Raw genomic sequence first — 288,358 nt, forward strand, 5'->3', positions numbered from 1 at the left:
TCAAATCCCTCCGTGGCCATGCCCTGCCCCTCTCTCTGTAACCTCAGCCAGCCCTCCGAGATCTCTGCACTCCTCCATTTCTGGCCTTTTGCTCATCCCAGATTGTAATCCCTCCATCGTTGTTGGCCGTGCCTTCAGCTGCCTGGGCCCAAAGCTTTGGAATTCCCTCCCTAAACCTCTCTCCTCCTTTAAGATGCTCCTCATAACCTACCTCTTTGATCAAGCTTTTGGTCACCTGTCCGAATATCTCCTTCTGTGGCTCGGTGTCAAATTTTGTTTGATAATCGCTCCTGTGAAGGGCCTTGGGACGTTTTACTATGTTCGCGATGCTATAAATGCAAGTTGTTGTGCATTGAACGTGCACTGCTCCATTCGTTGTCTCCAAGCATTTGTGAGACTTCTCTTGCATTCCGTCTCACTCACCCTCCCCCCATTAATGCTTGGTAACAACGTAAATAAGGAACAGCTGAAAGACAACTCAATAAAATTGGAGTTACATTATTAGCTAAATACAACAAAGAAAACAAAGATAATATGGTATGATCAAACTTTTAGTCTGTCTGTAAGCAACATAGTCATCAGAATCCACCTCAGAATCTCAGCACTGTGAACAGAATAAAATTGCCAACCTTTGACCTTCTACTCGCTGTAACTTTGATAACACAGAGCTGGTTTAATTTGTGTAAAACTGTAAGTAGCCCTTTAACACACTAGCAGCATAGTGATCAAAACAAGCAGAGCCAACACAGTGCCTTCCCCTTAAATCTCCAGCAGTAATGCTTTTCCCAATATGGATTGCACCTTGGTTTAAATTGTGGTAGTTCAAGTGAAGGCCCAAACTCCAAATCTGTAATTAGGAAAACAAGAGCAAGAAAATGGGGTAAAAAGCTTGTTTATTCCAGTGCTAGATGCACAGAACTGCAGGGAACTGCTGTATGGTAATCACTGTGCTTATTTCAAAACGCCACAGTTCTTGAAAGTATCTGACGATAATGGCTTCTTAAAAGCAGCTAGATGAATATTACTCAGTGCCCTACATCTTCTCATTAATTTTGCCATTTCCTGGAGGAGCTGAGGCAGTAGGCATCCATAAAACAACACCATCAGCAGTTTCAAACAGAAGCTTTGACGTACACTTAGGAGGTACTGAGGTGACCGAGCTGCTATCAGTTCAAAGGTTATCTGGTGTGTACGTTGCAATGGGGCAAAAAGGGTTTGGCAGTATCCACTATTGGATTAGAGTGAAGGATGGTCAGTGTTCACTATTGGATTAGGATGAAGATTGTCACAGTGTTCACTACTGGTTTACCACAGCATTCACGATTGGATTAGAATGAAGGATTGTCAGTGTTCAGTATTGGATTGTCACAGTGTTCACTACTGAATTATTATGAACAATTATCACAGTGTTCACGACTGGATTATAATGAACAATTATCACAGTGTTCACTGTTGGATTGTAATGAACAATTATCACAGTGTTCACTACTGGATTATAATAAACAATTATCACAGTGTTCACTGTTGGATTGTAATGAACAATTATCACAGTGTTCACTACTGGATTATAATGAACAATTATCATAGTGTTCACTACTGGATTATAATGAACAATTATCACAGTGTTCACTGTTGGATTGTAATGAACAATGATCACAATGTTCACTATTAGATTATAATGAACAATTATCACAGTGTTCACTGTTGGATTGTAATGAACAATTATCACAGTGTTCACTATTAGATTATAATGAACAATTATTACAGTGTTCACTATTGGATTAGAATGAAGGAATAAGAACATAGGAATTTCTGAACGAAAAAAATCTAGTTTGCCATCTGCCATCCTGATACAATGATAATGGCGCTGTTGACTAATCATAGCTATCAATTAGTCTACAATAGGCCCAGACATGAGGTGAGGAAACCTCACCAGGGTGGAGAGTTTTAGGGTCAAAGTTACCTTTTTCCTTCCAAGCAGGCTACACTTATCACATGTCATGTCTCGAATTATTCATATACTCTATCCCAAAATGTTGGGCTGGAAATTGCTCGGAGCAGCAAGCCAGCATTGCTTGCTGCTCATTACATTTAAATTCACCCGTTAAGTTACCGCATCCTTTTTGGCGGCAATTTCCTTGAATTCCGACTTCAAAAAACATCAGCGTTCTTTGCCGGGCTGTGCAAGTGGTGAAAGGATCTCTAAGGCCCCTCAACCAATCAGCTTGAAACAAGCCACGCTGAGCGAACCAGGAACTGCAGTTCATGGACAAACAGTGCAGACTAAAAACCAGGAAGTGCCCGACGAGGTATTATAAAATGACAGAGAGAATGCGAAATAAAGCGAAGGTAAGATTAAAAGACTGAAATAAAAGAGCGAAAGAAAAAAAAAATGTATATGTCCAAAAACTATTAAAATCAGGAGTAATGAGACTATACAGTGCTTTGGTGAGACCACACCTAGAGTATTGTGTTCAGTTTTGGTCTCCTTATCTGAGGAAGGATGTCCTTGCCATGGAGGGAGTGCAACGAAGGTTTACCAGACTGATTCCTGGGATGGCAGGACTGACATATGAGGAGAGATTGGGTCAACTAGGCCTATATTCACTATAGTCTAGAAGAATGAGCCGTGATCTCATCGAAACATATAAAATTCTAACAGGACTAGACAGACTAGATGCAGGGAGGATGTTCCCGATGGCTGGGGAGTCCAGAACCAGGGGTCACAGTCTCAGGATATGGGGTATGCCATTTAGAATCGAGATGAGGAGAAATTTCTTCACTCAGAGTGTGGTGAACCTGTGGAATTCTCTACCACAGAAGGCAGTGGAGTCCAAGTCAAGAAGGAGATAGATATATTTCTTAATGCTAAAGGGATCAAGGAATATGGGGAAAAAGTTAGACGATCAGCCATGATCATTTTGAATGGCGGAGCAGGCCCAAAGGGCCGAATGGCCTACTCTTGCTCCTATTTTCTATGTTTCTATGTTTCCACATTTGTAAAAGTTAATTTTTAGTGTCAGAGAGGTTGTTTGGCAGTCATTAATACTTACCACGCTGTTAAAACTTAGTTTAGACCTAAAAAAAACTCAGCGTAGCTGTTTCGTGGCAAGATCCGTTCGTTTCCAGCCGGGACACGCAGCAAGTTGACGCGGGTCCACTGACTGCAGCCGTGATGTCCCTTTAACGCGAAGCTGACAGATCACCGGTGAACCAGGAAGAATAAGTTCCAGATTTCCGCTTTTAACTGCGCATGTGCGGTTGCCGGAACTTGCTATTCGATTCCACCACGAATAATGGTGAGCGCTGTTAGGCTCACCGTTATTTTAAAAGCAATTTCCAGCCCATTATTTTCTGAAAGAAATCTATCTCATTTGCATTTGAATGAATCAACACTAACTGCTTCCATCATCTCCCAAGGGACTCTGTTCCATAGATTTATTACACACTCACTGATATATTGTTTCTGCAGATTAGTTTTGAATTTACCCTCCTTTAAGTGCAGGCCTTGTCCTCTGGTTCGACTGTTCTGGACTAGGTGAAATGGCCTTGTTATGGTCTACGTTACCTAGTCCCTTTAGTTTCCTAGAAACAGCAATTATTTCACCTCTGGACTTTCTTTTTTTCCAGTGAGAACATGTCTAATTTACAGAATCGCTCCTCATAATCCAATCCCTCCATCCCCTCCTGCTGGTCAATGTTTCCACAGGCATCTTGGACCCTGCCCAAGCAGCCATTCTTCACATGTGTGAGGCTAGACCGTATTAAGAGACTATTTGACTGCAGTGCGTACCACATCCGTAGCCACTCCTGAGCTCACTTGATAACGCCACGTGCACCTTGTAGCTGAGGTCGCTGGCGAGCAATCAGAAGCCAAAACCCCGGCGAGCTGTTTTGCCTCTCCTAGTCCAGCTGTAGCACCACCTTGGCTGAGATCAACCCGGCACAGTCTAGAGACCGAACTTGACAATCTCAGTGTCACAAAATACATTTCTTTAAACAGTACCCGATGATGCTGGAACAAGAGGCTTAATTATCCGTTCGCTGGCTGTGGGAAATAAAATAAAGGTAATAGCTGAGGCTGCTGCAGGGGCTAAATGCAGAACTGGAATGAAACAGTAATCTTAAGACTCAAAATATGTTCTGTGATCCATAAGAGAGCAAATGTGCTTCGGGGCTGCATTTATAAGCTCAAATTTAATCATTTCAGAAATTAGCAGCCTCATTGCAGTACAGCAACACAACACATTCCATTCATCTTCCCCTTGTCTCCTAAGGCAGCCCAGCCTCAGAATATTGATGCATCCTTCAGCCTTTTGGGCAATGTCACTGTACACCATTGCACGTCTGCAAGGAAAGTGCCTTGCTTCATCGCCAGTGTTGAGCCACAGTCTGATTCGTGGGATTAGACCCGAGAGATTTTTAAGCAGCAGTCTATCAGACACTTTCTTTATGTCGTGCTTTCCTGTGAGAGTCGCCTCACTCGTGTGCTTGCGCTGGAAATATAGAAACTACTTAAAATATATTGGTGTGACGGACAACCCAGAAGACAATGGAAGTCATTCACTCCAATCCATACTATTCTTGGTCAAACATAAAAACCAAACATGTTCCTTTCCAAAACCTTATAGCATTTCATTCGTGTTTTATTATTTTTTTAAATTGTAATTTTGAGGTGGATAAAATTAATCTCCAGCTCGACAGGTAAAAACACCTCTAAGCAAAAGTTCTAACACAGGATGCTTGTTGTGATACAGGTAACTGGATACTGGCTTGTTAGAATACCGGACTTTCACCTCTGGAATCTGGGTTCGACTCTAACGCCACAGTCTTGGGATGAAAGAGCCTCAGTAGTAAGAATCGGTAATCACAGGACACAGATTTAAGAAAATTGGCAAAAAAGCCAGGAGGAAGATGAGGAGAATTTTTTTTTTACTCAGCAAGTTGTTATAATCTGGAATACACTGCTTGAAAGGGTGGCAGAGCAGATTCAATAGTAACTTTCAACAGGGAATTGAGACATACTCAAAAAGGAAAAAACTGCAGGGCTATGGGGACAGAGTAAGGCAGTGGGACTAATTGGATAGTTCTTTCAGACAGCCAGCACGATGGGCCAAATACCATCTTTCTGTGCTGTATGATTCTATGAAGATGATGCAGTTAATGAATTGCAGAACAATTTGGGCAGACAAATGTAAATGGGATATAATGTACTGCAGACTGGGAGGAAAATGAGCAACATAGACATAATGAAAGGGAAAGAATGTGCAGAGAGAGGAGCAAACCTGAAAGAGGCGGCAGATTTGCCACTTTAAAGTGGAGAAGTGACTAAAAAAAGCAAATAGGATATTGGAATACACAAACAGGACAGTGGAGTACATGTCTAGCGAGGTAATGCTGAGGCTTTATAATGCACTGGGCAGATCTCACTTGGGCTCCTAGGTACAGTTTCAGGTACCTTGCTTCAAAAAGGGACATGAGAGGGTATGGGGGCTGACTAAACAAATGATCCTAATTATAAAGGAGATCATTAATCTGCTTAATCTGCACACGGTCTAGAGAGGAGGAGGTTGGAGGAGGACCTCCCAGAGATATATCAATTTTTAAATAGCACAGACAAGACGAACACTGAATATTACTTTAAGGTGAGTCAGCTCAGTAGACAAGAGGACGTAAAGTTAAATGAGTGAAAAATTAAATTCAAAAGAGATCTTAGCAAAAAATCTCTTTACTCAAAGGGCAATAAATGTGTGGAATAATTTGCCAGGTAAGGTAGGTGGGATTGCAGATACCAGGGTCATTCAAAATTGACGTGGATGCAAGCCCAGGTGAGTTGAAATACCACAGCAATGAGCTTTGATGGGCCAACACGGCCTGTTTTCTTCATCTTTGCAGTTATACATTTATGACATTTCCTCACCTCTCCGGCTGCAAGAATTTCACATGAATTGAGTTGGGGCAGCTGTAACTCAGTTCCTTCTAGAATGTGAGCCCACAGCACGAACCTGCTCATATTTCAGTCAAGTGTCTGCTTCACTTGGGGGGGCCTCAGGGCTGGTGGGGGAATGGAAAGGTCACCCTGGTGCAAAGGAGAGTGCTCTTCTGTGGCTGGGGTTAAAGCACATTGTTGAGGGCAGGGTGGAAGTCAGTAACTTCACCCTAATGTGTAATCAACTCAGTGAAGCAATGTAGAGTGAGCTTTGTTCTGCATGTCACTTATGATGTACTACACCTGGAATTATTGGCCAACGTCACCAGATCTGTATGAATTGTGAAGGATTTTGGACTTTTCAATATAAAACCAAAATACCAGTTTTAAGGAAACTAAAACCTGGATTAATTACCTGCTAAAGGAGATGAGTTTGGTTAAAAGAACTGTTAAATTGACAGGCACGCTGGGAAGGTTGCCCAAATTTGAAAAGTGTTATCCAAGCTGTCTGGGAGGCTACAGATAAGGAGGTCTTGAGAGAGTGTGGGAAACCATTGTAAACACCAGTGCTGTTTGGTAGCATCAATATGTGTAACCATGAGAGAGAGAGAGAATGGAAAGTTACTGAAAAAGGTTGTTTTGTCAGCATGAATGGTTTAAGAGCAGCCATTCCAATGTGAAAGAGGAGACAGTCCACGAGACCACCAGAGACAGTCCAGAAGAACACCATGCAGGATGTCGATGGAGAATTAACCTCTCAGTCTCCCGAAGCTCGGCTCCAGACCTGATTACAGCCTTGGTCCAAACATGGACAAAAGAGCTGAATTCCAGAGGTGAGTGAGAGTGACTGCCCTTGACATCAAGGCAGCATTTGACCGAGTGTGGCACCAAGGAGCCCTAGTAAAATTGAAGTCAATGGGAATCAGGGGGAAAACTCTCCAGTGGCTGGAGTCATACCTAACACAAAGGAAGATGGTAGTGGTTGTTGGAGGCCAATCATCTCAGCCCCAGGACATTGCTGCAGGAGTTCCTCAGGGCAGTGTCCTAGGCCCAACCATCTTCAGCTGCTCCATCAATGACCTTCCCTCCATCATAAGGTCAGAAATGAGGATGTTCGCTGATGACTGCACAGTGTTCAGTTCCATTCGCAACACCTCAGAAAATGAAGCAGTCCATGCCCGCATGCAGCAAGACCTGGACAACATCCAGGCTTGGGCTGATAAGTGGCAAGTAACATTCGCGCCAGACAAGTGCCAGACAATGATCATCTCCAACAAGATAGAATCTAACCACCTCCCCTTGACAATCAACGGCATTACCATCACCGAATCCCTCACCATCAACATCCTGGGGTTTACCATTGACCAGAAATTTAACTGGACCAGCCACAAAAATACTGTGGCTAAAAGAGCAGGTCAGAGGCTGGGTATTCTGCGGCGAGTGACTCACCTCCTGACTCCCCAAAGCCTTTCCACCATCTACAAGGCACAAGTCAGGAGTGTGATGGAATACTCTGCACTCGCCTGGATGAGTGCAGCTCCAGCAACACTCAGGAAGCTCAACACCATCCAAGATAAAGCAGCCCGCTTGATTGGCGCCCCATCCACCACCCTAAACATTCACTCCCTTCACCACCGGCGCAAAGTGGCTGCAGTGTGTACCATCCACAGGATGCACTGCAGCAACTCGCCAAGGCTTCGTCGACAGCACCTCCCAAACCCGCGACCTCTACCACCTAGAAGGACAAGAGCAGCAGGCACATGGGAACAACACCACCTGCACGTTCCCCTCCAAGTCACACACCATCCCAATTTGGAAACATATCGCCGTTCCTTCATCGTCGCTGGGTCAAAATCCTGGAACTCCCTTCCTAACAGCACTGTGGGAGAACCTTCACCACATGGACTGCAGCGGTTCAAGAAGGCGGCTCACCACCACCTTCTCAAGGGCAATTAGGGATGGGCAATAAATGCTGGCCTTGCCAGCGATGCCCACATCCCATGAACGAATATAAAAAAAAATTCTAAGTTTCGAGTTTTACTACTGACTTAAAGGTTGTTTGAATCTCTATCTGTAAACCTTGTTTTATTTTAATGATAATAAAAGCAATAGTTAGAAAAGTAATGAACCTTGGTTGATTCTTACCTCTGATTACCTAAAGAGTTAACAACAACAACTTGAATTTATATAGCTCCTTTAACGTAGCAAAACATCCCAAAGCGCTTCACAGGAGTGTCATCAAAAAAAATTTGACACGAGCCACGTAAGGATTGTTAAAGAATATATGTACTAAACAGAATTTCGTAGTCTTCTTCCAATTAAAAGGAAGTCTATCCTTTATTAAGTTCAGCTCGACAGCAGTTGAACAAACAAAGTACAAACAAACGTAGATATGCGTTCTTTGAGATTGAGATTGAGCGTCTCTTTGCCATTCAAACACTACTCAAAAACAACTGGCTTTGAAATGGCCATTTCCCCACAAAGATTGCTGAGTGTTTGTTCACTCAAACCATGTGTGACATTCCTCCCATCCATTGATCTTATGCAAAATACTGTGTCATTGTTTAGAGTGAAGTGTGACTGCCCTGTACTTGTTATCTTTCCCTAGACTGACTGCCTTTGTAACAAGGTCATAGGCACCCAAAGTAATTCAACAGTCAAGAGATTATTTTTGTTTCCTGTGTTTGATAAGACCCAGCAGGTCAAACTCCCTATTCTCGAGTGACACCATTTGCATCTACACAATAGAAAGTCAATTGACATGTTTCGACTTGTTTGTTCCGAGGAACTCCCTATAACTTATACCAGTTTTGAGCATCTGTCACGCTTCCCTTTAATTGGGTGGCTATTCAACTCTATGAGTCTTCACACTGTTGCTCTTCCCCCTCATCCATGTCTCAACATACCTCACGTTTTTATTATTTTATCACTCCCTCGCTTCTCTTAAATACTTAGCACAACATAAAGCAACAAAAAATAATAAAATATTTAATACAATTATTTCAAACTCAAGAAAACGTGTGGAATTGGGTGGGCAAAATCCATAACTGCTTATAAAGCTTCTGTCTGAAGGTTTTTTTTGGAACATTGTGGGGCCCAACAGGCATCAATAATCTATCCCTAATTTTGGTCATCCCCGGTTGGTGCGAGGCAGAATGTCATGTTGATTGACAAACCAGTTATATGGTGTAATGCAAAACTTTCCTCTCTTCGAATATGCTATATCAGTTCTCCGAGTTCCATTGATCGACCTGCAGAGAGCAGTTACGGGATTATTTATCCAGGGTTAAGCCACCTGTTGGCAATAAGTTCTACAGCAGATCACAGCCGAATAGCCATTCCTAGAACAGCAAAAAGATATCTGGGGCTTTTCAGACTCCCTCATTCTCACTAACCAATGTCCTTAGATAGTTCACAAACTCCTCATGTATATCCTTTTCCAAAAAGTCTATCAAATCTACTTTAAATATTTTCATCAGTCTTTCATCAACAGATAGTGACAGCATTGCCACTGTTACAGGAATCATCCTTGAAATAATGTAATTTCGCTCGTCTCTTCCCGGCATAACACACCAATCGGAGTCTTCGCACCTTACAACAAACCATATTCCCATCTAATTTCCAGATTTAGTTTAACAAAATTTGGGATCCAATTGTTTACTAATACCATTTAACCCCTTTTTGAATCGGATTTAAGTAAACAGAAAACCTTCATTAACAATTGCCTTTGAGAGCAGTTGTTCCTTTTTAAAGACTGTTTAACCACTACAGACAGCATCTGTTGGTAAAACAAAACCATTGGGTAAATGTGAAGATCAAGAATATAATATATCATTATACAATATAGTATCTGACTTAATGACTTCCAGTCCATTTTTACTCAGGTTATTCTCTATTCCCGGGCAGGTCGTCTCCGTATCCCGGTCAGTCATATTCTCTTCAGTCTCATCTTTTTCCTCAATCGGAATTCTGAGATGTTGCACTGATGCCGCACTTTTGCTGTTGTCCGACAGCCTATTCCGTCCTCATTACGGTCCATGTTGCGTTGCCAAGATGAGGATAACAATCACCTTCATGGTGTACATGTAACAAAGAAAGACCAAATATTATATCTGTCCTTAAGCAGCAACCCTGCCCTTTTTGTAGGACTTGCACTGGTCTCCGTGATACCAGCTGTACAGTATTTTCCTTCCTCGTTTTTGCATGGCCGATTTCAAATTGGTTTCTCCCAATTTGTCCATAACCTCATAAGCACCTTCCCAATTGACTTCCCAGCCATCCCCTTTTTAAAAATAACCTGATCCCCAGCGGAGTAGCCGACCTTTCAACCCTGCAAATGAGCTGCCCCCATTTTATTTGCAGCCAATAGGAAAATGGACTCCAAGGATAGCTGTCAGTATGGAGGAATTGATGGTAGTGATAGGAAGTGGGCCACCTGTGGGGTGAGAGATCTGCATTTGGCGTCCTGTCATGAGTTTGAATGGACTGTGCCCTGTGGAACTCACGGGCGTTGCCCTGATAGCCATGAGAACCCCGGGTATTGCAGGAACCCAGCCAGTGTGTGTCAGATCATGTCATCTGTCCCTTTAGCACAACACTTTTCAGTGCCGCTTTAAGGGTGCGGTTAAATCGTTCTACCATCCCATTAGATTCGAGGTGATAGGGGATGTGAAAATGCTGCACTCCCATCTTGCTTAACGACATCCACCGTAAAATGTGATCCATTGTCACTCCCTATGCGAGTCGGGAAGCCCCAGTGAGTGAAAATCTGTTCCCATAAGGTCGTGCCGGTTGTAACCGCATCATTCTTTCGTGCTGGGAACGCTTCTATCCATCGGGTAAACATATCGATTACAACTAATGTATACTGATATCCACCCTTAGCAGTGGGCAGAGGGCCGGTGTAATCAATTTGTAATGACTCCCAAGGGCCATTGTTAAGGTGGGAAGTACCCCTGGGCAGTTTCTTGGTTGCAAGGGCTGGATTCATCTGGGCACAGGTCAAACATCGACTGAGGTGATGCTGTATGTCGACCCGCATTTTTGGCCACCAGTAACAGTTGTGGGGCATGTCTAGGACCCACTGGGTAGATGCATGACCTCCTACTTGGTGTAAAAGCACTATTAGCTCCTTGTGTAAGCATAACGGTGTAACCCATGTGAGGTGTTGGTCATGCTGATAGTACAATACATCATCCTTAACAATCAGCGAGTCTTCATGTGGCTGGAATAATAATGGCAGATCTGTCCCATTTTGGAGAACATCTCTAGTAAATTGTATGTTAGGATCGGTGGCCTGGCAGGCCTTGAGATCCATGAAGTCGGGCTTGGTCCTGACAGCAGCTGCCGGCAGCTCCACCAAGGGTACCCAAGGGGTACTGGATACGGCTGCTTTCCTGGCCATCTGATCGGCCAGGTTACTGTGATCACCGTGCAAACTGGTGCCATCTTTTTGGTGTGTTTTAACCTTGCAGATGGCTATTTGCCCAGATCGCTCCTCAGCATATTTCCATATGGCATCCAAGTCCGCCTGATGCCCGAGTGGTTTTGCCTCCAGCTTTACAAAAACCCCTTTTCTGCCATGTTGGCAGATGCTCAGTTAGAGGATTGCACACAAACAAACTGTCAGAATAAATAGTCACTTTTCCAGTGAGAGTCTGTAATACAGTAACTATTGCAATGACCTCAGCCTTTTGGGCTGAATACCGAGGACATTTGATTAGTATCTCCTGAGTAGCAGAGGATGTTGTGGATTTTGTTGAGGCATCCAGCAGGCTGCTCCAGTGTGATACAGGCCTTGGTCATAAAACCGTAAACCATCAACATAAACACTGGTTGACCCCAGTTAGGCACAGTTCCTATGGGACCGGTTAAAGTAATCTCCTTTCACACGCATGTAGTACCCCTTCATATTGCAACCTATAGGCCAACCGATAGTTCTGGCAGTGTGGGACCTCAATGTTCTTATCCCCTAACACACCTTCCCGACTGGGTTGGTGAGGCACCTGTCACCTGACCCTTCACTAGTCATGCCACAGGGGTATGCGGTGTATGGAGAATGATCTGATTAAATGCAACTAAGTTTGCAGTGTGTTTATTGATCCAATGCACTCCCAAAATTTGCTTTGTACATTGGTCGAAAGATCGTTCCATCGGAGTAAGGGTGTGGGAAAAGTATCCCACCGGAATATATTTACTGTGCACATCCTGCATCACCACTGCAGAGATACGTATTGTTCTGACACTGCTACTTCCATGATAAAGAGCTTTGATGGGCCTGGACTACTCAGAGCTGGGGCCTGCATAAGGGCCTTTTTAAGGTTCTCAGTGGACTGATGTGACTCGGAATCCCATTCCGTCAATGCATCGTCCTGACCGGGATTACCCTGTAAATGCTGATACAGTGAGGCTGCTATTTCACTAATACTTTCTATAAATTCCCTGCAGAATCCAATAATTCAAAAAAAGGACAGCAATGCCATTACCATGTGAGGCCGTGGTCTATCGACCTGCTAATCCTCATAATGGTACGTCATTTGTCCTGTAGACGCATCAGTGTCCCCTCTAACTCGGACTCGCTTAGTTACAATAGGAGCCATCCCCACACCTCCTGCAGTTTGAGACCGGGTGCGGCCAGACATATGATTTACATTACCTGTGCCAGTACTACTAGCGCTGCTACTGGATGGAGAGCTTGCCCCTTGACTGTTACCACTCTCCTCCTCCCATTCTTGTCTGATGGTCTCTCTTTGATCCCCTTCCTCCCGCCTCTGGATGGGGTCCTCCCCATTGGAATCTGAACTGGACTCCGCTCCTTCCCCGTGTTCAAGGAATGGGGTCCTCCTCACTGAAATCTGAACTGGACTCCACACCTTCCCCGTGTTTGAGGGACAAAGGACGACCCGTATTCTGTTTGATTTCTGCTCACTTTTCCTCGCTCTCCTTTCCTCCCATAATTTGCGTATTACTTCCCTGTCCTTGTTATCGGGGTGAATCGCCCACAACTCTTTATTGGCTGTTTTAACGTTAGCAACAACACAAACAACCCTCATTATGAATCTACAGAAAAGTCCCAGGAAAGAAACAAAAACAGAAAAGAAAGATAAGGCCAGACAAGTGAACTGCATCACAAAGTTTTCCATGCGACAACCTCCCTTTCCATGATATCGAGAGAGGTTGAGGACTGTATAACTAATATAGTAGTATCCCAGCCACTATCATGTTATAACAACTTTATGTTTGTTATGTTCTTATTTAAGTACTACTCACAAGTAAAACATGTTCCTTTTCCTAAATCATGTGGTTTCACGAAGCTGTTGTACGTTTGTTGACAGTAGGTATAGTGGGCCATTTATCCCCCAGAGCTCATCTAACTCGAGTCCGTGGTGATGTAGGTCTTCGCTATACGTCTGATGTCAACCACCTGAGGTGTTTTCAAAAAGCACACAAGAAAAGGACAGGGCTAGGCTCACCAATGTTAAAGAATACATGTAGTAAACAGAATACAGTAGTCTTCTTCCAATTAAAAGAAAGTCTATGCTTTATTAAGTTTGGTGTGGAGAGCAGTTGAACAAACAGAGTATAATCAAATGTAGATATGCATTTTTTAATTCCAGTATGTCTCGGGGTACAGCAGACATTCCCTTCAGTATTGTACTCCCCTAACAGCAAAAAGCGTGGTCTTTTTATGCCACTTTTCCTCATACTTTGGACACTCCCACTGAAACCTATTTAACACATATAGACTGAGCGTCTTTGTTTGCCACTCAAACACTATTCAAAACAGTTGGCTCTGAAATGGCCATTTCCCTACAAAGATTGCTGTGCCTTTGTTCACTCAAACCATGTGCGACATTCCTTCCATCCACTGATCTTATGCAGATAACTGTGTCCTTGTTTAGAGTGAAGTGTGACTTCCCTGTATTTGATTGTCTTTGTTGTTTGTTTATGAAGTAACAGGGTCAAAGGTGCCCAAAGTAATTCAACAGTCAACATGATTATCTTTGTTTCCTTTGTTTAATAAGACAGAGTTGGTCAAACTTCTTATTCTCGAGTGACACCATTTACATCTACATAATAGAAAGTCAATTGACATGTTTCGATTAGTTTGTTCCGAGGAACTCCCTATAATTTATATCAGTATTTATCGTCTGTCAGGCTTCCCTTTAATTGGATGGCTATTGAACCCTATGAGTCTTCACACTGTTTCTCTTCCCCTCATCCATGTCTCAACAAAGTGATATTAGGACAGGTGACCAAAACCTTTGGTCAAAGAGGTAGTTTTTAAGGAGCGTCTTAAAGGAGGAGAGAGAGGTAGTGAGGCGGAGAGGTATAGGGAGGGAATTCCAGGGCTTAGGGCCTAGGCAGCTGGAGACACGGCCGCCAATGGTGGAACGATTAAAATCAGGGATGTGCAAGAGGCCAGAATTGGAGGAGCGCAGAGATCTCAGAGGGTTGTGGGGCTGGAGGAGGTTACAGAGATAGGGAGGGGTGAGGCCATGGAGGGATTTGAAAACAAGGATGACAATTTTAAAATCGATGCATTGCCAGACTGGGAGCCAATGTAGGTCAGCAAGCAGAGGGGTGATGGGTAACCGGGACTTGGTAAGAGTTAGGATATGGGCAGCAGAGTTTTGGACGAGCTCAAGTTTATAGAGGGTGGAAGGTGGGAGGTTAACCAGGAGAGTAGTGGAATAGTCAAGTCTAGAGAGTTAAAACAAATACCTTAGAGATTATGGTGTCTGAAAAGGGACCCGGAAGTGGTATTATCAGTCATAGACAGACATCAATGAATAAATCGGAATTTCTGGCTAGCGTTTAATGAAACAACAGAAATGGGTTGTTCTATGGTTTTGTTGTTATGGTAAACCAGAGAGTTCTTGATGCTGACATTGGATGCCAAAATGATTTATTGCTGAGCACCAACATCCCTTATCTCAATAAGCAGAAAACATTTACAAAAGGTATAAATAACACAGGTCATTTCTTGACTGCCCTGGTCTGGCTCATGTGGCTGTGTGCTTAAAGCTAATGTACTATGACAGCAGTCAGACTTCCTTGTACTGGTATGTAAGCTGCTGAAAGGCAGCGGCCACTGAAAACTTTGTCCATGGAGAGGCAGTTACCACCCAGACCCCTTTAAAAGCAGGAAACATACCATAAGAGCCTCTTTTTACAGAGGCTGTAATACCAGCAGGACCCATACAATCAGCATCCCTTTTGAAAAAGATGTCATATCAATAGGGCTGTTATAAAGAGGGAGTCACACCATCAGGACCCCTTTCAAAGAGCAAGACTGCTTTCAAAGATGAAGCTCCCATAATCGGATCAAATAATCTATCTCTCCAATTTAAAATCTTGTGACTAACAATTGTCCATCACATTGAAAAGTGTCACACATACAAAGATCTGTCGTATTTCATGCTTATTGGCATTTAAAGCAACACATCACAACAAAGTGCTGTTAACAGCATGATGCTATTTTCCTGAACTATTACTGAACAGCTCGGAAACCCACCAATAAACAAATTGCAGACGAGTATGAAATTGCCAATCAAGAATCAGCAAACAGCTACCAGAATCAGCAAACAGCTACCAACTCTCTCTCTCTCTCTGCCTTTCGGGTCTCTTTCTCTCTCTGTCTATGTAATCTGACCCATTGTGCATTCAGTATAATGGGATGTAATGTTTTCCATGGTTAACCTGTCTGAACACCAACGACACCTTTGATTGCTGTGATCGTCTCCCAGCCTAATATATGCTATGCGATTTTAAAACCCTTCACCCACTCACCTGACGAAGGAGGTAAGCTCCGAAAGCTTGTGATTTTCAAATAAAACTGTTGGACTCAAACCTGCTGTTGTAAGATTCCTTACATTTGTCCACCCCAGTCCATCACCGGCATCTCCACATCACAGTAAAATAACGAGCAAGAAGGAGAGGGAGAAGCAATTAAATCAACCAAATAATTGCTTCACGCTGCCATTTGCCTTCTTCACTCAGGTCAGTGTACACACTTGTAACAAAACACGTAAAAAATAAGTCAATGAGCTTACCCATCAATTTAAAAAATACTGCCAAGGAGTTTCTCCTTGCATAATCCTGCCCTCTGTCTGGGACTTGGACTTTGAGTTACATAGAATTATGTAGAATCCACAACACAGAAGCAGGCCATTCAGCCCAACTAGTCTATGTCGGTGTCTATACTCCACACAAGCCACCTCCCACTCTAATTATCTCATCCCATCCTGCCTCCATAGTCTTTTATTCCAGCCTCCCCTTAAATGCATCAACGTTATCTGCTTCAACCATTCCATGTGGCAGCAAGTTCCACATTCTCACCACTCTCTTATGGGCCCGGAATTTTTATCATCCTTAAGTGGAGCTAGTTTGTCTGGTAACTCCTTTCTTTCTATCTTACCTATTATAATATCACTCTTGACTTCTTCTACTGGTGTAATATCCTCTTGAAAGCCTCTTCAATGAAAACTGAGTCAAAGTACCTACTCAGTATCCCTGCCATTTCAATACCATCTCCTGCGAGTTTATCTTGCTCATCCCTAGTCGCCCTATCCCAATCTTAATTCTCCTTTTGTTACTTATATGTCTATAGAGTACTTTACTATTTCCTTTTATATTCTTTGATAATTTCATGTCATATTTCCTCTTAGCCTTCTTAATTGTCTTGTTTACCTCTTTCCTAAGCTTATCATATTTCCTTTTTTCATCCCCTCCTTTATTGTTTATCTATCTTGTGTATCTTTCTTTCTTTAGATTCAATTTTATTCTCATCACTTTAGTTTATCCATGGTATCACATTCCTGGTTAGTTTGTTCTTAATTTTTAGTGGAACATATTTCTCATGAACTCTATCGATCTCCACGTTAAATATTGTTCTACCTCTTGGACAATATTTTCCTCTTGTGTACCTCTCTTAGTTCCACCCTCATAGTTGTCTTTTTCCAGTCTGTTACTTCTTCTTTGCACTATCTGTATCTCTCTCAATCATTATCTTAATCCTTATAATATGGTGATCAGCACTCACTAGATGTTCTCCCACACTTATTTTTCTTATGTGCTCCAGTTTATTTCCCATTACTAGGTCTAGCAGTGTGTCCTCCCTTGTTGAGTTTCTTATATATTGCATCAGTAAGGAGTCTTGTATACACCGTAAAAACTCCAGCCCCTTCTCCCCTTTTACTCCTTATCTTTGCCAGTTTATTTGGGGTAGTTAAAATTGCCCATAATTATGATTCCATGTTTTTATTCATTTCATAGATTTTCCTACACATTCCTCCCTGCATTCCCTCTGCACCATTTGGCGATCTACAGTATACCCCAAATAGTGTGACTGATCCCTTCCGATCCTTTATTCAATCCATTTGGAGTCTGTTTCTATCTCTTTGTTAGTCATGTCCTTTCTTGCTACTGATTAACACAGCTACCCTACCACCCCTTCTTCTTTTCTAAATACATTATAGCCTGCAATATTTAACTGCCGATCCTGTCCTGTCTGCAGCTACGTTTTCATTCTCCCTATTACATGTTTCCTCACTTATAATTGCTGCTTCCAATTACCCCATTTTGTTTTACTGGCAATTTAAAATGCTCTTATTTTTCATTACTCCTGCTTTATTTCTAGCAGGTATTTTGCTATTACTTCCTATTATCAGTCGCCTGAGCATTTATGTCATCTTTATCTCTTTTTGTATTCTGACCTTTCCACTCATCCCTTTTTATTATCTTTAGGTTCTCTCTTTACAAGTTCAAAATCTTTTCTACAGTCCTATTTATCAAGGTGCTTTCAGTACAGCTTTTCCCTGTCCCAGTACTGGTGCCAGTGTCTCATGAAATAGCACCTCTCCTTCCCACACCAGACTTTCAGCCATGCATTCACTTCCCTGACTGCCCTCGACATCCTGCTTTTTGATTTAGCTCCGAATACTCCCACTGCAGGACCTCCTCACTGTTCTTTCCTGTGTCGTTGTATCTGATATTGACCATGACAACTGGATCTTCCCCCTGTCCTTCCAAGTTCCTTCCCAGCTGCTTTGAGATATCAGGTACCTGAGTAGGTAACACATGTGTAGAAGAGCATGCCAGGAGCAGCACCAGGCTTACCTAAAAATGAGGTGCCAACCTGGTGAAGCTACAACACAGGACTACAAGCATGCGAAAGAACAGAAGCAACATGCTAAATAGACAGAGCTAAGCGATTCCACAACCAACGGATCAGATCAAAGCTCTGCAGTCCTGTCACATCCAGTCGTGAATGGTGGAGGAGGAGGCTCTGCAAACATCCCTATTCTCAATGATGGCGGAGTCCAGCACTTGAGTGCAAAAGCCAAGGCTGAAGCGTTTGCAACCATCTTCAGCCAGAAGTGCCGAGTGGATGATCCATCTCAGCCTCCTCCCGATATCCTCACCATCACAGAAGCCAGTCTTCAGCCAATTCGATTCACTCCACGTGATATCAAGAAACGGCTGAGTGCACTGGATACAACAAAGGCTATGGGCCCCCGACAACATCCCGGCTGTAGTGCTGAAGACTTGTGCTCCAGAACTAGCCGCACCTCTACAAAAACTGTTCGAGTACAGCTACAACACTGGCATCTACCCGACAATGTGGAAAATTGCCCAGGTATGTCCTGTCCACAAAAAGCAGGACAAATCCAATCCGGCCAATTACCGCCCCATCAGCCTACTCTCAATCATCACCATTGACCAGAAACTTGACTGGACCAGCCATATAAATACTGTGGCTACAAGAGCAGGTCAGAGGCTGGGTATTCTGCAGTGAGTAACTCACCTCATGACTCCCCAAAGCCTTTCCACCATCTACAAGGCACAAGTCAGGAGTGTGATGGAATACTCTCCACTTGCCTGGATGAGTGCAGCTCCAACAACACTCAAGAAGCTCGACACCATCCAGGACAAAGCAGCCCGCTTGATTGCCACCCCATCCACCACCCTAAACATTCACTCCCTTCACCACCGGCGCACAATGGCTGCAGTGTGTACCATCCACAGGATGCACTGCAGCAACTCACCAAGGCTTCTTCGACAGCACCTCCCAAACCCGCGACCTCTACCACCTAGAAGGCAAAGAGCAGCAGGCACATGGGAACAACACCACCTGCACGTTCCCCTCCAAGTCACACACCATCCCGACTTGGAAATATATCGCCTTTCCTTCATCGTTGCTGGGTCAAAATCCTGGAACTCCCTTCCTAACAGCACTGTGGGAGAACCTTCACCACACAGACTGCAGAGGTTCAAGAAGGCGGCTCACCACCACCTTCTCAAGGGCAATTAGGGAAGGGCAATAAATGTCAGCCTCGCCAGCGACGCCCACAACCCATGAACAAATTTTTTAAAAAGTGATGGAAGGTGTTATCGACAGTGCTATCAAGCGGCACTTACTCACCAATGACCTGCTCACCAATGCTCAGTTTGGGTTCCGCCAGGACCACTCGGCTCCAGACCTCATTACAGCCTTGGTCCGAACATGGACAAAAGAGCTGAATTCCAGAGGTGAGGTGAGAGTGACTGCCCTTGACATCAAGGCAGCACTTGACCGAGTGTGGCACCAAGGAACCCTAGTAAAATTGAAGTCAAGGGGAATCAGGGGGAAAACTCTCCAGGTGCTGAAATCATACCGAGCGCAAAGGAAGATGGTAGTGGTTGTTGGAGGCCAATCATCTCAGCCCCAGGTCATTGCTGCAGGAGTTCCTCAGGGCAGTGTCCTAGGCCCAACCATCTTCAGCTGCTTCATCAATAACCTTCCCTCCATCATAAGGTCAGAAATGGGGATGTTCGCTGATGATTGCACAGTGTTCAGTTCCATTCGCAACCCCTCAGATAATGAAGCAATCCGTGCCCGCATGCAGCAAGACCTGGACACCATCCAGGCTTGGGCTGATAAGTGGCAAGTAACATTTGCGCCAACCAAGTGCCAGGCAAAGACCATCTCCAACAAAAGAGAGTCTAACCACCTCCACTTGACATTCAGTGCCATTACCATCGCCAAATCCCCCACCATCAAAATCCTGAGGGTCACCATTGACCAGAAACTTAACTGGACCAGCCATATAAATACTGTGGCTACAAGAGCAGGTCTGAGGCTGGGTATTCTGCAGTGAGTGACTCACCTCCTGACTCCCCAAAGCCTTTCCACCATCTACAAGGCACAGGTCTGGAGTGTGATGGAATACTCTCCACTTGCCTGGATGAGTGCAGCTCCAACAACACTCAAGAAGCTCGACACCATCCAGGACAAAGCAGCCCGCTTGATTGGCACCCCATCCACCACCCTAAGCATTCACTCCCTTCACTACTGGCGCACATGGCTGCAGTGTGTACCATCCACAGGATGCACTGCAGCAACTCACCAAGGCTTCTTCGACAGCACCTCCCAAACCCGCGACCTCTACCACCTAGAAGGCCAAGAGCAGCAGGCACATGGGGCTCGATTTTGGCGTCGGGTTTCCGGCGGGTTTCCAGCGGGGGGCCCCCGAAAATCCCGATATCCGGTCACGTGACAGGATCGCGACGAAATCCCGGCCACTTCCGGGTACCGCGCTGACGTGCGGGGCTGCGCGCGCAAGCCCCGCTGGTGGGAATCCCGCAGGCAATTAAAGCCAGCGGGGTTCCACTTGAGTGTACTTACCTTGCTTGTTGAGGTCAGTTAATGAGCTGAATCAGCTGTCAAAAGAGGAAGTGTGGGATTTTAGGTTCAAGGCAGTGAGCTTCACACACTGGGGGAAACAGTCTCTCTCCAACCAGGCGTGTTGCAGCCAGCAGCCTGTGGCAGGTGCCAAGGTGCACTCCACGGGGGAGAGCCCTCACCCACGCAGGAGGCCACCGCGTCACATAGGGCAACCCCTGCCCCCCACCACCCCCCGCCAAGCCAGAGGACAGACCGACACGAAACCGCAGCCCCAGTCCGAGGAACCACCCACCTACCCTGCACAACCCCTCAGACCAACACCTGCCAAATGGGTGGTGTGTGGACACCCTCGGAGGACGAACAGCATGACCAGCCCCAGCAGCCTCGCAGTCCACGCCGTCCGCCGCAGAGACGTGGAGCCCCCCAACACGGTGTTGTTGCACTCCCACCTGCACAGCAGGAGGGAGGGCTACCGCAGAGAGAGACACATCGCAGAGGGCACTACCCTCGCCACAGGGTCCACAGACCGAGGCGCAGCTCCCCGGACCTCTCCGAGCAGCAGTGCAGAGGGAGGTGCAGATTCGCTCGACATGTAGTCGTGGAGATCTGCAGCCTCTTTCATGCCGAGCTGCTCCCGGCTGGCCCCAGCACCAACTGCTTACCTGTCGCTGTCAAAGTCACCACTGCCCTCCACACCTTCTCCTCCGCATCCTTCCAGGGTGCAGCCGGCTACACCGCCGATGTCTCTCAGTCGTCTGCGCGGACGAGCCCTGCAAATACACCTGCACCTACTCTGCAGTAACACGATGGGTGGCATCAGTGGTGGGTCCTCATAGTGATACCCAGGAGCGGGCATTATTGGACACAGCGGACAGGATTCGCGGAGACGTGGCAGTGGTGGTGTCACTATAATGTGTGCTGTTTGTTGCTCTGAAATTCAATATAGGTAACACCCATGACAAACCCTCAGACACCCTTGTGCACCCCCTTCATGCTCACGACACGTTTGCCTTACGCTGCCTACTGCACATATGTGATGCATGCCCTGTGGCTGCAGCACAGGTGGTGGCAGGTTGAGTGAGGCTGGCCGTGAGGGAGATGCACGAGAGGGTGAGTATGGGATAGAGCCATGAGATTGTATGAGGATTGGGTTGCGTGTTAGTGGCAGGATGAGTACTGGCGAGGTGAGTAGGTGGAGGTAAGATGAGGATGGGGTTTGAGTGGGTATGAGGGGTGATGTGACAGAGTAGTGTTGGCGTTGCCGAAGGAGATGTGGGGTGGGGGCAGTGTTGTGGCAGACGGAGTGTAGGGGAAAGACTTCGTGTTCTCACTGTGGCTGACCTACTGCGGTCATTGCAGCGCCTCCTGCACTGTATGCAGGTGGGCGATATGTTGGTGGCGCAGGTGACCCCCTCTGCCACCTCGAGCCAGGCCTTCTTGGTGGCAGAGGCAGGCCGCTTCCTCCCGCCCGCCGGGGGGAAGATCTGTGTCCTCCCCCTCCTCCTCACCCCATCTGATGATACCTGGGGTGAGGCATCATTAAACTGGGAGCAGCCTTCCCCCTGGGCTGCTCCATGCTGCAATTTGTTCCATTTGTTGCAGCATCTGTCAGTGGAGGACTGCCCCTTTAACTAGAGAGCCTCCAGCTGACAGATCGTACTACGCATGCGCAGCCCGACCGACGCGCAGACCAGCAGCGCGGACCCCGGAGGATCGGCTAATTGATTCCTATTAGTCTGTTGCCTGCTACGATCGCGCGGGCAACCCACTAATTTCTCTGAGCGTGTTGACCACGCTCCCGAAACCCAACCCGCCGGAAACCCGCAGGCCTGCTAAAATCAGGCCCATGGGAACAACACCACCTGCACGTTCCCCTCCAAGTCACACACCATCCCCACTTGGAAATATATCGCCGTCCCTTCATTGTCGCTGGGTCAAAATCCTGGAACTCCCTTCCTAACAGCACTGTGGGAGAACCGTCACCACACGGACTGCAGCGGTTCAAGAAGGCAGCTCACCACCACCTTCTCAAGGGCAATTCGGGATGGGCAATAAATGCCGGCCTCGCCACTGACGCCCACATCCCATGAATGAATAAAAAAAACACCTTCCTGGACTCTCGATCGCGACGGCAGAGGATGCCACCTATTCCCCCTAATTATCGAATCCCCTAAAATAACAAACTTTCTATTCTGCTCCTCCTTTTGAATTGCCTCCTGCTCCATGGTGCTTTGCTTAGCATTTTGGCAATCTTTCCCGCAGCCTTCTTCTTTACCTCCACAGGTAATGAGTACATCGTACCTGTTGGATGGGACCAGTTTCTACAGTTCCTTCTTCTCTGCCTCCACTCGGCTTCCCCCCGACCCTGCCACCTGTCCGTCATGCACTCATCTTCCTGCATCTGTCGATGTGGTATGACTGTAGTCTGGAGTAAACTATCCAGATATTCCTCCCCTCCCTCAAGTCTCTACCGCGCATTTATTCATAGCCGATAGATTTTTCCCTTGCCTCTTACTTATTTATTCCATTTTTTGTACGTTAAGTAGCCTTTTAATCTACTCTATAGTTAAATATTAAAGTATGAATAAATAATTGAACACTTGGCTCTTATTCTTCACCCTCCATTGCTCCTCCCTTTGTGTCAGCTATGGCATCACTTTTTCAAATTCTACCCTCTGATTAATTTCTAAAAGTAAGTAGGTTGCTTTTTTTGGCAGGTGGAAGGATTTTTTAAAATTTCAAAATATGTTTTAATATTTCAAAATAAACTTTATTCATAATATTTGTAAAGGTACCATACAATGCAATTCAAGTCACGCTTCAAACAATACAATACAGGTCATACAATTTGCAACGGTACATACATTACAAATCAAAGGCCCTGGTACAATCAATAGTTACGCACCATACATTGTAAATACAGTTCATGGCACCCTAGGGTGCCTCATTGCACTACAGTCTTTACCGCTTACAGATACAGTACATTTTATTACGTTCATTTATCACTTTACATGCTGCCCCAGGGGTTTTTCCCTGATTCCAGCCCCTCGGTATACAATGGTGCGAGGGCTCTAAACGATGGCCTTTCCCCATAGAGCCTTTGCTTAGGTCGCACTTCGCTTCAGTGTGTCCCGCAGCACGTACTCCTGCACCTTGGAGTGTACCAGGTGGCAACACTCGGTCATGGACAGCTCCTTCAGCTGGAAGACCAGCAGGTTTCGGGCGGACCAAAGGGCCTCCTTCAGCGAGTTGATGGTCTTCCAACCACACGTGATATCTGTCTCGGTGTGCGTCCCGGGGAACAGTCCATAGGGCACAACGTCCTGTGTTACCGAAGTGTCGATGAACCGGGACAAATACCAACGCATCTCTCTCCACACCCTCTGCGCAAAGGGGCAGCCCATCAGGAGGTGGAAGACTGTCTCCTCCCCATCACAGCCCATAGGGCAGCTCGCAATGGCGCTGTGGTTCCATGCGTGTTGGATGGACCGCATTGGGAGGGCCTTTCTCACCACCATCCAGGCTACATCCTGGTCAGTTCCAGCGACGAGACCTTCTTCCAAATGGCCTCGACCATCTGGTCCGCGAAGGAACCGATCGAGACCACCCTTTCAGTTCCTTGCAGGACTCCGAGAACGTTTTGTGTCGACCACTGTCTGACGGCCTTGTGGTCGAAGGGGTTCCTCCTCAGGAACTTCTCCACCTGGGACAGGTGGGGGGGGGACGATCCAGCTGGACGGGACGTCCTGTGCCTTCTCGGCCGGACTCATCCTTCTCAGTGTGTTGGACAGGTAGAAACCTAGCACGTAGTGACACTTGGTGTTTGCGTACTGGGGCTCGACACATATCCCGAGACAGCCACACACAAAGGTGGCCATCGGGATCAGAGCGGCATTGGGGACGCTCTTCCCCCTTTTGTCTGGGGACTTGGACGTGGTGACCCTGCGGACGCGTTCTACCTTGGACCTCCAGACAAAGTGGAAGACAGTTCGGGTGACTGTGATGGCGGAGCTGTGGGATAATGGGCCAGACCCTGGCCAAGTAGAGTAACACCGCGAGTACCTCACAACTTAACACCAGGGTCCTGCCGGTTATGGAGAGGGATCGCCTCACCCACCTCGGCTTTGGTGGTCCACTCCTCCCAGTTCCTTGTGCAGGCCAGGGGCCCACTGAACCAGGTCACCAGCACCTTCAGGTAGTCGGACCTGACAGGAAAAGGGATAAAGGATCGGGTCTCCCACATGCCAAAGAACTTGCTTTTATTTTGGTTCACTCTGGCCCCCGATGCCCATCAGTGTGTGGACTGACTGCTGGTTGGAGCAGAAGACTGTGATGTCATCCATGTGCAGGGACGCCTTAACCTGAGAGCCTTCGCTGCCTGGGATCATCACCCCCAATACCTGCGACCTTCCTGATGGACGCGGCAAACAGCTCGTGCAACATACAAATAAGACCGCGAAGAGAGGACAGCCCTGCCCGACTCCAGATCTGATCGGAAAGCTCTTTGACTCCCACCCGTTGATTAGGATTCTGCTACGGATGTCAGTGTAGAGCAGTTGGATCCAATCGCAGCTTCCTTCCTCTAAACCCATTTTGGAGAGCACGTCCATCATGTACGTGAGGGATATTCTGTGAAAGGCCTTCTCCTGGTCCAGACTGATGAGGCAGGTGTTCATCCCCCTGTCCTGCACGTAGGCGATCGTATCCCTGAGCAGCGCAAGGCTATCAGAGATCTTCCTGACGGATACAGTACAGGTCTGATCGGGGTGGATCACCCGCTCCAGAGCAGACTTGAGCCTGTTGGCAATGGTCTTAGACAGAATACTGTAGTCGACATTTAGCAAGGAAATGGGTCACCAATTTTTGATTTCTTCCCTCTCCCCCTTCCGCTTGTAGATGAGGGTGATGATGCCTTTCCTCATGGACTCTGACATGCTGCCTGCCAGAAGCATACCCCTGTACACTTCCAGCAGGTCTGGGCCTATCCAGTCCCACAGAGCTGAGTACAACTCAACCGGTAAGCCATCGCTTCCGGGAGTTCTACTCTTCTCGGAGGACTGAACGGCCTTCATCAGCTCGTCCAAGGTCAGTGGCCGATCCATGCTGTCCCACTTGCAGTCCTCTAAGACCTCCGTGATAGAGGACAGGAAGGACTGGGAGGCAGTGCTGTCTGTGGGCTTTGCGTCGTACAGCCCGGAATGAAATGATTTGCTGATCCTTAACCTGCGAGGACGTCACCGAGCCGTCTTCCTCTTTCAGGCTGCTGATCACAGAGGTCTCTCTGTGCACCTTCTGGAAGAAGCGCGAGCAAGTCTCGCCCTGCTCCACGGTGCAGACTCTGGACCGGAAGATTATCTTTGAGGCCTCGGAGGCGAAGAGCGAGGCTTGCTGGCCCTTCACCTCTGAGTTCCTCCCCGACATCGACCCCATCGACTGCAGCTGGAGCAGATCCTGCATGCTGTTCTGGAGTTGTGACACTTCCCTCTGTCTTTCTATCGCCTTCGAACACCTTTGAGGATGAAGAACCTCTTGATGTTGGCCTTGATCGCTTCCCACCAGTGTACCGTGGAGTCGAACAGGGGTTTCACGGTCCTCCAACCTATGTAATCCCTCTTTAGTTCCTCGATGTTCTTCGGGGTCAACACTCTCACGTTCAGCTTCCATATCCCCCTCCCCACCTTCTGGATCTCCTGCGATTGACAGTCAGCCAGTAGGAGGCAGTGGTCAGACGTCGGTGGATCTGACCTTGAGCGTTGGGGACACAAAAAGGAAGTCTATCCTGGAACGGATGGACACATCTGGCCTGGACGAGGTGTATCTCTGCAGCACTCCATCTGTAGGGTTGCTGAAGACGTCACGAAGCTTTGGGTCTTTCACCGCCTCGATCAGGAGTTTGGGCGTGGTGTCCAGCACGCCGCCGCCCCTGCTGGATCGTCCAACCGCATCGATGATGCTGTTGAAGTCTCCGGCGAGAACTATCGGTCTGGAGGTCGCCAGCAGTATTGGGATGTGCTGGATGTCCTCCATCCGCTCACTCCTGAGGGGCGGGGCGTACACATTGATCAGTCGGAGCGGGGCGTTCTTGTACAAAACACCTGCTATGTGCAGGCGGCCCCCCACCACCTCCTTAACCACCGTAATGGTGAACTGACCTCCTCGCAGCAGAATCCCCAGGCCTGCGGTATGATTATCGTTGTCTTCCGACCAGATCAACTGCCGGTAGTTGCTGAGGTAACAGCAGGTCCCTCTTGACTCTGGTCAGGTAGTCCAGGGTAACGGCTTATCACATTTATGGATCCAATTCTTAAATCCATTTTAAAATACAAAGGAAAACAAAAACATTCAGGTCTTACTACTGCATCAGTCCGGGGTCTACGTTACCGTCCATTTGGGACCCTGGGTCCAGTTTCTGCAGTTGTGTGGTGTACAAGAACTTCTGGACAGTCCTTGGGCTGAGGAAGGAGGCCTGTCCCCCGCTGGGAGTCGTTCGGGGGTCAACGGCGACGTCTCATGAGGTGGTGTGTCCATGAGATCCACAACTGTCCGGCTCCTCGTCCGATGCCAGGGGATCGCTCTCTGCTTTCCTCAACACTCCATTCCTGCTCTATGTCCTCCTCCCAGTCGTTGGCCCTTTCACGTGGGATCACAGCGGGGGGGAGGGGAGGGGTCTGGCCTCCTTTGGGGCAGCTACGACTGCTGCTCTCTTCTCCGGTGTTACCTCGCCTCTCGCTGCACGTGCATAGCTTGGTTTGCGGCTTGGGCAGGTCTTGTACAGGTGACCAGCCTCTCCGCAAAGGTTGCTGCACTTGGCCTCCTGACAGTCCAGTGTCTGGTGGCCCTCCTTCCTGCAGATCACCGCCTCGTGCCCGGGTTAGGATCGGCACACTCTGGGCTGCCCCGGGTACAACACGTACCCTTGACGCGTCCCAATCGCGAAGCTTGATGGTAGGTGGATGATGTTTCCATCGGTGTCCGCCCTCAGCTTCGCCTGGATGCTCTTCTTGCTGGTCCAGATCCCGTGCATGTCCGCGATGTCGATGCTCCGCTCCGCTCCGTCCACGTATCGTTTGAGGAACATCAGCACATCCACGACGGTCACATGCGGGTTGAACATATGGACCATTAGCGTTTGTTCCTTCTCCTGCGGGAGCACCAAGAGCGGCGCCACGTTGAGGAGCGACAATGGTGCTTCCTTCCCCTTGTCCTTGACGGCCTGGAACATCTTCAGGCATCCTTCGATGGTCTTCAAGTCATGTCGAAATAACCTCTCCTCGGGAAGTCTTGCAGGCAGAAGATGTCCATTGGCACAAATCCGCAGGCTCCCAACAGAACCCTCCACACCAAGACGTCCCGTTGCCAAGGCGTGGGTCCTTCACCCATCTTTCTGGTCAGCCTGACCGTGTTGCGCACCCCATGCACTGGTGCTCTGGAACCTCTGGTCGCCATGTCCACTGCAAAGAAGGAACCGATCTTCACCTTATTGGAAAAAGGCGTTAGGCCGGTCCCCGGCCAGCATTGAGATCCACCTCCGGTCCCTGGCCAGCATTGAGATCCACCTCCGGTCCCTGGCCAGCATTGAGATCCACCTCCGGTCCCTGGCCAGCATTGAGATCCACCTCAACGTCAGTAAAGCTACAAACAGGTTATAGCTTTTTTTTTCAAAAAATATACCTTATTCATAAAATTTGTAGCAAAACATACAATACAGTTGTCATATCACATTCCAAACGTACACAATACAGATTATACAATTTGCAGGTTACATCAAGTACAGTTCAATGAACACATTGTACATAATTACAGTTCATGACACTCTGGGGTGTCTCATTGCATTATACTCAATACAGATTACTGATTACAGATTCATTACAGGTACATTACAGCAATTTGAATTTTAAATTCTGCCCGAGGGGATTTTTCCCTGATTTCAGCCCCTCGATATACAATGGTGGGAAGGCTCTAAACAGTTGCCTTTCCCAACAGAGCCTTTGCGGCGGCCGCACCCAGCTTCAGTGCGTCCCTGAGCACGTAGTCCTGGACCTTGGAATGTGCCAGTCTGCAACACTCGGTCGAGGACAGCTCCGTGCACTGGAAGACCAGCAGGTTTTGGGCAGACCAAAGGGCGTCTTTCATTGAGTTGATGGTCTTCCAGCAGCAGTTGATGTCTGTCTCGGTGTGCATCCCCGGGAACAGCCCATAGAGCACAGTCCTGTGTTACGAACTGCTCGGGACGAACCTGGACAGATACCATTGCATCTCTCTCCAGACCTTCTTTGCAAAGGCACATTCCAGAAGGAGATGGGTGACGGTTTCGTCTGCACCGCAGCCTCCTCTGGGACAGCGCGCGGTGGCGCTGAGAGTCCGGGAGTGCATGAAGGATCTGACAGGAAGGGCCCTTCTCACCACCAGCCAAGCTAGGTCTTGGTGCTTGTTTGAAAGTTCTGGCGATGAGGCATTCTGCCAAATGACATTGACAGTCTGCTCGGGGAACCAACCGACAGGATCCATCGTCTCCTTTTCCCGCAGGGTCTCGAGGACGTTACGTGCGGACCACTTACTGATCGCCTTGTGGTCGAAAGTGTTTTTTTGCATAAACTTTTCGACGAGGGACAGGTGGGGCGTGGCCAGGCCCATCCTTCTCAACACCGGGGACAGGTAGAACCTCAGCATGTAGTGACATTTTGCGTTTTCGTACCAAGGGTCCACGCAAAGCTTGATGCAGCCGCACACGAAAGTGGCCATCAGGATGAGGGCCACGTTGGGCACGCCTTTCCCCCCTTTCTCCAGAGATTTGTACATCGTGTCCCTGTGGACATGGTCTATTTTTGATCTCCAGATAAAGCGGAAGATGGCTCGGGTGACTGTCACGGCACAGGAGCGAGGTATGGGCCAGACCTGCGCCACGTACAGCAACACCGAGAGCACCTCGCACCTGATGACCAGGTTTTTGCCCACGATCGAGAGGGATCGTCGATCCCACAGTCCCAGTTTCTGCCTCACCTTGGAAATACGCTCCTCCCAGTTCTTGGTGCACGCCCCGGCCCCCCCGAACCAGATCCCCAGCACCTTCAGGTAATCCGACCTGATGGTGAAGGGGACAAAGGATCGGTCGGTCCAGTTCCCAAAGAACATGGCCTCGCTCTTGGTGCGGTTTACCCTGGCCCCTGAGGCCAGTTCGAACTGGTCGCAGATGCTCATCTGGTTCTACTCGTCCTGCTTACCTAAGGATAAATGTAAGGAATCTTACAACACCAGGTTATAGTCCAACAGTTTTATTTGAAAATCACAAGCTTTCGGAGGCTGCCGAAGGAGACCTGGTGTTGTAAGATTCCTTACATTTGTCCACCCCAGTCCATCACTCCCCAGTCCATCACTGGCATCCCCACACCATACCTAAGGATACACACAGTTCAAAGTAAATCCCCAAAGAAGGGGATTGACTTCCCTGCCAGCACTTCTAACTTGTGGGAACACCATAAGCAAATTCCTGGCCTCTGATTCTGTTTCAGTCCCAGAGGTAGAAATTTCACCTGCTCCTTAGGTGGTGGGGATTCCCAACGGCTATTGATGACTTCTACGTGTGAGAGAGATACAAAATTGTAGCTATAGTTTTCACACTGCTCCTCTTGACCGAGAGAATACCACACAAACCACATTACCATGACAACAAGGTAGAAGCCGACTGAGGAGCCACAGCTCCTTTTGACAAAGTCTGTGTGCAAGACAGGTGCATCATGGAAGTTGTAGTTTTCATCCTGCAGTTGTGGAACTACAATACCCAGACTATATCTTGACAATCCAGGTCATAGTTATAATTAAGGGGTGCAAGTGGCAAATAAAATAATGACAAAAATTACTGAGTTTAGGAAGAGATCATTTTCATCTCATTTAGGAGATGTTACTGTTGGGGGAAAATCCTCCATTTTCCCCTGTTATTTGCATAATTTACAAACATACGCAATTTACGTGCAGGAAAAGACCAGCTGCTCCATCAAGCCTGCCACACATATTTGAAAATATATCTTTTCTCTCCCTTTCCACGGTCGATTTGTAATACTTACTGAAGCTGTCATGTCGGCAGTTCTGCACCAGGCATATTTTATTTTTAATTCCACCATCAAGTTTTTAATGACCAGGTCTTTGAACAAGTGGTCAGCCTCCATACTCCTGGAATATCTGAACCACAGATTCTTGTCATAATGTCAAAGCTCAGTCAAATATGTGTGGCAGGCTCGATGAAGCAGCTGTCTATTTCTGTTTTAAATTTATTTAATGATGTAGCTTCCACAGCTTCCTGGGGCAGCAAATTCCACAGACCTACCTCCCTCTGAGTGAAGAAGTTTCTCCTCATCTCAGTTTTGAAAAAGCAGCCCCTTATTCTAAGATTATGCCCCCTAGTTCTAGTTTCACCCATCCTTGGGAACATCCTTACCGCATCCACCCGATCAAGCCCCTTCACAATCTTATATGTTTCAATAAGATCGCCTCTCATTCTTCTGGACTCCAATGAGTAGAGTCCCAATCTACTCAACCTCTCCTCATATGTCCACCCCCTCATCCCCGGGATTAACAGAGTGAACCTTCTTTGTACTGCCTCGAGAGCAAGAATGTCTTTTCTTAAGTATGGACACCAAAACTGTATGCAGTATTCCAAGTGCGGTCTCACCAATACCTTATATAACTGCAGCAATACCTCCCTGTTTTTATATTCTATCCCCCTAGCAATAAAAGCCAACATTCCATTGGCCTTCTTGATCACCTGCTGCACCTGCATACTAACTTTTTGATTTTCTTGCACTAGGACCCCCAGATCCCTTTGTACTGCAGTACTTTCCAGTTTCTCGCCATTAAGATAATAACTTGCTCTCTGATTTTTCCTGCCAAAGTGCATAACCTCACATTTTCCAATATTGTACTGCATCTGCCAAATCTCCGCCCACTCACCCAGCCTGTCTATATCCCCTTGTAGGTTTTTTATGTCCTCCTCACTCTCTACTTTCCCTCCCATCTTTGTATCATCTGCTAACCAATTAACTTGCTACAGCAGCTCTCTCTGCTGAAGCCTGACAGAAACTTAAAAATTTAAACTTTAAAATTGAACTTAAACAGTTGATAGCAATTGAACTTAAACAGTGGAAAGCAATATGCACTAGATTTTAAAGCGATTAACCCTTAAACTCCACACGTACCAAACTCTCAGCAGTTCACACTGTGTTGTCCGCACACCGTTGTAGTATTTCTCCATTCAAATAATATTTTGCTTTTTTTATTTTTCCTCCCAAAGTGAATGACTTCACATTTTCCCACATTATATTCCATCTGCCAAATTTTTGCCCATTCACTTAACCTGTCAATATCCCTTTGCAGACACTCTGTGTCCTCATCGCAACTTGCTTTTCCACCTATCTTTGTATCATCAGCAAATTTGGCCACAAGACATTCTGTTCCTTCATCCAAGTCATTGATATATATTGTAAATAGTTGAGGCCCCAGCACTGAGCCCTGCGGCACCCCACTAGTTACAGATTGCCATTTTGAATTTGCCTTTTATCCCGACTCTTTGTTTTCTGTTAGTTAGCCAATCCTCTATCCATGCCAGTATATTACCCCCAAAACCATGAGCTCTTATCTTGTGCAGTAATCTTTTATGTGGCACCTTATCGAATGCCTTTTGGAAATCCAAATATACTGCATTCATTGTTTCCCCTTTATCCACCCTGCCTGTTACTTCCTCAAAGAACTCTAGTAAATTTGTCAGACATAATTTTCCCTTCATAAAACCATGTTGATTCTCCTTGATTGTATTAGGAGTCTCCAAATGTCCTGCTACTACTTCCTTAATAATGGATTCTAGCATTTTCCCACTGACAGATGTTAGGCTAACTGGTCTATAGTTACCTGCTTTCTGTCTCACTCCCTTCTTGAATAGGGGTGTTACGTTTGCGGTTTTTCAATCCGCTGGGACCTTTCCAGAATCTAGTGAATTCTGGAAGATTACAACCAATGCATCCACTGTCTCTGTTGCCACTTCCTTTAAGACCCTCGGATGCAAGCCATCAGGTCCAGGGGACACGTCAGCCTTTAGACCCATTAGTTTACCTCGTACTTTTTCTCTAGCGATAGTGATTGTTTTTAGTTCCTCCCTCCCCTTTGCCCCTTGATTATCTACTATTATTGGTATGTTATTAATGTCTTCTACCGTGAAGACAGATACAAAATATCTGTTCAATTCCTCTGCCATTTCCTTGTTTTCCATTATTATTTCCCCAGTCTCATCCTCTAAGGGACCAATGTTGACTTTAGCTACCCTCTTCCTTTTTATACACTTGTAGAAGATTTACTGTCAGTTTTTAGATTTCTTGATAGTTCTTCCCACTTCTTGCTCCCTTGATCCCCTCCCTACTCAACTCTTCCTTCTGGTTTCCATGCTGCTATCATCAGCCCCCTCCTCAAAAATTCCACATTCGACCCATCTATTATCTCCGTCTCTAATCTCCCTTTCTTCTCTAAGACTCTTGAAACTGTCATAACTCCAACTCCATGCTTATTGGTCCCAAAACATTGTTTGAGTCCAGCTTCTGCCTTTATCAGAGCACTGAAACAACTCTAGCCAAAGACACAAATGACATCCTCTGTGATTTTGTCCATGGTGCTTTCTTCCTCCTCAACCTCCTCGTCCTCCTTGCAGCATTCAACAGGGATGACTATGCCACGACAGCCCACGGATAAACACAGCTAGCAGATCTCCAGTAACCACACCCCTTCCCACCCTCACGCATCACCTTTGTGGAACCCCCAATAATTTATCCTTGGCCCCCTCCTCTTCCTCGTCCACATGTTGTCCCTTAGTGACATCATCTGCAGGCGCAAAGCCAGCTTCCACATGTACACTGATGACACTCAGCTGTACCTCTCCACTGCCTCTCTTGACCCCTCCATCACTTCCCTGTGCTGCCAACCTGCTTGTCCAACATCGAGCCATGAATGAGATAAAATTTCCTCCAGCTAAACATTGGGAAGGCTGAATCCATGGTTTAAGTGCTGCCTTAAACTCTGCTCCCTTGTCGCTGTCTGCATTCCCCGTCCCTGGCCATTAGTTCAGGTTGAACCAAACCATGCAAGACCCAACTTCAAAGCCCAAATCCTATCCATCACAAAGACTGCTTACTTCCACCTTTGCATCATTGCCTACTTCTGCCTCTATCTCACCCCACTATTTTTTCTCACCTCAAGTCAATTCCCCCTTGTTGGCCTCCCATCCATAAACTTCAACCTGTACAAAGCTCAGTTCTCCATATCACACAAAGTCCTGCTTGCCCACCACCCTTGCCTTCACTGACCTACATTGGCTCCCTGTCTCCTAACACATTGACGGTAAAATCCTCACTCTCATCCTCATTTTTGATTCTCTCCATGGCCTTGCTCCACACTCACTCAGTAACCTCTTCCAGCCTTACATCCCCTCCTGCACCCTTCACTTCTTGAACTTTGACTTTTTGTGCATCTCCCTCCCTTCATTCCACACTTGTGGCAGAGCCATCAGCCACCTTGTCCCTACTCTGCTGAACTCCCTCCATAAACCCCTCCACTTCCCTCCCCACCTTTCAAAACCTATCTTTTCCACCAAGCTTTCGATCACCTGTTCTCATTTCTCCCATGATTCAGCATCCATTTCTTATTCTCTAAAGCAGCTTGGGAAAGTTTTCTATATTAAAGGCACTATAAAAATTGCACGTTGTTGTTGTATCTCTGAGCCTGTTTCTTTTAGTGTCAGTACAGTACATTGCATGAGGCATAAAATATATTGCTTCAGTTAATTTTCTGCAGGATAACTATGGACAAACTATTGTTGTATTTAGATTGTGGAGGACTCCAGATCCTGGACTATTTGTGAGCTATGCCAACTAGAGAACTAGACCAAATTATCAGCCCCATTGCCCTTACTGGGGGCAGTGTGTCTATTTCTGAGAACAGACCATCAGACATAACGCTGGTGGAGGCAGAGAGATGAGGAATATTTCCTGTGTAAAACAGAATCACGGAGATGTGAGGATGGATGAACGTTCTAGAGTTTTGCTTCATTGGCTTTGGGAATCAGGGAGCATGTGTACAGAACTTTCCCTCTGGAAATTGAATGGATGGGGTAGAGTGAATGCAATGCGGTCTGAGAAGGGAGCGGGTTTTTCTCAGTGCATGCTTTCTTACTGACTTGTTGCTAAATGTCAGCATGTTTCAAGCAGGTATCCCCAATCAAGCCTAGAACATAGGAACATGACTAGGCCATTCAGCCCCTCTACCCTGTTCTGCCTTTCAATTAGATCATGGCTGATCTGTATCTTAACTCCATTTACCACCCTGGTTCCATATGTCTCAATATTGTTGCCGAACAAAAATATATCAATCTCAGTTTGGAAATTTTGAATTGACCTAGCCTTAACATCTTTTTTTTGGGAGGGGTGGTGGGGAGGAAGAGGGGAAAAATAAAGAGTTCCAGCTTTCCACTACCCTTTGTGTGAAGAAGTTCTTCCTGACATCACCCCTGAACGGCTGAGCTCTAATTTTAAGGTTATGCCCCCTTGTTCTGGACTCCCCCTCTCTCTATCTGTCCTATCAAATCCTTTAATCACCTTAAACTCCTCAATTACATCACCCCTAGTTCTTCTATACTCGAGGGAATACAAGCCTAGTCTATGCAATTTGTCCTCATAATTTAACCCTTTTAGCCCTGGTATCATTCTGGTGACAAGCCTTGGCTGAGAGTGAACGTCATGCAATCAGCCAATTAGAATGCTGCGTTTCTGAAGAGTACGACCGAATGCTGCCAAACTCGAGGCAGCTTCAGATATTGTGCAAAGGATTAATATCACTATTTAATGGGCATTTCGGCACGCCACATCTGGGATCCTGGTATATAGGAGGGTGGCCCAAGAATCTGCAAAGAGTTCCCAAGAGCACAGAATCGGTTTCTTATTGTAGCAATCCTCGGACCAGCTATAACGCAGAACAGAGTCAGTGTGAAAGCAAGGTGAGCAATAGCAGACTCCAGGTGAAGTATTTTGCTGCAAATATTTGAAACCTTTGGAATAAACTGATGCCCCAAGACTCTCTCTTATTCTGCACTGAAGCCCTGGGAGAAGGCTTTATTGCTGATGGTGGGGGGAGGGGAAAGCTCTGATCATTTTATTATAGCGTTAGGTGAAATCCATTACTGTCAGCTGGGCTAATGTCAATCCTCAGGCCAAAGATGCAGCATCAGTCAACAGCAGGGGGGACAGCTCGAAGACCGAATATCATTCCTCACTCCCAACCTGCAGCCCACAATACGCAGCAGGATGTGGTAAAGAGAAATTGATGTAGCTCCGTTACACTGGTAGCAACAAAAGAACAACACTGATGATTAGGAATAAGTATGATTCAAGTTAAAAAAAAAACTTCTGAAGACATCAGAGATAAAGATAATTGGCCTCACTGATCACACAGGATAGCTCTTCCCCCAGTTGTAACCATCTATCACTCCTGCAAGCCTCACGCTGTTTTGCCTTCAGCAACAGATACCATTTGTCAAAAGCTGGTGCATGTATTTAACTATGGATGTCAGAGAAATGAATGACTTTTCATGGCTCACCCGTTCCAATATTGCAAGCCATCAACCCATAATGACAGGGACCTAGGGCAAGGGCTGAGAATCGGCAAAAGCTCCATAAGAACGGTAGAGGTGGAGGAGGAGGAGAAAGAAAGAAAGAAAGAAAGAGTACAAGTTCAATCCCAAGTCTGTGCTGAGTTACCCGATCTCATCAGAGGTGCTGTAATTGGCCAGTGTCCTGATCCCGATGACCAATCGGTGATTTCTTTTTAATTCATTCACGGGATGTGGGTGTCGCTGGCAAGGCCAGCATTTATTGCCCATCCCTAATTGCCCTTGAGAAGGTGGTGGTGAGCCGCCTTCTTGAATCGCTGCAGTCCGTGTGGTGAAGGTTCTCCCACAGTGCTGTTGGAAGGGAGTTCCAGGATTTTGACCCAGTGACGATGAAGGAACGGCGATATATTTCCAAGTTGGGATGGTGTGAGACTTGGAGGAGAAAGTGCAGGTGATGTTGTTCCCATGTGCCTGCTGCCCTTGTCCTTCTAGGTGGTAGAGGTTGCTGGTTTGGGAGGTGCTGCCGAAGAAGCCTTGGCGAGTTGCTGCAGTGCATCCTGTGGATGGTACACACTGCAGCCACTGTGCACTAGTGGTGAAGGGAGTGAATGTTTAGGGTGGTGGATGGTGGTGAACAAGCGGGCTGCTTTGTCCTGGATGCTGTTGAGCTTCTTGAGTGTTGTTGGAGCTGTACTCATCCAGGCAAGTGGAGAGTATTCCATCACACTCCTGACTTGTGCCTTGTAGGAAAGGATTTGGGAAGTCAGGAGGTGAATCATTCATCACAGAATACCCAGCCTCTGACCTGCTCTTGTAGCCACAATATTTATGTGGCCGGTCCAGTTAAGTTTCTGGTCAATGGTGACCCCCAGGATGTTCATGGCGGTGGATTCGGCGATGGTAATGCCGTTGAATGTCAAGAGGAGGTGGTTAGACTCTCTCTTGTTGGAGATGGTCATTGCCTGGCACTTGTCTGGCATGACTATTACTTGCCACTTATTAGCCCAAGCGTGGATGTTGTCCAGGTCTTGCTGCATACGGGCACGGATTGCTTCATTATCTGAGGGGTTGCAAATGGAACTGAACACTGTAATCTTCAGCGAACATCCCCATTTCTGACCTTATGATGGAGGGAAGGTCATTGATGAAGCAGCTGAAGATGGTTGGGCCTAGGACACTGCCCTGAGGAACTCCTGCAGCAATGTCCTGAGGCTGAGATGACTGGCCTCCAACAACCACTGCCATCTTCCTTAGTGCTTGGTATGACTCCAACCACTGGAGAGTTTTCCCCCTGATTCCCATTGACTTCAATTGATTGATCCCTGCTGGCCAGGGCTGGATTGGGCTTGGCTGCAATAGTCCTGTGGTGAAATAGCTTGCTGACACTCACTGCCTCAGCTGGTCAGGTGAGGCATGGCCTGGGTGGGGGACTGAAGGGCAGACAGTGCCATTGAGATGTAACACCAGCAAGAGTGAGCAATCTTCAGGAGCAGAGCAGTAAAGGTGGAAAAATAAAAGTGAACGTTGAACAAAGCTTTGGGACAGTCAGCACAACAGCATGATGGACTCGTAACTAAATGACAGGAGTAAATGTTTTCTCTGCTGTTTCCAACTGTAGTAAGCAAGGGTTGACAAACAAAAACTTTTCCTGTGGGTGTGATCATGTGCTCAAATAATGAAGTAACGAATGGTTCATTGCCCTTGCGAGGATCCCATTGAGCCACACTGACAGTGAGTAGGCTGATAGATTTCAGTTGCCCGGGCCCTTACTGAATGATATCTTTACAAATGCATTTCCATAGTCTGTTAAAGGGTGATATTGAGAACCTGCCACACTGCCGTGCTTCTTATCAGGAGCTCCACCTGTCTCATATATCCTCTCATATTACATGACATCCATTCTCCAAAGGAAAGCAATCTGATATGATGCTTAGAAATAAGTAACCTACAAAACAACAGACGGACGGCAGCGAGCTACCGACAAAACAACAGACAGACGGCAGCGAGCTACCGACAAAACAATAGACAGACGGCAGCGAGCTACCGACAAAACAACAGACGGACGGCAGCGAGCTACCGACAAAACAACAGACGGACGGCAGCGAGCTACCGACAAAACAACAGACAGACGGCAGCGAGCTACCGACAAAACAATAGACAGACGGCAGCGAGCTACCGACAAAACAACAGACAGACGGCAGCGAGCTACCGACAAAACAATAGACAGACGGCAGCGAGCTACCGACAAAACAATAGACAGACGGCAGGGAACTACCGACAAAACAATAGACGGACGGCAGCGAAGGGAAAACCTGATTTTCCAGTGATTCCTGAACAATATAATCAAAGTCACACACATGGTAGATTCATTAATCAAAAGTAATTATGTTATCATTTACACAAGCATGCATGAAGCAAAATCAAACACATACGACCTTCCTCCACCCATTATACACAATGTGGTTTGCAACCTGATTAATGATTTTTAACAACTCATACAAACATCAGGCAAATCATGCAATATGTACAACCTTAAACCAAGAGCTTTGTATCAAGGCAGTTCAGAAGTGATCAGCTCCTTGTGTTTGAGGTCTTTGTCTTCTTCTTGGATGTCCTTGTTGTAAACAAAGCTTTCTTTCAAGCTCTTCGACTGTAGCGTCTGTTCTCGTTGCATGTTCTTTTTATATCGTTTTTGACCAACGTGACATAGGATTGGGGGAAAATATCATTCTTTTTGTCCAATCACTCACTTTGTTGCTCGGCTTCATCCATTACTAGGCCTCTTTGATGTACCTCAGATAAGACCAAGTGCAATTATCTCAAACGATTGGAATTGAGGTGAGGCGGGGGGGTTGGGGGTGGAAGGAGACCCCCCCTCTTTTATCTTTGTTTAGGCTCTTCGATGGCCTTGAATAGTCAGTTTCATTCAACAATTCCAACTGCTTTGGCAGTTTCAAATCCTCTTACTCAATAGGGGCTCTTCGATCCACCACAAACTTGTTTTATAGCCGTGATGTCTCAATTCTAAAGATTCAAAGATTTCATTTCAGTTATTTTACAAGCCCCTTTATAAACTTCGGAAAGCCTTTCAAATTCCTGAAGTTGTTCTTGAAGCTTTTCAAATTCCTGAAGTTGTTCTGTGCTTGCACTTTCAAATGTAATGTTTTAAAAGGGGCACACTTAACCCTTTCCTTTAAATGTAACTGTTCTAAAGGGGTTTTACCCCACAGCAGTGAACTACCGACACAATAATGGGCAGACAGCGGGCGAATTACCTACAGGGTGATGGGCAGACAGCGGCAAATTATACAATATCTGTATAATGAACTATCTTGTATATTGTATGTCACACATTAAACGTGTAGGCTGGCACAACAAAATATATTATATAGCACTACTCACACAAACAGATATCTTGGGGGGGGGGGAACAGCGAGGGGGCGAAGCGGGGGGGGGGGCGAATGCTGGGGGGGATGCGAGGGGGCGAAGCGGGGGGGATGCGAGGGGGCGAAGCGGGGGGGTATGCGAGGGGGCGAAGCGGGGGGGATGCGAGGGGGCGAAGCGGGGGGGATGCGAGGGGGCGAAGCGGGGAGGGGATGCGAGGGGGCGAAGCGGGGGGGGATGCGAGGGGGCGAAGCGGGGGGGGATGCGAGGGGGCGATGCGGGGGGGGATGCGAGGGGGCGAAGCGGGGGGGGATGCGAGGGGGCGAAGCGGGGGGGGAAGCGAGGGGGCGCAGCGGGGGGGGGAAGCGAGGGGGCGCAGCGGGGGGGGGATGCGAGGGGGCGAAGCGGGGGGGGGATGCGAGGGGGCAAAGCGGGGGGGATGCGAAAGCCAAGGGGAAGGGGATGCGGGGGGGGGGGGGGCGAAGCGGTGGGGGGGATGCGGTGGGGGGATGCGGGGGGGTTAGTGAGGGGGATGCGAGGGGGCGAAGCCGGGGGGGATGCGGGGTGCGAAGCGGGGGTGATGCGAAAGCCGAGGGGGGGATGCGGGGGGGGGGCGAAGCGGCGGGGGGGGGGGGGAAGCAGTGGGGGGATGCGGGGGGGGGATGCGGGGGGGGGGGGAGCGAGGGGGATGCGAGGGGGCGAAGCGGGGGGGGGGATGCGGGGGGGAGCGAGGGGGGAGCGAGGGGGCGAAAAGCGAGGGGGCGAAAAGTGGGGAGGGCGGGGGGTGTTCCAGATGCATAGCTGCTGAATGAGCAACTTCACAATCTTTGGATGTGGGGATTCGGTGAAGGTTGGAGAGAATGGGGTTGATGTGAGTGTGGGATTTAATGTGGGTGAGGATATCGACTACACTGTTATGGGCAAGTTGAAGCTTGTGGATGGTTAGTGAATGCAGAAAGATAGAACGGGATTAGAAATGTCAATTCTCAGGGAGATGAAGCCATACATTATGCTTTTGATGGCAGAAGGGGACAGTTGGAGCAGAGCTGGGCACAGTGATGGAGGGGAGAAGGCTGAGCTCATGGCCAATGAATTACATCGAATTCACAGCACAGAAACAGGCCATTCGGCCCAACTGGTCTATGTTGGTGTTTATGCTTCACATGAGCCTCCTTCCACCCTACTTCATCCAACTCTCAGGATACCCTTCTATTCCTTTCTCCCTCATGTACCCATCTAGTTTCCCCATAAATGGATCTATGCTATTCACCTCAACTACTGCTTGTGGTTGCAAGTTCCGCATTCTAACCATTCTTGGTAAAGATGTCCCTCCTGAATCCCCTATTGGGTTTATTAGTGACTTTGAGAGGCAGGTGCACCACCGCCTAGAGGAACCTGGTAATGTATGGTGAGAATCAGTAGAAGCAACAATTTTAATGAACTCGACTTATAATTGGAGAAATAATGGAGTTAGATTTTTGGGGAGGGAGGAGGGAACAATGAACAAATAATTAAATGTACCGGCATCTTAGGCAAAAAAGCCAAATCCCCATTGGGGAGGCAGAAAAATATATAATGTAAATAATTGGGAATAAGAGGTTTGTGGGGAGGAAAAAACAAAAAGTTTATTTGTATCTTAAATAAACCTTATAAAGCAGTAGGAAAATTATATTACAAATATTGTATCTGTGTGACAAATAGTATTTGTGAAGTGTAGATCTTTCTATATCAGTAAGGTATGTAATATTTTCACCTTGTGCCAGTCATGAGATATATTGCTTCAATACAGCCATTGCTACAGCAAATTTAGTCAGACCACAGTAAACATCAGAAATCACACTCCAGGCCCTGGGATACCTGTAAGCAATGCCACAAGAAAGCTACCAGTACTATTCAATATCAGATACAGTATAATATGACTGTGCAATATGCAGTATGTTTGGAGCCCTTTGTTCAATTTTGGTCACCATGCCACAAAAAAGATACATGCATTGGAGATGATAGGGAGAAGGGCAACAGAAATGATCCTTACTGTAAAGGGGACTTCACTGAGGTCTAATAAATATTAAACAGTACAGATAAAGTAAATCCAGAATATTTCTTCAAAGTAAGCCAGGCTAGATGGACGAGGGGACAGAAAGTTAAGTTAGCACACTGTAAATTTAAACTGGCAACAAGAAGAATTTCTTTCCGCAAAAGGTTAATAAATGTCTGGAGTAATCTACCAGGTGGGGTAGCAGAGACAACAGCAGTTAGATGCTGGGCTAGGAGTGTTAGGGGACTAGAGGGGCATGCTTCGACAGGAGAGAGTTAGGGGTCGAGAGGGGCATGCTTCGACAGGAGAGAGTTAGGGGACGAGAGGGGCATGCTTCGACAGGAGAGAGTTAGGGGACGAGAGGGGCATGCTTCGACAGGAGAGAGTTAGGGGACGAGAGGGGCATGCTTCGACAGGAGAGAGTTAGGGCACGAGAGGGGCATGCTTCGACAGGAGAGAGTTAGGGGACTCGAGGGGCATGCCTCGACAGGAGAGAGTTAGGGGACTCAAGGGGCATGCTTCGACAGGAGAGAGTTAGGGGAAGAGAGGGGCATGCCTCGACAGGAGAGAGTTAGGGGACTAGAGGAGCATGCTTCGACAGGGGAGAGTTAGGGGACTAGAGGGGCATGCTTCGACAGGAGAGAGTTAGGGGACGAGAGGGGCATGCTTCGACAGGAGAGAGTTAGGGGACGAGAGGGGCATGCTTCGACAGGAGAGAGTTAGGGGACTAGAGGGGCATGCTTCGACAGGAGAGAGTTAGGGGATGAGAGTATTTTCAGGGTTAAAATAGGTTCTCAAATAAAAAAACTCCATTGACGTTCTGAGCATCATTAAGTCAATGTATTGGTCCCAGTAGACAACCTGGTTACAGATTGTGCAATGAGATAAAGCGATGTTAAAATACAATGGCCTTTAATTGCAAATTAATTCGTATTGATGCCTCACTAGAAACACTTCCTGATAACTAGTTAGCAGTCCACTGAATCTGGCTGACTGTCAACTTCTCACCTTGTTTGACCAATTCTAAGTGCCTCGCCCTCTGTCTTTGAACCCTACCATGAGTGATAGCCGTATTTGTGCAGAAATACCTTTTCAATTTCTTCTGTCCCAGTCTGATTTACACAAAGGGAAAACAAAGTGGAGGATTGGAGTACTTGAGACAGATTCCTGAGGGGAGAGGGCACTGAGATCTTTTAAGTCCACTTTGATGGGCAGCTCTGCAGCCAGAAGCTGCCTACTCTGACCATAAGTTGACAGCGTCTCCCAGTTCTTCTGGTTCCACCGATGTAAAGGCAAACGGTTGAGGATGTGACAATATAATGCATCTCACATGTTTGTGGAGCAGATGCTGGACCAGGCTCGGTATTAATCAATTAGTGAAATGTTACACGTTGTTATTTGTATCTGAGGAGGGGCGACTTAAAAAAGTTTTGTAATCTAATGAAACCTGCTACATTGAATCTACAGCACAGAAACAGGTAATTTCGTTCTACTGGTCTGTGCCAGCATTTACACTGACCACCGTATCTCTATATTCCAGTTCTCCCTCATGTATGTATTGACTTTCTGCTAATACTTAATTTTCAGCTTCCCTGTGGTTTATGGCCTAAGTTACACAGTCTGTCAGAACATTGAGAGAACAGACAAGTTAATGTTCCAGGTGTATCGTTTTTCAGAAGTGGAAAAAATAATGTTTAAAAATAGGAACAGAACAAAAGGTTATAGGTAACAAAAAGAGGAAATATGGATGAAATGACCTGTAAACATGATTCCAAGTAAAACAGGGGATGGCAGAAACTATATTTACAAAAGGACAATGGGAGACAAAGAACATGTGAGGGGGGGTTGGGGGGGGGGTGGAAAAGGAATAAACCAGGCCAGTAATGGAAACTGGAGAAGGTGGCAAAAGAGGACAGGATCTAGCAGGCCAAAGGAAAAGGAAAGCTGACCAACACCCAGGGCATCAATTTGCCCACCAGCATGGTGCTCCAATGGAGTTTCTCTGCTTTAAGTGCCAAACTGCCTCCCCTGGTGGGCAGGAAGAGTGAATCAGGGTATTACAGGGTGAGACCATGGGGGATAATTGGACCAGAACGTGCAGACAGAACTCAGTCTCCATTTAATAACTAAGAATATTGCATAATAAACTGTAGTGTTTCCAGATAAATAGCAAAGCTTATATCAATTTGGGAAGCAATAAAGCAGAGTTGACTGGATATAAGAGTTTCTTTGCTGTGAAGACTGAAAAGCTTGGAGGTACAAAATTGAGGTGCTACTGCATCACCGCTGGCAGGAGGGTATAAATACAGTGTGACAAGTTTATATGATAGCATGGAGACCATTTGGCCCATTGTGCCAGTGCCAGCTCTGAGAGGACTATCCAATTAGTCCACTCCCCTGCTCTTTCCCGGTAGCCTGCAAATTCTTTTCCCTTCAAGTACTTACCCAGTTCCCTTTTGAAAGATACTATTGAATCTGTTTCTACAACCCTTTCAGGCATTGCATTCCAGATCATAACTTGCTGCGTAAAAAAAATGTTTCCTCATATCACCTCTGATTCTTTTGCCAATCACTTTAAATCCACGTCCTCTGGTTACCGACCCTTCTGCTACTGGAAACAGTTTCTCCTTATTTACTCTATCAAAACCCTTCATGATTTTGAACACCTCTATCAAATCTCCTCTTAACCTTCTCTGCTCTAAGGAGAACAATCCCAGCTTCTCCAGTCTTTCCACATAAATGAAGTTCCTCATCCTTGGTACCATTCTAGTAAATCTCTTCTGTACCCTCTCTAAGGCCTTGACATCCTTCCTAAAGTGTGGTGCCCAGATTTGAACACAATACTCCAGCTGAGGCCTAACCAGCATTTTATAAATGTTTAGCATCACTTCCTTGTTTTTGTACTCCATCCCTCTATTAATAAAGCCAACTGGAAACTATAGGCAGTTTCCATCATAAATGTGGATATAGGAATTCATAATGGGAAAAGTTAACACAAAACTGTGACAAAAGGAAATAGGCTTTTATAGACAGGAAATGCATGCAGATGCAAGATTTTTAAATATATTATAGATATCAGTTTGATGACCCAGAATGGAAGGAAGGCTGCCTGTTTTGTTATGGGTAATCATAACAGAAAAGCTGCATGTTGCTTATGAGATGTGGTTGGCCACTTCTGCACCATATTTTACACTATACAAATATAGTAAGATTGTCTGTACTGCTATGGTATGCAGTATAGGGATACAATATATTGCACACAACAAAATTATAGATGACACACAAAGGGATGTGCTATACGACATCCAAAGGGATATACAGTACAGCATACAATAGGGATAAACTACACTCCATGCTTTAAGGATACATTATACTGTACACTACAAGGACACAAAAAGGCATGAAAATAAATACAGTTGTCAAATCAAGAAAATCTAAACCAAGGCTGAGGGACAGCAAGGGATCAGTCGCATTACTGGGAGTATATGATAGACTACTGAACAGTGGAAGGGAAATTGAGGATGAAATTTGGAGGCAATTAATAAGTGTCATAATTGTAGGAAATCTTAATTATCCAAAAATAAATGAGACGTGGAAAAAGGTGTGTGGTGAGAAAGGGGAGGTTTTAATTTTGCAGTTAATATGTTGCTACTTCAAGGAAGGAAGCATAACTTTGCCTGGTTCTGGATAACAAAGTGGAACAAATAGAGAACATCATAAAATATATGTGAAACAGCAGCCACAATAATAATTAAACTCAATGTAAAAATAGGAAAAAAGCAGGAAGCAAAGGGCAATGGGAAATGACTGGAAAAAGCAAAATTATAGTGAGGTAAAAGGGGACCATGCACAAATTAAAGAAAATTGTCAATCAGGAAAGTGAATTATGTAAACAGGAGATTGGGAACAATATAAATCAATTATACTCCAATAAGAAAATAAAAGGGAGTGTGTCAATGTTGAGGTTCCATAGATAAATAGGCAGCTTAGATCAAAATTGAAACTAAAAAGCATTTCCTACTTTTAGGGCAGATATTAAAATAGAAAAAGTCAGGTCACATATAAGGAATATAGAAAAACTACAATGGACAGATTTAGAAGATGGATACTAAATTTATAGAACTGCCAGAGATGTGTTTAGAACAGTTATAATCATTGAATTGTCCAGCGCAGAATGAGATTATTCATCCTATCACACGCGGGCTGGCTCTGTTAAAATGTTATTCATTAAGTTCCATTCCCTTCCCACATGTACTTTTATTTTTCAAATGTTTATTCGCTTTGCTTTTAGAAGTTATTATGGATTCTGCTTCCATCATATTTCAGGTAGAGCATTCCATATTCATTGGTTCTTCTGATGATGATTTTAAATTAAATCTCCTTTAGCCATTGACCAGTGGAAAAAGTTTTCCCTAATTATCTGATTAAAACCCCTCATTATTTTGAGCACCTCCATCATATCTCTTTGCCTTTTTTATTTGAGTGTTGAGGCCCAGTTTCTCTAGCCTTTTCACACAATTAAATCCTCTCATAAAAGTTTACAGCACAAAAGGAAGCCATTCGGCCCATCATGTCTGTGCTAGCTCCTTGAGAGCGCAATCCAAAACTACTTCCACTGCATTTCTGGCCAGATCCCTACATGGTCTTCTACTTCAAATGTTTATCCATTCTGCCCTGAAGATGCTGCAATTGATTCTGCCTCAACTAATCCTTGTGGCAAAGCAATCCATCCTCCAATAACTCACAACATAAAGAAATTTCCTGAACTCCTCATGTCACTCTCAGTGACAATTTAAATTGATGACTCCCTCATCACTAATTCCCCAACCAGAAGAAAGAATTCTTCCCTTCAAAATTATATTAAATCTCTTCTTAGTCTTTTATGCTCTCGTGAAATAGTCCCAATATCTCAAGTCTCTCTTCATAGCAGGATGAGAAACTATGGTATCAGCCTGGTTAATCTCTGCGGGACTCTTTCTATGGATTTAGTGTGCTCTCTATAATGGGACACTCAAAACTGCACACCTCCGTTTGTGGCCTGCCTATTGTACAAATCTCATCACCAATTTGCCCTGGTGTCAACTTAGTTATTATGCTCTGTACCCTCTCCATGGCCTTGACAGCCTTCCTAAAGTAGGGCACACACAAATGGATACAAAATGTCAAACAAAAGATCAACAAGCAAATAAAAGAATAGCAATGTAATGCACACACATTTTATATTTAATAGCAGAATTTCAAAGTGCAGCCTCACCAATGATTTGTATATTTTCAGCATTACCTCGGTCTCTAATTATAGGCCCTAGGATCCCATATCCTTCTTTTCCCACAGTTTCAATGATATGTATATCTGAACCCCAAAATCTCTCTGCTCATCTACTCCTTTTAAAAGGTTACCATTTAGTGTAGATTTCCACTCTTAATTCTTCCACCCAATGCATATTACCACACATTTCTCTGCATTAAATTTCAGCTGACATCTATCTGCCCAACCGACTAAGCAGTTTACGACCTCCTGAAGTTCCAACACTGACCATAGGTTACATCCCTGCAGTCCTAAAACATCCATTAATCACGACTGTTTTCTGTCCTTTAGCCAACTTCCTGTCTATGTGCCCCTTTTCCTTAAATAGTTTGCATTATAATTTTATCAACAAGCCTCCTATCCAGCAACATATCAAACACCTTTTGAAATCCTTACCCATCACATCCACTGCATTTCCTTTATCAATACACTCAGTTATTTCCTCAAACAACTCTATTAAATTTGCCTGACATTGCTCACCTTTTACAAATCTGTGATAAATGCCCTTAATTAACCCGTGTCTTTCAAAGCAAGTATTAACTTCATTGTGTATTATGGCTTCTAAAAGCTTACCCACTGCTGATAGTCACTGCCAATATTAAGCTGCTCAATACCAGTCTATTGCAAGTGACTTCAAATTTCAACTCTCTGAACTTTCATACAGTCCAACTACCACAAGGAAAAACAAGCCAATCTGCTAACCAACTTAATCAATTAATTAACCTATTGCCAGCTCAAACCAGACCTGACCAAATAAACAAGTTAACCAATTTCTAATATCTGAGCGGCTGGAATTAAAAAAAGTAAAAATACAATGCAATAAATAGAAAAACAGTACTTGCCCCAATCATTGCTGCTGTGGCTAAACTCCACACTCTACTGGCCCTTTGTAATCCATTGGTCTCTTGCTGCTCAAGCAAATTACTATTCAAAGAGAAATGGTACCAAAGATGTCACTCAAACATAAGGCAGACAAATCATAAAGGACCGTATGTTTTCATCAGAAGATACTGAGGGAATAGAAACATAGGAACAGGAGTAGACCATTCAGCCCCTCAAGCCTGTTCTGCCATTAGATCATTGATGATCTGCAGCTTAACTCCATCCACCCACCTTGGTCCCGTAACCCTTAATACCCTTACCTAACAAAAATACATCAATCTCAGTTTTGAAATTTCCAATTGACCTAACCGCAACAGTTTTTGGGAGAGTTCCAGATTTCCACTACCCTTTGTGTGAAGAAGTGCTTCCTGACATCACCCCTGAACGGCCTAGTGCTAACTTTAAGATTATGCCCCCTTGTTCTGAACTCCCCCACCAGAGGAAATAGTTTTTTCTCTATCTACCCTATCAAATCCTTTAATCATCTTAAACACCTCAATTAGATCACCCCTTAATCTTCTATACTCAAGGGAATACAGGCCTCGTCTATGCAACTGGGCCTCATAATTTAACCCTTTTAGCCCCAGTATCATTCTGGTGAATCTGCGCTGCACCCCCTCCAAGGCCAATATATCCTTCCTGAGTTGCGGTGCCCAGAATTGAATGCAGTACTCCAGATACAGTGAAGAAAGCTAGGGTAAAAATCGTAGAGACTTTGAGTATCATTTCCCAAAACTCTGTGGAAAGGAAAATTGTGCCAGAAAATTGTAGATGGCTCTTGAAAAATGGAGATTGGGATAAATCAGGAAGTTGTAGGCCAGTTCATCTTACTTCAGTTGTTTGTAAATTACTACAGTCTATACTATGGGATGAAATTACTAAGAATTTGGAGTTTAATCAGGGCCGATCAGCACACATCTCTGAAAGGCAAGTTACAGTTGATCAATATTATGTAATTCTTTAGCAAGGATGGATAAAAGAAATATATTGCATGTGGTTTATGTTAATTTTCAAAAATCTTCTGGCAAAAATAATGGCACATGCAATTAAAGGAAATATGGCCACGTGGCAAGGTGTTTGGAGAGCAGAGAGCAAAGAGTAAATAATATTTATTTACTGTATAGATAAATGATTTCAACTTGGAAATTGAGGCAACAATATCAAATTTTGCTGATGACGTCAAATTGGGTGGTGTGACATATTGTCACAAAAGAAATTAAAAGGGAGGTTTAAAAAATTCTTCACGCTGATGGTTAGAATTTGGAGTTCTCTGCCACAGACTATTGCTGTTGCAGAGTCCAAAAGTTCTTTTACAAGCGATGTACTTTACTGTACAATATAGTGATACACTGCACTGTTAGGATAACTATACAAAACATCATTGGGACATACTGTACATTATAGAGATACACTATATTCTGCACTATTAGAATAATTATACTGCACACTATTGAGATACACTATATTCTGCACTATTAGGATAATTATACTGCACACTATAGAGATACACTATATTCTGCACTATTAGAATAATTATACTGCACACTATTGAGATACACTATATTCTGCACTATTAGGATAATTATACTGCACACTATAGAGATACACTATATTCTCCACCAATAGGATAATTATACTGCACACTATAGAGATACACTATATTCTCCACCAATAGGATAATTATACTGCACACTATAGAGATACACTATATTCTGCACTATTAGGATAATTATACTGCACACTATAGAGATACACTATATTCTGCACTATTAGGATAATTATACTGTACACTATAGAGATACACTATATTCTGCACTATTAGGATAATTATACTGTACACTATAGAGATACACTATATTCTGCACTATTAGGATAATTATACTGTACACTATAGAGATACACTATATTCTGCACTATTAGGATAATTATACTGTACACTATAGAGATACACTATATTCTGCACACTATAGAGATACACTATATTCTGCACACTATAGAGATACACTATATTCTGCACTATTAGAATAATTATACTGCACACTATAGAGATACACTATACTACAAACATTTACATTATATCATCCAACATTATAATATGACACTGCACACAACAGAGAAACAATATACTGCACTAAAGAGATATTGTTTGAACTAGTTCTGGGAAATGAAAAGGGGCAAATAACTGCTGTGACACTAGGAAAACAGTTGAGAAATCATGACCATGACATCGTTAGGTTCAATGTAAGAATAGACAAGGATAATGAAGAGTGGAAGATAAGGGCATTAGACTGCAAGACAGGTAAAGTTCAGTGAGATAGGATGGGATCTGGCCCAAATTAACTGGGAAGAAAAGTTAGAAAATGGGTCGACAAATCAGCAGTGGAAAATCTTCAAACATGAGATGAACAGAGTACAAAATAAATATATTCCTCCCAGGCAAAATAGGGACACTTCAAGGAATAGAGTTTGGTGGATAAAGAGAGAGGATAAAACTAAAATGAAACTTAAAAGGGAAGCATATGATGAAGGTTGAGAAAGCGGTTAAAAAAGCATATGGGATCCTTGGCTTTATAAATAGAGGCACAGATTACAAGAGCAAAGAAGTTATGTTGAACCTTTATAAATCACTGGTTCAGCCACAACTGGAGTATCGTGTCCAGTTGTGGAAAGATGTGAAGGCCTTAGAGAGGGTGCAGAAAAGATTTACTAAAATGGTTCCAGGGATGAGGGACTTCAGCGGATCCTTGGAACAGAGAAGGTTGAGAAGAGATTTGATAGAGGTATTCAAAATCATGAAGGGTCTAGATAGAGTAGATAGAGAGAAACTGTTCCCATTGAAGGAACATTTAGGCAACAGTAATCATAGGATCATAAGGTTTAGATTAGCTATGGAAAAGGACAAGGAGCAATCTAGAGTAAAAATACTTAATTGAAGGAGGGCCAATTTCAGTGGGTTGAGAACGGATCTGGCCTGAGTAAATTGGATTTAAAGACTGGCAGGCAAAACTGTAATTGAACAATGGGCGGCCTTTAAAGAAGAGATGGTTTGGGTATAGTCTACATACATTCCATAAAGGGGAAATGTAGGGCAACTAAAGCCAGACCTCCCTGGATGATGAAAGAGATAGAGAGTAAGATGAAACCGAAAAAGGGGCATATGACAGATGTCAGGTTGATAATACAAGTGAGAACCAGGCTGAGTATAGAAAGTTCAGAGTGGAAGTAAAGAAGGAAATAAGAGGGGCAAAGAGAGAGTATGAGAATAGACTGGCAGCTAACATAAAAGGGAATCCAAAAGTCTTCTATAGGCATGTAAATAGTAAACGAGTAGTAAGAGGAGGGTTAGGGCTGATTAGGGACCAAATATATGCATGGAGGCAGAAGGCATGGCAGTGGTACTAAATGAGTATTTTGCATCTGGCTTTACCAAGGAAGAAGATACAGCCAAAAGGAGGTTGAGATACTGCATGGGATAAAAATTGATAAAGATGAGATTCTAGAAAGGCTGGCTGTACTTAAAATAGATAAGTCACCCGTCCAGATGGGATGCATCCTAGGATCCTGAGGGAAGTAAGGGTGGAAATTGTGGAAGTACTGACTATAATCTTCCAAACATCCTTAGATACGGGGGTGGTGCCGGAGGACTGGAGAATTGCAAATGTTACACCCTTGTTCAAAAAAGGGTGTAAGGATAAACCCAGCAACTACAGGTCAGTCAGTTTAACCTTGGTGGTGGGAAGCTGTTAGAAACGATAATCCGGGACAAAATTAAGTCACTTGGACAAGTGTGGATTAATAAGGGAAAGCCAGCATGGATTTGTTAAAGGCAAATCGTGTTTGACTAACTTGATTGAGCTTTTTGATGAGGTACCAGAGAGGGTTGATGAGGGCAATGTGGTTGATGTTGTGTATGTGAACTTCCAAAAGGCGTTTGATAAAGTGCCACATAATAGGCTTGTCAATAAAATTGAAGCCCACTGAATAAAAGGGGCAGTGGCAGCATGAATGCGAAATTGGCTAAGTGACAGAAAACGGAGAATATTGGTGAATGGCTGTTTTTCGGAATGGAGGGAGGTGAATGGAGGGAGGGTGTTCCCCAGGGTCGATACTGGGAGCACTATTTTTCTTGATATATATTGACTTGGACTTAGGTGTACAGGGCACAATTTCAAAATTTGCAGATGACACAAAACTTGGAAAGGTAGTAAACAGTGAGGAGGATAGTGATAGACTTCAAGAGGATATAGACAGGATGGTGGAATGGGCAGACATGTGGCAGATGAAATTTAACACTGAGAAGTGTGATGTGATACATTTCGGTAGAACGAGGAGAGGCAATATAAACTAAAGGGTACAACTCCAAAGTGGGTGCAGGAACAGAGAGACCTGGGGCTATATGTACACAGGTCATTGAAGGTGGCAGGACAGGTTGAGAAAGCGGTTAAGAAAGCATACGGGATCCTGGGCTTTATAAATAGAGGCATAGAATACAAAAGCGAGGATGTTATGTTGAACGTTTATAAAACACTGGTTCGGCTACAATTGGAGTATTGTGTCCAATTCCGGGCACCACACTTTAGGACGGATGTAAAGACCTTAGAGAGGGTGCAGAAGAGATTTACTAGAACAGTTCCAGTGATGAGGGACCTCAGTTACATGGATAGACTGGAGAAGCTGGGATTGGCAGAGAATGTTGAGAGAAGATTTGTTAGAGGTGTTCAAAATCATGAAGGGTCTAGACAAAGTAAATAAAGAAAAACTGTACCCAATGGCAGAAGGGTCGAGAACCAGAGGACATGGGTTTAAGGTGATTGGCTAAAGAACCAAAGGCGACATGAGGAAAATCTTTTTTATGCAGCGAGTGGTTATGATCTGGAATGCGCTGCCTGAAAGGGTGGTGGAAGCAGGGTCAATTGTGGCTTTCAAAAAGGAATTAGATAGGTACCTGAAGGAGAAAAATTTGCAGGGCTACGGGGAAAGAGCAAGGGAGTGGGACTGGCTGGATTGCTCTTGCAGAGAGCTGGCGCAGGCTCGATGGGCCAACTGGCCTCCTTCTGTGCCGTAACCATTCTGTGATTCTATGATTGGTGGAAGGATCAGGAACCAGAGGACATAGATTTCAGGTCATTGGCAAAAGAACCAAAGGCGACATGAGGAAAAACTTTTTTACACAGCGAGTGGTTAAGATCTGGAATACACTACCTGGGGGAGTGGTGGAGGCAGATTCAATTGTGGCCATCAAAGGGAAACTGGATAAGAACTTGAATGGAAAAAATTTGCACGGCTATGGGGAAAGGGCAGGGGAGTGGGACAAGTTGGATTGCTCTTGCAGAGAGCTGGCACGGATTCGACGGGCCGAATGGCCTCTTTCCGTGCTATAACCATTCTATGATTCTATGATTCAACCATTCTATGAAGTTAGGGATAACAATACTTAAGAAAATGAGAAATATAGAAAGTGTAGTGGGGAGGTGAAAACGGAGATTAAAAGGGCCAAAAGATGTGAGAAAAAGCTAGCAGGTAAAAAGGAATCGTTAGGTCTTTTCTAAGCATATGAAAAGTAAAAGAATATTATGAGAGGGTAGCACCACTCAGCGGTAAAAGAGTGAGTCTAATTATAGAGGATGAAGGTAAGGCACAGATAGCAAATTAATACCTTCTATGAGTTTTTACAAATGATGGTGAAGTGAGAACATAGGATTATTGGAGGACGATACGGAATGTTAGAGATAAATGTAGAAAAGGAATTGGTTCTGAAAAATTAGCAAAACTCATGATGGATAAGTCACTGCTCCCAAATGGCTGCATCCTAGGCTGTTGAAAGAAGTCAAAGGGCCAGAACTTGCTCCGGCCGGTGTGGCAAGGCTGTTCGTACATCCCGCGGACAAAGACTACGGAAGTACTTACCTCGTAATCTCCGATATCCACTTGCTCCATTTGAAAGTTTTTCTCAGTTCAGCGCTGTCATATCTGCGCATCTTCCTTTGGACGGATAGACCCTGAGAGGATGGAAGCCCTGCCCACCAGCAGGCACGTGAAACTCATTCATTTAAAATGCTCTATGTTAGTGTAAATAAAAATTTAACATACCTTATCATAAAAAGCCTAGTCAGTGATGTAATATAATGAAACTCACATATGTGGAAAGAAATTTAAAAAAAATATTTAAAAATTTTTTTTAATGATCAAAAAATATTAAAGTAAGTAATTTGACATTACACATTTTTAAAATTTAATTTTTTGTTGTTTCGCAGTCATTGACAATCACAATGCTTTTAAAAAGTAGCTGGTGTTTTCTAATGTACCTTTTGGTGGCGTATCTTCATTCCAGCTGGACAGATGGGTAAGTTTACGAATGTTTCCTGGTTATACTGATTGTCGTATAGGTGGCCCTTTAATTCGTAACTGTCAAAACGCCGGTGAACAATCGGAGCAAGTTCACGATTTCGGGGTTTTGTGCACATTCGCCAACTTGCACAATGGATTAGCCGGCAGTTGGAGAGAACGCCATTACAGAGCGGCGTCCACAGGTGGGCAATTTCTGGCCCAAAGAGGAGATAGCAGAGGCTCTGGACACAATTTTTCAATCCTCCTCAAATATGCAAATTGCGTCATTGGATTGGAGAGTAGGCAATGTCAAACCTTCGTTCATAAAAGTGTAGAAGATCAACCAGATAACGGTAGACCAACAAGTCTCATGTCAGTTGTAGGCAAATTCTTAGAATCCATAATTTGAGATAAAATTAGTGATCATTGAGTAATGCATTGGTTAGTCAAGGATAGCCAGCACGGATTTGTTCCTGTGAAGTTGTGTGTGACAAATTTAGTACCATTTTTTGAAGTGACTGGTTGGATAAAGGGAATGCAGTAGCTTTAGGGTATATAAATTTTCAGATGGCATTTGATAAGATGTCTCACAAAAGGCTTATTAGAAAAATTCAGGCATATGGTATAAGAAATGTAGCAGCCTGGATAGAAAGTTGCTTCTATCTTAAAGAGTGGGGTTAAGTGGGTTGAAGGAAGGTTAGATGTAGTGTACCCCAGCAGTCAGTGCTGGGTCCATTGTAGTTTTTGGATGATTTGCACGTATAAAGACTTATATTGCCTTTCATAACCTCAGGACGTCCCAAAGCACTTTACAGCCAATGTGTAGTCACTGTTGTAATGTGGGAAACGTGGCAGCCAATTTGCGCACAGCAAGCTCCCACAGACATCAATGTGATAATAACCAGATAATCTATTTTCTAGTAATGTTGATTGAGGGATAAATATTGGCCAGGACACAGGGGAGAACTCCCCTGCTCTTCTTCGAAATAGTGCCATGGGACCACCTGAGAGGACAGTCGGAGCCTTGGTTTAACGTCTCATTCGAGAGATGGCACCTCCAACAGTGCAGTGCTCCCTCGGTACTGCGCTGGAATGTCAGCCTAAATTTTGAGCTTAAGTCTCTTTGACCTTCTTGACTCAAAGGCGAGAGTGCTACCAGCTGAGCCACAGCTGACACTGTGTGTATAGAATACAATTTCAAAATTGTCAGATGATATAAAAGTAGGACAGTGAGGAAAACTGTAAAAAACTTCAGGAAGATTTGGACAGGTTAGTGGAATGAGCACATAGTGGAATGCAGTTGCAATTTAAAGTGGATAAACATGAGTTATTACAGTCAACTGAAAGGGGCTGAAGGATGCAGATGAAAAGAGAGGATGAAGGGTTCAAATAGATAATTCCCAGAAAGTGTGAGTGCAGACAGTTAAAGCCATAGAAAATACAAAAGAATTTTGGGTCTTGAAATCGGGTTACATAAGAACATAAGAAATAGGAGCAGGAGTAGGCCATGCAGCCCCTCAAGCCTGCTCCACTGATCTTCTACCTCAACTCCACTTGCCCGCCTGATCCCCATATTCCTTGATTGCATTAGTGTCCAAAAATCCATCGATCTCAGTCTTGAATATACTCAACGACTGAGCATCCACAGCACTCTGGGGTAAAGAATTCCAAAGATTTACAATGCTCTGAGGGAAGAAATTTTCCTCATTTCGGTCTTAAATGGCTGACCCCTTATCCTGAGACTATAACCCCTAGTTTTAGACTCTGCAGCCAAGGGAAACAGCCTCTCAGCATCGACTATGTCAAGCCCTCTAAGAAATTTATACATTTCAATGAGATCACCTCTCATTCTTCTAAACTCCAGAGAATATAGGACCATTCTACTCAATCTCTCCTTGTGGACAACCCTCTCATCCCAGGATTCAATCTAGTGAACCTTCATTGCACCCTCTAAGGCAAGTATATCGTTCCTTACGTAAGGAGACCAAAGCTGTACACAGTACTCCAGGTGTGGTCTCTCGAGAGCCCTATATAATTGCAGCAAGATCTCCTTACTCTTATGCTCCAAGCCCCTTTCAATAACGGCTAACATACCATTTGCCTTCCGAATTACTTGCTGTACCGGCATGTTAACTTTCTGTGATTCATGTACAAGGACACCCAAATCCCTCTACCAATATTTCGTAGTCTCTCACCTTTTAAAGGTTATAGATTACAAGAGTAAAGTAAATTTGTACAAAATATTGGTTAGGCCATAGTTTGAGTGCTGTGTGCAATTTTCGATACCCCAAAACAAATAGGACAGTGAAGCCAAAGAGAGCATACAGTATAGATTCACCAGGATGATGCCAGGAATGGGAAACTGTACCAATGAGGAGAGATGCGATACTGGGACTGTATCCTTTGGAGCAGAGAAGGCTCAGAAGACATTTAACGGAGATGTTTAAAATTACAAAGAGTTTTGATAGGGTGACTAGGGAAAGATTATTTCCTGTGGTTGGGGAGTCTGTGCCGAGAGTTTATCAAGTTAAAATTGTTACTGTAAAAATGAGGAGAGAGGTTAGGAGAAATTTCTCTATCCAGGGGGTTGTTAGAGCATGGAATGCTTTGCCACAGGGAGTGATTGAGTCAAAGACAATGTATCCTTTAAGGGATAAATTAAGGGATAAATGGTTGAAGCAGAGCAATATACAGAGCTATGGAAAGAGAGCAGGGCAGTCTGATTAGTGCTGCATTGTAAAGAGCCGGCACAGACACGGTGGGCTGAATGGCCTCCTTTTGTGCTGTTATCTTATAAACTGAACACTACAGAGATATACTATACTGTACACTATTAGGATAGAGTATACTGTACAGTATGTGATCTTTGTGTGCAGATCTTACTGATAGTAACCCTTCCCCTGAAGGAGCCCTGGATAAGCTCAACACTCAAACTAAGACACAAGGAGACACAAACACACATCACATTCCCCAGGGTTCCAAATGTGGACTTTTCATCCAGATTTAATAACCAAAAAGTAAATGCCCAAATCCTAGATAATACCAGCAATAAAACAAATACAGATGAGTTTCTGTACACTGTCATTAATTTACAATGGAGCCAGAATCTGTCATTAGAAATATACAAAATGGCAGCGTACTGCAACTTTAAACAGTGTACCGCACGTTTGAACAGCGTACTGCACCTTTAAACATCGTACTGCACCTTTTAAACATCGTACCGCACCTTTAAACAGCCACCCGACAATCGAGAATGTTTCTACCCTTAAACAAAGATACAAATAATTTTTCGCCTTGTGCGAAAGAGGCTTTTCTTTTTTGGAGATTTCCATATTCCAAGGTCTACAAATCCTTGAATTGTCCTTGATTTCAAAGGAGTGTTTTGGAGATTTAGGGCCCTGACACCAGAGAGAGTGCACATTGTAAAATATAGTGACATAGTGTGACAGCATTGTACATCAAAATCATCTAATTAGCACAGAACCTCAGAGCAATGGCCCATTTGCTACCACATGCACAATCCCAATGTCTATCATAAAGAAGCCATTTTATTGAGATTGAAATAAACTTTAGTTCAGGTTAAAGGGACACCGCCTATGTGAAAACGTTTTTGGCAATTTTATTTTGGGGGGAGGGGGCAGGAAGGAGAGAGTACAGCTTTGAAACTGAACTGGACCTCCAGAATGAATTCTTGTCATAATCCATTTTGTTGTGATTTATGTTCGTAAACACTCTTTTTTTCATTTAGACATTGCCCCTTTAAAGCAGCCGTTATTGGTTTGACTTTACCAAGCAATCTGCCATTGAACCTCTCACTTCACCATTGGTGCAATGGGCCACCATTAAATCTTGCTGCACTGTCACACAATCACATCACCCCATGAACCACCCTATCCTGTCAGTCCTCCCCTCTTGTATTGCAACTGTTCCGTGGCTTCGCTCTGCTGCTGCTTTGAATTCGTTTCCACTCCTTTTCCAGTTCTGCTGCCAGCCTCCATTCGAACTCAAGAGCCTGACAATGTCCTCGATTTGGAGACGGATTTGACTGTGACGGAAAGCGTGCTGTTCCCAGGCCATACAACAACAGCAACAAAACAAAGAAAAATCCCACTTACTCGTTAATCAAGTAGCAAAGTTTACTCTTTGGATCAGGAAAATCACAGCATAGCAACAACAGAAAAGAAAGGATTTGTTCGATTCCTCCTTTCACTCACATACATTTTGTCAGGTTGCTCCAGAGCTCAGAGAAAGCCAGTATCGATCGGGGGCTTGAGTGTGTGCACGAGTCCCATTTCTTTTCTTAAAAAAAGAAACCTTATCTCCAAGACAGACTATTTGAACATCAGATCATAAAAACACAGTCAAGTTAACATCCCAGCTTCCTGCATTGCCTCCAATTCAGCCACTGCCAAAAAAGAGGCATTTTGCTCCTTTGAAATTTGCCTTTCATGAACTGTTTGGAGACTTTACAGGTCTGAGTTAGATCATTTTAAGATAATTGGCAAGAGAACCAGAGGGGAGATGAGGAGATTTCTTTTATGCAGCGAGATGTTATGACCTGGAATGCACTGCCTGAAAAAGAAATGGATATATACTTGAAAAGGAAAAATTTGCAGTGCCATGGTGAAGGAGCGGGTCAGTGGGACGAATTGGATGGCTCTTTCAAAGAGCTGGCATAGGCATGATGGGCTGAATGGCCTCCTCCTATGCTTCATGATTCTATGGGTAGTTGATGCTGATAATAAGGTACAGCAATGCACTATGTGCATCTCTCAGCGGCCATGTGCATTTCATTGTCTCCTAAATACAGCTTTTGTCACATTTAAACTCTCTTCAGCATCTTTAAGATCCAATTTTCACATGTATGTTATTATATCGGCCTCATTTTTTGATATTTTGCTTCGTACTCATAGCCTGAGGCCAACACCAGCAGGGCAGGGAATGGTTAGTGTGTATTGTTTCCCCAAAATGTTCTACGATTGCTCAGATGACAAATGGCCCGAACCTGGCCTCAGCTCCACAGGACCTCCCCTGCCTAAAGAAAAAAACACAAGAAGACACCTTCATGTTCGACGCCAGAGGTCGCGACAGGTCTCGACTAGAAGAAGGAAACATGACTGAGCAACTACAGCACGCCGGGCTTTCATGTACAGTAAAAACAATCCCATTGAAAAACATTAGTCCCTCAACACCAATTATTAAAATAATTATACAATGAGAAAGAAAATGCAACAGCTCACACCATTTATTTCCTGTGCTGGTGTTTGCTACAGGAGCATGGGTCAGGATGACCAATATGGACAGAGTGTCATTTCTAAGCACTCAATTGTTTAAAAAAAAATAACGGACACGACGCATAATTCCCCAGCCCAGCTACTGTTCAATAAATGTCCATTTTCCCAACCGGGAAGGAGTACGGTGTAATATTTCCGCTTGTGTCGTTAGAGTCCTGGGAATAATGTAGGACGGCCCTGTTGGCTGGATGTTCAGACGCACGCTGATGAAGTTGGTTAGAAAAAGGGCCTCTAGCTGTTGGTTTGCTCCTGTGATTTGGTGCTTTCTCCAACATTAATGTACAGAATAACGACGGGTGCTTGTCAAATGGGGAAATCCACGGTTAAATCAAACAGATTTCACATAAAAGAACACCAAAAAGTAATCCCCCAATATCAACTCAGACTCCGGTCAGCTCTTGCGTTATGCTGAGAACGTGGACTGCGGTTAACTGCATAATTTGGTGGTTTCATTTTCGATCGAGTTGATGAGTTTGGCATTGAAGGCCTGAAGAGAGGCTTGAATTCTGACCACCTCGCTGGTGGACAGCTTCAGGCGATGGCGGAGCAGGCAGGTGAAAAGGTCGAGGCGCTGGTGACCGTAGGGCGAGAGGCGGTTCACGCGGTCCCGTATCTCCAGCAGCTGCAGCAGGGCGGAGTCCTGCGACCCCTGCGTGTACGGGTAGTCCAGCTGCAGGATCAGGTCCCGGATCGCCTCCGGGTCAAAGTGCATGCTGTAGCCAAACACCTGGGCCTGGTTGATCTTCATGTAGCCCAGGTTCCTGGAGGGGTCGATGAACTCCAGCGGCTCGTAGTACAGGCTGTCGTTGCCGCTCAGGCCGTTTGACTTGATGCGGCTCCTCAAGTAGATGTGAACCGTTTCAAAAAACGTCTTCCACTTGTTACCCAGCATCAGGGTCCAGTTGTAACACTGCAGAGGCACATCCACTTTAGTCCTCTCCCAGTCTGGGTAGCTGCCCTCGTTTACCGGCATGAACCAGCTCTCCGAGTGACTACCTCCAAAAGGATTCACATAGATAGCCAGCACTGGCTCCAAGGTACTGTTTTTAGTCAAACAGATTTGTATCGTCATGCCTAAGAACATATGAACAAAGTTGGCCTTGTACTTGTTGCTCTTCAGGGTCAGTAGCATGCGCTTCCTCCAGGAGGGGTCAAACCAACTATTGAGGCGCATGTCGTTGCTGATGAAGATGGCCGGCACCATTATCTTGCTGTCGCGTTTCTGGAGCAGGTACCTGATCTCCATGTCCCGCAGGTCCTGCTCCGTCTCGAAGCCAATGTACTGCTCGGTGGGATCAGCCACCTCTGGCCGGCAGGCGCCTTGGCTCAGCATGTAGCCCGCGTTGCAGCCCCCGCAGCGCGTGCGGTTGTCGGCCGTGCACACCACGCAGGAGGGCCCCTCGCCGACCAGGCACGGAATGGCCTTCTGGCAGCTCACCTGGTCGTAGGGACAAGTGCAGCTTCGAGTCTCCTCCGAAAATACCCCAGCCAGGCCGTTGTCAGTGCAGTACAAGAAAGACTGAATGCGGTTGAGCCAATAGGTCACAGCCCTTCAGAGAAAAAACAAAACCAAATAACCCATATTATTACGGTGGAAATGTAGACTCTGGATTGCTTCTCCCCCCCCACTAAGACTGAACAACTTGAACAACAACAACTAACTTACTTTACTATAGTGCCTTTAAGTAGTAAAACGTCCCAAAGCACTTCACAAGAGCGTTATCAAACAAAATTTGACTCCGAACCACATAAATACTGTGGCTACGAGAGCAGGTCAGAGGCTGGGTATTCTGCGGCGAGTGACTCACCTCCTGACTCCCCAAAGCTTTTCCACCATCTACAAGGCACAAGTCAGAAGTGTGATGGAATACTCTCCACTTGCCTGGATGAGTGCAGCTCCAACAACACTCAAGAAGCTCGACACCATCCAAGATAAAGCAGCCCGCTTGATTGGCACCCCATCCACCACCCTAAACATTCACTCCCTTCACCACCGGCGCACAGTGGCTGCAGTGTGTACCATCCACAGGATGCACTGCAGCAACTTGCCAAGGCTTCTTCGACAGCACCTCCCAAACCCGCGACCTCTACCACCTAGAAGGACAAGGGCAGCAGGCACATGGGAACAACAACACCTGCACGTTCCCCTCCAAGTCACACACCATCCCAACTTGGAAATATATCGCCGTTCCTTCATCGTCGCTGGGTCAAAATCCTGGAACTCCCTTCCTAACAGCACTGTGGGAGAACCTTCACCACACGGACTGCAGCCGTTCAAGAAGGCGGCTCACCACCACCTTCTCAAGGGCAATTAGGGATGGGCAATAAATGCCGGCCTCGCCAGCGACGCCCCATCCCATGAACGAATAAAAAAAAAGGCGATTTTAGAATAGGTAACCAAAAGCTTAGTCAAACAGGTACGTTTTAAGGAGCATCTTAAAAGGAGGAGAGAGAGGTAGAGAGGCGGAGAGGCTTAGGGAGGGAATTCTAGAGCTTAGGGCCGAGGCAGCTGGAAAGCACGGCCGCCAACGGTGGAGCGATTAAAATCAGGGATGCGGAAGAGGCAAGAATTGGAGGAGTGCAGAGACCTCGGAGGGTTGTAGGGCTGGAGGGGGTCACAGAGACAGGGAAGGGCAAAGCCATGGAAAGAACTGAAAACAAGGATGAGAATTTTAAAACTTTAACGAATAAGTAGCAGTGCTTTTGCGGTGAGGGAGGTCCCTGACTCGATCCCTGGTCTGAGCAGAGTTCACTGACGTCAGCCGGAGGGGATGGTAATGTTGGCCTCCGCGACCCTCCGTTAGAAATGGGAACAATTGGACAGGGTTCCTGCTCCTGCCCTCCATTCAGAAATCCTTTGCTGCAAGTGGGCGTGTGCAGATGCTGGAGGGGGGCGGGGGACCGGGCTCAGCCGAGATGTCGCTGTGTTCGAATAGCTGGCTGACCTTACATTCAGTATCAGGGTCAGACATGAACAATGGAGCTCTCCCCCAACACCCCCCCCCAAAAAAAAAGCTTTGAGGCTGGGGGTCAATTGAAAACTTCAAAACTGAGATTGATCGGTTTTTGTTAGGCAAGGGCATTAAGGGTTAAAGAACCAAGGTGGGTAGATGGAGTTAAGATACAGAGCAGCCATGATCTAATTCAATGGCGGAACAGACTTGAGGGGCTGAATGGCCTACTGCTGTTCCTATGGTCGCTTGGCTGAGGTAGCCAAAGCTGTCTCTTATCCTTGGAACCAAACACAGCCAGGAGTCAATGCAGGAGGAGAGGGGAAGGGGCGGGAGGTGGAGACAATTAGCAGGGGAAAATACCCAGATTACTGCGACTTAATTCTTCACTCAACTCCTAGAGTGGCTGAAAACACAAAATAAACCAGTGGCTAAGATTAATCCAGGCGCTCTCACCGTCCGTGGGAGTTGGGTGACGGGTAAACATTAGTATGGTCGCAAACATATATGTGCACTCACACCGTGTGCAATGTAATACAGACCAACTGTATGTGAGTGTGTACGCACAGGAATGCAGACACACACACACACACACACACACACGCAGAAAGACATGCAGCATATTGTCTCGTTGACTATTGGTGGGTCTCACTCTTCAGGGGCTGTTCCCAGGCCCACCTCTCCCAAAATTTCTGAACCAGCATTTGAATCTGTGAAGGACGGGGCTCCTCCCCACCAGCTCACCAGCCCTGAGTCACACCGACCAGGAAGACCCTGGGTTCACTCTTTACTCATCTCAGCCGGGGAGCTACAGTTAACCTCAGTGCCCTGGGACAGGGAAAGGAAGACTGGTTAAGGTTCCCACTCCTGATCGCTGTACCTCTGCTTCAAGTGCCCGCACATGGGTGTCCGGCAAGGACAGGATCGGCTGTGGTGCTCCCATGGCTGGAATTCTTGAGGCGGTTTTAAGAACTTATTTATATCAATTGTAAAAGAATTTTTCCTCTGCTAGCTGGAAGTCCCGGACTGATAAATGTTGGGAAGTGGATTGTTTGTTCAAGGTCATTTTCTTTAATGGGAGGTACACTTGTAGCACATTTGCACCAGAGCTGAGAGAAATCAGAATGCAGTGAAACGGGAGTAGGATCCTGTGGGATACAGGTGTAGGATCCACATCCCTACCAGATTCAGGAACAGGATCCACATCCCTCTAGGATATAGGAGTTGGAAGCATTTCCCTACAGGATAACAGCACGGGATCTAAATCTCTGTAGGTTACAGGATCAAGATCCACATCCTTACAAGGTTCACCTCCAAACACAGTACAGGAATAGGATCCAGCCCCATACAGGAGACAGGATTTGGATCCACATCCCTGCAGGATACAGGAGTCAGATTCACATCCCTGCAGGATACAGGAGTAGGACCCACACCACTAAACACTTGAAGCAGAGGTTACTGTACAGCGATCAGGAGTGGGAGCCTTAACCAGTCTTCCTTTCCCTGTCCCAGGGCACTGAGGTTAACTGTAGCTCCCCGGCTGAGATAAGCAAAGAGTGAACCCAGGGTCTCCCTGGTCGGTGTGACTCAGGGCTGGTGAGCTGGTGGGGAGGAGCCCCGTCCTTCACAGAATCAACTGGTGGTTTAGAATCTTTGGGAGAGGCCATGGGAAGAGCCCCTGAACAGCGAGTCCCACCGACAGTCAGTGAGACTTCACTCCTGGTCAGGCCACACCTCCTCTCCTCTTGTAGACTGATCCTCTTCACTCTCAGCACCAAAAGCACTCGTAACACAAGCTGGGACAGGTCACTGTTTCACCAACACACACACACTTACACCCCAACTCACACACACACTTTCACTCCAACTCACACACACACTTTCACCCCAACTCACACACACACTTTCACCCCAACTCACACACACACTTTCACCCAACTGTAGCTTATACCCCAATTCACACACACACTTACACCCAATACACACACACACTTACACCCAATACACACACTTACACACCAACATCATCACACACACTTACACCCAATACACACACTTACACCCAAACACACACACACTTACACCTAACACACATTTAAACCCAAACACACACACTTACACGCCAACATCATCACACACACTTACACCCAATACACACACTTACACCCAAACACACACACACATACACCTAACACACATTTAAACCCAAACACACACACTTACACCCAACACACACATGCTTACACCCAAACATCATCACACACACTTACACCCAACACACACTTAAACCCAAACACACACGTACACTTACACCCCAACGTCATTAGACACACTTATACCCCAACACACACACACTTACTCTCCCCAACATACACTTACACTCCGCAACACACAAACTTACACCCTCAACACACACACACTTACATTCCCCCACACACGCTTACACTATCCAACACACGCACACACACACAGACACTCCACAACACAGGCACATAGTTACACTCCAAACACACACACACAAACATTTACACATACATGCACTTACACCCCGATCACACACATATACACTTACACTCCCCAACACACACTTACACTCCCCAACACACACACACTTACACTCCCCAACACACATACACTTACACTCCCCAACACACACACACATACACACACATACACTTACACTCCCCAACACACACACACATACACTCCCCAACACACACACACACACTTACACTCCCCAACACACACACACACACTTACACTCCCCAACACACACACACATACACACACATACACTTACACTCCCCAACACACACACACATACACTCCCCAACACACACACACACACTTACACTCCCCAACACACACACACATACACACACATACACTTACACTCCCCAACACACACACACATACACACACATACACTTACACTCCCCAACACACACACACTTACACTCCCCAACACACACACACACTTACACTCCCCAACACACACACACATACACTCCGCAACACACACACACACACACTTACACTCCCCAACACACACACACATACACTCCCCAACACACACACATACACTTACACTCCCCAACACACACACACTTACACTCCCCAACACACACACACATACACTCCCCAACACACACACACACACTTACACTCCCCAACACACACACACACACACTTACACTCCCCAACATACACACACACTTACACTCCCCAACACACACACACATACACTCCCCAACACACACACACTTACACTCCCCAACACACACACACACACTTACACTCCCCAACACACACACACACACTTACACTCCCCAACACACACACACATACACTCCCCAACACACACACACTTACACTCCCCAACACACACACACATACACTTACACTCCCCAACACACACACACTTCCACTCCCCAACACACACATACACTCCCCAACACACATACACATACACTCCCCAACACACACACACATACACTCCCCAAAACACACACACATACACTCCCCAAAACACACACATACACACACACACTTACACTCCCCAATGCACACATACACACACACACACACACACACTTACACTCCCCAATGCACACATACATTTACACCCCAACACACAAACACATATTTACACCCCCAACACAAACACATTTACACGCCCCAATACACACACATGCTTACACCCCCAACATTCACACTTTTACACCCCCAACACACGCACATTTATACCCCTAACACAAACACACTTACACACCCCAACACACACACTTACACACCCCAACACACACACTTACACACCCCAACACACACTTACATGCCCCAACACACACTTACACTCTGAACACACACACACATATACTCTGAAAACACACTCTTAAACTCCCCATCACACACACTTACACTCCCCCATCACACACACTTACACCCCAACACACACACTTACACCCCAACACACACACTTACACCCCAACACACACACACTCCGACTCACCAACACACACACACACTCACTCCCCAATACACAGACTTACACCCCCAAAACACATACACGACCTATCCCTTTGACTACAAAGGAGTACTGGATTGCTTCATCCTTTGCTGTATGGCTGCTCACTCCTCCTCATCACTCACACGCTATCCCTCAATGACACCATCATTGCACAGGGTCAGCTTCCACATGTAGACCTTTGACACTCAGCAGTACCTTTCCCTTCTGCTGCTGAAAGCCTAATCCACACCTTCACCTCCACACTCTCCCTTATGATCTGCCTACTTCCACGCTCCAATAACCTACAAGCCATTCAGAACCAAAACCCAAATGCCCATCACCCTGGTCCTGGTTGTGATCCACTGGTTTCCTGAGCTCGAATTGCCTTCAAGATGCTCATCCTCACCTTTAAATCCCTCCATGGCCCTACTCCTTCCTTTCTTTCCGATCTCCCCCAGTGATATGTCCCCGTGTACACTAGGGTTGCTAACTCTGATTGGACGTATTCCGGAAGTTTCTCTCTGACAGAGGGACCTCCCTCCTCCAGTTGCCCCACTCAGTCAAATTCCTGGAATCATTCTAGTAAATCTTTTCTGCACCCTCTCTAAGGCCTTCACATCCTTCCTAAAATGCAGTGCCCAGAATTGGACACAATACTCCAATTGTGGCCGAACCATCATAACTTTCTTGCTTTTGTACTCTATGCCTCTATTCATAAAGCCCAGGATCCCTTATGCTTTTTTAACCGCTTTCTCAACCTGCCCTGCCACCTTCAGTGATTTGTTCAAATACACCCCCAGATCTCTCTGTTCCTACACCCTCTTTAGAATTGTACCCTTTATCACATCGCACTTCTCTACATTAAATTTCATCAGCCATGTGATCGCCATGTCCTCTTGAAATCTATCACTATCTTCCTCACTGTTCACTACACTTCCAAGTTTTGTGCCATCTGCAGATTTTGAAATCGTGCCCTGTACACTCAAGTCCAAGTCATTAATATGTATCAAGAAAAGCAGTGGTCCTAGTACCGACCCCTGGGGAACACCACCGTATATCTTCCTCCAGTCAAAAAACAACCGTTCACTACTACTCTGTTTCCTGTCACTTAGCCAATTTCGTATCCATGCTGCCTCTGCCCCTTTTATTCCACGTGCTTTGACTTTGCTGACAAGCCTATTATGTGGCACTTTATCAAACACTTTTTGGAAGTCCAATACACAACATCAACTGCATTGCCCTCATCTACCCTCTCTGTTATCTCATCAAAAAACTCAATCAGGTTAGTTAAACATGATTTACCTTTAACAAATCCGTGCTGGCTTTCCCGAATTAATCTACACTTGTCCAAGTGGCTGTTAATTCTGTCCTGGATTATCGTTTCTAAAAAGTTTCCCCACCACTGAGGTTCAACTGACTGGCCTATAGTTGCTGGGTTTATCCTTACACTCTTTTTTGAACAAGGGTGTAACATTTGCAATTCTCCAGTCCTCTGGCACCTCCCCATATCTAAGGATGTTTGGAAGATTATGGCCAGCACCTCCGCAATTTCCACCCTTATTTCCCTCAACAACCTAGGATGCATCCCATTCAGGCTTGGGGACTTATCTACTTTAAGTACAGCCAGCCTTTCTAATACCTCCGCTTTATCAATTTTTAGCCCATCCAGTATCTCAACGACCTCCTCTTTTACTGTGGCTTTGGCAGCATCTTCTTCTTTGGTAAAGACAGATGCAAAATACTCATTTAGTACCTCAGCCATGTCCTCTGCCTCCATACGTAGATCTCCTTTTTGGTCCCGAATTTGCTACACCCCTCCTCTTACTACCCGTTTACTGTTTATGTGCATATAGAAGATGTTTAGATTCCCTTTTATGTTGGCCGCCAGCCTATTCTCATACTCTCTCTTTGCTCCTCTTATTTCCTTTTTCACTTCCCATCTGAACTTTCTATATTCAGCCTACTTCTTACTTTATATTATCAACCTGATATCTGTCAAATGCCCCCTTTTTCTGCTTCATCTTACTCTCTACCTCTTTCGTCATCCAGGGGGCTCTGGCTTTGGTTGCCCTACCTTTCCCCCTCGTGGGAATGTACCTAGACCGTACCTGAACTTTCTCCTCTTTAAAGGCCGCCCATTGTCCAATTTCAGTTTTGCCTGCCAATCTTTGATTCCAATTTACCCGGGCCAGGTCCGTTCTCAACCCATTAAAATTGACCCTCCTCCAATTAAGTATTTTTACTCTAGATTGATCCTTGGTCTTTTCCATAGCTAATCTAAACCTTATGATACTGTGATCACTGTTCCCTAAATGTTCCCCCACTGACACTTGCTCTACTTGACCCACCTCATTCCCCAGAACTAGATCCAGCAATGCCTCATTCCTCGTTGGGCCAGAAACATACTGATCAAGAAAGTTCTCCTGAACCCATTTCAGAAATTCTTCCCCCTCTCTGCCCTTTACATTATTACTATCCCAGTCTATATTAGGATAATTGAATTCTCCCATTATCCCTACTCTATGGCTTTTGTACCTCTCTCTAATTTCTCTGCAAATTTGCTCCTCTGTATCCTTCCCACTAGTTGGTGGCCTATAGAATACACCCAGTAGTGTAATGGCACCTCTATTTTTTCATAACTCTAACCAAATAGATTCTGTTCTTGACCCCTCCAGGACATCCTCTCTTTCCAGTGCTGGAATATTCTCACATGGCTATCTGCGCCTGCAGCTCACCAACTTTATTTACCATGCTTCATGTGTTTACACACATGCACTCTAAACCTACCTTCTCGTATTCTCTCTTAGTCTGATCCCACCTAATACTGTACTATTTCTTACTCTAGTGCTACCCGTCTTTCCCAATTCTTTGTGCACCTTGTTTCTCCTCTCCAATGCTACATCCTGGTGCCCATTCCCCTGCCAAATTAGTTTAAACCCACCCCCACAGCACTAGTGAACCTCCCCTCGAGGACATTGGTCACAGTTCTGTTGAGATGCAACTCGTCCGGCCTGTATAGGTCCCACCTCCCCCAGAACTGGTCCCAATGCCCCAGGAATCTAAAGCCCTCCATCCTGCACCATCTCTCCAGCCACACATTCATCTGCTCTGCCCTCCTATTTCTATACTCACTAGTGCGTGGCACTGGGAATAATCTAGAGATTACTACCTTTGAGGTCCTGCTTTTTAATCTCTTTCCTAACTCCCTAAAATCTGTCTGCAGGATCTCATCCCTCTTTCTACCTATGTCGTTGGTACTAATACGGACCACTCTGGCTGTTCACCCATCCCCTTCAGAATGTTCTGCAGCCACTCAGGGACATCCTGGACCCTGGCACCAGGGAGGCAACATACCATCCTGGACTCACGTCTGTGGCCGCAAAAACGCCTGTCTGTTCCCCTAACTATTGAATCTCCAACACTATTGCTTTCCCGATCTTCCTCCTGCCACCCTGTACAGCTGAGCCACCCATGGTGCCGTGGACTTGACTCTGGCTGTACTCCCCCAGAGAAACCATCGCTCTCACCAGTAATACTGGTGAGAGAGCGAGATGCACTCAGAGGACTCCTGCAATACCTGCCTGGTCCTCCTTGTCTGTCTGGCGGTCACCCAGTCCCTCTCTGCCTGAACTCTCTTAAGCTGTGGGGTGACCACCTCCTGAAACGTGCTATCCACGTAGCTCTCAGCCTCGCGGATAAAATGAAAAGCGGGGATTTTATTCATGGGACATCAAAGGGTCAGGATTAGAACATCGAGGAAGTGATTGATAGAATTAAGGTGACAGGTAAGCTGCAGAATATTTACATCACTGGTTATGTTTTGTTTAGTTGAAATCATGCAAAAGATTATAGTGCCTATAACCAGAATGGAGGGGTTGCAGAGTATATATAATGCAGAACAGCACTATTTAAAGCAAAGGTGATACAAATGGCAACTCATTCAAATTAAAATAGCATGACTTTACAATGTATATAATCCAAATTCAAAGGGTTATTTAACAGGATTACAGAGCGTATAGACTATCAGACGGGGGCACTCAGACAGGAGAACAGCCAGCATGGGCAGATTGAGTATTGGGCTACAGGCCGGCAAGTGAGCAGGCAGCCAAAAGAAAAGCAATGAGATAATAAAAACCAAACAACAAAAATAAAATTATGAAAAGCTTTCCACAGAGACATAGAAATCTACATTACAGCAGGAAGCCATTCAGCTCATGGTGAATGAGTCAGCTCTTTGCTAGAGTAATCCAAAATAATCCCACTGCCCTGCTCTCTCCCTGTAGCCCTGTATTTTTCTCAGCTTCAAATATTTATTCAATTTTCCCTTTAAAGCTACAATTGTCTCTGCCTCAACCACTCCCTGTGGCAAAGCAGTCCAAGCTCCAACAACTCTGTGTAAAGAAATTCCGCCTCACCTCTCTCCACCCTTTCTCTGTCACAATTTTAAATTGATAACCCCGGTCATTGATTCCTCAATCAGAGGAAATAGTTTTTCACTATTCGCTCCATCAAAACCTTTCATAATCTTAAAAATCTCCAATAATTCTCTCTTTGCCTTCTCTGCTCCAATGGATTTAGTCCCAGCGTCTCAAGACTCTCCTCAGAGATCTAGTTTCTCACTTCTGGTATCATTCCGGTCAATCTACACTGTTTGCTTGCTCTCTGTAACTTTAATGTCCTTCCTATAATTGAGTGCCCAAAACGACACACAGTGGCCTAACCATTGCCTTGTACAAATTTTTCCTTACCTTTTTGCTCTTGTACTTGATCTTGAAAAGGAGGTGGGGTGGCGTTGTTAGTAAAAGATGAAATCAGAGCAATAGTGAGAAAGGATATTGGCTCAGAAAATCAAGATGTAGAATCAGTCTGGGTGGAGTTAAGAAGCACCAAGGGGCAGAAAACACTGGTGGGAGTTGTCTATAGGCCTCCAAACAGTAGTGGTAATGTAGGGGACGGAAATTAGAGACGCATGTAACAAGGGTACTACAGTGATCATGGGTGACTTTAATCTACATATAGACTGGCCAAACCAAGTTAGCAATAATACTGTGGAGGATGAATTCCTGGAGTATGTACGAGATGGTTTCTTAGACCAGAACGTTGAGGAGTCAACAAGGGACCAGGCTATCTTAGATTGTGTATTATGCAATGAGAAGGGGTTAATTAATAATCTTGTTGTGCGGGGTCCTTTAGGGAGGAGTGACCATGACATGATAGAATTTTTTATTAAGATGGAAAGTGAAGTAGTCCAATCCAAAACTAGGGTCCTAAATCTAAACAAAGGAAACTACGAAGGTATGAGGAGTGAGTTGGCTATAATAGATTGGGAAGCTTCATTAAAAGGCATGACGGTGGATAAGCAATGGCTAACATTTAAGGAACAAATGCATGAATTGCAGCAATTATACATTCCTTTCTGGCGCAAAAACACAAAAGGAAAAGCGGCCCAACCATGGCTAACAAAAAAAATTAAAGATAGTATTAGATCCAAAGAGGAGTCATATAAAGTTGCCAGAAAAAGTAGCAAGCCTGAGGATTGGGAGCAGTTTAGAATTCAGCAAAAAAAGACCAAGAGATTGATTAAGAGGGGAAAAATAGAGTATGAGAGTAAACTTGCAAGGAACATAAAAGTGGACTGTAAAAGCTTCCACAAGTATGTAAAAAGAAAAAGATTTGTGAAGACAAATGTAGGTCCCTTACAGTCAGAAACGGGAGAATTTATAGTGGGGAACAAGGAAATGGCAGAGCAATTAAACAAATACTTTGGTTCTGTCTTCATGGAAGAGGACACAAATAACTTCCCAGAAATGCTAGGGAACCAAGGGACTAATGAGAAGGAGGGATTAAAGGAAATTAGTATTAGTAAAAAACAGTGTTGGAGAAATTAATGGGACTGAAAGCCGATAAATCCCCAGGGCCTGATAATCTGCATCCCAGAGTACTAAAAGAGGTAGCCATGGAAATAGTGGATGCATTAGTTGTCATCTTCCAAAATTCTATAGATTATGGAACAGTTACTGCAGATTGGAGGGTGGCAAATGTAACCCCATTATTTAAAAAAGGAGGGAAAGAGAAAACAGGGAACTATAGACCTGTTAGCCTAACATCAGTAGTCGGGAAAATGCTAGGGTCTATTATAAAGGATGTGATAACAGGACACTTAGAAAATATCAACGGGATTAGACAAAGTCAACATGGATTTATGAAAGGGAAATTATGTTTGACAAACCTACTGGAGTTTATTGAGGATGTAACTGGTAGAATAGATAAGGGAGAACCAGTGGATGAGGTTTATTTGGATTTTCGGAAAGCCTTTGATAAAGTCCCACATAAGAGGTTAGTGTGCAAAATTAAAGCACATGGGATTGGTGGTAATACACTGGCATGGATTGAAAATTGGTTGACAGACAGGAAACAGAGAGTAGGAATAAATGGGTCTTTTTCAGGGTGGCAGGCGGTGACTAGTGGGGTACTGCAGGGATCAGTGCTTGGGCCCCAACTATTCACAATATATATCAATGATTTGGATGAGGGAACCAAATGTAATATTTCCAAGTTTGTTGACGACACAAAACTAGGTGGGATTGTGAGTTGTGAGGAGGATGCAAAGAGGCTTCAAGGTGATTTAGACAAGTTGAGTGAGTGGGCAAATACATGGCAAATGCAGTATAATGTGGATAAATGTGAAGTTATTCACTTTGGAAGGAAAAACAGAAAGGCAGAGTACTATTTAAATGGTGATGGATTGGGGAATGTTGATGTACAAAGGGACCTGGGTGTCCTTGTACACCAGTCACTGAAAGCAAACATGCAGGTGCAACAAGCAGTTAGGAAGGCAAATGGTATGTTGGCCTTGATTGCAAGAGGATTTGAGTACAGGAGCAAGGATGTCTTACTGCAGTTATACAGGGCCTTGGTGAGACCACACTTGGAGTATTGTGTGCCGTTTTGGTCTCCTTACCTAAGAAAGGATGTCCTTGCCATAGAGGGAGTGCAGCGAAGGTTCACCAGACAGATTCCTGGGATGGCAGGACTGTCGTATGAGGAGAGATGGGGTCGACTCGGCCTGTATTCACTCGAGTTTAGAAGAATGAGAGGAGATCTCATTGCAACATATAAAATTCTGACAGGGCTAGACAGACTGGATGCAGGGAGGATGTTTCCCCTGGCTGGGGGGTCCAAACAAGGGGTCACAGTCTCAGGATACGGGGCAGAACATTTAGGACTGAGATGAGGAGAAATTTCTTCACTCAGAGGGTGGTGAACCTGTGGAATTCTCTACCACAGAAGGCTGTGGGGGCCAAGTCACTGAAAATATTTAAGAAGGAGCTAGATAGATTTCTAGACACAAAAGGCATCAAGGGGTGTGGGGAGAGAGTGGGAATATGGTATTGAGATAGAGGATCAGCCATGATCATACTGAATGGCGGAACAGGCTCGAAGGGCTGAACACTTGCTCCTATTTTCAAAGTTTCTATGTTTACTCTAAGCTCCCATCTATAAATGCAAACTGCGGTTGGTTTTTAATGGTTTGATTTTACCTGTACTCGCACACTCACTTTCCTGGCGGCTGTCCTTGTGTTTCTCCATCTCTGACTCCCTTGTTCTACCTTCCCAGGATTCCAAAGGCTCTACCTTCATTGCGAGGTAGAGGGCAGAAGTCAGGGACCCTCACCTGTGGCTTTTCTTACCCTGTTAATATGGGTTGCCTTCTCCTTACAAAAGATGCACCATTCAATTAGAGTTCAGGAGAAGTACTTGGTGTAGCGATTTCATGTGAGGCATTGAGGGAAGGAAACCTTTGAGGTGAAGGCATCATGCTGCCTCCCTGGTGCTGATGGTAAGCAATTCACTCACTTTAACACAGAGTGAGGGGGAGGGATCACTGTGAGTAGCTGACATGCTTCATGCAGTGATCGCTGCTGACTTCTCTTACATTGTCTGGCCTGGTGAGGTCATTAAAATGGTTGCACCTCTGAGTCACGACGGTGCTGCTGCCACTCACTGCCCTGGTTCCCTCCTGGTATTGCTGCTGGGCTATGGCGATCGCCCTTAGGGCCTGCGTCTCTCTGACCCAAATAATGCGGCCTCCTCTGTCTTAATTCATGGAGAAGCACATCAATTGCTTCTTTGCTGAAGGGGGTGGGTGGGGGGGGCGGGGTGAAAGGCGGGGCTCCCTGCCCTGGTGCAGGTTATACCAACCTTCTTGAGGTAAGTAGGTAGAAGTAGAACTGCCAAAAAGAAAATTGATGGAGCATCCCCTCTAAGCTGCCGCAGGCCTTTAAATCTTGCAGAAGTACTCAATTTCCCTTCCCCCAAATAGCAAACTCCCAGTCAGAGGTGATACCATCTCTGAGAGCCCGCCAAGAATGTTAAAATTAAACTCAACAATGACTTGCATTTATTTAGTGCTTTAACATAGTAAAAATGTCCCAAGGAGTGAGAAAGGATCTTGGCTCAGAAGATCAGGAAGTAGAATCAGTATGAGTGGAAATAAGAAAAAACAAGGGGCAGAAAACACTGTTGGGGGTAGTTTATAGGCCCCCTAATAGTAGTTACACCATTGGGCAGAGTATTAATCATGAAATAATAAGAGCTTATAACAATGGTAATGCAGTATTCATGGGGGACATTAATCTTCATATAGACTGGGCAAATCAAATTGGCAAAGGTAGTTTGGAGGATAAGTTCATGAAATGCATTCAAAACGGTTTCCTGGAGCAATACGTCATGGAACCAACCAGGGAACAGGCTATTTTAGATCTTGTCTTGTATAATGAGACAGGGTTAATTAGTAATTTCACAGTAAAGGATCCTCTGGGGAAGAGCAATCATAATATGATAGACTTTCACATTGAGTTTGAGAGTGACATACTAAAGTCTGAAGCTAGAGTCTTAAAAACTTAAATAAAGCCAATTATATAGGGATGAGGGACGAGTTGGCCAAGGGAGATTGGGAAATTAAATTGAAGTGTATAACGGTTGAAAAGCAATGGCAAACTGTTAAAGAAATATTTCAATATTCTCAACAAATATACATTCCATTGAGAAATAAAAACTCCACGGAAAAAGTGATCCATCCATGGCTAACTAAAGGAGATAAGGATAGTATTAGATTAAAAGATGAGGCCTCTGATGTTGCCAAGAAGAATAATAAGGCTGAGGATTGGGAGAGTTTTAGAAACCTGCACAGGACTACGAAAAAATTGATGAAACGGGAGAAAATAGAATATGAAAGTAAACTAGCAAGAAATATAAAAATGGATTGTAAGAGCTTCAACAAAGATGTAAAAAGAAACAGAGTAGCAAAAGTAAATGTTGGTCCCCTAGAGGCTGAGACTGGAGAAATTATAATGGGGAATCAGGAAATGGCAGATGCGTTAAACAAATATTTTGTATCTGTCTTCACAGTAAAAGACACAAAAAGCATACCAGAAATAATGGGGAACAAAGGGGATAATGAGAGTGAGGAACTTAAAGTAATTATTATCAGTAGAGAAAAAGTACTTGAGAAACTAATGGGAGTAAAAGCCGATAAATCCCCTGGACCAGATGGCCGACATCTGAGGGTTCTAAAAGAGGTGGCTGCAGAGATAGTGGATGCATTGGTTATGATCTTCCAAAATTCCCTAGATTCTAGAAGGGTCTCAGCAGATTGGAAGGTAGCAAATATAATCCCGCTATTCAAGAAAGGAGGGAGAGAGAAAAAAGGGAGCTACAGGCCAGTTAGCCTGACATCAGTCATCGGGAAAATGCTGGAATCCATTATTAAGGAAGTGGTAACAGGGCACTTAGAACAACATAATATGATTAGGCAGAGTCATTATGGTTTTATGAAAGGGAAATCGTGTTTGACAAATTTATTAGAATATTTTGAGAATATACCTAGCAACGTAGCTAATGGGGAACCAGTGGACGTAGTTATTTGGATTTTCAAAAGGCATTCAATAAGGTGCCACATAAAAGGTTGTTACACAAGATAAGGGCTCATGGGGTTGGGGGTAATATATTAACATGAATAGCGGACTGGTTAACGGACAGAAAACAGACAGTAGGGATAAATAAGCAATTTTCACGTTGGCAGGCTGTAACTAGTGGGCCACCGCAAGGATCGGCACTTGGGCCTCAGCTATTTACAATCAATATTAATAACTTGGATGAAGGGACCGAGTGTAATGTATCCAAGTTTGATGACAATACAAAGCTAGGTGGGAAAGTAAGCTGTGAGGAGGACACAAAGAGTCTGCAAAGGGATATAGACAGGTTAAGTAAGTGGGCAAGAAGGTGGCAGATGAAGTATAATGTGGGGAAATGTGAGGTTTGATGAGAAGAATAGAAAAACAGAATATTTTTTAAATGGTGAGAAACTATTAAATGTTGGTGTCGAGAGAGATTTGGGTGTCCTAATACAAGAAACACAAAAAGTTAAAATGCAGGTACAGCAAGCAAATAGGAAGGCAAATGGTATGGTGCCTTTATTGTAAGTGGGTTGGAGTACAAGAGTAAGGAAGTCTTACTGCAATTGTACAGGGCTTTGGTGAGACCACACCTGGAGTACTGCGTACAGTTTTGGTCTCCTTATCTAAGGAAGGATATACTTGCCTTAGAGGCGGTGTAACGAAGGTTCACGAGATTGATTCCCATGATGAGAGGGTTGACCTATCAGGAGAGATTGAGTAGAATGGGCCGATACTCTCTGTAGTTTAGAAGAATGAGAGGTGATCTCATTGAAATATATAAGATTCTGAGGGGGCTTGACAGGGTAGCAGCTGAGAGGTTGTTTCCCCTGGCTGGAGAGTCTAGAACTAGAGGGCATAGTCACAGGATAAGGGGTCGGCCATTTAAGACTGAGATGAGGAGGCATTTCTTCACTCAGGGGGTTGTGAATCTTTGGAATTCTCTACCCCAGAGGGCTGTGGATGCTGGATATTCAAGGCTGGGATAGATAGATTTTTGGACTCTAAGGGAATCAAGGGATATGAGGAAACCTCCTGCTGATTATCATCTACCGTCCTCCCTCAGCTGATGAATCAGTCCTCCTCCATGTTGAGCACCACTTGAAGGAAGCACTGAGGGTAGCAAGGGCACAAAATGTACTCTGGGTGGGGGACTTCAATGTCCATCACCAAGAGTGGCTCGGTAGCACCACTACTGACCGAGCTGGCCGAGTCCTGAAGGACATAGCTGCCAGACTGGGCCTGCGACAGGTGGTGAGCGAACCAACACGAGGGAAAAACTTACTTGACCTCGTCCTCACCAATCTACCTGTCGCAAATGCATCTGTCCATGACAGTATTGGTAGGAGTGACTACCGCACAGTCCTCATGGAGATGAAGTCCCGTCTTCGCACTGAGGACACCATCCAACGTGTTGTGTGGCACTACCACCATGCCAAATGGGATAGATTCAGAACGGATCTAGCAGCTCAAAACTGGGCATCCATGAGGCGCTGTGGGCCATCAGCAGCAGCAGAATTGTATTCCAGCACAATCTATCACCTCATGGCCCGGCATATTCCTCACTCCACCATTACCAACAAGCCAGGGGATCAACCCTGGTTCAATGAGGAGTGTAGAAGAGCATGCCAGGAGCAGCACCAGGCGTACCTAAAAATGAGGTGCCAACCTGGTGAAGCTACAACTCAGGACTACATGCATGCTAAACAGCGGAAGCAACATGCTATCGACAGAGCTAAGCGATTCCACAACCAACGGATCAGATCAAAGCTCTGCAGTCCTGCCACATCCAGTCGTGAATGGTGGTGGACAATTAAACAACTAAGGGGAGGAGAAGGCTCTGCAAACATCCCCATCCTCAATGACGGCGGAGTCCAGCACGTGAGTGCAAAAGACAAGGCTGAAGTGTTTGCAACCATCTTCAGCCAGAAGTGCCGAGTGGATGATCCATCTCGGCCTCCTTCCGATATCCCCACCATCACGGAAGCCAGTCTTCAGCCAATTCGATTCACTCCACGTGATATCAAGAAACGGCTGAGTGCACTGGATACAGCAGAGGCTATGGGCCCCGACAACATCCTAGCTGTAGTGCTGAAGACTTGTGCTCCAGAACTAGCTGCGCCTCCAGCCAAGCTGTTCCCGTACAGCAACAACACTGGCATCTACCCGACAATGTGGAAAATTGCCCAGGTATGTCCTGTCCACAAAAAGCAGGACAAATCCAATCCGGCCAATTACCGCCCCATCAGTCTACTCTCAATCATCAGCAAAGTGATGGAAGGTGTCGTCGACAGTGCTATCAAGCGGCACTTACTCACGAATAACCTGCTCATCGATGCTCAATTTGGGTTCCGCCAGGACCACTCGGCTCCAGACTTCATTACGGCCTTGGTCCAGACATGGACAAAAGAGCTGAATTCCAGAGGTGAGGTGAGAGTGACTGCCCTTGACATCAAGGCAGCATTTGACCGAGTGTGGCACCAAGGAGTCCGAGTAAAATTGAAGTCAATGGGAATCAGGGGGAAAACTCTCCACTGGCTGGAGTCATACCTAGCACAAAGGAAGATGGTAGTGGTTGTTGGAGGCCAATCATCTCAGCTCCAGGACATTGCTGCAGGAGTTCCTCAGGGCAGTGTCCTCGGCCCAACCATCTTCAGCTGCTTCATCAATGACCTTCCCTCCATCATAAGGTCAGAAATGGGGATGTTCGCTGATGACTGCACAGTGTTCAGTTCCATTCGCAACCCCTCAAATAATGAAGCAGTCCGAGCCCGCATGCAGCAAGGCCTGGACAACATCCAGGCTTGGGCTGATAAGTGGCGAATGTAACACCCTTATTTAAAAAGGGTAGTAGGCAGAAGGCTGGAAATTATGGACCAGTTAGCCTAATATCTGTGGTGGGTAAAATTTTGGAATCTATTATTAAGGAGACAGTGGCGGAACATTTGGATAAACATAATTTAATAGGACAAAGTCAGCATGGCTTTACGAAGGGGAAGTCATGTCTGACAAATTTGCTTGAGTTCTTTGAGGACATAATGTACAGGGTGGATAAAGGGGAACCAGTGGACGTAGTGTATTTAGACTTCCAGAAGGCATTCGACAAGGTGCCACATAAAAGATTATTGCTCAAGATAAAGAATCACTGGATTGGGGGTGATATTCTGGCATGGGTGGAGGATTGGTTATCTAACAGGAAGCAGAGAGTTGTGATAAATGGTTCATTCTCAGACTGGCAACCAGTAGCCAGTGGTGTTCCGCAGGGGTCGGTGCTGGGTCCCCAACTCTTTACAATCTATATCAACGATTTGGAGGAGGGGACCGAGTGTAACGTATCAAAGTTTGCAGATGATACAAAGATGGGAGGGAAAGTAGAGAGTGAGGCGGACATAAAAAACCTACAAGGGGATATAGACAGGCTGGGTGAGTGGGCGGAGATTTGGCAGATGCAATACAATATTGGAAAATGTGAGGTTATGCACTTTGGCAGGAAAAATCAGAGAGCAAGTTATTATCTTAAAGGCGAGAAACTGGAAAGTACTGCAGTACAAAGGGATCTGGGGGTCCCAGTGCAAGAAAATCAAAAAGTTAGTATGCAGGTGCAGCAGGTGATCAAGAAGGCCAACGGAATGTTGGCTTTTATTGCTCGGGGGATAGAATATAAAAACAGGGAGGTATTGCTGCAGTTATATAAGGTATTGGTGAGACCGCACCTGGAATACTGCATACAGTTTTGGTCTCCATACTTAAGAAAATACATACTTGCTCTCGAGGCAGTACAAAGAAGGTTCACTCGGTTAATCCCGGGGATGAGGGGGCGGACATATGAGGAGAGGTTGAGTAGATTGGGACTCTACTCATTGGAGTTCAGAAGAATGAGAGGCAATCTTATTGAAACATATAAAGATTGTGAAGGGGCTTGATCGGGTGGATGCGGTAAGGATGTTCCCAAGGATGGGTGAAACTAGAACTAGGGGGCATAATCTTAGAATCAGGGGCTGCTCCTTCAGAACTGAGATGAGGAGAAACTTCTTCACTCAGAGGGAGGTAGGTCTGTTGAATTTGCTGCCCCAGGAAGCTGTGGAAGCTACATCATTAAATAAATTTAAAACCAAAATCGACAGTTTCCTAGAAGTAAAGGGAATTAGGGGTTACGGGGAGCGGGCAGGAAATTGGACATGAATTTAGATTTGAGGTTAGGATCAGATCAGCCATGATCTTATTGAATGGCGGAGCAGGCTCAAGGGGCCGATTGGCCTACTCCTGTTCCTATTTCTTACGTTCTTATTATGTAACATTCGCGCCAGATAAGTGCCAGGCAATGACCATCTCCAACAAGAGAGAGTCTGACCACCTCCCCTTGACATTCAACGGCATTACCATCGCTGAATCCCCCACTATCAACATCCTGGGGGTCACCATTGACCAGAAACTTAACTGGACCAGCCATATAAATACTGTGGCTACGAGAGCAGGTCAGAGGCTGGGTATTCTGCGGCGAGTGACTCACCTCCTGACTCCCCAAAGCCTATCCACCATCTACAAGGCACAAGTCAGGAGTGTGATGGAATACTCTCCACTTGCTTGGATGAGTGCAGCTCCAACAACACTCAAGAAGCTCGACACCATCCAAGATAAAGCAGCCCGCTTGATTGGCACCCCATCCACCACCCTAAACATTCACTCCCTTCACCACCGGCGCACTGTGGCTGCAGTGTGTACCATCCACAGGATGCACTGCAGCAACTTGCCAAGGCTTCTTCAACAGCACCTCCCAAACCCGCGACCTCTACCATCTAGAAGGACAAGAGCAGCAGACACATGGGAACAACACCACCTGCACGTTCCCCTCCAAGTCACACACCATCCCGACTTGGAAATATATCGCCGTTCCTTCATTGTCGCTGGGTCAAAATCCTGAAACTCCCTTCCTAACAGCACTGTGGGAGAACCGTCACCACACGGACTGCAGCGGTTCAAGAAGGCGGCTCACCACCACCTTCTCGAGGGCAATTAGGGATGGGCAATAAATGCTGGCCTCGCCAGCGACGCCCACATCCCATGAACGAATAAAAAAAATATGAGTATCAGGCAGGAAAGTGGAGTTGAGGTTGAAGATCAGCCATGATCCGACTGAATGGCGGAACAGGCTCGAGGGGCCAAATGGCCTACTCCTACTCCTATTTTGTATGTTCTTATTATCAAACACAGTTTGACACCAAGCCACATAAAGAGATATTAGGACAGGTGCCCAAAAGCTTGGTCAAAGAGATAAGTTTTAAATAGCGGCTTAAAGTAGGAGAGAGAGGTAGAGAGGCGGAGAGGTTTAGGGAGGGAAATCTAGTGTTCAGGGCCTAGGCAGCTGAAGGCACGGCTGCCAATGGTGGAGCAATTAAAATCAAGGATGCGCAAGAGGCCAGTATTGTAGGAGCGCAGAGATGTCGGAGGGCTGTGGGGCTGGAGGAGTTTGCAGAGATAGGGATGGGCGAGGTCATGGCGAGATTTGAACAGGAGGATGAGAATTTTAAAATTGAGGCGTTGCCGGGCCGGGAGCCAATGTCGGTCAGCGAGCAAACAGGTGATGGGTGAACAGGATTTGGTGTGAATTAGAATACTGGCAGCGAAGTTTTGGATGAGCTTAGGGAGGGTAGAAGATGGGAGGCCAGGCAAGCATTGGAATAATCAAGTCTGGAGGTAACAAAGGAATGGATGAGGGTTTCAGCAAATTTGGCAGGGCTAGCTCACTTGTCGTTCAGTTGGATGGAAGGTTGGGGGGGATAGAATTCCTGCCTACCCTTTAATCTGTCAGATTTTCAGTGCATCAGAAAGTCCAGCCTGGAATCTTCAAAATGGATGATGAGAGAAATTAAAATGAAGGAAAGTTAAAAAAGACATCCTGTACAAAGCCGGCAGGGAAAAGTAAAGGGGTATAATAAAATGTGACACATGTTCAAAAAGGTATTAGGGGAGGCTTGTAACCAGGAGCGTTTAGCACAATAATGAACTTTTCTTAGTCTAACCTAATAAATGAGTGGTTAGGGAGGACATCAGATCATTCAAAGATAAAGGCGGTGGAATAATTGAGAATTAAGGCAAAACAGTAGAATTACTTAGTTATTCCTTTCTGGAAATGTTCACTTGGGAAGAAAATCCAATTATTGTAATCCATGGAGTATCCTAAGAATATTTTGAAAGCAGTGAGGATGGTGCTCTTGATAAATGAAGAGGAAGATTAAAATTGCCTGGACCAGACACTGAAGGAGGCGATGGAGGGCACCAGTGAGAGTAACGAAAGGCTTGTTGAGAAGTTCTCCAGAGTTGAAGCAAGCAATTGTAGCATCTACATCTAAAAAAGGGACGAGTGTAACCCAGGCAAGTGCAGGACCATTGGCGTGACATCAAAAATAGTGAAAAGCATCCTGCAAATATAGAGTCATAGCTTAGCAAGTAACTGTTGGCAGGCAGTCAGGAGAGGAAAGTCCCACTAGACAAATCCCAATACCTTCGAGGATGTTAGAAATGAAGTAGATAGTGGAAATCCCTTTGGTATAATTCCATATGAAAGGTTCTTAATAAAACTAAAAGCCAAAGGAATCCGACCTAGAATGTAGGACTGGATTATGGTCATGGGTCAGTGTCAGACTGGGGGAGGAGCTGAGTGGAGGGTCACTGGGGTCAGTGTCAGACTGGGGGAGGAGCTAAGTGGAGGGTCACTGGGGTCAGTGTCAGACTGGGGGAGGAGCTGAGTGGAGGGTCACTGGGGTCAGTGTCAGACTGGAGGAGGAGCTGAGTGGAGGGTCACTGGGGTCAGTGTCAGACTGGGGGAGGAGCTGGATGGAGGGTCACTGGGGTCAGTGTCAGACTGGGGGAGGAGCTGAGTGGAGGGTCACTGGGGTCAGTGTCAGACTGGGGGAGGAGCTGAGTGGAGGGTCACTGGGGTCAGTGTCAGACTGGGGGAGGAGCTAAGTGGAGGGTCACTGGGGTCACTGTCAGACTGGGGGAGGAGCTAAGTGGAGGGTCACTGGGGTCAGTGTCAGACTGGGGGAGGAGCTGAGTGGAGGGTCACTGGGGTCACTGTCAGACTGGGGGAGGAGCTAAGTGGAGGTTCACTGGGGTCAGTGTCAGACTGGGGGAGGAGCTAAGTGGAGGGTCACTGGGGTCAGTGTCAGACTGGGGGAGGAGCTAAGTGGAGGGTCACTGGGGTCAGTGTCAGACTGGGGGAGGAGCTAAGTGGAGGGTCACTGGGGTCAGTGTCAGACTGGGGGAGGAGCTAAGTGGAGGGTCACTGGGGTCACTGTCAGACTGGGGGAGGAGCTGGATGGAGGGTCACTGGGGTCAGTGTCAGACTGGGGGAGGAGCTGGATGGAGGGTCACTGGGGTCAGTGTCAGACTGGGGGAGGAGCTAAGTGGAGGGTCACTGGGGTCAGTGTCAGACTGGGTGCTGGGCTGCCTGAGCTGGAGTATTAGATAAACCCGATGTTCCTTATAGTTTTTTTTTATTTGTTCATGGGACGTGGGCGACGCTTGCAAGGCCAGTATTTATTGCCCATCCCTAATTGCCCTTGAGAAGGTGGTGGTGAGCCGCCTTCTTGAACCGCTGCAGTCCGTGTGGTGACGGTTCTCCCACAGTGCTGTGAGGAAGGGAGTTCCAGGATTTTGACCCAGCGACGATGAAGGAACGACGATATATTTCCAAGTCGGGATGGTGTGTGACTTGGAGGGGAACGTGCAGGTGGTACCTACTGCTCCTGTCCTTCTAGGTGGTAGAGGTCACGGGTTTGGGAGGTGCTGTCGAAGAAGCCTTGGCGAGTTGCTGCAGTGCATCCTGTGGATGGTACTCACTGCAGCCACAGTGGTGAAGGGAGTGAATGTTTAGGGTGGTGGATGGGGTGACAATCAAGCGGTCTGCTTTGTCCTGGATGGTGTCGAGCTTCTCGAGTGTTGTTGGAGCTGCACTCATCCAGGCAAGTGCAGAGTATTCCATCACACTCCTGACTTGTGCCTTGTAAATGGTGGAAAGGCTTTGGGGAGTCAGGAGGTGAGTCACTTGCCGCAGAATACCCAGCCTCTGACCTACTCTTGTAGCCACAGTATTTGTATGGCTGGTCCAGTTCAGTTTCTGGTCAATGGTGACCCCCAGGATGTTGATAGTGGGGGATTCGGCGATGGTAATGCCATTGAATGTCAAGGGGAGGCGGTTAGACTCTCTCTTGTTGGAGATGGTCATTGCCTGGCACTTGTCTGGCACGAATGTTACTTGCCACTTATCAGCCCAAGCCTGGATGTTGACCAGGTCTTGCTGCATGCGGGCTCGGACTGCTTCATTATTTGAGGGGTTGCGAATGGAACTGAACACTGTGCAATCATCAGCGAACATCCCCATTTTGGACCTTATGATGGAGGGAAGATCATTGATGAAGCAGCTGAAGATGGTTGGGCCTAGGACACTGCCTTGAAGAACTCCTGCAGCAATGCCCTGGGGCTGAGATGATTGGCCTCCAACAACCTCTACCATATTCCTTTGTGCTAGGTATGACTCCAGCCACTGAAGAGTTTTCCCCCTGATTCCCATTGACTTCAATTTTACTCGGACTCCTTGGTGCCACACTCGGTCAAATGCTGCCTTGATGTCAAGGGCAGTCACTCTCACCTCACCTCTGGAATTCAGCTCTTTTGTCCATGTTTGGACCAAGGCTGTAATGAGGTCTGGAGCCGAGTGGTCCTGGCGGAACCCAAACTGAGCATCGGTGAGCAGGTTACTGGTGAGTAAGTGCCGCTTGATAGCACTGTCGACGACACCTTCCATCACTTTGCTGATGATTGAGAGTAGACTGATGGGGCGGTAATTGGCTGGATTGGATTTGTCCTGCTTTTTGTGGACAGGACATACCTGGGCAATTTTCCACATTGTTGGGTAGATGCCAGTGTTGTAGCTGTACTGGAACAACTTGGCTGGAGGCGCAGCTAGTTCTGGAGCACAAGTCTTCAGCCAGGATGTTGTCGGGGCCCATAGCCTTTGCTGTATCCAATGCACTCAGCCATCTCCTGATATCACGTGGAGTGAATCGAATTGGCTGAAGACTGACTTCTGTGATGGTGGGGATATCAGGAGGAAGCCGAAATGGATCATCCACTCGGCACTTCTGGCTGAAGATGGTTGCAAACGCTTCAGTCTTGTCATCTCATCCTGGACTTTTTCTTGTGCTCTGCTATTTTTCCATGCATAATTACATTATCTTATTCGCTCCTCCTTCAATTTAGCTTAATATCATAAGGATAGAGTTAGTTTCATACATCCCTCATACAATTCCAGTTGGGTTCAATCCTCTTTCCACACACACACACACACACACACAGTCCTCAGGAGAGTTTTGACTGATCCGTCCTCACACGTTCCTCAGCCAGGTTAGCAGGGTTAGGTGCTTTTCCACAAAGGCCGAGCGAAATCCCTCACCGTCCTTTGCAAACTTCGCAAGTACATGAGACCCGGTAATTGTTATTTTATTTCGCCCTGGATAAAATCTCTAGTGAGAAAGAACTCAAAGAAAATGCAGTTCTACATTTTCAAGAGATGGTATCTATTGAGACAACCGGAAATATCACGCAGTGGGTCAGGAAGCTCATGTTCTTGCCTGCAAGCAAAATGCACCATGGGACGGATCATAGGCAGCCTTTTCACTTCCAGCTGGGAGATTTAAAGAGGGCATGTGGTCATATATCACAATCAATGGGAACAGAAGGCTGGCTCCAGGAATCAGTGCAAACAAAATGAATTATTCATCAGTAAGCAGAGTGCTTCTACAGAAAATGATGGTTTTTTTTTAACTGCCACTCAGTAATTAGTCTGACTTTAATTATCACTGTACAGCCCAGTAATCAGTCAATAGGGAGTATACTCACTGTACTACCCAATAGTGAATAGGTAGGGAATGTTTCCATGGAATACTAGCACTTACTGTATTACTGACTGATCTGTGACGACAGACAAGGAATACCAACTGCATCGCTCAATTAGTGAACAATCAGTCTCTCGATACAACCTTTCCTTACAAGCACCTGCTTGGAGTGACGTGGGATTAGCAGACCCGGCTTCTGTTGCTGGTCTGGTAGGAGATCTGTGCCAATGTGCCACTGGCACAGATTTCCCTTCACGACGGCTCCACATTACTTTTTGCGAGCGACGCCTTCAACGGTGTCCGAAACGCAGGGCTAACTTTTAATATCAGCAGAGTGTTGACCAGAGAGCCGAGTTCAAAATGACCTTGGACCTGCTGGGAACGCGCTGAGCCGAGAGCTGTTGCGATGCAGCAGACGGGAAACTGGGCTGGTGTCAGACTGCCTCATCGAGGTGGCCTCATTCCGCCTGTTTTAAATTCAGTTCACAAGCATTTTTGCATTGATGCGAGGCCAGAGCGCTCTGTGGTGGTGCAAAGCGATGCAGTCGCAGGCCTCTGTTACTGTCCCACTCAATCATCAGTCAATGTGAAATGAGGTTCGGAGGTGGCGACTGGTGACATCTTTAATGCTACAGTGATTGTTCTGACCCAGGGCCGGAAATCTGTGGCAAAACAAGTTACCACATTCTGCGTCTGATCAAGATGACTATCTCTGACACAACCTTCATACACCACTCAAGGCATCTCTTCAATCTCTGCTTCTCACCTTCAAGTTGAGCACTGAGGGCAGGCAGCCGTGGACATTGTATGTTGACAATGGCTGCCAGGAAATGAGAACTCACCAACTGTGCCAACTCTGTCACTGTTTTCACATGTTCTCCGCTCCTCTCCTGGAGATGCGGGGGGGTAGAGTTTCCGCTTTGGGCGCAACCAGTAAATTGGGTGCCAATTAAGCTCAAAATTGCACTGGTTAGGTTACAGTTCAAGATTCCGCTAAAAAGTATTTGCATAATCACGAATGTAAAATCTTCTATGAACCAGTGCAATCGGTCAGCGTAATAAAACGTGATCATTTATTTTTTCTTCTTTGCATTAATTGATGTATTTAAAAGTGGCAACGTGGTGCAGTTTTATCAACACAGCTGAAAATGGGTTTATCACAAAAAAGTCAGCATTTTTAATAAGTGTCTCGTCCTCCACTTGTGAGTAACCTGATTTTAAATCACTGAAAATGTCTTAAGAAATCTATACTGAACCATTCATTAGTTTCATTGGTGTACACTAGTCAGTTCCTGAGTAAATTAAATATTTTTTAAGATGTAAATATGTTTAAAACGTGCCTACGTGTGCCTGTGCGCCTAAGAAAACAAGCTTAATTTGAAGACCCTCCTCGAACGGCCGCAAACAGACATACTCGGCGGAAACTCGCCATCCTTGTTATTTCGATCGGGGGGCTTGGTGAGTTTTGTGGGTGGGGCCAGCTTCAGTGCAATTATTTTTGAAGCAGTGTTAAATATTGCGGAAACTCGATTTACACCTGACGTAACTTACGCTTGATTTTCCGCATTCTTTTGCATTTGTTCGAGCAGGCTACACGGATAAAACCAGCACAATCTAGCGGAAACTCTACCCCGCTGACTCTTGACTGGCAGATGGGTCCTCAGGAGTTAAGCCACCCTTTCGTATCTCACCCAAGTGACAATTCTTCGTAGGTGAGCAGAGGTGATGATTGTTGGAAGCCTGGTTGACCATAGGGGAGCATCCACTCATACTTGCCAGCACATGCCATTCGATTGCGATCGAGTGCGAGCACTGAGGCTTATTCTATCAACATCCTCCCCTCCATTTTCAACCCAAGTGAGATCAGCAAACTCCATACACACGGTGGGCCGAATGGCCTCCTTCTGTGCCGTAACTTTCTACGATGCCATGACCATGCATCAAACCTCATACATTCCTGGCCTCTATTGCTCAGTTCCACTTTAAGTCGTGGAATTACTGAGCAGGTGGGGGAGATCAAATTGTGCTTTTGATCATTTTCATTGACCGAATTGTAACTGATAGAGCAAATCCCATGATAATATCCCAACTGTAAGGAAACAGTTAATTCTTAACTTTTGCCTGTTAAGTAAGTTTCTGTTAGAAGGACAGTTTAAATTAAAAGGAATTCCAGTTAGCGAGCTTCAGCTGCTAAGTTACTCCACAGACACAGGCAAGCAGGGACAGTCTTTGCTGATAAGAGATTCAGCAAGGCAACAACTTTGTTAATTCGAGCCTTGAAAAGGCACCTGCCGTAGATTAAAACTGAAATCCAGCTAATTGTATGAGGTAATACTTTGATACACGCGGATTCTCACTTAGCCAGAAGGAAAAGTATAAAAAGAGGGATGTTCGAACAGATACTTCAGAATTCACCAAGGCTTGGCCAGCTGTTCCACTTGAGCTCGAAATCTGTGACGCAGTGAATTCTCCGGTAATTCCTTTTAGCATACATGTCTCAAGTATATGTGCAATTATTGTTAATAATATTTATCATTGTACCTGTCATTATTGGTAATAACAGTTATCATTGTATATTTGTCATTATTGGTAATAATTGTTATCACTGTATATGTGTAATTATTGGTAATAATAGTTATCATTGTATATGTGTGATTATTGGTAATAATAGTTATCATTGTATATGTGTGGTCATTGGAAATAATGGTTATCATTGTATATGTGTAATTGTTGGTAATAATGGTTATCATTGTATATGTGTGATTGTTGGTAATAATGGTTATCATTGTATATGTGTGATTGTTGGTAATAATGGTTATCATTGTATATGTGTGATTGTTGGTAATAATGGTTATCATTGTATATGTGTGATTGTTGGTAATAATGGTTATTATTGTATATGTGTGATTATTGGTAATAATGGTTATCGTTGTATATGTGTGATTATTGGTAATAATGGTTATTATTGTATATGTGTGATTATTGGTAATAATGGTTATCATTGTATGTGTGTGATTATTAGTAATAATAGTTCTCACTGTATGTGTGTGTGTTTATTGGTAATAATAGTTATCATTGTGTATGTGTAATTGTTGGTAATAATAATCATTACTTTTGTGTGATTGTTGGTAATAATAGTTATCATTGTATATGTGTGATTGTTGGTAATAATGGTTATCGTTGTACATGTGTGATTATTGGTAATAATGGATATCATTGTATGTGTGTGATTATTAGTAACAATAGTTCTCACTGTATGTGTGTGTGTTTGTTGGTAATAATAGTTATCACTATGTATGTGTAATTGTTGGTAATAATAATCATTACTTTTGTGTGATTGTTGGTAATAATAGTTATCATTGTATATGTGTAATTGTTGGTAATAATGGTTATCATTGTATATGTGTGATTATTGGTAATAATGATTATCATTGTATATGTGTGATTATTGGTAATAATGGTTATTGTTGTATATGTGTGATTGTTGGTTATAATGGTTATCATTGTATATGTGTGATTGTTGGTAATAATGATTATCATTGTATATGTGTAATTGTTGGTAATAATGGTTATCATTGTATGTGTGTGATTATTAGTAATAACAGTTCTCACTGTATGTGTGTGTGTTTATTGGTAATAATAGTTATCATTGTATATGTGTAATTGTTGGTAATAATAATCATTACTTTTGTGTGATTGTTGGTAATAATGGTTATCATTGTATATGTGCAATTGTTGGTAATAATGGTTATCATTGTATATGTGTGATTATTGGTAATAATAGTTATCATTATTTTTGTGTGATTGTTGGTAATAATGGTTATCATTGTATATGTGTGATTATTGGTAATAATGATTATCATTGTATATGTGTGATTGTTGGTAATAATGGTTATCGTTGTATATGTGTGATTATTGGTAATAATGGTTATCATTGTATATGTGTGATTGTTGGTAATAATGGTTATCATTGTATATGTGTGATTGTTGGTAATAATGGTTATCATTGTATATGTGTGATTGTTGGTAATAATGGTTATCATTGTATATGTGTGATTGTTGGTAATAATGATTATCATTGTATATGTGTAATTGTTGGTAATAATGGTTATCATTGTATGTGTGTGATTATTAGTAATAACAGTTCTCACTGTATGTGTGTGTGTTTATTGGTAATAATAGTTATCATTGTATATGTGTAATTGTTGGTAATAATAATCATTACTTTTGTGTGATTGTTGGTAATAATGGTTATCATTGTATATGTGCAATTGTTGGTAATAATGGTTATCATTGTATATGTGTGATTATTGGTAATAATAGTTATCATTATTTTTGTGTGATTGTTGGTAATAATGGTTATCATTGTATATGTGTGATTATTGGTAATAATGATTATCATTGTATATGTGTGATTGTTGGTAATAATGGTTATCGTTGTATATGTGTGATTATTGGTAATAATGGTTATCATTGTATATGTGTGATTGTTGGTAATAATGGTTATCATTGTATATGTGTGATTGTTGGTAATAATGGTTATCATTGTATATGTGTGATTGTTGGTAATAATGGTTATCATTGTATATGTGTGATTATTGTTAATAATGGTTATCATTGTATATGTGTGATTGTTGGTAATAATGGTTATCATTGTATATGTGTGATTATTGGTAATAATGGTTATCATTTTATATGTGTGATTATTGGTAACAATGGTTATCATTGTATATGTGTGATTATTGGTAATAATGGTTATCATTGTATATGTGTGATTATTGGTAATAATGGTTATCATTGTCATAGAGTCATAGAGTCATAGAGTTATACAGCACGGATAGAGGCCCTTCGGCCCATCGTGTCCGCTCCGGCCATCAGCCCTGTCTACTCTAATCCCATATTCCAGCAATATGTATATGTGTGATTGTTGGTAATAATGATTATTATTGTATATGTGTAATTGTTGGTAATAATGGTTATCATTGTATGTGTGTGATTATTAGTAATAACAGTTCTCACTGTATGTGTGTGTGTTTATTGGTAATAATAGTTATCATTGTATATGTGTAACTGTTGGTAATAATAATCATTACTTTTGTGTGATTGTTGGTAATAATGGTTATCATTGTATATGTGTGATTGTTGGTAATAATGGTTATCATTGTATATGTGTGATTGTTGGTAATGATGGTTATCATTGTATATGTGTGATTATTGTTAATAATGGTTATCATTGTATATTTAGTTCCTATGAAAGACAATAAATGCCTTTGAACCCTATTAGCTTGTAGAATAAATTATAACTTTATAAGTAAGAACATCCATTCCCTAACACCAACCAGACATTCCCAGCTGCCCAACCATATATCATACTGAAGTACCAACCCCTATCTCTCAGGTCTCAAAAGTGAGTCAAGAGTGGACACAAGAGTATTTTAGTTACTACATTTCACTATGCGTGAATATCCTGTACCTTTCTCTGGGGAGGACGAATTTCGGCTGTTTCTGGCATCGCTTACTTAGGCTGAAGAGCTTGCGGACGGTCTTTTGCGCCTTGCTGAAGAGCACCTTCAGGCTGGCCTCCAGCTGCTCATAGCGGTGCTGGAGGCTGAAGTCCATCGTCCACAGCTGCAGGATGGTCGAGGCGTTCAGGAAATACTCGGTCGGCAGCTTCTTCAGAAAAATCTTGAACTCATCTGTGCAAAGGAGCAGATGAAACATGCATTACACAAAGAGAAACAGTCCAAGTATTGGATGTCCACTCTGTGAAAGAATATGTAATGTGTGAATAAATATACAGGGGGGAGGGAGGAAAAGGTGGGGGAGAGAGAGATAGGGAGAAAGGGGAAAGGGGAGAAAGGGGGAGAGGAGAGAAAGGGGCAAGAGGGGAAGGGAGAGATTGGGATGGGAGAGAGGGGGAGGGGAGAAAGGGATAGAAAGGGAGAGCCAGGAAGGAGAGAAATTAATGTATGGCAATGAAGGTGAAAGGAAGGGGGAATGAAGACGATAGATGCTGGGAGCAGTGCTTTGGAGGGGATGGGGAAAGAGAGGAGGAACTGGGAGTGACATTTTAGGGCAGGGGAGGAAGGAGAGTGCCAGCATTAACTGAGAGGAAGGGAGAGCACTACCATGAACTGGGGGTGGGGGAGGAAATAAAGTGCAAGTTTAAACTAAGTGGGAAAAGAGTGCCTTCCTGAAATTAGGAGAGGGGGAAGAGAACCGGTGTGAACTGAAGTGCTGGTGGAAAATAGTTCCAGCTTTTATTGGGTGGTGGAAGAGGGAGAGTGCCAGCGAGAATGGGAAGAAGAACACAAGCTTGACCTGGGTTGGAGAGGGAGAAGAGTGCCCAGTTGAATTAAGGGGAATGATAAGAATGCCAGTATGAACTGGGAGGGTCGGAGTGAGAATCCCTACGTGGTCAGTTTTCAGTAAAATATTAAAATGTCTACGTGGCAAAGAAGCAGAATGCAAAATGGTTAGAAAGGGTTAATTAGTTAGTAACTGAGATTGGTACAGGTGGCCTGGCCTCCTGCTGGGCCATATGTTTGCGTCGTCAGCAGGTTTGCATGGTCTTATCAATGTAGAGTCTTTGATGTGATTCAAGGACTGGTCTGAATGTCTCCATGTTTATGGCAGATCAATATAGGTAACGAGCTTAGCCAAAGTTGAAAGACATTCCAGGTTGGGAGATAAGGAACAGAAGGAACAGGGAAGAACATTCCAAGTTGGAAGGTGAGGAAGTATCCCCTTTGATGTCTAACAGCAACATGGTCAGCACATGATTATCTATGATTGGCCGGAAATAATGTAACCTCGCATGGCAACCTGTGCCCGGCTTATGATTGGTGTTGACCCTCATTAAGTATGTTCCAACCCTATTGATTTGTATAAAAACGTGTGGATTTCTGTATGTTTTTGTTCTTGCTCTGCCAGCAGAGAGGGACTCTATCAGGAGTCCAAATCAATGCTGCAGACTAAGAACCCTGCTATTAAAGTTGTGATGAACTTTAAAATGTATTCGACTTCAGATTTTACTGAACCAGACTGAGGGGAAAGAATCCGGATCGTCAGGAGTACCTCGGTCTCTGTGAAAAGGTGGGGAGTTGAATGGGGTACAGTGTCTCTGTGAACTGGGCCTGGACGGAGTAGAGTGTTTTTGTGGTCTGGGGCAGAGCGGAGGGTTGGATGTGTGAATGACTGATAAGGTGAACTTTGAGCAAATAATGATCTCATTGATTTGTTGAAAATCCAAATGTCAGAGCTACCAATTGCGAAGTATAAATTGCTTAAAATTAACCAGAATGTATCATCCTTGATGTAAAAATTCAAAATTCTCAAAGGAGGAAGGGGATGAACACCCCTGGACCTCCCTAGAAATGTACCACCAAATTGGGCCTCCAACATTTGAACACCCCCATTGGATTTTCCTGTACTTACGTTTTCTTCATGCAATACAAGAGAAGTAATATTGGGTATAGTTAGTGCGGTACAAAACCCATTTAATTACTTGCTTTCAAATGTCATAGGCTTATAGTGAAGGGCATTCTCGAATTGTCAATTTTTGGGGTCTTGGTTTGAAGCTGTTGCTCAGCTTTTGTTAGTTTTCCTAGGTTGGCATGCTCAGGACTGGAGCACATAATATGGGCTGACATTCCAGTACAGTAATGAGGAAATTGCTGATTCAGGAAAATTGTAGTGATCCCATATCACAATTCAACGAACAGCAAGGAGTTCTACCAGTTTCCTGGCCAGAATTCCTCCTTCAACCAACATCACCAAAAAAAACCCCAGATTAACTGGTCATTCGTCTCACTGCTGTGCATGGGACCATGTTGTGTGCAAAATGACTGCCAAATTTGCCTAGTAATTTATTTATTGTCTGTGAAGTGGTTTGAGACGTTTCTGTGAGATCTGGTAGGGTGCTATGCAAGCGTGACTCTGATTTTTAAAGCTTCTGAAGCAGATAATAAGTTATTTAACTGGTAAAAATGTTGGGACGTTTGTTTTTCCACCTGTGGAGTCTGTCATTGCTTTACAAAATGGATCAGCGATACTAGAAAAAATCCCAATTTACCAACCAGACTGTACCGTTATATCGGAGGATCAGAAGGACATTTTTGGGACCGGAAAATGGCCCCAAATACAAAAGGGGGAAAGCGTGGCATCGTGGCATTATATGATAGAGATGGTCAATGCTGGTATCAACCACTAGAACAGGAACTGCAGAAAGTGAGAAAAAGTTACGCAGTTTTAAAGAAATTCGCAACTGTAAGGTTTGACTACTGCTTGAGAGTAGGAACAGGGGACATAAATGGACATGAGGGAATGGTTCTGCTGTTTTAAGATGTATGCAAATATAGCTGCACCAATAGAGAAATGATTGTAAGGATGTAGCATGTAATGTGGTAGAAGCAAAAAATAGCAGATTTATGCAAATTACATTTTATTCACCGACACAACAACAGTGATTACACATCAAAAATAAATGAATAGGCTGAAAAGTACTTTGGTGTATCCTGAGAACATGAAAGGCACTATATCAATGCAAATTCCTATTTTTAAAAAATTATATATATACATGCCATGATTGCAGAGAGAATGTATTGCAGGATGCAATTTCTAGGGACCAAATCACCCTGCCTCAATCCCCACTGCACAGAGAGAAAACTGACACAGAATCGGAGGGCACAGGGTGGAAGAAGTGGTAGGTGACACTGATGCTGAATGAGCAAACCTCTGTTTGAGAGGGTAAACATGAAAGGGCGGGCTCTATAGAAATGAAGGACAAAACAGAGTTCTTGGAATGTACTGCATTCTTCAGATATTCTGTCACATGATCATGTCCATACATATTGATTGAACCGAAGTGCATAACAGCACAAGTAGAACAACCATCCCCTTTCATTTATATAGCACCTTTATTGAAGGCACTTCACAAAGGTGTAAAAATAGACATCGAGCAGAAGTGGAAAGTTTGGAGAGGTAACCAAAGCATGGTGGAATAGGCATTTTGAGAAGGGAAGAGAGGGGGAGTGAGGCAGAAAGGCTTCAGGGAGTGAATTCCAGCTTGTACAGCACCCTACCAGATCTCACAGAAACATCTCAAACCACTTCACAGACAATAAATAAATTATTAGGCAAATCTGGCAGTCATTTTACACACAGCATGGTCCCGTGAACAGCAGTGAGATGAATGACCAGTTAATCTGGGGTTGAAGATCAGCCATGATCAGATTGAATGGCGCAGCAGACTCAAGGGGCCGTGTGGCCTACTCCTGCTTCTATTTCTTATGTTATGAGTAGGGCTGAGACCAGTGAAAGCTCTGCCACTGATGGAGTGGAAGGAGAGGAGGTCGCACAGGAAGTCAGAGTTAGAGGATCAAAGAGCTCAGGACAGGGGTAAGATGGAGGAGGTCACAGAGGTAGTGTGGAATAAGGCCATGGAAAGATTTGTAGGTGAGGTGAAGGATTTTGAAGTCAATGTGTTGTGGGATAGACAGCCAATTAAGCAAGCGAGGATTCCAGTGATGGGACCCAGTGCACGACAGTACAGTATCCATCGGGATAAATGTACTTATTTATTCTTACAGCATTAATTATTCACAAAGGAGGGATAACAAACTGTCTTCCAGCTAAAACTGAGAAGCACCTCCGACCAGAGTATTAATTATTACTACCTCACTTGAATCAGCCAGCAGGGCAGATTCACATTTTTCAGAGGAATCAGGGACTGATAATGAGGAGGAATCACAGCTGGAGACAACAAGCATTGGTGAGGAAGGGACAGATGACAAGGGGCCAGATGTTGCAGGATGGGAGGCACCCATGGCAGAATTGTATCGTATAACCTGGTACAAGTGACAGTGGATGCCACCGTAGATATGGTAAGTGAGCAAGGGACAGACTGGGTAATGGCAAGTGGCAATGCCACAAGTGTGGCTGACACACGTTGGGTTTGTTCAGTGCTGGGATCCAGACAAAGGATGATGCGTGATTTTTTTTATTCGTTCATAGGATGTTGGGCGTCGCTGGCATGGCCAGCATTTATTGCCCATCCCTAATTGCCCTTGAGAAGGTGGTGGTGAGCTGCCTTCTTGAACCGCTGCAGTCCGTGTGGTGAAGGTTCTCCAACAGTGCTGTTAGGAAGGGAGTTCCAGGATTTTGACCCAGCGACAATGAAGGAACGGCGATATATTTCCAAGTCAGGATGGTGTGTGACTTGGGGGGCGAACATGCAGGTGGTGTTGTTCCCATGTGTCTGCTGCTCTTGTCCTTCTAGATGGTAGGGTTTCAGGTTTGGGAGGTGCTGTCGAAGAAGCCTTGGCGAGTTGCTGCAGTACATCCTGTGGATGGTATTCACTGCAGCCACAGTGCGCCGGTGGTGAAGGGAGTGAATGATTAGGCTGGTGGATGGGGTGCCAATCAAGTGGGCTGCTTTGTCCTGGATGGTGTTGAGCTTCTTGAGTGTTGTTGGAGCTGCACTCATCCAGGCAAGTGCAGAGTATTCCATCACACTCCTGACTTGTGCCTTGTAGATGGTGGAAAGGCTTTGGGGAGTCGGGAGGTGAGTCACTCGCCGCAGAATACCCAGCCTCTGACCTGCTCTTGTAGCCACAGTATTTATGTGGCTGGTCCAGTTAAGTTTCTGGTCAATGGTGACCCCCAGGATGTTGATGGTGGGGGATTCAGCGATGGTAATGCTGTTGAATGTCAAGGGGAGGTGGTTAGATTCTGTCTTGTTGGAGATGGTCATTGCCTGGCACTTGTCTGGCGCAAATGTTACTTGCCACTTATCAGCCCATGCCTGGATGTTGTCCAGGTCTTGCTGCTTGCGGGCACGGACTGCTTCATTATTTGAGGGATTGCGAATGAAACTGAACACTGTGCAATCATCAGCGAACATCCCCATTTCTGACCTTATGATGGAGGGAATGTCATTGATGAAGCAGCTGAAGATGGTTGGGCCTAGGACACTGCCCTGAGGAACTCCTGCAGCAATGTCCTGGGGCTGAGATGATTGGCCTACAACAACCACTACCATCTTCCTTTGTGCTCGGTATGACTCCAGCCACTGGAGAGTTTTCCCCCTGATTCCCACTGACTTCAATTTTACTAGGGCTCCTTGGTGCCACACTCGGTCAAATGCTGCCTTGATGTCAAGGGCAGTCACTCTCACCTCAGGAATTCAGCTCTTTTGTCCATGTTTGGACCAAGGCTGCATTGAGATCTGGAACCCAAACTGAGCATCGGTGAGCAGGTTATTGGTGAGTACGTGCCACTTGATAGCACTGTCGACGACACCTTCCATCACTTTGCTGATGATTGAGAGTAGACTGTTGGGGCAGTAATTGGCCGGATTGGATTTGTCCTGCTTTTTGTGGACAGGACATACCTGGGCAATTTTCCACATTGTTGGGTAGATGATATATATGTTTGTGTGTGTATGTTGGTGTATGTGCGTGTGTGTGCGCGTGAATGAGTTGAGAGTGGGGATTATGGGTGGGATGTACAAATGGAAAAGAACAGAAAGGGAATGGTAAATTCTACATATAATGGGAGTGGGGGATGGGAGTACTCTAATGCCAAAATTAAACAGAATGGAAGAGAAGGTGCATTTATCCAGATAATTTGAGAAGTGATGCTATATTTGGTTTTAAAAGCCCGTGGATTGTCACTGTTTGAAGTATACACTGTTGCAAGGTTTTTGGCAAGGTAACAAATTGGCTCATAGTGAAAGTCAAAGAAAGAAAGCAATTGGTCCGCCCCATCGTAAAGTTTTACAGTACTGACATACAGCTCGTGCTTAGCCAATGACACCAATGGAAAGTGCAGAGATGCAAAGAGGTTGGAGACACAAGAGTGAGAGAAAACAGAAAGAAAAATCAAACTGGATAAAAAGTTATCAAAATTACTAGGGTGAAAGGCTTCAAGCTGAGATCATCATAATCCCCGGAACAGTGATTGGTATGTTATTTAAAACACACATATATGTTCTCATCATGATCTTTGTGCTGCAGTAGTGTAGGTGGTTTATAGATGGCATGGGAATTCCACGAAGCTCGATGAGCATTTTCTAATACCAACAGATATAAACTTTGAGAAGGCTATCAACAGGTATGAAGTTACAATATTGTAATAAATGTTATGTCTTTTGTTAACTATCATGACACCGTACATCACCAACATGTACTAGAGGCATTTATCAAACTTCAAAAACATTTTCACAATAGAGGAATTCAATGTCATTTTTTGACATAGTGTTTAATAATAAATGTTTATCGGTAAAAGCCTCAGCTCCACAATAAATGGAATCAAATGACATTTTGCATTACCAGTAATATAAAACTATCAATCCCAATCATCCCACCACATTGATTCAAACTGCTCCTATACTATTGCAAAAAAAACGTTATACTGAAAGAAGGAATCTGACCATCAGGGCTCTTTTCAAAATCAAATAGCATGAATGTGATGAGCTCGATGCATCTTTTACTTGAACTCTGTGTCATTTTGGTGACAACACAGGGAGAATAGTTTTAAAGAATCATCACTTTCGACAGTTTCACACACTGACGAAACTGAAAACTGAACGCTTACACACAACTAGTGCTACATAAGAACATAAGAAATAGGAAGAGTAGGCCATACAGCCCCTCGAGCCTGCCCTGCCTTTCAATCAGGTCATGGCTGATCTTCTGGCTGATGTGGCTGAGCTCCCTTTGTCCAATCTGACGTTAATTAAGCTGCATTGTATGATCAGACTCAGCAAATTCTTTCAAAGCTTGAACAATATCACCAGCTGTCACAGTTACACAATAATATATTTATTTTAAAGGCAGACGGGCATCACTGAAACAAACCAAAGGGTGGTAAAAATTAACATTTCTGTAAGTGTTTGGATTCCAATTGTGAATAGGGGCTGCCAACCCTCCAGGATTGTCCTGGAGTCTCCAGGAATTAAAGATTAATCTTCTTAATTCTATTGCGAGCAACACCCGGGGTAAAATCATAGGGGCATTAAAAAAAGTGTGTTTTTTTCATTTTCTTTGAACATTTTTGTTTATTAGTTATGAAAATATTGGAGGTGGGGGAACAAAGGATGTTTGACCGGGGGGGGCGGTCGGTTGGAGGCGGGAGGTCATGTGATGAAACCTCCAGGAATACATCCAACCAGAGTTGGCAGCCCCAATGTGCGACTCCCTGTCTACAAAAACAAGCCAAATTTGAAACGTGTGCTGAAATTCATTGGGCCCTTGTTGACATGGTGGTTTTGCTGGCGAGAGGCCTGGATTGCAAGGCTTACTTCTGAGTCATTAGATCAGGGAGCTGTATAGCATCTTTCACATCCCAACACCTGAAACGCTTCCCACAACCAATTACTTTTTCTTGAAGTCTATTATGTTTATTAACCATGCAGACAGAATCAGAGATGCTGACACAAGGACTCAACAAGTCTCACCAACACACCTGTGCCTCACTAAACCAGTCCCCATCCCATTTGTCCATGGTTGCCTGCAGTATAGCAAGGCTGCCCCTTTGTTTTCATGACCGATGTCTACTGTTATTCCTCTCCATTCTGGCCCGGGGAGGGGGTAAACTGACCCGAGTTAGAGAGCAGCAGAAAACCACAAGACTCATTTTGAATCAGTTTGATGTCATCAGCATCTATTTCGAAGCTGTTGAAAAGTCAGCAGGGTGCATATGCTTTGTGGAGTAGGAGTTCATTTCATAACATTATGTTATTGTTTCATTTATTCTCCCTTCTCCATTTTGTAATCTTACTTAATTCCTTTAACCGTACTCAAATCTGCTCCCAAATCCCTGTCAATTGTGTCCTTGAATTGGGTACAGAAGATGCACAAACATAGCCCGGGTTCATTCAGCTCATGTTGTATCCTCTCTCACTGTGGATCGGCTTGATGCCTTTTTGCGTTGGGAATGCTCCAGGCCATGGGAGCCTTCAGCACAAACCCGTGCTGTACCATGTCAGGATGTGGTAAATCCACATCTCAGCACACTGTGCCAGTAGGCTGCAAAGTTCATGCAGCATTTTTAATCTGGATTAGCTCCGTTAACTTTATGCCCAGGGCCACAACCCGAATCGATGCCCGGCTCATGGGCCACTCTGAGGAATGTGGCGATACACTGCACTGCGGAGTGGGAGTTGAGCCTGTTTAAGAATTCCCAAACCATGAGCCCCCTGACTTCAGTCATGCAACACAGTTGGGAAATTGCCAAGCAAAAGCCAGGTGCGGCAAGGGATTGAAAAGAAATCAAAGTTTGGCACCGATCCCTCCACTGAACGCCTGAATTTTAAAAAGGCCCTTTCACTCTTTGTGTGGAAGCTGGGCCAACCCTTGGCTTCTCTTGCCGGATGAGAAAGAAAAAGGAACAAAATTGAATCATAGCTGTGTCAATATCCCACAGCTGGGAAGGCCATGAATGGAGCCTATGGCACGGGGAATAGCACGTGTACCAAACGCAAGAGGTGAGGGGAGGCAGAGAATCATAGAGTCATTGAAAATTTACGGCACAGAAGGAGGCCATTCGGCCCATCATGTCCGCGCCGGCTGAGAAACGAGCCACCCAGCCAAATCCCACTTTCCCGCATTTGGTCCGTTGCCCTGCAGGGCACGGCGCTTCAGGTGCACATCCAGGTATTTTTTTTAATGAGTTGAGGGTTTCTGCCTCTACCACCCTCTCAGGCAGTGAGTTCCAGACCCCCACCACCCTCTGGGTAAAAAATGTTTTCCTCATTTCCGCTCTAATCCTTCTCCCAATCACTTTAAATCTATGCCCCCTGGTTATTGACCGTCCACCAAGGGAAATAGGTCCTTCCTGTCCACTCTATCTAGGCCCCTCATAATTTTGTACACCTCAACAAATCACCCCTCAGCCTCTACTGTTCCAAGGAAAACAACCCCAGCCTATCCAATCTGTCATAGGAACATAGGAACAGGAGTAGGCCATTCAGCCCTTCGTGCCTGCTCCGCCATTTGATAAGATCATGGCTGATCTGTTATCTAACTCCATATACCTGCCTTTGGCCCATATCCCTTAATACCTTTGATTGCCAAAAAGCTATCTATCTCAGATTTAAATTTAGCAATTGAGCTAGTATCAATTGCCGTTTGCGGAAGAGAGTTCCAAACTTCTACCACCCTTTGTGTGTAGAAATATTTTCTAATCTCGCTCCTGAAAGGTCTGGCTCTAATTTTTAGACTGTGCCCCCTACTCCTAAAATCCCCAACCAGCGGAAATAGTTTCTCTCTATCCACCCTATCGGTTCCCCTTAATATCTTATAAACTTCGATCAGATCACCACTTAACTTTCAAAACTCCAGAGAATACAACCCCAATTTGTGTAATCTCTCCTCGTAACTTAACCCTTGAAGTCCGGGTATCATTCTAGTAAACCTACGCTGCACTCCCTCCAAGGCCAATATGTCCTTCCGAAGGTGCGGTGCCCAGAACTGCTCACAGTACTCCAGGTGCGGTCTAACCAGGGTTTTGTATAGTTGCAGCATAACTTCTGCCCACTTGTACTCTAGTCCTCTAGAGATAAAGGCCAGCATTCCATTAGCCTTATTGATTATTTTCTGCACCTGTTCATGACACTTCAATGATCTATGTACCTGAACCCCTAGGTCCCTTTGGACATCCACTGTTTTTAACTTTTTGCCATTTAGAAAGTACCCTGTTCTATCCTTTTTTGATCCAAAGTGGATGACCTGACATTTGTCTACACTGAATTCCTTTTGCCACAGCTTTGCCCATTCACCTAATCTATCAATATCCCTTTGTAATTTTATGTTTTCATCTACACTGCTTACAATGCCACCAATCTTTGTGTCATCGGCAAACTTAGATATGAGACTTTCTATGCCTTCATCTAAGTCGTTAATAAATATTGTGAATAATTGAGGCCACAAGACAGATCCCTGCGGGACTCCACTAGTCACATCCTGCCAATGTGAGTACCTTCCCATTATCCCTACTCTCTGTCGCCTTTCGCTCAGCCAATTTCCTAACCAAGTCCGTACTTTTCCCTCGATTCCATGGGCTTCTATCTTAGCTAACAGTCTCTTATGTGGGACCTTATCAAATGCCTTCTGGAAGTCCATATAAATAACATCCATTGACATTCCCCTGTCCACTACTTTAGTCACCACTTCAAAAAATTCAATCAGGTTTGTCAGGCGGGACCTATCTTTTACAAATCCATGCTGGCTCTCTCTGATCAACTGAAAATTCTCGAGGTGTTTAGTCACCCTTTCCTTAATTATAGACTCCAGCATTTTCCCCACAACAGATGTTAGGCTAACTGGTCTATAATTCCCTGGTTTCCCTATCTCTCCTTTCTTAAAAAACAGAATGACATGTGCAATTTTCCAGTCCAGAGGGACAGTTCCTGAATCTAGAGAACTTTGAAAGATTATAGTTAGGGCATCTGCAATGTGCTCACCTCCTTCCTTTAAAACCCTGGGATGGAAACCATCTGGTCCTGGGGATTTGTCACTCTTTAGTGCTATTATTTTCTTCATTTCTGTTGCTTTACTTATATTAATTTTATTGAGTCCCCAATTCAATGTTAGTTTTCTTGGGATTTCCGGCATGCTATCCTCTTTTTCTACTGTAAATACTGACGCAAAGTAATTGTTCAACATGTCCGCCATTTCCCCATTGTCAATGACAATATCCCCACTTTCAGTTTTTAAGGGGCCAACACCGCTCCTGACCACCCTCTTTTTCCTAATGTAACTATAAAAGTTCTTTGTATTGGTTTTGATAGCTAAAATTCTCCAGTCCTGGCAACATCCTCGTAAATCTCCTCTGCACCCTCTCTAGTGTAATTACATCCTTCTTGCAATGTGGTGACCAGAACTGTGCGCAGTACTCAAGCTGTGGCCTAACTAGTGTTTTATACAGTTCCAGCATAACATCCCTGCTTTTATATTCTATGCCTCGGCTAACAAAGGAAAGCATTCCATATGCCTTCTTAACCACCTTATCTACCTGTCCTGCTACCTTCAGGGATCTGTGGACATGCACTCCAAGGTCCCTCACTTCCTCTACACCTTTCAGTATCCTCCCTTTTATTGTCTATTCCCTTGCCTTATTTGCTCTCACACTTCTCCAGACTGAACTCCATTTGCCACTTTTCTGCCCATCTGACCAGTCTATTGATACCTTCCTGCAGTCTACAGCTTTCCTCCTCACTATCAACCATACGGCCTATCTTTGTGTCATCTGCAAATTTCTTAATCATGCCCCCTACGTTTAAGACCAAATCGTTAATGTATACACAAAAAGCAAAGGACCTAGTACCGAGCCCTGCGGCATCCCACTGGAAACAGCCTTCCGGTCACAAAAACACCCGTCGACCATTACCCTTTGCTTCCTGCCATTGAGCCAATTTTGGATCCAATTTGCCACACTCCCTTGGATGCCATGGGCCTTTGCTTTTTTGACCAATCTGCCATGTGGGAGCTCCATTTGTAGTTGATTTGGGATAGTTTGTACGAGACAGGCCGGAATCTGAATGGTCCGTCGGATTATGACACAAAACCGTACTTTTTATTGATAAACAAATGACAACAGAAACCATGGTCTAGGGGAGGTGTGGGTTGCGGGGTAGGGGGGGGTGGGGGGGTTCAGTTTCCCTCACAGTGAAGGGCACAAGTCTCTGCTGATTTCTCACTGTGCATCTCATATCAGCTGTAAAACAGCAACACTATTCAGATAACACGAACATCTCAGGAGCGCTTAACAAGGAGTGGTCTACATTGAGCAAGGAAAAGGAGAGTGTTTATGAAGAAGGCAAAGGTACAGTCGAAGGCAAAGAATGAAGTACCTGGTTTTGGAAGACAATTCCATAGGGCAGCCATGTAACAACTGAAAGATCAGCCTCTGATGGTAGATGGGATAGCAGGGAGTGGGGGAGATAACAAGCAGTAGTCCAGAATCAGAGGAGCAAAGGGCATGGGCAGGGACGTGTGGCTCAACTGCTCAGATTGGGAGAAGAGGCCTGAGGAGAGGGTCACCTCATCCTCTCAGCCCTGCTACATAGAGTGTGCTCGACAGTGTGTAAGGCCGAGACAAACAAGAGGCAGAAGAAACGCACCGTAGACAACACTGCGTGTAAATAACTTTTGTGGGAAGAGTCATCATTAAGCGGAAGTAAACGTTTTCAAACCTGTTCACAAATACACAATAGAATGGCACACATCTTGTCATGAACTCTTGTAGCCATATAAATACTGTGGCTGCAAGAGCAGGTCAGAGGCTGGGTATTCTGCAGTGAGTGACTCACCTCCTGACTCCCCAAAGCCTTTCCACCATCTACAAGGCACAAGTCAGGAGTATGATGGAATACTCTCCGCTTGCCTGGATGAGTGCAGCTCCAACAACACTCAAGAAGCTCAACACCATCCAGGACAAAGCAGCCCGCTTGATTGGCATCCCATCCACCACCCTAAACATTCACTCCCTTCACCACCGGCGCACTGTGGCTGCAGTGTGTACCATCCGCAGGATGCACTGCAGCAACTCGCCAAGGCTTCTTCGACAGCACCTCCCAAACCTGAAACCCTACCATCTAGAAGGACAAGAGCAGCAGGTACATGGGAACAACACCACCTGCACGTTCTCCTCCAAGTCACACACCATCCCGACTTGGAAATATATCGCCGTTCCTTCATTGTCGCTGGGTCAAAATCCTGGAACTTCCTTCCTAACAGCACTGTGGGAGAACCTTCACCACATGGACTGCAGCGGTTCAAGAAGGCAGCTCACCACCACCTTCTCAAGGGCAATTATGGATGGGCAATAAATGCCGGCCTCGTCAGCGACGCCCACATCCCATGAACGAATTTAAAGAAAACATCTAGCTATGTCACTGGTGGAGTGCAGCCACTACGATGAAAGTGAACCCAGCTCTACCCACCTCTGCACAATATGAAGACAGACGCCCACTCTGATTGCTGCAGAAACTGTCCTCTCAAAGTGTGGCCTTTGCCCCTTGTACTACCCTCTATCTGAGTTAATGCAAACTCCGGTAGTGAACCGCTAACAGCCCCTGAGGTAGATGTCAACCCGAAGAAAAGCTGCTGCTCACCCGACACTTCAAACTCGTTGTTATAGTTGGTCCAGGTATCTGTTATCCACAGCAGGTTGTCCTCCATGGCTTGGATGTCCATGTAAGGGCAGTTGCACTCTGGATATTTGGACGTACACTGACACCAGCAGTCATGGTCCTTGCAGATGAAGCTGCCCTCGGAGTTACAGGCGATGTAACTTAGAGCAGCCTCGACAAACCGCTCCCGTAAGTGCTCTGGCAGAATGGTTTGTAGGCCTGGAACAACAAGCACAATGAAAAGTTAGACACTCCCACAAATCGGCAGAATTGTCATACAAGAAGAAACATGTTCTCGCCAGAGCTTAGTAGTAGCAATTGTCAGGGAGCAAGCCATGCACTCCAGGAGGGTGCTGAGTTAGCTCATCTCAGCCAGGGTCGTGGCAGGGATGCTACAACTGGCCTCAACACTGCTGAACTAGGGAAGGGGGAGCAGGGAAGGGAATCAACCAGGGCTCCGCTGTTGTAACGCCATGGTGATCTTGATGAAGATATATGCATATGGAAGTCAGGAGAGGATAGGAGTGGGCTTGGCTATAATCAGCTCCAGCATGGCTTCGTGGGCCAGGTACCAGAGGGCTGCCAATGTCCGTGGAACCATATCCCAGCAATGGCTGCCAGTGTCCCATGCACTGGGATGAATCAGCAAGGGCTGCCAGTGCCTCAGCATAAGTCAGACAAGGCTGACTGTCCGTGGGATGAGTCAGCAAGGGCTGACTATCCATCTCACCAATTTAAATATGATAGTCATGGGTAGCAGAGCTCAACATCAACCACAGGCAGAAATTCAACTCAAACTACTTATATAGCCAATCTGCTTCTAATCAGAAAACCCCAAAGTATTCTCGCAAACTTTTTTTGCATTCAGTGCTGTACTGAAGGAGTGCTGTACTGTCGGAGGTACTGTCTTTCAGATGTGGTGCTTTACCGAGGCCCCGTCTGCCCCCTTAGGTGGACGTGAAAGACCCCATGAGACTATTGAAAGAAGAGCAGGGGAGTTCTCCCTGGTGTTCTGGCCAATATTTATCCCTCAACCAACATCACTAAAGCAGATTGTCTGGTCATTATCACATTGTTGTGCTCAAATTAGCTGTTTCCTACATTACAACAGTCACTACACTTCTAAAGTACTTCACTGGCTGTGAAGCATTTGGGATACCCTGAAGTTGTGAATGGTGATCTATAAATGCAAGTTCTTTCTTTTCTTTACTGTGCAAATTTTTCACCTACAAAATGGATTTTGGAGGGCAAAAATACTATAAAGTGTTTAAAATTGCAAAATACTTGGTTAGAATATTAATGGATCGACTGAGTAGAACCAGATTGGAGTTGTGGTTGTGGTTGGTGTTGCACTCTGCTAAGCAGGGCTATCATATGTAGATTGGTGCTCACCCAGCTGGTCAGCCTATTCTCATGGGAGGAGGATGGTCTGGCCTAGCTCTGTGGGGGGTGGGAGGGGGGAGGGGAGGATTAAAAGCCTGTGGTACTCACAGGAAAGATGGAGGAATGTGGCTTGCTTAAGGAGGAGCTCAACATGGTTAAAGAAAGGAAGTGGTTTGGACTCACTGGAAGGTTGGCTTAAATGTTCAACCAACCTAAGGATCAGATGAGGAGGGGGCCTTAGCCTGCTTGGAGATGGGTTAAGGTTGATCCAGGAGAGAAGGGCCTGATCTGCGTGAGGAGTGGGGAGGGAGGTTGGGAATGTTATATGTCTTCTCTCCTGGTGGGAGGATGACAGGCTACATAACAAGCAGGGAAAACAATGAGTTTGGTTTAGCAGTGCATTCATCATCCCGAAACTCCCTTTGACATGATGCCACTTACAAATAATAGACTGAGTGCAATAATTCCCAGGAGAGTTATATATTGAAATAGCATTTCCATCAAAAGACTTCAAACTAAATCAATGTACATTATTTCCTTGCATTTCAGAACTCCCGAGCTTGTTCTCAAGATATTCTGAGCGAAAATTCAACCTTAACTCGCTGTGGCATCCCCCGTGGATCAACCACAGATACTGACATTGCATAGAACTGGTCTCTGCAGGAGCTGCACACAACCGAAGAAAGGCACACCACACTCAAATGCCACACAGCAGTAGCCCACTCCTGCTGATATAAAACAGGCACTAGGATCAAATGGGAGTGTTGCCTGCCTGCCTGCCTGCCAAGCTCAAAAATGGGCAACAGCTTCTAAAAAGACAACTCAAGTCACAAGGAAAAAGGGGCAATTCAAGAATGGACCAAAATACAAGTCCATGACTTGTGTAAATAAGTAATTACACTGAAAGTATATCGGGACACAGGTTTGGGACTTGAGCCATCAGTATACCCGAAATTCCTTCTTTTGTGTGGCAGGAAAAAAATACTGAAGCACACCAAAGCCAAGAAGGGAACACACGTATTAAAGTCACCAGATTTATTGTCTAAAGGGATCTGTGGCATTCCCCAGCCCTGAGGCAATTTTGAATTTTGGCATTTCAATTGGTGCCATTTCCCAGCATTTTGGAATCCATGACAAACATTTCTGTCTATCCAAAAAGTAAAGAACTTTTGCTGAGTTTTATTTGAAAAGAACTCTCCATTTGACATTTTTGGGAATGAATTCTTCTTCTTTATGCTTCATAACACTTTGCTCTCAGTTACTGGGGCAAAACGTTTTAAGGAATTTACTCTTTGTTAAATGGTGGATTCAGGGCTATCAGCAGTATATTTAGGATTATAACAGGATTGTACCTTCCCTTCTCCACACACCGCCCCACCACCCACATCCCCATGAACTGGTGCTGCATTTCTAGGGAGAACTTAGAACATGTTCCCTGTGAACGTGTAACATTTTTGCATTTAAACAGTGCATTCTGATTAATTTTAAACACTGTTGCACTTGACAATTGATAGATTCTTAATCTGAACATAGAGAAAAATAAGTGACATTTAGGTTTTTAACAGACCAATCAGACCCAGCTTCCAGCAAAAGCTACGCTAACAGTCATTCTTTCTCCACCCTCCCCCCTCCCCTTATTGGTTTAATATCAAAGTCAAACAAATTAAGCAACTCAGAATTCTACTTGGCAAAGTACTCTGAAAAAATGCTGGAACGATGAGTTTATGCAGGGATGGAATGCAAGTGGGTGTATGCTCGAACTACGCATAGATATGTGCACTCCTCGCTGACGATGGTTCTCTGCAGCCTCGTGGTTGCACTCATTTAAACTTTTATTACCATTTGGCTTGGCAAAAAAATACTTTGATCGGGTTGTCAGCTATTACCAAGGTTGAAACTGATAGGGAGTGAAATGGGGAGTTAAAATCCAAGCGGTGCAATCACTGCTCATTTCCCGCCCCGTGGCCATTTTAACTCCGCTGTTTCCTTGGGCAGCTGTGGTGCCTGCCTGACTCAGGCCACAGCCTCATAAATACATGCAATTCAGCATCCTGTCACCGAGATAGGATCCCGATGTTATTTTAACTGCCTACCGAGCGACGCTCTGCTCCATATAAAATGTCAGGATGACCAACGCAAGACGATATAGCTTTAAGAAATCGTTGGCCTTAATTGCTTTTAAACAGAAAGAACTCCCAGTCTGGAAGGATAAAAGACAGGGACAAAGTGCAGTTGAAGAGAGGAGGTTGGAGAGGAAGGAGTTAAGATTTAGAGAGTGTATGTGGAAAGTAATCCCTGTTACTCTTTTGTTCATTGCTGCACTTAAAGCCACATCTGCCGTGGGTGAATAAACCTCACTTGTTTTAGACATAAGCTCTGGCCTGCGTGTCCGTTGACCACTGGGTCCTGGGTGAGCATCAGTTGTTACACCCAAACACTAAAAGGGTTCAAATTGAGCTGTATGATGTAAATAATGAACTGATTTCTATTGCATTCCTCTGCCCACTATTTTAACAAAGCTGTGAGTTCACTAAAATAGGTTAAAATAACAGAGAGAAGAGTGTCACACGGACAGGTTCAAGTGTTGGTTACTGTTATTGTGCAGTGTGATTCCAACCTCGGTGACTACACAAGAACTGACTTCTCCAATCAAACACCTGAATGTAGCACCCAACTGGCAAATTTACTTCACACTCCCCAAACAGTTTGTGATGAATAATATTCTTTAAAAATATCTGAATTAAAATATAAAATGAGGATAATTAGTCTTGCAGCGTCTCAATTGATTTGCCAGTGTATAAATAGAGGTGGCTGTGAGTTATAGAAAGATGTATCAGGGAACTGTATGCGTAAGACATTTCAGGTACACCATGTGTCATTTCATTTCTAACCAGTTACTATCCTCATGTGGACTTGATTTCTATCACACTTGAATTCTTTCATTGTGTGGTATATTGTGTAACTCACTGTTATAGAGTATAACACTGCACCTTATATAATATACTGTTACAGAATATAACACTGCATCATCTGTTATACAATCCACTGGTACATAGTATAACACTGCAGCATCTATTATATGATACACTGTTACAGAGTAAAGCACTGCACTTTAAATTATAGAGCACACTGTTACAGAATGTAACACTGCAGCATCTATTATATAATGCACTGTTACAGAATATAACACTGAACCATCGATTATATACTATATCTATTATACACTTACAGAATATAACAGTGCACCATCTATTATATAATACACTGTTACAGAATATAACACTGCAGCATCTATTATGTAATACAGTGTTAAAGACTATAACACTGCACCATCTATTTTATGATACACTGTTACAGAGTATAACACTGCACTTTATATTATGGAGCACTGTCACAGAATGAAGCACTGCACTTTATATTATAGAGCACACTGTCACAGAATAGAGCACTGCACTTTATATTATAGAGCACACTGTCACAGAATACAGCACTGCACTTTACATTATAGAGCACACTGTTACAGAATATAGCACTGCACTTTATATTATAGAGCACACTGTTACAGAATATAGCACTGCACTTTATATTATAGAGCACACTGATACAGAATATAGCACTGCACTTTATATTATAGAGCACACTGTCACAGAATATAGCACTGCACTTTATATTATAGAGCACACTGTTACAGAATATAGCACTGCACTTTATATTATAGAGCACACTGTTACAGAATATAGCACTGAACTTTATATTATAGAGCACACTGTTACAAAGTAAAACACTGCCCTTTATATTACATATTACGCTGTTGAACTGAGTATGACACTTTATGCAACAATACACTCTAGGGTTTAAATTTCCTTTATGGGCTACATTTAGTTCCTTTATCTGAAATTCTTGTCAGGGCTATTTTAATCCAACATTAACTTGTTGACTATCAAAGCAACACAGACAAAAAAATAACACGAACCTCTGAATCACTACAATAAAAATAATGCACAGAGGAATTGAAAGTTTTCTGTGTTTATGTAATACAATCAAACACTTACATGGTAATGCACTGTGTGTTAGTGGCTGTAACGCTCCTACATTATTCACATAATATGTAGTGGAATTGACATTTGTACATATAAATTCAGATGCTACTCAAAAAGCAAAACCAGAAGGAAAGCTGCTCATACTGAAGAGTTACCAACTGCAAATCCAGTGGATAGCTATTTATTCATCTCTCTGACTGATGAACACATATAAGTAATCATTGGCCAGGACACCAGCAGAACTCCCTGCTCTTTTTCAAATAATGCCATTGGATCTTTTACTTTCACTTGAATTGGCAGACAGGTCCTTGATTTAACAGCTCATCTGAAAAATGGCATCTCTGATAATGCAGTACTCCAGTGAAGATTATGTGCTCAAGACTTGGAGCAGGACTTGAACCTACAACCATCTGATTTGAAGGCAAGCCTGCTGTCACTGCGCTAAGCTGACACATACAAAGTGAAGCTATTGTCTGCAGCTCCCAAATCATTTTCCAATCTTTTACTTTCTTGCTGCATTCTCTGTGATGGACCAGATAAGCTCCCTCTCCTCCTGAATCTTCTGCAATTCTTCAGAAAGGAAACCAAGGGCACAGCACAAGGCCTCCATCTGAGGCTAAGAAAGAAAATAAAGAAGCGGGAAATTTATGCCAGGTCAGTCAGCTGGGTTGAAAGTCAGCTTGGCAAGAGAAAGCAGAAGATGCTGATATGTGAACACGGTTTGTGTGTAAAGCAGAAAATGCTGGAGCTCTTTGTTCAAGCATATTTGTTGTTTTTCTTCTCAATCCATACTTTTTGCACTCATCAAGGTTAGTGTCAGTGACAGCAAAGGCACTCTCTGGGCACCCAGTGTGAAAATTCTTCCATTCCACCATAACAATGTGTGTAAACCCTAACCTGAAGAGGGCCCCACTCCTCTGAAACATTGTCACTTTATCCATTTCCTACACCAGCCATGGTGAGAATTCTTGGATTGAGAATCTAATGTCCGTTCTACCAGGAGTCGGTCAAGTGTGTCAAACTCCTGTCACTCAGGGCTCTGATACATGGTACAGTTTGGGCTGGAGATAATAGGACAGTGCTCTAACTAAATGCACCACATGTCGTCTCTACAGAAGGCTACTTTCAGTAGCAGTATCAAATATGATAATACCAAATGATGTGATGATGGAAGTTCCAAGTAAGATCAATAGCTCTCAGTTATCCATGAATATCCAATATCCCTGGAGGGAGGGGTCCCTTCTGCCGTGGTTTATCATGGAGGTTTCACTGTACATTCATTTGGAGGAAACAAAGCAGTGAGGAGATGAGACGCAGGAGTGAATGCCAACTGGCTAAGAGTGTACAGAAGAGACCAAACTCTTCGTCATCAAAATGAGATCGCCAACCTACAAAACCCGGAAAAGCTGATGAAAACTTCAAAAAAGCTGACACAAAAAAAGTCAACAGAAAAACAACGGCTTTCATTTATATAGCACCTTTATTGTAGGAAAAGGGGCTTTGCAGAGACGGAACCAGACAAAAATGGATACTAAGCCAAATAAGGAGTTATGGGGGGAGGTGACTTGCTTCCAAGAAAGTTTGATTTTCAACATTTTGTTTTGCATTTTCCTGCATTTTAATGTAATTCTGTTCCTTGACTGCTTTTTCTGATCTTTTGATGTGCTTTCTCTTTTCCACATCAATTTGGAATTTTTTTTGTCTTGCTGTTGAAATTCGACCCAATTATGTATCTTTACCACCTTTTTTTGGATGCGACATTAAACCAAGGCCTGTCTGCTCTCTCACGCGCATGTAAAAGATTCCATGGCACTTTTCAAAAAAGAGCACGGGAGTTCTCCCAGGGTCCTGGCTATGATCGATACTAAACAGCACTAAATAAAAGATTACCAGGTCATTTGTCTCACTGCTGTTTGCAGGACCTTGATGTACACAATTGACTGCAGTGTTTCCCTATATTATCGTCTACACTTCAAAAGTACTTTGTTGTCTGTAAAGTGCTTTGGGCTGCCCTGAGGTCATGAAAGGCTATATAAATGCAACCTTTTTCTTTCTTCCACATGTCCTGCTCTTTCAATCCATGAGCAATGAGGTGGGACTTCAAGTAGTTACATTCAAAAAGCTGAATACAATCCAATTAGATGAATCTGAGTTTTAACAAGTATGTATGCAAACTAAAATGTGCTGGATTGTTTTATGAGTAAAATGATACTGAACAAAGTATACTTTATACCATTTGGCTAATCTGTGGTTTGACTAAATTCGGAAGCAAATAACTCAGGAGAGTTTATCTAAAGTGTTGTGAACATTTTACTGAAACTGAGGGCTACACTCACTAAGCTTTCATCTTTAAATCAAACCTGTCACTTTTGTTTATAGCTCTGGGGCTCTCCAGTTTAAACCTGTGTCCTCTTACTATTTGTGCAATTTCATATTTATAATAAACTAAATTCATTTTCGCCCACTTGATCCTAGGTCTTTCTGTTATTGAGTCCGAACATTCAATAAAACCATCTCCAACAAGTGTTCATGAAGGACAAGGGTCAACAATGCGAATATGAGGGAACTCCAGCAATCAAACGGACACAATTAGAAATAATAAAGGACAAGTGAAGCAATCAAACTGACACTGATAGGAATAATGCGAGGGAAAGCCAGCAATCACTCTGATGCTGATGGGCATAATATGAGGAATCTACGTGATCAAATCAACACTAATCGGAATAATGCAAGAAAACTGGAGCAACCATGCTGACTCTCACAGGAAGAGTACAAATTCTAACAATCGGAGTGACACTGAGAGGAATAATACAACAAAACTCCAAGAATCACAGTGACACTGAGAGGAATAATACAACAAAACACCAACAATCACAGTGACACTGAGAGGAATAACACAACAAAACACCAACAATCACAGTGACACTGAGAGGAATAATACAACAAAACAACAACAATCACAGTGACACTGAGGAATAATACAACAAAACACCAACAATCACAATGACACTGAGAGGAATAATACAACAAAACAACAACAATCACAGTGACACTGAGAGGAATAATACAACAAAACAACAACAATCACAATGACACTGAGAGGAATAATACAACAAAACAACAACAATCACAGTGACACTGAGGAATAATACAACAAAACACCAACAATCACAATGACACTGAGAGGAATAATACAACAAAACTCCAACAATCACAGTGACACTGAGAGGAATAATACAACAAAACACCAACAATCACAGTGACAATGAGGAATAATACAACAAAACACCAACAATCACAGTGACACTAAGAGGAATAATACAACAAAACTCCAACAATTACAGTGACACTGAGAGGAATAATACAGGGAAACTCCAACAATCAAAGTGACACTGAGGAATAATACAACAAAACTCCAACAATCACAGTGACACTGAGAGGAATAATACAACAAAACACCAACAATCCTAGTGACACTGAGAGGAATAATACAACAAAACTCCAACAATCACAGTGACGCTGAGAGGAATAATACAGGGAAACTCCAAAAATCACAGTGACACTGAGGAATAATACAACAAAACTCCAACAATCACAGTGACACTGAGAGGAATAATACAGGGAAACTCCAACAATCAAAGTGACACTGAGGAATAATACAACAAAACTCCAACAATCACAGTGACACTGAGAGGAATAATACAACAAAACACCAACAATCCCAGTGACACTGAGAGGAATAATACAACAAAACTCCAACAATCACAGTGACACTGAGAGGAATAATACAGGGAAACTCCAACAATCACAGTGACACTGAGGAATAATAAAGGGAAACTCCAACAATCACAGTGACACTGAGAGGAATAATACAACAAAACTCCAAGAATCACAGTGACACTGAGAGGAATAATACAGGGAAACTCCAACAATCACAGTGACACTGAGGAATAATACAACAAAACTCCAACAATCGCAGTGACACTGAGAGTAATAATACAACAAAACTTCAACAATCGCAGTGACACTGAGGAATAATAAAGGGAAATTCCAACAATCACAGTGACACTGAGGAATAATACAGGGAAACTCCAACAATCACAGTGACACTGAGAGGAATAATACAGGGAAATTCCAACAATCACAGTGACACTGAGGAATAATACAGGGAAATTCCAACAATCGCAGTGACACTGAGAGGAATAATACAGGGAAACTCCAAAAATCGCAGTGACACTGAGAGGAATAATACAGGGAAATTCTAACAATCACAGTGACACTGAGAGGAATAATACAGGGAAACTCCAACAATCACAGTGACACTGAGGAATAATACAGGGAAACTCCAACAATCACAGTGACACTGAGAGGAATAATACAGGAAACTCCAACAATCACAGTGACACTGAGGAATAATACAGGGAAATTCCAACAATCACAGTGACACTCAGGAATAATACAGGGAAACTCCAACAATCACAGTGACACTGAGAGGAATAATACAGGAAACTCCAACAATCACAGTGACACTGAGGAATAATACAGGGAAATTCCAACAATCACAGTGACACTGAGAGGAATAATACAGGGAAACTCCAACAATCGCAGTGACACTGAGAGGAATAATACAGGGAAACTCCAACAATCGCAGTGACAATGAGAGGAATAATACAGGGAAATTCCAACAATCAGTGACAGTGAGGAACGATACAGGGAAACTCCAACAATCGCAGTGACACTGAAAGGAATAATACAGGGAAACTCCAACAATCACAGTGACACTGAGGAATAATACAGGGAAATTCCAACAATCACAGTGACACTGAGGAATAATACAGGGAAACTCCAACAATCGCAGTGACACTGAGAGCAATAATACAGGGAAACTCCAACAATCACAGTGACACTGAAAGGAATAATAGAGGGAAACTCCAACAATCGCAGTGACACTGAGGAATAATACAGGGAAATTCCAACAATCACAGTGACACTGAGGAATAATACAGGGAAACTCCAACAATCACAGTGACACTGAGGAATAATACAGGGAAACTCCAACAATCACAGTGACACTGAGGAATAATACAGGGAAACTCCAACAATCGCAGTGACACTGAAAGGAATAATAGAGGGAAACTCCAACAATCACAGTGACACTGAAAGGAATAATACAGGGAACCTCCAACAATCACATTGACACTGAAAGGAATAATACAGGGAAACTCCAACAATCACAGTGACACTGAGGAATAATACAGGGAAACTCCAACAATCACAGTGAAACTGAGAGGAATAATACAACAAAACACCAACAATCACAGTGACACTGAGAGGAATAATACAACAAAACACCAACAATCACAGTGACACTGAGAGGAATAATACAACAAAACTCCAACAATCGCAGTGACACTGAGAGGAATAATACAACAAAACTCCAACAATCACAGTGACACTGAGGAATAATACAGGGAAACTCCAACAATCACAGTGACACTGAGAGGAATAATACAACAAAACTCCAACAATCACAGTGACACTGAGGAATAATACCGGGAAACTCCAACAATCATAGTGACACTGAGGAATAATACAGGGAAACTCCAACAATCACAGTGACACTGAGAGGAATAATACAGGGAAACTCCAACAATCACAGTGACACTGAGGAATAACGCAGGGAAACTCCAACAATCGCAGTGACACTGAGAGGAATAATACAACAAAATTCCAACAATCACAGTGACACTGAGGAATAATACAACAAAACTCCAACAATCACAGTGACACTGAGGAATAATACAACAAAACTCCAACAATCACAGTGACACTGAGGAATCATACAGGGAAACTCCAACAATCACATTGACACTGAGGAATAATACAAGAAAACTGCAACAATCACAGTGACACTGAGGAATAATACAAGAAAACTGCAACAATCACAGTGACACTGAGGAATAATACAACAAAACTCCAACAATCACAGTGACACTGAGAGGAATAATACAACAAAACTCCAACAATCACAGTGACACTGAGAGGAATAATACAGGGAAGCTCCAACAATCACAGTGACACTGAGAGGTATAATACAGGGAAACTCCAACAATCACAGTGACACTGAGAGGAATAATACAACAAAACTCCAACAATCACAGTGACACTGAGAGGAATAATACAGGGAAACTCCAACAATCACAGTTACACTGAGGAATAATGCAGGGAAACTCCAACAATCGCAGTGACACTGAGAGGAATAATACAACAAAATTCCAACAATCACAGTGACACTGAGGAATAATACAACAAAACTCCAACAATCACAGTGACACTGAGGAATAATACAACAAAACTCCAACAATCACAGTGACACTGAGGAATCATACAGGGAAACTCCAACAATCACATTGACACTGAGGAATAATACAAGAAAACTGCAACAATCACAGTGACACTGAGGAATAATACAACAAAACTCCAACAATTACAGTGACACTGAGAGGAATAATACAACAAAACTCCAACAATCACAGTGACACTGAGAGGAATAATACAACAAAACTCCAACAATCACAGTGACACTGAGAGGAGTAATATAGGGAAACTCCAACAATCACAGTGACACTGAGGAATAATAAAGGGAAACTCCAACAATCACCGTGACACTGAGAGGAATAATACAGGGAAACTCCAACAATCACAGTGACACTGAGAGGAATAATACAGGGAAACTCCAACAATCACAGTGACACTGAGGAATAATACAGGGAAACTCCAACAATCGCAGTGACACTGAGAGGAATAATACAACAAAATTCCAACAATCACAGTGACACTGAGGAATAATACAACAAAACTCCAACAATCACAGTGACACTGAGGAATCATACAGGGAAACTCCAACAATCACAGTGACACTGAGGAATAATACAAGAAAACTCCAACAATCACAGTGACACTGAGGAATAATACAACAAAACTCCAACAATCACAGTGACACTGAGGAATAATGCAACAAAACTCCAACAATTACACTGACACTGAGGAATAATACAGGGAAACTCCAACAATCACAGTGACACTGAGGAATAATACAAGGAAACTCCATCAATCGCAGTGACACTGAGGAATAATACAACAAAATTCCAACAATCACAGTGACACTGAGGAATAATACAACAAATCTCCAACAATTACAGTGACACTGAGGAATAATACCGGGAAACTCCAACAATCACAGTGACACTGAGGAATAATACAGGGAAACTTCAACAATCGAAGTGACACTGAGAGGAATAATAGGGAAACTCCATCAATCGCAGTAACACTGAGGAATAATACAACAAAATTCCAACAATCACAGTGACACTGAGGAATAATACAACAAAACTCCAACAATCACAGTGACACTGAGGAATAATACAACAAAACTCCAACAATCACAGTGACACTGAGGAATAATACAGGGAAACTCCAACAATCACAGTGACACTGAGGAATAATACAACAAAACTCCAACAATCACAGTGACACTGAGAGGTATAATACAGGGAAACTCCAACAATCACAGTGACACTCAGGAATAATACAGGGAAACTCCAACAATCACAGTGACACTGAGAGGAATAATACAGGGAAACTCCAACAATCACAGTGACACTGAGAGGAATAATACAACAAAACTCCAACAATCACAGTGACACTGAGAGGAATAATACAACAAAACTCCAACAATCACAGTGACACTGAGAGGAATAATACAACAAAACTCCAACAATCACAGTGACACTGAGAGGAATAATACAGGGAAACTCCAACAATCACAGTGACACTGAGAGGTATAATACAGGGAAACTCCAACAATCACAGTGACACTGAGGAATAATACAGGGAAACTCCAACAATCACAGTGACACTGAGAGGAATAATACAACAAAACTCCAACAATCACAGTGACACTGAGGAATAATACAACAAAACTCCAACAATCACATTGACACTGAGGAATAATACAACAAAATTCCAACAATCACAGTGACACTGAGGAATAATGAAACAAAACTCCAACAATCACAGTGACACTGAGGAATAATGCAACAAAATTCCAACAATCACCGTGACACTGAGGAATAATAAAACAAAATTCCAACAATCACAGTGACACTGAGGAATAATAAAACAAAACTCCAACAATCACCGTGACACTGAGAGGAATAATACAGGGAAACTCCAACAATCACAGTGACACTGAGAGGAATAATACAGGGAAACTCCAACAATCACAGTGACACTGAGGAATAATACAGGGAAACTCCAACAATCGCAGTGACACTGAGAGGAATAATACAACAAAATTCCAACAATCACAGTGACACTGAGGAATAATACAACAAAACTCCAACAATCACAGTGACACTGAGGAATCATACAGGGAAACTCCAACAATCACAGTGACACTGAGGAATAATACAAGAAAACTCCAACAATCACAGTGACACTGAGGAATAATACAAGGAAACTCCATCAATCGCAGTGACACTGAGGAATAATACAACAAAATTCCAACAATCACAGTGACACTGAGGAATAATACAACAAATCTCCAACAATTACAGTGACACTGAGGAATAATACCGGGAAACTCCAACAATCACAGTGACACTGAGGAATAATACAGGGAAACTTCAACAATCGAAGTGACACTGAGAGGAATAATAGGGAAACTCCATCAATCGCAGTAACACTGAGGAATAATACAACAAAATTCCAACAATCACAGTGACACTGAGGAATAATACAACAAAACTCCAACAATCACAGTGACACTGAGAGGTATAATACAGGGAAACTCCAACAATCACAGTGACACTCAGGAATAATACAGGGAAACTCCAACAATCACAGTGACACTGAGAGGAATAATACAGGGAAACTCCAACAATCACAGTGACACTGAGAGGAATAATACAACAAAACTCCAACAATCACAGTGACACTGAGAGGAATAATAAAGGGAAACTCCAAAAATCACAGTGACACTGAGAGGAATAATACAACAAAACTCCAACAATCACAGTGACACTGAGAGGAATAATACAACAAAACTCCAACAATCACAGTGACACTGAGAGGTATAATACAGGGAAACTCCAACAATCACAGTGACACTGAGGAATAATACAGGGAAACTCCAACAATCACAGTGACACTGAGAGGAATAATACAACAAAACTCCAACAATCACAGTGACACTGAGGAATAATACAACAAAACTCCAACAATCACAGTGACACTGAGGAATAATACCGGGAAACTCCAACAATCACAGTGACACTGAGGAATAATACAGGGAAACTCCATCAATCGCAGTGACACTGAGGAATAATGAAACAAAACTCCAACAATCACAGTGACACTGAGGAATAATGCAACAAAATTCCAACAATCACAGTGACACTGAGGAATAATAAAACAAAACTCCAACAATCACAGTGACACTGAGGAATAATGCAACAAAACTCCAACAATTACAGTGACACTGAGGAATAATACAGGGAAACTCCAACAATCACAGTGACACTGAGGAATAATACAAGGAAACTCCATCAATCGCAGTGACACTGAGGAATAATACAACAAAATTCCAACAATCACAGTGACACTGAGGAATAATACAACAAAACTCCAACAATCACAGTGACACTGAGGAATAATACCGGGAAACTCCAACAATCACAGTGACACTGAGGAATAATACAGGGAAACTTCAACAATCGCAGTGACACTGAGAGGAATAATACAAGGAAACTCCATCAATCGCAGTGACACTGAGGAATAATACAACAAAATTCCAACAATCACAGTGACACTAAGGAATAATACAACAAAACTCCAACAATCACAGTGACACTGAGGAATAATACCGGGAAACTCCAACAATCACAGTGACACTGAGGAATAATACAGGGAAACTCCAACAATCACAGTGACACTGAGGAATAATACAGGGAAACTTCAACAATCGCAGTGACACTGAGAGGAATAATACAAGGAAACTCCATCAATCGCAGTGACACTGAGGAATAATACAACAAAATTCCAACAATCACAGTGACACTGAGGAATAATACAACAAAACTCCAACAATCACAGTGACACTGAGGAACAATACAACAAAACTCCAACAATCACAGTGACACTGAGGAATAATACAGGGAAACTCCAACAATCACAGTGACACTGAGGAATAATACAACAAAACTCCAACAATCACAGTGACACTGAGGAATAATACAACAAAACTCCAACAATCACAGTGACACTGAGAGGAATAATAAAGGGAAACTCCAAAAATCACAGTGACACTGAGAGGAATAACACAACAAAACTCCAACAATCACAGTGACACTGAGAGGAATAATACAACAAAACTCCAACAATCACAGTGACACTGAGAGGAATAATACAGGGAAACTCCAACAATCACAGTGACACTGAGGAATAATAAAGGGAAACTCCAACAATCACAGTGACACTGAGAGGAATAATACAGGGAAACTCCAACAATCACAGTGACACTGAGAGGAATAATACAGGGAAACTCCAACAATCACAGTGACACTGAGGAATAATACAGGGAAACTCCAACAATCGCAGTGACACTGAGAGGAATAATACAACAAAATTCCAACAATCACAGTGACACTGAGGAATAATACAACAAAACTCCAACAATCACAGTGACACTGAGGAATAATACAACAAAACTCCAACAATCACAGTGACACTGAGGAATCATACAGGGAAACTCCAACAATCACAGTGACACTGAGGAATAATACAAGAAAACTGCAACAATCACAGTGACACTGAGGAATAATACAACAAAACTCCAACAATTACAGTGACACTGAGGAATAATACAACAAAATTCCAACAATCACAGTGACACTGAGGAATAATAAAACAAAACTCCAACAATCACAGTGACACTGAGGAATAATGCAACAAAACTCCAACAATTACAGTGACACTGAGGAATAATACAGGGAAACTCCAACAATCACAGTGACACTGAGGAATAATACAAGGAAACTCCATCAATCGCAGTGACACTGAGGAATAATACAACAAAATTCCAACAATCACAGTGACACTGAGGAATAATACAACAAAACTCCAACAATCACAGTGACACTGAGGAATAATACCGGGAAACTCCAACAATCACAGTGACACTGAGGAATAATACAGGGAAACTTCAACAATCGCAGTGACACTGAGAGGAATAATACAAGGAAACTCCATCAATCGCAGTGACACTGAGGAATAATGCAACAAAATTCCAACAATCACAGTGACACTGAGGAATAATACAACAAAACTCCAACAATCACAGTGACACTGAGGAATAATACAACAAAACTCCAACAATCACAGTGACACTGAGGAATCATACAGGGAAACTCCAACAATCACAGTGACACTGAGGAATAATACAAGAAAACTGCAACAATCACAGTGACACTGAGGAATAATACAACAAAACTCCAACAATTACAGTGACACTGAGGAATAATACAACAAAATTCCAACAATCACAGTGACACTGAGGAATAATAAAACAAAACTCCAACAATCACAGTGACACTGAGGAATAATGCAACAAAACTCCAACAATTACAGTGACACTGAGGAATAATACAAGGAAACTCCATCAATCACAGTGACACTGAGGAATAATACAACAAAACTCCAACAATCACAGTGACACTGAGGAATAATACCGGGAAACTCCAACAATCACAGTGACACTGAGGAATAATACAGGGAAACTTCAACAATCGCAGTGACACTGAGAGGAATAATACAAGGAAACTCCATCAATCGCAGTGACACTGAGGAATAATACAACAAAATTCCAACAATCACAGTGACACTAAGGAATAATACAACAAAACTCCAACAATCACAGTGACACTGAGGAATAATACCGGGAAACTCCAACAATCACAGTGACACTGAGGAATAATACAGGGAAACTTCAACAATCGCAGTGACACTGAGAGGAATAATACAAGGAAACTCCATCAATCGCAGTGACACTGAGGAATAATACAACAAAATTCCAACAATCACAGTGACACTGAGGAATAATACAACAAAACTCCAACAATCACAGTGACACTGAGGAATAATACAACAAAACTCCAACAATCACAGTGACACTGAGGAATAATACAGGGAAACTCCAACAATCACAGTGACACTGAGGAATAATAAAGGGAAACTCCAACAATCACAGTGACACTGAGAGGAATAATACAGGGAAACTCCAACAATCACAGTGACACTGAGAGGAATAATACAGGGAAACTCCAACAATCACAGTGACACTGAGGAATAATACAGGGAAACTCCAACAATCACAGTGACACTGAGAGGAATAATACAACAAAACTCCAACAATCACAGTGACACTGAGGAATAATACAACAAAACTCCAACAATCACAGTGACACTGAGGAATCATACAGGGAAACTCCAACAATCACAGTGACACTGAGGAATAATACAAGAAAACTGCAACAATCACAGTGACACTGTTCACTCGGTTAATCCCGGGGATGAGGGGGCGGACATATGAGGAGAGGTTGAGTAGATTGGGACTCTACTCATTGGAGTTCAGAAGAATGAGAGGCGATCTTATTGAAACATATAAGATTGTGAAGGGTCTTGATCGGGTGGATGCAGTAAGGATGTTCCCAAAGATGGGTGAAACTAGAACTAGGGGGCATAATCTTAGAATAAGGGGCTGCTCTTTCAAAACTGAGATGAGGAGAAACTTCTTCACTCAGAGGGTGGTAGGTCTGTGGAATTTGCTGCCCCAGGAAGCTGTGGAAGCTACATCATTAGATAAATTTAAAACAGAAATAGACAGTTTCCTAGAAGTAAAGGGAATTAGGGGTTATGGGGAGCGGGCAGGAAATTGGACATGAAGCTGAGTTCGGATCGGTCAATGCCCTGTGGGTGGCGGAGAGGGCCCAGGGGCTATGTGGCCGGGTCCTGCTCCGACTTCTTGTGTTCTTTAGATTTGTGGTTGGGATCAGATCAGCCATGATCTTATTGAATGGCGGAGCAGGCTCGAGGGGCCGATTGGCTTACTCCTGCTCCAATTTCTTATGTTCTTATGTTCTTATGTTAATACAACAAAACTCCAACAATTACAGTGACACTGAGGAATAATACAACAAAATTCCAACAATCACAGTGACACTGAGGAATAATAAAACAAAACTCCAACAATCACAGTGACACTGAGGAATAATGCAACAAAACTCCAACAATTACAGTGACACTGAGGAATAATACAGGGAAACTCCAACAATCACAGTGACACTGAGGAATAATACAAGGAAACTCCATCAATCGCAGTGACACTGAGGAATAATACAACAAAATTCCAACAATCACAGTGACACTGAGGAATAATACCGGGAAACTCCAACAATCACAGTGACACTGAGGAATAATACAGGGAAACTTCAACAATCGCAGTGACACTGAGAGGAATAATACAAGGAAACTCCATCAATCGCAGTGACACTGAGGAATAATGCAACAAAATTCCAACAATCACAGTGACACTGAGGAATAATACAACAAAACTCCAACAATCACAGTGACACTGAGGAATAATACAACAAAATTCCAACAATCACAGTGACACTGAGGAATAATACAAGGAAACTCCATCAATCACAGTGACACTGAGGAATAATACAACAAAACTCCAACAATCACAGTGACACTGAGGAATAATACCGGGAAACTCCAACAATCACAGTGACACTGAGGAATAATACAGGGAAACTTCAACAATCGCAGTGACACTGAGAGGAATAATACAAGGAAACTCCATCAATCGCAGTGACACTGAGGAATAATACAACAAAATTCCAACAATCACAGTGACACTGAGGAATAATACAACAAAACTCCAACAATCACAGTGACACTGAGGAATAATACAACAAAACTCCAACAATCACAGTGACACTGAGGAATAATACAACAAAATTCCAACAATCACAGTGACACTGAGGAATAATACAACAAAACTCCAACAATCACAGTGACACTGAGGAATAATACAGGGAAACTCCAACAATCACAGTGACACTGAGGAATAATACAACAAAACTCCAACAATCACAGTGACACTGAGAGGAATAATAAAGGGAAACTCCATCAATCGCAGTGACACTGAGGAATAATGCAACAAAATTCCAACAATCACAGTGACACTGAGGAATAATACAACAAAACTCCAACAATCACAGTGACACTGAGGAATAATACAACAAAACTCCAACAATCACAGTGACACTGAGAGGAATAATACAGGGAAACTCCAACAATCACAGTGACACTGAGGAATAATAAAGGGAAACTCCAACAATCACAGTGACACTGAGAGGAATAATAAAGGGAAACTCCAAAAATCACAGTGACACTGAGAGGAATAACACAACAAAACTCCAACAATCACAGTGACACTGAGAGGAATAATACAACAAAACTCCAACAATCACAGTGACACTGAGAGGAATAATACAGGGAAACTCCAACAATCACAGTGACACTGAGGAATAATAAAGGGAAACTCCAACAATCACAGTGACACTGAGAGGAATAATACAGGGAAACTCCAACAATCACAGTGACACTGAGAGGAATAATACAGGGAAACTCCAACAATCACAGTGACACTGAGGAATAATACAGGGAAACTCCAACAATCGCAGTGACACTGAGAGGAATAATACAACAAGATTCCAACAATCACAGTGACACTGAGGAATAATACAACAAAACTCCAACAATCACAGTGACACTGAGGAATAATACAACAAAACTCCAACAATCACAGTGACACTGAGAGGAATAATACAGGGAAACTCCAACAATCACAGTGACACTGAGGAATAATAAAGGGAAACTCCAACAATCACAGTGACACTGAGAGGAATAATACAGGGAAACTCCAACAATCACAGTGACACTGAGAGGAATAATACAGGGAAACTCCAACAATCACAGTGACACTGAGGAATAATACAGGGAAACTCCAACAATCGCAGTGACACTGAGAGGAATAATACAACAAGATTCCAACAATCACAGTGACACTGAGGAATAATACAACAAAACTCCAACAATCACAGTGACACTGAGGAATAATACAACAAAACTCCAACAATCACAGTGACACTGAGGAATCATACAGGGAAACTCCAACAATCACAGTGACACTGAGGAATAATACAAGAAAACTCCAACAATCACAGTGACACTGAGGAATAATACAACAAAACTCCAACAATTACAGTGACACTGAGGAATAATACAACAAAATTCCAACAATCACAGTGACACTGAGGAATAATAAAACAAAACTCCAACAATCACAGTGACACTGAGGAATAATGCAACAAAACTCCAACAATTACAGTGACACTGAGGAATAATACAGGGAAACTCCAACAATCACAGTGACACTGAGGAATAATACAAGGAAACTCCATCAATCGCAGTGACACTGAGGAATAATACAACAAAACTCCAACAATTACAGTGACACTGAGGAATAATACAGGGAAACTCCATCAATCGCAGTGACACTGAAGAATAATACAACAAAATTCCAACAATCACAGTGATACTGAGGAATAATACAACAAAACTCCAACAATTACAGTGACACTGAGGAATAATACAGGGAAACTCCATCAATCGCAGTGACACTGAGGAATAATACAACAAAATTCCAACAATCACAGTGACACTAAGGAATAATACAACAAAACTCCAACAATCACAGTGACACTGAGGAATAATACCGGGAAACTCCAACAATCACAGTGACACTGAGGAATAATACAGGGAAACTTCAACAATCGCAGTGACACTGAGAGGAATAATACAGGGAAACTCCATCAATCGCAGTGACACTGAGGAATAATACAACAAAATTCCAACAATCACAGTGACACTGAGGAATAATACAACAAAACTCCAACAATCACAGTGACACTGAGGAATAATACAACAAAACTCCAACAATCACAGTGACACTGAGGAATAATACAGGGAAACTCCAACAATCACAGTGACACTGAGGAATAATACAACAAAACTCCAACACGGTGTGAGGACAACATAGTGTGCTGAGAGTTCGGTACGTGTGGGAGTTGAAGGGTTAATCTCTTTAAGGGTTAATCTCTTTAAATCTAGTGCATATTGCTTCAACTGTTTAAGGTCAATTTAAAAGTTTAAATGTCTAAGTTTCTGTCTGGCTTCAGCAGAGAGCTGCTGTAGCAAGTTAATTGGTTAGCTAGATTCAATTGGTACCTGAAGGTGGGGCAGGCCTGACTCATCTGAGTCTCAACTGTCGAAATACAGGGGCCTGTCAGTGCGGACAGCACGGTGTGAGGACAACATAGTGTGCTGAGAGTTCGGTATGTGTGGGAGTTGAAGGGTTAATCTCTTTAAGGGTTAATCTCTTTAAATCTAGTGCATATTGCTTCAACTGTTTAAGGTCAATTTAAAAGTTTAAATTTCTAAGTTTCTGTCTGGCTTCAGCAGAGAGCTGCTGTAGCAAGTTAATTGGTGAGCTAGATTCAATTGGAACCTGAAGGTGGGGCAGGCCTGACTCATCTGAGTCTCAACTGTAGAAATACAGGGGCCTGTCAGTGCGGACAGCACGGTGTGAGGACAACACAGTGTGCTGAGAGTTCGGTACGTGTGGGAGTTTGGTAAAGTGGGGGAAGGAGGTGCTGCTTTGCCTTGCTTTTCCTGCAGAGCGGTAGTGGACCTGAGAGCGGTGAGCGGCGGGAGAGAGCGAGACCAGAGCGGGGATAAAAACAGCGCGGAGAGAGAGAGAGTCCAGTCGGTGAGCGGCGGTAAAGAGCGAGACCAGAGCGGAGATATAAACAGCGCGGAGAGAGCGAGAGTCCAGTCGGTGAGCGGCGGTAAAGAGCGAGACCAGAGCGGAGATATAAACAGCGCGGAGAGAGCGAGAGTCCAGTCGGTGAGCGGCGGGAGAGAGCGAGACCAGAGCGGGGATATAAACAGCGCGGAGAGAGCGAGACCAAAGCTTACTCTGAGAGCGAGACTCTGAGACCAGCGGCAGAGTTCGGGGTGACGTCACCAGTCAGAAAGTGACGCGGCACAGGGGAGGCAGCTGATTGGTGAGTAGGTTCAGGTGAGTATTTCTACCATTTTACTGTAAGTAAAGTAATAAGAAAGGGAAGATCTGCAGGTTTTATAGCAGATTGTGTTTTTTTTTAGTGAACCTAGGTCCCTAGTATAGTTAACATTTTCTAATTTCAACGTAATTTAAAAGGGGTAACTAAGCTAAGGCAAGTCATGGCAGCAGACCTCGCACCCGTGATATGCCCCTCCTGCAAGATGTGGGAAGTCATGGACACTACCAGTGTCCCTGCCGACCATGTGTGCGGGAAGTGTGTCCACCTGCAGCTACTGACCGATCGTATCTCGGAGCTGGAGCTGCGGGTGGACTCACTGTGGAGCATCCGCGATGCAGAGAAACTCGTGGATAGCACGTTTAGCGAGTTGGTCACACTGCAGGTAAAGGGTATACAGGCAGGAAGTGAATGGGTGACCACCAGGAAGAGTAAGAGATGCAGGCAGGTAGTGCAGGGGTCCCCTGTGGCCATCCCCCTCTCAAACAGATATGCCACTTTGGATGCTGTTGGGGGGGATGACTTATCAGGGGAAGGCAGCAGCAGCCAACTTCCTGGCACCACGGGTAGCTCTGCTGCACAGGCTGGGAGGAAAAAGAGTGGCAGAGCTATAGTGATAGGGGACTCAATTGTAAGGGGAATAGACAGGCGTTTCTGCGGCCGCAACCGAGACTCCAGGATGGTGTGTTGCCTCCCTGGTGCAAGGATCAAGGATGTCTCGGAGCGGCTACAGAACATTTTGGAGGGGGAGGGCGAACAGCCAGCTGTCGTGGTGCACATAGGCACCAACGATATAGGTAAAAAAGGGGATGAGGTCCTAAAAGCAGAATATAGGGAGTTAGGAGGTAAATTAAAAAATAGGACCTCAAAGGTAGTAATCTCAGGATTGCTGCCAGTGCCACGTGCTAGTCAGAGTAGAAATAGGAGGATATTTCAAATGAATACGTGGCTAGAGGAATGGTGCAAGGGGGAGGGATTCAAATTCCTGGGATACTGGAAACGGTTCTGGGGGAGGTGGGACCAGTACAAACCGGATGGTCTGCACCTGGGCAGGGCCGGGACCGCTGTCCTAGGAGGAGTGTTTGCTAGTGCTGTTGGGGAGGGTTTAAACTAAAGTGGCAGGGGGTTGGGAACCTGAGCAGGGAGAGAGAGGAAAGCGTAACAGGAAGGGACAGAAGGTATGGAGTAATAGGTAAAGTGTTAAAAAAGGAAAAAGCAGGAACTAAGCGTCACAAAACAGATTTGAAAGTTCTTTATCTGAATGCACGTAGCATTCGTAATAAAATGGACGAGTTAACGGCACAAATAACTACGTATGGGTATGATCTTGTGGCCATTACAGAAACATGGCTGCAGGGTGACAACGACTGGGAATTAAATATGCCAGGGTATTTAACAATCAGGAAGGACAGGCAGGAAGGAAGGGGAGGTGGGGTGGCTATGTTAATAAAGGAAGGAATCACTGTAATACAGAGAAATGATATTGGGACAAAGCATCAAGATAATGAAACAGTTTGGGTGGAGATAAGGAATAATAAGGGTAAAAAACATTAGTGGGTGTCGTATATAGGCCTCCTAATAGTTGCAACTCTGCTGGAAGAAGTATTAATCAGGAGATAGTCGGGGCATGTAATAAGGGAACAGCCATAATTATGGGGGATTTTAATTATCATATTAACTGGACAAATCAAATTGGGCAGAGCAGCCTTGAGGACGAGTTCATTGAGTGCATCAGGGATGGATTTCTTGAGCAGTATGTAACTGATCCTACAAGGGGGCAGGCAACCTTGGACCTGGTCCTGTGTAATGAGTCAGGATTAATTAATAATGTCCTAGTTAAGGATCCCCTTGGAACGAGCGACCACAACATGGTTGAATTCCATATCCAATTACAGGGTGAGAAGGTTGATTCTCAAACAAGCGTACTGAGCTTGAATAAAGGAGACTATGATGGTATGAGAGCGGAATTGATTAAAGTGGACTGGGAAAATAGATTAAAGGGTAAGACGGTACATGAGCAGTGGTGTTCATTTAGGGAGTTATTTTACAACTTTCAAAATAAATATATTCCACTGAGGAAAAAAGGGTGTAAAAGAAATGACAGCCATCCGTGGCTAAGTAAAGAAATCAAGGATAGTATCCGACTAAAAACAAGGACATATAAGGTAGCCAAACTTAGTGGGAGGATAGAAGATTGGGAATTCTTCAAAAGACAGCAAAAAGTAACTAAAGGATTGATTAAGAAAGGGAAGTTAGATTATGAAAAGAAATTAGCAAAAAATATAAAAACAGATAGCAAGAGTTTCTATAGTTATATAAAAAGAAAAAGGGTGGCTAAGGCAAACATAGGTCCCTTAGAGGATGAGACCGGGAAATTAATGGTGGGAAACATGGAGATGGCAAAAATGCTGAACAAATATTTTGTTTCAGTCTTTACAGTAGAGGACACTAAGAATATCCCAACACTGGACAAACAGGGGACTCTCGGGGGGGAGGAGCTAAATACGATTAAAATCACTCAGGAGATGGTACTCAGTAAAATAATGGGACTCAAGGCGGATAAATCCCCTGGACCTGATGGCTTCCATCCTAGGGTCTTGAGGGAAGTGGCAGTAGGGATTGTGGATGCTTTGGTGATAGTTTTCCAAAATTCCCTGGACTCAGGAGAGGTCCCGGCAGATTGGAAAACTGCTAATGTAACACCGTTATTTAAAAAGGGTAGTAGGTAGAAGGCTGGAAATTATAGGCCAGTTAGCTTAACATCTGTGGTGGGTAAAATTTTGGAGTCTATTATTAAGGAGACAGTAACGGAACATTTAGATAAGCATAATTTAATAGGACAAAGTCAGCATGGCTTTATGAAGGGGAAGTCATGTCTGACAAATTTGCTTGAGTTCTTCGAGGATATAACGTATAGGGTGGATAAAGGGGAACCAGTTGACATAGTATATTTAGACTTCCAGAAGGCATTCGACAAGGTGCCACATAAAAGATTATTACTTAAGATAAAAAATTACGGGATTGGGGGTAATATTCTGGCATGGGTGGAGGATTGGTTATCGAACAGGAAGCAGAGAGTTGGGATAAATGGTTCATTTTCGGACTGGCAACCAGTAACCAGTGGTGTTCCACAGGGGTCGGTGCTGTGTCCCCAACTCTTTACAATCTATATTAACGATTTGGAGGAGGGGACCGAGTGCAACATATCAAAATTTGCAGATGATACAAAGATGGGAGGGAAAGTAGAGAGTGAGGCGGACATAAAAAACCTGCAGGGGGATATAGACAGGCTGGGTGAGTGGGCGGAGATTTGGCAGATGCAATATAATATTGGAAAATGTGAGGTTATGCACTTTGGCAGGAAAAATCAGAGAGCAAGTTATTTTCTTAATGGCGAGAGACTGGAAAGTACTGCAGTACAAAGGGATCTGGGGGTCCTAGTGCAAGAAAATCAAAAAGTTGGTATGCAGGTGCAGCAGGTGATCAAGAAAGCCAACGGAATGTTGGCTTTTATTGCTAGGGGGATAGTATATAAAAACAAGGAGGTATTGCTGCAGTTATATAAGGTATTGGTGAGACCGCACCTGGAATACTGCATACAGTTTTGGTCTCCATACTTAAGAAAAGACATACTTGCTCTCGAGGCAGTACAAAGAAGGTTCACTCGGTTAATCCCGGGGATGAGGGGGCGGACATATGAGGAGAGGTTGAGTAGATTGGGACTCTACTCATTGGAGTTCAGAAGAATGAGAGGCGATCTTATTGAAACATATAAGATTGTGAAGGGTCTTGATCGGGTGGATGCAGTAAGGATGTTCCCAAAGATGGGTGAAACTAGAACTAGGGGGCATAATCTTAGAATAAGGGGCTGCTCTTTCAAAACTGAGATGAGGAGAAACTTCTTCACTCAGAGGGTGGTAGGTCTGTGGAATTTGCTGCCCCAGGAAGCTGTGGAAGCTACTTCATTAGATAAATTTAAAACAGAAATGGACAGTTTCCTAGAAGTAAAGGGAATTAGGGGTTATGGGGAGCGGGCAGGAAATTGGACATGAAGCTGAGTTCGGATCGGTCAATGCCCTGTGGGTGGCGGAGAGGGCCCAGGGGCTATGTGGCCGGGTCCTGCTCCGACTTCTTGTGTTCTTTAGATTTGTGGTTGGGATCAGATCAGCCATGATCTTATTGAATGGCGGAGCAGGCTCGAGGGGCCGATTGGCCTACTCCTGCTCCAATTTCTTATGTTCTTATGTTCTTAATTACAGTGACACTGAGGAATAATACAGGGAAACTCCAACAATCACAGTGACACTGAGGAATAATACAACAAAATTCCAACAATCACAGTGACACTGAGGAATAATACAACAAAATTCCAACAATCACAGTGACACTGAGGAATAATACAGGGAAACTCCAACAATCGCAGTGACACTGAGAGGAATAATACAACAAAATTCCAACAATCACAGTGACACTGAGGAATAATACAGGGAAACTCCAACAATCACAGTGACACTGAGAGGAATAATACAACAAAATTCCAACAATCGCAGTGACACTGAGAGGAATAATACAACAAAATTCCAACAATCGCAGTGACACTGAGAGGAATAATACAACAAAATTCCAACAATCGCAGTGACACTGAGAGGAATAATACAGGGAAACTCCAACAATCACAGTGACACTGAGAGGAATAATACAGGGAAACTCCAACAATCACAGTGACACTGAGAGGAATAATACAGGGAAACTCCAACAATCACAGTGACACTGAGGAATAATACAGGGAAACTCCAACAATCACAGTGACACTGAGAGGAATAATACAGGGAAACTCCAACAATCACAGTGACACTGAGAGGAATAATACAGGGAAGCTCCAACAATCACAGTGACACTGAGGAATAATACAGGGAAACTCCAACAATCACAGTGACACTGAGGAATAATACAACAAAACACCAACAATCACAGTGACACTGAGAGGAATAATACAGGGAAACTCCAACAATCACAGTGAAACTGAGGAATAATACAGGGAAACTCCAACAATCACAGTGACACTGAGGAATAATACAGGGAAACTCTAACAATCACAGTGACACTGAGGGGAATAATACAGGGAAACTTCAACAATCACAGTGGCACTGAGGAATAATAAAGGGAAATTCCAACAATCACAGTGACACTGAGGAATAATACAGGGAAACTCCAACAATCACAGTGACACTGAGAGGAATAATACAGGGAAACTCCAACAATCACAGTGACACTGAGGAATAAGACAACAAAACTCCAACAATCACAGTGACACTGAGGAATAATACAGGGAAATTCCAACAATCACAGAGACACTGAGAGGAATAATACAGGGAAACTCCAACAATCACAGTGACACTGAGGAATAATACAACAAAATTCCAACAATCACAGTGACACTGAGAGGAATAATACAGGGAAACTCCAACAATCACAGTGGCACTGAGGAATAATACAGGGAAATTCCAACAATCGCAGTGACACTGAGAGGAATAATACAACAAAACTCCAACAATCACAGTGACACTGAGAGGAATAATACAGGGAAACTCCAACAATCACAGTGACACTGAGGAATAATACAACAAAATTCCAACAATCACAGTGACACTGAGGAATAATACAACAAAATTCCAACAATCACAGTGACACTGAGGAATAATACAACAAAACTCCAACAATCACAGAGACACTGAGAGGAATAATACAGGGAAACTCCAACAATCCCAGTGACACTGAGAGGAATAATACAACAAAACACCAACAATCACAGTGACACTGAGAGGAATAATACAACAAAATTCCAACAATCACAGTGACACTGAGAGGAATAATACAGGGAAACTCCAACAATCACAGTGACACTGAGAGGAATAATACAACAAAACACCAACAATCACAGAGACACTGAGAGGAATAATACAGGGAAACTCCAACAATCGCAGTGACACTGAGAGGAATAATACAGGGAAACTCCAACAATCACAGTGACACTGAGGAATAATACAACAAAACACCAACAATCACAGAGACACTGAGAGGAATAATACAGGGTAACTCCAACAATCACAGTGACACTGAGAGGAATAATACAGGGAAACTCCAACAATCACAGTGACACTGAGAGGAATAATACAGGGAAACTCCAACAATCACAGTGACACTGAGGAATAATACAGGGAAACTCCAACAATCACAGTGACACTGAGGAATAATACAGGGAAACTCCAACAATCACAGTGACACTGAGAGGAATAATACAGGGAAACTCCAACAATCACAGTGACACTGAGAGGAATAATACAGGGAAACTCCAACAATCACAGTGACACTGAGAGGAATAATACAGGGAAACTCCAACAATCACAGTGACACTGAGAGGAATAATACAGGGAAATTCCAACAATCACAGTGACTCAGAGGAATAATACAAGGAAATTCCAGCACACAATGGGAATAATATGTGTAAGCTGCTCTTAAGAATGTATTAGCTTTCTTTAATTGTACTACAATAACACACGGTGCAATTGCATGATAGTAATCATGTAGTTTTATCATTTTAATACATCTTGTAAATTATTGAATTATTCATGCGAACCCCAGCAATTGATGCTGATATTTCAGGAATAACATGAAGTAGTGCCACAACCAGCTTGACACATGAATAATAGAACAAGGCTCTAGCCATTGCACCTAGACTTGAGGGAATAAGAAAAGTGAAGCACAATTTACATCGACAGTTACAGGAATAATAGGAGAAATTTGAGCAGCCGCACCTGTACTGACCTTGTAAGTGAATTTTGTTCTCAGGACTTTGTACCAGAACTGAACTGACAGAGTCTAGGTTGTCGTAGTTACTGCATCCAAGAGGCCCTGTTCTGGTTTCAGTTACCTGGACAACCAGAGAAAGAGGAAAGTTTGTCAGAGAAGATCTTGTCACATTTTACTCGTTTACAACTAGATGTCAGGAGTTTAACAGGACTTATCCTGAGAATTTCCAATTCCTGGGTGCAGTTTTCAAAATAACTACATTTTTGCACCTGGCTGGTCTGTGTGAAAATGTAATCCTGAGTAGAAACGGATTCTATTATAAAGTAGAAGTGGAGATAACTACCAACTCAAAGATTACTTTTTTCACAATATATCTTGCCTTCTATTTCTTAGTGTTGGCGAACTTTCCAATTTAATTTTGGCCTTCCACTTCACAAATCTCTCAAATTGGTTCTGTACTCGGGCGAGGCCAAGTCGCATATTATAGAACAGGATGGGGGTGGGGGGAGGGAGTGATTTTCTTTATTTGTAATAATAGCGTTGCTCATGGGGCAATTCGGAGGTTACATTGTTGCAAGCGGTGGGTGCACTCAGGTATGGAGGTTGGAGAACGGCACGCAGACCCAGTGAAAGGATTTTGGAAAGAAGTTTGTAAGAGATCTCTCCAGAGACAGACAAAGTGGCTGGTTTCTTGAAAATCAATCTTTATATTTTCCTTGTCTGCTGCAGAGAGATAATTCAATAAATTTGTTCCCCACATATCACAATTACATAAATCTGTATATGATACAGGCAAGGAATTCTTCATGATTATTATCAAGCAGTTTCATTGTGAGTTTCACAGCAAACAGCAGTAAATTGATGAAATTTAAGAGATTAACTAATTTACATCTTTCCATATTTACCAAAAATCTCTGTAAATACATTGCGTTACCAAAACAAGTTCAACATTTAAATTCTGGATTTTTATTCAGAACCGTCCTCGAAACTTCAACAGTGATCACGGACTTCCAGAACTTTCTCCAGTTTATCTGAATAATGCTGTTTTTCAGTTCAGCATGAACTTAAATAAAAGAAATGCAGCTGGTGTGACCATTTGGAATAGCTTACTTTCTGGTTCTCTTCTTGGCTATAGCTGTGTTCAGCTCTCTTACGATAGCTACATAATTAGTTGGCTGATAGAACCCAGAGGACAGCAGTACAGGCACAGTTATCAGTCTGGGAGAATGTTACCGTCGGGGTCCCACAGGGGGCTGTTCTGGAACCTTTTTTTGTTTAATACCTTAATAAATGTTCTGGAGCTAGGAGTCACAAGCACAGGGGCTAAATTTGGAGATGATGCAAGGCTAATGAAGGTGGTAGACTCCAAAGCCGAACAGGATAAGTTACAGGAGGATTTGAATGTACTTGGGAATTGGGCAGACAGAGGGCAGATGAAATTCAATGTCGAGATATGCAAAGTGCTTCACATGGGGACTAAAAAAGCCAATTACTTAAATGGAAAGAAAATAATGTGCGCGGAAAATGAAAGAGATCTGGGGGTCCTGATTGACAATAAATTGAAGCTAACGCAGCATTGTTCGGTGACAGTGAGTAAAGCAGATCAGATGTTGGGACGTATTAAAAGGCCAATGTTGAGCTGAAATAGTGAGGTAATCCTGCCACTTTATAAATCATTGGTGCGACCGCACTTAGAATACAGTGTACAGTTCTGGTCGCCACGGTACAAAAAGGATATTGCAGCTACTGAAAGAATACAGAAAGGAGCAAGCAAAATGATTGAGGAGATGGAGGGATTGGATTATGAGGTGCAATTATATAAATTGGGCATGTTCTCACTGGAAAAGATCAGGTTGAGAGGTTATATGATTGCTGTTTTTAGGCTACAAAAGGGACTAGATCATTTAAATCATGACAAGTTATTTCACCTTGTCCAGTACTGCAGAACCAGAGGACATGGCCTGCACATGAGGGGGGTAAATTCAAAACTAATCTGGGGAAACAATATTTCAGTGAGCCAGTGGTCAATCAATGGAGCAGACTCCCTAAGGAGCTGATGGAAGCAGTTAGTGTGGTGTAGCAGGGTGCCTGAGGGCCGGTAGGATGAGAGCCTTGATCCCCGAGTGAGGGTATGTCTCTTTTAAGAAACCTCACCTTTAAGAGCAGGGTTATGGCCCTTTTAAGAAACCTCACCTTTAAGAAGAGGGGTATGGCCCTTTTAAGAAATCTCACCATTAAAAAGTAATTGAGGCGGGAGTGGGTGTAGACCTTCCTCAGAGAGAAAAAAGGGTGAGGCCTAGAGAAGAAAAATAAGAAGGGAGAGATCACTTTGATAGGATTGTACTACAGACCCCCAAATAGTCAACGGGAAATTGAGGAGCAAATATGTAAGGAGATTACAGACAGCTGCAAGAAAAATAGGGTGGTAATAGTAGGGGACTTTAACTTTCCCAACATTGACTGGGTCAGCCATAGCATTAGGGGCTTGGATGGAGAGAAATTTGTTGAGTGTATTCAGGAGGAATTTCTCATTCAGTATGTGGATGGCCCGACTAGAGAGGGGGCAAAACTTGACCTCCTCTTGGGAAATAAGGAAGGGCAGGTGACAGAAGTGTTAGTGAGGGATCACTTTGGGACCAGTGATCATAATTCCATTAGTTTTAAGATAGCTATGGAGAAGGATAGGTCTGGCCCAAAAGTTAAAATTCTAAATTGGGGAAAGGACAATTTTGATGGTATTGGACAGGAACTTTCAGAAGTTGATTGGGAGAGTCTGTTGGCAGGCAAAGGGACGTCTGGTAAGTGGGAGGCTTTCAAAAGTGTGTTAACCAGGGTTCAGGGTAAGCACATTCCTTATAAAGTGAAGGGCAAGGCTGGTAGAAGTAGGGAACCTTGGATGACTCGGGCGATTGAGGCCCTAGTCAAAAAGAAGAAGGAGGCATATTTTTTTATTTATTTATTCGTTCACGGGATGTGGGCGTCGCTGGCAAGGCCGGCATTTATTGCCCATTACTAATTGTCCTTGAGAAGGTGGTGGTGAGCCGCCTTCTTGAACCGCTGCAGTCCGTGTGGTGACGGTTCTCCCACAGTGCTGTTAGGAAGGGAGTTCCAGGATTTTGACCCAGCGACAATGAAGGAACGGCGATATATTTCCAAGTCGGGATGGTGTGTGACTTGGAGGGGAACGTGCAGGTGGTGTTGTTCCCATGCGCCTGCTGCCCTTGTCCTTCTAGGTGGTAGAGGTCGCAGGTTTGGGAGGTGCTGTCGAAGAAGCCTTGGCGAGTTGCTGCAGTGCATCCTGTGGATGGTGCACACTGCAGCCACAGTGCGCCGGTGGTGAAGGGAGTGAATGTTTAGGGTGGTGGATGGGGTGCCAATCAAGCGGGCTGCTTTATCTTGGATGGTGTCGAGCTTCTTGAGTGTTGTTGGAGCTGCACTCATCCAGGCAAGTGGAGAGTATTCCATCACACTCCTGACTTGTGCCTTGTAGATGGTGGAAAGGCTTTGGGGAGTCAGGAAGTGAGTCACTCGCCGCAGAATACCCAGCCTCTGACCTGCTCTCGTAGCCACAGTATTTATATGGCTGGTCCAGTTAAGTTTCTGGTCAATGGTGACCCCCAGGATGTTGATGGTGGGGGATTCGGTGATGGTAATGCCGTTGAATGTCAAGGGGAGGTGGTCAGACTCTCTCTTGTTGGAGATGGTCATTGCCTGGCACTTATCTGGCGCGAATGTTACTTGCCACTTATCAGCCCTAGCCTGGATGTTGTCCAGGTCTTGCTGCATGCGGGCTCGGACTGCTTCATTATCTGAGGGGTTGAGTTATATGACATGCATAGGCAGCTGGGATCAAGTGGATCCCTTGAAGAGTATAGAGATTGCCGGATTAGAGTTAAGAGAGAAATCAGGAGGGCAAAAAGGGGACATGAGATTGCTTTGGCAGATAAGGCAAAGGAGAATCCAAAGAGCTTCTACAAATACATAAAGGGCAAAAGAGTAACTCGGGAGAGAGTAGGGCCTCTTAAGGATCAACAAGGTCATCTATGTGCAGAACCACAAGAGATGGGTGAGATCCTGAATGAATATTTCACATCGGTATTTACGGTTGAGAAAGGCATGGATGTTAGGGAACTTGGGGAAATAAATAGTGATGTCTTGAGGAGTGTACATATTACAGAGAGGGAGGTGCTGGAAGTCTTAACGCGCATCAAGGTAGATAAATCTCCGGGACCTGATGAAATGTATCCCAGGACGTTATGGGAGGTTAGGGAGGAAATTGCGGGTCCCCTAGCAGAGATATTTGAATCATCCACCGCTACAGGTGAGGTGCCTGAAGATTGGAGGGCAGCAAATGTTGTGCCTTTGTTTAACAAGGGTGGCAGGGAAAAGCCTGGGAACTACAGACCGGTGAGCCTGACATCTGTAGTGGGTAAGTTGTTAGAGGGTATTCTGAGGGACAGGATCGACAGGCATTTGGAGAGGCAGGGACTAATTAGGAACAGTCAGCATGGTTTTGTGAGAGGAAAATCATGTCTCACGAATTTGATTGAGTTTTTTGAAGGGGTAACCAAGAAGATAGTTGAGGGCTGTGCAGTAGACGTGGTCTACATGGACTTCAGCAAAGCCTTTGACAAGGTACCGCATGGTAGGTTGTTACATAAGGTTAAATCTCATGGGATCCAATTGGATACAAAATTGGCTTGACGACAGAAGACAGAGGGTGGTTGTCGAGGGTTGTTTTTCAAACTGGATGCCTGTGTCCAGCGGTGTGCCTCAGGGATCGGTGCTGGGTCCGCTGTTATTTGTTATTTATATTAATGATTTGGATGAGAATTTAGGAGGCATGGTTAGTAAGTTTGCAGATGACACCAAGATTGGTGGCATTGTGGACAGTGAAGAAGGTTATCTAGGATTGCAACGGGATCTTGATAAATTGGGCCAGTGGGCCGATGAATGGCAGATGGAGTTTAATTTAGATAAATGTGAGGTGATGCATTTTGGTAGATCGAATTGGGCCAGGACCTACTCCGTTAATGGTAGGGCGTTGGGGAGAGTTATAGAACAAAGAGATCTAGGAGTACAGGTTCATAGCTCCTTGAAAGTGGAGTCACAGGTGGATAGGGTGGTGAAGAAGGCATTCGGCATGCTTGGTTTCATTGGTCAGAACATTGAATACAGGAGTTGGGATGTCTTGTTGAAGTTGTACAGGGCATTGGTGAGGCCACACTTGGAATACTGTGTACAGTTCTGGTCACCCTATTATAGAAAGGATATTATTAAACTAGAAAGAGTGCAGAAAAGATTTACTAGGATGCTACCGGGACTTGATGGTTTGACTTATAGGGAGAGGTTAGACAGACTGGGACTTTTTTCCCTGGAGAGTAGGAGGTTAAGGGGTGATCTTATAGAAGTCTATAAAATAATGAGGGGCATAGATAAGGTAGATAGTCAAAATCTTTTCCCAAAGGTAGGGGAGTCTATAACGAGGGGGCATAGATTTAAGGTGAGAGGGGAGAGATACAAAAGGGTCCAGAGGGGCAATTTTTTCACTCAAAGGGTGGTGAGTGTCTGGAACGAGCTGCCAGAGGCAGTAGTAGAGGCGGGTACAATTTTGTCTTTTAAAAAGCATTTGGACAGTTACATGGGTAAGATGGGTATAGAGGGATATGGGCCAAGTGCAGGCAATTGGGACTAGCTTAGTGGTATAAACTGGACAACATGGACATGTTGGGCCGAAGGGCCTGTTTCCATGTTGTAACTTCTATGATTCTATGATTCTATGATAAGTAAGAACCACTGAAGCTTACTAATTGTTTGCTGCACTTGCATACTAACTTCTTGTGTTTCCTGTACCAGGATACCCAAATCTCTCTGAACGCCAACATTTGACAGTTTCTCACCATTTAAAAAATGTTCTGTTTTTCTGTTCTTCCCACCAAAGTGAATAACCTCACATTTCCCCACATTATACTCCATCTACCACCTTCTTGCCCACTCACCTTAACCTGTCTATATCCCTTTGTAGACTCTTTGTGTCCTCCTCACAGCTTATTTTCCCACCTAACTTTTTATTGACAGCAAATTTGGACATATTACACTTGGTCCCGTCATCTAAGTCATTAATGTAGATTGTAAATAGCTGAGGCACAAGCAGCGATCTTTGCGGTACCCCACTAGGTACAACTTGCCAAACGGAAAATTACCTCTTTAACGCTACTTTCTGATAGTAGAGCCCTGTGACAGTTGATATATTCAAATGTAAATTAGATAGAGTTTCTTTCAGAAAATAATATTTTGGGATACATTATATGAGTAATTTGAGAATTGACATGTGGTAAGTGTAGCATACTGGGAGGAGCAGGACCTACACTGCTCCCACCCATCTCTCCATCTAACACCCTGCTCCCACCCATCTCTCCATCTAACACCCTGCTCCCACCCATCTCTCCATCTAACACCCTAACACCCTGCTCCCACCCATCTCTCCATCTAACACCCTGCTCCCACCCATCTCTCCATCTAACACCCTGCTCCCACCCATCTCTCCATCTAACACCCTGCTCCCACCCATCTCTCCATCTAACACCCTGCTCCCACCCATCTCTCCACCTAACACCTGCTCCCACAATCTCTCCATCTAACACCCTGCTCCCACCCATTTCCCCATCTAACACCCTGCTCCCACCCATCTCTCCACCTAATACCCTGCTCTCACCCATCTCTCCATCTCACACCCTGCTCTCACCCATCTCTTCATCTAACACTTGCTCCCACCCATCTCTCCATCTAACACCCTGCTCCCACCCATCTCTCCATCTAACACCCTGCTCCCACCCATCTCTCCATCTAACACCCTGCTCCCACCCAGCTCTCCATCTAACACTTGCTCCCACCCATCTCTCCATGTAACACTCTGTTCCCATCGAACTCTCCATTCAGTATTGTTCTTTTATTAAACTAGCATTGTTTTATAATGACAGTTTGAGATATATTATATTATTTGGCTCAGTGAGCAACTTTGAAGCAGCTGGGACCCAAAAGCCAAGTTATTGCTTTTTAGAGAACAAAATACAGATTTTTTTAATGGTGCACATTACTTTAAACTACAGCTTCTCAAACATGATACTTAATCCATCCATATAAGTCCCTGAAGAGAACAGTTCTTGAAGTAATCCACCTCGCACTGCTTGTTCAACTATGTTTTGCTGAGGTTGATAAGGATATCATCAATATCTATCATTCACTTTAACTGCATCATATCGGAGCCAGCAACAAAAGACATAATTCTATTTATCAAAATTCAGAGGTTGGAATGAGATCCCAATGGTCTGGGAAAATCACACTTCATCACACGTCATTTGTCAAACAAATACCATTGCTAAGTGATGAACTACCTTGGTGCTTGTATTCTTTGAAGCAAGTTTGCAGCAAATAAACATGCAAATGATTCGAGGGAGAATGCATATGAATTACTTCAGGTGTGGAACTCTGTTCGTCAATCATTCATAAGCTGACATATTTCCTTCATTGGCATATTATTTTTACATTTGATTAGTGAATACAGAAAACAAAATAGATGCCAGGATATGGAATCAGTGCACAGAGGTCATGTGCCAGAGTGGAAAACATTCAAGTTTATGTGCACAGTCTCGACCAAATGTTCCTGTTCATGGCTAAACTCTATGTTGCTTCTATAGCCTAGGAATTACTATTGGTGATATTAGCCAACAAACACTTAGCACACCTGGATAACACTGGCCCAGAAATTGCATTTAAAATAATGGTGAGCCCAACAACTCGCCAAGGCTTCCTCGACAGCACCCCCCAAACCCGCGACTTCTACCACCTAGAAGGACAAGGGCAGCAGGCGCATGGGAACAACACCACCTGCACGTTCCCCTCCAAGTCACACACCATCCCGACTTGGAAATATATCGCCGTTCCTTCATCGTCGCTGGGTCAAAATCCTGGAACTCCCTTCCTAACAGCACTGTGGGAGAACCTTCACCACACGGACTGCAGCGGTTCAAGAAGGCGGCTCACCACCACCTTCTCAAGGGCAATTAGGGATGGGCAATAAATGCTGGCATCGCCAGCGACGCCCACATCCCATGAACAAATAAAAAGAAATGTAAGGAATCTTACAACACCAGGTTATAGTCCAACAGTTTTATTTGAAAATCACAAGCTTTCGGAGCTTAACTCCTTCGTCAGGTGAGTGCCTGTTGTGGTCGATCTGATCCTGGGTGATCAAGTGGTGCAGTGCCTGTTCATAGAACTGATCCTGGGTGATCAAGTGGTGCAGTGCCTGTTCATAGAACTGATCCTGGGTGATCAAGTGGTGCAGTGCCTGTTGTGGTACAATGATAAGGCACTATATGAATGCAAGTGTTTTCTTTCTTCCTTACCACAACAGGCATTGCGCCACTTGATCACCTAGGATTAGATCTACCACAACAGGCACTCGGAGCGGAGCTACAGGCGGGAGCGGACCTAGGAGAGAGCGCGGGACTCGGAGACTACTAAAGGCCCAGGCTCGAGGGCCTACCCGCACTCGGAGCGGAGCTACAGGCGGGAGCGGACCTAGGAGAGAGCGCGGGACTCGGAGACCACTAAAGGCCCAGGCTCGAGGGCCTACCCGCACTCGGAGCGGAGCTACAGGCGGGAGCGGACCTCGGAGAGAGCGCGGGACTCGGAGACTACTAAAGGCCCAGGCTCGAGGGCCTACCCGCACTCGGAGCGGAGCTACAGGCGGGAGCGGACCTAGGAGAGAGCGCGGGACTCGGAGACCACTAAAGGCCCAGGCTCGAGGGCCTACCCGCACTCGGAGCGGAGCTACAGGCGGGAGCGGACCTCGGAGAGAGCGCGGGACTCGGAGACTACTAAAGGCCCAGGCTCGAGGGCCTACCCGCACTCGGAGCGGAGCTACAGGCGGGAGCGGACCGAGGAGAGAGCGCGGGACTCGGAGACTACTAAAGGCCCAGGCTCGAGGGCCTACCCGCACTCGGAGCGGAGCTACAGGCGGGAGTGAACCTAGGAGAGAGCGCGGGACTCGGAGACTACTAAAGGCCCAGGCTCGAGGGCCTACCCGCACTCGGAGCGGAGCTACAGGCGGGAGCGGACCGAGGAGAGAGCGCGGGACTCGGAGACTACTAAAGGCCCAGGCTCGAGGGCCTACCCGCGCTCGGAGCGGAGCTACAGGCGGGAGCGGACCTAGGAGAGAGCGCGGGACTCGGAGACCACTAAAGGCCCAGGCTCGAGGGCCTACCTGCACTCGGAGCGGAGCTACAGGCGGGAGCGGACCTAGGAGAGAGCGCGGGACTCGGAGACTACTAAAGGCCCAGGCTCGAGGGCCTACCTGCACTCGGAGCGGAGCTACAGGCGGGAGCAGACCTAGGAGAGAGCGCGGGACTCGGAGACTACTAAAGGCCCAGGCTCGAGGGCCTACCTGCACTCGGAGCGGAGCTACAGGCGGGAGCAGACCTAGGAGAGAGCGCGGGACTCGGAGACTACTAAAGGCCCAGGCTCGAGGGCCTACCTGCACTCGGAGCGGAGCTACAGGCGGGAGCAGACCTAGGAGAGACCTACGTGAGTCTTTTTCCCCAGCGGGGAGGGAGCTTCGCGGCTTTTTCAAAGGCAGGGGGCGGGGCCAATTCATTGGTACCTGTATACAGGTGGAGCGGTTGCTAAACCCGAGACACTACACTAGTAGTGACTCCCACCCTCCCACCTCCTCTAACCTTTTGGGGGGTAGAGGGAATTTAAAGGGTAGGTTCGTTTTTATATTTTGTTTTCAGGGACTTAACTCCTGGACCTAAGATAAATAAGAAGCAAAAAGTAATCCAAAGTGGGACGTCACCAAGGAAGAGGTAAGTGATTGGTTGGTGAGTATTTTCCTGCTGAATTTGTCTAAGGTTAGAGTTTGTGGATTCTCTGGTCTCTGTTGTGTAGTGGGGGACTGCTGTTCAGCAAGGGCCCTTGAGTATACCTTTTAATTGAAGTGAAATTGGTGGGATTCATTTAATTTGAATTAATTAGTTAAAGGGTAAGTCATGTCAGGACAGCCCAGCCTCGTGTTATGCTCTTCCTGCTCTATGTGGGAAATCAGGGACCCTTCCGGTGCCCCTGACGACCATGTGTGCGGGAAATGTATCCAGCTGCAGCTACTGACAAACCGCATTGCGGCACTGGAGCTGCGGATGGATTCATTATGGAGCATTCGCGATGCTGAAAACGTCGTGGACAGCACGTTGAGTGAGATGGTCACACCGCAGGTAAAGGTTGTACAGGCAGGAAGTAAGTGGGTGACCTCCAGGCAGAGTAAGAGGAGCAGGCAGGCAGTGCAGGGGTCCTCTGTGGCCGTCCCCCTCTCAAACAAATATACCGCTTTGGATATTGTTGAGGGGGATGACTTATCAGGGGAAGGCAGCAGCAGCCAACTTCCTGGCACCAGGGGTAGCTCTGCTGCACAGGCTGGGAGGAAAAAGAGTGGAAGAGCTATAGTGGTAGGGGATTCTATCGTAAGGGGAACAGACAGGCATTTCTGTGGCCGTAAACGTGACTCCAGGATGGTTTGTTGCCTCCCTGGTGCCAGGGTCATGGATGTCACTGAGCGGCTTCAGGGCATTCTCAAGGGGGAGGGTGAGCAGGCAGAGGTCGTGGTCCACATTGGGACCAACGACATAGGTAGGAAGGGAGATGAGGTCCTGCATCAAGAATTTAGGGAGCTAGGTAGCAGATTAAAGAGCAGGACCTCAAAGGTTGTAATCTCTGGATTACTCCCAGTGCCACGGGCTAGTGAGTATAGAAATAGGAGGATAGAACAGATGAATGCGTGGCTAAAGAGTTGGTGCAGGAGGGAGGGTTTCAGTTTCCTGGATCACTGGGCCTGCTTCTGGGGAAGGTGGGACTTGTACAAGTCGGACGGGTTGCATCTGAACCAGAGCGGGACAAATATCCTTGCGGGGAGGTTTACGAGCACTGTTGGGGGGGGTTTAAACTAACTTGGCAGGGGGATGGGATACAGAGTGGAGCTACAATAGGGGGTGATGTGCAGCCAAATATTGAGAAAAAAACAAGTCAGCTTTTAAGACAGGGCAAATATGTAAGAGCAAGGCTGGATGGCATCTATTTTAATGCAAGGAGTCTTGCAAATAAGGTGGATGAACTGAAGGTGTTGATAAACACATGGGAGTATGACATTGTTGCTGTCACAGAGACATGGTTGAGGGAGGGGCAAGACTGGCAGCTCAATATTACGGGGTACAGAATCTTCAGGCGAGACAGAGGGGGAGGTATAAGAGGAGGGGGGGGGTCGCAATATTAATTAAAGAATCAATTACTGCCATAAGGAGGGATGATATATTAGCAGGTTCCTCAAATGAGGCCATATGGGTGGAGCTTAAAAACAAAAAGGGGGCAAGCACTTTGATGGGAGTGTACTATAGGCCCCCAAACAGTCAGGGGGAGATAGAGGAACAGATATGTAGGCAAATCTCAGAAAATTGTGCAAATAATAGGGTAATAATAGTGGGGGATTTCAACTTCCCCAATATTAACTGGGATACTCAGAGTGTAAAAGGCTTAGAGGGTACAAAATTCTTAACGTGCATCCAGGAGAGCTTTTTGAGCCAGCATGTAGAAAGTCCTACAAGAGAGGGGGCGGTACTGGACCTAATTCTAGGGAATGTGGCCGGCCAAGTGGAAGAAGTGCTAGTAGGTGAGCACTTTGGTGACAGTGACCATAATTCAGTGAGATTTAAGGTGGTCATGGAAAAGGACAGGGAGGGGCCGGAAATAAAGGTTCTAAATTGGGGGAAGGCCGATTTTAATAGGATAAGGCAGGATCTGGCCAAAATGGACTGGGATCAGCTGCTTGTAGGAAAATCCGCATCGGAGCAATGGGAGTCTTTCAGAAGGGAGATTGAGACCATACAATGGCAACATGTTCCCGTAAAGGTCAAGGGTGGTTCCAAGAACTCCAGGGAACCTTGGATGTCAGGGGATATACGAGAATGGATTAGGAAAAAAAGGAGGGCTTTTGGCAGATACAAAAGGCTAAAGACGGAGGAAGCCCTAGAGGAGTACAAAAAGTGCAGGGGGATACTTAAAAAAGAAATTAGGAGATCAAGGAGGGGCCATGAAATAACACTGGCGAGCAAAATAAAGGAAAATCCTAAGATGTTTTATAAGTATATTAAGGGTAAGAGGATAACTAGGGAAAAAATAGGGCCCATTAGGGACAAAAATGGCAATCTGTGTGTGGAGCCGGAAGATGTAGGAGGGGTTCTAAATGAATTTTTTGCATCTGTTTTCACTATGCAGAAGGATGACGTAGACAGAGAAATACGACAGGGGGACTGTGATATACTCGAACATATTAACATCGAGCGGGAGGAGGTATTGGCGGTTTTAGCAGGCCTAAAAATGGATAAATCCCCAGGCCCGGACGAAATGTATCCCAGGCTACTGTGTGAGGCAAAGGAGGAGATTGCGGGGGCTCTAACACATATATTCAGAACCTCTCTGGCCACAGGGGATGTGCCAGAGGACTGGAGAACCGCTAATGTAGTACCATTATTCAAGAAGGGGAGTAGGGAAAAACCGGGGAACTACAGGCCAGTGAGCCTAACATCAGTGGTAGGAAAATTATTGGAAAAAATTCTGAAGGACAAAATTAGTCTCCACTTGGAGAAGCAAGGATTAATCAGGGATAGTCAACATGGCTTTGTCAAGGGAAGATCATGTCTGACTAATTTGATTGAATTTTTTGAGGGGTTGACTAGGCGTGTGGATGAGGGTAATGCAGTGGATGTGGTATACATGGATTTCAGTAAGGCCTTCGATAAAGTCCCGCACAGGAGACTGGTCAGGAAGGTACGAGCCCATGGAGTCCAGGGTGCCTTGGCACTTTGGATACAAAACTGGCTTAGTGGCAGGGCAGAGGGTGATGGTCGAAGGTTGTTTTTGTGACTGGAAGCCTGTGGCCAGTGGGGTACCACAGGGATCTGTGCTGGGGCCCTTGCTGTTTGTGGTCTACATTAACGACTTGGATATGAATGTAAAAGGTATGATCAGTAAGTTCGCTGATGATACAAAAATTGGTAGGGTGGTAAATAGCGAGGAGGATAGCCTCAGTCTGCAGGACGATATAGATGGGTTGGTCAGATTGGCGGAACAGTGGCAAATGGAATTTAACCCGGAAAAGTGCGAGGTGATGCACTTTGGAGAGACTAACAAGGCAAGGGAATACACAATGAATGGGAGGACCCTAGGCAAGACAGAGGGTCAGAGGGATCTTGGTGTGCAAGTTCACAGATCCCTGAAGGCGGCGGAACAGGTAGATAAGGTGGTAAAGAAGGCATATGGGATACTTGCCTTTATTAGCCGAGGCATAGAATATAAGAGCAAGGAGGTTATGATGGAGCTGTATAAAACACTGGTTAGGCCACAGCTGGAGTACTGTGTGCAGTTCTGGTCGCCGCACTACAGGAAGGATGTGATCGCTTTGGAGAGGGTGCAGAGGAGATTCACCAGGATGTTACCAGGGCTGGAGCGCTTCAGCTATGAAGAGAGACTGGGAAGATTGGGTTTGTTTTCCTTGGAGCAGAGGAGGCTGAGGGGGGACATGATTGAGGTGTACAAAATTATGAGGGGCATAGATAGGATGGATACGAAGGAGCTTTTTCCCTTCGTTGAGGGTTCTATAACAAGGGGGCATAGATTCAAGGTAAAAAGCGGGAGGTTTAGAGGGGATTTGAGAAAGAACTTTTTCACCCAGAGGGTGGTTGGAGTCTGGAACTCACTGCCTGAGAGGGTTGTGGAGGCAGGAACCCTCACAACATTCAAGAAGCATTTGGATGAGCACTTGAAATGCCATAGCATACAAGGCTACGGACCAAATGCTGGAATATGGGATTAGAGTAGACTGGGCTTGATGGCCGGCGCGGACACGATGGGCCGAAGGGCCTCTATCCGTGCTGTATAACTCTATGACTCTATGACTCTATGACCACTTGATAACCCAGGATCAGTTCTACCACAACAGGCACTGCACCACTTGATAACCCAGGATCAGTTCTACCACAACAGGCACTGCACCACTTGATCACCCAGGATTAGATCTACCACAACAGGTACTGCACCACTTGATCACCCAGGATTAGATCTACCACAACAGGCACTGCACCACTTGATCACCCAGGATCAGATCTACCACAACAGGCACTGCACCACTTGATCACCCAGGATTAGATCTACCACAACAGGCACTGCACCACTTGATCACCCAGGATTGGATCTACCACAACAGGCACTGCACCACTTGATCACCTAGGATTAGATCTACCACAACAGGCACTGCACCACTTGATCACCTAGGATTAGATCTACCACAACAGGTACTGCACCACTTGATCACCCAAGATTAGATCTACCACAACAGGCACTGCACCACTTGATCACCCAGGATCAGATCTACCACAACAGGCACTGCACCACTTGATCACCCAAGATTAGATCTACCACAACAGGCGCTGCACCAGTCGATCACTTTGGATCAGTTCTACCACACAACAGAAGCTGCACCACTTGATCACCCTGCCACATCATACTAGAGCACCAATCCACAGCGCCACAGCAGGGAGGATCAGGGTGCTGATCGGCATTGTTGAGATTTTGATCTCCATTATGATTTTCTGTGGGTAGGTAACCAATGGAACACAAGTTTGACAGCACAAAGAAAGGAGGATAAATAGGGAAGGGAGTTGCTTTTTTCCCATTTTAGAAACTAAGGAAAGGTAATTTTATAATATGTGACAAAATGTAATTGATATTCAACAAAATAATCCAATTAGCCAGTGTGCATATTTTCATTGAGCATATCCTTTTACAGTTGAAACCATTACAGATAATTTGATCTGATTTTCCCCTGCCAGATTGAATTAAAATTGACCAGTTTCATTTTTTTCTTATAAATTTTATTAATAAAATGAAATTCATTCGGATTCCATTTTTACTTCAACCTCAAGGAGAGCACAGTGAAAAGAGTTTTCTGGTAACATAAATCAATGAATGACAGAAAATGCTATGAAAAGCGTTCATCACTCATTGTATGTCGTGGCTTCAAACATCAGTGAGCGCCATGGTGGGGCTCGCACAGAAAGAGAGAGAGAGAGAGAGAGAGAGACAGCCATTAATGCTCAAGTTGTGAAACAGAAGCCTCTGCTCTAATGGCATGTCCTTATTTTCTGATTATACCTTCAACTTGCAGGCGTCAGCCATGGCTCAGTGGTAGCACTCTCGTCTTTGAGTCAGAAGGTTGTGGGTTTAAGCCCCATTCCAGAGACTTGAGCACATAATCCAGGCTGAAGCTCCAGTGGAGTATTGAGGGAGTTCTGCACTGTCGGAGGTGCCGCCTTTCGGATGAGGCATTAAGCCGAGGCCCCATCTGTCCTCTTAGGTGGACGTAAAAGATCCCATAGCACTATTTCGAAGAAGAGCAGGGGAGTTCTCCCCAGTGTCCTGGCCAATATTTATCCCTGAACGAACACTTAAAACAAATCATCTGGTCATTATCACATTGCTGTTTGTGGGACAAATTTGCTGCCACGTTTCCCTACATTGCAACAGTGCCTACACATCAAAAGTACTTCAATGGCTGTAAATAGTCCTGAGGTCATGATCGGCGCTGTATAAACGCAAGTTTTTTTTTCTGTTCAGTGCAATTAAAGAGCCAATGAACAACACTGCAAAAACTTGCAATTCACTTAACAAGTCTGGAGATTTTTTGGAGCTTTTGTTTTTAATGCTTGTGATTCATGCGAGAAATTAAAAACTGCAGGGGCCTTTTGAAAGTCACAGGACTAATGAGTTTTGACAAAGCTGCAAATGGAATATTCTCCACGTCTAATTGGAGTAAATCAGTCTCTCAGATCATTATTAATAGTCTCATTTAGCATGCCACCTTTCCAACACGTGATGCACCGTAAAAACTATAGAGTCCATGGGTTCTCCTGGTGGCTTAGCTCCTGAAGACACTGCTCAGTGTGCTGCGAACTGAAACAGACCCTGAGGTCTTCACTTTCAATCCACAGTCTGTGCTGGGTTAGCTGATTTTAGCTCGAGTGTTGCAATTGGCTTCAGCCTCTCCAGGCTAGAGAGGTGATAAAGTCAGCCTGGGTTCCGACTCCTGATTACTATCCATTCATCTCTGCTGCAATGTGTTTGTGCATGTGTGCGGTTATTAGGTGTCACCAAATTGTGTATTAGAGTGAGGCTGGTGCCAAGGGAACAGTATCCTAGCATGAGTTAGTACCTTCAGGGGACTGGTGAAGAAATTTGGAAGAGGGGAACTACAGAAAGCAGTGTGGCATTACAAATGTCAAATTGCAGATGGGTACTGGATCATGCAATCACTCTGTATCAGATCTACCACACAACAGACACTGTACAACTTGATCAACCTGGATCAGATCTACCACACAACAGGTACTGTACAACTTGATCAACCTGGATCAGATCTACCACACAACAGGTACTGTACAACTTGATCAACCTGGATCAGATCTACCATACAACAGGTACTGTACAACTTGATCAACCTGGATCAGATCTACCACACAACAGGTACTGTACAACTTGATCAACCTGGATCAGATCTACCACACAACAGGTACTGTATAACTCAATCAACCTGGATCAGATCTACCACACAACAGGTACTGTATAACTCAATCAACCTGGATCAGATCTACCACACAACAGGTACTGTATAACTCAATCAACCTGGATCAGATCTACCACACAACAGGTACTGTATAACTCAATCAACCTGGATCAGATCTACCACACAACAGGTACTGTACAACTTGATCAACCTGGATCAGATCTACCACACAACAGGTACTGTATAACTCGATCAGATTTACAAACAACTCTCTTCCCTATTTATTATGTTCTGTGTTCCCACAAAAAAACAGAAGTTCTTCAGCACAAAAGAAACAGGATAAATAGGGAATAGATATAGGGACAGGGTGGGCCTATGGGAATAGGACTACCGCTCGGATGGAGGATAAACACCAACACAGACTGGTTGGGCTGAACAGCCTGTTTCCATGCTGTAATTTCCATGTAATTCTATGTAATGTGTCCTGCAATTCCCTTCCCTACCCAACTGGCACTCACCACCAAAAAAAGACCTTTGGCTCTCTTCCCTGCCATGCTACACACCACTGCCAACCGAAAATGCAAGAAGAGAAAGAAAGAAGGGCAAGAATGGCAGGAAAGAAAAGAAGAGAGATAAGCAGCAATATAAAAGCAACAAAGACAAGTGAGAAAGACCTGCTAGAATATATAAAAACATTGCCTCTGGTGTCACAATCAGATGTTACACTTTGTTGTTTACTCAAAACAATCCTAAAAGACCTGGAGCCAGAAACTTACAAGTGTTCACATCGCCACCTTAGCGGCAGGAAGATTCATTGTGCATTACATAGTGTAACACTCATCCTGTGACAAAATGGCGTGACATCCAACTTACCTGAGCAACAACAAAGGAGATCCACTAATATAATAAAAATGGGCCATTTAGCATGGGCAGATGCTACACTTCTTAAATCACACTTCTCCATAGGTGCAAAAAAATCTTCAAATGATAAATGCTCTTAAACTGCAGCCTGAAATTGAAAAGCAGATTCCAATCTACAACGTTCCCTGATCAAAGAACAATTAAACTCTGCTTGATGTAAACCTTGAATCCTCCCAATCGCTCTTGAAAAAGCCATTCTGACCTGTAAGGGTCTACTCTTGGCCCCTTCTATTTCTTGTCACCGAGGGGCAGCATGTAGATATTATGCAAAAACACAACATCAGCTTCTACATGTATGCTGACGACATCCAGCATTACCTCACCACTACCTCTCTTGACCCCTCCACTGTCTCTGATTTGTCACGCTGTTAGTCCAACATCCAGTACTGTATGAGCAGGAATTTCCTCCAACTAAATATTGGGAAGAACAAAGCCAGCGTCTTTGGTCCCCGTAGCAAACTCCATTCCCTAGCCACCGAATCCATCCCTCTCCCTGGCCACAGTCTGCCTCAGCTCATCAGCTGCTGAAACTCTCATCCCTGCCTTTGTTACATCTCGACTTGACTATTCCAATGCTGGCCTCCCATCTTCCACCCTCCATAAACTTGAACTCATCCAAATGGCAACCGTGCCTGCAGCTGCCTAATCCCTAAGCTCTGGAATTCCCTCCCTAAACCTCTCCACCTGCCTACCTCCCTCTCCTCCTTTAAAACGCTCCTTAAAACCTAGCTCTTTGACCAAGCTTTTGGTCCCCAGTCTTAATATCTCCTTATGTGGCTAATGTCAAATTTTGTTTGCTAACACTCCTGGGAAGCACCTTGGGACGTTTTACTACGTTAAAGGCGCTGTATAAATTCAAGTTGTTGTTGTTACTGTAATTTACTCAAGCATTGATTCAAGAACACAGAGCAATTACAGATGTAACTTTTCTGGGCCATGTTGTAGAGAGCCTCCAGAATGACCGAGGCACCCGAATCTTTGCTTCAAAATGCCAATGGTATGCTCCATGATGTTCCTGGTATTCCCATGGCTCTCATTGTACCTGTGTTGTTTGGGTATGGTGGGACTCCATTGGAATGTCATCAGTCAGGTGTGGAGGTGTAAGAAAAGCATTATCCAAGCTTTCCATAATATTTCTAACCTTGTTAGAGAAATGATGTGGAGATGCCGGTGATGGACTGGGGTTGACAATTGTAAACAATTTTACAACACCAAGTTATAGTCCAGCAATTTTATTTTAAATTCACAAGCTTTCGGAGGCTTCCTCCTTCCTCAGGTGAACGTTTGTTGGAAATGAAATCCTCGAAATGAAATCGCATTTATAATTCACAGAACAATGCTTGGTGATTACAGACAGTTTTTTCAACTGCCCGTTGCCAAGGCAATCAGTGTGCAGACAGACAGGTGTTACCTGCAAGGTCTCCGAATATACAAATCACCAAAAAAAAACAACAAACAAAAAAAAACAGAGATAGAGAGGTAGAAACATAGAAAAGACAGCAACTGACCCGTTATATTAAAAACAGATAACATTTGTTCGCTGGTGGGGTAACGTGTAGCGTGACATGAACCCAAGATCCCGGTTGAGGCCGTCCTCATGGGTGCGGAACTTGGCTATCAATTTCTGCTCGACGATTTTGCGTTGTCGTGTGTCTCGAAGGCCGCCTTGGAGTACGCTTACCCGAAGGTCGGTGGCTGAATGTCCTTGACTGCTGAAGTGTTCCCCGACTGGGAGGGAACCCTCCTGTCTGGCGATTGTTGCGCAGTGTTGAACGGACACCGCGCAACAATCGCCAGACAAGAGGGTTCCCTCCCAGTCGGGGAACACTTCAGCAGTCAAGGACATTCAGCCACCGACCTTCGGGTAAGCGTACTCCAAGGCGGCCTTCGAGACACACGACAACGCAAAATCGTCGAGCAGAAATTGATAGCCAAGTTCCGCACCCATGAGGACGGCCTCAACCGGGATCTTGGGTTCATGTCACGCTACACGTTACCCCACCAGCGAACAAATGTTATCTGTTTTTAATATAACGGGTCAGTTGCTGTCTTTTCTATGTTTCTACCTCTCTATCTCTGTTTTTTTTTGTTTGTTGTTTTTTTTTGGTGATTTGTATATTCGGAGACCTTGCAGGTAACACCTGTCTGTCTGCACACTGATTGCCTTGGCAACGGGCAGTTGAAAAAACTGTCTGTACTCACCAAGCATTGTTCTGTGAATTATAAATGCGATTTCATTTCGAGGATTTCATTTCCAACAAACGTTCACCTGAGGAAGGAGGAAGCCTCCGAAAGCTTGTGAATTTAAAATAAAATTGCTGGACTATAACTTGGTGTTGTAAAATTGTTTACAATTGTTAGAGAAAAGCATTGGCCCAGAAATTGCTCTGAGCAGTGAACGAATGGCGCTCACCGATCCAAAGATTTATACTAACCCACTAACTTACCACGGTCTCTACTGGGTGCACTTCCTCTACTAGGAAGCGGAGAAGAGTCCAGCGTTATCTCCAGCGAAGCTAGGGCCTATGAGAAGCGAGACGATCGATCTCTCCCCTCGAACAATCAGACGTTCGTCTGGCCTGAGGACTTACCTGACAGCAGCGTTAAAAATTAGGCCTGACATGAGGATTCAATGAAATGCACATCTTCCACCAGCAGGGGGAGCCCAAATCTCTTAAAGGGAGGATAGCTCTTAAAATCTCTTAAAGGTAGCTGGTACCTGTTATTTGCTGAAAATAACAGTCTGCTGTCTGCACGGAATCTGAACGGAGATCAGACATTGCAAGCGTAAAACACAGATGCAGGTCCCATCCCTATGATTACAAGCTGATGAGTTATGTTAAAACACTGAATAAAGGTTGCACACTACTAAATCCTACATCCTCCAATCTGCATACCAGACCTCACCTACCTGCCAATCTGAGTTTGTACCAGGTCTGCGAGAGTGCGTACACCAAGGTTCTTTGTTGATGCACTAGAGGCCTCGGTGCAAGAGGTGGACAGAAGGAGGGGCATCCTATATCTGCAGGGGGGGGCAAGAGGCCCTCCAGACATATGCTGAAAAAGCAGTGGGAGGCAGCGGGGGACAAAGTTAATGCCTGGCGTACAGCATCATGAACATGGATGCAGTGCAGGAAGAAGTTCAATGCTTTGACCCGAGTGGTCAAGTTGAGTGAGGTCAACTGCCAAGTGGCATCTCCTACCAACTACACCACTAGCCGCATCCACTGCTTCACGCACGACACCCCCCCTGTCACCCACCTGCCAACAAACCCTTTCAATCAGTACTCAACTCTTCCAATCAGATGCTTCCTCTCACCCTTACACATTACCATTGTTGCAAGCCACACACCCATAACTCACAGGCCACACACACTGGCAGCTATTCAACCATGACAGGCATACACCCAGGCACCTTGCAGGAGAAGGTGGCGCATAACAGGAGGCATCAAGTGGCCGTGGCATTTAGCCCCTCGAGCCTGTTCTGCCATTCAATGAAAGCATGGTTAACCTGTGACCTATCTCCATATACCCGTCTTAGCCCCATATCCCTTAATACCCTTGGTTCACAGAAATCTATCAATCTCAGATTTAACATTCACAATTGAGCTAGCATCAACTGCCATTGACATCTCCCTTTACGTGTAGAAGCGTTTCCTAACTTCACTCTTGCACGACCTGGCTCTAAGTGTTAGGCTATGTCCCCGGGTCCTAGTATTCAAGTCTAGGAGACCTCCAAAAACAGTTACAAATGCATCAGCAGCCAGAAGCAATAATTCAGCTACTAACCTGTAAATCCTGCATGGTCCTTTTAAATAGCGCTGGTGGGGGGGGGGGGGGGGGGGAGGGGGCCTCCAGGCACTCTAAGACATGGTCAGGTGTACGTTGTTAAGACTGTGCGTTGAGTTGAGCGTTAAGTTCCAAAATCGTGTCTATCACTTTAAATCAGTGTTGCACACTGATTGTATCCATTTTCTCCTTACTTTACATGCTGCCGGCGTTCGCACTGTGCGCCTGCGCTAATACCTATACCAAGATGGCGTCCTGCGCACGTCACGCTAGAAACGTGCGTCGCAGCCAAGATGCCATCTTGGCACTTCGAGAGGCCGTGGAGTGCCGGAACAACGGCCGTTAGATGGCCCAATTTCTAGCCCAGTATGTCTAAAGACGTATATAAGATGAGACTATCTTCGTATTGATTAAAATGTTCTCGGAGCGAGGCTGGACCGTTCAACTGATATCAAGGATCTTTGAAAGTGCACTTCAAGGCCTTGTACAGTGATAAACTTTGTCAGGTTGCATTCATCTTATTAGTATGTTTAATTGTACTCTTTTATTTTAACATCTTTGTTACTTGTTATAACTTCTTAATAAAGCTATTAAACTTTGGAACACAACACCTTGCAGCCTTTTTGATTAAAGACTAAACCCGTAAAATAGATAACTCACGGGAGGGGGGTATCTTTTATACCTTGGCAGCCAGCCTCTGACGTTCCTGGATGGGTGGAGAGATTGGAGTATGGATGAGTGTTGCAGAATGAAGGCGACGAGGCAGATGCCAGGGAAACTGGCAACACTTGCACTATCCTTCTGCGGTGATCACACACCAATTGTACATTGATGGAGTGGAAAACCTTCTTATTGACAAAAGCTGCTGGCTCGTCTTCTGTTGCCCTGATGGCTACATGAGTGCAGTCTTTCTTTATCCATTATTAGTATGTGGACGTTGCTGACAAGGTCGGCATTTATTGCCCATCACTAGTTGTTGTAAGAAGACAGCGGTGGGCCTTCTTCTAGTGGTTGATACAACTGAGCGGCTGGCTTGGCCACTTCAGAGGGCAGTTAAGATTCAACCACTTTGGTGTGGGACTGAAGTCACATATAGGCCAGACTGGGTAAGGACGGCAGGTTTCCTTCCCCAAAGGACATTTGTGAACCCGCTGATTTTTTTTTACGACAACCCGACAGCTCTTCCTGATACTGGTTTTTATTTCCAGATTTCTTTTGCACTGAATTCAAATTCTCAAACTCCCTTGGTGGGATTTGAATTAACATTCTCTGGATTATTAGACCAAGCCTCTGGATTACTAGTCTATTATACCCTGGACACAGGGGAAGCTGGCCACTGCAAATCCCAGAGCTCTCTCATTTTGGCTGTTGGTTTCTATTGCGAAGGTAATTTACTGGTTTGCTCTGGCAAGGGAGGCATTGGTGACCTACTTGATGCAGCAGTGCACTGCAGACTGGCAGATACGGGGTGATGTCCCCTGTAACACCCTGTGGTGAAAAAGTTCAGGGCAGTGGTGACATTGACATGCACTGGCAAAGCATGTCCCCCTAGTCCAGCAGGCAACAGGTTCTGCTGCAAAAAGGCTGCATAGGTCAGCAACAGCCTGCCAGGTGAGGCGCAGCCTGCTCATGCACTGCTGCTCAGAAATATCCAAGAAGCCAAGTCTTGACCTATAGATCCTGTGGGCTGGACAAGGCTTCCTGCAGGTAGCCTCCCTCACCTGCCGTCTTCTAACAAGCCCAGAGGCTGCTTGTCCTGTTTGTCCATCCAAAGGAGTGAAGCAAAAACAGCACCCGTGATAAGCAGGGAGTAAGGGTGTAGGTAAGGGGAAAAGAAGGCGACTAGAAGCTCAGGACTGCTTTGGAAATGGGTGTAGGCACTGAGTGCCTGCTGATGTGCACCCCTTTAAATGCAGCTTATTCATATCAGTTTGTGGAACCAATGCTGATAAGTTTTACTGAGCAGGTTTGCCACTGTTCGGGACATCTCACCAGCACGGTTCAAATTGAGTCAGGGTCCATATAACTTCACCGGATCCCGATTTGAATTTATTCATCACACACCCGCCTTGTTCCGGCGGTAAGTTGCAGAGTACAAATGGTGGTCAGCGAGTCCGGCGGCAATGGGGCACTAAGGTGGTTTTCCTGATTTTAACTTCACACCAGCCCCGTTCCCGCCAGGCGGGTTAGGTTAAAATTGGGGCCTCTGTTTACTTAATAACAATTGGACTTTGTGGCCTTGAAGTGACACAGCTTCATCTTATCAACAGAATGTTACTGAGTGTGTTACAAGGGATAACATGGGATATCATGGTATACCATGGGGTATACAACAGGACAACATGGGATAACATGCTAGTCCTGATAAAACAGCCTATCATCCAACTTACCGTGAGCAGGATCTTGGGAAATCTACTTGCATTTCTCAAATGGTGAGCTCAAAGCCGCTTCTCGCTGAATCATGTCAGACTCCATTAAAACAGAGCAACCTGTCCCTCAGAATCAAAATTGATCGCTACAGAAAATATTCCAGCCCTTTCAGGACTAAAAGACCTTTAGTGAATTCAGAATGAACTCTGTTCTGAAATGTAAGAACAGCAAAACCAGCACCATTCAACTTGCAAGTTGTGGTGGGTGGGGGATGGGTGCTGTGAGGAGCTGGTTGTGGTGGGTGGGCGATGGGTGCTGTGAGGAGCTGGTTGTGGTGGGTGGGCGATGGGTGCTGTGAGGAGCTGGTTGTGGTGGGTGGGCGATGGGTGCTGTGAGGAGCTGGTTGTGGTGGGTGGGGGATGGGTGCTGTGAGGAGCTGGTTGTGGTGGGTGGGCGATGGGTGCTGTGAGGAGCTGGTTGTGGTGGGTGGGGGATGGGTGCTGTGAGGAGCTGGTTGTGGTGGGTGGGCGATGGGTGCTGTGAGGAGCTGGTTGTGGTGGGTGGGGGATGGGTGCTGTGAGGAGCTGGTTGTGGTGGGTGGGCGATGGGTGCTGTGAGGAGCTGGTTGTGGTGGGTGGGCGATGGGTGCTGTGAGGAGCTGGTTGTGGTGGGTGGGCGATGGGTGCTGTGAGGAGCTGGTTGTGGTGGGTGGGGGATGGGTGCTGTGAGGAGCTGGTTGTGGTGGGTGGGGGATGGGTGCTGTGAGGAGCTGGTTGTGGTGGGTGGGGGATGGGTGCTGTGAGGAGCTGGTTGTGGTGGGTGGGCGATGGGTGCTGTGAGGAGCTGGTTGTGGTGGGTGGGCGATGGGTGCTGTGAGGAGCTGGTTGTGGTGGGTGGTGGATAGGTGCTGTGAGGAGCTGGTTATGGTGGATGGGTGCTGTGAGGAGCTGGTTATGGTGGATGGGTGCTGTGAGGATCTGGTTATGGTGGATGGGGGGGTGGCTGCTGTGAGGAGCATTAAGTGAGGATAAAAACAATGCTTATGCAGGGCACATTGGACAGAGGAAGGAGCATTTGTGGAGGGTCGTGGGAGTCAGTGAAGGAAGGTACATTAGTATTTGTGTACAGAACTTTTCCGGCGATCAAGGCAGAGTGAGTGTTTAATGGAGGAGGTGACAATGGTTGTGGGACGGAGGAAGGTGTTGGTGGGAGTCAGGTTGGGGGGTGAAAGAGGTTGAATGACATCCTGTGGAGAACAGGGAAGGGGATCTATGGAGCATATTGTATGGACAATGTGGAAGGGATGAGGGTGGCGAAGGAAGAACAGTGCGGAGGTTTACAAGAGTAGGAATGATTACCTTGATTGCCGAAGATGCGATCTGGATCTCATGGAGCTTGCGTAATGTGGTCTCTCGGTCTATGAAATAGGAGGCAGCCAGCTGGTGAAGTGTGTCCAAACTGATAGCAGAATTGTTATTGAGATCGGTGTTCTTATTCAACTTCTGTTTGTCCACGAAAATAGTCAGCGATTCTTCCCCTGCACAGATAGAAAATGATTAGCAGTCAGAGTATAATGGTGCGAGGCTGATGAGATGCAGACTGTTGGGTGATTTTATAAGGCATGAGGGTGACAGGGCATTGTTGTTTTATCTCTGGAATATGAATTAAAATTGTTCCAAGGCAGGGAGGGATAATGGTAATCTCTCTCAAAGAAATTGGGGCAGGCGTCTCTCTCTGTCTCTCTATCTCCAGTCTCATATGACTGCAAGTATTCACTCAAAGTTATGGAGCTCTTAGTTTTATTTTGGGGTAAAAAGAAACTAACATTACCTGTGGTTGGTTCTACTGCTTGGAACAGAAGAGGTTACATTCACTTTCTTGCCTCTGTTCAACAATACTACCAAGATTGACCATTGGAACCCATAACCTAGCCTGGGAGAGAACTGAAAATTAGGATAGTGAAATGCAGAGTAAAAAGTTACTAAATTTCAGAAATAGAAACAGAAAATGCTGGAAATACCCTTCACCAGGTCTAACAAAGGTGCTCTAGCCAAAATCTTAACCTGTCTTTTCTCTCTTCAGATGCTGACGGATCTCCTGCAGATCTCCAGAATTTTCTGATTTGATGTCACCGTTGTAGTATTTTTGCAGTTTTTTTCTTTAGTAGGTCAGATAGAATTTCTCCAGACAATGCCTTCTTCCCTGAAGTACTGAAAGCAACATCCGATCTCTCACCCTTCTGTCACTTGCAACTCCCTTCGATGCCTTTGGATGGGTTGCTGTGAAGTGGTGGAATGATGAGTATGCTTTTTATTCTCTCTCTCCTCATTAGACAGGGTGATGCCAGGTGGGACTTGCACTTCTCGCCCCTTTTCGGAGGCTGGGGAGTGGGTGTTATATTCCGTAATGATGACTGCCTCTTTTTACTCCATGTGTTGAGATCAATCCCTCGAATGGTTCAATATTTCTGTACTGACCATTTGCTGCCTTCCACTCTCCTCACCTGTGCATTTCATCTGCTGTTATTGTAGGCACTTAACTCTCTATATTTGCGGCTAAAGGTAAAATGACCTTTTTATTGAAATATTAAAAATAGGGATACCTTCCACCAGTGAACATTAGCCACGAAGATAAGTAAGACATGGGTCTGGGTATCTACCCTGACTGAATTTATTTACAGTAAAATGAAGACATTTATTTAATATTTTGATGAGTGTGGGGAAGAGGATAGGGAGAGAGAGTGAACTCTTAGCTCAGGTAAGGTTGAGTAGAGAGCTTATATTATGGTAGTCTGATAACCAAAATGATTTTGATAGAGGGATGATTATGGCCTAGTATCTGAGGGAGTTGGGGGGTTAAAAAATTATCCAATATAATTTAATAACTTTTCCTCATGTGAGTGGGGGATAAGGAGATCAGAGAAATATATATTTTAATATATATTTTAATATACAATAATAAATATTTTAATATATAATATATATTTTAATATAATATATTTTAATATATAATAATTTTTTAATTGACATTCTTCTTCTTTGCCTTAACAACTGCATTATAATCTACAATTACAACAATTGCCGACAAAAGACTGTTGAAAATATCAGCGTTTAAATAAAATAAACAGGCTTATGCCGCCACTAAAATAATGGACAGAGGAGTGTCACCCAAACGCGTTAAGCATTAGTCCACTAATATGGCTGTGGCAAATTGAATTTTGCCCCGTTTACCTGAGCTAATTTTTTTAAACTTAGACTATTTCTGTTCTACAAGGGCCAGGTCATAAGGCATTTAATCTATGTCACCCAATGTTTCTTGAGGGTGCAGGGAAATAGTAGCTCCATCCTAAACATGGCAACCGAGACTCCAGGATGGTGTGTTGCCTCCCTGGTGCAAGGATCAAGGATGTCTCGGAGCGGCTACAGAACATTTTGGAGGGGGAGGGCGAACAGCCAGCTGTCGTGGTGCACATAGGCACCAACGATATAGGTAAAAAAGGGGATGAGGTCCTAAAAGCAGAATATAGGGAGTTAGGAGGTAAATTAAAAAATAGGACCTCAAAGGTAGTAATCTCAGGATTGCTGCCAGTGCCACGTGCTAGTCAGAGTAGAAATAGGAGGATATTTCAAATGAATACGTGGCTAGAGGAATGGTGCAAGGGGGAGGGATTCAAATTCCTGGGACACTGGAAACGGTTCTGGGGGAGGTGGGACCAGTACAAACCGGATGGTCTGCACCTGGGCAGGGCCGGGACCGCTGTCCTAGGAGGAGTGTTTGCTAGTGCTGTTGGGGAGGGTTTAAACTAAAGTGGCAGGGGGTTGGGAACCTGAGCAGGGAGAGAGAGGAAAGCGTAACAGGAAGGGACAGAAGGTATGGAGTAATAGGTAAAGTGTTAAAAAAGGAAAAAGCAGGAACTAAGCGTCACAAAACAGATTTGAAAGTTCTTTATCTGAATGCACGTAGCATTCGTAATAAAATGGACGAGTTAACGGCACAAATAACTACGTATGGGTATGATCTTGTGGCCATTACAGAAACATGGCTGCAGGGTGACAACGACTGGGAATTAAATATGCCAGGGTATTTAACAATCAGGAAGGACAGGCAGGAAGGAAGGGGAGGTGGGGTGGCTATGTTAATAAAGGAAGGAATCACTGTAATACAGAGAAATGATATTGGGACAAAGCATCAAGATAATGAAACAGTTTGGGTGGAGATAAGGAATAATAAGGGTAAAAAACATTAGTGGGTGTCGTATATAGGCCTCCTAATAGTTGCAACTCTGCTGGAAGAAGTATTAATCAGGAGATAGTCGGGGCATGTAATAAGGGAACAGCCATAATTATGGGGGATTTTAATTATCATATTAACTGGACAAATCAAATTGGGCAGAGCAGCCTTGAGGACGAGTTCATTGAGTGCATCAGGGATGGATTTCTTGAGCAGTATGTAACTGATCCTACAAGGGGGCAGGCAACCTTGGACCTGGTCCTGTGTAATGAGTCAGGATTAATTAATAATGTCCTAGTTAAGGATCCCCTTGGAACGAGCGACCACAACATGGTTGAATTCCATATCCAATTACAGGGTGAGAAGGTTGATTCTCAAACAAGCATACTGAGCTTGAATAAAGGAGACTATGATGGTATGAGAGCGGAATTGATTAAAGTGGACTGGGAAAATAGATTAAAGGGTAAGACGGTACATGAGCAGTGGTGTTCATTTAGGGAGTTATTTTACAACTTTCAAAATAAATATATTCCACTGAGGAAAAAAGGGTGTAAAAGAAATGACAGCCATCCGTGGCTAAGTAAAGAAATCAAGGATAGTATCCGACTAAAAACAAGGACATATAAGGTAGCCAAACTTAGTGGGAGGATAGAAGATTGGGAATTCTTCAAAAGACAGCAAAAAGTAACTAAAGGATTGATTAAGAAAGGGAAGTTAGATTATGAAAAGAAATTAGCAAAAAATATAAAAACAGATAGCAAGAGTTTCTATAGTTATATAAAAAGAAAAAGGGTGGCTAAGGCAAACATAGGTCCCTTAGAGGATGAGACCGGGAAATTAATGGTGGGAAACATGGAGATGGCAAAAATGCTGAACAAATATTTTGTTTCAGTCTTTACAGTAGAGGACACTAAGAATATCCCAACACTGGACAAACAGGGGACTCTCGGGGGGGAGGAGCTAAATACGATTAAAATCACTCAGGAGATGGTACTCAGTAAAATAATGGGACTCAAGGCGGATAAATCCCCTGGACCTGATGGCTTCCATCCTAGGGTCTTGAGGGAAGTGGCAGTAGGGATTGTGGATGCTTTGGTGATAGTTTTCCAAAATTCCCTGGACTCAGGAGAGGTCCCGGCAGATTGGAAAACTGCTAATGTAACACCGTTATTTAAAAAGGGTAGTAGGCAGAAGGCTGGAAATTATAGGCCAGTTAGCTTAACATCTGTGGTGGGTAAAATTTTGGAGTCTATTATTAAGGAGACAGTAACGGAACATTTAGATAAGCATAATTTAATAGGACAAAGTCAGCATGGCTTTATGAAGGGGAAGTCATGTCTGACAAATTTGCTTGAGTTCTTCGAGGATATAACGTATAGGGTGGATAAAGGGGAACCAGTGGACGTAGTGTATTTAGACTTCCAGAAGGCATTCGACAAGGTGCCACATAAAAGATTATTACTTAAGATAAAAAATCACGGGATTGGGGGTAATATTCTGGCATGGGTGGAGGATTGGTTATCGAACAGGAAGCAGAGAGTTGGGATAAATGGTTCATTTTCGGACTGGCAACCAGTAACCAGTGGTGTTCCACAGGGGTCGGTGCTGGGTCCCCAACTCTTTACAATCTATATTAACGATTTGGAGGAGGGGACCGAGTGCAACATATCAAAATTTGCAGATGATACAAAGATGGGAGGGAAAGTAGAGAGTGAGGAGGACATAAAAAACCTGCAAGGGGATATAGACAGGCTGGGTGAGTGGGCGGAGATTTGGCAGATGCAATATAATATTGGAAAATGTGAGGTTATGCACTTTGGCAGGAAAAATCAGAGAGCAAGTTATTTTCTTAATGGCGAGAGACTGGAAAGTACTGCAGTACAAAGGGATCTGGGGGTCCTAGTGCAAGAAAATCAAAAAGTTGGTATGCAGGTGCAGCAGGTGATCAAGAAAGCCAACGGAATGTTGGCTTTTATTGCTAGGGGGATAGAATATAAAAACAAGGAGGTATTGCTGCAGTTATATAAGGTATTGGTGAGACCGCACCTGGAATACTGCATACAGTTTTGGTCTCCATACTTAAGAAAAGACATACTTGCTCTCGAGGCAGTACAAAGAAGGTTCACTCAGTTAATCCCGGGGATGAGGGGGCGGACATATGAGGAGAGGTTGAGTAGATTGGGACTCTACTCATTGGAGTTCAGAAGAATGAGAGGCGATCTTATTGAAACATATAAGATTGTGAAGGGTCTTGATCGGGTGGATGCAGTAAGGATGTTCCCAAAGATGGGTGAAACTAGAACTAGGGGGCATAATCTTAGAATAAGGGGCTGCTCTTTCAAAACTGAGATGAGGAGAAACTTCTTCACTCAGAGGGTGGTAGGTCTGTGGAATTTGCTGCCCCAGGAAGCTGTGGAAGCTACATCATTAGATAAATTTAAAACAGAAATAGACAGTTTCCTAGAAGTAAAGGGAATTAGGGGTTATGGGGAGCGGGCAGGAAATTGGACATGAAGCTGAGTTCGGATCGGTCAATGCCCTGTGGGTGGCGGAGAGGGCCCAGGGGCTATGTGGCCGGGTCCTGCTCCGACTTGTGTTCTTTAGATTTGTGGTTGGGATCAGATCAGCCATGATCTTATTGAATGGCGGAGCAGGCTCGAGGGGCCGATTGGCCTACTCCTGCTCCAATTTCTTATGTTCTTATGTTCTTAACAGCTCCATTTACTCATGGAGGCTACTGCAGCTGCGAGCAATGGGAAGATCCCAGAAGGTCAGTTAATTGAAATCGGCACATCGTTGAGAAGGATTTTATGTCATCAATAAAGAAGGTCTCTTTTGACTTTATACAATATTGGGGAGATAGACGTTCTGGGTTAATTAAATCATGAAAGGTACACTGGCTACATACAGACTGAAGGGGCAGCAATGCACAATCCCTCCATAGGTAGTGGATGATCTGTATTTTTGTCTTAGCAGCAAGAAGATCTATTTTAGAAGTCTGAGCCAGTTTAGCCTCGAGAGCTTAGATAAAGAAGGCGAGCCCAGGATCATAGAGAGATACTGAGCCCAGGATCATAGAGAGATACTAAGCTGCATCTTTGTTTTCCATAACTGAAGAACATTGGAAAATTGGTGAAAACTATATGCTGTTCATTCATGTACTTTATATAAATAAACCAACTGATGGTATAGAGCTGAGCCTTGTGTCAATGGAGTGCTTTTTACTCTGCCTTCAATAAGGACAGGACAATTCATGTGTGATATTTCAATAACTGGTATATGGAGTAAGAGATCTCTGTAACGATCCCTGAGATCTCTGTAACGATCTAGTGACTGGACAGAAAAGGTGCACTCTGGATTGTAGAGGACACAGGGTCCACTTATGGGGAGTGACCGGTAACAGTGAACCTGAAAGAATATCTAGTATAAAACTGTGCCAATTGCCAACAATAATTAGTAGTGGCAACTCAGATTCAGGTCTCCTGTTGAGGAAAAGCTGAGAGCCCGGAGATACTCCTAGGAGGGGGAGATATCCAGCATCCACTGTCAAAGTGAAAGAGCACAATGAACAAATATCATGGGAATAAGAATAGGAAGTACCTGCCCCAAATATTATATACTATAAAATAGCAAGGTATAATGTAGAGTGGTTGGATTCCCTCACGACTACAGCAGAAAGTGCAGGAATATTTTGAATTGGGTGTTGTGCTTCCTCACCTCCAAGCGTTCCGGATAGTAAGAAGTGAGTGCCATACTTCTTGATCAGGTTATCGATTATCTGTTGTGGACTTGGTCTTCGTCCCAACAAACGTATATTTCTGATAAATTCTGGTGCTAGAGGCAAATCTGAGCCCAAAAAGTCTCTTCTTTCCACTGCCAAATTATTCACCTTCCATCGACCAAACTCTCTGTCAACAGAAAACACACAGTACAAAAGTGAATAAACCAATCCTCTATGCATAGGAGAGACTATCCATATCAAATGGTGGAATGCTCATCATTTACATCTCATACAAGTTTCTTACTCAACAGATGTGCACTTGGAGCAGCCCTATCCGATAATTTTTGGAAACATTCCTTTAATACAATGGATGATCATAGAGTGGCAATGCGTTGCACATGGGGTGATCCCAGCATAGCCGAACCTGCCCTCTAACTCCATGCTGCCAATGCCAAGATCCAATTTAGTGATTGAAGCAATGGTATCTCCAATGGAATTGCCCTGAAAAATTTATTTCACATTTCATTATGTTACATCCTGTTCTAATTCAATTTTTCCTTTGAATCTTATTTGAAGAGAATGTTTGGGGCATAAATATTCTAAACCCATATCACACAGCAGCCCAATTACCATTCACACTACCTCCAGCTGTACTGAAACCAAACCACCAAGGAATACGCATCTGACCGCATTATTTTTTACCACTTTATCCAATTTAACGTCACTTAATTCTTTACTGAATTAATTTTTATTCTGTGGTAAAACAGAGTACATTAGGAAGACCCATGGGGTATGTTTGTAGACCACAACAACTTTATCGCTTGAGTTAACAGTTCAGCCCACTTCTTATCAGGCAGTAAACCATTTTCAACCTGCAATTGAGATTGAAGCTGAAAAGGTGTGACTTGGTGGACAGCTTATCAAGAAAGATGAGCTCCTGTCTGACCAGAATTTATACTCCATTTACAATCACCCTCCACGTTCTATCGCTGAACCAGTTTTCAATACAATTAATTAAGTTGCCATTCATTCTACAAGCCTGAATCATCTTTGTATGCCTCACATGTAGAAATGTATAAAATGCCTTCTGAAAATCTAAGCAGATTATTTCCTTGAATTGGCGGTTTACTGTCGCGGACCAATTTAGCCACCCCCACAAAGAATCCTTGTAGATTTGAAATGCAGGTCACAGACACAGATGCAGACACATCAACCCCTGCCTACTGCCCCAATGACATGCACAGGCCCTCAGCGCACTTAAGTCGTTGCTTCTGTCAAGCTCACTAGGCTTTGTGGCTGAATCCTGATAAAGTCTTGAGTGAATATTGACAGAATTGTACTGTGCATTGAAGAATTGTGTTACCTTCAGCTCCAACAAGGACAAGTCAATAACTTAGTCGAGAAAGACAGACTATAATGGTGTGTACCTACCTTCTCTCAGTAAGAGTATGGCAATAGAGTTTGATTTGCTGCCTTCATTGCCTTAGAAAGTCAAAGTGGTTTATTTATTTGGACTTAATTATGAGCAATGTTCTTTTTAAGTGAAAGAACGGTTTTTTCTTCATGGTGTAAATAAATCACTGGGCATTGACGCAAACATACAAAAGGGAGCAGGACATTTCGGCATGGTTCTTGGGGCCTGGGCTCACCAGCTACATGTAATTATGAAGTTTTGCTAAATTTTGTCCAAGTACAGGAGTAGGCCATTCAGCCTCTCGAGCCTGTTCTGCCATTCAATTAGATTATGGCTGATCTGTATCTTAACTCCATTTACCCGCCCTTTGATCCATACAACCTTGATACCGTTACCAAAATAAAATCTATCAACCTCAGTCTTGAAAACCCCAATTGTCCCAGCATCCACAGCCTTTTGGGGGAAGAGAGTTCCAGATCCTTTTTGTGAAAAATTGTTTCCTGATTTCACTCCTAAATGGCCTAGTTCTAATTTTAAGATTATGCCTCCTTGTCTGGATTCCCCCATCTGAGGAAAGGGTTTCTCTTTATCCCCATCAAATCACATGGTCATTTTAAATCCCTTGATCATTTTATTTCTACATCAAAGAGGTTAACAAAAGTGATGGGTTTAACATCCAAGAGGTTGAAGTAGCACTCGGATTCATTGGAAGAGTAGTTGCTTGAGCCATACCGGAGGCCTCAAAAACAAGCCTGGTTTGAGTATAAATGAAGTTTTGAGCAGAAGGAGGAAAAAACGGATTGAATTTGTCAATCAGAATCAGAACTCTGGTCATAAAAACTAACAGGAAGACCTGTGCATTCAATTCAAAGCCCTCCTGTTGAAGGGTAATTGAAACACTATGGATTTTCTCACTATACACACTTATAGTATTTGCTGCATTTTTTGTGTTTCATGGTACAATTTAATCCTAAATATAGATTTTAGCTGCCTTATGCTGTAAAACTCTGGTTTGTCTGGCAAAATGCACCATTTTTAAGAGTCTTTGGTTGCCTAGTGTGAAACTACTTTTAAGTCCAGTGAGGAAGTTGGTTCAAGTGAGATGATCATTAGCTCCTCAGTTATGCAGTTGTGCAAGGGCAAAGAATAGAAAATGTACAGCTCCCAGATCATGGGAGAAAAGTACCGCTTACAGGAACTGCTGTTAGAGACCACTGGGAGAAGATGGTTTTATATATAAAAAGATCAAAATTCTAACTTCTCTCCAATTACAAACATTCATAATCACCCATGGACTACACTGAGGCAAACAAGAAGGGATGGTGGCTGGAAAAGATTCAAGTGTAGTTATCCTTCTTTAAACGCAACCTCACTGTCATCATCAAAAACTTCAGTGATCTACAAAGTCCAAACCCTCTCACTGATGCAAATATTGTAGCTCTCTTGGGAGACAACTGTTGGGCGAGAAGCCTATGAATCTTGGAGGGAGTTGGCTGGTTGCTAGCACATTGTCTGACAGGATAACCCCTCTGTGAGCTTTTCCACTCCATTCACTCTCTAACAGTCTAACGCTGCATCCTTTCACTCGAACCATGCGAGTTCGGATTGCTCCATGGATTACATGACTGTTTACTCAAAAATAAAGACACCTTTGAAGACCAAGTGAATGGGATAAATCCGATGTATGGGTTCCTTTTTAGGGATATATTTTCCTCCCTTTGCCAATTTTGACAAAACTGTAGATGTGAATACAACCCCACAATGCCAATTTATGCTCACATCCACATTTTTGCTAAAAGAAATGAATGGAGGTAGATACAGTCCATTACATATTAAATGGGCTGTGTAAGTGTGTATTAAATGTGTCAGTGTAGCAAAGCAGATCCAGGGCCCTCCAGATGAACAGAAAGATTTTTATTGCAGCTTGCAGAGGGTGGGGGGTGGGGGGTGGGGGGTGGGGGGAAGAGAATGTGACAATTGTCACCCAAGTTCTCAAAAATAATTAAATGCTCAGCAGGCACCCAATGACTAACCCACTCCACATCTTAATACACATTGCTTGCTGATGCAAAGCTCACAGGCGCTTTCTGTCTGTAATCTACGTAGAGCAGATAGTACTGACTGATGTGCAGGAAGAAGATTAAGTTATATTAAACTAAATTAGTAAAACACTAAAATGGTAATAAGCTGCAAGAAGCTGTCCAGCTCCTAGTTCAAACCTCCTTTGAAATGGTCTATGAATAAATCCATGAAATGAGTTCATGCCCTTAGCCCAGCAAAATAACGTGGAGCAATATTAGCCTGCAGCCAATAAGCAGACACTGAATGGCTGGGCTTTTTCAGATAGACTTGAAAGTTGCTGTAATAATGAGTTTGGGAGCCATGTCTTGTGTAAGTCAATGAATATTCAACATGTTAAGAGCATTCTGCTCTGGGCTACTTTAAAAGTGGTTATCTTGGGCTCGAATTTAGCAGGCCTGCGGGTTCCCAGCGGGTGGTCCTCCGGGAGCGTGGTCAACACGCTCGGCGAAATTAGTGGGTTGCCCACGCGATCGTAGCAGGCAACCCACTAATAGGAATCAATTACCTGCTCCTCCGGGGTCCACGGCGCTGGCCTGCGCGTCGGTCGGGCTGCGCATGCGCAGTACGATCTGTCAGCTGGAGGCTCTCTAGTTAAAGGGGCAGTCCTCCACTGACAGATGCTGCAACCAATGGGACAAATTGCAGCATGGAGCAGCCCAGGGGGAAGGCTGCTCCCAGTTTAATGATGCCTCACCCCAGCTATCATCAGATGGGGTGAGGAGGAGGGGGAGGACACAGATCTTCCCCCCGGCGGGCGGGAGGAAGCGGTCTGCCTCTGCCACCAAGAAGGCCTGGCTCGAGGTGGCAGAGGGGGTCACCTGCGCCACCAACATATCGCCCACCTGCATACAGTGCAGGAGGCGCTGCAATAACCGCAGTAGGTCAGCCGCAGTGAGAACACGAAGTCTTTCCCCTACACTCCATCTGCCACAACACTGCCCCCACCCCACATCTCCTTCGGCACCGTCAACACTATTCTGTCACATCACCCTTCATACCCACTCACACCCCATACTCATCTTACCTCCACCTACTCACCTCGCCAGTACTCACCCTGCCACTAACACGCAACCCAATCCTCATACAATCTCATTGCTCCATCCCATACTCACCCTCTCGTGATTCTCCCTCACGGCCAGCCTCACTCAACCTGCCACCACCTGTGCTGCAGCCACAGGGCATGCATCACATATGTGCAGTAGGCAGCGTAAGGCAAACGTCTCGTCAGCATGAAGGGGGTGCACAAGGGTGTCTGTGGGTTTGTCATGGGTGTTACCCATATTGAATTTCAGAGCAACAAACAGCACACATTATATTGACACCACCACTGTCATGTCTCCGCGAATCCTGTCCGTTGTGTCCAATAATGCCCGCTCCTGGGTATCACTATGAGGACCCACCACTGATGCCACCCATCGTGTTACTGCAGAGTAGGTGCAGGTGTATTTGCAGGGCTCGTCCGCGCAGACGACTGAGAGACATCGGCGGTGTAGCCGGCTGCACCCTGGAAGGATGCGGAGGAGAAGTTGTGGAGGGCAGTGGTGACTTTGCCAGCGACAGGTAAGCAGTTGGTGCTGGGGCCAGCCAGGAGCAGCTCGGCATGAAAGAGGCTGCAGATCTCCACGACTACATGTCGAGCGAATCTGCGCCTCCCTGTGCACTGCTGCTCGGAGAGGTCCGGGGAGCTGCGCCTCGGTCTGTGGACCCTGTGGCGAGGGTAGTGCCCTCTGCGACGCGTCTCTCTCTGCGGTAGCCCTCCTTCCTGCTGTGCAGGTGGGCGTGCAACAACACCGTGTTGGGGGGATCCACGTCTCTGCGGTGGACGGCGTGGACTGCGAGGCTGCTGGTGCTGGTCATGCTCTTCGTCCTCCGAGGGTCTCCACACACCACCCAACTGGCAGGTGTTGGTCTGAGGGGTTGTGCAGGGTAGGTGTGTGGTTCCTCGGACTGGGGCTGCGGTTTCGTGTCGGTCTGTCCTCTGGCTTGGCGGGGGGTGGTGGAGGGCAGGGGTTGCCCTATGTGACGCGGTGGCCTCCTGCGTGGGTGAGGGCTCTCCCCCGTGGAGCGCACCTTGGCACCTGCCACAGGCTGCTGGCTGCAACACGCCTGGTTGGAGGGAGACTGTTTCCCCCAGTGTGGGAAACTCACTGCCTTGAACCTAAAATCCCACACTTCCTCTTTTGACAGCTGCTTCAGCTCATTAACTGACCACAACGAGCAAGGTAAGTACACTCAAGTGGAACCCCGCTGGCTTTAATTGCCTGCGGGATTCCCACCAGCGGGGCTTGCGCGCGCAGCCCCGCACGTCAGCGCGGTACCCGGAAGTGGCCGGGATTTCGTCGCGATCCGGTCACGTGACCGGATATCGGGATTTTCGGGGCCACCCCGCTGGGAACCCGTCGGAAACACGATCCTAAAATCGAGCCCCTTATGTTTAATAGTCCCACTTTTGGGATGAAGTGAGGAGATTGGACATTGATGTGGCTCTACTGGCTTCCCCAGAAGTCTTATGAGACATAAGGGTGTGGGATAAATGGGCACCTTCATCTTTGAAAGGACCTGCTGTCCTGAGAAACTTTTAGTTTACAGGACAGACAGACATTTCTGAATAAGTCTGCTAGGTTTCAAGTATCATAACACAACATACCAGACCTACAACTATTACCACGATTTATCCAAAAGTTGAATATGAATCCATTGTTACAAGTAAAATATTCTGTAGGGACACAATAAGAAACCTTATTAAAAGTGTGAGTGAATGTTCCTTACTGTGGATGGATAGGGAATTAAAGGAGTCATGATATCTTGCCCCTGACAGTTTGTGTAGTTTAACATAATGAAATGTTGCTTCAAATTCCAGGGGGTATCTTTTTTTCTCTTTGTTACTGTCAGTGAATGTGTCAGCCTGAAAATAAAGCACATTCCTCACTTCTACTCACACTGACTTTTTCTACTGTCATTAGTCAACCCAAGAAAATATTCCCTCTTGGATTGAGGCATATAACAGACTCCTTAATTAATACAAAAAAAGAATGGAAATGCGGGAAATTACACAGCCGTTCCATCCCCTACTCCACTGCTGGCACCCATTTGTTCAGCCGCTACCCTCCTGTCCTCTGGAATTCTCTACTCAGTTCCCTCCAACTTGCCAACTCCCTCCTGCTCTTAAAAACCTCCTCAAAATCCCACTGTACAACCATCCTGAATCCTGCCCCCAAGCTTAATACTCTCTGTTTTCCTTTTATCTATCTCTCCAGTTGGTTGTTCCTATTTCTCCCTCTTAACACTTTGAAAGGCCTTCTCGCATGTGAGGAGCGCCATAGAAGTTGTTGAAAGAGATGGATCAACAAATTTAACCCTTGTGACATCTTGGAGTACAGACTTACAGATTTCTTATGAAGGATCTCCTCCTGGTGTGTTAACTTGTGTTTTATCCCCCTCTTTCGGATGCTGACCCACCCAGCTGTGTCCCTCCAGAATTATCTGTCTTTCTTTTAGATTTACACTATTCACCACTTTTCTTTTTTTAAAAGAGTCCTTACTGCTGACCACCCAACTTCCCTTTCTGCCCCTTATGCTAGATGACAATGTAAATTGTTCCCTCTCCTCAGGTACTGTCCCTATCCCTTTCAAAACTGCCAACAGCAGCCCCCTCAACCTTTCTGCCCTTGCAAACTAACGCCCTTTCTCCAACTTCCCTTTCCTCTCCAAAGTTCTTGAACGTGTTGTCACCTACCAAATTTGTGCCCATCTTTCCCACAAGTCCTTGTTTGAGTGCTGCCCATTCACAAGATAATCGCAGACACAGGGTCAGCTTCCACTGACGACACCCAGTTCTCTGCCATCTCTGTCTACCCCGTCACTGCCTCTATGCTGTCAGACTACTTGTCCGACATCCAGTCTTGGATGAGCTGTAGTTTTCGCTAATTAAATACTGGGAAGACCGAAGCCATAATCTTCAGCGGCCACCACAAGCTCCATACCTTTGCCACCAAATCCATACCCTTCCCCAGCCATTCTCTCAGGCTGAACCAGACAGTTCACAATCTCGGTGTCCGATTCAACCCTGAGCTGTGCTTCTGAAACCATATCTACTCCACCACAAAGACCATCTACTTCCACTTCCATAACATCACCCGTCTCCGCCCCACCTCACCCCATCGGTTGCAGCAACCCTCTTCCTTGCCGTTGTCATTTCCAGACTGGAGGCATGGGTAGAAAAGGGTTAATATGTAAACTGCTGACTTCAGTAGTTTAATGAACAGTGGAAGCAGCATAGCAGAGGTTCCATTCTCTCCTACATCACCATTTTAATGAACAGCAGATCCCACCTGGCATCTTATCATTCTCTGAGCCTTGAATATGGTATGGCTTGGCACTAACCCATTGAGACTTAATTGAAGCATGGTTTCATGACCTTGAAAAAGAGATAAGGAGCCTGAGAAAGTGGATAGCATCTATGAAAATCAATAGATGTATTGTATAATTACCCATTACTCTGCAATTTAAAGATGTAAAGCTATACACGTGAACAAGACGTGATCAGGTCTGTGTAGCTTGCCATATATCGACATTTTGATAAGGAACTTGTAGCTCAGGAAGGTATAAGAAGTGGCAGACTGTAATGAGGATTTGGATTTGGAGGATTTGATCGACCTGAATACTGAGCTCACTATAATGCAGTTGAGTCTCCAACCATCAGGTGTGGTCGTAAGTACTATATTGTAAGTGTATGCTTACATACAATTGGATGTAGGATATACTTAATAAACTATGAATGCTTGACTTCAGAGTTTCAAGAATCTTATTGATTTTGAGGAAAGGTTAGAACATCTCATCATAAATAAAAACCATTCACTAGCAGTTGGCCACCCAGAGCGTACTATTGTATTATTGTATTGCATTAATGTAACGAAGAACCAAGACTTAAAGGTTGCAATCTGATTTCTTCAATTAGTAGGGTTCATTTTTTTAGCATTCTACCAACTTTCATTACTTGCGTGTGACAGTAAACTACTATAAAACTATGGTTGAATTAAAATCTAACCTCAATGAGAGTTTAAAGAAACTTATCCTCAATCTTCAAGGAACAGAATTTGCGTTGGACACGGTTCAACACGACGATTCATCTGAATGGGTTAAGGCCTTCTTTGATGAGGAGTCTAAAGGGTGAAAGGGCCTGATGGTCTAAGGGTTATATATATTCAGACCCCACCACTTACACCGTCCCTGCTTAGCCTGGACAGCCACCTATATCTGGAAATGGTGCCAGCCATTTGTCATAACCACAGGCGTCAATTCTAAAGGTGCCGCTTAAACTGTATTAAGCACAACAACTATTTTGGGCAATTCAAGCAGCTGTTCGCACCTCGATAAAGTGCCACTGCGTACTTTAGCCCCGTTCAGCTCTCCAACACTGCAGGTGAAACTGATCAGACAGCTATCTCTCTCTACCGCTTGGATCATTACTGGGGGCACTTAGAGCAGGAAGTGCAGAGACAGAGGATGAAGACTGCCTTCCTGCTTTTAAAAAATTTCTTGTTTACACCAGCCCCTACATATAGCGGGCAAATTGCCATCAATGCACCCGCTATAAGTGGTGGGGACTGTAACCTGACAAGTCTTGATGAAACAGTTCGAACAGTGCTCAAAACAATGTACTAAATTAAAGAAAACTGTACAGGAGGAGAATGAGGACTTAAACAGCAAACAGAAGCTGTGATGGAGTTACAAAGAGGACTTTCAGTTAGTCACACTGAGTGCAGTAAAAGAATTAGGGAGAAGAGAAAGAAATTAAAAGCTCACGTGTGTTATCCGCGCCAGGCTTGGGTAAAGACTCAGGCTCTGATGACACATAAGGTGGCTGGAGAACATAGAATCATTCAACCTAGAAGGCCATCTGGCCCATCATGCCTGTGCCAGCTCTTTGAAAGAGCTATCCAATTAGTCCCACTCCCCCGCTCTTTCCCCGTAGCCCTGCAAATTTGTCCTCTTCAAGTATTTATCCAAATCCCTTTTGAAAGTTACTACTGAATCTGCTTCCCCCACCCCTTCAGGCAGTGCATTCCAGATCATTACAACTCACACCGTAACAAAGTTTCTTCCCATCTCCCTTCTGGTTCTTTGCCAATTACCTTAAATCTGTCTCCTCTGGCTACCGACCCTTTTGCCAGTGGGAACAGTTTCCCCTTATTTACTCTACCAAAACCCTTCATAATTTCGAACACCTCTATCAAATCTCCCCTTATCCTTCTCTGCTCTAAGGAGAACAATCTCAGCTAACAATCAACACAACTCCACCAGTGACACCCATAATTCACGAGTGCTCCGGGGGGACCAGGCTAACATGATACAAAGTGCACAGTTACGCAAACCTGTGTCCACCTGAGCTAGTAAATAAGGTAGCAAAACGTGAGGGCCTTAGAAGGAGCCACTCCTACATCTGAATGAGGTTTTGAATCAGTACAAAACTGAGTGATGTAGCAAACATCAGAGACTGAAAGATGAGATTCAGATGAGAGAAAAAGGATAGGTTACAGTTAAAGGAATATAGGATGGGTGTCCCTTTTCTACTGTTCACACAGGCTATCCCAGAATTTTAAAGTACTGTCCCTTTAACAATTTCTGTATCAAATTTAGTTCTCTGTGGAGATGCTGTGATGCGGCTGGCTCCGCCTTTTTCTCACAGAACTTTGAGCAGTACTAAACTGTTATGGTCCTTAGCTTTGTTATCACTAAGGTTGTTACAAAAATTACAATCTTTGATTTTCGCAAGAATTAACTTTTACTCAAGTTATATTCAGTGGATTTATAAGTTATCTGGATGGCATGCTGAAGAAAGAAGATAACTTGCAACTATTGGGTGTTCATAAGCATCAGCTGTCTAACTTTTATGAATTTTTATTCAATCTGTGTGTTATTTTGAGATGTCGACTCGCTCCTCTCTTGGGTCTTCACTGAATTCGAGTAATCGATGCTAACTGATCTGAGATAATAAGCCTAGGGCCTGATCAAATTATGAATACTGGTTTTCTATAGATGGCCACTACAGATAACTAGATGAGTAAATTGCCTGAACATTCCCTGGATAGGCGACTCGGGTTTGTCAGGTAACCATTGACACTTCTGAGTCAATCACCCATAACAGGGAATCAATATTTTAGGCTAGATCAAAGCACAAAAAAAGTGAAGGTTGAGTGTAATTAAGATAACCAGAGTTGCTGCATTAAGTAACGGAGAACGTAAATATAGTTGATATCTAAGAAAATCTAGTTAAGGCACAAGGCATTAATTCCAACTTAATATTGCCCCTAAAGTCTTCTTTATGGTGACTGAAGAGGATATTCTATATTCCAGAATCTCTGGATCTGATAAATCAGACAATCACTGTGCTGGCTTCTCTCATGCATTCTAGTGCTAGAGTGGGGAGAAGTTTTGGAAACCACCTCAGCTACCTACACCAGTCCTGATGAGTGCTGCAATGACATGCAGACAAAGAATTAATAAAGTGAGGGAGATCTTGAAAGGGGTCTCAAACACCTCTCAACTGCAAAAGGAGGATAAACGATTTAACAAAAATTGGGATTTAATCTGAAATATTGCTGGTAAGCCTTTTTGCATGCATAAGACAGGGGTAGGAATCACTACTTTTGATTTTAGATGATCATCCCCAACAGGATTGCTGCACAGGTTTACAGAAACATGAAGTGTAACGATAATGACAATGTAGTTAATCTACTAATGGTTTCTATTTGTTTTATTAGATTTGCATTTTCCAAGGATGCAAGGTCTTCAATTTTTGGAACCCTTCTACTTATTTAGTTATATATTGTAACATTGCTACCTTACGCGACAGTACTGACAATTGAGGAAACTTTTGTGCTTTCACTAATTCAGTGTTTGGAAATTGGCCTTATATTTTAAATTAAAGATGACAAGCCTAGATCCATTTAGGCTGAAATTTATTTGGCTGTTTCATACCCACTTGCTTGGGCAAATCATAAGTGTTACTTCAATTGTACCATAATCTTTATGCAGGCTTATTTGATGAATTCACAGGAAGCATTATTCCACCAGACCGACTTCGTGGAAAAGAAAATCGGGTGCAGTGTAAAATGGGCTGAGAATTCCCTATTGCCCTGTTTTGTTCTACTGCCCAAGACCAATGTCATCCCATCAACTTTTTACATACAAATAAATGAAATAACCAAGATAGGGTTACACCCGTTGGTACCTATCAGAGGGATTTAAATTAAAGTAGAGAAGGGCTTAGAATTGGAAATTCCAAAATTCTGAACTGAAATTAAAATTATCCACTATAAGGATAATGGTAAGGCAGTACTGGAGGATCTTTTAAGTCCAACTAATGACTTTTTGATATATGGAAGCACATGGGGAGAAATGGGTTTTAAAGCTCTACTTGCTCTACAATGTATAATAATATTCTTAACATTCATGATGATATTCTATGCAAAACAAATCAGTAGGAATGTACATAACACAATAGACTGAGACAGGTACATATGCAAATGAAATAATGTAGAGTGCTGACCTCAAATGCTTTGAAGTCAGCAGTGGGGGGGGGCGCACTATTAGGGGACATGGGTAGAAAAGGATTAACATGTAAACTGCTAACTTCAATAATTTCTGACATTTCATCCTTAAATTTCTTTCCCTCTCCACTTCACTCTCCTCTGTGAGGATCCTAAACCCACCTCTTTGACCAAGCTTTTGGTTCCCCCTCCTAATATTTCCCTCTATAGCTCAGCATCGATTTTTGTCCGTTGATGCTGCTGTGACGTTCAATGGGCCGTTTTTCTATGTTAACGGTGCTATATAAATGCAAGTTCCTCCAGTTATCAGCCACCACTGAAGGGAAGATTCCTGGTTTATCAAATTTGTAAACAGGTTTGAACAAAAGCTAAAAACTCAAGATTTTGTGCAAAAGAGCCCGAGATCTCCCTTCAACTTGTGCATTTCCAACATGGCCAACTCTAAAGGAGAATTCTTCTGTGCAGTTACCAAATAATATCACAAAGAATTTTTCTGCTCATGAATCACCCATGAGAAATGATAAAAGGCAGCACTGAGAATAGATCATAAAACTTAATCTAAGACGTGGTGTTCACTTAAACAGATTCCATCCAGCTGTGAATGAGGTGTGGAGCCCATTGAATGATTGTCATCATTGATTTAACTTAACAACAAGAAAAAGTTAACCTCAGCTACTAGAGATGTAATGGGATATCTTTATGCCCCAATATACAAATGTCTTCGGAGCCTACTGCGGGTTTATATTTTCTGCATTTCAGAATAGGATCGGAGACACAAAAATTTCCCTCCAAGAGTTGAGGGCTAGAATCTCAACTTTCCCCCAATGCGCTCTGTAGCCTGAAAGGGACCATTATCTCCTCATCAGATTCGGTAGGCACTCCATAAAACAACACTGCCTGATGGCATTGCCGTCAGTAGAGTGAGCACTTGATGAATATCAAAACTAATAGTGGAGATGAATTACTTTCTTTCCCCTCCACGCTAATACATAAAATATAGTTTTAAAGGTGAAACACAAGGAACTTATCATTAATATCTTGCTCTTGACTCTCCAAATCTGTGAATACATAAAACTAGGGCATTCACAGAAGCAGCCCAGTAGCTTTGTAATTATGAAAGGAAGGTTTAAATCCTTTTACCCTGACATCGCATCTCCCACCCTCGCACACCCAACCCCCCAACCTGAAGCTTGAACCATGTGTAAATAATAGGGGCTCAACACATCTAGTGGTGAAGTATTAGATTATCAGCAAGCAATGTCACCTTTTTGCAATGGGCCTGATATGTTACAGTTGGATACTGGCCTGATACGATACAGCTATGCAGTAGGCTGAGAGAAATAAACAGAGCAGGACCAGCTCCATGGGTGAATGTACCACCCAACATGGTACTGGACTATACAGACAAGGATTCAAAAATGTATTGACTTCCCACAAGAATTAAACGTAAATAGGAAATTCAGCCAGAATTATTTCGCACCAAGGGATGTAGTCACTGGCAACAGGAAGGAAACAGCATTCTGGATGCTATGTTTAATTATTTGTGAGCAACGTCAGAATTCGGTGACATTGGGGAGTTTGTCCATTTTTTGTGTATGTATGGAAATTATTTTTAAGTACAGTCCCTGTACTAATCCAAAGCTATATTTTGCTCCTGTTAAGTGCCTGGGATAATTAAAGGGAGATCTTGTGAAACTGAGTAAGATTACACTGGTTGTACATATTCCGTTCATCTCTGCAAAAGAGCTAATGTTAATCAGTATAGGGGATGTTAGAGATGATATGGAACACCTCAAAAGTACATCAGTGTCAGTGACAGTTATTGTTCTATTCATTGTATGTATGTGTGTGTGTGTGTGTGTGTGTGTGTGTGTGTGTGTGGGGCGGGGGGGAAGAGCAGCCAGAAACAACATCAATGGGGTGCAGGAAGAGGACAAGGAGGGGGAAGGAACAGCAAGAGGGGATTGATTACAAGGACAAGGACAAAGGCAACAAGGCCAAGGAAGAGAAGGAGCTGTAGGAGACAAGAAAGACAAGGAGGATGGTGGCAATGAGGAGGAGGATGAAGGATGGCGACAGATGAGGAAAATGATGGGCGAGAATGACGAACGATGATCACGGTTGAGGATGGCAAAGACAACGGTGAACGACGATGATGAATGACGATGACATAAGGACATAAGAACATAAGAAATAGGAGTAGGAGTAGGCCATACAGCCCCTCGAGCCTGCTTCGCCATTCATTAAGATCATGGCTGATCTTCAACCTCAACTCCACTTTCCCACTCGATCCCCATATCCCTTGATTCCCCTAGAGTCCAAAAATCTATCCATCTCAGCTTTGAACATATTCAAGGACTCAGCATCCACAGCCCTCTGGGGTAGAGAATTCCAAAGATTCACAACCCTCTGAGTGAAGAAATTCCTCCTCAGCTCAGTCTTAAATCGCCGATCATCTATCATGCGACTATGCCCCCTAGTTCTAGACTCTCTAGCCAGGGGAAACAATCTCTCAGCATCTACCATGTTACGCCCCCTCATAATCTTATATGTTTCAATAAGATCACCTCTCATTCTTCTAAACTCCAGACAGTATGGGCCCATTCTACGCAACCTCGCTTCATAGGACAACCCTCTCATCCCAGGAATTATTCTAGTGAACCTTCGTTGCACCGCCTCCAAGGCAAGTATATCCTTCCTTAGATAAGGAGACCAAAACTGTATGCAGCACTCCAGGTGAGGTCTCACTAAAGCCCTGTACAACTGTAGTAAGGCTTTCTTACTCTTGTACTCCAACCCCCTTGCAATAAAGGCCAACATTTGCTTTCCTAATTTCCTGCTGTACCTACATACTAACTTTTTGTGTTTCTTGTACGAGGATACCCAAGTCTCTCTGAACACCAACATTTAATAGTTTCTCACCATTTAAAAAATATTCTGTTTTTCTATTCTTCCTACCAAAGTGAATAACCTCACATTCCCCCATATTATACTCCATCTGCCACCTTTTTGCTCACTCATTTAGCCTGTCTATATCCCTTTGCAGACACCTTTGTCCTCCTCACAGCTTACTTTCCCACCTAGCTTTGTATCATCAGCAAACTTGGATACATTACACTCAGTCCCTTCATCTAAGTCATTAATATAGATTGTAAATAGCTGATAGACGATAGCAAATGAGAATGAAGGATGGCAATGACAACAAGGAGGACAAGGAGGAGGATGAGGGTGAGGTGGACAGAGGCGAGGACAGGGAAGAGGAGGAGAAAGACAGGGACCAGGAGGCAGATGAGGAGGACCCAAGGACAATGAGGACAATGTTGACAACAGGGAGGAGGAGGACAATGAGGAGGAGGAAGACGAGGACAACGACAACAAGGTTGAAGAACAACAACAAGAACAAAGGGGTTGGTAAGAGGATGAGGACAACCTTCCGCACCAACATCAATGAAGGGGATGATGAGACCGAGGACAGGACAAGACTAAGGAGGGAGGCTCTCAATGACACGTTACTTCTTTAAACAGGCCCTCCAGACACATTCTAGTTTTAGGACTGCTGCCTGTTTGCAGTTAAAGCCATCGATGTGCAAAGTTTTTGTACAGCAGAATTTTACTCCTCCCCATGAAGGATAAGTTAGCCGAATGGTTGCAGTAATGATCGGAGTTCAAATCCCACCATGACAAGTTGTAAAACTGAATTCAACAAATCTGCTAGTTTGTCAACAGGCACCAGAAAAATAATCATGAAAGCTTCCGTATCGTCATAAAAACCCGACTGATTCTCTAATGCCCTTCAGGGAAGGGAAAATGTCACCCCTATCTGGTCTGGCCTACACATGAGTCCAGTCAGACACTATGCGGTTGGTTCCTAATGCCCTCAGAGCAATTAGGGATGGGCAATAAATTCTATCTTACCATTATCGGCCACGTCCCAAGCATAACTGAATTGAGCTAATCGATATTGCACCACGGCATCTAAGGTGTCACATATTATTTCACATGTGCAACCACACTGTCCAATTCCCCTCACAGCACCAGCAACAGAAGGAAAGGCAAAATCAATTTTCCTCAATGGTGGCTTTCTTAAGATAAAAGGGGTAATGGACTGTCTCCCGATAGCCTGATCATCATGGTACTAAAACATTCAAATTGCATGCAATGTGCATGAGAATAATGCAAGTGACTGCTAGATGTCTAGGGACTTCACGTGATATGCTCATCCCGGGATAATCATGTCCACCAGGACTCTTCAAGGTTGGATAGACTCTCCTGGGAGATCTGGCTTACCTGCTGCAACATTGGTCACTCACACCTCTGCACATCCCATGAAACCCACATGAGATGTGCTACAACAAAGCACACCTGGGATTAGGAGAAATATCAATAAGAACTTCACGACAGTAAAACAATGGTTTCAATGCCCTGCAAGGAGAGGGGAGGGGAAGGAGCACCCCGGCTGAGTCGTTTAAATAGCAGAATGTTTGCTGTGGCATAAGATGATATGCTTTACATTAGTTCTGGTTGAGGTATGTGCCTCACATTATTTATGTTCTGATGCTCGTCAGGTTTTTGTCTTTGAGGTACGAAGACTAAGACTAGAAAAGTTGGGATAGAACAAGACAGATTATCGGATGTTATAATAGAAATTTTAAAAATTATGGAAGAATGGGACAGGATAAATAGAAACAGACTGTTTCCAGTAGTTGAGGGCTGTAGAACGAGCGTCCATAGTAACAAGATTAAATGTAAGAGATTTAGAACAGAGGGCAGGAGATACTTCTTCACACAGAGTTGTGAGGCTGTGGAATTCATTAGGGTTAGTAGTTAAGGCAGAAAGTGCGTCTACATTCAAGATTAGATTGGATAGGTGAATGAAGATAAAAGGGTTGAAAGAATATGGAAACAGATTGGGTAAAAGTGATTAAAATATTTGCTCGTGTGGAGGGTAAATGCTGACATGGACTGTTTGGGCTGAATGGCCTGTTTCCATGTTGTAAACTTCTATGTATTTCTAGGAGGTTATGAACAATGACTGCAGACGATAACTTTGATCGCCCAGCCGTCATCTATTCAGCCTGTCTGAATTTTCAAATAACGCTGGTACCATAGCCCACTGTGTAATGAAGGCATCACTGGTGCTTTCTGGATAACAGGCGTTTACTTGCATTATGATTTTTCTGTGGTCAATTCACCATTAAAAGAATGGAAGCCCTTTCTGCTTACATAACCGATAGGGTTGATTCGAGGAGCTCCGATGGCCATATCAGTGCTAGCTACCAGACGCTGCACTGTTGGCAACCATGCCACCTAAAAAAAGTTCGGTGCCCTATCCAGCTCATGCCTTTTTTCCACAAGAGAAGCAATGAAGATGTTGCCCATTACGAACATAGCATTTGTCACATGCTAGATGGATCCATGGAGTGCAGACTGATAGATATCCCCTGTGGTGGTTTGGAAGGATCTATTAGCATAAAAATGTATTGCTGTGGTAACCTTACTAGCAATAGCAAGTAGTGTCCGGTTGAAGAAATTGACTACAGGTCAGCCTCTCTAGGAAATAGAGCAGGCAAGGACAGGTCTCCTCTGATGAACCTCGGTAGGAGTGTTGGGGTCTGCAGATGCAGGTTATGGGATGTTCAAGGGGGTGGATATAATGCTCCAGTTGTTCGTGCAGTTGATCAGAGTTATCGTCTGCAGTCATTGTTCATAACCTCCTAGAAATGCATAGAAGTTTACAACATGGAAACAGGCCATTCAGCCCAAACAGTCCATGTTTACCCCTTATGAACTTGTCTTCTTCATCTAAATCACGGAGCACAAGGGGAATCCCCGAAGGAATTCCCATCTCTCAGCATTTGTTTGCTGCCTCTGTAATTACAGCAGCAAGTAGCAACACTCGGGCAAAGTCTTATGGGGCAAAAATGGCTCCCTGTACAGCAAGGGGGCAACAGCAACTAAACATCAAGAGTCGTTGAAAATAACCCATAAGATTATTCTGAACTTTTGCTACAGGAACCTAACTTTAAGAATTTGACTTCAGCAGGCAAATGGCTTAATCATGTTGCCCATTTTACGTTGGCAAGGTGAGTTCTTGGGGCACAGCTTGCCTGAAGAATGAAATGTTCTTACCTTTCATGCTTGAATTTAAGAAATAGGAGCAGGAGTCGGTCATACGGCCCCTGCAGCCTGCTCCACCATTCAATAAGATCGTGGTTGATTTTCAACCTCAACTCCATTTTCTGGCCCGATCCCCATATCCCTTGATTTCCCTAGAGTCCAACATTCTATTTATCTCAGCCTTGAACATATTCAATGACTCAGCATCCACAGCTCATTGGGGTAGAGAATTCCAAAGATTCATAACCCTCTGAGTGAAGAAATTCCTCCTCAGCTCAGTCTTAAATCGCCGACCCCTTATGCTGAGAAGATGCCCCCTAGTTCTAGATTCTCCAGCCATTGGAAACAACCTCTCAGTATCTACCCTGTCAAGCCCCCTCAGAATCTTATATGTTTCAATGAGATCACCTCTCATTCTTCTAAACTCCAGAGAGTATAGGCTCATTCTACTCAATCTCTCATCATAGGACAACCCTCTCATCCCAGGAATCAATCTAGTGAACCTTCATTGCACTGCTTCTAAGGCAAGTATATCCTTCCTTAGATAAGGAGACCAAAACTGTACGCAGTACTCCAGGTGAGGTCTCACCAAAGCCCTGTACAACTGTAGTAAGACTTCCTTACTCTTATACTCCAATCCCCTTGCAATAAAGGCTATTATACCATTTGCTTTCCTAAATGCTTGCTGTACCTGCATGCTAACTTTTTCTGTTTCTTGTACGAGAACACCCAAGTCTCTCTGAACACCAACATTTAATAGTTTCTCATCATTTAAAAAATATTCTGTTTTTCTATTCTTCCTACCATAGAATCATAGAAAGGTTACAGATGGAAGGAGGCCATTCGGCCCATCGAGTCCGCGCCGGCTCTGTGCAAGTGCAATCCAGCGAGTCCCACTCACCCGCCCTATCCCAGTAGCCCTGCAAATTTTTTCCTTTCAAGTATTTATCCGGTTCCCTTTCGAAGGGCATTACTGAATCTGCCTCAACCACACCTATGGGAAGTGCATTCCAGATCGTAACCACTCGCTGTCCAAAAAAGTTCTTCTTCATGTCACCTTTGGATCTTTTGCCAATCACCTTAAATCTATGTCCTCTGGTTCTGGACCCTTCCACCAATGGGAACAGTTTCTCTTTATCTACTCTGTCTAGACCCCTCATGATTTTGAATACCTCAATCAAATCTCCTTGCAACCTTCTCTGTTCCAAGGAGAACAACCCAAGCTTCTCCAGTCTATCCACGTAACTAAAGTCCCTCATCCCGGGAATCATTCTAGTAAATCTCTTCTGCACCCCATCTAAGGCCTTCACATCTTTCCTAAAATGCGGTGCCCAGAACTGGACACAATACTCCAGTTGTGGCCGAACCAATGTTTTATAAAGGTTCATTCTCACTTCCATACTTTTGTACTCTATACCTCTATTTATAAAGCCCAGGATCCCATATGTTTTTTTAACCGCTTTCTAAACCTGCCCTGCCACCTTCAACGATTTATGTACACATATCCCCAGATCTCTCTGTTCCTGTATCCCTTTTAGAGTTGTGCCCTCTAGTTTATATCACCTCTCCTCATTCTTCCTACCGAAATGTATCACTTCACATTTTTCTGTGTTAAATTTAATCTGTCACATGTCCGCCCATGCCACCAGCCTGTCCATATCCTCTTGAAATCTATCACTATCCTCCTCACTGTTTACTACCCTTCCAAGTTTTGTGTCATCTGCGAATTTTGAAATTGTGCCCTGAACACCCAAGTCCAAGTCATTAATATATATCAAGAAAAGCAGTGGTCCTAGTACCGACCCCTGGGGAACACCACTGTTCACCTCCCTCCAGTCCAAAAAACAACCATTCACCACTCCTCTCTATTTCCTGTCACTTAGCTGAATCTGTATCCATGTTGCTACTGCCCCCTTTATTCCATGGGCCGCGATCTTGATGATAAGTCTACCATGCGGCACTTTATCAAACGCCTTTTGAAAGTCCATATACACCACATCAACTGCATTGCCCTCATCCACTTTCTCTGTTACCTCATCAAAAACTCTATCAAGTTAGTTAAACACGATTTTCCTTTAACAAATCCATGCTGGCTTTCCCTAATCAATCCACCCTTGTCCAAGTGACTGTTAATTCTGTCCCGGATTATCATTTCCAGAAGTTTCCCCACCACTGAGGTTAAACTGACTGGCCTATAGTTGCTGGGTTTATCCTTACACCCTTTTTTTGAATATTTTGCAATTTTCCAATCCTCTGGCACCACCCCCGTATCTAAGGATATTTGGAAGATTATGGCCAGCACCTCTGCAATTTCCACCCTTACTTCCCTCAGCAACCTAGGCTGCATCTCATCCAGACCGTGTGACTTAGCTACTTTAAGTACAGCTAGCCTTTCTAGTACCTCCTCTTCATCAATTTTTAGCCCATCCAGTATCTCAACGATATCTTCCTTTACTGAGACTCTGGCAGCATCTTCTTCCTTGGTAAAGACAAATGCAAAGTACTCATTTAGTAACTCGGCCATCCCCTCTGCCTCCATGAGTAGATCTCCTTTATGGTCCCTAATTGGCCTCACCCCATCTTACAATCCGTTTACTGTTTGCTGCGTTGGCCATGTATTACGAAGAGAATATCTATGGCAAGACCCTAAAGTTGTAGCAATAGGAAACCTTGATCAACTTCATGAATGCTAATGGCTTACTTTGCTGCATTTCTTTAAGTCAGAGACCTTTCTGTGGAAATTCAAGTAATTGCAACAGTTCCTGGGCTGTCAGTCACAACCTTCTCAGCCTTGCCACCTCGGCTGTGGTGTAATCATACACCCGAGTGCCCTGAATATGTCTATTCACTATCCCACGGTTGTTGATTTAAGGGCTCCAGCTATAAAGCACACTCAATACTATTGCCTAACCTTTCCATTTCAAAACAGTATTGATCATTTTTAACTATTGTAATGCAATACCCAGCATCAAATACAAATATGATAGAGTCACATTTTTAAACTACTGTAATGAAATACCCAGCATTAAATGTCAGTAAAGTGCCTTATTATTTCTTTAATACATTACAGAGGCTTATTGCAGCCGATTGGAAGTTTGGAACATCATGACCGGGAATGGAAAAGAACTCTCTGGAGTTACATCGAAATTACAGCACAGAAACAGGCCATTCAGCCCAACTGGTCTATGGTGCTGTTTATGCTCCACACGAGCCTCCTCCATGCCTACTTCATCAGAGCCTATCAGGATACCCTTTTATTCCTTTCTCCCTCATGTGCTTATCGAGCTTCCCCTTAAATGCATTTTTTTTTATTTGTTCATGGGATGTGGGCGTCGCTGGCGAGGCCGGCATTTATTGCCCATCCCTAATTGCCCTTGAGAAGGTGGTGGTGAGCCACCTTTTTGAACCGCTGCAGTCCGTGTGGTGAAGGTTCTCCCACAGTGCTGTTAGGAAGGGAGTTCCAGGATTTTGACCCAGCGACGATGAAGGAACGGCGATATATTTCCAAGTCGGGATGGTGTGTGACTTGGAGGGGAATGTGCAGGTGGTGTTGTTCCCATGTACCTGCTGCTCTTGTCCTTCTAGGTGGTAGAAGTCGCGGGTTTGGGAGGTGCTGTCGAAGAAGCCTTGGCGAGTTGCTGCAGTACATCCTGTAGATGGTACACACTGCAGCCACAGTGCGCCAGTGGTGAAGGGAGTGAATGTTTAGGGTGGTGGATGGGGTGCCAATCAAGCGGGCTGCTTTGTCCTGGATGGTGTCGAGCTTCTTGAGTGTTGTTGGAGCTGCACTCATCCAAGCAAGTGGAGAGTATTCCATCACCCTCCTGACTTGTGCCTTGTAGATGGTGGAAAGGCTTTGGGAGTCAGGAGGTGAGTCACTCGCCGCAGAATACCCAGCCTCTGACCTGCTCTTGTAGCCACAGTATTTATATGGATGGTCCAGTTAAGTTTCTGGTCAACGGTAACCCCCAGGATGTTGACTGTGGGGGATTCGGTGATGGTAATGTTGTTGAATGTCAAGGGGAGGTGGTTAGACTCTCTCTTGTTGGAGACGGTCATTGCCAGGCACTTGTCTGGCATGAATTTTACTTGCCACTTATCAGCTCAAGCCTGGGTGTTGTCCAGGTCTTGCTGCATGCGGGCTCGGACTGCTTCAGTATTTGAGGGTTTGCGAATGGAACTGAACACTGTGCAATCAACAGCGAGCATCCCCACTTCTGACATTATGATGGAGGGAAGGTCATTGATGAAGCAGCTGAAGATGGTTGGGCCTAGGACACTGCCCTGAGGAACTCCTGCAGCAATGTCCTGGAGCTGAGATGATTGGCCTCCAACAACCACTACCATCTTCCTTTGTGCTAGGTATGACTCCAGCCACTGGAGAGTTTTCCCCCTGATTCCCGTTGACTTCAATTTTATTAGAGCTCCTTGATGCCACATTCGGGCAAATGCTGCCTTGATGTCAAGGGCAGTCACTCTCACCTCACCTCTGGAATTCAGTTCTTTTGTCCATGTTTGGACCAAGGCTGTAATGAGGTCTGGAGCCGAGTGGTCCTGGCGAAACCCAAATTGAGCATCGGTGAGCAGGTTATTGGTGAGTAAGTGTCGCTTGATAGCATTGTCGACGACACTTTCCATCGCTTTGCTGATGATTGAGAGTAGACTGATGGGGCGTTAATTGGTTGGTTTGGATTTGTCCTGCTTTTTGTGGACAGGACATAACTGGGCAATTTTCCACATTGTCGGGTAAATACCAGTGTTGTAGATGTACTGGAACAGTTTGTCTAGAGGCGTGGCTAGTTCTGGAGCACAAGACTTCAGCACTACAGCCGGGGTGTTGTCGGGGCCCATAGCCTTTGCTGTATCCAGTGCACTCAGCCGTTTCTTGATATCACGTGGAGTGAATCGAATTGGCTGAAGACTGGTTTCCGTGATGGTGGGGATATCGGGAGGAGGCCGAGATGGATCATCCACTCGGCACTTCTGGCTGAAGATGGTTGCAAACGCTTCAGCCTTGTCTTTTGCACTCACGTGCTGGACTCCGCCATCATTGAGGATGGGGTTGTTTACAGAGCCTTCTCCTCCCGTTAGTTGTTTAATTGTCCAGCACCATTCACGACTGGATGTGGCAGGACTGCAGAGCTTTGATCTGATTCGTTGGTTATGGAATAGACTAGCTCTGTCCATAGCATGTTGCTTCCGCTGTTTAGCATGCATGTAGTACTGAGTTGTCGCTTCACCAGGTTGGCACCTCATTTTTAGGTATGCCTGGTGCTGCTCCTGGCACGCTCTTCTGCACACCTCATTGAACCAGGGTTGATCCCCTGGCTTGTTGGTAATGGTAGATTGAGGAATATGCCGGGCCATGAGGTTACAGATTGTGCTGGAATACAATTCTGCTGCTGCTGATGTCCCACGGCGCCTCATGGATGCCCAGTTTTGAGCTGCTAGATCTGTTCTGAATCTATCCCATTTAGCACGGTGGTAGTACCACACAACACGTTGGATGGTGTCCTCAGTGCAAAGATGGGACTTCATCTCCACGAGGACTGTGCGGTGGTCACTCCACAGATGCATCTGTCATGGACAGATGCATCTGTGACAGGTAGATTGGTGAGGACGAGGTCAAGTAGGTTTTTCCCTCGTGTTGGTTTGCTCACCACCTACCGTAGGCCCAGTCTGGCAGCTATGTTCTTCAGGTCTCGGCCAGCTCAGTCAGTAGTGGTGTTACCGAGCCACTCTTGGTGATGGACATTGAAGTCCGCCACCCAGAGTACATTCTGTGCCCTTGCTAACCTCAGTGCTTCCTCCAAGTGGTGTTCAACATGGAGGAGGACTGATTCGTCAGCTGAGGGAGGACGGCAGGTGGTAATCAGCAGGAGGGTTCCTTGCCCATGTTTGACCTGATGCCATGAGATTTCATGGGGTCCGGAGCCAATGTTGAGAACTCCCAGGACCACTCCCTCCCAACTGTACATCACTGTACCACTACCTCTGGTTGTTCTGTCCTGCTGGTGGGACAGGACATTCCCAGGGTTGGTGATGGAAGAGTCTGGGACGTTGGCTGAAAGGTATGATTCTGTGAGTATGGCTGTGTCAGGCTGTTGCTTGACTAGTCTGTGGGACAGCTCTCCCAATTTTGGCAGAAGTCCCCAGATGTTCGTGAGGAGGACTTTGCAGGGTCGACTGGGCTTGGTTTGCCTTCGTCATGTCCGGTGCCTAGTGGTCCGATGCCGGGTGATCCATCCGGTTTTATTCTTATTTTGACTTCTGTGCTATTTGCCTCAACTATTCCCTGTGGTAGTACGTTCCACATTCTAACCACTCTCTGAGTAAAGATGTTTCTCCTGAATTCCCTATTGGATTTATTGGTGACTATCATACATTGATGACTTCCAGCTTTGGACTCCCTCACAATTGGAAACATTTTCTCTATGTCTACCCTATCAAACTCTTTCATTATCTTAAAGACCTCTATCAGGTCATACCTCAGCCTTCGCTTTTCAAGAGAAAAGAGTCCCAGCCTGTTCAGCCTTTCCTGATAAGGATATCCTCTCAGTTCTGGTATCCTCCTTGCGAATCTTTTTTGCACTCTCTCCAATGCCTCTACATCCATTCTCTAATATGGAGACCATAACTGTGTACAATACTCCAAGTGTGGTCTAACCGAGGTTCTATACAAGTTTAACATAACTTCTTTGCTTTTCAATTCTATCCCTCTAGAAATGAACCCCAGTGCTTGGTTTGCCTTTTTTATTGCCTTATTAACCTGCGTTGCTACTTTTAGCGATTTGTATATCTATACCCCTAGATCCCCTTGCTCCTCTATCCTATTTAGACTTTTCGGGGGTGATTTTAAACCCCAAGAATGGGTGGGTTGCGGGCGGGTGGGAGTTGAAAATAGTTGGTTTTTTTGGGTCACAACCGCAAAATTTTTGGACTTTGCATTCCCAGTGGGAAGCCTGTACTTTTACACGCCGATGTTAAACCCGGAAATAAAGCCGGATTGTGGTTGCGACCCAAAAACCAACTATCTTCAACTCCCACCCGCCCCCAACCCACCCGTTCTTGGGGTTTAAAATCATCCCCTTATTACCCAAGCAGTATGTGGCCTCCTTATTCTTCTGAATAAAATGCACCACCTCACACTTGTCTATATTGAAATTCATTTGCCAATTACACGCCCATTCTACAAGTTTATTAATGTCATCTTGCATTTTGATGCATTCTTCCTTTGTATTAACTACACCTAACAATTACCATGAGCAAAATTAGACTAAACCACTAGATTGTTATTACGTTAAACAATTCATGTCACTAAAATTCTGTACGTTTTTTGTATGGTACAAGCTATATCTAGGATTCAGATATCAGGGAATGCCAATGAAGCAAATGGGATTATAAAAGAACTGGGATTGTAATAGCAGGTGACACCAACAAGAGGAATTACAACCCCTGCAGCGAATTAGGGGATACAGAGAGAAGACAACAAGGTAGACTTGAGATCAAGCAGGAAAGGGATAAGCTTGCTGTGTCCATCCTATGTCTTCCTAAAGTTTCTTTTGCTCCAATTCTGATCCCTGGTGTGCACAAAGTCAGTTGATCGCAGTTGGAATGGTGGGAGGATGCTACAATTGGCTTCAGTGTCCCTGGGTTAGGGAGGGAAGGGAAAAAAAAAGAACATCCAGGATTTCAGTTCCTGATCACGATTCAATGATTTCTGCTGGAAAGCGCACATGGGTAGATACTGGGCAGGTACGGGATTGGGCTCAGCTGTGATGTGCAGTCGACTTTCTTGCTCCACTCACTGTCTAGGCTCACACTTGAAGAATGATCACTTGTGCGATAAACCACAAGCCTTCCGTTACCTTGAGAACCGTACTCCAGTCTGGGATAGCACTTTCAGGAAAGGAGGAGAGAAAACTTAAGTGGAAAATTGGGTGTGGTGGGGGGGGTGGTGGTGGTGGGGGGAAAGAGGGGGTGGGTAGGGGAGAGATGGAAGAAATGAAAGGATCAGGTCAAGCAGAACTGGAAATCCCATTGGCCAGTTACAGAGTGAGTGGCACCAAAGCTGCTACAGAAACATCTGCAGTCTAGACAGTCCGACCATGTAGTCAGGTTTAGTAAAACACATCAGTGAACAGTGCGAGATCTAAAAGTAGTAAGAGCACCACTAGATTGTCCCAGGTGATGAAGTCCCTTCAGCTTACTTGATCCAATTCTTCCACAAAATCAGGTCCATTACGTAAAATTACAAAGAGACATTGATGGTTTAAGTGAGTGGGCAAAACTGTGGCAGATGGAGTTCAACACAGGTAAGTGTGAGGTCATCCATTCTGGACCAAAAAAGGATCGATCTGAGTATTTTTTAAATGGTGAGAAGTTAGGAACAGTGGAGGTCCAAAGAGATTTAGGGATCCATGTGCACAGATCACTAAAATGTCGTGGTTAGGTACAATAAATAATCAAAAAGGCTAATGGAATGTTGGCATTTAGAACTAGAGGGCTAGAATATAAAGGGGAGGATGTTTTGCTGCAGCTATGCAAAGCCCTGGTTAGACCACGTCTGGCGTACTGTGTACGGTTCAGGGCACCGGACCTTCGAAAGGATATATTGGCCTTGAAGGAGTGTAGCAAGATTCAGCAGAATGTTACCAGGACTCCAAGGGTTAAATTATGAGGTGAGATTACATAAACTAGGCTTGTATTTCCTGGAATATAGAAGGTTAAGGGGTGATCTGAGTGAGGTTTTTAGGATTTTGAAAAGAATTGATAGGGGAGATAGAAAGAAACGTTTTCCACTCATGGGGGAGTTTAGAACAAGGGGACACAACCTTAAAATCAGGGCCATTCAGGAGAGAATTTAGGAAACATTTCTTCATGCAAAGCATGAAGCAATAGATGCTAGCTCAATTAATCATTTTAAATCAGATCGATAGATTTTTGCTAGCCAAGGGTATTAAGGGATATGGAGCCAAGGTGGGTAAATGGAGTTAGGTTTCAGATCAGCCATGATCTCATTGAATGATGGAACAGGCTCGAGGGGCTGAATGGCCTACTTCTGCTCCTATGTTCCTATATTCCTTCTATCTTTCCATTGTAGCTTTTTCCTTTGAAAGACAGCATCCATCCGAACAAGCAGACAAGATTCTTTTGAACGTCTCTGGGTAGCGCTTCTCAGAGTGCAGCACTCCCTCAGTACTCCACTGAGCCAAGATTATATACTCATGTCCAGGTATTGGCCTTGAACCCAAAGCCTTCTGACTCAAGAGGCAGGAGCGTTGCCAACTGAGCTGAGCTGATACTCTAATAAATGAAAGCAATTCAGGGAAAACTAACCACTGCTACCTTCGGTGTTACTGAACTGCTGCAGCCATCTTCTGTACTATTTAATGGTGTACATATAATGATGTTACACACTAGGACCCAGCTGTCCACTGCCAAACAGCCTACTTTGTAAACAATTAGGTCATAGTGCAAAAATATTGCCAACAGCAATTGCTGGCTTGCAAGTCAGATAATCCTGAGGGCAGAAGCTGTTTAAATATGTGTTTTTTTTTGCTTACTCTGCTAATGTAGATCCAACTCTCTCAGGACCCTGTAAAATTCCAGCTGGTTTAAGTTCCTATTAATTTAACTAGATTTCAGAGGAAAACATCAACTGTGCCAACCTATAACAGGAGTAATGCTGCCATCAGTATGCAATATCTGGCTCGTCATCAAACACGGTGATGTGGAGTATGTTTTAATTTGCTCACCTAATTTTTAACATGTCATTTCTTATTACGCAAGATTGGACTGTAATCTGTATTTTAGTATTCAAGCGTATGCTTGCTGTTGTTTTCCAGACATTCATACTTGGTATTGTACAAATAACGCAATAAGGAGGCACTGAATTTTAATCCAGCTAAAATTTTCAAGCAAATACTCTGCCCGACCCAAAAAATCACAACTGGCATTAGAAAACCGTTCTGAATGTTCAACATGTGTCCCCCTCCCTTTTCTTTCTACACAATAAAGACTCAGGTCCCTTCTCTGACTAACTCATTTTTTTCTGTGGACCTCCCTACCTCTTACAGTCTTTCTTTCCTCCTACAGTTTACAGATTTTTAAATCTAACCTTGAGTCACCCACCTCCTTGATTTATCTCATCCCCTCTCCTCGTCTTCTCAACCTTGATGTCCTGTACTACGAGCCTCGGCCCTGCATCTTGATTCTTCAATTAGTAAAAGCAGAGTGTTCCCTCCCCCCCCCCACAAGCCAATCAGACTGCAGATGAATAAAGCCGAGCTCCCCTCCCCTAGCCTGATGGAAGGGAGAAAGTGTATGGGGGACCGGAGCTCCTTCTCTGACCGCCGCTCCCACCAGCAGTGTTGTCGTTGGTAGTTTTGGCTCTAAATGAATCCATTCCAGAACAATCTAAAACTGCAATGGTTTCCATAGAAGGCTGTCACATAAAGGTCAAAGTCAAATGACATCAACAGTCACAGATGTATAGGTTGTAAAGTTCAAAAGCTGAAGATTTTCCCTCTAGTTTTCTCCTCTCCTCTCCAAAAGGCAGCAACTCATTCTGGGGATGATTCACAGGTGCTGGTCACCCTCTGGTGCTTCATCCATGTAATTGCGCTCATGTGTTAGCCTAGATCATTAGTACTTTCAGGCTATTCTATCATGAAGGGCTTTGCAGCTGAGGCAATTGCATTCTCACCCAACGTTCATGTACATGCACTTTCCAACATTGGCTAAAGTCCAGGAGCAAGGAAAATACCAGTTGCTTTTCTGCCGATGGCTGACAGTAATGATCACAGCACAGACCAGAGGAATCAAACCCAGGACCTTCTTTGCCTCTTTGCATACTGGGCAGTAGCAACTAAGCCATCATGAATGCAGTTCAGCATTACCCAATGCACAAGTCATGTTACACCAACAATACAGAGTTATACTCGGAGGTAATCTCAGAACAGAAAATAACTACAAGTGCAATGCAACCTCACTTTATTACTGACACGGGTGTGGTGTGCATGTCATAAGCAATTATGTAAATTGTTATTGCCTCTAAACATGTGTCAGAAGGCTCAGCTGCAGCTGCTCCTGAACCTGGGTTTACGTACAATCAATAGATCATGCAATTAATTAACCCAAGGCTAAACGATGACCTCAACACAATCTTCTGTCCCTTAAAATCAATGTAATTCTCTTCACGATTGCTGATAGCCTGCTGGATTCTCCGGCATCGTGATTCCAGTCCTTTCCTGGTCTCCAGATTGTTTGTCCTTTGACCTATCCACAGCTTTCTCCTTATCAATCTGACCTTATTTTGCCTTCTTGTGCAAGTTAGCTTCGCCCCATATCTCAGCTCTATCTTCTTATTTTCTTGTCTTGCCTGGTGCTCTGCCATGAGTCAAACATTGTTATGGTGCTCATCCAACACCCCACCCTGTGATTCTTACGCTCATACCTCAGTACCTCTCCCTCACCTTAACTGGTGCTTCCATCTGATTGCTTGGTGCTCCCCTGGCATCTGCACTGTGTGTTTCTCACTTGCTACTTCAGTGCCCTTGTGGCATCCCGCCTTGGCAATTATCTGGTACTCACTTAACAGCTTTCTGGTGCTCACTTGCCTCAGAGCCCATTTGACTGGATGCATACATGACACAGTCCGAGGTACTCAAGTACCTTCCCAGTGTTTGCTGAAGCTTATTCGATCTGTGCACAACCAATAAACTCTTATTAAGTAGAGCATATTTTCTATTAGTTAGAAAATAGGGGCAGGTTTGAAAACCCCTCAAGCCTAAGAATAATAAATTCAGCTCAAACTGCAGGGATAATTAGATGAAGTAACAGGAAAGGTTGATGAAGGCAATGCGGTTGATGTGGTGTATATAGACTTCCAAAAGGCGTTTGATAAAGTGCCACATAATAGGCTTGTCAACAAAGTTGAAGCCCATGGAATAAAAGGGGCAGTGGCAGCATGGATACAGAATTGGCTAAGTGACAGGAAACAGAGAGTAGTGGTGAACGGTTGTTTCTCGGACTGGAGGGAGGTGAACAGTGCTGTTCCCCAGGGGTCGATACTAGGACCGCTGCTTTTCTTGATTTATATTAATGACTTGGGCTTGGGTGTACAGGGCACAATTTCAAAATTTTCAGGTGTCACAAAATTTGGAAATGTAGTGAACAATGAGGAGGACAGTGATAGACTTTAAGAGGATATGGACAGGCTGGTGGAATGGACGGACACGTGGCAGATGAAATTTAACGTGGAGAATTGCGAAGTGACACGTTTTGGTAGGAACAAGGAGAGGCAATATAAACTAAAGCGTACAATTCTAAAGGAGGTGCAGGAACAGAGAGACCTGGGGGTACACGTGCACAATTCGGTGAAGGTGGCAGGGCAGGTTGAGAAAGTGGTTAAAAAAGCATATGGAATCCTGGGCTTTATAAATAGAGACATAGATTACAAAAGCTGGGAAGTTATGATAAACCTTTTAAAACACTGGTTCGGCCACAACTGGAGTATTGTATCCAATTCAAGAAGGATGTGAAGGCCTTAGAGAGGATACAGAAAAGATTTACTAGAATGATTCCAGGGATGAGGAACTTCAGTTACGGTTAGGCTGGAGAAGCTGGGGTTGTTCTCCTTAGAGTAGGGAAGGTTGAGATGAGATTTGATTGAGGTATTCAAAATCATGAGGAGTCTAGACAGAGTAGATAGAGAGAAACTGTTCCCATTGGCAGAAGGGTCGAGAACCAGAGGGCATAGATTTAAGGTAATTGGCAAAAGAGCTAAAGGCGACATGAGGAAAACTTTTTTATGCAGCGAGTAGTTATGATCTGGAATGCACTGCCTGAAAGGGTGGTGGAGGCAGATTCAATTGTGGCTTTCAAAAGGGAATTGGATAAGTACTTGAAGGGAAAAAATCTGCAGGGCAATGGGGATAGGGCAGGGGAGTAGGACTAGCTGGACTGCACTTGCAGAGAGCCGGCATGGGCTCGACGGGCCAAATGGCCTCCTTCTATGCTGTAACCATTCTATGATTCAATAAGTCAAGGTAAGTCTTAAGTGCGATTAAGTACATTTGGTTTCTTAAGGATGCTTAAAAGCACAAGACCTTGCAAAAATAGCAGCTCTCTTATAGCTCCACCATGCAGCTCCAAGAAAACCTTTTAAAAGATTGTTCAAATGTTTCTTTAAACACGACCGTAAACTCAACTGAGGCATTGCATTGAGAATACATACTTGTACACCCAATCCTATACATTCTCTAATCTGCAGATAACCCTGGTCACAAAACAGAATACAAATGATGATAAATACACCCGTACATTCACTATAAGGGACACTGCACCATTACTGCAGCCCCTGCACATATTCACTATCAGGGACATTGCACCATTACTGCAGCCCCTGCACACATTCACTATAAGGGACATTGCACCATTACTGCAGCCCCTGCACACATTCACTATAAGGGACATTGCACCATTACTGCAGCCACTGCACACATTCACTATAAGGGACATTGCAATATTACTGCAGCCCCTGCACACATTCACTATAAGGGACATTGCAATATTACTGCAGCCCCTGCACACATTCACTATAAGGGACATTGCAATATTACTGCAGCCCCTGCACACATTCACTATAAGGGACATTGCAATATTACTGCAGCCCCTGCACACATTCACTATAAGGGACATTGCAATATTACTGCAGCCCCTGCACACATTCACTATAAGGGACATTGCATTATTACTGCAGCCCCTGCACACATTCACTATAAGCGACATTGCACCATTACTGCAGCCCCTGCACACATTCACTATCAGGGACATTGCACCATTACTGCAGCCCCTGCACACATTCACTATAAGGGACATTGCAATATTACTGCAGCCCCTGCACACATTCACTATAAGGGACATTGCAATATTACTGCAGCCCCTGCACACATTCACTATAAGGGACATTGCACCATTACTGCAGCCCCTGCACACATTCACTATAAGGGACATTGCAATATTACTGCAGCCCCTGCACACATTCACTATCAGGGACATTGCAATATTACTGCAGCCCCTGCACACATTCACTATAAGGGACATTGCAATATTACTGCAGCCCCTGCACACATTCACTATAAGGGACATTGCATTATTACTGCAGCCCCTGCACACATTCACGATAAGCGACATTGCACCATTACTGCAGCCCCTGCACACATTCACTATAAGGGACATTGCAATATTACTGCAGCCCCTGCACACATTCACTATAAGGGACATTGCAATATTACTGCAGCCCCTGCACACATTCACTATAAGGGACATTGCAATATTACTGCAGCCCCTGCACACATTCACTATAAGGGACATTGCAATATTACTGCAGCCCCTGCACACATTCACTATAAGGGACATTGCAATATTACTGCAGCCCCTGCACACATTCACTATAAGGGACATTGCAATATTACTGCAGCCCCTGCACACATTTACTATAAGGGACATTGCAATATTACTGCAGCCCCTGCACACATTCACTATAAGGGACATTGCAATATTACTGCAGCCCCTGCACACATTCACTATAAGGGACATTGCACCATTACTGCAGCCCCTGCACACATTCACTATAAGGGACATTGCAATATTACTGCAGCCCCTACACACATTCAATATGTCAAAAAAATTTATTCACAGACCAGCAGGATGATAAAATCTTTTGAATTTAATTAGATAGAGAATGAAGGAGGGTATGACTTCACCGATTTGTGGAGTAAAGGTGTGATAAATTTTAGAAATGAGTGTAGTTTGAGAATCCACCTGCAGTGGAACGATGGCGGCTTTTATGCACCTTCAACTAGTTCACCCCGATGGGACGACTTTTTGTAACAGCAAAGGACGGTATGCCGAGCAGGAAATACAACTCATCTGCTAGCCACTAAATTACAAAGAAAGGAGGACTTGGTGGTTCAGCATAAGATAGTCTGCACAATGCTGGGATATGGTAACAGAGCACCAGATCCAGGTGGCATCATGTTCCAGAGCAAGATGGCATAGAACATATCTGGATAGGTGACATAATCTTACATCATGTTTTTATTCCTCAACCTCCTCCTGTATAATCTCTCTCTCTGTAATATGTTCCTGCAGAAATTCTCCACAGTATGGTGCTATGTGTTCTTCTCCTGTATAAAGTCTCGTTACTTAATATGGTTCCTTACAAAGTCCATTTTTTCTGTAAGCTGATCCCAACTAATTTCTCTATGTAGTTTGTACCAGGTGTCAGCCTGATGGCTCAGTGGTAGCACTCTTGCCTTTGAATCAGAAGGTTGCGGGTTTAAGTCCCACTCCAGAGACTTGAGCCACAACCTAGGCTGACACTCAGTGCAGTACTGAGGGAGCAATGCGCTGTTGAAGGTGCCATCTTTTGGATGAGATGTTAAACTGAGGCCCAGTCAGCCCTCGCAGGTGGACGTAAAAGATCCCATGGCACTATTTCAAAGAAGAGCAGGGGAGTTCTCCCTGATGTCCTGGTCAATATTTATCCCTCAACCAACATTGCTAAAACTGATTATCTCATTGCTGTTTGTGGGACCTTGCTGTGAGCAAATTGGCTGATGCGTTTCTACATTACAATAGTGACTACACTGCAAAATTACTTCATTGGCGATAAAGCGCTTTGGGATGTCTTGAGGTCATGAAGGACGCTATATAAATACAAGTGTTTCTTTCTTTTTGTACCTGCATAAACTCCAGCTAGGCAGTCTCACTCCACTTCCTGGTGGGCGCGGGTCTAATACAGCACAGACTAGCAATCTCACCAACTGGGCCACAAGACAGCTGCTTTTAGAAATGAATGTGTTGCACTGGTGCAGTGAGAAGTGTTTGTCTGAGGTTTGGTGCTGAGGCACATTGTTGTCACAGAGTAGAAGGGGAATCACGTTGTTTCATATCTACCTAAGAGTGCTTGATGCTAACATTGGGTGCTCAACATGTGTCTGTAATCTATTCCTGCATAACCTCTCTATATAATTTAGTCGTAATTAACCTCTTTGCGATTAGACTTTGTATAATCTTTAAATAATTTGGCCCACTATTGCCTCTCTCGCTCATCTCTCCTTTCTCACATATGTACATGTAATTTAGCACTGTATAACTTCTCCCTGTAGTCTGTAGAACTAAATTACAATCCAGGTTTTATCATTCAGTGCATGTGTTTCAAAATCATTCCCCCAAATCATTGATATGCATTGAAAACAACAATGGCCCCAAAACCAATCCCTGCAGTAGCTATTCCTAATGTAAATGACTGTACATTGATTTCTCCAAAACACTTTCTTCCACCTCTGCATACTAACAGAATATATCGGCTGCAAGTACTCTATTGCTTTTTCTAATAATCAGTTCCTTTTTTGCTTATTGCTAGTATTACAAAATGTTTGGTTTTTCCAATGAATCCTTGATGACTTGCTTCATATTGGAGTGTGGAGCTTGTCCTCTCTATGATCCGGTAAGTGAAATGAGATCGTGTAGAGATGAATCACTGAGGATAAAGACTGTTGCAGAGCCATATCCTAAAATAATCCGTCGAGTGTGCTCTCTTTGCACCCTTCTTTCAACCTCAACCATGTATGAACTCTAACCTTTCACCTATCAACCTTTGAAGGGTGCCACAAACACCTTGGCACCAAAATTGTTCTATTTATTCCAGACAGTGAAGACAAGATCCAATTCTTCACCAGGAGTGGGAAGTGGAGGAGTGGATCCAATTCTAAAAATAAGGTTGGGTGTACTCAGAGCCCAGAGCAACTAATAAGTGATGAATGGATCTAGCTGAGGCAGAGTGAACCGGCCAATAAAATTAATAATATTAAATAGATAAAAGATATAAAATGTATACTAATTACCACTGGGCCGACGAGGAACAACAATCATAAATTTACTACTGGAAAATTGATGCTTAAAAGCAACTTGCCTGCTCGGAACAAAATGATTCACAAAATAAAAGTCAAGATGGTGGCCAGGATGGCATAGATAGCTCAGAAAGCTTCTCCAGACTCACTCTTGATTATACAGTCAGCATGAGAGTTTACATAGGCGAAGGACATTGTAAATGTGGCCACAAGAATTCATAATGGGAAATGCTGACACAAAAAGTGTGGCAAAAATGTGAAAACAGGAAGTCAAGTGGCAGACAGGAAGTACATGCAGATGGAAGATTTTTACTATTTTATATATATATATATGTTAAATATAATAAATCATTTTTAATATGCAAATTTCTGTGTTACTGTTTGTTTCGAAGAAAATTCCCAGCAAAATTCCCTCTAATCAAATAAGGATGCGCCTATTTATAGCAATATGACCTGGTGAAGCTAAAGTGACAGGCTAAAACACAGCTCCATTTAGCTGCAAATAATATGAGTTACATGTTCCTGTTTTTATAAAAGAGTGTATCTTCAGATTTACCACGAGCAATGCCAGGGGAGATCCATTAAATCTTATGTTGATTTGTCATCACGCATCCTCAAGATACACCCTGTGCACGATTAGCATTCTTGATATATAAAATAATCTCATATTTACTGGCTATTTGGTGAAAATCACCCCCAATCTTTCCTTCTTTCACCTTCGCAGCAGATACTCTCATGCCCTCTTTGTGCTCCCTATTCCAACAGGCATCGCCTTGCATCCATTTACATTCTAATCCATCTTCTACTTGGTCTTTTCACTTTAGCTTGGCAATATCAGCAAATTTGAGGGTATCGCTATCCTCCATATTGTTAATGCACAGTGAAAATAGTGAAAGACCCAGAACAGACCCTTACAGATCCTTATTAGTCACTGCACCAGGCAGAAACTTGTCATTTATCACATCTTCTACTCATTGTTGCCAGCAAACCTTTATTCTGGTTGGCTCGGTGTCATTAATCTCAAATACCTTCTTCCAAAAACGCAGACAGATAATTTTATCAATGTTTTATTAAAAAAAAACCCTGGGAAATTATATCCAGTGAAAAGTCCTCGGTCATCAATTTTGTCAGCTCCTCAAACGGCACAAAATTGATGGTGCATTTCTGTGAGGTCTGGGATCATGTTCCCTTGAAAATGTTGAATTATTATATTAAAAATGATGCATTCTTGTTTGTTTTAAACACTTTCATACTTCACAATTAATAGATTTTTTTAAAAATAAAGTAAAAACAGAAGTGACAATTGGATTTTCAACAGACCAACCAGCCTGTCACTCACCAGAACCTGAGCTCATCAGTCACTCTCCCGCATCCAACCCTTGCGCCCCACTTCACAAGGGCACTCTACCTCCTTCAGATCCAATTCACAGACAGGCTATATCACATCTAACTCCTCAACCTCTCAGAGTCTTCTCCTCCAACCTTCCCAGTTTATACTGCACTCTATTCCTTCTCCCCTGTCAATTCAACCAGGCACCCTTCCTCCTTTCCAACCCAGTCAAGCTTCCAATCCCTCAGGTCAAGTTGTCACTCTTTGCTCTCCCCTACCCCCTTGTATTTATATTTATATGTGTATATAAATACATACACAGCCACACAAACACACACGCATACAAACACATACACACCTTGCAAAATAGCTGTCGCTGCCAAAGCAGTGTGAGAATACCAATGTAATTCCATCTTTTCCACAAGACTGCTTTCCACACGGCTCCTATCTATCTCTATCAAACAGTTAATTAAACTGCAAAATTCTGTGTTTTGACACAATTTGTAAACAAAAGGATTTGCCGACCACCTTTTCATCCAGATTGAGCCCTCCTAATGAGTTTAAACATGTGAAAATAATGAAAACAAATGAGAAATGTTACCTTGGCACGCAGTGTTCAATCTGCTACCCGTTCCAAGCACTGCACAACACATTCCTGAGCACACCAAACTCTTGGGACAACCCTGGAACTGACTGCTAGTCGCGCCACTCCACCATGTAGACCCAATGCCCCAAGCTGTGAGCCCATATGATTGCACACCATGTCGATCCAACACAGCGCTGACTAAATAACCAGCAGCAATCGGACTGTCCTTCCACGATTCTGTGCATAAATAGGCGTTGGATACTCAATTTATTTGTACTTTCTGCATTCTTGAGCAATGTTTATATAAATTTAACAACTCATCTCGGGTTAGCGGGTTGGTGTTTATAAACTGGAGTCCCAGACCCTAGAGGTCGCTGGTTTTCTGTCCACTAGTCATCAGATTTCTCTCTGTCTTTGTATTTGTTAATTTACTGCCGTATAATTTCTGTTGCTGTATATGAATGAAGAATGTTTTCTGCGGTGACGGCACTATTTTCCGCTGGGTAAGGCACGGTTTCCATAGTTAGGACCAGGGTGCCTGGCAATGCATCGATATTTATAGGGTTCCCACGGGAGTGCGTCAGTATTTGGAGAAAGTTCCCCAACTGATGTGACACAAGTTGACATTGTGTCCTTTCCTCTAATGAAGTTGGGTGTATTTGTTGTAAAATATTATATCACAGTGGAACTGTCAATACTTTCCAAATATAACATATAACATACAATACTACACACTGTAGAACATTGTACACAGTGTATTGAGATGGTTATGACACCCATAGTAAAGAAAAAGAAAGAAACTTCATTTATATAGCGCCTTTCATGACCTCAGAATGTCATAAAGCACTTTACTGCCAATGAATTACTTGTGAAATGTAGTTACAGTTGTAATGTAGGGAAAAGTAATCTGCTCAAAAGTCTTTATCTTTCAGATCCTCTGTCATAAAACACCAACCAAAAGAACCAGACACCCTCAATACAATGTCAAAAAGTATATGCTTACTATCAGTGATAAAGACAACTCTACATGAAAAATTCCCCACCCCCTGTACATTATAAATATCAGGCACTCATTCGTGAATTAAAACAGCAATGCAATTTTGGGGTTCGTATTACAAAAATCCATCATTCACCTGCAACTCCAATGGTCGGAATCCCCCAAATGGATTAATGCCCTGTAATTAGTGCAACGGGTTTGTCTTGGTGCAATGGCCAGCAACAAAATCACACAAAATTCTACACTTACCACGTGTAGCACAATTTGCTGATCAAGTGTTGCAATTTTTCATAAAAAATAATGGCGGCCAAGAAATTGCTAGCTTCTGAGTGGATCTCAGTGGTGATAAATGTCCTGCCCTGATTGTAACTCACCAAGTGGTACCCAATATCTTCTTATTTGGACACCATCTGAACTCCTCCCTTGGATTAATGTCCAGTAACTCATATGGTCTCCTTTATCCACTAAATATGTCATATAAACTCTTAACATATATGCTAACCAATATATAATACAGCACACATAAAATAATATACAATAGAGAACACTATACATAATATAATGCAATGTATATGTACATCTACTCTGACCCTGCACACAGCATCTATACTGACCAATTGTGTACGTACATCAAGCCAGCACAGGTCTATACTGAGCCAGAATCCTCTACACTTACCCTATTCACATCTACACTGACTAAATACACAAATCTAAAATGTACCCACAAGTTAAAGCAACAAAACAGACTTCATACATTGGTGACTATCCTATATTTGGACTAAATACGAGCCCATCAAAATCACAGACCATGGGGAATAAATTAAAATCTGTAAAATTACTAAAATATCATTGTATTGAACACTAATCCACCAAACCTGAACAATGATAAATATAAAGCAAAACAATGGAAATAAATAAAAATGAGTAAAATTATTTTAAAAATCAACAAAAACGTTAAATGAGGGTATAAAACTCGCAATGCACCGTCTTCAAAAATGTAGACAGAAATCTAACTCCAAATGCAGACACTCAGATTCAAACACTTGCAAAGTATAAGCAATGACTGCACACCAGTGAGACACAACTGAGAAACATGTCAGGAGGCATCCTGAGACTGCACCTGCTACCTTCAGCACCATCTGTGTGCAAATGTGAACGAAATCAAAATATCACCACCAACAAATATTACGTAATCTGAGCTTGGGCAGTTTCAGGCTAGTTCCGACTTGGCACTAATTATTACAAAATTGTTAATTCCACTCTGAGAGGCCACAAGATGGCTCTTTTGTGAAACAGAAACAACACTGGTACAGTGGGGGATGGGCTTTCAAACCATGGGATCCATGAGATCATCAGATTTCTGTATTTTCCTATATCTGTTGCTTTATTAGCATGTTATTTCCATTACTGTATGCTAAGAAAAACAGTTAAGATACACTTGCATTTATATGGCACCTTTCACGACCTCAGGACATCCCAAAACGCTTTATAGCCAATAAAGTGCTTTTATTTTTTGAAGTGTAGTCACCATTGTAATGTAGGAAAAGTGGCAGCCAATATGCGCACAACAAGGTCCCACAACAGCAAAGCGATAATGACCAGATAATCTGTTTTAGGTGTTAGTTGAGCGATAAATATTTACCAGGGCACTGCAATGCCAGCATTATTTGTTTTTGACATTGTCTTTCGGGAGTTAGGCAAGAGGTCCACCACACAGAGACGTTTGAATACCACTGCCATAGAAGATGATCGTCTAAGGATAGGGCGAAGGCTCATTGTCGGGGAAGTGTATGAGGAACTCAGATCTATTTTACCTGACCTGGGAGTGCTCGCTCCTGACTATCTGTGCTCCAAATGGGAAAGTGTTCCATTACCCACTGCTAATGTTTCTCACCTTTCTGAGCAGAAAAATTCAACTCCTCCATGAAAAAGTCGCTAACAATATCTTATTTGATGTCTTTGGCTGCAATTCATTCATTAATAAAATATTAATAGATAAAGACAATCGACTCTTAGCTTACGTGGCTTTACTCTATTTGGTTGCCTCAGTAATATCTTCATATGAATAGGACTATTCATATGAAGATATTACTGAGGCAACCAAATAGAGTAAAGCCACGTCAGAATGGCCCTACATTTGGATTATTTCCATGAAGCCCAAAACATATCAGAAGATTTGATCATAACCAAGCTGTACACAAAGAGAGAAAGGAAGAAATCTAGATAACATTTTATGACACAGGAACAGGAGTAGGCCATTCAGCCCCTCGAGTCTGCTCCGCCATTCAATTAGATTATGGCTGATCTGTACCTCAACTTTATTTACCCATCCTAGCTCCGTATCCCTTGATACCCTTGCCGAACAAAAATCTATCAATCTCACTCTTGAGAACTTCAATTGTCCCAGCATCCAAAGCCTTTTAGGAGATAGAATTCCAGGTTTCTACCATCCTTTGTGTGAAAAAGTGCTTCCTGATTTCCCTCCTGAATGGCCTGGCTCTAATTTTAAGATTATGTCCCCTCGTTCTTGATTCTCCCAACAGAGGAAATAACTTCTCTGTGATTGTCCTATCAAATTCTTTTAACATTTTAAACACCTCGATCAGATCACCCCCTCTCTCAGAATTTCTTTGAGGCGTAATGACAGATGTTATGTGAGCAAACATGGTAGCCATGTTGTGTAAAGTGAAATTCTACAATGAGATGAATGTTCAACCAATCTGCTTTTGGTGGGTGCTGGTTGAAGGGGGAATGAAGAGTGGGGTACTAGGAGGGTTCCCTGCTCTTTTTTAAATAGTGCGATGGGATTTTTAACATCGGCTTCAACAAGCAGACATGTGGTCATGAATGATCCCATGGCATCATTCGAAGAAGAGGAGGGAGTTCTCTTGGTCCTCAGTATTGCACTGGATTAGCCTGAATTATGTGCTCAGGTCTGGGAGCGGGGCTTGAGACTTTCACTATGTTCACCACGGTGAAGAATTCAAACACCAGGAGACACAAGGGAAAAATAAGGAATTTACCAGTAAGAAGGGAAGTCAGGCAGAACTTTTTTACCCAAATGATAATATAATTCTGGAATAAGTTACCAGGGAAAGTCATTGAAGAGGACAGCATGAATGGGTTCAAGAGACAGTCGCCCAGAATTTCCTGGGCGAGGGTTGGGGTTTGCCCGATTGGTCACTGTAACTTCAACAGACACCCCATTTACACCATGAACACCGGTTTTCCGCCAATCTTCCGCCAAAGTTATGGCATCGATCGGGAAAACACCCATGGAAATTCCTGATGAATTTGATGCGTTTTTGGAGAGAGAAGGACTGAGGGACATGTTGAGTAGGCAGGTAGGTGGGGTTGATCTATGATATAGTAACAGGCTGACCAGGCCAAGTACCTTCTCTCTTCTTAAAAAAAATCCAACCAAGGAAGTATATATGGAAAGATTGTGAGCTAATGAAATAAAATATTATCCCATCAAAACCTTATACGCACAGACAATCACTCCCTGTCAAAACTTCCCATATAGAAAGATAAAGTGTTACTTTCTCAAGCCTGTCAAAAGCCATATGCACACATTGGTCGAATGGTTTAACATGAATGTTAACGCCTTCCACACTATTACACTAATTTTTCAAAGGCAACTTGACAATGCCACTCAAGTGAGTTTCTCTAGCACCTGACAAAACAAAAAGGGTGTGAAACTGGGCCGTTTAGTGCCTGTTTAGCTACGTGGACACCTGAGTGCCGAAAATGGCATCCAAGGCTGAAGCGTTTGCAACCACCTTCAGCCAGAAGTGTCGAGTGGATGATGCATCTCTGCCTTCTCCCGATATCCCCACCATCACAGAAGCCAGTCTTCAGCCAATTCGACTCACTCCACGCGATATCAAGAAATGGCTGAATGCACAGAATACAGCAAAGGCTATGGGCCCTGACAACATCCCGGCTGTAGTGCTGAAAACTTGTGCTCCAGAACTATCCACGTCTCTATCCAAATTGTTCCAGTACAGCTTCAACACTGGCATCCACCCGACAAAGTGGAAAATTGCCCAGGTATGTCCTGTCCACAAAAAGCAGGACAAATCCAATCCGGCCAATTACCGCCCCATCAGTCTACGCTCAAACATCAGCAAAGTGAGAACTAGTAAGAACGGGATATGACGCTCGACTCATCGATCGACAGTTCCGACGGGCTACAGCGAAAAATCGCATAGACCTCCTCAGGAGACCAACACGGGACGCAACCAACAGAGTACCCTTTGTCGTCCAGTACTTCCCCGGAGCGGAGAAACTACGCCATGTTCTCCGCAGCCTTCAACATGTCATCAATGACGACGAACACCTCGCTATGGCCATCCCCACACCTCCACTACTCGCCTTTAAACAGCCACCCAACCACAAACAGACCATCGTTCGCAGCAAATTACCTAGCTTTCAGGAGAACAGCGTCCACAACACCACACATCCCTGCCACGGCAACCTCTGCAAGACATGCCAGATCATCGACACAGATACCACCATCACACGAGAGGACACCACCCACCAGGTACATGGTTCATACTCCTGTGACTCGGCCAACGTTGTCTACCTCATACGTTGCAGGAAAGGATGCCCCAGAGCATGGTACATTGGCGAGACCATGCAGACGCTGCGACAACGGATGAACGACACCGCGCAACAATCGCCAGACAGGAGGGTTCCCTCCCAGTCGGGGAACGCTTCAGCAGTCAGGGACATTCAGCCACCGACCTTCGGGTAAGCATACTCCAAGGCGGCCTTCGAGACACACGACAACGCAAAATCGTCGAGCAGAAATTGATAGCCAAGTTCCGCACCCATGAGGACGGCCTCAACCGGGATCTTGGGTTCATGTCACGCTACACGTTACCCCACCAGCGAACAAATGTTATCTGTTTTTAATACAACGGGTCATTTGCTGTCTTTTCGATGTTTCTGCCTCTCTCTCTTTTTTTTTTCTTTTTTTTTTGATGGTTTGTATATTCGGGGGATCTGTAGGTAACACCTGTCTGTCTGCACACTGATTGCCTTGGCAACGGGCAGTTGAAAACACTGTCTGTAATCACCAATTATTGTTCTGTGATTTATAAATGCGAAGGGTTCGAGGATTTCATTTCCACATTCACCTGAGGAAGGAGGAAGCCTCCGAAAGCTTGTGAATTTCAAATAAAATTGCTGGACTATAACTTGGTGTTGTAAAATTGTTTACAATCAGCAAAGTGATGGAAGGTGTCATTGACAGTACTATCAAGCGGCACTTAACCTGCTCATCGATGCTCAGTTTGGGTTCCGCCAGGACCACTCAGCTCCAGACCTCATTACAGCCTTGGTCCAAACATGGACAAAAGAGCTGAATTCCAGAGGTGAGGTGAGAGTGATTGCCCTTGACATCAAGGCAGTATTTGGCCAAATATGGCATTAAGGAACCCTGGTAAAATTGAAGTCAATGGGAATCAGGGGGAAAACTCTCCAGTGACTAGAGTCATACCTAGCACAAAGGAATAAGGTAGTGGTTGTTGGAGGCCAATCATCTCAGACCCAGGACATTGCTGCAGGAGTTCTTCAGAGCAGTGTTCCAGGCCCAACCATCTTCAGCTGCTTCATCAATGATCTTCCCTCCATCATAAGGTCAGAAGTGGGGATGTTCACTAATGATTGCACAGTGTTCAGTTCCATTCACAACACCTCAGATAATGAAGCAGTCCGTGCCCGCATGCAGCAAGACCTGGATAAAATCCAGGCTTGGGCTGATAAGTGGCAAGTAACATTCGTGCCAGACAAGTGCCTGGCAATGACCATCTCCAACAAGAGAGAGTCAAACCACCTCCCCTTGACATTCAACAGCATTACCATCGCCAAATCCCCCACCATTAACATCCTGGGGGTCGCCATTGACCAGAAACTTAACTGGACCAGCCATATAAACACTGTGGCTACAAGAGCAGGTCAGAGGCTGGGTATTCTGCAGTGAGCAACTCACCTCCTGACTCCCCAAAGTCTTTCCACCATCTGCAAAGCACAAGTCTGGAGTGTGATGGAATACTCTCCACTCGCCTGGATGAGTGTGGCTCTAACAACACTCAAGAAGCTCAACACCATCCAGGACAAAGCAGCCTGCTTGATTGGCACCCCATCCACCACCCTAAACATTCACTTCTTCCACCATGGTGCACAGTGGCTGCAGTGTGTACCATCCACAGGATGCACTGCAGCAACACGCCAAGGCTTCTTCGACAGCACCTCCCAAACCCACGACCTCTACCACCTGGAAGGACAAGAGCAGCAGGTGCATGGCAACAACACCACCTGCACGTTCCCCTCCAAGTCACACACCATCCCAACTTGGAAATATATCTCCATTCCTTCATTGTCACTGGAACTCCCTTCCTAACAGCACAGTTGGAGAACATTCACCTCACGGACTGCAGCGGTTCAGGATGGCGGCTCACCACCACCTTCTCAAGGACAATTAGGGATGGGCAATAAATGCTGGCCTCGCCCGCGACGCCCACATCCCATAAACAAATTTTAAAAATGCACGCGCACACTTCCGACGTGAAGTGCGCAGGACGCCAACTTGGTAAAGGGGTTTGCGTGCGTGCACCTAACGACCACCGGCAGTATGTAGAGTAGGGGGATTATGATGCGCAGCCGATGACATTTTGGAACTCCATGCTCCAGCCAATACCCTATCTTTACGTCGCACAGCTGAACAGGACTTAAACAGCAAAAAGGACCCCCTACCTGCGCTATTTAAAGAGATCATGAAGTACTTACAGGTTAGTTGCTGCATTATTCCTTCTTGCTGCTGGTGCAATTATACATGTTTTTGGACGTTTCCTATAATTGGATAAAGTTTCAATTTTCTATCGAGAGTGGTCTGGCTGGTCTTGCAGTATTTTAGTGGCATTTAAAATATTGTGCTGAAAAAAGTTGTTTCTAGATATGGATGGCCTGCTAGGGCTTCCTCTGGGAATTGAACATGACTGGGACAATGAAGAGAGGCCACGCAGAGCGGGACAAGCTGCTAGAAGAAGGGGAGGAGGAGGAGGAGCAGGGCACTCAGCAGGAGGCCATATCTACGCAGGGTCTTCAGGGACCAATTCCCTTACCTCAACTTCAGCGACAACCAGTGCATCAGAGGTCTGCGGTTCACTAAAGAAGTTGTGACTGAAATTTGTCAACTGCTGCAGCCACAACTGCAGCCTCAAAGCAGGGGAAGGACAGCACTGCCTGTGGCTGTCAATAGCGCTTAATTTTTACGGCTCTGGCTCCTTTCAGGCTGTCATTGGCAATAAATGCAACATCTCGCAGTTTGCAGTGCACTGCTGTATAAGGGAGGTCACTGAGGCTCTGTAGGCACTCAGAAACAGGTTCATCTCATTACCTCTTGCCAAAGACAAACAGCAGGAGTGAGCACCAGGGTTTGCTCGCATTGCAGGCTTCCCCCTGGTGCAGGGTGCCATTCACTACACCCCATGTCTAGACTCGGCCACATTCATGAACAGAAAGGGATTCCACTCCCTCAATGCGCAGCTGGTCTGTGACCACACGCAGTGCATCATGCAAGTCAATGCCCACTATCCTGCCAGCAGTCATGATTCCTTCATCCTGCGGCAGTCCTCTGTGCCACTTATATTTCAACCAGCACGGCAAGTCAAAGGCTACTGGACGACAAGGGTTATCCCCTCATGAAATAGCTCATGACTTCTGTCATGAACGCATGCGCGCACACACGCACAGGAGGCCTACAACGAGAGCCATGCTGCCACACGAAACATCATGGAGCACACCTTAGGCATCCTCAAACAATGCTTCCACTGCCTGGACCGCTCTGGAGGAGCCCTGCAGTACTCAGCTGAGTGGGTACCAAGATTTGTCGTAGTATGCTGCATGCTGCACAACATCGCCATCATAAGGGAATAGCCCTTGTCACCGCCTATCAGGTGAGAACCTGAGCAAGAGGAAGAGGCAGAGGAGGAAGTGGAGGACATGAGGAAGTGGCGGAGGAGGAGAAGGAAGAAGTGGAGGTGGAGGAAGTGCAGTAGGAAGTGGAGGAAGAGGTATGGAGGCTACAAGGTAGACAGGTCCTGTCTGCCAGAGTTCTGTGTGATCAGATTATTATTGAGAAATACAGTAACCTCAACGACACCTCCCCATTCACCAACAGTCCCACACTCCTAACCATTTCTCTCTCACATGACCATCAAATCGTCCTCCTTATGATTACACATTGCTTCCTCCCTCAGCTCATCACAGAAATAAGAACATCCACCAAATAAAATTCAAATCCACATTTATAAATTAACACATGAAATAATGCAAACAAAATGACATTATTCACCTTTTGCATTCCCTTAGTGCCTGTTGTCCATGTGCCTTTACCTATCCTAGTGCTCCTACGAGATGCATCCCCAGTGGCTGGAGCGTGGGTGGTGGAAGGCTGCTGACCTTCAATTGAGGAGAGTGCAGATGGCCTTGGAGGACGACCTCGGGCAGCTCTGGGCCGAGAGAGCCCGGCTTCAGGCTGCACCATCTCGGCCTGGGCTGCAGCAGTCTGGACTGGCTGGTTGACAGGCACACTGGTGGAACGGCAGGGGTGGGAGCAGGAATGCTGTCATCCTGAGAGAGGACAGCAGGTTCCTCTTCCATGGCACCACTGCCACTCTCCCGGGGCGGCGCCTCAGTAATTCTGGTGATCTGTTGCAGAACAGATTGCTGGACTGCTGTGATGCCCTGGAAGCCCCTTTCAACGGTGGTGCCCAGAGTCATGATAGCAGCAGTCTGAGCTCCAAATGCAGCAGTCAGACCTTTGACAGCAGGTGTTTGTGCTGCAATGGATGCTGTGCCATCAGTCATCAGATGCTGCATCATGGTGGGTTCCACAGGTGAGCTGATGGAGGTGACCACCCGTTCCATGTTGAAAAGGATGGGCTCCAAGCTCTGCACAAAGCCCTGTGCCAAGTTGGAGCAGGCCACCTCCATGTTCCTTCACATTGTGTGCAGGCTTTCTGGCAGGCGTTCCAGTGCACCAGGCATTTGGTTGTGTACATCCATCAGCCTTCTTCTGTAGCCTGGCCCATCGAAGTCATCATCTGAATCCTCTGCAGCAGAACTAGTGAGCGACCTCGCCCTCCAGTGAGCTGGCACCTGTGGTATCCTTTTCCCCCCGCCCTGGCTCCTGCGCACTTGTGCCTGGTGTCTCACCATGTGTAGATCCCTCCTCTATTCTGGCCTCTAAACTACGCAAAGTGTCAGTCTCTGAGCTGGTGGCTGCGAGTGTAAGATCGAGTGACGGTGTACCTTCATCCTCACTGTCATCTTCCTCTGCCTCCTCTGACTGGGCAGGTTCCAGTTCTTGGGTATCTGAAATGACAAAGGGTCACGGGTTGAGTTGTGGTGAGGGGAGAGGAGAAAGTAAGAAGTGCGTGCTTACATCATCTGCAGCACGTGAGACAGAAAAGATTGTGAGATTAGGGAGAAGTGGGAAGAGAGAAGGAGGATTAGGTATGCAGAGACCCTCATCATCAATACCTCCAGCTCTGCCAGTGGCCACGGCCTCAGCAATGGCTCTTCCACTGATGGCCAGCACTGTCTCCTCCTGGGAATTAGGACGTGTAGGCCCGCTCCAGTTCTTTCCTGCTGCCTCCTGTTATGCACCACCTTCTCCTGCAAGAAAGAGGGAAGTGTGTCAGTGAGTGTCCTGCAAGATGTTTGGGTGATGTGTCTGTCATGGATAAATAGCTGCCAGTGTGTGCGACCTGTGAGTTGTGGGTCTGCAGCTTGCAACTGTGGTAATGTATGAAGGTGAGATGAAGCATCTGATTTGAAGGGTTGAGTACTGATTGAAAGAGATTATTGGTAGGTGGGTGATGAGGTGTGTGGTGCATTGAGCAGTGGATGAGGCTCGTGGTGCAGTCGATATGATATGCCATTTGAAACTTAAACTCACTCACCTTGACCAAGTTTCAAATCATTGAACTTCTTGCTGCACTGCATCCATGGTCTTGGCGCTATGCTCCTGGCATTGACCTCGTCCGTTACTTCCTCCCACTGCCTCTTCAGCATATGTCTGGAGGGGGCCTCTTGCCCCCCTGCGGATATAGGATGTCCCTCCTTCTCTCCAATTCTTGCACCAAGGCCTCCAGTGCATCGTCAGAGAACCTTGGTGCATGCTCTCTCGCAGGCACAGCCATTCTTCCAAATATCACAGCCCAGGAATCACTTCTCACACCACTTCCTGTAGCCACAGTGCACCTCCCCTTTAAGAAGTGCAGGCTGCCTTTAAGTAGCGCTAGCCACTCCTGATATCGGGGTCTTCTGCTGATGAGTTCTGCCAATCAACAGCGCAGGTAGCGCTGGCTGCACACAGCAATCATAGAAATCATCAGGCTGCACGAATGTTACATGCTGCCTGCATGGCAACCAACGGGTGTGGGTTAATCGCAGACTGCAATCCCAGCACCTGTTTTCAGGGGTTATCCAGTTTAACCCCCAATATATCTTTCTACAATGCATTTACAAAAATGCAGCCAATGAAGATAAAGTTGGCAGCAAACACTAAAATCGTAAATACTTCAAAAGAAATATAAAACATTCATCTTCGCAACTGACCCACAAGTACAACTTTTCTAAGTTATATCTTCGTCCTAAAAACCAATATGTTCGACATCATGGGGGTAGAGATTCTGCTTTGGGCACAATCGGAAAATTGGGCACAAATTGCAGTTGATATGTCACAGTTCAAGTTTCTGCTAAAATGTATTTGCGTAATCACAAATGTAAACACTTCCATGGACCATCACCACCGGTCAGCGTAACAGAACATCATTGTTCATTTTCTTTGCTTTATGCATGAAAAATTATTCATGGATGTATTTAAGAGTGGTAACCTGGTGCAGTTTTACTAATATATTAGTTAATTAACTAACAAGTGGAAAGTCTAGGCCCAAACATTTCCCTACAATGAGAGACACCTTCAACATCTTACCTGCACCCCAAAACAAATAACACCATAAAAATAATACGAAAAACAAGCAACACCTCTCCTTTCCCTCCAACAATAAGCAACACCTTATCCATCCTCCAAGAGCAATCAACAGCGTATCTACCCATCAACAAAAAGCAGCAGCTCACCAACCTTCCAACAACAAGCAGCATCTCACCTACCCTCCAATAACAAGCAGTACCTTACCTATCCTCCTCCAACAAGAAACACCTCACCTCCCCTCCAACAGCAGGCAACACCTCACCTCCCCTCCAACAGCAGGCGACACCTCACCTACCCTCCAACAACAAGCAACACCGCACCTAACCATGAGCAACAAACAACACTTCACCTACCCTCCAACAACAAGCAACACCTCACCTCCCCTCCAACAGCAGGCAACACCTACCTTCCAACAACAAGCAATACCGCACCTAACCATGAACAAGCAACACCTCACCTCCCCTCCAACAGCAGGCAACACCTCACCTACCTTCCAACAACAAGCAATACCGCACCTAACCATGAACAAGCAACACCTCACCTCCCCTCCAACAGCAGGCAACACCTCACCTACCTTCCAACAACAAGCAATACCGCACCTAACCATGAACAAGCAACACCTCACCTCCCCTCCAACAGCAGGCAACACCTCACCTACCTTCCAACAACAAGCAATACCGCACCTAACCATGAACAAGCAACACCTCATCTACCCTCCAACAAGCAACACCTCACCTATCCTCCAACAACAAGCAACACCTCACCTACCCTCCAACAACAAGCAACACCGCACCTAACCATGAGCAACAAACAACACTACACCTACCCTCCAACAAGCAACACCTCACCTCCCCTCCAACAGCAGGCAACACCTCACCTACCTTCCAACAACAAGTAATACCGCACCTAACCATGAACAAGCAACACCTCATCTACCCTCCAACAAGCAACACCTCACCTATCCTCCAACAACAAGCAACACCTCAACTACCCTCCAACAACAAGCGACACCTCAACTACCCTCCAACAGCATGCAACACTTCATCTACCCGCCAACAAAAAGCAACACCACACCTACCCTCCAAAAGCAAGCAACACATTGGCTACCCTCCAACAACAAGCAATATATGTTGTGATATCCATTCCCTCCTGCCCATGTTACAGTTGAAAAGAACTACTTTCTACTATCTTCAGATATTCATCAGCAATTTCCATCTTTTTCATTAAATTGGAGAGATCCATCATCTAGAGAGCAAACAACTCCATTAGTAGCTGCAAAAGCGGGGATAACTGAATGGAATGCTGTCCAACCATCTCCATACCACCCCCACTGTCTGAGCATTGCTTTGTCGCACGACAATGACACAGATTCATCTGTCCTGTCACCGCTCCATGCCTCACATCAAAGAGTCTGCAGTTTATGTCTTACCTAAAGTTCAGAATATCTGCTTATACACATGATGCAGATGGGAAGAGTGTTGGGATTGTCAATCAATGAGATGACCCAGCTGAATAATATAACTAAAAAAACAACAGTTGAAAAAATAATAGATAATTAATGCTGAATATAAAAACTGATCATTGGGTGCAGGCTGATTTAGTGCTTTGCAGAGTGTTGATTGGCAGCAATAGGGTTGTCAAGGCAATGTCCATTTTTTGTACATGATTTCTGTAGTCTATGGGCACTAGGTAACATTGTAGATTAAAATGGTAAGGCAGCTAGCACAGATGGAAGCCATTCAGCTTATCATGCCTGTGCCAGCTCTCTGAAAGATATATCCACTTACTCCCATTTTAATGTCTTTTGCCCACAGCCTTTCAAAGTTTTAGTTATCAAATATTTATCCACTTCCTTTTTTCAAAGCCATTATGAATTCTGCCTCCATCACTGTTTCTGGTAGAGCATTCCATATCCAAAATTCTGTTGACCTCGCCCTTCGATCTATTGGTGATGATCTTAAATTCATTCCCTAATGAATGTCAAAAAACTTCAAATCAAAAATGGGCAGTTAACAACAGCTGCCATCAAAAACAGAAAGCAAATGAATCAAATTGCTTAAAACATTTTCTTGAAAAACCATTCAGCTGTCATATTGGGTTTTTCTGTAAACCGAGGATTTACTACTAGAAGTAATGTTTATAACATAATAAAGATATGATAAATTACAACATTTATAAGAAAGTTGTTGAATTTATCTGTCCAACAGCAGTTTCTGTGTTTGAAATGTCTGTAACAATGTTTTCCATCAGAGGTCTGTGCCTATATGTCCAGCCTTGATTTCAGGTAGGTTTTCAGACACATCACTGATAGTTGAAGAGACTCAAGCCAGCAAGCTACCGCTCCTGGCTTGCACCTAAGCAGACAATGACTAGAATTTAAGATCGACAGTGGTGTATAAGAACAATTACTGAGAATGAAACCTCCAGGAAAACTGTTATTAAAAGTACTTAAGGTAACTTGAACTTTTCTTTCATGTAAAATACCTAAGGTAAAGCATGAACTCTTCAGATTCTTTTGAGGTAACATTGAAACTGAAGTACAGCTGTCAAATTCAGTACAAGAGACAAACACAGATACAACTGAGGAGAGAACCGACGGTGAGAAAGAACATAGCTGAGAACAGAGCAAGCCTTTATATTTCAAAAGCAAAATCTGCGGAAGCTGGAAATTTGAAATAAAAACAGAAAATGCTGGAAATACTCAGCAAGTCAGGCAGCATCTGTGGAGAAAGAAACAGAGTTAATGTTACAAGTCGATTAACTTTCTTTCAGAACTGAAAGAAGTTAAAGATTTAACAGTTTTTACGCCAGTGCAGCACCAGGGAAAGGGTAGGGGGGAGGAAGGGGAGGGGAGGAAAGAACAAAAGAGAGAGAGGGCAGGAGTGATTAAATGACAAATCAGATAACCGTCCAAGGCAAGGAGGGTGGTACTGGGACAAGTAAAGAAACAAAAGATGGGTCTAGAGGAGCTGTAAATAGCAACAGGAGGACCTTTACCAGCACCTGCTGACCAAAAAATTGGGAGTAGTGGTTATGATCTGAAGTTATTGAAATCAATGTTGAGTCCGGAAGTTGTAAAGTGCCAAATTGAAAGATGAGGTGCTGTTCCTCGAGCTTCCGTTGAGCTTTATCTTTAATGACAATGTTAATGAGCTGAGAGAAGAGTGCTGCAAGTTCAGAGGGAGGTAGGTTAGAATGAGTGAGCCTTTATATTTTGTCATCTGAATGGTTACAGCAGCTTTTTAAATTTTTTTTATATCGTTTTTCATATAAACAGGCAGCAAGTTCCGGAAGGACTGTATTGTTATTCAAGTTTGGAGGGTGGGTCTGAATAAAATCCCTCATTTAAATATATATATATATTTAAGCAAAATGTTTTGGTAACACTACTGCTACAGATATATATTTGGTGACGAAGCAAAAATGCCAATTTTTAAAATCTTTTCTTAAATTTAATAAATTTCTTGTTGTTCACTATAAACTGCTACCTTGAATAGGTGGACAGTAAAAGCAAGGATTTGTTCCCACATATTACATTCAGAGATTTATTTATCTATCGACTTCAGCGAATAAAGCAAGCACTATTTATTTAAATGCAGGAACCAATCAAAAAGCATGTTCTTCACTGTCTCCAGAGAGATCTCTAACAAACTTCTTTCCAAATTCTTTCACTGAAAATGTATAAACCCTCCCCTTCTTGCAAAAGTCTAATCTCTGACTTACTGTGAGCAATGCCACAGGAGTTCGGCAAGTGGGGAAATGTGTTTGAAAGAACCTGCTAGATAGAAATTGTATTACAAGCTACGCACTATACTGAAGCACTTGAGTAAAGTCAGTATTGAAACTGCAAACAAATGAAATCGCATTTGCCTGTGAATATAACGATGTTAGAAGTGAGTAATTGGTCAAAGTACCATAGAAATAAGTGAGTTGGAGCCACCGCATGCTGCAAGTCTGGAAGGCGACTTGTCAGAGAACTGCAGAATGTTTAATCACAGGCTTAAACTCTGAACAGCAGCAGCAGCAGTAGGACTTGCAGAGTAAGCAGGCACAGAACAAGCTTTTTTATTTAAGAGATAGCAGCTAATTGGAAAGTGCCTCTTTCGTAGTTTTGGATGATGCATTAGGATCTTGACAAATAAAACTGGATAAAGAAAGTTAAAAGAAAAGATTTGCCAAACATTTTAGCATAAAGACACTGCCAATTTAATAATCATTTTCTTAACAGTTGAAAGGCCTCTATGACCTACTTTTAAAGGAAACTGGCTAATGACTTTGTTAAAATAGTGAACACAGGAATTTGTCACGAGGGCAAAGCCATTCTCCTTAATTTTTACTGTGTTTCACTGATCATGTGAAAAATTCAGTAGCTGAAGTATCATCGTCTCTTTCAAAGTTCAAAATTCTCTTTTTTCAATGCACCATTTGGCAGATACTGTAAGAGAAATTCCCTAAGAATTGCCTTAAATGTGTCCTCAAAATGGAGTCTCACTGAATGCTAGGAAAGGAAAGGGCTCATGCTAGTTAAACCATGAAGGCTTATACAACAAAAAACATTCCTTACCGGGTATAGAAGACAAGCCATCAAGACCACAGGTCTGAAGATGGCTCATTAAGGGAGGCATAAAGATGTCTTACCTTATCTTAAATACCTAAGAAGCTAGGCAGTAAACGAGCAACCTGGCATGTCTAGGTGCTGGTGCTTCATTGATTTATGGTCATCAGAAGTACCATGGCTGTGTGAGGCATTGATACCAGAAAGGCTGAACTCTTCTAACACACGTGTCACTCAGATCGATCAATCGAATTGAGGAGGTTTCTTTGGAAATTAAGGATAATCAAGATGGTGCCTTTGACATTAAAGTCCTTGGTTCTTAGTTCTTAGTTTAGTTCTAGTTCTTTTAGTAGTCTTTATAGTAGAAGGTGTAGGAATTCTATGCCTATTCTATGTAGCAGGTTATCTCTGTAAAATCAGAAAGTACATCTCTGACAGGGAGAAAGATTACAGAAGTTAAGATTTTACAGCTATACTAGGCAGATACAGGCAGATGTCAGTGTGTCACTTAGACATACAAGTTTCCCTGAGATTAAGGGAGATGAAATTTAAGCCAACTAGTCCAGATACAACTTCAAGTACAGAAGGTGAATTCACAGAGGATCCAAGAGGAATGCATAGCACCTCCACAGATGGAGGTTTGTCACTCTGATATCTCAGAAGATTAACACCATCCTCCCAGAGGAAGGCAAGGCAACCAGTTTATCCACACCATCTCATAAGGGCAAGGTCATATAAGTTCTGGAAACGTTGCTAACTACAAGTATTTAAATTTTAATTTACTGGCTATCTAATGCTGTTAACCTGTTAGCTATCTGAGTAGTCAATCCTAAATTAATTTCACCAATTTATATCAAACACAGACACTGGCCTCAACTGTAAATTTATAACCAGCAAGCAGTTAATGCTGAATTACTGTGACATAAAGGAACTGCCCTTATAACCTCTTATTTCTTTTGTCAATTAATGCATACTCATTGTTTTAGTTTAAGTTCTGCTAACTATGATTCTAACAATTAAATTAAATAAAGTTAAGTACTTTATTGTCTGACTTCTTCTTTGATAATCGGCAAGGAAGTGTTAATTCGTTCACTCAGTAGCTTGTGCGGATCTTGATGGGGAGTTGGTACTGTGAATGCTAATGTAATCCAAACTGGTTGACGTAAGACAGTTCAGTGAGCCAAATTTAGACACCAAAAACTCCTAGGCATAAAGTGAGCGGTAAACCCCAGACGGTTCCTTAATAAGGAGTTACGGTGAAAGTTTAATGATACGTGAGGTTCCGTTGATGAATATTTTTGTCAGGGTATTGATCCCAGCGTTCTTATAAAATGTATACCTAAGGTATAGAGTCAGCAGCAGAAGTGTTTCGGAAAGTGGTCAATCAAGCATTTGAAGACAATGAAAGAGATAGTCATAGATGATTAATTAGTATGGAGCACAAGTAGTAACCACCAGGATAAGAGAAATACGAACATGTACAACAGTGTGACATCTGAAACATGCATACATCTCAAAACATACAAGTATATGAATGAATCTCCCATGTTGCTATTTTATGGGGACAGCAACATGGTACTATGTAAAATTAGTTTTGGATTGCTACTGTAAAGAGCTAGCAACACGATGGGCTAAATGGCCTTCTTATATGCTATAAACCTCTATGGTTCTATGGGTTCCATGAAATGGGGTTAGACAGCCTCATCTTTGTTCCTTAGGGTGTAATTTGGCACATAATAGTGGCTCACTCCAACCAAAAGAATGGCTGGTACGGAAAGTGGAAAAATTCAAACGGGTGCAGTCCATGCTTTTCTGAGGTTCAGCTTAAGATGTGTATTAGAGCAGAGTAAAAGAAATTGAAACCTGAATTTGGAGCACTTGCCTCTAATACAGGGTGTCAAAGTTGATAAAGTTGATCCCCACTTTGATCAGTGCAAGCTCACCTTAAAAACATGTTAAATATTTTAACTTCAAAACTCCACCCTACCTGAGTGCCATCCCAGCATCCGATTGACCTTGTTAACTTTTTGGTGAATAATTACACCCAAATATATTTCACTTTCTACATTTGCTAATAGACTACCAACCTTTTGTGTGAACATATTACATGCTACTTACGTTGTTTTACACTTAATCACAGTTAAATCTATTTGCTATCACATAGCCTATCTCTTAATTTGTCCAGATACTTTGATTGCTGGCGATCTTCCCTACAACTGTCTGCTGTTTGGTATCATCAGAAAATTGTACTCTTTTCTGTATCATTTGTACATAATGTAAACAGCAAGAGATCCAGAAGTGACCTCTCCAGTACGACTGACTTCACTGCCCCAGACAGAACTTTTCTATCCATATGTTGTCTGGCTTGAGTTGTAAAGCCAATTTTCAGCTGAGCTAGTTGATTGATCATTAATTCCATCAACTTTGTTTTAAAGCATCCCATGCTAAACTTCATCAAAAGTCTTCTGAATGTCCAAGTGAATTATATCCACAAGAGAACCCTCCTTTGTTAATTCAGTTATCACCTCAAAGAACTCCTAACATATTTTAGAGGCATGGCTGAATGCTTCTACCATTGTCATGAATTCTCCTATGGTCTCTGACCTCTTTAGACAAGAATCGATGGTGCCCTATAAAATCTGTTAAGCTATACCCTTTAATCAGTGCTAGACTAACTGGTCTATATTTCCCTGATTCACATCTCCACTCCTTTTTGTTTTCGAATATTCTATCCATCTTTCTTCAGATTCACAAGCTGGAAGTCTTTGTCTCCCTTAGTTTTTCTCTAAGTTTTCTGTATCTCATGTAGCTTCTGTTTTCATTGTAACTCATGCTTTAGTGTCATCTGCATGTGTTGGAGATTTCCATGGCAACTTGGCTGAATCTGCAATTTGGCCATAGTCTTCATTTGTGAAGAGTTTATTTATCACGCACAATTTTCTTTATTCCCCCATAGTCTTTCAACTCAACTGATTCTACAAATAATTAATCGGTTCCTTAATTCTGTCTGTTTAAATAGATAAACATGTATTTGGATCACTCTTGCTGCTGTCTACCATGTCACTTTCTGTTGCCCTCTTGTCCATTATCATTTTCACTGCAAATTTTCTTTTATGTTTGCCTGATTTCTTTTTAATCCTATGTAAAATAAAAAGTGAGATTGTCCCTTTAAGAAGATGGAATTGCGATGGATTCTTGAAGTAAAGGCTGCAGATCAGAACCCTGACTTTGTTGGATCAACAGGGCAAAGGAGAATTTGTAGCTACTGTGGAACCAGTATGTTGCTGGAGAGAGGGGCGAAACACAGCGTTTTAAGATTGTGTTTCATTTAGAAGAAAAAGAGCTGATTGCAAGTGTAAATTATCTCAATTGAAGAATCATTGTTTAAACCTTCTTACATTCACACCCAGCTTGGAGCTGTTCAGTTGATTTTAGTTTAGTTTAACTTCTTTGTGATCTACTGCAACAGTTGAGAAAGTGGAAATCTGGGCTAGGAGTGAATGACATGGAATGAACAAGAGAGAACAAATAACTTTGCTTCGGTGTGTTGAAGTATGGAAGTGGTGGGAGGGAGTGCTGGGTTGTGGCAGCAGTGAGATGGGAGTGGGAACACTAAGATAGTAGGGTGTGGGTGCATTGGGGAGGCGGGTAGTGGTTAGTGTTTCAGTACTGGGAGAGGTGGGGGGGATTCCAGGCTATAGGAGAACTGGAAATGGTGCTGGGCTTTGGGACCATTGGAAAATGGCTGCCTGGATGTGGCATACTCAGAGGGCAAGTGCTGGTGTCTGGGACAATTGGTGGGGGAGGGGTAGTGGGGCGCAGCTCTTCGGAGGAAGGTATGCGAGGGTCTGGAGGTATAGGGGTACCTGGAAGTATATGGGGACGCCAACTGCATGCAAATGAGCCTGATCCTGGAAGAGTCAGGATGAAAGGAGATGGGTGGGCACAAAGGCTGCACCCTCACCAATCCCCCAGGATTCCCACTTGATCAGAAAATCTAGGCCTTAATGGATTATAGGTAGAAGATCCAAACGTATACGTTTACAGTGTTTGAGTGAGATTTGACAGTTGAGACAAGAGTTGGAAACAGAGAAAAGAAATTGAGAATAAAATGACTTCTTAACTCAAAGTTATTTATCCACCAGCTGTAAGGCATTCTCATGATTATTAGGGAACAAGACCTGTTGTATTTTTTTAATCCAGTGCTAATCAGGGTTCAGTTTGCACTCCACTTTCATCCACTAAAATAGAAGATACCTGCTCCTATGATGATTCTCAGTTTGTCCTGAGGATGGAGAAAGCGCTGTATAAATGCAAGCTCTTGCTGGTGACTAGATGTAGGAATTATCCGGTGGGAAGATCTTTTCGGATATCCATTTCCTACCAATTTTTCTGCTCTTAAATATAAATGTTTGTTGTTCTTATAAAGACGTCAGAGCAGTCTCACACCGCTTGGGTCTGACATTGTGTGGAACTATTGAGCACTTTTTAAAGTTACTGTGGGCTTATTTAAGTGTGTTGAGAATGTGGCCGCTTCTGCCTGGGCTGTTAAGACATGTGAAATCTATTGGTCAAGAGCTTATAACCGCATGCACACACACACACACACACACACACACGCATGCACACACATGCACACAGGCATGCACACACCTCATTCCTGGCTGGCAGAATCTGAATCAAAGCCAGGCAGTATAAACAAGACACAACAACGTGCTGCCAACGAGGACCCTCACCCACTGGAAGAACATATCAAGTAATTTTAGGCGTGATCCTACACAATTTTCCATCTATTCATTTTATTAGACAGAAAATCATTCAAGTGTGCCAGCAATTTCTCAAAATGCCCTCACAGCAGCAAGGCTCCCCATTGGCAGCATATTGCTAAAATCCAAGAGAGAAAAATTTATAAAATGGGAGGCAGACATATGCAATGAGATGGGAAATGTAAGACAGATACCTTCCCCATTCTCTGCCCTGCTCACTCCTGATATTTCTTCCCAAAATATTGGCAGACATATTCCAGGAGGATTGTCACTCATGGGCAAACGTAGCTCCTCCCAATAATGGGATCAGCTTAGACATGTAAAAGATATGACTGGCCATTTCTAGTTCATGGAGTGTGGGGAGGGAACAGAGAGAAAAGAGATGGACTCCTCTCTGGCCTGACTCAGGGATGTTCTCACCAATGAAATCACATTATGGCTGCTTCCGCTGTGTAGCTGTGAATTGCTGGTGAAGATGGAAAAAAACAACATTGATTTTCTGTTTAAAACACTGATAGATTTTACTTTACACTCTGGATCACAAAAAAACTGCAGACATGTTTTTGTAATACCTTTCAAAGAGCAGCCTAACACTGTTAATCACAGTAGTGATGTGACAGAAGCTCTCAACCTGAACACTGTGTCTCCCAATATTTATGCTCTGGATCCTGTAAGAACTCCCACCCCAATACTGGCTACCACCACAATGATACGCCAGGTCCTGTAAAGAACTGATCCTATTGCTGCCTCTCCTGGCAGCAAGGAGATCCAGCTGCAGTGAAGATTCTAATTACAATGCTGTGTAAAGACTCCCACTCCCTCACCACCCTCACACTGAGTTTGTTCCTAATCCTTACAAGGACATCGGAACAAGTGTGTAGCTGAGTTGTAGGGGAAGAGCCTTTGACAACATTACTCATTCACTAATTCTTGTTATGGACTATTGCCTTTTCTAATGGTATATAATTTAATATAAATCTTTCCGAAGGAGTGGCTGACAGAGTTTGGATCAATGTTTGTTTGACTACAGCACCATTTTGTGTTACTAGTCCATCTTCCATCCCTTTGATATTCCTCACTGCTGCTTCTTCCATGTCTCCAATATCCACATTCCCTACATCCCTTCTGCATTGCATATTCTAAGATGCCCCTTCATTTTGGTCTGCTCAACATCCATTGAATATGTGGCCTGGTCACCCACGCTGCTCCCTACCCTTCTCTCTCACTGTCTCATCTGTCTGCTGTGTACATTTTTGACTTGCAATAAGGAAGCAGGAAGGTCCTCCTCCTACAGTAATTCTTGAAAGAGTGAAAGATAATGACAGCAGCAGAGAAAAGAGAGGAGGCAGTGGATGTTGAAAACAGAAATGATGTCAAAAGTCCATCACCGCATCCTTCAAGAACATTAAGTCCATCGCTATAAAAGAGGCTAAACTTAGAGGTTCTCTACAGGGAAAATCTTCCAGTTGCTAGTTCTCCTCCCATTTAATTGAATTTTGGATAGGAGTCAGGTTTCTGTCAATTTGAATCTATATTAATATTTGGTCTACATTTATTTAGCCATACGTTCATGCAATATTGAAATCTACCAATATAGCCAGTTATAATTAGGGTGACGATCCCAAATCCACAATGGATTTTCTTCCATGGCCAGGAATTAGATCTACTTAAAACAAGCTTAAAAAAAACCACACAATCTGTGAAGCAATATTTTTTTCAAATTATATTACGTTTATAATATCATGCATTTTGGAATGTTTCTCCCCTGTTATATATTTTCCTTCACTGAATTACACGGCACACGTTTGTAAATTTCCATGCTCGTTGACAAATATATGTATTAAATTCAGTACAAACCAAACCACATGCTCATTAGTATGTCAATTAAATCAGAACCTTTCAATAAATACCCATGATGCTTCACTGCCAAACTGAGGCTCATGTGAAAATTTTATATGAATAAAAAATCATGGAGGGCAAGAGAAAAGGCACAGGAGATAGAAGTGATTGCTATATATATATTTTATTCCAAAGAACACTGAAAAGGTTATGTAACCTGTCACGTTACAAAGTATTGTAAATAAATCCTTGTCAATTATATTAGAAATGAGTGCATTGAATTGGTGATATGAGCTGCATATGTGACCAAAACATGAATTTTGAGATAGATAAACAAAAGGAGAGAAATATTTAAAAATAACAATTTACATCTTGTTTATTTACTGTTTTCAGACACAATTGCTTGCTGGATTTTAGAAAGAATGTTCACTAGAGGTAATTGCTTAGTGTAACCTCACAGGGTCACCTTCAAGATGTAGCGGCACATCAGCCACAATATATCAGCTGATGCCCAGTATTTCCCTCAAGGTGACCTTCAGCTGACTCAGTGAAGGTCTGAATGATGACACATGAGCAAAGTACGGAGAAGTCTGTGCATGACATCGAATAGACTCACGATAACAGCACTTCAAGGTATTGCGGTATAACTGAACCTTACTTGCACAGTCTCCACAAGTTCATCTAGGCTCTGACATACAGGGCAATACTTTCTCTTCCACATGCTCTGGCACTGTGGTAGGAGAATGGGGACAATATAGTAAGCTTTCATCTCTTGATAGGTCATAAGACATTAATACTTATTGACAGCCCTCAGGTATCTTGAGCAACTTCAGAAATGTTGCTGACTTTTTTTTTAATATTTCAGCTGCATCAATTGCCTTTAATTGTATTTTCCTTTTTCTGTTTAAAGATAAATTTTTTGTAAAGCCAATTTGACAATTTAGGCCTCAGTAGCATGCCTTCAATAGCTTCCACTTTCCACTCTTTATCACCTATACAGAATGGGGGGAAATACCATTTGCACTGAGGGTACAGTAACTGAGTGGTTATGGTACTGGGCTAGTAACGATTTGAACTCAGGTTCAAATGGTTACTAGTCCAACTAAGGTTGTGAGTTCAAATCCCAACATTGTAAGTAATGAAACTGAATTTACTAAATCTGGTCATCTGTGTGCTCATGCCAAAAAATAACCATGAAAATTATTAGAATGTCATAAAAATCGAACTAGTTCACTAATGTCTTTCAGGAAAGGGAACCTGCCACCCCTCCATGTGACTCCAGTCCAACACTGTGTGATTGACCCTTAATGCCCTCAGGACAATTAGGGATAGGCAATAAATACTGCCTTGCCATTGTCGCCCACATCCCAAGAACAAAGAAAAAGTTAAGTCTCAGGAGTTAGAATCATAGAATCATAGAAAGGTTACAGCATGGAAGGAGGCCATTCAGCCCATTGAGTCCGTGCCGGCTCTATGCAAGAGCAATCCAGCTAGTCCCACTCCCCCGCCCTATCCCCGTAGCCCTGCAAATTTTTTCCTTTCAAGTACTTATCCAGTTCCCTTTTGTAGCCCATAATTGAATCTACCTCCACCACCCCCTCGGGCAGTGCATTCCAGATCCTAACCACTCGCTGTCTAAAAAAGATTTTCCTCATTTCACCTTTGGTTCTTTTGCCAATCACCTTAAATCTAAGTTTGTTTCTTAAATGATTACAACTGACTTCTGATCACATAGCATTTTCCAAAACATTTGTGTTGTTGTGCTGGATGATTTGCCAAAGAATGCTTGGCGGAGTTTTCCTCACACCAAAAGTCTACCCAAAGTGTTATTCCATCTGTGACATGGAAGATTCACCTTTAAATCTGTTCCACAAATAGACATACTACTTCCCTCGAGACCTTAATAAGCACCCCTCAGACAAGCATGGGAACTACTATTGGCCATGTTAGCGTACGAACGCTTCACAAGCTCCTATCTAATTCCTCTCTCCATTAATGTAGCAAAGGCATTAACCCATTTATTTTAATTGGGTTAGCACCTCTTAAGACAGAGAGGAATTTGATTAAAGGCAATAAGCGTTAGTACGATCACATCGTCAACTGTAATTTCTATTGAAAACCTACATACAAAAAGTGCGTCACTCTCTCAAATGCCAATCGTATTAAACCATCAGAGTGATTCAAGAAAAGATTCCTCATGCCTTCAGTGTAAAAATTCTGCATAAACAATCCCTGATGAGATCCTATGTAGCTTCTTTCACAGCCCAATAGAAATATAGTTCCTTAAGAAATCATATAAACCAATCTCCATAGAGATCTCACAAAACATCCCCCATAAACATCCTATAAAATCCTACTCAGATCCCGTAACATTCCAAGAGACCATATTAAGCCCTGTGCTGCGTGGAACTAATAAAGCTCCTGTAGGGAATCTGCCCAAGCCCATCTCAAAAGAGATTGTCTCAAAGCAATCTGTATCAAAATCTTTGTTCTCCTTATATAAAGGTCTATTAAAGCCTCAACTAATATACAGAGCTCCTGAACTCTTTTCAATGTCCTCTGAACCCCTTCCTAAACACTCCTCCTAATATCATGTTAACTGATATCACACATTACTCCAATTAGTGAACTAAAGAAAGATCTCAAAGAAGATATTAAATTGCAGGCCAGAGCATTCTGGTTATAATTATTGGACATTAAATTGTCATTCTAATCCCCACACTGAATGACTCTATAATAAGAGATAAAATAAACTTCATATTTTAGCAACAAATAATCTTCATATTCCACAGTTCTCACGCTGAATTATTACACAATACATGAATGAATCCCTATATTCCAGCTCACACTCTAATAGAAGGGGAAAATATAATGAAATGAATCGGTGTAATGGAAAATTCGATAGCGAGGTTGGGAGAAAGCTGTGCAGTATAACATTAATAGTGTTTTATATTTTCTTGGGACTCCGTAGCAGAATGTCTGAAGCTACTTCATGAGGAGAAAGGGGGCACTAAACAAGAGGGGGATTAAGGGAAGGGAGGCAAAAGTACAATATGAGCATTTAAGCAAGAGGAGGAGACAGGGTTGATGAGGTAATGAATTGAATCAATAGCACCAGATGTAGTGCAGGTGGGGATCAATGAAAATCATATAGAGAAAGTCACAAGAACTGAATATAAATGTTTATAAGGAGTAAATTTCAAGAACAGCCAGGATTCTCACTTCTGATCACATCCAGTTGAAGTGCATACAACAGTTTGAGGATAAAATTGAGCTTGTTTGCGATGTCTCTCATGGTAAATAGTCTGCTGACAATCATTGTCTAGGCTCAAGAGTGGGCACTTGGATGATGCACTTATGAAGTTGTACCCCAGCATGAGTTAGCCCCTTCAGGCCAGGAGGTGAACATAGGAGAGAAAATTAAAATAAATATAATTTCCTACAATGCTGGAATATTTGGATTCAGGCGATCATTCAATGGGTGGAATTTAAGTTGTAATAAAGAAAAACAAAACAACAGAGGTGCAAGATTATAGAAAAGCACATTTTGGGCCAATGAGAAGAACTCTAAGGAGGATTCATTGGGAGGCAAACTAAATATAAATCAAAAAGGATTTTAAGGCAACTTGGAATTAGATAGAAAAAGAAGGTACATCCTAGAAAAAAATAAAACCAATGAAGATCACAGTGGTCGAATTAGGAATCCCAGACTATCCTATATGATTAACAAGAAATCAGGCAAATATAAAGAAAATTGGCAGTGAAAATGATAATGGACAAGAGGGCAACAGAAAATGACATGGTAGACAGCAGCAAGAGCGATCCAAATACATGTTTACCTATTTAAACAGACAGAATTAAGGAACCGATTAATTATTTGTAGAATCAGTTGAGTTGAAAGACTATGGGGGAATAAAGAAAATTGTGTGTGATAAATAAACTCTTCACAAATGAAGACTATGGCCAAATCACAGATTCAGACAAGTTGCCATGGAAGCCTACAACACATGCAAATGTAAGTAGCATGTAATACGTTCACACAAAAGGTTGGTAGTCTATTAGCAAATGTAGAAAGTGAAACGTATTTGGGCGTAATTATTCACCAAAAAGTTACGGTCAATTGGGTGATGGGATGGCACTCGGATAGGGAGTGATTTGAAGTTTAAATATTTAACTTTTTTTTAAGGTGAGTTTGCACTGATCAAAGTGAGGATGGACCATTTGATTAACTTTTGACACTCTGTATTAGAGGCAAGTGCTCCAAATTCAGGTTTCACTTTCTTTTACTCTGCTCTAATACACATCTTAAGCTGAACCTCAGAAAAGCATGGACTGCACCCGCTTGAATTTTTCCACTTTCTATACCAGCCATTCTTTTGGTTGGAGTGAGCCACTAATATATGCCAAATTATACCCCAAGGAACAAAGCTGAGGCTGTCCAAACCCATAGAACCATAGGGGTTTACAGCATATAAGAAGGCCATGTGGTCCATCATGTTGCCAGCTCTTTACAGTAGCAATCCAAAACTAATCCCACTACCCTACTCCTTTGCCCCTTCCAGTGGAGACTTTCACTCCATTAGTTGAGAGAACAGTGTACTACCCCATTACATAACTTAGTTATCTACACCATTGATAACTTGCAGGCCACATTTATAATATTGTGGGCATCCTACCTTCAAAAAGCACATTGTTGCATTGTCAAGAGTTCAAAGAAAAGTAGCAAAGATGACTGCAGGATTTAGCGCTCTAAGTTATGATGGAACACTTATAATGGCTAAACTCATTGAAAAGGCAAATTTACATTCCATTCTGGGACTGGGACCAACACATTTAAAAATTGGTCTTCAATTGGCTAAAAACCAGGGCTAAACACTTTAGAAGCACATTTCTCTAGAAAGCAACTACAGAAATGAGTGCCAAAGCCTTCAATTTTGAGGTAGTTACACCATTTCGGTAAGCAAGGAAAAACTTCTGACATTTTTTGGAATCAACATGAGGTGCTCTGAACATTTCCAATGAAATAACATTGTCAGTAACCCCAAGGGTGCTGGATGCACCAATTGGTTGTCCAAGTGTTAACTTTGATTATGACCATAAACTACAACAACAGCAACTTGCATGTAAAAAGCACCTTAATATAGAAAAACTTTACCAAGTGTGTCACAGAGGCATAATCAAAAAAAAAATACAAGTGTGACTCGAGATCCAGAAAATTGTTCTTGGCTCATAGAATAGCAGATATATGGAATTTATAGACTTCCAACAAAAGCAGTCAATACTATCTTGATTGATTCCTTTCAAAGAGTGCTGGATAGATGTTTGATTAAGAATGAGTTTGAAGGTTAAAAGGACAGGTATTGACACAGATGATCCAGTACTCTGGAATATAATGGCTGCTGTGCCTTTGGGACAATGGTTGAATTCCAGAGGTTCATTTCCAGTCAGAATTAAATAATGCAGAAAAATGTCAAACTGATATCCTTGATTCTTGCAAAATTATTGTGGAGGTTTCAGGTAAAAAGTGCACACAGAGCTTTATCTTCTGAAAAGTTTAACCTGTGGTTAATCACTTCCATCACAAGAGTAAATAAAAATAGTACACCTTGGATCAAATTACAAATGTTTTGTAGAAGAAACACGCTTGAAAGGCTTTCCCATTGCATATTTTGTTGTGCTCTTATGTTCTTATAAAATAGCTTCCATACCCCAGCTCTCCCCTGAATTTATTGCACATAAAATAAACTTCATATTGAATAGACAACTTTTCCTGATGGGTCCTCCTGTGAGGTTCTGTTTGTACTGGTAATCTCATGGTCACTGTATGTCGTGGGTGGAGCATTAAACTGACGTCTCATTGTTTCCTAGTTTTTGAGCTTGTTTAAAGGGGTCTGGATACAGATTATCCCATAAAAACCCATATATATATATACACTTAGCCTATTAGGGGGCAAAAATTTAACAGGAATGAATTACTGCTATACTCAATTGAGGGATTGAATTGGTTTACACAAAATAATGGATGGCTGTGAAAGATGCAGTGAGTTAGGAGCTGTAATCTTGTTGAGGGGTTCAGGTTTCCATGACCTTTATTTAAATTGTGCATACCCCTCCTTTCACCCTACCATTAGTGACAATGCCTTCAGTCGCCTAGGCCCTACACTCTGAGATTCCCTCCCTAAACCCCTTTGCCTCTCCACCTCTCTTTTAAGACCTACTTTAAAACCCATTTCTTTTGACCAAGCTTTTAGCTGCCCCACCTAATATCTCCTTCTTTGGTGATGAGTCTACTTTTTTTGATTATGCCTCTGTGAAGTGCCTTGGGAAGTTTTTCTTTACATTAAAGGCACTCTATGAATGCAAGTTGTTGTTGCTGAGTTGCTCTCTGGTAGTTTGGGATCTAGAGCACATTGTAAATCTCCAATTTGTGTCCTTCGGGAGAGGCCAGGTTATCAAAGCCAGAAAAACCAGCAGGAAGTAACACTTTGAAGTGTGACATTTGAAATGAAATGCCTCTAGGTGTGATGGACAAATACTACACACAAAACTTCAGATCAATAGACAAATAAAATAATTAGATACCTGGAATTTGAATTATAAACTGGTATCTAACTGAGGAGTTCAGAAGTTTCTATATGTTAGAATGATAATAGGCACTTGAGACTAATTAAATTATAGGCTTGAATCTAATCAAGTAGTTCGGATGGACTATTAGGCCAGAAATTGCAAGATTCCACTGATTGGTGTAGGACACAGAACTAGGGCTACAATGTTATAGTCTTAACTGCAACCTGTGCTCACATCTAGTGTCACTCGCACCTGTACTCACGTCTATTGAGACTACAACCTGTGCTCACATCTGGTCTCACCTGCAAGCTGTGCTCACGTCTAGTTTACCTGAGGAAGGAGGAAGTCTCCGAAAGCTTGTGAATTTAAAATAAAATTGCTGGACTATAACTTGGTGTTGTAAAATTGTTTACAATTGTCAACCCCAGTCCATCACCGGCATCTCCACATCACGTCTAGTAAGACTGCAACCTGTGCTCAAGTCTAGTGACGCTCACATCTGTGCTCACGTCGAGTGAGGCTGCAACCTGTGCTCACGTCTAGTGACGCTCGCATCTGTGCTCACGTCGAGTGAGGCTGCAACCTGTGCTCACGTCGAGTGAGGCTGCAACCTGTGCTCACGTCTAGTGATGCTCGCATCTGTGCTCACGTCTAGTGACGCTCGCATCTGTGCTCACGTCGAGTGAGGCTGCAACCTGTGCTCACGTCGAGTGAGGCTGCAACCTGTGCTCACGTCTAGTGACACTCGCATCTGTGCTCACGTCGTGTGAGGCTGCAGCCTGTGCTCACGTCGAGTGAGGCTGCAACCTGTGCTCACGTCGAGTGAGGCTGCAGCCTGTGCTCACGTCTAGTGACGCTCGCATCTGTGCTCACGGCGAGTGAGGCTGCAACCTGTGCTCACATCGAGTGAGGCTGCAGCCTGTGCTCACGTCTAGTGACGCTCGCATCTGTGCTCACGTCGAGTGAGGCTGCAACCTGTGCTCACGTCTAGTGACACTCGCATCTGTGCTCACGTCGATTGAGGCTGCAACCTGTGCTCACGTCTAGTGACACTCGCATCTGTGCTCACGTCGAGTGAGGCTGCATGTCTGCTACAGAGACTTGCAATTTCTGCCCTATAATCTCTATAAAAATGGAAGTCTTGTGCATTTTGAATATCATACTTCAAAATTATAATAAAGAGAAAGAAAAGCACTAATTTCATGCTGTTTTTTTCTGACCTGGAGTCAAAAAACTACATGCCACTGCCAATCTGTAAGATTCTTTAACCAACAATTAACCTCTTATTCACAGCAGGATTTACAGTAATTAAATCGTGGTCTTAAGGGGAATGATCAAATTAAACACAGCTGCACCTTCGTTAGGATGATACATGGTATAATCCTCCTGTCATTATAAATAATATGTTATCTGATTTACTATGAGCAATGCCATGGGAGATCTACTAGTACTTGTATTAATCGCCAATAATCATATAACTCAATTTCCATCATTTATTAAGCATTTATCTGGAGAAGTAATCATGTCTATAGCGTGAAAAAGTAATTTGTATCAAAAATTTCTATTTGTTGTTTTGGAGTATCGTTGCTTAAGAGTACTTAACTTTAAGGTCTGTTACTTGCATCAAGTAAAATCTTGCATTATATAATACATTTTGCATTACATGGAGTAACGCATCATTACAGAACATATCTTACAATTCACTGTGAGCAACAACACAAGAGACTGGCTAGTGTACAGATCACAGGGCTATCTGGGAATGAGTTACAATCTAATCTAATGGAGGGGATCGGGTGGTTTAGGTGTAGTGTACAACGGTCACCAGGAACAAGCTCCCAGCTGTAATCCAGATTGAGGTTTAAGGTAATTGATCCCTGGCATTGAGCTACAGGCTGGAATCCAATTGACAGGTTCAGATGGCTTATGTATAGCATAGTGGATACCTGGCAGTGAGATACAGGCTGGCATCTAATGGAGGCTTTCAGATTCTGCAAACTGTAAGAACGAAGCTCAATTTAAGATTGACACCTGCATCCCGGGTTTAGGTTCCTGCCTCGAATCACCTCAAGGTGTTTATGACTCCTTAAATTGTAAACCCTGTGAATGCTGTGAGTGGCCTCAATCAGTTCCAGGTGTGCTTTTTGTACCAACCAGAGCTGTCAGTGCCTGCACTGATGGGCCGTGCTCTTGGAACTATTTGTGTATGATGATATTTGCATGGAAGAAATGGTGATTATAATATCCCTGTTGCAAACTTATTGAGATAATTTGCAATTTAATACTGGGAAGTAATAGGTCCAATAAGGCTGTGTGAAATGATAATTTCTGCCATTGTCAATTATACTTTCCAACTACAAAGCAGCTGCTCGCACATTCCTGCGTCTGCTGCAGATACTGAACATCGGTGTTCCCATTTCAGTGACTACAAATCTATGATACAAAGGAAGATTTTTTCACTTTACTGCTGCTGGTACAGTACGAAAGTTGGAACTGAGGCAGCAGTGTGTGTGTGTGTCATTAACCAGCAAGCGTTTGGCGGCGCAGGGACTGCAGATCCCAATCCCCTCATCAGGGGGAGATGTGGGCACACGGACCAGGCGCTGGAACCGGATAATCCCAACACACGGATACACCGACTCTTAAAGGGACACATACACGCCACTTAAAGTAACCTGCATCATTGAATGTTTCATTGGATACGGAACGATGGCTCCTTAAAAGGAATTTACACACATGCTCAGCACACGTCACTTAAAGTATCCTGCATCGTTAAATGGTTCATTGGATATGGAACGGTGGTTCTTTAAAAGGAACTTACAAACATACTGCTCTTAAAGGGGCACACGGGGTGATTTTTAAAGGGAAAGCGGTTCCGCAATATACTGGTTGGAAACAGGTATAAACCTCTGGGGCAGCTTGTGTGCCAGGGCCCCCTTACCTATAGATTTTGTATCTGGTAGTAAATCCCTGACGGTATCTATCCAGGAAATTGGAATAATCCCGGGCCCGGTGGAAGGGCCCTTTGTCCGAGAGTAGCCAATCGAGAGGGCTGGTGGCATGTTGGTGTTGGTGATGAGAGGAAAGCACCAATAGAGCCCAGCAATGGAGAGTAAGAGCCAGTCGGTCCCATAGGAACAGCAAAGAGACGAGATCAACAAGCCGCCAGTTCATCCTTCCATCTGGGACTCTTCCTCTTCATTCTCCTCGCACTCCCTCAAGACCTGTTCCATAAAAAAAAAACAAGACATTAAAAACAAGGACATCTTCATGAAAAATATAAACCATTGCCCTTTCTGGTCATCAGCTGCGTAGTGCTGAATGAATTTACCATGCGGAGATAACTGAAATGGGATTATTCACAAAGGGCTACATGACCTACCCAAAACTCCCAATAACAGCCAGACATGCCGGTGTACAAACACACACAGCAACAAGGGTACATTCAAACCAGACACACAGGCACAGCAACAAGGGTATATTCAAACACAGCCAGACACACACACGGAAACAAGGGTATATTCAAACACAGCCAGACACACACACACAGAAACAAGGGTATATTCAAACACAGCCAGACACACACACAGAAACAAGGGTGTATTCCAACACAGCCAGACACACACATAAACAAGGGTATATTCAAACACAGCCAGATACCCACATAAACAAGGGTATATTCAAACACAGCCAGACACACACACACAGAAACAAGGGTATATTCAAACACAGCCAGACACACACACAGAAACAAGGGTGTATTCCAACACAGCCAGACACACACATAAACAAGGGTATATTCAAACACAGCCAGATACCCACATAAACAAGGGTATATTCAAACACAGCCAGACACACACACAGAAACAAGGGTGTATTCCAACACAGCCAGACACACACATAAACAAGGGTATATTCAAACACAGCCAGACACACACACAGAAACAAGGGTATATTCAAACACAGTCAGACACACACACAGAAACAAGGGTGTATTCCAACACAGCCAGACACACACATAAACAAGGGTATATTCAAACACAGCCAGATACACACATAAATAAGGGTATATTCAAACACAGCCAGGTACACACACATAAACAAGGGTATATTCAAACACAGCCAGACACACACACAGAAACAAGGGTATATTCAAACACAGCCAGACACACACACAGAAACAAGGGTGTATTCCAACACAGCCAGACACACACATAAACAAGGGTATATTCAAACACAGCCAGATACACACATAAATAAGGGTATATTCAAACACAGCCAGGTACACACATAAACAAGGGTATATTCAAACACACACCGAGGATAAGGCATGTCTATAGGTATTTATGGATACTGCCACAACTCCAGACAAACATACACAGAGGTAGACAAACACACATAAAACACAGATGTAACACACGCATACACACAGATAGACAAGGTAGGCGTACATAAAATCGCAGATAGATCCACAAACACAGGCAAATAGATGCAGTTCGGAGCACACGGGAAAATCAGCTGCACACACAGGTAGATACGGGCACGTTGGTAGGCAGGGCAGGCACACAGATTCACAGATTGAGCAGTCCCCCAACACACACAGACATTTCAAATGCACCTATACACAGACAAACAAATCTTAACTACTGACAGGACCAGGCGTATACGCATATAGGCTGACACAAAGACAGGAATAAAGTGAAACGCGGATACAGACTTAGGGACCCACACAACAGCAAATATATAGACAGGTGGGCACATATGCACAGACACACTATATGTATATATATATACACACATCTGATGCTGCAGTGATAGGTCTGAAGCACAAACACACAAGAATTAATAAGGAAAACTGTCCCTTAACATTGTGTAAATAAACGCGCTTGCTGCATTAATTACATTGTAATAATCAACATATAGTTTGGCACAATTTTGGCAAAGAGCGTTTTTGTCTCAGATTTTAAAAGTCTCCAGAGGTGGAGCTGGCTGTTTTCTCGGAGTGGGTGATGGAAATGTTTCACTTTTAGTGAAATGCACCCTTATTTTCTCTGCCATCATCCTCAGTCCACACCCACATCGGATGGAGACTGTATTCAGTGAGACTGCACAGGGACTGCTGCAGTTTTCAAAGGGTTAACCATCCCGCCCCTCCGGGTGATTGCCGAAAGTTGAGATCCCACACAGTCTCAAGCCACCGAAAGGTCACGATTCTCCTGCATGATTTCTCTGATTCCGTTACAAACCTGCTGTCATTCCTTTACATCGCACTTCGCTCGGCGTCTCTAACCAGGGCGCCGCTTCAACCAGGAAATCTGAAAATTGATCAGATAGGGGTCGAGATCAAAACGGGGGTGGGCGGGGGGCAGGGCTGGAAGTTGCTGACTCCGTTTTAAGTGTGCCACTTCCTGTAAGCGGTGCTATTAAAGAAGGAGGTAACACGACCCTCACAAAACCAGCACTGACCTGGCGGACACAGTCCCTCCAATGCAGTCAAACCAACGCGTTCCTCTTTCAGCCCGGAATGGTACCCTGTGTGAGGCCAGGAAAGCCCGTGTCAGCTGGCTGTGCGAGGGAGGGGGGGTGGGGGAACTCATTTTAAAGCAGCCTCCGGGAGACGCATCCCGAAAAGGAGGCGCAACGGAGCTGGACTGCGGGAAGGTGCCGGCAGGTGTTTGTCGAGAGAGGTCCCGGTCCCCAGCAATAACTAGTGATTAAAATGCTACCCATGTACATGCGCCGCTGGTTTCCTTCACGGTCCTCACTTCTCTCGGTACCTGTATCCTGGGACGAACAGGGGAAAGAGATGGATTGGGCGGAAATGTTCTGTCTCTCCTCCCTCTCCAAGTGCTAAGCTGGAGCCTGGTTATCTTCTGCACGAAATCCTTTGGAGACAGACAGCAGGTTCCTAAAGAGATTCCAGGAGAAGGTCAACCCCTCTCCCCCCTCCCCCGGTCACATTCTGATCTTTTAGTTCACCCTCCCCAATGCTTGTCCTTGGACGATCTATCCACAGTCCTTTTGATTCAGGGGTTACACTTCTATTGGTAGAGCCTAGCTTTGGGTTGAGAATGGTGTGCAGGCGCAGCGATTAAACCTACCGGAGCTAAGAACTCATCATTTATAAACCCAGGGGGAGGGGGATGTGAGGGGAGGGGATGGGGAGGTATGGGGAGGAGGGGGGGTCTGACTCCAAAACCATCCTCCTGTATACCGCCCATCAGATCTCACGATCTAAAACCCAACGGTTTCCTCCTGGACACCTCCACCACCACCAGTGCAAACATCTAAAATCAACATCTTCAGCCGATCATTCAAATAGTTCTTGGGTTTTATGATTAAACAACTTCGTTATTTCAATTGAAAGCAACAGTGCAACGGAGATGTATGTTTAAAATAAACAAAAAAAATCCATGAGATTTGGCAATCAAAGACAGTGCGAACAGAACTGGAGCCCGAACACAAAGTCTGTACGTTTGAAGGGTACAATCTGGTCCAGCTATTAAACGGGATTAGCTGAGTAAAGTTAAGGAGCGAACATGGGCTATAACGATTGATGAATTTTGTCCTATCGGACGCCTCTTTAAATGACACGAACGGGTGCTTTCCATGGGACTGGTGCTGCTTTTATTTCCCTTCGCCATCCTCTCTCTTCGATGCGTAATCGCCGATCATATTCAGGCTGACACTCTCCAAATTCTCCAGTGATTTGTTTCGGAATAACAGGGGGCGAAGCGTTCACCTTACCCGCTTTTCTGCCAGTTCCTCAAGACGCCCACAGTATTAAACACACGAATGGTTCCGCATTAAAATACCTCAGCCCTTCTCCTGGGCGTTTTACTCTTCAGATTTCATGGCAAAATCTAGCACCCACCCACCTCCGGGATAGAAACATTCAACACCAGCACAAACCTGTCGTCTACCTGCCACGCACTAACCTCCTCAGAGGCGGACTCACCCAGTTTACATCGTGTCCCCTCACACAGATACACATTCGATCTATCTATCTATCTCACCCTATTCCCAGACTGCTGCCCCCCCGCCCCCACACACACACCCCTCCCCAAGGCTCCCTTTAAGACAGGTAACACATGACGAATTGAACAGCACCTTCGCACGGGTGCCGCTTGTTACCTCAGCTCTTCTGCAATGAAGAGGCATCGCACACTCGACTTCTGCTCACTCAACACAAGGGATGCATTTAACTGCGTTTCCCCCACACCATATTATTCCTGTACCTCCCCCAGCCAACACACACACACACACACACACAAGATCCAGCAAAATGCGGGAACAAGACCCCTTACCTGGGAGATGTTCAAAACCCCATCCCCAGCAAGATCCAATCTTCTTTCAGACTGAATCACTTGGGAAACTGCCTGGTCGCCTTTCTTGTTATTTAAGCAGGCAAATTCTCCTCTCAATGGCAAAAAGTTTCAGTACACGAGAATATAATCCATCTTGAAGTTCCGGGAGGAGGGAAGAGAGGGGGGGGGGGGGGGGCGGCGGTCAGAGATGGTGCCGGGGCATTAGGGTGATAGTTTACCGGCCAAACTGGCTGGTTTCTCCCTCAGTCGTATTACATTCGAGCCTGCAGTCATTCGTTCTGTCAATCGGCAGCCGTGGAAGTAAAAACAGGATGGGAAAGAGCAAAATGAACCTTTACACACACACACACACACACAGTGATAATCAGGGTTAAAAGTCCATCTGTTAAACGAGAGATTGCATCTCAGGTTCTTCATTGGCATCGACTCAGTCAACTGACTTCAATTAAATATCTCATCACAATGTATGAACATGGAGCCATCCGAACTGTAATGTATGCGTGCGTAACATTTGTACAGTTAGAACCAAACACCCCATATAGTGTTAAATAGTAAGTTCGGGTAGATTCATCTCATTGATTTAAGAAAATGAATATTCAATATTAATACCTGGGATGTAACGCCTCACATCGCTTCCCACAGAGACTTTGGAGGGATGAGTTCCAATGAAGTAAATCATGTCTCAGGTGTTGATTTAAAACAAAACCGGTCAGGTATACACTTGGGTCAAGACGATTAGAAAAGGTTTAAAAATTACAACCCGCACTGCAGGAGAAGGGAGTGGGATTAATTCTTTAACACCTGGCCATGCAGAGCCGGAGCCCGGGAAAGTGTGGCTCGGGGGGTGTCGATGTGTGGCTGTGAGTGGGTGGGCAAAGGGTGGGAAGAGAGATTGGGAAAGGGGCCGCCACTTACCAGGTTCGAAGCGAAGGGGGGCACAGGCAGAACAGAGGTCCTTCCCAGGAATGCTCATCCAAAGAGCGGCTCCACAGAACAGCGAAACAGCGCCTTCTGCTAGCCGGTGCATCGGCTGGAGTGAGAGCTGGAGCGGCCGCCTCCTACAGAAAGCAGCTCTCCAAATCACTAACTCGCCTTTCCTCTCTCTGTCTGTCTCTCTCTCTCTCTCTCCCTTTTACACGTGGGTTGCCCCCTCCTTCCTTCACCCCCCCCCCCCCTCCCCTCTCCCCTCCCCCAGCAACTGCGCAGAAAATAGACACAAATCAGCTCACGATCGGGATTAAGGAGCAGGGCAGAGGGAGACATCTACCCGGATCACCCCCACCCCACCCCCATCCCGGTTCAGGTTGTCAGGGGCATTCCAAAGGGAAGAGGAGGGATAAATCCCAGACCTGATCCCAGATTCCTTATCAACCCGTTGGCCGTGTGAGTGTGTGTGTGTGTGTGTGTGTGGATGTGATCTGCCAGCCAGCATTTGCATGGAGTTGCCTGCTTGCAGTAACATTACATTTGTGATCTGGGGTAGTTGTACTGGGAGCTGATCCTTTTGTTATTGTGTTAGGTGGGGGGGGGGATGTGGAAATGATGGTGTTGCTGCTGCTGGTTTTGGGGTCGTTCTGTACCGTGTTGGCGGCCGGACTGGGAGCGGTGGAAGGCGAACACCCCAAGGATGGAGAGTGCAAAGTGAAGAGGGTGAGCGTGTCGGCTCTGCCGTTTCTCCGAGAGAACGACCTGAGCATCCACACCCCGCTGTCGGCGGAGCCCAAACTCCTCTTCTCGGTCAGGAATGATTTTCCCGGGGAGGTCGTGGTGGTGGACGATCTGGAGAACACCGAACTGCCCTATTTCGTTCTGGGTGAGTGCTGCCGGATCTTTTGAATATAAGGATGGAGGGAGGGCGTGTGATGATGGGGAGGCCAGTTTCAGTGTCTGTGGAGGGAGGAACGATGCGGGCAGACTGACGCTGCTGCTCCCCTACCTCATCTGGCTGAGCCCAGGCAAGGTTGCCATTGTGTACTGTTATTTATTTATTTATTGTCCCTGTTGTTATGTGTCTCCCTTCGGTTTAGGGGGTAGGATTTGTTGGTTTCACGGGGCCATCCCTGCGTTAGTGATGGAGCAGGTGGGAGGAGATGGTGCTGGGTGTTACTTTTGGATCTTGGCTTGGGTCTCGTACACAAAGCTTTAAACTGTGGGACGGAGAAAGAGGGCTGTCCTCGGAGCTCAGGAGCACACGGCGCTTGCTCAGTCTCTCGCTTTGCCGACTGACAAGAGACGCCTGATTCAGATTAACAGCGAGAGAGAGAGAGAGAAAGAGAAGGCAACTTCTAACCGGGCTCCCCGAGTCAATTCACCCCAGAATTAAAATTCAATGCAAAATGCGAGATCTGAATTTGTAGTGTTTGGGAAGTAAATAGTGCACAGAATGAAATATGGAAGAAAATTAATTCCACTTAATGGAACTGTGGATATTCAAAGGACGACACTCTTGGGTCTCAAGTGGGTTGCTTTGTTTTATTTTAGTTACAACAGGGTTCAGAGTGTTTTCTGATGGTTTGGCGCTTTGGGCCTGTACTGGGGAATCACGCACACAGAACAGACTTATGCACACAACACACTGTACAAAAACAAAAAGACATCCACAGACCCCGTGAAACACACTAATAATACACTGAACGCACTTACATGTAAACATATGCACATAGGCACAGCATAGACTTGTATACACAGCATAATGTACGTACAAAATAAGACATCCACAGACCCACGTGAAATACACTAATAGTACATTGAACGCACTCACATGTAAACAGACGAACAAATATTCACACAAATCACTTACCAATACACTTACAGACACAGACCCACCCCCCACCCCACCTGCATATTTTGTTTAAATCACCAACATGAAAGATATTAGTGCTGGGAAATAGAACTCTTCCCAGTCTGAGCAGAAAGCACCCAGGTCAGATAAGGCACAGCCAGATGGATAGTAAAGATTCATCTACTCTGCCCCAACAACAACTTGCATTTATAAAGCGCCTTTAATGTAGTAAAACATCCCGAGGATTACAGGAGTGTAATCAGACAAAAACAAAATTGACACAGAGCCAAAGAAGGAGGCACTAGGATAGGTGACCAAATGTTTGGTCAAAGAGATAGGTTGCATGGAGCATCTTAATGGAGGAGAGAGAGGCGGAGGGGCTTAGGGAGATAATTCCAGAGCTTAGTGCCTAGACGGCTGAAGGCACGGCCAACAATGGTGGGGCAAAGGAAGTTAGGGATGCACAAGAGGCCAGAATTGGAGGAACGCAGGGGGTTAAATTCAATAACCCCCAAATCTGGGCGCTTAACACATGCCTAGTCATTGAGATACAGGCAGCACGTGAGATCCATGCTGCAAGGGGGCCCAGATATTGCATGAGTGCCTTAAAGACAGCCTGCACCTCTTAAAGGTGGACCGCACCTCTTAAAGGCAGCCAGCACCTCTAAAAGGGAACCTGCACCTCTTATTTGCAAAATATAAGATACGGGTCTACTCATGTAAAACACAGATGCAGGTCCCATTCCTATGTTTATAAACTATTGAGTTATGTTAAAACATTGAATAAAGGTTGCGCACTACTAAATCCCACATCCTCCAATCTGCATGCCAGACCTCACCAATCCGCTGATCTGAGTTTGTACCAGGCCTGCGAGAGTGTTCACCAAGGTTCTCTGAAGATGCACTAGGGACCTTGGTGCAAGAGGTAGACAGAAGGAGGGACATCCTATATCCGCAGGGGGTCAAGAAGCCCTCCAGACATATGCTTCTGAGGCATTGGGAGGCAGTAGTGGACGCATAGCACCACGAAGATGGATGCAGTGCAGGAAGAAGTTCAATGCTTTGACATGAGTGAGGTCAACGGTCAAGTGTCATCTCCTACCAACTACATCACTAGCCACATCCACTGCTCCAAGCACTAAACCCCCCATCACCCAACTATCAACAAACTCTTTCAATCAGTACTCAATTCTTCCAATCAGATGCTTCTTCTCACCCTCAGACATTACCACTGTTGCAAGCCACAACTCACAGGTGCCACACTGCAGCTATTCAACCATGACAGTCACATCACCCATATATCTTGCAGGACACTCATGGACACACGTCCTGCTTTCTTGCAGGAGAAAGTGGTGCATAACAGGAGGCCGCAAATGGCAGTGGCTCCAAGGAACATGAACCTGCTGTCCTCTCTCAGGATGGCAGCAATCCTGTCCCACATCTTGCCACTCTGCCAGTGCCCTTGCTGTTGCCTGTCAGCTAGCCAACCCACTCCCTGTAGCGTATTGAAACTTTATTATAGGAACATAGGAACAGGAGTAGGCCATTTAACCCCTTGAGCCTGTTCTGCCATTCAGTGAGATCATGTGTGACCTAATTCCATATACCCACCTTAGCCCCATATCACTTAATACCTTTGGTTAACAGAAATCTATCAATCTCAGATTTAAAATTAACAACTGAGCTAGCATCAACTGCCATTTGCAGAAGAGCATTCGAAACTTCTACCACCCCTTGCATGTAGAAGTGTTTCCTAACTTCAATCCTGCAAGTCCTGGCTCTAATTTTTGGGCTATGTCCTTTAGTCCAAGTATTCAGGTATAGGAGACCTCCAAAAACTGGTACAAATGCATCAGCAGCCAGAAGCAATAATCCAGCAATTAACTTGTAAATCCTGCATGGTCCCTTTAAATAGCACTGGTGGGGGGTCCCCCAGGCCATCTACTACCTGTTCAGCTGTGCGTGGTTAAGACAATGCATTAGCTGGAGCGTTGAGTTTCAAAACCGCATCTGTCCCTTTAAATCAGCGTTGCACACTGATCTAATGCATATTCTCCTTACTTTCCATGGTACCGGTGTTCCTTATCTGCACGTGCTCAACCACCTTCACCAAGATGGCGTCCAGCGCACGTCATGCTAGAAGCGTGCATGCACATTCTGGATGCCATTTTGGGATCTTAGGAGACTGTAAAGCGCTGAAACAACAGGCGTTATGCGACCAAATTTATAGCCCGCGGAGTTCTCGGAAGATTGTAGGGCTGGAGGAGGTTACAGAGATAGGGAGGGTCGATGCTGTAGCACCAAACTCGGAAAAGCACCACTCTGACATTTTTCCTTACCAACCATCTCTAAGTGAGATTGCCAATTAGCACCAAATTAGGGACAGCTTTGTGCTATTGGTCTATGTCAACTAGATACTGGTTTGAGACTGCTGATACTCATTTTATGTAGGACCCTTTGCAGCCCACAGATGGAGGAGACAGTTCAGAGTGCATTTGAACCCTGGTGCCAGAGGTAAAAAAAACATCGCTCAATCCACTGTGCCATTCAGATCTCCAGAAGCAAGCTTATAAAAAGATAAAGAAAGGCAAGGCATTCATCCTGATTTCTTCTGAACTGGAGCATGAAAGTAACAAGCAATTTACTGACCATCACTTTACAAGCAATTATAATTACATGGATTCCCACAGCGACTGCTTGCACAGTGGCTTTAAAGAGACAGACCAGATTAGCAATGAAACGTACAGACTTCAAGTTAGCCATGGTGCAATGCCAGAGGAGGTCTGCTGATATATTACAAAGAGACTTATAATAAAACATGTACAATGTACGCACACTTACCTCCTCGTTCTTTGGTTTCCCAACCTTACGCTCACACATTATGTTGTGCTACCAATTTGGTGCTGGATTTGCACTAACACCAGAAAGGCTTATTGTGCTTCCTGTCAGATGCAACAAAAAAGGGGTCAAAGTGTACATTGATAAGAGCATAAAGAAATAGGAGCAGGAGTTGGCCATAAGGCCCCTCGAACCTGCTCTGCCATTCAATAAGATCATGGCTGATCTTTGACCTCAACTCCATTTTCCCACCCTATCCCCATTTCCCTTGATTCCCCTAGAGTCCAAAAATCTATTTACCTCAGCCTTGAGTATACTCAATGAGTCAGCATCCACAGCTCATTGGGGTAGAGAATTCCAAAGATTCACAACCCTCTGAGTGAAGAAATTCCTCCTCATCTCAGTCTTAAATGACTGACCACTGAGTCTATGCTCCTTAATTTTAGACTCTCCAACCAGGGGAAACAGCTTCTCAGCATCTACCCTGTCAAGCCCCCTCAGAAACTCATATGTTTCAATGAGATCACCTCTCATTCTTCTAAATTCCAGAGAGTATAGGCCCATTCTACTCAATCTCTCATCATAGGACAACCCTATCTTCCCAGGAATCAATCTAGTGAACCTTCGTTGCACCGCCTCTAAGGCAATTATATCCTTCTTTAGATAAGGAGACCAAAACTGTACACTGTGCTCCAGATGAGGTCTCACCAAAGCCCTGTACAATTGTAGTAAGACTTCCTTACTCTTGTACTCCAACCCCCTTGCAATAAAGGCCAACATGCCATTTGCCTTCCTCAATGCTTGCTGTACCTGCATGCTAACTTTCTGTGTTTTTTGTACGAGGACACCCAAATCTCTCTGAACACCAACATTTAATAGTTTCTCACCATTTAAAAATATTCTGTTTTTCTATTCTTCCTACCAAAGTGAATAACCTCACATTTCCTCACAGTATACTCCATCTGCCACTTTCTTGCCCACTCACTTAACCTGTCTATATCCCTTTGCAGATTCTTAGCGTCCTCCTCACAACTTACTTTTCCGCCCAGCTTTGTATCATCAGCAAACTTGGATACATTACACTCGGCCCCTTCATCTAAGTCATTAATATAGGTTGTAAATAGCTGAGGCCCAAGCACTGATCCTTGTGGCACCCACTAGTTACAGCCTTCCTACCTGAAAATGACCCGTTTATCCCTACCGTCTGTTTTCTGTCCGTTAACCAATCCTCTATCCATGCTAATATATTACCCCCAACCCCATGAGCCCTTATCTTGCGTAACAACCTTTTATGTGGCACCTTATTGAATGCCTTTTGAAAATCCAAATATACTACATCCACTGGTTCCCCTTTATCTATCCTGCTAGTTACATCCCCAAAAAACTGTAATAAATTTGTTAAACGTGATTTCCCTTTCATAAAACCATGTTGACTCTGCCTAATCATATTATGATGTTTTAAGTGCCTGTTACCACTTCCTTAATGGATTCCAGTATTTTCCCGATGACTGATGTCAGGCTAACTGGTCTGTAGTTCCCTGTTTTCTCTCTCCCTCCTTTCTTGAATAGTGGGGTTACATTTACTACCGTCCAATTCGCTGGGACCATTCTAGAATCTAAGGAATTTTGGAAGATCACAACCAATGCATCCACCACCTCTGCAGCCACCTCTTTTAGAACCCTAGGATGTAGGCCATCAGGTCCAGGAGATTTGTTGGCTTTTAGTCCCATTAGTTTCTCTAGTACTTTTTCTCTACTGATATTAATTACTTTAAATTTCTCACTCTCGTTAGCTCGTTTGTTCCCCACTATTTCTGATGTGCTTTTTGTGTCTTCTACTGTGAAGGCAGATACAAAATACTTGTTTAACGTCTCTGCCATTTCCTTACTCCCCATTATAATTTCTCCTGTCTCAGCCTCTAAGGGACCAATGTTTACTTCTGCTACTCTCTTCCTTTTTACATACTTGTAGAAGCTCTTTCAATCTGTTTTTATATTTCTTGCTAATTTACTCTCATATTCTATTTTCTCCCTTTTTATCAATTTTTTGATCATCCTTTGCTGGTTTCTAAAACTCCCCCAATCCTCAAGGTTACTGCTATTCTTCGCAACATTATGAGCCTCTTCTTTTAATCTAACAGTATGCTTAACTTCTTTAGTTAGTCACAGATGGATCACTTCTCCCGTGGAGCTTTTATTTCTCAATGGAATGTATACCTGTTGAGAGTTTTGAAATATTTCTTTAAATGTTTGCCACTGCTTATCCACCGTCATACCTTTTAATCTAATTTCCCAATCTACCTTAGCCAACTCGCCCCTCACACCTTTATTTAATTTTTAAGACTCTAGATTTGGACTTAAGTATGCCACTCTCAAACTCAATGTGATGCTTTGCCTGCTCCAGTATAACAGCTAGGGCAAAGACAGCGTGAATGATCTACAGTTAACCTCATCACTGGCTATAGTCTGTCACAACCCAGACTGATGGGTTTATCCTGGCAACTAGATAGAATGTCTATGACACTAGTTGAAGCAAGCCATACACACTGAGCATTCTGAGCTTCCCTGAAACTCAGAGCATTAAGATGCATGCACAGGTTGGCATAACCCTTTGAGTTTTAGTCGGAATGTCAGCACCAGGTTAGTACATCACAGCCGGTGCAAATGAGATGACGTTGTTTAAAGGTGCGTCACTTGCAGAGTACATCGCTATGTTTTGTTTAGCTGGTACTTGCATCACTAAAAACAGATTATCTGGTCATTATCACATTGCTGTTTGTGGGAGCTTACTGTGTGCAAATTGGCTGCCGCGTTTCCTACATTACAACAGTGACTATACTTCAAAAGTACTTCATTGTTTGTCAAGCTCTTTGGGGCGTCCTGAGGTCATGAAATGTGCTATATAAATGCAAGTTCTTTCTTTCATACTATATCAAGATGTTTGCAATGACCCAGCAAATTTCTCCCATAAACATACTCATTGGCCAGTTATACTACACAGTTTGCTTAGTTGCAAACTAGGATGTGTACTTCAAGTACGCTGGTGTGAGACCACCTACAGTGTAACTGCAGTTGATACAAAGTGAAATTTAGAAAGTTGGACTGGTTGCGAATTTTTGAAACTTCATTTTTGATCCTTTTAATATTAACAAAGGGTTAGTGGGATGGAATCTGCAAATGATATCTATAGCATAGTGATGTTGAGACACACGCACACACACAATGCTGCCACAGCCATTCATCCCATCACCAACTGACATTATTATACCATAATGGAGGTAATGAATGGTCTTCTAATTCACTGTTAAAAATCAACAAAAATAACTGGATGTTTAACTAACTATAACTAACAAACATATTGCATAGACTAATGTCTTTCAAATCCAAGCTACCTTCAGGGCCTAAATCTTGATAATATCCTTTGTCCTACATCACATGGGGCTGTGTTCATCTTCAAATAATAATACAAACAGAAACACACATTAAGAAAATGAATGTAAAATATCTCACAACTTCATACATTAACAGACACTTCTTGATTAATTTAAAGAGTAATCTAATCTCTGGGTTCAAATGGGAAACAGGAACCACTTAAGCTTCATTTTTAGTGTGTGATTATTGCAACTTACCAAAATGTATTCTCTGGTGTATCAAATTGCAACAGGTATTAGATATGGCATTAAGGAATGGTTGAATGAACAATTTGTGCAGATTTGTTTGGAGCCACTCTCTGGTAATGTAACAGTAGAATTTACTGCTGAAACCCCATATAGGTGCACTGAGACAGAACTGTCCTACAACAGCTGGGGCTCGTACTGAAACAATGACCAATGATTGAGCTCCAAACACTACGGTGTATTTGAAATCATCTAGACTTTGAGGGATTGTCTGAAAATCAGATTATTGTAAATACATTTTTGAAAGTAAAACAAGATATCTGGGTAAAAGCAATGGCCCACCAGCAAGGTTTTTGCGTTATTGCCAGGCATAGATCCCAAAATGATTACAATTTTAATGAGTTTATATATCCCAAAGCTGGTTACAAAATCAACTAGTCACTGACTTGATGAATTATATACATCCAACATCAATATATTATTTATCATGCATCATTACCTGACTATCATAAGTTACTTCTGTGCTATAAATCCTAATTTGAGTTAATGATTGATTATATATTACAAACTGATTACAAATAGATAAGTTGGAGAGGTATGTATTGGAAAACACTTAAATTATCAATGAGCTCTAATGGCTTATAGATGGCACATAATTATATACATTCAAAAATATTTCAAATTCCCCCTATGGCAGACTAACTTTTTGAATTACTTTCCACTAATAAGATTATGTGTGTCCTCTTTTTAAAATGTTCCAAGGAAATATGTTGGTTAAAATGTTAAAACATAGCTACACATTTTTCATTGTGGGCTGAGACTTGTGTGATTGGGATACGTTTTTGAGGATCACGTGGCTCCTACGATTTCTTGTGAAGGAGTTTTAATAAGTCAATTCCAGTATCCACCCTTTATTATTTCCCTTACAGAATAGGATTGGAAATATTGCCAGCGACTGCAGGCCTGTTATAGATCCAATACTGACTACAATTACTGATAATTCTAAATCCAATACTTGTTATTATCAGTCGGCTATTGATGGGCTATAGATCCAGTACACATTAGATTATCAATTAGTTATACTCCAATATTGATTATTATCAATGGCTTATTGATATTTATAGATTCAATACTAATTACATCATCAATGAATTGTTGACATCATAGATTCAATATTGATTATTATCAATGAGCTATCGATGAGTTATAGATTCAATGCTAATGATTATCAATGAGTTATCTGTTAAGCATCCCAGGTTTATTATATTATCAATAAGTTATTTTGATTGGTCATGAATCCCAAGTTGAATATATTTCATTGTGTTATTAATGGATTTCAAATCTTAAATTAACAAACAAAATTATTCTTAAAGAGACGTTTTTGTCAGGATGGCTAAGATCATTTCTTAGAATAGCAACAAAGAAAAACCTGCCATAATGGCCACTGGAAACATCTGCAGAGTAATGTGCCAAGAGCATGACCTTTTAACTGCTAGATCCTTCTGAGATTACTTTCTATTTTTAAAATGTACAATCAATATATGTATGAGTTGTGATATCGTCACACGTAACAATATTTCCTGTTGTAAAGTCTCAAGTAAGACAGACTGGTCTGAAGACAATCCCCTTTAAGGTAAAGATTGTCTCAGAAAACGCTTTGTGTATGGTAATATAACCGGAAATGATTTCTATTGAATATTGAAGCCTGCGAGTCTGCTTACCACTAAATGAAAATGTGTTCTGTTGAAACATTTATGATTGCAAACGGCAATTATATTGCCATGTGTTCCTGCTATGCAAATTATATATATTAACGAAAGAAAATGACTCAGGATGGAGATATTGTGTAGTGATTTTGATTTTATTTTGCCGTCCGCTGTGCTGTTTTTATTTTTTGGAGAAGGGTGGTATTAGAATTTAATTTCTGTAACTCCTGCTGCCAGTACAGCAGGTAATTCCCGATCTCTTGCTCTTATCGACTCAGCATGGGACTGGACTAATGCACATTTTATTGCCTCTCAGTAAGCATTTGCTTGCTATAAGAAATTCAAAGTGGATAATAAAACCCAATCACCAGAGTCAGGCTTATTGGTGTTAGAAATTGGAGGGGGGAAAATTGCAGTGCTGCAAATATCAGAGGTTATATATTAAAAAAAAGGCAAAAGGAGAGTTAATGCAAAAAAAAACCATCTGCCTGCAGAAAGACTGACTTAAAAAAAATCTGATTTTTTTTTTTGTTTTAAGGATTAGCCTCCGTTCAAGTTCCCCCGATACCTCAGTGAGTTTATCCGTCGAGCAGCTGAGCTACGCAGATCTGAAGTCCCAGGTTTGATGATCAGGTTGTAGTGAGGTCATTTGACTCCAGCCACAATGGCTATGCGGGTGCTACATCTTGCCTCGGCGTCAGGCTCGTTATCCAGAAACCTGCTGCAGAAGTGTGCGTGCATGCATGTTGCGAAAGGCAGTATCAGACCCAGCCGGCGATATCCCAATTGATTAATATCCTGCTGACACTCACTGTCAAGGCCCATACATAAATACTGGGTGAGCTACTCGATGGCAACCGGTGTCAATGGAACCATACCCCTGGAAGGAATCAATAGCTTCAGGAGAAGAGGAAGGGAACATAGGCAGGGGAAAAAAAACAATTCATGATCTCACTTAAAAAATAGAACTTCTACAAATTCAAGTTGACACATTAGGCTATATTTGCTGATCAGGTACATCCGAGATACTGATATCAATTGGGCAAACCCAATTGGAAAATTGGGCAGAGATCTGGAATGCTAGATCTGAGTTCACTTTGCACATTGTGTACATTGATGGTTTCATTATAATATTCAACTGAAGAGTGGCTGACATCATTTTGATGTGCACCTAATTTCCTAACATTCGCGCACGTTGTGCTGAGTGATCTTCAAGTTCATTTATAATTGGCTTCCAGGGTTGCTAGGAAACGAGTTATACCCAGAAGTAAGTTTAAAGGTCCGAGCGGGAGGATTCAGTCAGTGATCAATTTTAAGGGTACTTCTGCACAATTTTTCTTGATTGTTTTTTTCCTTAGCCATTTATGTCTTCAGAAGCTTTTGTGGCAATTGTTCTGTTGCTGCCTTTCTTTGCTAAAGTCCCAATGGTGCCACAATGAGTTTTCCAATAGGAGCCCTCCTTCCCGTTCCCATCCCCGTATCTATGCTTTTCATGGAAAAATAGGAGGGCCATTGGAGGGATGTCAGGCTGCCCCAGAGTGATCTGTTCCATCTACACTACCCTCACACAGATAGGGGTGCACATTATTTGCTTTGCCAGCATTGGTGCACGTGACGACTAAATTCCCAGGTGTCACAGCAGACCTGATGGCACAAATATATGTGAAGGCCTGACCAACCTTAGACCATAAGAGACCATAAGAGATAGGAGCAGGAGTAAGCCATTCGGCCCCTCGAGCCTGCTCCGCCATTTTTACCTCAACTCCACCTTCCCACCCTTTCCCCATATCCTTTGACTCCCTTGCTGATCAAAAATTTGTCTAACTTAGCCTTGAATGTATTCAATGACTCAGCCTCCACAGCTTTTTGGGGTAAAGAATTCCAAAGATTCACGACCCTCTGGGAGAAGAAATTCCTCCTCATTTCTGTCTTAAACAGGTGACCCCTTATTCTGAGACTATGCCCCCTAGTTTTAGATTCCCCATGAGAGGTAACATCCTCTCAGCATCTACCCTATTGAGTCCCCTCAGAATCTTGTATGTTTCAATAAGATCTCCTCTCATTCTTCTAAACTCCAATGAGTATAGACCCAATCTGTTCAATCTTTCCTCATAAGACAACCCTTTCATACCCAGAATCAACCTAGTGAACCTTCTCTGAACTGCCTCCAATGCAAGTATGTCCTTCCTTAAATAAGGGCACCAGAACTGTACGCAGTACTCCAGGTGTGGTCTCACCAGCACCCTGTACAGTTGTAGCATGACTTCCCTGCTTTTATACTCCATCCGCCTAGAAATAAAGGCCAATATTTCATTTGCCTTCCGGATTACCTGCTGCACCTATATGTTGACTTTTTGTGTTTCATGTACGAGGATGCCCAGGTCCCTCTGTACCACAGCATTTTGTAGTATTACCAACCTTATTACCAGATGATTCTTCAGAAGCATCCTAATCACAGTATGATAGCGTGCCTTAGTGGTAGCAGTCTCACCTCTGATATCAGAATGTTATGGGTTCAAGCCCCACTCCAGAGTCTTGGCTAATATTTTATATGCTGCATTGTCGGAGGTGCTGTCTTTTGGGTGAGACATTAAACTGAGGTCCATTTTGCCTGTTCAGATGGATGTGAACGATCCCATGGCATTATTCAGAAAGAGTAAAGGACCTCCCTAGTGTCCTGGCCAACACTTATCCCTCAGCCAGAACCACCAAAACAGATGAACTGGTTATTTATCTTAATGCTGTTTGTGGGACCCTGTTGTGCATAAGTTGTCTGGTGCTTTTACCTACATAACATACGAACAAAGACCATCAGGAAAAGACCCACTAGTCCATCTAGCCTGTTCCATGCAATTTGTCATACCTTGTGCATCACAATATATACACTCCCCAAGCCATGTGATCTCCTGGGAGAGGCGAGAAAACAGATGAAAAACCCAGGCCGAATTTGGGAAAAAAATCTGGGAAATTCTTCTCTGACTCCATTGAGCAATCAAAACTAGTTCAGGAGATAACTCTGGCCCCGGTAATTCTACGAATTACCTACCTTTTGTACTAGGTAATTTCTGCCCCAGACAGAAACAGGTCCAGCTCTCATGACTACACTTTAAAAGTAGTTCATTGGCTGTAAAGCAGTTTAGGGCATCCTGAGGATGTGAAAGGTGTGATTTAAAAGCAAGTTCTTTCCCTCATGCTTTATGTGGTACTGCATTAAAGACAGCATTTCTGGATGATCAACAGCCAGCATACCCTGATTGGCCACACACATGAAGATGCCACCCAGCATGTATGCAAGTCCTCGCACACCTTCCTTATAATGACTGTGGGGAACTGCCTTCACAGGTTCTGGGTCAGCAGAGAACAAGTGCTGTGCCATCTGCTGCAAGGAGATCTGCAGCTAACATGCACCTGACAAAGCTATCAATAGTATCAGCCAGCTAATGCTTGAACTTTATCTCCTCTCTCCTTCCAGGCATGTTGTAATGCTGAATGGTGGAGATGGTTCCCTGGAATAGCAAACAGGACCACCCTTCTTGCAAACGGAACCTCCGTTCTCGCAAACGGGACCCCCCTTCTCACAAACGGGCCCCCCTTTCTCGCGACTACTTCCTGCAGCACAACCCTCACTTCAACAGCCATTGCTTGTCGGCAGACTCTATTTTATGTCTTCACACTGGGTTTTCTTTGAGTTTGTTTTTGCCTGTCACTTCTAACCCCTCTCCCCCTTCAGCCTTGGCTCAAATAGGTTGAAATAGCTTTGGAGCCTTACCAAAGGCTGTAAAGAATTTTGGGCATCACTTTAAATTTCACGTCGATTGTAAATCTTCCAGTCCCACCATTGACTAATGTCCAAAGTTACACCTGGAGCTGGAATTACGATCGTGAGCTGACCACGGAAAACTGGTTGCAGTCAGTGCAATGGGCTCGCTCCTAGCCATTCCTAACTAAACTACACTCGTACGGGAAACTCTAGGCCAATGTGTTTAGTAGTAAGAACGCAAAGTGCTGGAAGATAGGTCAGTTGTGATGCAGTGTCTCACCCAAAACACTAACTTGTCTTTCTCTTTCAGATGCTGACTGGCCTGCTGTGTTCCTAGCATTTTCTTTCTTTATTTCAGATTTCCAGTATTTGCTGGATTTTAATTTTTGTGTGCATAGTAGTGATTTGATAAAATGCTGTATTAGTGCACCATCAATAAATCCAGTAAAGAATACAGGAGAAACTTCTGCACCTAGTGGTTAGAATATGGAACTCGCCACCACATGGAGTGGTTGAGGCAAATGGCATAGACTCATTTAAAGGGAAGCTAGATAAGCACATGAGGGAGACAGGGATAGAAGGATATGTTGATGGAGTTAGATGAAGTAAGTTGGGAGGAGGTTTGTGTGGAGCATAAACACTGACATAGACCAATTGGGCCAAATGGCCTGATTCTGTGCTGTAAATTCGATGTAATTCATATGTAATAATTTCTGTGGATTTTCTCTGTGCCTTCGGGTAGTATTTGTCTTTTAGTTGGTGAAAAGCTTGATTTCCATCTTTGAAAATGCCCCTGATTCCATGCAGACCGTTTTGGGGAAGAGCCTGCTTTTTGTGTCAGTCTGACTGAGCGGGGTCAAATGGGTTCATTCAGCCTTGCTTTCCGATACCCATATTTGTCGCTCAGTGTGATTTAACATTTACCCTGCTGAATATACAGGACTCCACACAGCTACAAAGAAAGTAACCCATACCATGCTGAATATACAGGACTCCACACAGCTACGAAGAGAGTAACGCTTACTCTGCTGAATATACAGGACTCCACACAGCTACGAAGAGAGTAACGCTTACTCTGCTGAATATACAGGACTCCACACAGCTACAAAGAGAGTAACCCTTACCCTACTGAATATACAGGACTCCACACAGCTACAAAGACAGTAACCCTTACCCTGCTGAATAAACAGCAACTCTGTGCATTGGGTGACTCTTGTCCTGTTGGATAAATAAGAACACTAATTTTATCCTTTCTGTCATCAATATAGCTACTTGGTTTTGCTATGTGGTTTTGCATCATATGACATTAAACAATAACCTGCATTTATATAGCATCTTTAAAGTAGAAAACCATTCCAGATGCTTCACAAGGTGCTTGCTGAGGGGAAAAAAATATATGCCAAGCCAAAGAAGGAGAGATTAGGAGGTGTGATCAAAAGTTTGGCCAAATGTGAGTTTAAAAGAAGGTCTTAAAGGAGCAAAGGAAGGTGGTGGAGAGACAGAGGCATTTGGGAAGGAATTCCACAGAGTGACTGAAGACATAGCTACCAATAGTAGGATGAAAAAAGGGGCCAGAGTCAAAGGAAAGGAGAGTTCGGTGGTGAGGAGGGTTACAAGGCTGGAGGAGATCACAGAAGTATGGAGGAACAAAGTCATGAGACAAATACAAGGCTGATAATTTTAAATTTGAGTTATTGGGGGACTAGGAGCTGATGCAAGTCAGCAAGGATGGAATGATAAGTGACCAGAAGGAGAGGACGTGGTAACATAAGAACATAAGAAATAGGCCCATACAACCCTCGAGTCTGCTCTGCCATTCAATAAGATCATGGCTGATCTTTGACCTCAACTCCACTTTCCTGCCCAATCCCCATTTCCCTTGATTCGCTTAGAGTCCAAAAATCTATGGATCTCAGTCTTGAATATATTCAACGACTCAGCATCCACAGCCCTCTGAGGTAGAGAATTCCAAAGATTCACAACCCTCTGAGTGAAGAAATTCCTCCTCAGCTCAGTTCTAGATGTTCCACCCCTTATCCTGAGAATATATCCCCTAGTTCTAGACTCTCCAGCCATAAGAATCATCCTCTCTGCATCTACCCTGTCAAGACCTCTCAGAATTTTATATGTTTCAATGAGATCACCTCTCATTCTTCTGAACTCCAGAGAGTATAGGCCCATTCTACTCAACCTCTCCTCATTGGACAACCCTTTCATCCCAGGAATCAATCTAGTGAACCTTCATTGCACTATCTCTAAGGCAAGTATATCCTTCTTTAGATAAGGAGACTAAAACTGTACACAGTACTCCGGGTGTGGTCTCACCCAAGCCCTGTACAATTGCAGCAAGATTTCTTTACCCCTGTACTCCAACCCCCTTGCAATAAAGGCCAACATACCATTTGCCTTCCTAGTTGCTTGCTGTACCTGCATGTTAACTTTCTGTGTTTTGTGTGCAAGGACATCAAAATCCCTCTGAAAACCAACATTTAACAGTTTATCACCGTCTAAAAAATATTCTGTTTTTCTATTTTTCCTACCAAAGTGAATAACCTCATATTTCTCCACATTACACTCCATCTGCCACGTTCTTGCCCACTCACGTAACCTGTCGATATCCCTTTGCAGACTCTTTGCGTCTTCCTCACAGCTTACTTTCCCACCTAGCTTTGTATCGTCAGCAAACTTGAATACATTACACGCGGTCCCTTCATCTAAGTCATTAATATAGATTGTAAATAGCTAAGGCCCAAGCACCGATCCTTGTGGTACCCCACTAGTTACAGCCTGCCAACCTGAAAATGACCCTTTTATTCCTACCCTCTTTTCTGTCCATTAACCAATCCTCAATCCACGCTAATATACTACCCCCAACCCCATGAACCCTAATCTTGAGTAACAACCTTTTATGTGGCAACTTATCGAATGCCTTTTGAAAATCCAAATATACTACATCCACTGATTCCCCTTTATCTACACTGCTAGTTACCCCCTCAAAAAACTCTAATAGATTTCTCATTCTTGATTTCCCTTTCATAAAACCATGTTGACTCTGCCTAATCATATTATGATTTTCCAAGTACCCTGTTACTACGTCCTTAATAATAGATTCTAGCATTTTCCCTACTACTGATGTCAGGCCATCTGGCTTGTAGTTCCCTGTTTCCTTTCTCCCTCCTTTCTTGAATAGTGGTGTTACATTTGTTACCTTCCAATCCACAGGACCGTTCTAGAATCTAGGGAATTCTGGAAGACCAATACCAATGCATCCACTATCTCTGCAGCCACCTCTTTTAAAACCCTAAGATGCAGGCCATCAGTTTCAGGGGATTTGTTGGCTTTTAATCCCATTAATTTTTCTAAAACTTTTTGTTTACTAGTCTTAATTACTTTAAGTTCCTCCCTCTCATTAAACTCTTAGTTTTCCCACTATTTCTGGTAGGTTTTTTGTGTCTTCTACAATGAAGACAAACATAAAATATTTGTTTAATGTGTCTGCCATTTCCTTATTCCCCATTATAATTTATCCTGTCTCTGCCTCTAAGGGACCCACGTTTACTTATGCTACTCTCTTCCTTTTTATATACTTGTAGAAGATCTTACAATCTGTTTTTATATTTCTTGCTAGTTTAATCTTATATTCAATTTTCTCCCTCTTTATCAATTTCTTGAATACCCTTTGCTGTTTTCTAAAACCCTCCCAATACTCAGGCTTACTACTCTTTTTGGCAACATTGTAAGCCTCTTCTTTTCATCTAATACAATCCTTAACTTCTCTAGTTAGCCACGGTTGGATCATTTTTCCTGTGGAGATTTTATTCCTCAATCAAAAGGGTATGTATATGTATATTCAATGGGAATTTTGAACTATTTCTTTAAATGTTTGCCATTGCTCATCTACCATCAGATCTTTTAATCTAATTTCCCAATCTACCTTAGCCAACTCACCCCTCATGCCTACATAATTGGCTTTGTTTAAAATTAAGACCCTAGTTTCGGATTTAACTACATCACTCTCAAACTCAATATGAAATTTTATCATATTATGATCACTCTTCCCCAGATGATCCTTTATTATAAGATTATTAATTAATCCTTTCTCATTACACAATACTAGATCTAAAATAGTCTGTTCCCTAGTTGGTCCCTCGACATATTGTTCTAGAAAACTGTTTAAGATGCATTCCATGAACTTGTCCTCTAAAGCACTTTTGCCAATTTGGTTTGCTCAGTCTATACGTAGATTAGAGTCATCCATGATTATTGCATTACTCTTGTTACATGCTCCTCTAATTTCCTGAATTATACTCTGTCCAACACCGTAATTACTTTTAGGGGACCTGTAAACTACTCCCACCAATGTTTTCTGCCTCTTGTTCTTTCTTAGCTCCCCCCATATTGATTCTACATCTTGATTTTCTGAGCTAAGATCCTCTCTCATTACTGCCTTTATCTCATCCTTTATTATCAAGGATACCCCCTCCTTTTCCATTTTGTCTATCTTTTCTAAAAGTCAAGTACGCTGGAATATTTATTTCCCAATCTTGGTCACCCTCAACTATGTCTGGTATGAGATAGGATACAGGCAGCAGAGTTTTGGATGAGCTGAAGTTTACGTCAGGTGGAGGATGATAAACCAGCCAGGAAAGCATTGGAGTAATTTAGTCTGGACAAAGGCATGCACGAGGGTTTCAGTGGCATATTTGCTGAGATTGGGGCAAAGGTGGTTGATGTTATGGATGTAGAAGGAGGTGGTCTTTGTAATGGAGAAGATACAGGGATGTGGAGGTTGCAAGCAATCTGGTTCAGCCTGAGGCATTAGCCAGGGAGGGGGATGAACCTGGGAGTGAGGAATATGGAGTTCGTGGTGGTGGCCGAAGACAATGCCTTTGGTCTTCCCAATGTCTAGCTGGAGAAAGTAATGGCTCATCCAGGAGTGGATATTGGACAAGCAGTCTGACAACATATATGCAGTCGAGGGATTGAGAGGTGTTGGAGAGGTAGGTCATCAACATATATGCACAAGTTGACCCAACATCTGTGAGTGGTATTGCCAAAGGCCATCATGTAGACGAGGAAGAGGAGGGGGCCAAGGATGGATACTTAGAAGGCTCCAGAGCTGACGGTACAGTGGTGGGAAGTGAAGCCTTTGCTATAGATGCTGTGGCTATGATCAGATAGATAAAAGTCGAACCACCCATGGGATATCCCATAGAGCTGGACAACAGAGGAGAGACTGTAGCTGTATATTTTTCATGCCAGACTAAGAATCTGCTTAATGGATTTTGCTATTTTTTCTTTTGTTGCACTTTTTCCCCCCTTTTCGATATGAGATGGATTAAAACAGACTTCAGCCAAACAATTGCTTGGGTATGTCACAGATTTCATACTGGTGATTCCTGGCAATGTAAAGACTTAGACAGTATAATGTTGCATAAGTGGGAGATTTCCCAAATCTGGTGTATGCTGTACCAATTCTGACCCAGCAAGCATTGACAACCCTATGTTTGATCTACTTACAGGAGATGAATTTTCTCTGTAGGGTTACAATATTCACACGCTGGTCATATATAGCTAGTCCCCTGCATTTCCTGTCTGGTTTCTTCTCTCCTCCTCTTCTGAAGATGTTGAATCCCTGCTGGAGTATACATCAAGGAGCACCAGGCACCCCCAATTGGCCATTCTTCATCTATGAGCTTGGACAATGGCAGGCTGCTCCAACTTGGGAGCATTACATTCGGCCCAATTCTAACATCCGCCCTTGATGTTCACACTTTACAGTTGCATTCACTGGATAGGGATCATGAGTAAGAACTGTACCCTAGTTGCCCCTTCATAATATAAGGGGGGCTGCGGCCAATTATAGTGCCCCTCCGACCACATCAGTTGAGATCTGCTATTTCAGCCCAGGCTGGGAATTGAACCTGAGGCATTCTGTGTCTGTATAGTCCAACTACTCATGGAAATACGTAAAAATTACAACACAGAAACAGGCCATTCAGCCCAATCAGTCCGTGTCGGCGTTTGCCATCCACACGAGTAAATAGTTCTAATCACATTTACTCGCCTTGTTCCCATATCCCCTTATCCCCTTTTCCTCCATCCATCTATCCAATCTAATCTTGAATGTTGATAAAGTTTCTGCCTCAACCACGAATCCTAGAAGTGAATTCCACAGCCTCACTAGTCTTTATATAAAGAGGTTTCTCTTACTACTCACCATCTTCATCAACTGAACCATTGGGGGATGAAAGGGGGTGAAGCTGGAATGAAGTTTCTTTAGGATTCCCGCTCCTCTGCCAGCTTTTCCAGCTATTTTCAGAATTTGGTTTAACTTTGCCTTCCTGTGGTGATTACCAAGGCAAGGAGCTAAATATTTGTAGCTTAAGTGAATTTGCAACCCTTGCAGAATAAAGGTGAGCGGGAAACGTCATAAACAATCATCTCAACAGAGTTATTATCTTAGCCTTACTACAGAAGGCTGTGGAGGCCAAGTCACTGAATATATTTAAGAAGGAGCTAGATAGATTTCTAGACACAAAAGGCATCAAGGGGTGTGGGGAGAGAGCGGGAATATGGTATTGAGATAGAGGATCAGCCATGATCATATTGAATGGCAGAGCAGGCTCGAAGGGCCGAATGGCCTACTCCTGTTCCTATTTTCTATGTTTCTATGTCTTAATCAAAACTGAAGATAACACACCATTTATCCACCCACTGTGAACTTCCATCCATATCTGCCAATCGTGTCTTTGTTCTTGCTTGTCTTTCAAATGGAATTAACCATTTTGTGGAGTGCAGTGACAATAAAGAAAACACTGTCACTTTTCATGAGATCACTTATATGTATAGTAATAATATATTTATATTGATGTAGTTCCCTATTACATCAAAACATGTCAAAATGTTTCACACAATGAAATACTTCTGAAGCATAGTGACTGTGTATGAACAACAACATACACTGCACATAACTACTGACAAATCCTTTCTAGGCCAGTGTCCATCACATTCTAATTATACTGCTTCACTAATCATTTTATGATGTCTTGGTTTTGGGGACTGTATATTGTGTTCATACATTGTCTTTGTACCTCTTGGTGTGAAACCACTACAAACACAGAAAGATTAGATGTGGATTTAATTTGAGCAGTCTTGACCCAGTTCCTGCTACTTGCATAGAAATACATAGAAGTTACAACACGGAAACAGGCCATTCAGCCCAATCAGTCCATGGGCCAAAATCACCAATGATATCCTACGTAACTGTAATCACAGTCTTCAACACCATTGATCAGTTCATCCTTCTCTATTATGTCTCCTCTACAGTCTAACTCCATAGCACTGTTCTCTCATTTTTCCAGTCTTATTTGTTACCTCTAGCTTCTCCTCTACTACCCTCGATCACATTAACTATAAGCATGGGTTCAGCTTTTACATATTCAGTGACAACAACATCTTGCAATTATATAGCGCCTTTAACATAGTAAAATGTCCCAAGGCACTTCACAGGAGCGTAATCAAACAAAATTTGACACCGAGCCACAAAACGAGATATGAGGACAGGTGACCAAAAGCTTACCCAAAAGAGATAGGTTTTAAGGAGCATCTTAAAGGAAAAGGAGGTAGAGAGGCGCAAAGGTTTGGGAAGGGAATTCCAAAGCTTGGGCAGCTGAAGGCACGGCTGCCAATGGTGGAGCGATGAAAATCAGGGATGCGCAAGAGGCCAGAATTGGAGGAGCGCAGAGATCTCAGAGGGCCACATCTGCTCCAACCTCTCATGCTTTACCATTGAGACCCTAATCCATGCATTTATCACCTTGATGATGGATTTATCCAATGTCCTTCTTGTAACCCTTCATGAACTACAAATCATCCAGAGCACTGCCACCCTCATTCTCACTCGGACTAAGGCCTGCATCCCCATCACTGCCATCCTTGCCAGGTTCCACTGGCTTCCTATGACCCCGAGAATTGACTTTAATATCCTTATCCTCACCTTGAAAACCCTTAAGGGCCTCAGCCCTCTTTATCACTACAGCAGTATATTCCATAATGCACCCTCCCCTCCTCTGACACCAGCTTACGTCTCATGTTCTACTCCCTCTACTCCATCATTGGTGACCACTCCTTCAGCCATTATATCCCTGCCCTCTTGAACCTCCCACCCTCAGCTCCAGGAAATTATTACCTCAGACTATCATCCCACCTACCAGTCACACGATTAGGCAATGCAGATCATATAGTGCATCATATATATAAACGTGAATACAGAGTGGGGCCTACCAGTGGAACTTCTGACTCCCATAGCTCTCGAATGTCCCACCTAGTTCTCACCCTCGCCACATCTTATTCCACCATTTCTCTCCCGCTCACAATTTTCCTGTGCTACATTTTGTCATGATCTTTGTCTCTCCCCTTTCTATTTTTTTTCTTTCCTCGCCTCTATTTTTCTATTCCCACCCATCCTTCTCCTTTCTCACTGCTACATTTTGCTTCTCTCTTTCTTCCTCTTCCTTCCCTAACTCCTATTTCATCTGCGGATGTATCCTCCTTGGTCTCCATTTTCTGTCTCTCTGCACCTGTGTTGCCTTCAAACCTTCGCTCTCTACCTCCTTCAATGCTTTTCTCATTTTTTAGTTTGAACGCTCTTAATAAAAAAATTGCAAAAGATAACAGACTTTCACCAAACATTGTAACATATTACTTAACCAACCACACTCTTTCTTTTACCTCTTATCCCCACCTACTACCCAAACCCCATCCTGATTGGTGCTCACCATATCACAGGGGTGACCTACAGTTTGCTGTATCACTTTGACAGTTTCAGGAAATGGGCACTGCATGTACTTGCAAACCTGACACTGATGGACAGCTAGAAATTACTTTCACTGGAGGTGCAACTGGCTGTACTCAAGTTTGAAAGGAATTGCCAGCTGACAGCAAGAGATTGCTGTACCTGGAACCTGAACATAGCCTATATATAGTAGAGACTATAAACTTATGCTAAAGATTTGGAATGCAATACCAGAATGCTCTGGCCTACTTGAATGACTGGGGCCAAGCATACTTCCCTGTGGGACCCCGCCCTGCACAGTTGTTGGGATGAAAAAGCAAATGCCCACTTATCATGACCCAGTGTTTACATCTACAGAGGAAGTGACACACACACACACTTCAACAAATGGCAGAAGATGCAAAAAAGGGGCAGTCACACTACTAGGAGTGTACTATAGACCCCTGAATAGCGAAAGGGAGATAGAAGAACAAATATGTAGGCAAATTTCTGAGTGCAAAAATAAGAGGGCTATAATAGTAGGGGACTTCAACTACCCTAACATCAACTGGGATTCAAACAGTGAGAGGGGCACAGAGGGTGCAAAATTCTTGATTGGTGTCCAGGAGAACTTTTTTAGCCAGTACGTGACAAGCCCAACAAGAGGGGATGCAATTCTAGATTTAGTCCTGGGAAATGAAGATGGGCAAGTGGGTGAAGTGGCAGTGAGTGACCATATTGGGGATACTGACCACAATTCAGTTAGTTTTAGCATTATTATGGAAAAGGACAGAGTTAAAACAGGAGTAAACCTTTTAAATTGGGGGAAGGCAAATTTTACAGAACTAAGAGGTGATTTGGCAGAAGTGGACTGGACACAGCTACTTGAGGAGAAATCAGTGGCAAGCCTGTGGGAGGCACTAAAAAGTGAAATTCTATGGGTACAATGCAGACACGTCCCCTCAAAGAAAAAGGGTTGCACTGCCAAATTTAGAGCCCCCGGTTTTCTAGAAGTATACGGGGCAAGATAAAGCAGAAAAAGAAAGCTTATGACTGTCACAGAAAACTAAATGCTGCAGAAAGCCTAGAGGAGTATAGAAAGTACAGGGATGACGTAAAAAAGGAAATAAGGAAAGCAAATAGAGGGCATGAAAAAATATTAGCTAGTAAGATTAAAGAAAATCCAAAGATGTTTTATCAGCATATTAAGAACAAGAGGATAGCTAAGGAAAAGGTGGGACCTCTCAGGGATGATAAGGATAACTTGTGTGTAGAAGCAGAGGATGTGGGTAAGGTTTCAAATGAATATTTTGTCTCCGTATTCACAAAGGAAAGGGATGATCCGGACGTAGTAGTTAAAGAGGAGAGGTGTGAAATACGGGATAAGGTAAACATAACGAGAGAGGAAGTATTAGAGGGACTGGAATCCTTGAAAGTTGATAAGTCACCAGGGCCGGATGGATTGTTTCCTAGGCTATTGAAGGAAGCCAGGGAGGAAATAGCGGATGCTCTGAGGATCATTTTCCAATCCTCACTAGATACAGGGGAGGTACCGGAGGACTGGAAGACTGCAAACATAGTACCATCATTTAAAAAGGGTACGAGGGAAAGGCCAAACAATTATAGGCCGGTCAGTCTTACCTCGGTAGTGGGCAAACTATTAGAATCAATACTGAGAGATAGGATAAACTGTCACTTGGAAAGGCATGGTTTAATCAGGGATAGTCAGCATGGATTTGTTCAAGGAAGGTCATGCCTTACAAATCTGACTGAATTCTTTGAGGAAGTGACAAGGAGGATTGATGAGGGTAGTGCAGTGAATGTTGTCTACATGGATTTTAGTAAGGCATTTGACAAGGTCTCACATGGCAGACTGGTCAGAAAGGTAAAAGCCCATGGGATACAAGGAAATGTGGCGAATTGGATCCAAAATTGGCTCAGTAACAGGAAACAAAGGGTAAAAGTCGATGGATGTCTTTGCGAATGGAAATCCATTTCCAGTGGTGTGCCACAGGGCTCAGTGTTGGATCCCTTGCTGTTTGTGGTATATATTAATGATTTGGACTTGAATGTAGGGGGCATGATTGGAAAATTTGCAGATGACACAAAAATTGGTTGTGTAGTTGATAGTGAAGAGGATAGCTGTAGACTCCATGAAGATATCAATGGGTTGGTGGAGTGGGCGGAAAAGTGGCAAATGAAGTTCAACCCGGAGAAGTGTGAGGTAATGCACTTAGGGAGGGCAAACAGTAAAAGGGACTATGCAGTAAATGGGAATATATTGAGAGGGGTAGAAGAAGTGAGAGACCATGGAGTGCATGTGCACAGGTCCCTGAAGGTGGCAGTACAGGTAGATAAGGTTGTGAAGAAGGCATATGGAATGCTTTCCGTTATTAGCCAAGGTATAGAATACAAAAGCAGGGATGTAATGATGGAACTGTATAAAACGCTGGTAAGGCCACAGCTGGAGTATTGTGCGCAGTTCTGGTCACCACATTACAGGAAGGATGTAATTGCTCTGGAGAGAGTGCAGAGAAGATTTACAAGAATGTTGCCAAGGCTTGAAAATTGCAGCTACGTGGAGAGATTGGAAAGGCTGGGGTTGTTTTCCTTGGAGCAGAGGATGCTGAGGGGGGACTTGATTGAGGTGTACAAAATTATGAGGGGCCCAGATAGAGTAGACAGGGAGTACCTGTTTCCCCTAGCGGAGAGTTCAAGAACTAGAGGACATAGACTTAAGCTGATTGGCGGAAGGATTAGAAGGGACATGAGGAAAAACCTTTTTACCCAGAGGGTGGTGGGTGCATGGAATTCGCTGCCTGAATTGGTGGTCGAGGCAGGGACCCTCAACTCTTTTAAAAAGGACCTGGACATGCACCTAAAATGCTGTAAGCTGCAGGGCTATGGACCGGGTGCTGGAAGGTGGGATTAGAATGGGCACCTGGTTGTTCTTCGAGCCGGCGCGGACACGATGGGCCAAATGGCCCCCTTCTGTGCTGTATCTTTTCTATGGTTCTATGCCAGATTTTCTGTGAGGCCATGTTGCTGCACCATATAGAAGGCTGTAGAAATTTTGCTGGCTATTGCTATGACTTTGTCCTGGGCATCAAAGGAATGAAACCACTCCTGGACCACAGTATCTAGAGTGCTGCATGTTGGCCCATTTGCTCTGAAGATAAATTGATGATCAATTAGCAGGTTATGGGGATTGAGATCTTTCTTTTATTCATTCTCGGGATGTGGGCATCGCTGGCAAGGCCGGCATTTATTGCCCATCCTTAGTTGCCCTTGAGAAAGATGGTGGTGAGCCTTCTTCTTGAAGCGCTGCAGTCTGTGTGGTGAAGGTACTCCCACAGTGCTGTTATGTAGGATTTTGACCCAGCGACTATGTAGGACCGATGATATATGTCCAAGTCAGGATGGTGTGTGCATTGGAGGGGAACTTGGAGGTAATGGCGTTCCAATGCACCTGCTGCCCTTGTGGAGGTGGTGGAGGTCACCAGTTTGGGAGGTACTGCCAAAGAAGCCTTGGCGAGTTGCTGAAGTATATTATGTAGATTGCACACCCTGCAGCCATTGTACGCAGATGGTGGAGGGACTTGATGTTTAAACCATCTTAAACAGCTTCTTGTTCACTTTGCTTCCCATCAGCAGTAGGGATCGTGTCTACAGTTACTGTGGTCTGACTTGTTGATAGGTAAGATATTTGTTGGCCACTTTATTTAAAATGGCAGTACTTCTGTGTTTGGATGTGATTATTCATCTCAGAGATTGATCTGGCTACATTCATGTCAGTGTTCCAAATCTACTCGTTTTGTGGGTTGGAAAACAGCCATTAAAATCTGGGTTCCAGCAAAGGAAATGCCTTAAGGGATAGAATTGGCAGAATAGGCAGAAAAGGGAAACATTGCAATTAAGATTGAAAACCAGACACAGATAGGGAGAAATTATTCTTGATGCACAGCCAGCGTTTGAAACGGGAGTAGAAACGTGCTCCCTTCACTGCTAACTTCACTTCGTGCTTCCTGGAAACTCAGGTGGAATAAAATGTGCAATTGGTTGACCAGCCAGAAAGCATCTGCAGAAAGTGCTACCGAACAGCCAATTAACCAGCACTGCGCCATTCCAGCTGTGGAGTGCATGATATCAGTAGTGGTACAGAAGGCATCAAGCGAGATTCGTGGATCGAGATCGACAGGTCAGATCGGCGTGAACATATGGCAAAGGATTTCCTACCGAGCCGCCAGTATCCAGAGGCTGAAACAAGGCGTAGGGATCCATTGTACAGAGGGTTAAAGTGAGCTCAGGTACCGGGAAAGTTTGAAAGGTATCAGAATTTAAGAAAAGTACCAAGTGAGAAATCAGAGTTAATACAAGTAGGCTGCCATATAACGCGTGAGGCCGCTAATGACAATCAAAAGTAATTTGCAGATATCGGTTAAGTATCTTGTTGTATGTAACCCAGACTGATCCTGTAACCTGTTGCAAATGCAACACAAAGGGAAATAATGCTAATGGTTGAGAAACACCACAGCAAGATCAAAAACCCAGGACAGTGAGCTGACTATAATTATTCACACTGACAACTGATAATTACAATGCGCTCACCTCCCAACACAGCCTCATACACTTTCTGTAGGTACTTGGCATTCAGGTAAGTTGTGCATGAGGTCAGAAAACTGTTCTGCTGCTGAAAAGAAACACCAAATGGTTCAATGCATATTTATTCTCTTCTTACAGGAAAAAGGTCGCTTTCAGCAGAAGGCACGGAGCCCAGAGTAGGTATTTCACAGGACAAACCTCTCGCCCCTTTCAAACACACTATCATCAGCCTAGGAGCCACGCGAGCTGGAGGAGAGGGATAAGCTGCCGTTGTGTATAATGATCATCACATACTTTGTGCAAATATGCTTTTGCAGGTGTAGAGCACTGACCGTTGCACCACAAACAATATGCATTGACTTATCGTTCTCGCTTCTCCTTGTTCCAGATAAGACACAACCTCGGGGGCAGCAGGCCGGGGCCTCTTAGCAATAAACATCAACAGATCACTCAGTGCCATCACCACCTGAAGCATGAACCAGCCCAGAAACACTACACCACGAAGGGTTTCAGGGATTTTGAAGAGGAAGCACAGCGTGAGTCACTTTTCGTGGATCTAGAAAGGAAGTCTCGGTGGGTGAAGAAAGACTGGCTGTTGTTGAATGGAAGCAAAGAATCACCGCAGGCCCTGCTGAGTTGTGATCCAGTTATCATAGGGTCAGTGGTGAAATGGAAGGTACCGTACTTCAAAAGGACAAACTGAGATGCACCTGCCACTTGCCTTCTGCCTGTCCATGCAGCAAACTGGCAGTACACTTGCGGATTCTACTCACCATTTGCTCGCTGACATGAAACAAGTGTTGGCTGTTCTGCAGATTCCCGTTGAGTAACATTTGCGGCCTCAGCAAGGGAGAGTTCAGGCCCGTAGGTAACGGGCGCAGTTGAAGAATCTCTCAGAACAGCGCCCACTGATGGTTTATAGGCCTTGAGGTCCAAGCTCCATGCTTGGAGACAGACTCCAGAAAACCACAAGCAAGAGATTCGGACATCTTGTGGCAGTACAGTCCTCTGTGCTTGAGCAGTGTAGTGGCTATCATGAGGACTGGACTTGCAGCATGCCCAGTTGAGTCACAGGCAGTTCCACATCAGATCTCTCGGGAAGGCTCCACAGCTTTTCCTTCCTGTAGTCCAGCATGTAGGAGTGCAGTAGGAATACCACCGAGCACTAGTTCACATACCACATGGTGACATCACATTAAGCACACATGCTACATCTTCACTGTGTTACATTCAATAAAACACAACGCATCACCTGAAACATGGCAGTCATGGTTTACTTTTGAAATTAGTGCTTTGCACATAAACAGTGTGACTGAGGAATGATATATTTTTTAAAGTTCAATAAAAGCATAAAGGTAAGTCTTGAGGAAAGAACTGTTTAGTTAGAAGCTGACAAACCCATCTGCCTTTCCAGAGTGATTACTGAGTTGCTGCTAACTCCTCGCTGTTGTCTTCCATTTCCTCCTACTATACCATGGCTTATTGCTGCTCATCTTCTACAATTGTAAACAATTTTACAACACCAAGTTATAGTCCAGCAATTTTATTTTAAATTCACAAGCTTTCGGAGATTTTCTCCTTCCTCAGGCAAATGTTTCAAGATCTCCTTGAAGCCTACGCATTTATACATATTGAACAATAATACATGGTGTTTACAGACTGCCCCTGCAACTGCCCGTTGCCAAGGCAATCACCGTGTTCAGACAGAGAGGTGTTACCTGCAGAACCTCCGAATACACATTCAACAAAAAAACAAACAGGGAAAAAAAACAGAGAAAAAAAAAACACAGAGAGAGGCAGAAACATCCGGAAGGCAGAGAGAGCCAGCAAATGACCCATTATATTAAAAACAGATAACATTTGTTCGCTGGTGGGGTAACTTGGTGTTGTAAAATTGTTTACAATTGTCAACCCCAGTCCATCACCGGCATCTCCACATCTCATCTTCTACAAGCATGTGTATTCCTCTTTAGAGAGACAAGTTGGAGAGGATGCAACACATCCACTACCATTCTGCTGGCTCTCCCTGGGGCATGTTGTAGAGCATCATCGGTGCATTTAAACCCTCTAAATCATTGTTTGAGTATCCAAATGCCCAATGATTTGCCACCCATTCAAATATACCTTGTTCTGTGCTTTTTGCTGGGAAGTATGGGAGTTGCCTAATAGTGTCAGGAGTCCCACTTGGAGTGAGCAACCCATATCTCTGAGGAGGCAACTACTCAACTTGTTTTCATTCTGCAATAAGTGAGATCACAATTCCATTAAGGAATAGGCTTTTATGGGTGTTGCAGATTGGTCTTTTTTTCCTCAACACCTTTTCCACGTACATAGCTTGACAACAGTTTCTGTGAGCAGGCTGACATCTCCTATAAACTGAAACCTGTGCATTAATTCGCTGTTGCGTTTGGTTTGGCACAGCCCAAGTCTAACAATTAACTCCAATCATGGTCAATTGGCTAGTGGAGAATAGGTAGGATGATCACTATGTCTTTTGTCGCTCCAGGTGGCAGAAAATATCACATCACCGGGCCACTTTATTCAGGCTAAATGACTTCTATATTTATTTACAAATAAAATACAGAGAAGCAAAAAGATGGAGCCAATATACCATACAGCAAAAGATTTAAATGAAAGAACTGGAATCAGTCCACAGGAAATTAATGTATGCTTTTTAAAAAGCTGCTAATTACAGTTTCTTGGAACGTAAAAGTTCCTTTTGGAAGAATTGTTTGAGCCTTCTCTTTCCTCGGATACACAGTTTACAGTCTCAAAATGTTTCTTTCAGGATGACATGTTGTGCACAGAATACATCAGCTTCTGGTGTTTCCTTGCCAGAACTGAAGACATGCAAATAGAACTAGGATATTTAGTCCATGGAAACTCTTGATAGAAAGTCATTTCTTTTGAAACAGTTAAGCAAACTTAATGTTAACAGTCTTCACACTTTGATAGACAGTGGGATAATGGTTTGGCACAGCTGCATTTCCCTCCAGGCTGTTTTTGCACCGGTCCACAACCAGAAGTTACATAATCGTCTGTCAAAGCTGCATCCATTAACATTTTAAACATGCTGCTCCAGCTGTCAAAGCAACTTTGTCTTGTAGATCCCTTGACAAAAAAGTGAGTTTTACTTCCTGAGAGTTCAGCTGTCTCCTGCTTTCCACTTTGTATCCAGCAAAGAGAACAGCCTCAAATTTAAATTCCAGCTATAAAATGAAGACAGAGATTCCGGTGTTATTGACTGGAGGCACTCCCACAAAACCATTCAGTTACACGCGTAATGATCTGTCAGTGGTTGCAGGCCAGGTGGACTCCTTTTCTGTCGATGATTGCTATGGGTTGTTGAGTAGGTGCTCGAGTGACTCCATGAGTGCAGTCAGTGACATCCTGTACCCTGGGAATGCTACATCAGCCTCTCCTGCTGCTGCATGCTAAAGCAGATTTGAATATATTCACCAGCATGTTGAAACAGGGTATCTCTGACTTGGATGATACAGTGGTGAACCACAAATTGCCTGATCTTTACCAAGTCTCCTGCCATTACATAGAATGTACAACACAGAAACAGGCCATTCGGCCCAACTGGTCCATGCCGGTGTTAATGCTCCACACGAGCCTCCTCTCGCCCCTCTTCGTCTAACCCTATCAACATACCCTACTATTCCTTTCTCCCTCATTTACTTATCTAGCTTCCCCTTAAAGGCATCTATGCTATTTGCCTCAAGCACCCCATGTGGTGGTATGTTCCACATTCTAACCACTCTCTTGGTAAAGAAGTTTATCCTGAATTCCCTATTGGATTTATTAGTGACTATCTTATATTTATGGCCCCTGGTGTGGATTCCCCATGAGTGGAAACATCTTCTGTATGTCTACCCTATCAAAGCCTTTCATAATCTTGAAGCCCTCTATCAGGTCATTCCTTGGCCTTCTCTTTTCTAGAAGGGGCCTATGTCAAACAAGAATTGATTGCCACCATCATTTTTACTTCCATTTTACTCAGCATGCTGCTGAGGTTGCTCCTTGGTTGCCGGTCTGGTTCCAGGAGCCGGCAGTTTCATCTATGGCATCCGTACACACATTGCCAGTCAACGAAGCCAAATGGGACCCTGGCTGGAACCATAGCAAATCCTGGTGGCCCTTCTCTTGTGCTTGTCCTCCTCCTTCTCCACCATGTTCAACAAAGTAAGACTTGATGACGCGCCCATGCTGTTGCATGCAGTGAAATATTTGTGTCACTCTTTACACGGTCTCCTGCTTGCACTCCATGCTGGGGCCCTGCTTGCACTCCATGCTGGGGCCCTGCTTGCACTCCATGCTGGGGCCCTGCTTGCTCTTCACACTACCTTAACCCCATTTTGATAGCCGGTGTCAGACTTGTGTGGAATGTAAGTAGATCAGGACCTTTAATTGGTACATAAAGTGCTGAAAAACCAATGCCAGATCTGTAAGTTAGGGTGTGTTAATTTGGTTCGATACTGAGAGGAGTTTGAGGACTATGGTCAAAAAAGTGCTAGTGCTCCATTAATGTTACCAAATAACTCCACAAACTTAGTTCTAACCAGAAAACAGAGACTAGAGATAACAGGGTGAGCACAGATAGTGTTTTATACTGTTTAATTTGTCAGGCTAAATTTGTGTTTTAGGCATTTAATGTAATACCTTAGTGTGAATATTGCGGCAACAAGTATATTCCTGACACTTCGCACTGTAATGTTAACTTTTTTTTTCAGTGTCACAGTGCATAAGCTGAAAACAAATAATATCAGTCAGCCCAAGGAGATAGGAGTTACTCTGAACCTATTGGAGTCTAAGAGTTACATTTAATATGCCTAATCTTGATTGAGCTGATTGCGTGCTGGATTTCAAAGGAAGATTTGACATCTTCCTTCGACTTCACCTGACTTTTCAGCAAATATGGCATTCAACAACTTCAGAGATGTGGTTGAAATTCTGCCTCTCCTTAAGATGAGGGCTAGTTGGATGATTCAGTGTTGTTTACAGATGTAACATATCCAATGGGGTGAAATTGTGTTATGTTCATCTGCCAATATCACAGTGTGATTTCATACCATAACAATCAGTTTTAATGTGATTTCAGCCTTGTGCCTCTGATAACTGAATAGAGGCTTATCTAAACTTCATGGAGGTAAATTCCCCTTTCCTTTTTGCTACTTGGATTTAACAGTCTGCATAAATATTTCTCTTTTTTAAGCATCTTTCATTAGGCCAAGGCTATAATGGCACTTAGTTATTTAACTGGGATATATGCTGCACAGAATATCAGCTGTCTAGTTCTCATTTTTTTTTAGTTTTGTTTTTCTTTCAGACTTTTTCTAAAAGTAATATTTTTGTATTGATCATGTTGAGGATTATCAGAACATGAGATTGGAACAGATTTTGCTTTGGCTATCCATTATTAGCAGTGTGCATCCCATAATCCTTTCCATCATAAATAACACATACTTCCACAATGGTGCCTTTCTCTGCCTCTACCTCCAACACTGAAATTCTGATCCATGCCATCATCACATCTGAACTCGGTAATTCCAGTGGTCTCCTTGCTGATCTTCCATCCTCCATAAACTCCAACTTATCCAAAAGGCTGCCACAGGTACCCAGTCACAGTAAGTCCCGATTGTCCATCGTCGCTGGCCTCACTGGTCTACACTGGCACCTCAAATTTAAAATCTTGTCTTTTTCTTTAAATCCATCCACAGCCTCGCCCCAACCCATCTTTAAATCTCTCCATGGCCTCGCCCCTGCCCATCTTTAAATCTCTCCGTGGCCTCGCCCCTGCCCATCTTTAAATCTCTCTGTGGCCTCACCCCTAACCCATCTTTAAATCTCTCCATGGCCTCGCCCCTAACCCATCTTTAAATCTCTCCATGGCCTCGCCCCTAACCCATCTTTAAATCTCTCCATGGCCTCGGCCCCACCCATCTTTAAATCTCTCCATGGCCTCGCCCCTAACCCATCTTTAAATCTCTCCATGGCCTCGCCCCTAACCCATCTTTAAATCTCTCCATGGCCTCGCCCCTAACCCATCTTTAAATCTCTCCATGGCCTCGCCCCTAACCCATCTTTAAATCTCTCCATGGCCTCGCACCTAACCCATCTTTAAATCTCTCCATGGCCTTGCCCCTAACCCATCTTTAAATCTCTCCATGGCCTCGCCCCTAACCCATCTTTAAATCTCTCCATGGCCTGCCTGAGCAATCTCTTCCAACCCTACATCTTCCTGAAAAACCTTCTGTTCCCCTGACTCTCATCTCTTCTGTATCCTTCTACACTTCGCCCACTATTGACAGTAGAGACATCAGCTGCCTGGGTCCAACTCTCTGAATTTCCCTTCCTGAGCTCTTCCGCCTTTGTCTCCTTTGAAAATCTTCTCCAATCTCATCTCTTGAACCAAATTTTTGGTCACTTATCCTAGCCTCCGTATCCCTGGCTCAGTGTCCTTTTTCCCAATGCTTATCAGTAAAGCACCTTGGGAGGTTCTTTACATGAAATACATGCTATCAATGCAAGTTTTTGTTGATGTTGTTATTGAGTACTTTTAGATGAGGTATAGCATAGCTAAATGCAGAGTAAAATTCCCTCTACTCTGTTCTGACAACATGTCTTATTCCCAACCTTAGAAAGGCACCTCTAACAGCACCAGTGTTAATTTTTCCACTTCCCACATTGGCCATCCCTTTGACTTGTCTGAGTGAGATGGTCAAATTGTGCCAAATTTTGGAGAGTTTTCTACTGTGGGCCTGTGCCCATTCGGGAACTAGATGAACATGCACAAACTCCATTCCCACAGAACCCATCGAGCACTTTCATCCCTCCACTCTGGGTTGAACTTGAACCTAGGTCCCAGAGGTAAAAGCATAGTCATCATTCCGGCACACATTTCTGCCGTCAATCATTTTTAATGGATCAGGTAGAAACGAGGATGTATCCACCAGTGCCTATGATCTCCTTCAATAGACACAGATGGTGGCTAGAATTGACCTATGTTCCTAGCGAGGGTTGGCAATCTCCCACAGGCAAGATTTAGAATTGAGAACATCTTCCATTTCGATCTGCTTGGTCTGAAGCTGGAGGGGTTACTAGTTTGAAATGACAACCTTCCGCATGATGCCCTCCCAATTAGCTGTGTCATACAGCCAAACTTTCCAGATGCCAGCGAAGGACCTCTTGACTGCAGACCAAGTGCTGGGTCAGCTGAGCCAGCTGGTGCTCTGTTGAATGAGTCAAGCAGTGAAATATTGAAGACAGTGTTACTTTAAATTGCAAAGCCTGGGGAAGGATATCAGTGACTGAGAAGACAATGGAGGTAATTTTAGCTTTCGACAGTGGCATAAAACGGGCGCTATGGGATTCGCCACCTGTTATAAACTCCACCTGATTTTCCTTTACATTGAAGTCCATGGAAACGAAAATCGGATGGGGTGTACAACGAGCGGCTTATCCTATATCGCCCATGTTACGCTACCGCCGAAAGTTTAAATTACCTTCAAGCACCTCATGGCTTTTCTCTCCCCTTCATGACCCTTCTTTACAGGTGCCAAATGATGTTGTTGATCAGGAGAAGGCTGTACCTTGGACAAGACCATCAAATTCTGTCAACGATATCTGATTAACAGGCGAATCAGGAGATGGTAGATGATTAAACCCTTCATCCTCTTGATTGCTTCTATCTAAAGGACTTCAAAGGCACAAGTTGCTTGTCCAAGTTTGGAATATGAGAACAAATTCAGCGAGGCTGTACTCCTGGAGCAGAACCTTGGTGAATTTGCCCAATAGAGCACATCCACCTCTCTCTGTGTCAGGAACCTATTGAAGGTGAATATTGCCAGGGATGTATACAGCTTCATCTCTACCTGCTCCAATAATGATACACACATAGGTGGTATGTCAGGGTTGTTTGCATCTGAATTACTAATCAGGTGATGCAGTTGCTAACAACCTGAAGGCAACAAATATCCCTGTGAAATCATGTCAATTTATTGATAATGTGAAGAAACTACAGACAGGTTTATGGTAGCATCCATTGTCAGGAGGATAGTCTTCAACTGACAAACAATAAGCACTCTATTTTTATATATGTATATATATATATATTTGACAGCCATGCCTATGTTTATGCCATAATATATACTGACATGGAGTGAAATATGATATAAATAATGGTGTCTATGGAGTCTCTCCTTGAATCCAATTCAGTTTCAAGATATTTCCCTAAATGTGCACAATGGGGGAAGGGTTCATTTGTTGTGTGCACTGAATGAAAAGTGTTGACATTTTCCTGTACTCAGTATGAGAGAGGGAAGATATACCTGCAGTCAATATGAGGCACTTCACCAAGTGGGGGAGGGGGAGGTGACATGGCTTCCCAGAACTCAGTATATACAAAGGGCCAGATCTGTATTCATTTTGGGGTGGGGTTCTGCTAGTATTCAGTGTGAGTGGGTCTCCTACACTCAATATTGGCACCTGAGATAAAAACAGAAAGTGCTGGAAATGTACAAGAGAGACATCAGCTGGGTAGTCTTGACAGTCCTCTCAGAAACCCTTACTTCTCGCTCTCTTTCACACGCTGTATGAACTCCATTTTCTATTTTTATTTCAGATTTCCAGCATTCTCGGTGTATTTTAATCTCTACTGATTGGTTATATCCGATTATCATTGCTCTCTGTTATGGGGCTGACCTGGCAGAAGTGTCTGACAATCCATTTCTTTTTTGTTTACTTATAATTTTCATAGAATTATGTAAAATTAGGCCATTAGGCCCAACTGGTCTGTGCTGGTTTTTATGCTCCACATGTGCCTCCTCCCAACTTACTTCATCTCACCCTATCAACATTTCCTTCTATTCCTCTTATTCCTCATGTACTAATCTAGATTCCCCTTAAATGCATCTATGCTAATCGCCTCAACTACTTCTTGTGGTAGTTCTGCATTCTCTGAGTAAAGAAGTTTCTCCTGAATTCCCTATTGCATTTATTAGTGACTATCTTATATTTATGGCCCCTAGTTCTGGTCTCCCCCACAAGTGGAAACATCTCTACTTCTACCTTATCAAACCTCTTCATAATTTTAAAGGCCCCAGTTAGGTCACCGCTCGGCCTTCTCTTTTCTAGAAAAAAGAGCCTAGCTTGTTCAGTCTTTCCTGATAGGTATAACCTCTCAGTTCTGGTATCATCCTCGAAAATCTTTTTTGCACCTTCTCCAGTGCCTCCATATCCTTTTTCGTTTTGTAATCTCAATTGGTCAAAATGACCCTCAATGATTCAAGTTCTTCCCCCTCCCAAAATAAAAATAAATTTGCAAAACAATTGCTCGCAGACACAGTATTTTGAATTTCCACATCTGATATTTCACCTCCTGAGCCTATAACTCTCTTTCAACGGGTGAATCTATCATTGGATCTTCAGATAATCCAGAACATGAGACTCTGTGTAATTTGGAGTCAGTCTTTTTCGCTGGAGGCATTCTGGGCAACTGAATTTTATCCAGCACAGTAATGGCTAAATAAAAAAACAATCGGGGATAAAATAAAGATTACAATACAAGTAGTGTACTGGAAAGAAAAGAGTGGAATAGCAATGGTTGGCCTGAGAGTGGTGCAGTTGGTTAAAATAAAGGTTCTGTTTGAAGCTCAGCTGCTCACTCACTGAATCAGTGTTTCTAATGAATGTTGGGCTGAATAAGCAATTATACTGAACAAAGTCAAAATAGAAACTGGATCAGGATTTAAATTCAGTACAGAAACTGAATCAGTATTTACAGTGAATGTTGCCACTGGATTAGTATTTACAGTGAAGATAGAAACTGGATCAGGGTTTAAATTTAATATAGAAACTGCATGAGTATTTAAAGTGATTATAGAAACTGTCATTATTTACAATGAGTATGGAATCTACATCAGTATTTACAGTGAGTATGGAAAGTGGATCAATATTTACAGTGAGAATAGAGACTGCATTAGTATTTAAAGTGAATATTGAAACTGGATTAATGGGTCAGCCCTCACTCTGTAGCAGCACTCTCACCATTGAGTCAGAAAGTCGTGGGTTCAAACCCCACTTCCAAGACATGAGCACATAAACTAGGTTGGCACTTCACTGCAATACTGAGAGAGTGTTGCACTGTTGCAGGTATTGTTTTTCAGATGACATGTTAAACCGAGGTTTCGTCTGCCCTCTCAAGTGGACATAAAAGATCCCATGGCACTATTCGAAGAAGAGCAGAGGAATTCTCCCCGGTGTCCTGGCCAATATTTATCCCTCAACCAATGACTAAAACAGATTATCTCATTCTCATATCTCTCATTGCTGTTTGTGGGGCCTTGCTATGTGTAAATTGGCTGTTGCATTTCCTACGTTAGAATGGTGACTACACTTCAAAACTAATTAATTGGCAGTGAAGCACTTTGGGACGTCCTGAGGTTGTGAAAGGCGCTATCTAGATACAAGTCTTTTCTTTTATTTTTGATCAGTATTCACAATGACTACAGAAACTGAATCAGAATTTACAAGTGTTCACTCCAAGCTGCCTGATGTGGGAGAGGTCCCATGTGGTGGATTGGAAAGACACAGTGTCACGAAAACCTCCTGATGTGATAACTTCCCCTTCTACAAGAAGAGGCACACCTGTTCCAGATGTTGTCTGCAGGTTATCCTGCAGCAAACGATACAACTCTGTACCAACTTGTGAGTCGGAGGCAGGAGAGACAGGCATCCTCTGACATGTTCAGGTAGTTGAAGAGAGGTCTATAAATGCGGGCCCTGGCGCATTGGTGGGTGTGGATTAAACACCTCAGGTGTCATTGTGCCTGCATTTGTTGGCCCCACATAAATTCCTCTTCCTCATTTAAATCATGCAGCGTCATCAGAACACCCAAAGGAGTCATCAGTTTGTATGGTGAGATTGAAATGCTAACAGCAACCAAAAATAATGAAGGATGACATTGGCAGGAAAAATGCAAGGGGAGGGGGAGGATCTAGGAAAGAAAAGAACTTGGACTTGTATAGCACCATACTCAACCTCAGGACCTCCCAAAGCACTTCACAGCCAATTTTGAAGTTTTGTCGATGTTGTAATGCAGGAAATGCGGCAGCCAATTTGCACACCTGTTCCAGATGTTGTCTGCCGGTATCCTGCAAGATCCCACAAAGAGCAATTAAATAATGACCAGATAATCGGTTTGTTACGGATAAATATTAGCCAGAACACCAGGAGAACTCCCCTGCTCTTTTTCAAATAGTGCCAATGGGATCTTTTACATCCACTTGAGAGGGCAGACGGGGGCCTCAGTTTAACATCGCATCCAAAGGACAGCACCTCCGACAGTGCAGCACTCCCTCAGTACTGCACTGAAGTGTCAGCCCAGATTATATTCATAAATCTCTGGAGTGGGATTTGAACATACAACCTTCTGACTCAGAGGTGAGAGTGCTACCACTGAACCAAGGCTGACTATCCAGCAAAATCAACTAATGCATGCAGGAAAATGTATCTAAACCTGCAAAAATAAAAGAATCTCCCTTTAAGAAGCCTGCATGAGCAGGCCAAGTTCCAGGACTTTCATGCCGCTAGTTTATATGGACAAAATGCACGCTGTGTGGCGGAGCCTCACCTGGAATCAGAACAGTCAGCATGTTCCCTGTTAACGCTAATTTTAATGTTTATATGAAGTCCCCTCCGACCGCCAGCAAGATCCCCCGCCAATGACATGACCTCAGGGAAATCGACTGTTTAGTGTCGGCAAATTTACTGCCAGGCAGAATATGTCGGTCTGGGTATCGGGTATTTAGAGCAGTGGTGATAATCCGGCTAGAATTTCAATAGTCGTAACTGATTACTAAAAGCACCACGATCGGAAGCTGTTGCTGCGGTGAAAGGGAGGAAGTCCATTCTTCTGAAATAGTGCTTCGTATTCCAATCCTTATAGTGGCGCCAAACGTCAATGCCATAAGTCACATCTGGAGCAGATTCTAACACTGCTGGGGAATAAATAGACTCTTGAAAAAAAAGTGCAAAATGTTATTGACACCAGTCACAGGAACCATCATGCAAGAACAACAGGAGATGTGAATACTCAGGAAAGAAGGCAGCCAGAAGATCTTAACTCTGGGGAAATCTGTACGGGCCACCAATGACCAACCTGGCTTTAATGCAGCAGGTTACCAGCTAAGTAATTGCAGTGGATTATGCACAGAAGGATCCATATTTAGACAGATCCTTATCGACTTCAAGAAATGGCATTCATTGATTTTTTTTTTTACTATTGAGTTTTCTAAAGTACAAGGGAAAGGCTGCAATGTCAATGCATAGCTGATATAAAAACAGCTAATCAATTGCTAGGATCCAGCTTGAGAGTATTTATCAGCTGAAATAAGTTATTTTAAACTTGTTTAGATCAATGGTGATTTTGCAGTCCAAGGCTTTTCTGATTCGCAGTGGCACAGAACGAGCCAAGGAGTTATGCATCAGCTCATTTGAATATTTATTCATACCTTTGACTTGCACACCTTTGGCCTTTGGCTTGGAGCAGGGAGCTAGCCCAATGGAAATGGGCAAAATCTGAAGCTCAAATTTAAAGGGATGTGTGCATTTAAAAAGTAACTGGCTACACGCGAGGGAAAATATTGTTTCAGCTTTTAACAGGTTCCGGAATGAATTTTAAATATCTGTCAGTCTTTGCTCATGTTGGGGTGGGGTAAAGGGGGGGAACAGAAATGCCAGTTAAATTGAAGTGCAAAGAAATCTATTGTGGAGTCAGAAGACTGATTCAGTGGGCAAGTGATAGAGTGGTACAGCACCCAGCCCCTTGTGGCATAACTGATCCAGTCACATCATGTTCAGTATTGAGTGCTGTATCTTTAAAAAGGACATTGATGCATTAGAGAGGATTCAGAGGATGACAGGGCTGACTGAGGGATTTAGGGCTATGAGAAGAGTTATGAGGACAGACTTACAGAGTTGAATTTATTTTCTTTGGAGAAAAGAAGAGGGTCATAATTCAAGTCTTTAAAATGCACAGAGGGAGATTTGCAGCAAATATAAGCAGAATATTTGACTTAGGATGTAAGCACAGAATTAGAAGGCACAAGTATAAAATTAAGAAACAAATGAGATCAGAGATGGGAGAAAAAATCTTACATCTGGAGTAGTGGTTTTCTAGAAATGTTTTAACAAAAGCAGTTGATGTGTCATCTAACCTCTTCAAAAAGGAGCTAAATAAATAACTGGTTAAGAATAGGTCTAGAGCTTTAAGGGAAGGGTATATAGCTTGTAATGATCAAATACTCAAGTGGGGACAGGGGAGAGGGGAAGAAGCATTATCTGTAAATGGCAGATACCAGGGTTATACAGTGAAGAGGTAGAGATGGATAGCCTGCAGCTTTTCTTGCTTACCATTGGGGTTTAGGGAGTATTTATGCAAAACTTTCCCTCAGGAGGTAAAATAGCATTCATGAACTTGTAGGTTTGCAGGGTCTGTGGAAGGAGCTGTGGGTCTTTTCTCAATCCAAGTCATCTCCTTCAGTTGCTCCAATGGCCTGGTTATTTTCTCCATATAATTGAACTATTTCCTCATCTTTTGCTCAGTTATTTTAGATTTAGAGATTGTATTCAAGCACCACACAGTCTCTGCCCAGGCTTTTCTCCTGATATATGCAGTTGTGGGATTGATGCCATCTCCAATTATTAAGAACATCCATGCTTTGACCTTCTTGACAGCCAGGTCCACTCTTTCTGTGAACCTGGCCTTCATGTTTCTTTTGACAGAGATGCCGTTTGTGATCAACTCTGGTGGCGGTATAACCGCACAGTGGCTAACAGAGGCCAAGGGCTTCATTGCCTACTTCATTAGATATTTAACTGAGACTATTGCAGCGATGTGATGATTGTTTGTCTTAATTTACCAGCCATACTTAACATTTCACAACCTCAGGATGTCCCAAGCACTTTACAGCCTATTAGGCACTTTTTTTTTGAAGTGTAGTCACTGTTGTAATATAGGAAACACAATAGCCAATTTGAGCACAGCAAGGTCCTACAAACAGCAATGTGATAATGACCAGATAATCTGTTTTTAGTTATGTTGGTTGAGGGATAAATATTGGCCAGGACACCAGTGAGAGCTTCCCTGCTCTTCAAATAGTGCCGTGGGATCTTTTACGTCCACATGAGAGGGTAGGCGGGGCCTGGTTTTATTGTCTCATTTGAAAGATTGTACCTCCAAAACTGCAGCACACCCTCATTGCTGTACTGGAGTGTCAGCCTGGATTTTGTACTCAAGTCTCTGGTGTGGGACTATGAACCCGCGACCTTCTGACTCAAAGGTGAGAATGCTACCAACTGAGCCACGACTGACACTGAGAATTAGAGGCTGGGTGGTAAGTGTACGTCCTTATGCTGGGAATGCCCAAAGTGCTTTGTACTGACTAGTTTGAATATAGGTCCCACAGCCTCTTCCAATGCGATACATGTCAGGACTCTGTCCAAGACGCTCTGGTACAATGTCATCTGAGAATGGAATTTTATTTATTGTTATTAGGATGTGGTGACTCTGACAAAGCACCATTTATTGCCCAATCTAGTTGCGCTAAAGGCATTAAGAGTCAACCACATTGGGACTGGAGACACGTAGACCAGACCAGATAGGAGTCGCAGTGAGCCAGCTGGGTTTCTACAGTAATGCAATAGCTTTACAAATTAGCAGACTTATTGAATTCAATTTTCAGAACTTGCAATGGATTTGAACACACAACCTTTGGTTTGCTAGTCCACTATCAGAACTACCAGGCTACCATACCCATGCTTTGCTGCAGGAAGTGATTCAGGTAGAGATTATTGTATCTATAAAGGAGAAAGTGGAAAAAGATTTGAAGCAAAAGATGATCCAGGGCTATGGGGGGAGAGTGGGACAGTGGCATCAGTTTTGAATTGCTCTAGCAAAGAGCTGGGACACAACATGAGAAGCCAAATAGCCTTCCTTCTATGCTGTGAACTTCAATGGTTCTATAGTGCTCTGAAAGGTCGTTCCTTGTCACAAAACTAAGGCTTGTCTTTTTTTAAAATTGATTTATTGACAAACATAACTGCACAATGTTTCAGTTTTTTATGGACTATTCCAGAGTACACATTCCTTTGTCATTCACCTGAGTCCATTTGAACCTGACTCTCTTAAATGAGAAGTGGCTGATCTTATGACATAGCAGCAATTTTTCACAACAATCCTTGTTGCACTTTGTGAATTTTACAATGATTTGATGGTGGATTTGCCTGTGAGCAGTGTGAAGGACCCACTCTAGTAGTAAGCAGGGGAACCAGCTGCCCTGGATATAATGTTTTATTGGTAGTTAGCTTTGTGTTTACAAATTTAAATTGTGCACTGATAACATCGTGGAATATTTCTCTCAGAAAGGGTGGCAATCAAAAGCTTAAATGTGGCATGGATTGAGAAAAGTGAGGCTTTTTTTTAATATATAACCCTCCATTCTGCTGGCACGGCTGAAGTCTTGACTCTCTGAACGCCTGATAACAAGTACTTGTGATGAAATACAGCTCCGATTAAAAATCAATCATTTCACTGGTACAGTATCAGCACTGGTTCAGAAAAGGGTGAAATTGGTAATTTCACTTACTTACACCTGATTAGCTTCCTGTGTTAACCTGAAATAATTACGAAATTGTTCGCGTTGATAGCAGTGGGCAATCTGGCAGTCAGTCTAACTGCTGATTGAAGCTCCGCAGAAAGTAATAGCTGCAGAAAAATTCAAGTCTCAGATCCAAATACTAATTATTCTGCATGATCACAACTACAGCGATTTCCAATACTTGGGGAGAGGCTAGGTGGTCTGACAGGGAAGCATGTAACTCAAACCCCATAGAGCCGCCTGCGACTGAACCCCCACGCAGCCGCCTGCGACTGAATCTCACATAGAATAAAATGTTATTTTGACTCGAGGCTTATGCATAGAGAGTTGGGCTGCACCAGGTTGCAAGGAAAAGAGATAAGGTTGCAAGCCTTCCCGTGTGCTTGTCCATGCTTGCAGCCAGTTAAATCGCAGGCATCAAATTTCCCACAGTCCAGGGAGCTGCAGTGACTGAATTGACAGGCTTAATTATAAGGTGCTGCTAAACCTGCCCGTTAATGGTGTTGGGTCTGACTGCATCTGTATGTTTCCTCCCCCGCCAGTAACCCCCAGTGGTTGTGTATGAATCCAAAGACTTGGCTGCACAATATAGAAGGGGTGATTTTAACCCTGCCCTCCCAGCGAAAAATGGGTGGGCGGGCATTTAAAATCGTCCATGGGACTCACCTGCCGACATTTCGCTGTCTTGCCTCAAGCCGTGATTTTAACCTGCTCTTCTGTGCTGGCAGGAAGGTCACCCGCGGAAATAGGCAGGATCTGTCTTTAAATATGCAGATTGGGCATCAATGATGTCATCAGAGTCCGACTGCTATTTCAACCACGGGCCTGAGCAGGGAACCGGTTGTGGCTTTCCACCAGGTCAACTCAGCAACCAATGCTCCTCAAGGAGAGTTTAGGCCTCCACTACACTGGGCTCCATTCTCCCCACCTCCCTGATCGCAAAGCCCTTCCGAAACCCCTTTCCCATTATTTATCCGAGGGGCAGGGACCGTTCCTTCAGTCTCCGGTGGTGGCCTCCTGCCAACATTGAGCTCCCACCTGCTGGCCAGCTGGTTTCAGGGGGGAAACTGACTGGGGAGAATGCAAATGAGGCCCGGGATTAAAACTGCCGGGGCTTCATGCTGGCGACATCAAGTGGGTTAGCCACACACCATGGTTCCCACCCGCTCTGTGTTAAAATTGGGGCTATAGGTTCAAATAATAGTCATTGCAGCAGTTGTGCGGTCAGTGACTGCACCCATCAGAAAGGAATCAACACTGGGAATAAATCTCCTTTAAGTAAAGTTCCAGGCATCAAGTACAAAAACTCTCCAAGCGATAATCACATGGAAATGTTACATGTTTATGCTTTATTCAAAAAAAGGGGTAGAAATATCTGGGAAATGTATAATGAAATTCTTTCTTTTCCTGTGAAAACTGTTAATTGTATTGAAAGCTTAAAAGGACTTTATATAATCATACCTCCCATCCTTTGACTCCTTTGGGACAGATTGGAGATGTTTTTTTATGCAAAGCTGAGGGATCGAATGGCTCAGTTATGTGCGTCAACACAATTCACTTGTCGCCAGGCTCTGAGGTGACTGTAAAGTAATTTTATTAATGGCTATAGCACTCCAGGTCAACCAGGATCAAGATACATCAACACTTAGTGAACAATCCCGAAATGTTCACTCACAACTGTCTCCCCTTGCTGAAGCGATTCCCATCTCCTATTATTGAGGTAACTCTTATGCCCATTACCAAGGCAACACTAATTTTCTTGTTGCCCAGACAACACTTGAGCCCTCTGTTACCCAGGCAACTTTCATTCTCCGGATACTGAAGCATCTTTCATCTCTTTATTGCTCAGTTCTCTGTTAAACACAGAACTTGGATTTGTTCAGGGGCTGACAACAGTGACATGCTCAACCACGACTGGAAGATTTGAGTGAGTGCCAGTTCCAGGACTGACCATCTGGTTGGGCATCAACCATTGAACAACAAAGGGTGACTGACCACATTGCTCAGTATTGAACTTTGAAGTGGATTAGGGACTGTGCCAACCTGTGGGACAAGAGTTTCAATCCAGCTTACGTTGATATGAAATTAATGGAATTAAAAAATCAGGTGGGTTCTATAAAAGGAGGGTGATTCGTCCTGCCAGATTACTGCCCAGATGGTGAAAATGAAAATCTACCCCTTAAGATTTGCCTGCCTCGATGGGGCCCTTGATAACATCACTCTGCCACCTCTCATGGCTCCTGCCAGTGTCGCCTTTTGAGTTACTATCCATCACGTTGACGCAGACAGCTGATAAAGTTTATTTCAGGCCTGAAGCTTTTAGCAGGTGCTGTAATTGTTGAAGAATAAAAACAGTTGTGAATATTTATTAAAATATATTTCTGGTTCATTCATTGCACCATCAGCCGTGCTAATTATGGAATCACTAATTATCACTGTTCTATCTGTAGCAATTTGCTAATTCAGTTTATAACTCTAAAGATCTATGGGGCTGTTGAGTTAGTTGGGGCTATCCCCTGCACAGCTGGCTTGGGAACCCATGCTCAGTAGCAGAACCCCTCTAGAATCGGAACCACGGGTCAACGAGACTCCCCCCAAACTCACTGTCTAAGTGGCACGAGATGCCAATTTCTGCGCTGGTGCTTGGCAGGGTACGAGCGAGTGACATGCATCATCTCGAAGGTTTTCATCTTCACTCTGTCTGGCATAAGCATCTGATGGACCTAGAAAAAATGAGTGAGGGACAAGGGCTAGGATTGAGTTTTGATGGCAAGGACTTGCCAGATCACTGGCAGAACTATGCATCACCAAGTTGCTGTGTTCAGCAGGTGAGTGAGCCTGCTGCAAAGAACCAATCAGAAAGAGGTGGGGAAGATGCCCACAAACCCCTCTGTGGCCCCATGCCTCCAGCCTTGCCATCTCTGATACTGACAGCTGTGTCTCTTTCCATTATGTCAATGGCAGCCTCTTCCATAAGGGTGAGTGTTTGTAGAGTGGCAGCACCTCCCTCTGTGCTGGTTGGCTGCTTCCTGTTGTGTTCCAGCTTCTCCTGCAAGAAGAGTGAAAGCGAGTAAATATATGCCCTGGGCAAAGGCTTTCAATCCTTGCTGTGTATGAGTCAGCTTACTGTAGTGTACATGATGACAGGAAGCAGCAGCAAATATAGCCAAGAGGGAGAAGTAGTTGTGAGGGCTGTACCAGCTTTAGAGTGTGTGAGTGAAAGTGGATAGAAGGTGCAGTCAAATCTTCCATGTTGGATTATGGGGAGCAGGGCAGGAAATGATTGATCATGAAGGAAGGATCCTGTGAGGCTGCACAGATGAGAGATGTGAAGGTGATTCTTACCTTGACATACCCGTTGAGATCATTACATTTCTTTCTGCGCTGCAGCTAAGTCCTTTGCTGTGCCCATTCTCCAACATGCCATGGCACCAACCAACCATCTGAGGGTGAGAGGATCTCCCTCCTCTCACAAACTTGCTACAACAGCATCTCAATGGTTGAATCTGATCACCTCAGGGTCCCGTTGGAACTCTTCTTGCATCCAGACATCTTTCTGCAACTACACAATAAGCCTTTTCTGTTTGGCCACAACAAAAGTTCACCTTCCCTTTATGCCTCTTCAGGCCCTTAAACTGTCCAAGCTGCCTATAGGAAGCCTGTTTCGCAAGGGCAGCTCACCTACCCCATACCAATGATGGGTGACCCAGAAACTGGGACGGGTCCCGCACCTACTCCAGCATGAAGTCACCATGCCCACCTTCCACCGCGGTGTTCTGCATTCAGTCATCAAAATCAACCCCACTTTGTTTCATGTGCACCTAACATATTACAGGGCACTCCAGTGAGCGTTAATGTTGGTCAGAGCTAAGAGTGGGCACTCTACAGAAATGGTGTGTTTGTGTTTGGGTTAGACAGGACCGGGAGTGAGACACTGTCTTGAGATGCT

At 43.9% G+C, this 288,358-nt stretch overlaps 2 protein-coding genes across 2 annotated transcripts in view; one reads left to right on the forward strand and one right to left on the reverse strand.

Annotated features, from left to right (window-relative positions):
* Positions 1-59,888: 59,888 nt before the first annotated feature.
* Positions 59,889-236,511, reverse strand: LOC137325067 (BMP/retinoic acid-inducible neural-specific protein 3-like). Its single transcript, XM_067989762.1, has 7 exons — positions 236,279-236,511; positions 166,602-166,792; positions 160,013-160,191; positions 134,924-135,029; positions 105,388-105,624; positions 91,744-91,966; positions 59,889-61,011 (listed from the first exon to the last, which is right to left on the reverse strand). Exons 1-7 carry the CDS (start codon positions 236,509-236,511, stop codon positions 59,889-59,891), a joined length of 2,292 nt encoding a protein of 763 aa, XP_067845863.1.
* A 5,693-nt stretch (positions 236,512-242,204) lies between these two features.
* astn1 (astrotactin 1) overlaps positions 242,205-288,358 on the forward strand; it is a 2,273,142-nt gene continuing 2,226,988 nt past the window's right edge. Inside the window, exon 1 of the mRNA XM_067989612.1 lies at positions 242,205-242,478. Coding sequence (XP_067845713.1) covers positions 242,205-242,478 — 274 coding nt within the window. The remainder of the gene's footprint in view (positions 242,479-288,358) is intronic.

Source organism: Heptranchias perlo, chromosome 9, assembly GCF_035084215.1.
Source record: "Heptranchias perlo isolate sHepPer1 chromosome 9, sHepPer1.hap1, whole genome shotgun sequence".
Lineage (NCBI taxonomy): Eukaryota > Metazoa > Chordata > Chondrichthyes > Hexanchiformes > Hexanchidae > Heptranchias > Heptranchias perlo.

Excerpts from the sequence above, each read along its gene's own strand:
- LOC137325067 (XM_067989762.1), bottom strand. The coding sequence starts at position 236,511 with ATGAACTGGCGGCTTGTTGATCTCGTCTCTTTGCTGTTCCTATGGGAC. Across the intron at positions 135,030-160,012 it reads TCGCATCTTCGGCAATCAAG|GTAACTGAAACCAGAACAGG; the intron begins GTAATCATTCCT and ends CTGGTTGTCCAG. Across the intron at positions 105,625-134,923 it reads GAACAAAATTCACTTACAAG|GCCTACAAACCATTCTGCCA; the intron begins GTCAGTACAGGT and ends TTGTTGTTCCAG.